Raw genomic sequence first — 288,358 nt, 5'->3', positions numbered from 1 at the left:
GAAATCAGTCTGGCAATTCCTCAGAAAACTGGACATAGTACTACCTGAAGACCCAGTTATTCCACTTCTGGGCATATATCCCAGAGACACTCCAATATACAACAAAGACACATGCACCACAATATTCATAGCAGCTTTATTTATAATAGCCAGAAGCTGGAAAGAACCCAGATGTCCTTCAGTAGTTGAATGGATACAAAAATTGTGGTATATTTACAAAATGGAATACTACTCAGCTATCAAAAACAATGACTATGAAATTCTTAAGAAAATGGTTGCATCTAGAGAATATCCTGAGTGAGATAACCCAGTCACAAAAGAACAGACATAATATACAGTCACTGATAACTGAACACTAACCCCAGAGCTCTGAACACTCTAGAAACAACTCAGAGTGTGTGAAGTTCAAGAAAAGAAAAAAAGAAAAGAAAAGAAAAAACCATTATGTTTACTCCTTACACACCAAGAAAATTTTGACTAAATCCAGGTTACATCCTGTTTTACATGTACTTTATGCTCATTGTAACTTGTAAGATCTTTTTTTAACTTTATTTTAAAAAACAAAGATAAAAGAAAAAATTTTAAACATTTTTGCATAAATGTATACAAATACAATTGTGTCAGTGCTTGGCTTTTTTTTTTTTTTTTTTTTTTGCTTTTTTTTTTTTAAGGTTTGATACTCTGCATTAAGGTCTTACTAGTTACAATGAGCAAAAAGTACATGTAAAACAGGGTGTAAGCCGGAATTAGTAAACATTTTCTTGGTGTGTAAGGATTGAGCATGACTTTTTTTTGTTTTGTTTTGTTTTGTTTTGTTTTTTTTCTTTGACTTCACACTGTCTATGAGTTGTTTCTGGGGCAGTCCGAGCCTCTGGGGTTAGCATCCCACTATCAGTGACTACATATTATGTCTGTTCTTTTGTGACTGGGTTATCTCACTCAGGATGATATTCTCTAGGTGCAACCATTTTCTTAAGAATTTGTTTAAGTCATTGTTTCTGATGGCTGAGTAGTATTCCATTGTGTAAATGTACCACAATTTTTGTATCCATTCATCTACTGAAGGACATCTGGGTTCTTTCCAGCTTCTGGCTATTATAAATAGAGCTGCTATGAACATTGTGGTACATGTATCTTTGTTGTATATTGGAGTGTCTCTGGGGTATATGCCCAGAAGTGGAATAGCTGGATCTTCAGGTAGTACTATGTTCAATTTTCTGAGGAATTGCCAGACTGATTTCCAGAGTGGTTGTATCAGTTTACAACCCCACCAACAGTGGAGAAGTGTTCCTCTCTCTCTGCAACCTCGCCAGCATCTGCTGTCATCTGAGTTTTGGATCTTGGCCAATCTGACTGGTGTGAGGTGATATCTCAGGGTTGTTTTGATTTGCATTTCCCTGATGGCTAAGGATGTCTAGCACTTTCTTAAATGTTTCTCAGCCATTCAATATTCCTCAATTGAGAACGTTTTGTTTAGCTCTGTACCCCATTTTTTAATAGGGTTGTTTGATTCTCTGGTGTCTAGCTTTTTGAGTTCTTTGTATACCTTGGATATTAGGCCTCTATCTGATGTGGAGTTGGTAAAGATCTTTTCCCATTCTGTTGGCTGCCGTTTTGTTTTCGTCACAATGTCCTTAGCCTTACAGAAACTTTGCAATCTCATTAAGTCCCATTTGTTAATCTTTGACCTTACAGCTTGAGCCATTGGTGTTTTGTTCAGAAAATTTTCTCCTGTGCCTATATGTTCTAAGGTTTTCCCTACTTTCTCATCTAATAGTTTCAGTGTATCTGGTTTAATGTGGAGATCTTTGATCCACTTACACTTGAGCTTTGTACAAGGAGATAAGAAAGGGTCTATTTTCATTCTTTTGCATGCTGAGTGCCAGTTGGAACAGCACCATTTGTTGAATAGGCTGTCCTTTTTCCATTGGATGTTTATGGCTCCTTTGTCAAAAATCAGGTGACCATATACGTGAGTGAACTAGTAAAATCTTAATGCATACTATCAAACCTTCAAAAAAAGCCAAGCAATGACAAAAAATGTATTCGTATACTTTTATGCAAAAATGCTTATAATTTGTACATTTATCTTTGTTTTTTAAAATAAAGTTCTTCAAATAAAAAGAAAGAAAGAAAAAAAGTATTTCAGACCCAAAAGACTATATAGTTTCTGGTTCTATTTATGGAAATGTCCATCAGGAGGCAATCAATCTACAGGAATCAGCTGAGTGATTGATTGGGCTAAGGTGAGTGGCTTTAGAGAGGGGGTTGACAAGAACAGCCTTCTTAGGAGTTGGGGCAATTTTGTTGAATTAGGACACAGTAATGGCTTCAAGAGTCTGCAAATGTATTTTATAACCTGAGAATTTAATCTCAACAAAGTTCAAATGGAGAAGGAAAAACCCACTTGCAAGTTCAAGTATTGGTTCCACCTTAGTGTCTTAGTTTTTCAAAATAAAAATATATAACTATCTCCTTCCATATTGCCAAATAAATAGCAATTGTTCTGTATGTCACATGGATATGTTTGTTAACATGTAATTACACAATTTAAATAGATTTTTAAGTTCTCTGTATAGCTTGATATCTTTTTCTATCTGTATATTTATCTGTCCAATGTTAAAGTTATAAAAGTAAAAAAATATCGCTATTTGTAAATGATAAGCTAGTATACTTAAGTGACCCCAAAATTTTCACCAGAGAAATTTTTACAGCTGATAAACAACTTCAGCAAAGTGGCTGGACATAAAATTAACTCAAACAAATCAGTAGCCTTCCTCTGCTCAAAGGATAAACAGGCTAAGTTAGAAATTAGGAAAAAGACTCTCTTCACAAACTCACAGACAATATGAAATAACTTGATGTGACCCTAACCAAGCAATTGAAAGATCTATATGACAAGAACTTCAAGTCTCAGAAGAAGGGAATTGAAACAGATCTCAGAAAATAGAAAGATCTCCCATGCTCATGTATTGGAAGGATCAACATAATAAAAATGGCCATCTTGCCAAAAGCAATCTACAGATGCAATGTAATCCCCATCAAAATTCCAATTCAATTCTTCACAGAGTTAGAAAGCGCAATTTTCAAATTCATTTGGAATAACAAAAAACTCAGGATAGCAAAAACTATTTTCAACAATAAAAGAATTTTGTAAGAAATCACCATAGCTAACCTCAAGCTGTATTACAGATCAATTGTGATAAAAACTACATGGTATTGATACAGAGACAGGCAGGTAGATCAATGAAACAGAATTGAAGTCCCACAAATTAACCCACACACCTATGGTCACTTGATCTTTGACAAAGGAGCTAAAGATATTCAACGGAAAAAGGACAGCCTCTTTAACAAATGGTGTTGGTTCAACTGGCAGTCAGCATGCAGAAGAATGCAAATCAATCCATTCTTGTATCCTTGTACAAAGTTCAAGTCCAAGTGGGTCAAAGACTTCCACATAAAACCAGGTGTGCTGAAACTAATAGAGCAGAGTGTGGGAAAGAGCTTAAAACACATAGGCACACAGTGGAAATTTTCCTGAACAGAACACCAATGACATATGCTCTAAGACCTAACAAATGGGACCTTATGAAACTGCAAAGTTTCTGTAAGACTCAGGACACTGTCAAGAGGACAAAACAGCAATCAACAGATTTGGAAAGGATCTTTATCAATTCTACATTGGAAAAAAGTTCAATATCCAATATATACAAAGAATTCAGAAAGTTAGACTCCAGAGAATCCAATAATCCTATTAAAAAATGGGGTACAGAGCTAAACAAAAAATTCTCAACTGAGGAATACCGAACAGCTGAGAAGCACCTAAAGAAATGTTCAACACCTTTAGTCATCAGGGAAATGAAAATCAAAACAACCCTGTGATTCTTCCTCACACCAGTCAGAATGGCTAAGATCAAAAACTCAGGTGACAGCAGATGCTGGAAAAGATGTGAAGAAAGAGGAACACTCCTCCATTGTTGGTGGGATTGCAAGCTGGAACAACTGGAAATCAGTCTGGCAGTTTCTCAGAAAATTTGGCAATGTACTATCTGAAGACACAGCTATTTTACTCCTGGGAATATACCCAAAAGATGCTCCAACATATAACAATGACACATGCTCCACCATGTTTATAGCATTTGTATTAGTTATAATAGCCAGAAGCTGGAAAGAGCCCAGATGTCCTTCATCAAGGAATGGATACAGAAATTGTACTATATAGGAGTACTTCTCAGCTATTAGAAACAATGGCTTTATGAAATTCCTAGGCAAATCGATGGAACTATAAAATATCATTCTGAGTGAGGTAACATAGTCACAAAAGAATACACATGGTGTGCAGTCATTTATAAGTAAAGACTAGCCCAAAAAGCTTTGAATACCCATGAAACAATTCAGAGACCTTATGAAGAACAAATAAAATGAAGGCCAGAATGTGATGTTTCAGTCCTTCTTAGAAGGGAGAACAAAACACTCACAGGAGGAAATAATGGGACAAATAGAGGAGCAGGGATTGAAGAAAAGATCGTTTAGAGAATGCCTCACCTGGGGATCCACACCATATGCAGCAACCAAACCAAAGCACCATTGATAATGCCAAGAAGTGCTTACTGGCAGGATCCAGAAATGGATGCCTCCTCAGAGTCTCTGCCAGAGTCATACAGATCCAGTTGAGTATGCTTGCAGCTAACCATTGGACTGAACCCAGGGACCCCAATGTAAGAGTTAGAGAAGAGACTGAATGGGCTGAAAAGATTTTTAACCCCGTGGAAGGAACAACATTATCAACTAACCAAACCCACCACAGCACTCAGGGACTAAAACACCAACCTATGAGTACACATGTGGAGACTCATGGCTCCAGTTTCATATGTAGCAGAGGATAGCACTGTGTGTCATTAATGGGAGAAGAGGTCTTTGGTCTAGTGAAGGCTCATTTTCCCAGTGTAGGGAAATGAGAAGGCACTGAGGTGGAGAGAGTGGTTGGGAGAGGGAAATCTTCATGGAAGCAAGTGGAAGGGGAGGGGGAGGGGGAGTAGGAGTGGGGGGAAGGGGGATAATATTTGAAATGTAAATAGAGAGAATATCCAATAAAAATTTTTAATGCAAAAGATATTTTACCCATCTTGATCATTGCCAGATACATAACTAGTTTATATATTTCTCAGTGCATTTAAATTTTTCCTAAAAATAAATTTTAATGAATAAAACACATACATTTGGCATTTGTCTGACTATAGTTTGCTATTAGGTTTGTATATGAATGGAGAGCTTTTTGGAATATGACCTTTCTCTCATAGATTAACATCATACAGATATATGTAGGTAAAGCTGATTGGATGAATGGATGGATGGACAAATAGAGAAATGGACAGAAACATGAGCTACCACTAATTAATAAAAGTACACTGTCCTGATTCTTGATGATTGTGGCAACCAGGATCGATTCAAGATAAAAATCCAGACAACATATTTTCAAAGAGAAAAATCTAACACTAGGATTAGTTACTGGGTTGCTGAGAAGTGAAAATCCAAACACTAGCAAGTACAGGATTCATTATTTCTGTCAAACCATTTTGGAAGAGATAAGTTGCATAAATTTGGCAAGAAGTCCAAACACAGTGGCAGCTGCTTGGTGAGAACTGGAGCAAAATTACAAGGCTTCAGGGAATCACACTACATCAAAGAGTGGCAAGATATCTCCCAGCATAAGGAGACAGCAGGTCTAAAATGAATACTTTGTGTGAGTTGATCCTCTGGCATGCAGACTGGGAGCAAGGAAAACACTTGGGAAGCCGGAAATGACCAAGTCATTTGTTAGTGTTAAAGACACAGAGTTCCTCTTACTACTTGTGGTAGAAGAAGATTGTGGAGCTCAGTCTAAACACTAATGTGAGGACGCAGAGGTGGCTCTGTGGTTAACAGCACTGGCTGCCTTTCCAGGGGGCTGGGGATCAATTCCTATCAACCATATGGTTGCTCACAACCATTTGTAACTCCAGTCCTAGGCAATCTGATGCCCTCTTCTAGAATCCAAAGTCATCAAATGTGGTGTACAGACAGACATGTGTGCAATCAAAACACCCATGTACATAAAATAAATAAACCTCAGATCTCCTTCAACAGAGGAATGTATATTACAGTATATTTACACAACAGAGTACTACTCAACTATTAAAAACACTGAGTTCATGAAATTCCTAGGCAAATGGATGGAACTTGAAGCTATCATCCTGAGTGAGGTAACCCAGTCACAAAAGAACACTCAGGGTTTGTACTCACCGATAAGCAGACACTAGCCCAAAAAGCTTGGAATACCCAAAAAACAATTCACAAAAATTCTGAAGCCCAAAGAGAAGGAAGGTCAGAAGGTGAATGCCTCAGACATTCTTAGAAGGGAGAACAAAACACTCATGGGAGGAAATACTGGGACAATAGAGGAGCAGGGATTGGAGAAGAGATAAAGACTGCCTCACCTGGGGATCTATCCCACATGCAGCCACCAAACCCATGCACTATTGCTGATGCCAAATAGTGCTTATTAGCAGGAAGCTGATATAAATGCCTCCTCAGAGGCTCTGCCAGAGAGTCATACTGATACAGAGGAAGATGCTGGCAGTTAACCTTTGGACTGAACACAGTGACCCCAGTGAAGGAGTTAGAGAAAGGACTGAAGGAGCTGAAAGGGTCTGCAATCCCATGGGAAGAACAAAAGTATTAACTAAAAACCCACCACAGCTCCCAGGGATTAAACACCAACCATTGAGTTCACATGGAGAGACCCATGGCTACAGGTGCATATGTAGCAGAGGATAATATTCTCTGGCATCAATGGGAGGAGTGGCCTTTGGTCCAGTAAAAGCTTATTGTCCCAGTGTAGAGGAATGCCAAGGTACTGAGGTGGGACAGGGAGGTTGGAAGAGGGAGCACCTTCATGGAGGCAATGGGAGCGGGAGGGGAGATGGAATTGGCAGAAAGGGGATAACATTTGAAATGTCAATACTGAGAATATCCAGTAAAAAAAGAAATAGAGAAATAAATAATAAAAGAAAAAATAAAATAAACAAAAATTTAACTGAAATATGTATGTTTCTTCAAAATAGTCTATATTTGAAGTGTGATGATTGATTTAGGTCGAAGTATTCATATATACACAACAGTGAAAAGTCACTTTTAATAGAAAAATGATCTGTTTTTTTTCTCATAAGCACATATCTAAGCAGACAATATAAATTTATTTTCTGGTTAGATAGGTAAATAGGTAGGTGAATTCAACTAATTTTCATTAAAAATGATCCAAATGTGCATTTACTTTTTCAACAAGTATATGAGGAGTACTTCTAATACATAAATTATGAGTTTACAACAGAAAACAAGCTAGATCAGACGTTTGCCTTACTGGGGCTTACAGTCCCATGAGAGATATTAATAATTACATACATTAATGCAGGTATAATTCCTAGCTACTGCCTTGTATCAGTGAGTGACTTGGGGAGGACATATAGTGTTGGTGCCTCTGAAACATTGAAGTGGAGAGTTTTGTAGATAGTAGGATAGTTGGTCTAAAGATGCGGAACAATGTCATATTTGGAGATCTAAATGAGCTGTCACCAGCTCATAATCATAAAGACGGCAGCCTGGGAGAGTATATTCAAAGAGGACATGAAATGAGAAGGCAGGATTTGTCTTGAGAAAGACCGTAACTTCAAGATGTGGCTAGTGAAGAAGAAAAGCAACTTCCATTGCAAAGTCAAAGGAGATAGCAAGAGAAGATTGGAGAGTCTGTACATGTGCTAGTCGGAGGAAATCTTTCATAGAATGGATATGGATGCGCAGCCCAGGGCTGCTATTGAGTAAAACAAGGTTCTTCATGGTAGCTCCTTCTTCTTACAAACGGCAACTCAGTATTAACCACCTAGAATCATTAACACTTACAAAGATCGGCTATCCTTGTTCATTTGGGTCTCTGTGACAGGTATTGCATCTGCAGTGCTCCATTGCGTACATCTTGGTACCTACAACAGTGCTCAGAACACTGAAGTTTTAATCACGAATAAATGAAGGTTGGTATTCCCTGACGTCAATAAGGTGACTGGATGGCCTTAGCAGCTTTAGTGTCATTCGATGTAGGAGACCAGTGGGGCAGGGCTGGAGATGAGAACATGGCAGCTAGTGTTTTGAAAGTGAGCAGCTATGGCGGAGGAATTGCTTTGATGGCGGACAGACATAGAGGCTCTTCAGAGTGAGTGGATCAGGATATTTAAGTCGTGCTGTGAAGGAAGAACTCATGATTCAGAGACTTCCCGGCTGCCGGCCTGACCCCATTTGTTCAGTCTTGGGCTTATGAAGCCAAGTGAAAATTAAAAAGCCAAGTAAAACAACTAGCCAGCTCTCCTCAGAGAAAGCACATGCTGTGGGATATAGTCTCAATAGCCAGCACATTTGTGTGACTGCACCATCCATGAGCAAGCAGCTGGATGGGCAAGCTGAGTCTCTTGTCATTAGCCCTCAAAAGGAAAGCAGTTTTTCAGATGAAAATTTGATATTTTCTGACACTTACAAGAATAATTTTCTGTTTAAGAAAGGGTCTATCAATATTATATCATAGACAGAGGAGACTACAGTGACTAACTCTGATGAAGGAAAAAAAACAGAAATAATAAGTATTTCATGGTATAAAATGCCATCTGTGGGTAACAAGGGTAAATGCAACTAAAGAGGAAAGCATTTGAATAGTGACAGTTTCCCATTCTTCCATCAGCTCCACACTGTGAAAATGTTTATTTGTTGTCTAATACAGTCATCTAAAGTGGGTCCTGCAATTGATCACCCCAGAGGAAATAGCAAGGAGAATGGGCTAGGACTCATTTAAAGACACTTTTCTTTTATCTTAAATTAGACCGCCTATTTGTGACATAATATAAAAAACATGGCAGACCAAAAATGTGGTCCTGGTACCTATTCCTAAACAAAATGACCGTGACTTTTTATTTTATTACATTTATTTATTTTGTGTGTGTGTGTGTGTGTGTGTGTGTGTGTGTGTGTGTGTGTGTGTGTGTGTGTTTTCCTTCTTTTTTCATAAAGAGAGAAAGAAAAATAAAGTGGAGTTGAAAGGGTAAGATCTGGGAGCAGAAGAGGGATGAGAAATAGTGATCAGAATATATCAAAAACTTTGTTTTCAATTTTAAAAAGAACATAGGACTAAGAAAAATAGTAAGGTAACGCATAAGCTTAAGAGAAATTTACTTAATGACCTCTATAAAATAATAAAGAACATAGTACCTACTAAACAATCAGGCTATTAAAAGGACCCAGGAATATATTACAAAGTAAGAATATGTTATAAATTTGTTAAATCAATATATAAAATTAAAAAACATGAACCAAGAAAAACAAGATTCCCAAACTGTGCCACCAAAAAAAAAAACCACAGAGCTTCTCAGTGTGGTAGCACACCTCCAGCACTCTGGAGACTGGGGTGCAAGGCCAGCAAGCCTCAACCACATCGTGAGTTCCAGAACAGCCAAGGCTATGTTTGAGACCTGATCAAAAACAAACAAACAAACAAACAGAAACAAAGAAAGGAAGATGGGGGGGAAACAGGAACAAAACTATGAAATGCCTTTAAATTTTTAAGTTTTAATACTGAATTACCAATGATAAATTGCTTGAATTAATTGTAATTTCGTGGGTGTTTGAATAGGAATGAACACCATAGGCTTATATATCTGAAAGCTTAATTATCAGGGAATGGCACTACCATTCTAGAAGCTTTAGTGTGTCACAGTGTGTCCCACAGTGTACCCTCTGTCTACATATTTTCACTTGCAAATACTCAGGGTAATGAATCATTGGTCTGGTTTGAGATCTCTGGATCCTCTTCACAATGCTCAAACTGTTCTGCTTCTCTTTTTCTCCCATCTGTCCAACACATATTTGTACACTGTAGTGGCTCCTACAACAGGCAGGCCACATGGCTGGGCTGGCAGGCCTCTGGGTGACCTCCTCTGCTTATTCCACCTGGTGTGATGGCAGGCGTCTGTGACAGAGTTGTGGATGGGTCTCTGAATATCTTCCTCCTCCCATGCTGCAATGTACGGCAATAGCCAGGCCTCTATGTGCCTACAGCCCACCCATGCAGGGCAGCAGAAGGCAGGTCTCTGAGCATCTTTCCCCAACAGCATGGCATGGTTGTAGACCGCGCTCTCAAGAGCTTTTGTTGATAAGAGGTCCCCTGGTCATGAAGTCTCTTCAAAGCAGTATGACACAGACAGATACACTTGGTTACATGAAGAACACCTATAAATGGTGTTTTGTTGAAGGATACCTTCAACAGATCAGGGTAAACTGAGGCTAGGGTATAGAGTCAGCTATTGATCATTCAGCTGACTGTTTGCTGAGAGAGCAAATCTTTATTATGTGGGGATGGCAAAGAAAAAGAGCAAAGAATTATACATACACACATGCACACACATGCACACACAGTAAATGAAACAAGCTATAACAAGCTCCAAAAACTTCACACATACATACATACATATTTACATAATATATACATATATACATACACATTCATACAGCAAAGCTCCCACCAACTTTACCCATATACATATACATATACACATATACATATACACATTCATACATACATACATACATACATACATACATATGTATAGATCAGTGGCTAAGCAATGCTCCAACAAGCAAGCTCCAGCAACCTTCATTTCTCTCTTATCCCTTGTAAACCACCTAAGACAGAGCTCTCTATGTAAGGAAAAGATTACCTCATAGCTAAAAGTCACATATTCTCTAAAAAAATCACCACAAAAACACATTCTTCAAAAAAAAAATTGAAATCATTCACAAAAGTAAACTGTAACAGGACTACTGATTATGTATTCTCCTTTTGAAATTCATGCCTAACTAAACATTTCCCATCTATCTTTCTCTCCACAAGTTCATCATAACCCCAACACAATAGTTCTTTTGTCATTGATTAACAGAGTTTGAGCAAGGTAGTCTATAGTAAGTTTTTTCCAATGTTTATTGACAACAATTTGACCAAGAAAAAAAATCATCATCTATCTTACATCTTATTTTTGAAATCTTGTTCAGTTAACCTGGCTTATAATTTATCCTTTATTCTTCTACTTATAATGCATTATTTATTGATTATTCATAACCCTGTCTTTTCATGGTGCATACAGAAACCTGTGGCCACATCCCTAGAGCACAAGATCCAGGAACTGAGACCTAACCTAGAATGAAATGGGGTTTTTGATCATTAACTTCTCTTAATCTCAGTTTTTCTTCCAAGTACAATTATGTGTTTGCAACACATGAAAGCTCACTGTACTTCTTCTCTAACCTATGCAATTCTCACTATTCTACAAGGGCAGAAGTACATTCTGCTCCTAATTCTAACTTTATGATTTCTTCCTGGCAAAACAATTTAAACCATCTCCTTAAAGTTTCTATCCACCTCTCTAATTTCCTAAAACTATTTAAATCAAATCAGGAATTCTATAAAATAATTAATTCATCTAAACAATAGTATATTATAACAATTCATGTTTATAACGATCTGCAGAAAATTTGCCCACTATACAGGGCTATCTCCAAAGAAGCAATCACACCAGACAATAGGATGCAATCACACCAAACAATAGGCATTAAGGGTCTTCCCATAACCAATCACACCATGCTAAACACAGGAGGACAAACATGAGGAGAAACAGCAGCAGCCAGACACAATTCAGAAACAAAGCCCCGAGAGCTGTGCCTTTCCAGGTAAATCCATCACAGCTGTGCAAAATGGTGGACTCTCTCCAGGAAACTCACTTGCCTACCACAGTTCCTCCTGAATGGCACCACAGTACTTAGTGTTAGAATACTTGTTAGTGTTTACCAGGCTTTATGTTCTATTCCTGGCATACATACATGCGCACGCACACACATAGAGTTGATAGGTAGGTACATACCTGTGTACATAGATGATAGATACCTCACTCTTATTCTAAAGAAATATATACTAAAATATTGGCACATTATAGAGAATTAACTCTATAACTTATACTCAATAGTGTGGAAGGAGGATAGATATATATAGATATAGATAGATATAGATATATAGATATATGGATATGGTATGGTTATAGATATAGATATATAAATATATCCTACAAAGATTTTTTCTTTAACTTAAAATTATTTCCAAGTAAATAAATGAGAAACATTAATTATAGGATAGATTATTCCAAAAGATTCAGACTTTATTGTTTAAATCTGCATAATAAATTATAACAAAGAAACAAAGAAAATAATCAACACTAATAATAATGCATGTAGAAAGATAGATAAAAAGAAGCTGTGCCTGGGAACATAGTCAAATAGTCTCTGAGAATGAAGCCAACCCTGAAAAGTGTTCCAAAGAACAGTAGGGTTGTACACAGTTTATAAATTAAGTTTATATCAACTTAGATCACCAACTCTACAGACAAGAATATTAGAAAATACATTGGAAGTGTTACGTGATGGATAAAAGGAAATAATGGAATGGAAAGGGTTAAATGCCATAGGAAATGGAAGGACATGGTAGAGGACAGAAATAGGTACAGATGTCTAACACTAAAGGCATTTTTTTTCAACCAAGTGTGAGCCAATTTATTTCGTCATTGTTGCAAAGCATCAGCTAAATCTAGGAAGTAAAGATTTCTTTTGATTTCTAGTACTCACCTAGAAACTCCATTCCTACTAGCCAACAATCATAGTTCTGGATAAAAAAAGTAATCATCAGGTATGACCCCTAAAAGCCACAATGACAACCAGCCTATCAGTGGCATATGCAGCAGGAAAGTAACAACCACTTCATGATTGGGTTGAAAGCCCAATTCACAAGATGAACCCTATACCTGACACTGTTGTGAGGCAAAATACCTGTAACTATACAGGTCATAGGCCTGAGGAGCCTATTACTATCATTCTGCCAAACGGACACAGCATTAAACCAATCCTAATACCTTATCACTTTACCTATCATGCAAAATGTCTTAAGAAAATAAGAAGCTATCAAATGCTTTTAAAAGAGTTAAGTACATTCTGTGAGTCAGAAAACTTGAAAATAAAAGTTGAGATATATATGTATGCATATCTATATAATTGGGATATCTCATATGATAAAACATATCATCAAATTACATCTCAGAATTCTTGACAGTATTTAAATCTATAAGATGCACAAAAATCAATCTAAAAGCACAGTGTGAGACTACCACATTCTTCTTTCACTTCGTGAAAAATCAAGTGCACAGTGTAAGTGGAAGATTCAGATTCTGAATAAGACAGCAGAGATCTGACCTAATTAAAAACCAGAAAGAATATGAATAGAGTCTGAATTGCTTACTCAGTCATTCTGACTAGACTCCTAATCATCCCACAGTTCATGTAATTCTTTTCCAAATTTGTTTTTCATATTGAAGGCTATTCCAAGTCAATCATTCATAACACTACTAGCCAAATTCTAGAGAACAGCTCCATCCTGGAGCCTTGATAATGGCACCTCTTGAAGATTAATAAACATGTCAGGAGAGAGAAAAGCTTCGGTCTGAAGGGATGGCAGAAAAGGCTGGCAGATGGTAAAGCCATTCTTTGACATCGAAAACTGGAAAGCAAGTGCCTTCACTATGGGAAGTAGACCACATGTCCTACTTTACTACCAGTTTAAAGATGGAACATAAATTAGTATGACCTTTTAATGTCATTGGCTCACTAAAAACTGTGACATTTGTACTCACAACATCTGTTACAAGCCATCCATCCTTTTTGTTACTATTTTGTGCACAAATAACTATATTATCTTGCTCAGCAAATTTGATTTCGCCTCAATGATACTTAAAGCCACCAGGCCCCAAGTTGTAAAACACTTTCTGAGGAAAAATGTCTTAGTTAACTCATGAAAACTTTTAAGAAAACAAAATTTTAAAGAAAAATTAAAAATAGAACCAGGCATGTTGAAATCACAGTTCTTTTTTAATTTGCATATTATACAGATTAATTAGTATTTTATTGGGTTTTTTTGTATTTTCTCAATAAGCCAAGAAACCACTTGAGAATGATGGGTAGCATTTTGGGTGTCTAGTTGACATAATCTGTTGGATGTTGTTCTGATTTTGAAACTTTCCCTTCTGATCCCTATAATTTCAGAAAGCTGTTGGGTTCATGAAATTCCTTCATCATATACATGGATTCTTGAGTTCTCCTAGAACAATGCTATATTCAACTCCTGCAAGGCTCATACCTGCCTCTTAGCTTTTTGTGTAGCTGGGAAATCACAGTTCTTTTTTGTTCTTCCACAGTAATTTATTTTCCAAAATTATCATTTGAATAACACAAAGAGCCTATCCAAACACTCCTAAGGGAAATGCAGAGGTAGCCAGGACTCTCAAGACTTCAGTTATGACAACACCCACTGAACTTTCATTGTCTTTTACCTGTGCGTCTGAAAAAGACTTTCAATTTTCAAAATCATTTTTGCCTTAAGATATTATTTCATGTGTTACAATCATTGCTTGAAGGATCATTTTTCTCCCAAAACTTCATCTCAGAGTACTTAGAATTAATGACAGAGGGCAAAATTGAAACGGTCTTTGGAGAGACTAACAGAGGTATTGTGAAGACTTTAGCAAAACAAATTGATTAAACTTAGTTGTTGGGTTTTTTTAAGTAAAACAAAATGAAGGCTTGCATATGTTTAAACCTTCTGGTAATTAGTCTAAGAGCATGGGGGAAAATGAAGTTCTTTTAATTAGAAATTTCTACTACATTTTAGTAAGAATATTGAAAATCTGTGGCATTTAACTATACTCTGCTCCCCACAGCCCAACGTGACGGGAGGGTTCTCTCTCTTTTCAGCCCCTAACCATCCTCTCACCTCATCTCTCTAGTCAATAACTGTCATTTCGTCCTGTTAACATATTTCAGCTGTACCTACCCAGATTATGAGAGCAATTATTAAACAAATATGGCTGAATACTGGGATTTCTCTCCTGTTCAGCTGATGGTTTAGAGTGAGGACTATACAGAAGGTATTACAGTCTAAGAGGCAAGAACTGCCCTTCCTCTTCAATAGTCACAAGGCCAAGCCAAGGATATCAGTGGCACCACCAAGATGTACTATTTCAATGGGCATAGTCTGCACTATATAGTCCCAGAGTTCAAAAGGTTCAAGTAGAGGATCATGGGTCTGAGGAAAACTGGCCTGCATGCTTAGTTCTAGGCCAACCAGGACACCTAGTAATCTCCTGATCGAAATGCCAAGAAAATGAGAAGAAGGGAAGAGGGGGGAGGAATGAATGGAGAGAAGGCAAGAAAGAAAAGAGGGAGAAAGGGAGCAACTAAGATGGAAAACACACTAAAAGGGCAAAACATTTGAGCTGGTAGTTAAAATCATTTTTAATTTTGAATGTAAAACAATAGATATTATGTACTCTGGAGAGATGAAAAATATAAAGGGGAAGGAAGAAAGAAAAGAAAGAAAGAAAGAAAGAAAGAAAGAAAGAAAGAAAGAAAGAAAGAAAGAAAGAAAGAAAGAGAAAGAAAGAAAGGGGGAGGGAGAAAAGAAGGAAGAAAGGAAGGAAGGAAGGAAGGAAGGAAGGAAGGAAGGAAGGAAGGAAGGAAGGAAGGAAGGAATAAAAGCAGTCTAGAAAATGTGGAATATCCAGGCACTATTTATGATACCAAGAAGTGATTACTGGGAGGAGCCTGATATGGATGCCTCCTTAGAGGCTTGGCCAGAATCTTACAGATACAGTTGAGGATGCTTGCAGCTAAACATCGGACTAAGCATGGGAATCCCAATGAAGGAGCTGGAGAAAGGACTGAAGGAGCTGAAAAGGTTTGCAATCCCATGGGAAGAACAACAATATCAACCAAATAAATCCTCCAGAATTTTTAGGGACTAAAACACCAGCCAATGGGCACACATGTAGAGACCCAGGGCTCCAGTTGCATATGTAGCAGAGGATAGCATTGTCTGGCATCAGTGGGAGAAAAGGCCTTTGGTCCAGTGAAAGCACATTCTCCCAGTGTAGGGGAACACCAGGGAGCTGAGGTGAGAGAGGGTGGTTGGAAGAAGGAGATCCTTCATGGAAAAAAGTGAAGGGGGAGGGGGATGGTAGAGAGGGGGAAGGGGATAACATTTGAAATGTAAATACAGAAAATATCCGAGAGAGAGAGAGAGAGAGAGAGAGAGAGAGAGAGAGAGAGAGAGAGAGAGAGAGAGAGAGAGAGAGAGAGAGAGAGAATGTGGGATATCATTAATCACACTGACAAAATATAATTGAAAGTATTAGAAGGAAATTTCAAAAGAAAGGAGACCAAAAGTATAGAGACATAAAATGGTAACAAACTTCCTAAAGTTCATGGAAAACACTATCCTACATACCCCAGGGGACAAAAAGTTCCAGGTAGTGTACACACAAAAGCTCTGCCTTCACATCCATCACAGCAAGATGCTGAGAGACAGAAATGACAATCAGCGCCTGCATAGATCTGACCTAGGTCCTTTACACATGAGTTATGGCTGTGCAGCCTCGCCTTCTTGTAGTTCCTAACAGTGAGAGTGGGGGCTGTCTCTGAATCCTGCCTGCTTTTGAAATCCTTTTCTTCCTACTGAGTTCCTCATCTAGCCTTAATGTGAAGAGAGGTGCCCTACAATTCCACATGCCATACTCAATGATAGCCCCGGGAGGCCTGCCCTTTTCAGAAAAGCAATGGAGGAGGGGTGGATTGGTGGTCAAGGTGGAGAGGAGGGATGTGGAGAACTGTGAGGTGCCACACCCTGAAGATGGCACTGGTTTCTGCCTTCTACCTCCTTGATGGTGAGTGCTCTCAGATGTAAACAACTCCTTATTTGGCTGTGCCTGTTCAGCTTGCCTGCTTCTGCATTGAAGCAGCCTATCTGCAGGACCCATGTGGCTTACAGGCATCCTGGGCAGTGGAGGCTTAGGCGGAGGCAGAGGCAGAGGCAGAAACGTGTTCAAGGATCCTGAATAAACTGCTTGAAGAAGATCTTCCCTGGGTCGTGTCTTCCTTGCTGGTCGAGGTTGGGTGCAACAGAGGGACAGGGGGAGAGAGGAAGAAGGGGAAATTGGAATTATAATGTAATATGGGAGAGAAAATTTTTATATAAAAAAAGACAGTTTCAATGTTTGCAGGGTAAGAAAAGAGCATGTGCTGCTCTTCCAGTGACCTGAATCTTATTCCCAACTCACAGTTCTCTGTAACTCCATTACCAAAGCATCTGATATGCTCTTTAAGATAATGATCAAATTGTTCAGAGAAAATATATTGGATTTAATTATGTGACACTTTTGAATTTTTAATTCCCAGATTTAAAACAATTTTCTAATCATCAAGTTTTCTGTGAGGGAAGAATCCATTTGTCTTCTTATCCTTGTTAATATACAAAGCATATTTACCAACAAATCAAATACTAGACTTCCCTACTCATTGCGAAGATGTCCCTGACAGTGCTACAGAACTAACTGCTGCACGTGTTCGGCTTCACAGAATCCCACAACACTGTGCGACAGCTCCTTGATCTGCTCATTGTGATTTGCCAGATGCACCCAGTCCTTAATGGTATGTTTAACTTTTTAAAAAGAAAAAAAAAGGCAGCAAGGAAAGTACATTTGTATGCTTTTGCATTTGTGCATCAACATCTTTTATGTCTTAAGTGAGTACCACATGAGAGACGGAACTTTCTGTTTGTTTCATAAATAACAGTGCATATAAAATGAAGTCTATTGCTGTAATTTGGCCATATGCTGGCTGGAACCATGTTAAGCAGATTTAACAGGAATTGTATCTTACCAGGTGGTGAAGTTGTATATATAATCCCAGCATTCAGGAAGATTAAGAGGTCAAGACCAGCCTGAGTTACATAGCAAGATGCTATCTCCAAAAACAAAGTACAAATTCTTTTTTTAAAAGCAAGGAATCTTGTCTCAAGCAATCTACGTGTGTGTGTGTGTGTGTGTGTGTGTGTGTGTGTGTGTGTGTACATATATATATATATATATATATATATATATATATATATATATATATATATATATATTCTGTTTGCCTATGGATTGAACAAAATGTTACAGAAATGTTGGTAAAACTAAGGAAGTTCTGCCATTAGCATACTTCCTCAGAATTAGCGTATAAAAGTTTTTCTTACATAGGGGTGCATGTGTGCACATGCCAACACAGACATGGTAGTCAGAGGACAACTCTTCCACCAGCAGGTCCAAGGGATCTAACACGGATCATCAGACTTGGAGGCCAGGGTTCTAACCTAATTTAAAGTGTTTGGGGTGTTTTTTTTTTTTTTTCCAAAGTTCTTTCCAAGACCTATGGACTCTATGCTGTGGAATGGAGTCTGTAATAAAATCAAGGTACATTGCCCAAACTTTCTATGGAAAATATAGAAGTTCCTATAGTGTCTCCCTAGGGAACCAGTTTTTTTTTTTTCTCTACCTAACCCAGTGTGTAACTCTGCTGTGCTTTAGTGATGGTATCCTGTTTCTCAGTCTAGCCCTCTAAATGCCCCATCGGTTCCTGTGGCTATCTTTGAAATCACTTTTGCTTAAATCATCTAGAGCTACTTTCTTCTCTGTAAAATTTAAAACATGGTTGCATTTACAATGTTGTAGATGTTATCTGTGAGACTTTAACTTTCAAAATCAACATAAAACCAAACCCAAAACATATTTTTTGTCACCGAAATGATTTTTAACGGCAGAACCCTGGGATATACAAAAGGGGGTATTGCCATACATTGTGCTTTCAAAGATCTCTGTAAGTGGCCGTCTCTCCAAAAGGAACATAACATTTACAGAATAGTGCCTAGAATCGGAAATCCTTGTGTTGATAGAACGATACAGGTACAGAACGTCAAATGCTACGTGTTGTCTCTCGAAAACAGAAACTGGTTTACATGTAGGGGAATGTCTTGAAAGTCAAAGGAGACAATGAGGAAAAGATGTCTTGAGGGTGGTTACCAGTGGAGCGCTGGTGACATAAGAACAGAATGCAGACTCTGCATAGGGAGGAAGAGAACCAACAAGAAGTGAGCAAAAAAGTGAGCAGAGAAGGAGGGAGAGCAATGAAAACCAAGTATTATGAGATGTCATAATGAGGAGCTAGAGACATGGCTCGTCAGTTGGGAACACTTGTTGCTCTTGCAGAAAACCAGGACTTAGTTCCCAGCACCTACATAGTGCTTGAACCATCTGTAACTGCAGTTCCGGGCATAGGGAATACAACACCCACTTCTGGCTGCCTCAGACATCTGGCATGCACATGATACACATACATACATACAAGCAAAATACTTATAGATGGAAAGCTAAGTTCAATTACATTTTAAAGCCATAATGAAATCTGTTACTTTGTGTTGTACTTAACGATCGGGGAGGGGGGCGTTCCTGCTCTGCTTCTCCAAGGGAAGGTAGTTCCATGCTCCAATGCTCCAAGTCCAGGGAAAGCTGCTTCTGGTGCGCTCTGCCTGGCTCACAGGAGTTCTGGCTGGGAGGCATGGGAATGAATCACAGTGGGGTGCCGCCAGGCCTGTGAACTCTGGAGGGCCAAGACTCAGCCCGGTGCTCAGATTATAGCCCTGCTGGCCAGGGCCATAAACCCCTGCCTGACTGTTAGAAAAGTGCAGAGCCTGCGATAAAGGCTCTTGGATAAAGCGCTCATGGAGGACAAAGGAGTCCAGAACACAAAGGAGCCAGGACCGAGGAGAAGGTTTCAACGTGTGTCTTTATTTTCGCTCCTCTCTCCTTTGTTCTGTTCTTTTTAAACAGCCCGGGATTCAACCACCGGATTCCCATACGTTTTCCTCTAAGATTGGCCATAGTAGTTTGTCTAATGCTACATGTGTGTTCAGGGGAGGGACTTAGGGAGTGGCTGATTTGTCTAGAGTCTATGTCACTCTCTCCTGTGGAGGTAGGGTTTGGGGCTTACCTAGAGCCTTGTACATCTGCCCCATTGTGGTGCATCCAGGCAAAGTGAATTTGCAATCGGGAGTTCAGAAAGCACCTGCCTGTTGACAGTTACCTGTCCGCGGGGCCTCGACCGAACTCGACCTCTCACATTTCCAGCTCTGGCCCTTTAAACCCACAACTTTGTATGCTAACTTAATAGATAAGTAAATAACTACATCTCAACCCAAAATATATTGAGAAATATTGAACATTGTCACTATGTGTGTTATATTCTCCATAATGTATGGAAAGAACTCTTCTAGGAAGCAAAAGTCTCCTATACAGTGAAGATTGGGAGACACAGTGACATCAGGAGTCCCCATTTGGGTGGGGCAGTAACTCTGTACCTTCCCAATGTTAAATTGACCTTTACTGAGTCTTTTCCAAATCAAAAACTAATAGTATCTCTTACCCACCTAAACAGAGTTTCTACACACCATCTCTCGTGGCCTTTCCTAAGAAGCCGATAGTTTCATAGTCAGGACAGTTTTGTCAAGTCACAAGCCCATGCACTCTGTTTTAAAGAACCTCACATTTAAAAGGACTTTTCCCTAATAAACACACACTCCAAGCAGGTGTACTGCACTTTCAACATGCAATGACTTCAATGCCGCACAGTTTGATGTCCTAGGTTTCTCCACAAACCGTTCCACAAAGAAAAGCAACCAAAAGGAAAGTGGAGTCGAGAAGCTAATGTCCTGATTCTTCATGAACAGGAGACACTGACTTACATTAAAAAAAATAATAAACTGTAAATAAAAGGATGAAAGATTAAGCAATCAGTCATTTGAAAAAGTTGAAACTAATATCATGTTTAAGTTATATTTTTAAAAAAGATATGAATTAGAAACAAGTAAATAAATTACATTTTTTTCTAGTTGGGGAAATAAAAATCCTCTTGCCTTCCTATTGCTGCACCAATTTCTTTTTTTAATTAAACAACTTTATTTTTAAAGAGAGGGGAAAATGTACAGATTTTAAAAGCATTTTGGCATAAAACTATATGAATATATTTTGTCAGTACTTGATTTTTTTAAAAGGTTTGATAGTATGCATTGAAATCTTACTAGTTACAATGAGCATAAAGTACATGTAAAACAAAACGTAACATGGAAGTAGTCAAAGTTTTCTTGGTGTGTAAAGATTAAACATAATGATTTTTAAATAGCAAGAATTGCCACAAGGCTACATTCTTAGCTCTTGAAATATTGATGATGTAAGGTCTAGGTGTACCACACTCTGAGAGGGGCTGCACCAATTTCTTATCTGGCCAACTGTGAATCCCTTCTGAGTCTCATTGTGCTGAACTTGAACTGCCAGCCAGAGCAGCAGGCTCCTCTGAGATAGGATGCTTTCCCAGCCTTGCAGCGATTGGCAGAACTCATCTCCAGGCATTTCTGTGAGAAAAATCTGGCACCCACTTGCTGCCAGTCCCAGATTGCTCTCTTCTCCAGAAGTCACTCAGGTCCTTGCCATGTGGCCCTATTCTTTCAAGTCATAGTAGCTCAATTCTTGAAGACTAGAAGCACTTTTTCAGAAAAGTACAGCCAGCCCCTCTTTGGAAAAGCTCACCTGCATATGGCAAACATCCAAGAAATCAATCTTTCATTAAGAGTCAACTTTTGCAAATTTTCTGAGTAACTGCCAGACTGATTTCCAGAGTAGTTGTACCAGCTTACCATCCCAGCAGCAATGGAGGAGTGTTCCTCTTTCTCCACATCCTCCCCAACATATGCTGTCAACTGAGGTTTTGGTCTTAGCCATTCTGATTGGTGTAAGTCAGAATCTCAGGGTCATTTTTATTTGCATTTCCCTGATCACTAAGGACTTGAACATTTCCTTAAGTGCTTCTCAGACATTCAAGATTCCTCTGTTGTGAATTCTCTGTTTAGTTCTATACCCCATTTTTTATTGTGCTGTTTGTTTTTTCCCCTGGTGGTTAGCCTCTTGAGTTCTTTTTATATTTTGGATATTAGCCCTCTATTGGATGTGGATTAGTGATTTTTCCCCCTAATCTATAGCTTGCTGCTTTGTCCTATTGACTATGTCCTTTGCCTTACAGGAGCTTTCCAGTTTCACGAGGTCCCTTTTATCAACCTTTAAACTTAGAGCCTGAGCCATTGGAATTCTGTTAAAATTTCCCCCTGTGCCAATGAGTTTGAGGTTCTTTTCTACTTTGTCTTCTATTAGTTTCAGTGTATATGGTTTTATGTTCACGTCCTTGATCCACTTGGTCTTGAACTTTGTGCAAGGTGACAAATAATGGGTCTATTTTCATTTTTCTACATACAGACTGCCAGGTAGAATAGCACCATTTATTGAAGATGTCTTCTTTTATCCATTGTATATTTTTGGTTTCTTTGTCAAAGATAAAGTGTCCATAAGTGTTTGGTTTTATTTCTGGGTATTCAATTCTTTTCCATTGATCAACCTGTCTGTCTCTGTACCAATACCAGGTAGTTTTTGCTACTATTGCTCTACAGTACAGCTCGAGATCGGGGATGGTGATTCCCCTAGAAGTTCTTTTAATGTTAAGAATTGTTTTCGGGAGCTCGCTTTGGGCGAGCGAGCGAGCCAGCCTCCTCGCGCGTCACGTCGTGCGTGCTCACGTTCGTACACTTCTCACAGGCTGTACGCACTTTAGGACTTGGTATCGTGGTCGCTGTCTTCGCTGGAGTTTCTTTATTTCAGACACCACTTCGCCCTGCAGTTTTGGGACTGACAAACCATTAGGCCGTGGCTAAGAGTGGCAGGATACACTGATCCTGCTGGGAGGAAGAGTGCATCAGCGAGTTCCGAGGTCTCCTACGGCCTGAGAAGGGCCTTTCTACTCCCTGCCAGCCTCTCTCGAGGCTCCTGGGAGAGCTGACTTCACTCCGCAAGGACACCTGTTGAGCTGGTACCATGAAAGAAGAGGTGAAGGGAATTCCTGTAAGAGTGGCACTGCGTTGTCGCCCCCTCGTCCCTAAAGAGATTGATGAGGGCTGCCAGACGTGCCTTTCCTTTGTGCCCGGAGAGCCTCAGGTGGTGGTTGGTACTGATAAATCATTTACCTACGACTTTGTGTTTGGCCCTTCTACTGAACAGGAAGAGGTTTTTAATACGGCAGTAGCTCCACTCATAAAAGGCGTGTTTAAAGGATACAATGCAACTGTCCTGGCCTATGGGCAGACTGGATCTGGAAAAACGTACTCAATGGGAGGTGCATACACTGCAGAGCAAGAACATGACTCAGCCATTGGCGTTATCCCCAGGATAATACAACTGCTCTTCAAGGAAATTAATCAAAAGACTGACTTTGAATTTACTCTGAAAGTGTCTTACTTGGAGATATATAATGAAGAAATTTTGGACCTTCTATGTTCATCTCGTGAGAAATCTTCTCAAATAAATATCCGGGAGGATCCTAAGGAAGGCATAAAGTTCTGAATCCACTTCAGCGAACTGAAGGGTCCCCTCGGCGCTCCCGGGATTTTCGGCACCACTGTCGCGCGCCCCACTTCCCGCCGGTAGGAAAAGGCGTGCAACCACAGGATTCTTCTGCGAACAACCTTTATTGTACAATACTCTGAGCAGGGGATCTCCCTGAGCAGGGGACTATTCCTTTGAGCAGGGGACTTCTCCACGTGGGAGAGAAAAGCATTGCTTATATATGCCCAGGAGACTCGTGTCGCTACCTGATTGGTGCGCCCTCCAGTAACTCAATAGTATGCCCCGAGAGCGGGCTATGACGTATGTGGCACATGCGCATTAAGTCTCTTGGCTGGGCAACAGCTCTGTTTGCTGAGTTCTCGGCGGGAACCCGGCGCCATGTTTGGGTGTGGCACAAACGGCTCCCTACACATTGAGTCACCACAGATCTAATCTTTTGGGGGTTTTTTTGTTTTGTTTTTTGGGGTTTTTTTGTGGGTTTTGTTTTGTTTTGTTTTGTTTTTTACCAGCACTAGCATTGGCCTTTGCAAAGGTCCCCTGACCTTCATTCTGTTCTAACATTTTTTACCCTGTTTATAGGAAGCCTATTTCTTCCCATGTCTTGCAAGTCTGAGGTTCATTCATCTTTGCATAATCTAAAGAATCATAGATCATGCCAAAGTCTTGCCACCACTGAAGTGGTGAGGTTTTGTACATTTTGGCCAGCTTTTTCCAAATTTCTGACTTTGGTACTGTTGCCTTTTCAGAATGAAGGACATCAATGATCATCTGTTTCCTCTGAAGCAGATAGTTTGTCATGAACGTTCTGGTCCGAATGGTTAGCATGTTATTCATAATAGCTATGATGCAGGAGTTGTAGAGGAGAAAAAGCAACATCCCCATTTTAATTAATTGGGACATATTTTATTACTTTTTGAAATTGAGTCAGTTTTATTTAATGACTTCTTCAGCTAGTTGGATATAGGCATGTGTATTGTGTGAATTTGTTCATGTGAAAGCCAGGATACACACAGTCCAGGAAAAAAGGCCTGCAGCTCTGAAATCAAACTTTGGTCCTCTGCAAAAGCAGTATGTTCTCTTGACCTGTGAGCAATATCTCCCAATCTATGGGTTGTTTGATTTAAGAATATGAAAGCATTGGGATGGAGAGATGGCTCAGTGGTTAACAGCACTGACTGCTCTTCAAGAGCTTCTGAGTTCAATTCCCAGAAACCCATGTTGGCTCAAAACAATCTGTAATAGAATCTGATGCCCTCTTCTGGTGTGTCTAGAGCCAGAAACATTGTACTCACATATATTAAATAATTAATCTATAAAAATGAAAGCATGTTTATTGTAGGCGATTCTCAGGTGAGTCCACTGGTCTCAGGGGACAAGATCAGGGAACTGGACATACAGAGAGGGAGACAAGTTGTGGGGAAAGACAGAAAGAAGGAGTCTGGGAGAGGTTTGTTTTGTTTGTTTGTTTTTCTTCCACTGTACCTTAGGTCAACCTAGATGTCCATAAGTTTTCCATATTACCCAATAACTTTAACAACCTTCCCAAGATTGCAAATGACATTTCTGGCATCACTGTCTTTGTTCTGATTTCTCTCCAGACAGTACTTGTTGCAGTCCTTAAACTGAGATATGTTATTCAATTCAGACAATAACAATCATATTTAAACAAAGAACCCATGTTTTATGTATTTAATAAATTCAGTGATAATTCAATAAATACAGAAACCATTTAAAAAAAAAAAGAATTGTTTTCGGCCTGACACTATTACTGATACTATGACGTGGTTACAAACAGGAACTTAGCATGACTCCCCTCCAAAAGATCCAAAGAGCAGGGAAATGAGTCAGATATTTATACCCAACCAATGGACAGAAGCTGATGACCCTGTAGTAGGATTAGGGAAAAGCTGGAAAAAGGTGAGGAAGAGGAGGACATCCCTATAGGAAGACCAACAGTCTCAAGTAACCTTGACCCCAAGACTGTCCAGACACTGAGCCACCAACCAGGCAGCACACACCAGCTGATATGAAGCCCCCAGCATGGTGACTGACTCGATGAGAGAAGATTCATCTAACCCTCAAGATACTTGAGGCCCCAGGGAGGGGAGAGGTCTGGTAAGATGGAGGTAGGGAGTCAGGGGACATCTTTGTGGAGAGGCAGAGGGAGAAGGTATATGATATAGAACAGTGAGAGGGCAGACTGGGAAAGGGGGAAAGATTAAACATTAAATAAACAGATTTAATTTTTTTAAATAATTTAAGTCAATTGATTAGTAATCTTGGTACTATAATATTGCCCACATTATTCACAGATCCATTCATTCTCAAGAGAAAAGGATGACATACATATCACAAGAGTAGCCAACAGAGATAAATGGGAGAGGGAGAAATGGAGAAACAGGCACACTTCTTAAGCACATATTTCATCTTCTTACAACCAAAAGGACAGATAAGCATCACTCGCTTTTGAGGAATGCACCTGCTCATGGAAGCAGACTGATACCTTTTATCAAGTTTTCATATAAAATCTTAAGTTTATTCATATTATCCTGATAGAAATCAACTGACAAGAGTGTATTGGGTAAGTGAGGGCCTAAGGGAATGTGTATTGTTTGCCATGGGAACAGAAGTGTTAAAAACTCCAAAACCTCATCCCTATGAGAATGAAGAAGCCATCCCCAGGTAAAGTTCAGAGAGATGGCAAAAGCCTTTCTCTGGTCCATTTGAAAATACTGATAGTGTATCCACTGTAGCTTCCTTGACTGGATGTTTACAGCCCGAAGACTGTTCCCTTATAGAGAGTGCTACTAGTGAGATTCGCTAAGCCTGCCTCTTTATTCAGCTGTACACCATAAACACCACCTCCTTGTTCAGCTGTATATGATAAACACACTGGGCTTCCAGGGTTCTGTGGCTTCCCCATCAGAGAATACAGACCATGAATTCTAGACGTTCTGTGTATTTACATCTGTTGTTTCCTTTGTGTCAGTCATCTCTTGATTCCATTGTTTCCCTTTTCAGGGTTTTGGGACCCAAGCTATGCAAGGATCCAGCACAGAGAAAAGCTGGACCCAAGCTATGCATGGATCCAGCACAGAGAAAAGCTGTTCTAGTCACTCTGCATGGTGACCAACAAACCATGTAATTCATTTATGTTTTCTGTGTCATCTGAAGCTCTGAACACCCCAATGTTTTATCGATTTCCCCCTAACTTCCTAACAAGTTTCTTCTGGGTTTCCTCCTACATTAGCTGGGATATTTTTCATTTGTTTTTGTTTTACCTTATGCTCCATAAGAACTTGTATGCAAATATTGGAAATTTTAATTACAGGAGGTAATGAAAGGAGTTACATGTTCCTAGATGTGTGATCCTGTCTCTGCTTTGTTCATAATATCTCTGTGGATAATTCCCCCTTTACTCTAAGCACTACTCCTGGATGGTTTCACCCATCACTGCAGCTTTAACTACCTTCTCAAACATAAGCTAATGACTCTCACATACACACTTATTGCTCTGAAATCTCTAAGTTCCACACATAGTATCAACCCTTCCTGGATGTTTATAACTACTTACTCCTCAACACATTCAACTTAATAAATTCTAATTTATTATTGGCTACAGTCAAACCTCATCTTTTCCCACATTGCCTTCTGTTGATGGTACTACCATGTCCTTAGTAATAAAAGCTGGAGAGGGTACAGTGGAGGGGACATGACAAGGACTCTCCAAGTCTCACAATGAGTTGATCAATCATTGCGGATGAACCTTGGTAAACAAAGGAGAAGCTGTACTGACTAAACTAACTGATTTAGTAAGTCTCGATAAAATTGGATTTTTAAAAAGAGGTTCACAGGTAGGCCTAGAAAAGATTCAGGCACATTTGCTCATACAAAGACTCTCAGCTGAACTCAGAGAATCCCTGATCGGGTGAAGGTGGAGAGGAACTTCTGTGAAAGAGTTGAGTCCTGAGTAGTCCCAATACATCTGGAACAAAAGTATTTCAACTAGAAAATGCAACAGCAGAGGAGCTGGGAAGAAAAGAACAGCCAGCATGGTACTGTGCTGTGAAGAAAATAACTTCCTATCCATCAGGAAACAGAGAGGGTGTAGATCATGCAAAGCTCTGCTAAAATTTTTTGTTTTACTCTGAAGGAGAAAGGGAGTCACTGTTTCAAGCAAGAGACAAGAAGATATAATTGTGCTCTTAAACCCTCTTCTGGATGCATGGTAGCAGGCTTGGAAAAAAGCTGGGTGGAGACTTCCTGGGATGTTACATAGTGATCCAGATGAGAAGTTTCAGTGGCTGAAACAAAGTGCCAGTCAGAGCAGGGGAAGGGGAGCTGCTACCTAAGCAAACTCCCAGAAGGCTGTTACAGATAATTTTCTGGATGTGATTCAGGGAATATATTGTCTACACAACAAAACTAAAATTACACAAACTCAAAATTTCTTAACATTACACTGAGTTGCAGTTTCTTCAAGTTCAGATCTTCAAAACAACAACATTTACAGTGCTTAAAGTATACATTTTCTGGGATTTTTTTTAAGAGCCAGGCAGTATTTAGGTGATAAAAAGAGAAACTACAATAGAGAAAATGAAATTGCAATACAGAGATGAACTCAATTCCAAATATATACCATGGAGAAGTTGGATGTCTGTGAATGAAAAAAATTACTGAGAGAAAGCATGGAGAGCAGTAATCCTTATACAGACACCATGAGACGGTTCCTGCAGAAATCAGATAAAGCTAGAAAAATATTTCCTGGGAAGAATGGCATGAATGAGTTTGACCGGATGTAGAGAGCCATCAGAGATTAAGGGTGAAAAAAAAAATCTTATAAAACAAACTTGAAAAGATTTTTGCAGAAATTATGGTATATAAAGACAAATGAAGAAGCCCAAGGATCAAGACTTACTAAGAGAAGGGCTCGGATATAGTAGCACACAACTCTAATACAGGCACTTGTTAACGAGGCAGGAGAATGCCATAAGTTCAAGACCAGCCTTGGCTATATAGTGAATTGTAGACTCATTAGAGTTATAAAATGAGTCCCTGTCTCAGAGAGAGGGAGCATGAAAGAAGGTAAGAAGGAGGTAAGAGGAAGGGGGGCAGGGAACATGGATAAATAGGAGTGGTGGCTCACAACTGTAAATCTACCACTCAGGAGGCTGATACAAGAGAATTACTATAGATTCCAGGCCAGTCTGGGCCACCTTGTGAGACTGTCCCAAAATATCAAAAACAAACAAGAAGGGATCAGAGAAACATAACTAAAATTCAGTCAAGGGAAGAGTCTTTGTCAATAGACACATGAAAAAATTCCATTTTGTGTTTTAAGATCATGTTCTTCAATATATAAAAAATGATGTATGCTTATTAAAAACTCCTTGATAAAATATTGACTATCATTAATATTAAACACTTATGTAAGTAGTTGAAAAGTTTATCATTTGAAGTAATCATCCTCAAATTATATCCCATTGTCTATAATGTCTAAGAAAATATAGGCTTAAATATCTCATACTTTTTTCTTTTTCTCCTTTTATTGAAAATATATTTTTTCTCATATATCTTGATTAAAATTTCTTTTCCCTCTACTACTCCAAGTTTCTCCCTCCTCCTCTCCAATCCAGATCTACTCCATTTCTGTCTCTCAGAAAACAAACAGGCTTCTATAGGATAATAATAAAATAGAATAGAATAGGCCAGAATAAAATAAATCAAAACCAACATATTGAAATCAAACAAATCAAGCAAACAGGAGGAAAAGATTCTGTGGTGGTTTGATCATGTTTTACCAATAGGAAATGGCATTATTAGACGGTGTGGCCTTCGTGCCTGCGGACCACTCAGGCCATTTTAAAGACTTATTTCATGAGTACACTGTCTCTGTCTTCAGACACATCAGAAGAGGGCGTCAGATCCCATTACAGATGGGTGCAAGCCACCATGTGGTTGTTGGGAATTGATCTTAGGACCTTGGGAAGAGCACTTAACTGCTGAGCCATCTCTCCAGCCCTTATTTTGTTTTTCTAAATGCCCAATAACATTACCCGCTTACATGTTATGAATGAATCAAGAGAGTGTCCAGAGATGCAAATGCTCTTCTGTTCCTAATCACAGACCTAAGCCACTACATGCTTCAAAATAGTTCCTGAGTCCCAATGAGCTCATTTTGGACATTTGAACTATAGCTGAGGTCCTCCCGCCCGCTGAGACAGGGCCTCACTGTGTATCTCTGGCTGGTCTGGAACTCACAGAGATGTATTCTCTCTGCCACATGAATATACCAACAGACCAAGATATATGCATAAAGTTCAAAGGTAATTTGTTATTTTCTTAAGACTTGAAAGCCTATTTATTATAAATTGCATAAAATGATTCATAGCTATTCATTATATTGTATATTTCAGTTTGTAATGAAGCATGCCACAGTTATTTAAAGCTTTAATTGCCAAATACATTAACTATAATGAATGACAAGTGGGATCAATTATAAATGAGCATCACAAGGATAATGTACCTTTTAATAAAGATGTCGAAGAAAAACTTGAGCAGCACTTGTTGCTCAGCTAGTGCATTAGAAGTTTGTAACAAAGACAGAGAATCCAAATAATACTGTTTGACCGTCCATGTTAGTTACTTTAGAAAGTAATTCTTATGGGCCTGAAAGGAATAAACATTTTATAAAGATTTTTGTGCTCCTCCCTGTGGCTATCAGACTATTGAAATGATGGCCCTCAAGGAGTTGAAATTTCCTCAGGAATCTCATGTTAGGAGAAGGAAAAGGCTCAAGCTGGTGTCAGCCAGAGAAAAAAAAAATTTCTCCCAGAATGAGATTTTGCACAGTTGGCAACCTATCGTACATCATTAAATGATACTAGAGCCAAGATAACAGTGAGCCAGTGATGGACAGACCATTCCCAGACCAGGTCTGCTTCATTATGCATATCTGTTGCTCTCTCATTAAGGCTCAATTCCCTTTTGGGTCCAAAATGATAAACTTGATAGACTATGAAGTGTGGGGAAGTCACAACCTTTTTATTTGTTTCTTTGTTCCTTGTCCAAGGGTGACCATGTAGAATGATTCTTATTGTCCTTTCTCCGCTTTGCACTATCATTTGCCTCTTTGGTTGGGCCTACTGAGGGCAGACAGGTGGCTTAACCTCGCCTGGAAGGTGTTAAGACACAGGCTATGGCCCTAATGACTCCAAGGACAATTTGAGGAGGCAGCCACCTGCTGTGAGTAAAAACTGAAAGGTCTCCAGGAGCTACTGGGGTCACTTAATTCCAGGAGCCTTTTGTATCTTTCCACTTGAGCTGGCATCCACTGTTTTCTAACCTCTATTTGGCAAAGCAGAGAAATAAATGTTTACATTTCTTCTGGACTCTAAAGAAAGCTGATACTTTCAAAGTTTCTCCTCAATTAGCACCTCAGGCTTTGCATTCCATTTGTATTGGGAACCCCTTTGACCAGATATTACCCTGACATACCACACAGCCTATGTCCTAAAAGAGCCATGTTCAGACACACATCCTTGATAACTAATTAAAAGTTCCCAAATTAATAGTTAAAAGCAGAAAGAGATTAATCCAATGTGTCTACATTAGGAAGAGGGACAGATATCCAGAGAAAACTCTCCCCCAAAGTCCATCCTGAGGGTCTTGAAGCAAAGTTGATGTTTTTAAGTCCAGGGACAGAGTTATGAACAGCCAAGCAGTCCTAGTCAAGATGTGGTCCTACTCAGCACTGGCCCATAATGGCCTATTCTACAAAGTGGTCTAAAATTGCAATCTCTTTTAGAAAGGGGTTTCCCCTCTGGCTAACCCATATTTTAACCTTTCTTTTCTCACATCATGAGGTTCCTAGGTTTTTGGATCCATAGTTTCAATAGCCAAAGAAACAGAAGGGCCTCATTTGAATATCACTATCTCTTGTAGCCCCTAGCATGTTGCCTGTATTCAAATTGATGGTCCTATGCCTATAATTACTTGCAGCAATAATTTGGCTCAGTGGGTTTTTTTAATTGCATGAAGTTGGGAGAAAGACATGGTAGTGTAGTGCTTACGTGGTTGTTGAGGGGAGGGACTGGAGATGAATATAATCAAAACACATTGTAACCACGTATAATATTCTCAAAAGATAATTTTAAAGAGTATCTTTTTCCCTGCTGTGTCAGTTACATTTCCCTATTTTTTGTTTCAGTACCTTAATATTGAGGTAAATGTGTCTGTGTCTGAAACAAATTATCATAAATAATGCAATAGAAGCCGAAGTTTGAATATATTTAATTGATGGCAGGTAGCCATGTGTAAGTGCCATTTTTTTCAAACCTCTTGGCGTTTCGTTATTTTTCAAAGGTCTGGAATAAGCAAGTCTATCTTGTTAGTTTGAGATGGGGGTCTTGTCATGAATCTTAGGCTAGCCAAAAAACTTAGGATCCTCCTGTTTTTGCTACCCAGGTAATAGGATTACCGGCAAGTACTACCATGACCAATATGAGTGCATTTCAACTCTGATGATTTCCCCCACTTGTCTCTAAACAATAAAAATATCCTCAGAAATATCAATGATTAGTCATCTGGCAGAATTTTTTTCTCTACTGTATACTGGCTAGTTATGTGTATCACCTTGACACAAGCTGGAGTTATCACAGAGAATGGAACCTCAGTTGAGAAAATGCCTCCATGAGATTCAGCTGTAAGGCATTTTCTCAACTAGTGATCAAGGGGGGAGGGCCCAGCCCATTGTGGGTGGTGCCATCCCTTGGCTGGTAGACCTGGTTTTATAAGAAAGCAGGCTGAGCAAGCCAGGGGAAGCAAGCCAGTAAGTGACATCCCTCCATGGCCTCTGCATCAGCTCCTGCTTCCTGACCTGTTTGAGTTCCAGTCCTGACTTCCTCTGGTGATGAACAGCAATATAGAAGTGTAAGCTGAATAAACCCTTTTCTCCCCAACTTGCTTCTTGGTCATAATGTTTGTCATTATAGAATAGACACTATTCTATAATGGAATAGAAACTCTGACTAAGACAAATTGGTACCAGGACTGGGGTATTCCTGTGACAACCTGACAATGTTTTAGGGAGGACTGTGGAAGAACTTTGGAACTTTGAGCTAGAAGAGCCATTGGCATATTAAGAGCTCTGTAGGAGCTTGGAAGAAAATGTTGAGAACAGTGCAGAAGATGGAGGCCTGGCTTGTGAAATTTCAGAGGGAAGATTAAAGACTCTTTGATCAGGGCTATTGCTGTTTTGGTTGTGAAGATTCTTTGGTTTTGGCTAACTGGGGCTGAAGAATCAGCTGTGATTAACAAAATACCAGAACTACTAAAGCAAAACCTTTGCATTACTGGGGTTATTGATGTTAGTCAAATGGAGCTAAGAAATTAGTGGTGATTAAGAAGAGACCAGCATCATTGAGGTAAAATCTTCTGAGAACTGTTTTCTGAGAGCACAAAGAGGATGTGTTCCAGAGATAGCCAAGGTTGTACCTGGTGCTGTGGTTGGACTTGGTAATGTGTAAAAGTCACCAAGGTGGTACTGGTTTTGAAGGAATGAAGGGGTCATGGAGAGCAGCTGAGCCTCAGCACTGTGAGAGGCCATGAAAGGCTATTCGTGAAGATGCATCCTCAGTGGCAGTTAGTGCCCCAGGACTGACAGTGGTGTTTTGGAGATGCCAGTGCCATGAGATGACCACCAAGAACAGCAGTGGCAGTGGAGAACAGGCAGCTGGAGCCTAGAACTTCTTAAATATTGAATAATTACTGTTTTGATCTCAAAGTGGATTGGGTCAACAGTAAGAACTTTGTATACAGTACTCTTTCTGGTTCTTCATGGATTTTGTAGTATTGGAAATTGAATTTCATTCTATAAAAGTTTGATACATTGTTATATATGTATATAGGCTTATTTAAATTGTATTTCCGTTGTGTGAGCTTGCTTATAGAATAAGGAAAGCAAATGCTTGTAGACCTACTTACCTTACTTTTGTTCTAGGCAACATATGAGTGCAATACTAATTAAAAAACTGAAAAATTTAGCTTTAAAAACAGCAGACTTCATGAAATTTTACAACCCTGAAAAATTAGCTATTGCCAAAAGGCATGGGAACAATTCCTGCTTCTCCCATAGAGATTTTAAGAGCATAGCTAGTGAATGTTAAAGTAGGAAGTAGCTACCTGACACAACTAGTATGTATGAGCCCTTTGTGTTCTCAGTATTTAAAGATAAGGAGGTTTCCTTAACTGTAGAATTTTAAGTGGTAGTATATTTAGTATGTTTTCTATAAATAAATATAAAGTATTACATTTGAAAAGGCAGTCGTCCCATTTGCCTGTAAACGCAAACAGTGAGTAAGTCACATTAAATGACCATCACTTCTTAGAAACCACCAGTAGCAGAGGGAATAATGTGGCCAGTTGAAGCATTTAGCAGTGGAACTTTTCATTAAGTGGACATTTGTTTTTGACCAGTTAGGCCACACTGGCCTCATCTGCTCTGAATCTTCCTAATATAGATAGTCATGGAAATTATATGTAGATCCCTCTCTGTTAAATTTTGCTTCAGAATCAGAATGGGATCTCTGGGACCCATACCAAGCTCATTTGCCTTCATTCTGTATTTTGCTTCTTTGGTAAAATGATAATGATTTTCACTTGTTGCCTAATTCTTACGCTACATAGGGTATCAGTGATACAACAGGCAGTGCGTACTGTTACTAGTTCTTTTCACCTACTAAGGCCTGCACAGTTGTTCCTTGTTAAGAAGCTGTGAGATGTGACCTATTTACTACTTAGCATCACACAGAATGTTACAAGTGTCTCGCATAATTCTCACCTCATCACTTGTCAGAGCAGCCACTTATGCACCTAAGGAAATACAATCGTGATGACTCAAATAGTATAAAACTCAGGTCCAATAATTCTGCATAGCTAATCAGTTAAAACAGCTTAAACATGAAATTGACCCAAATAATGAATAATGTTTTTAAAATGTGAGCAACAGTGTTATGGAAAGGATTCATGTGACTCTTGAGGCCTATCTAATTTTTCTTAACATAATTAGTAAATTATTATTAAGAAATGCTCTATCCTGTCTCTGTCCAAGAAAAGAAAAAGACACCTCCTGCTTCTTGAGATGGTACTGGGGATTAATCCCAGGACCAGGACCTCATGCATACTAGGCAAGTACTCTACCAATGAGATATATTCCTAGAACAACATATTCTTTTTTTCTGTATAAAATATTGCTTAAGAAGTTTAGTCTTGAATTCCTGATACCCACAGTCTTTTTTAGAAAGAGTTTTCATTTATTTCCCAGTCTGTAACCCATATCTCTTTATTTTATTCTTAGAGTTTGATGTACAGATATCTAAAAGTACATATTCCTCAATGACCTTACTATTTAGAAAAGTGTTTTTACTGATATGTTTAAAGACAGATTATTTTCATGTTGTCTTCTATTGACTTTGACAAATTGTAAAGTAGATTGTCTTGATCATTACATTTGTTGTCTTTAAAATATATATTTTGTCCTTTTAAATTCATATACTTTTCAGGTGTGATGTTATGGTTGACTTTTAAAGGTATAGATAAATGAAAATGGTCTTATCTATTAACTCAGATGCCTTAGATTAAGAATATTTGGGTTTGGGCTTATTTTCATTTGAATATGGAAAGTTATACTTTTATTATAAATATAGAAGTGGGATCACCGCCATCAGGACTCAGGGCCTGCCTGCAGATTGTTAAGGACCCAGAAGAACCTCAAAAGTGCTCTACCACCTGAGCCTGCAAGTGAGCCCACCACTCCCCTCCCCCACTGACTATCCAGAGAGGGACCACAGGGAACTCTCTGGGCACAGGTAAGCCTGGTATTCTCTAGAAAGAGTCCATTCCAGCCTAGAGAGAGAGAGCTGGGCCACCACCATCAGGACTCAGGGCCTGCCTGAAGTCTGCTGAGCACCAAGAACAGAAGAAGGGCTCTACCACTCAAGCCCACAAAAACAGAGCTAGGTCACCATCCACCAGAAATCACAAAAGGAAACAATCCTGGAGATAAAAAACGTAGGAGAAATCAGGAGTCATAGATGCATGCATCACCAACAGACTATAAGAGATGGAAGAAAGGATCTCAGGGGCAAAAGATAACATAGAAAACATTGACACAACAGTTAGAGAAAATGCAAAATTCAAAAAGCCTTAATCCCAAACATCCAGGATATCCAGGACACAATGAGAAGACCAAACCTAAGGATAATAGGTGGAGAAGAGAGCAAAGACTCCCAGCTAAAAGGCCCAGTAAATATCTTCAACAAAATCATAGAAGAAAACTTGGCTAACCTTAAGAATGGGGTGACCATGAACATACAGGAAGCCTACAGAACTCCAAATAAATTGGACAAAAAAGAAACTCCTCCTGACACATAATACTGAAAACACCGAATATTCAATACAAAGAAAAAATTATAAAAGCAATAAGGAAAAAAGGACAGGTAACATAGAAAGGCAGACCAATCAGAATTACATAAGACTTCTCAACAGAGACTATGAAAGCTAGAAGATCCTGGACAGACATGATACAGATACAAAGAGAACACAAATCGGAGCCCAGCAAAACTCTCAATTACCATAGATGGAGAAACCAATATATTTGAGGACAAAACCAAATTAATACAATATCTGTTTACAAATCCAGCCCTACAAAGAATAATAGATGGAAAAGTCCAACACAAGGAGGGAAAATACACCCTAGGAAAAGCAAAAAATAATCTCCTTGCAACCAAACCAAAAGAAGAAAACAACAAAACAATTTTAGTTCGAACAACAATCACTATTCCTTAATCTCTCTTAACATCAATGAACTCAATTCCCCAATAAAAAGACATAGATTATCACAGTTGATATATAAACAGGATCCAGCATTTTGCTGCATACAATAAACACATTTCAGAGACAAAAACAGACACTACCTCAGAGTAAAAGGCTGGGGGGGGGGGGGAACTTCCAAGCAAATGGTCCTAAGAAACAAGCTGAAGTAAGCCATCAAATATTAAATAAAATAAATTTTCAACCAAAGGTCATCAAGAAAGATGAGGAAAGACACTTTTTATTCACCAAAGGAAAAATCTATCAAGACAAACTCTCAATCCTGAACATCTATGCTCCAAATACGAGGGCACACACCTTCATAGAAGAAACCTTATTAAAGCTCAAAGCATGTTGTAACACCCACACCTCCACCTCCACTGTCCAGCATGTGTTTCCCTATTATCCCGGCTGTTGGGATAATAGGGAAACACATGCTGTGGGTGCATCTGAGAATTCTCTTCAGTCATGGCCTTAGGAATATGATGCTTTCGCCTGCTGTACCCTGCCTTTCACAGTTACCTTTCTGCTTTAACCAGACCTGTTTCAGAAGTTTCCATGAAAACAGTGAGTGCAAAACAACATGACCATAGGCAATACTCAGACTACCCAGCAGTACCAGTTCGACATTTTGCAACCAAGAAAGCCAAAGCTAAAGGGAAAGGACAGCCCCAAACCAGAGTGAACATTAACACAGCCCTGGTTGAGGATACAGTCAGCTTGGAAGAGGTGGATAAAGACATGAAATCTATGATGGAAGTGCTTAAGGATAATTTCAATAAGACTCTCATCATAAGGACTGCACCGGGATGTCTTGATCATTTTACTGTGGTAACTGCTGATGGGAAGCTCATTATAAATCAGATTGGCCAGATCTTCATGAAGTCGCCACAATTGATGCTGGTGAATATGGCTTATTTCCCAGAGTGTACAGCTGCGGCTCTGAAGGCTATAAGAGAAAGTGGAATGAATCTGAACCCAGAAGTGGAAGGAACACTTAGAAAACATAGAGGGTTAGTATCTAATATATACAAAGAACTGAAGAAGTTAAACTCCAGAGAATCAAATAATCCTATTAAAAATGGGGTACCATAGACTAAAACACCAACACATTGAGCTCACATTGAGAAACCTATGGTTCCATGTGCAGATGTAGCTGAAGAAAAGCATTGTCTGGCATCAGTGTGAGAAGAGGCTTTTGTTCCAGGGAGAACACGTTTTTTCCAATGTAGAGGAATGCCAAGGCAATGAAGTGGAGAAGGTGACTAGGAGCAAGTGCACCTTCCTAAAGACAAGTGGAAGGAGAGGAGGATGAGACTGGGTGGGGGAAGGCAATAATGCTTCAAATGTAAATAGAGAATATCTAATTAAAAAAATTTTTAAATGGGCTACAGAACTAAACAAAGAATTCTTAACTAAGGAATATTGAATGACTGAGAAGCACCTAAAGAAATGCTCAACATCCCTAGTCATCAGGAAAATGCAAATCAAAACAACCCTGAGATTACACCTCACAATAGTCAGAATGGCTAAGATCAAAAATCCAGGTGACAGGAAAGGATGTGGAGAAAGAGGACCACTTCTCCACTGTTGGTGGGATTATAAACTGGTAGAACCACTCTGGAAATCAGTCTGGTGGTTCCGTAGAAAACTGGACACAGTACTCCCTGAGGACCCAGCTATACCACTCCTGGGCATATACCCAAAAGAAACGCCAACATCTAACAAAAAAAAACATGTTCCACCATATTCATAGCAGCCTTATTTATAATAGCCAGAAGCTGGAAAGAACCCAGATGTTCTCCAACAGTGGAATGGATATAGAAATTGTGGTACATATACACAATGGAGTAATACTCAGTAATTAAAAACAATGAGTTCATGAAATTCCTAGGCAAAAGGATGGAACTTCTGAGTGAGGTAACCAGTCACAAACCGTGCGCGGGCGTGCGCGCGCGCACGCGCGCGCGCGCACACACACACACACACACACACACGTATGTACTCACTTATAAGTGGATACTAGCCCAAAAAGCTCAGAATACCCAAGAAAAATTCACAGAACTTATGAAGCTCAAAGAAAAGGAAGGACAGAAGGTGGGTGCCTGAGTCTTTCTTAGAAGGGAGAAAAAACTGCTCATGGGAGGAAATAAAGGGAGAACTAGAGGAGCAGGGATTGGACAAAAGATCATCCAGAGACTGCCTCACCCCATATGCAGCCACTTAACCCAAGCACTATTTCTGGTGCCAAGAAGTGCTTACTGGCAGGAACCTGATATAGATGCCTCCTCAGAGGCTCTGCCATAGGCATCCTGATACAGAGGAGGATGCTTACAGCTAACCATCAGACTAAACAGAAGGACCCCAATGAAGGAGCTAGAGAAAGGACTAAGGAAGCTGGAAGGGTCTGCAAACCCATGGGAAGAACAAAATTATCAACTATCCAAACCCACCGCAGCTTCCAGGGACTAAAACACCAACCAATGAGTTTGCATGGAGAGACCCATGGCCCCAGGTACATATGCAACAGAGGATAGCATTTCCTGACACAAATAGAAGGAGAGGCCTTGGTCCAGAGAAGACACATTTTCTCAGAGTAGGGGAACCCCAAGGTGCTGAGGTGGGAGAGGTTGGTTGAGAGAGGAAGAACCTTTGTGGAGGCAATGGGAGGGGGAGTAAGGATGGGCTTGGGGGAAGGGAATAACATCTGAAATGTAAATACAGAGAATGTCCAATAAAACAAAAATTAAAATTTTTTAAAGTATCGACAGATGGGACCTCATGTAATTGCAAAGCTTCTGTAAGGCTAAGAACACTGTCGAGAAGACAAAATGGCAGCCAACAGATTGGGAAAGAAACTTTACCAATCCTACATCTGATAGAGGACTAATATCCAACGTATACAAGGAGCTCAAGAAGTTAGACTCCAGAGAATCAAATAATCCAATTAAAAATGGGGTACAGAGCTAAACAACAAAATCTCAACTGAAGAATATCGAATGGCCAAGAAGCACCTAAAGAAATGGTCAACATCCCTAGTCATCTGGGAAATCAAATCAAAACAACCCTGAGATTCCACCTCACACCAACCAGAATGGCTAAGATCAAAAACTCAGATGACAGCAGATGTTGGCGAGGATGCGGAAAAAAAGGAACACTTCTCCACTGTTGGTGAGGTTGTAAACTGGTACAACCACTCTGGAAATCAGTCTGGCAGTTCCTCAGAAAATTGAACATAGTACTACCTGAAGATCCAGTTATTCCACTTCTGGGCATATACCCCAGAGATGCTCCAACATACAACAAAAACACATACACCACAGTGTTCATAACAACCGTATTTATAATAGCCAGAAGCCGGAAGGAACTCAGATGTCCTTCAACAAAGGAATGGATACAGAAATTGCAGTACATTTACACAATGGAGTACTACTCAGCTATTAGAAACAATGACTTTTCAAAATTCCTAGGCAAATGGATGGATCTAGAGAATATCATTCTGAGTGAGGTAACCAAGTCACAAATGAACAGAAGTAATATGCAGTCACTGATAATTGGATACTAGCCCCAGAAAGCTCTAAATACCCAAGAAACAACTCAGACCACGTGAAGCTCAAAAAGAAGAAAGGTCAGAAAGTGGAGGCCTTAGTCCTTTTTAGAAAAAAAAAAAAAAAAAAAAAAAAAAAAAAACTAAGTGTATGGTATACCTAGACCTTAAATGATTAATAATCCAAGAGCTAAGAATGCAGCCTTGTGGCAATTCTTGCTATTTAAAAATCACTATGTTTAATCTTACACACCAAGAAAACTATTTCCATGTTATGTTTTGTTTTACATGTACTTTATGCTTATTGTAACTAGTAAGATTTCAATGCCTACTATCAAACCTTTAGAAAATCAGGTACTGACAAAAATGTATTTGTATAGTTTTATGCAAAAATACTTTTAAAATCTGTACATTTATCTCTTTTTTAAAATAAAATTGTTCAATTAAAAAAGAAAGTATATAATAATTATGTAGAATAGTCTCATGGATTTACATATAGACAAAAATACATTTAAGTTTATTTTTTAAAGACAATGAAGAGCTCTTGAGTGGAGGTGTGTGGTGCTTAAGTCTTGCAGCAGATTGGAGACAGGGCCTGAAGGAGCATCCACCATCACAGAAATTTTTAGGATCTGGAAGCAACACCATAGCTGCCAAGGGTCTAATTTAAATCTGCCCTACTCACTGGTCAACATATTGGAGTTCTGGTGCTATTAAAATGTTAAAATAGCATACATGGTGAAAATAAAATAAAGTTGTTGATTGTTTGAGATGAAAGTAAAAGAAAACCTGCTAAATCATTGGGCAACTTGGGATGAAAATCATCTTAAATAAACAAATCATATCATTACACACTATTATCCAGTAGCCCACCTCTTTTATTTTTCTCTTATTTTTGAGATCAAAAAACACAGTAATTTAGCCACATTTTTTAGGGCAGTAGTCCTGGTTCCATTGACTTCAGTGGTGAGGTAAGTCCCCATAGACACATTCTAGTTAAAGAACTGAGCATTTTGATGCCCCAGCGTAGGAGAATGCCAGGGTGGGGGGTGAGAGGGAGTGGGTATGAGAGTCAGTGAGCACCCTCATAGAAGCAGGGGGAGAGGATGGGATAGGGCATTTCTGGAGGGGAAACCAGGGAAGGGGATAACATTTGAGATGTAAATTTTCTAAATATCCAACAAAAGAAGAAAAGAACAGAACTGAGCATTGGTGAGAGAAGACTGGATTTATTCAGTGTGGCTGCATAAGAGACAAGAGCACGCAGGGATGCAGTGACCCACACCTGTTCTGCCTTTAACTATTGACATGAGCTTTGGATTGAGCAGAATTCAGGCAAGAAGCATAGGGTAGACACAAGGCAGGCCTGGGTAAAGTGTGGTCCTAGAAGGTGGCCCAAAGAAATCATTCAAAGATGATTACTTCCTTAGTTTTAGCCTTGTCCTCACCAGTAATTGCTCCCATCTTGAGACAGGGTACTATCGATGCCTGTTTTAAACTTCTATTCTACTCTTTCAAGGTGACTAGTAGGGCCAAGTAAGGAGGCAAAGCCTTTTAGCAAAAATAGACCAAATTTTGACATTTTGCATTGCTGTTTATATCTCTAATTCAGCATTCTTATTGCTGTAACAAAGAATTTTCAATGTTATATTGAGTAGAACTGAGAGAGTGAAGATCCTTTTTGAGTCCATATTAGTGAGTTAATATGCTGAGTTCTCCCATAAAAATGATGTGCCTGTAGGTTTGCTTTATATATAGCCTTTATTATGTAGAGATATAAACCTTTTATTCTGAATTTCTTTAGGACTTTTAACAAAGTAATGTTAAATTTTGTCCAAAGTCATTTTTTGCATTTATGAAGATGATCATGTTATTTTGTCTTTGAGCCTCTTTATGAAATTTCTAATACTGATTTATACATATATTAACCCATCCCTATATCTGGAATAAAGCTAACTTGATTGTGGTGAAAAAATGGAAGCCCAATTTCTAACAACATATTTAGATATTAAATGCCTAACCTCTATAGCATTATTTACATGAATAATAGATTAGTAATTGTCCCAAAAGCAAATTAGCTCATTTTAACATTGACACATTATGTGTATTCTAAGAAGACTAAGGTCAAGTAAAAGTACCTTTACATTTAGGCTGATACTAAAAATGGAAGTTTGCCTAAGAAAAAAGCAGTATAGGTTATAAATGTGATGCTTTAGATTTTTTTTCTGACAAAAATAAAAAGTCCAAATATTCATTCTTATGCTTCACCAAGAAAAGGCAAAATGTATTTGATGTTGTCTAAAGTTGGAAGATTAGAGAATGTCTCTGAGTCAGGTGTGATGGCCCATGCCTTTAATCTTAGCACTCAGGAGATAAAGGAAGGCAGATCTCTGAGTTCAAGGCCACCCTGGTGTACATAATGATTTCCAGGACAACCAGGGCTTCATGGTGAGGCCATGTCTCAAAATAGCCAAAAAAAGAAAAAGGAAAAAAAAAAAAGAAAAGGAAGAAAGAGAGCGAGAAAATGGACAGAAGGGAGGGAGGAAGGGAAAGAGAGACAGAGAGACAGAGAAAGAGACAGAGAGAGACAGAGAGAGAAATGAAAAACTTCCAGCAATGGCCAGGGCATTTAATATTTTTTATTTAATATTTCTGCAGAGAACAGATAGCCCAAACTGTGCCTTTTGCTCACTTCATGGATGTCATAAATGTTACCAAACTTAGGGTTACAGTCTATGTTCAATAAGCTAGGTTCAGCATCTGTCCTCTATAAGCCATTAAGACAGCCAAATACACAGTGAAAATCATCAGACAGAGAAGAATCATCAAATGTGGTCACATCAGAAATGATTAAAAAAAAGAAGAAGAAGAAGAAGAAGAACAGCAAGCTCTAGAATCCCCCAACTCCATCTTTTGGAGTCCTGAGGTAAAGTTAAAATTCAAGTAGAAGTCTAGAATTATTGATATCTAAGTGTCCCTGGTCAGGATATGTTCATAGCTACGTTGGACTATCATTGTCTCCTCTGTAGGTATTCTATTAAGTTTTAACTCGCTTTGGGGGGATTCCCCCTCTGGATGGTCTAGGCTTTAGGCTTCCTCTTCTCCCAAAAAGAGATTCCTAGGAGAACTGCAGTCTCTTGAGGTTGACAGATCCCAGAGTCTGATTACCTAAATGGAGTACACAGTGTCTCTTTAGAATATCTTCATCCAGTTTAGGTACCATTTGGTTTTTTTTTTTTTAATTAGTCATTTTATTTGTTTACATTTCAAATGTTATCCCTTCTATCAATCTCCCCTTCATGAGTTCCCATCCCCCTTCCCTTTACCTCTAAGAGGATGCTCCCTCAAACACACATCCACTCCTGCCTTACCCTTTTAACATCCCTCTTCTCTGGGGCATCAACCCTCCACAGGACTAAGCACCTCCCCTTCCACTAATTCCAGATGAGGCAGTCCTCTGCTATATCTGTAACTGGAGCCATGGACCAGCCCATGTATGCTCTTTGGTTGGTGGTTTAGTCCCTGGGAACTTTGAGGAGTCCAGTTAGTTGATATTGTTGTTCTTCCTATAGAGTTGCAATCTCCTTCAGCTCCTTCAGCCTTTCCCCTAACTTCCACTGGGGTCTCCCAGCTTGATCCAATGGTTGGCTGTGAGTATCTGCATCTGTCTTAGTCAGGTACTGGCAGAGCCTCTCAGAGGACAGCCATACCAGTTTGGCATCAACAATAGTGTTGTGGTTTGGTGTCTACAGATGGAATGGATCAGATGGTGGGGCATTCTCTGGATGGCTTTCGAACTGTTTTTATGACTGTCATTTGGTGACTGGCCTTGTCTTTCAGAGTTCTTCTAAGTTGTTTCAGAGCCTTGGGACTATTTGGGATATTGTACCCTTTGTGCCATTGTCAGCTTGGAAGCTGTTTTGAAGAAATTAGAGTTTGATGTCTTCCCTTAGACAGAGAATGTAAATTGTGTTGCTCCTTTAAGGCTCTGTTGAGCCATTGTAGTTCTGTTGAACCTTTGAGACATAGTAGTAAGGGTGTTGAGTAGATCTTCATTGTAAGTGTATAACAAAATACACACATTATCACATTAAATTTGTGTCCTCATGGTGTCTGTATTGGCTAGTCTTATGTTATAAGACTATATAAGACTTATAACTTTACACAAGCTAGTTATAAGACAGGAAAAAACTGCAACTGAAAAAAAAAATGCCTCTGTAAATTCTAACTGTAGGGCATTTCCTTAATTAGTAATTAATGTAGGAAAGGCCAGTCCATGTGGGTGGTACTATCCCTGGGCTAGTGATCCTGGGGTCTATAAGAAAGCAAGCTGAGCAAGCCATGAGGAGTAAGCCAGTAAGCAGCATCCCTCCATGGCTACTCCATCAGCTCCTGCCTCCAGACTCTTGCCCTGTACAAGTTCCTGTCTTCACTACTTTTGATGATGAGCAATTATATGGAACTGTGAATGAAATAAACCCTTTCCTTCCATAAATTGCTTTTGGTCATAGTGTTACATCACAGCAATAATAACCCTAATTAAGATAGTCCCTGTGGGGAGAATTTTATGTGATTAGGTTTTTTTAAACGTTTATGTGTTATTCTACTTCCAAGCAGCATATGGCAAAACTAAATCCACCCCTAGGGTTCCTAAAAATAACTGATTAAAAACCCTCTGGTCACTTCACTTTTTTTTACATTTCTTTTGTAAACTTATGTGCTGACTTCCAAGAAGTATGGCAGGCTAAAAACAGCCCCAGTGTAAGCTAGGGAAAAAGAGTCAGAAGAAAGGTAGACTTAACTTCACAGAAAAAATAAAGGGAGACCTTCAGAAAGCTACAAAAGAACTGAAAAGATACCAGAAAAGAACAAGAAAGAGATGGTATGGTCCAGAGAAACCAAAAATAGCTGCATAACACAGCTCCTCAGTGGGAGTTTAATGGAGGGGGAACAAGCCACTGCCAACAGTTAGTAGTATGAAGGGTTTGGGGCTGAGCAGACGTCATAGCAGAAGAGTAGAGAACTGGGAGTGATACCTGGCTGAGGACAATGAAGCATGGATTTTAGCAATGTGAAAATCAGGCTATGGAGCATGGAGACTCTAGATGAGGAACACACCACAGGGGGAGTGTTTGACCAGAAAACAGCAGGTCTGAGAGAGAGGATATCTGAGAGCAATATGATGAGTCCAAGAAACCACTGGCAAATTTGAAGCAGAAGTGCGCAGTTGACCTGAGTGGTAGAAGCAGACTTGTCCAAGAACAGCAGAGAGATGCAGAATGCCATGTCAAGAAGACCTTAGATGCCAAGTTGTGCTTGCAGACAGGAGCCTGGTATGGCTGTCCTCTGAGAGGCTCTGCCAGCACCCGACTAAGACAGAGGCAGATATAGACAACTACCGGACTGAGCACAGAGACCCCAGTGGAGTCTATCAACTAATCGGACTCCTCAGAGATCCCATGGACTAAACCACCAACCAAAGAGTACACATGGGCAGGTCCATGGCTCCAGGTGCGTATGTAAGCAGAGGATAGCCTTATCTGGCATCAATGGGAGGGGAAGCCCTTGATCCTGTAGAGGATTGATGCTCCAGTGTAGGGAGATGCTAGAGGGGTGAGGCAGGAATGGGTAGGTGGGTGGGTGAGCACCCTCTTAGAGTCAAAGAGGAGGGGGAAGAGTGGGGTTCATGGAGGGGAGACCGATTCTTTGGAATATTTATTTGTTTCCTCTTTAAGGGCTTCTACCTGTTTACCCGTGTTTTCCTGTATTTCTTTGAGTTATTTATATCCTCCTTAAAGGTCTCTATGATCTTCATGAGATGGGATTTTTTTAGGTCAGCATCATGCCTTTCATGTATATTGGGGTGTTCGTGGCTTGCTGTGTTGGGAGAGCAGGGTTCTGATGGTGTCAAAGTATATTGGCTTCTTTGCTTATGATCTTGCACTGACCTCTCACCATCTGGTTATCTCTGGTGCTAGCTGGCCTGGGTGACTCTGTGTAGAGCCTGCCCCCTGTGCCCTTGGGTTGCCTCAGATGTCCTGGGGGATTTGTGGCCCTAGCTGCAGCAGGTCTCCTGGGAGCCCTGTAGACTGCACAGTGTTGAGACTGAGAGGGAGACAGACAGATCTGCCCCCATGCAGGTGGAGACCGGAAGGGAGATGGCTTTCATGCCTAGGGGTTCCCCTTCGGCCGGGCACCTGGTGGGGGTCCTGTAGACTGTGTGGTGTTGAGAGGGAGAACAGGCTGATCTGCCCCCTCACAGGTGCACACTGGCTCCTATAAGCTTTATAAATGCAAAATTAGGAGAAAACTTACCACACTGTTACCCTCCAAACTAGAATTGTTAGTGGCACTTACCTTTCCTGGGTCTGTATTCCTGTGTTCCTAATTGTATTATGAGTAATCTCCTTTTTTTTTTTTTTTTGTAAGATTTATTTATTTATTTATTTCATGTATGAGTACACTGTAGTTGTCTTCAGACACACCAGAAGAGAGTATCAGATCTCATTACAGATTGGTGTAAGCCACCATGTGGTTGCTGGGAATTGAACTCAGGACCTTGGGAAGAGCAGTCAGTGCTCTTAACCTCTGAGCCATCTCTCCAGCCTTCTGTGAGTATTCTCCTTAAATTTGATGAGCTGTGAGCTGCAAGCAGTGCCTCCTAGCAAGTCAGAGGCACTGGGCATCACTCAAATGCTTATTTTTTAACAAATTTTCTTTAAGTATTTGTTCTTGTTGGTTGTGTTTTCTGAAAGCTTTGCAAGGATTTCCTAATTAACAGTCTGAAAAAGTACAGCTTCTAACAAAAGAACGTGAGCAGTATTTTTAAGTTGCTAGGACATCACCCACAGGACTGACAGGCTGAAAGTATGAGAATGGTCTCCAAATAGATACAACCTAAGAGCCATTGCTTCTCTGCTTCTTAGTGGCTTAAAATTAGCAACAAAAAATAAAAAGCAGTTACTGGCACTAAATTCTTCACCCATGACAACAGGGCATCAAAACAGACTGACTAGGACAGGCCACATCCCAGAGGTGAGAGAAAGTTGAGACCAACTACCATGGGATTAATCAGAGATGTCCTCAGCGAATACTGTCCAGAAACAAAAGGGAAGTTGTCAGAATCTAAGTGTCACATCGGGCATGTTGACACTTGCTTGTAAGCACTGTAGCCCTTGGGAGGTGAAAGCACGGGATCCTGAGTTTGAGGACAGACTGGGTCTCATAGTAAGACCCTGTCTTAAAATAAGGAAAAAGTCACTTTCACCAGACCTTCCAAAAGCAACTAAAGCCAAAGGAACTATGGAGAGATGGTTCATATGCGTCCTTGCCAACTGTTTGTTGTGGGATATCTACCAAAGGATTTAACCAGATAGCTCAAACATGAATTTAACCCCATGGTAAGATCATTATTAGCCAGCCAGCGATGACACTAGATGTTCAGGATGCCAGCGTAACACCTCACCTTTTTCAGGGTAAGATTTTAACCACCAATATCATGTTCTGTGTTGTCATAGTTCAGTTAACAAGAACAGTCAGAAGCAGAACTACAGAAGCTAAAAGCAAGGTTAATGCATTAGAGACTTTCCCAAACTATGGACTGAAGGATTAGGCCTTTGTTTTCATTTTGGTTAAGTGGTATTGTTTACATGCTGAGTACCTAAAGGGTACTTTTTTTTTTTATTAGATACTCTCTGTATTTACACTTGAAATGTTACCTAAAGGGTACTTTCTTTCTTCTTTTTTTTTTTATCAAATACTTTCTGTATTTACATTTGAAATGTTATCTCCTTCCCCACCTGCTCCCATCTCCCCTCCCCCTCCACTTGTCTTCACAAAGGTACACTCACCCTCTGCACCCCATTACCTTGGCGGTCTCCTACTTTAGGAAAATGAGCCCTCCCTGGACCAACGGCCTCTTCTCATATTATAGAGTTTGTCATGCTAATAGAGTCTGGAGGCCTACCAAGGTCTAGTGCCCTGTTTCAGCAACACTGACTAAATATCTTCTGTCTTGGCCTGTCTTTGTACCAACAGCTTGCATTCTGTTTGTATTCATTGCAGACACAGGTATATTTTACCTGAAGATTGATGTAAAAAATTCTAGCAGGAGGAATAAATTGTTGCCAGGGTTGTTAAGGTCAGAGCTTAGACAATGCTAAAGAGCTAGGTCCTCAATAAGCCAATTAAAGAGACAGGTAATGTTGAAAAGCAGAGAAAGGAAATGTATTTTGTCTCCACACTGAGAAAATGAACAAACATACAAGTTAACACATGCCCGGGGAAACGGGGCTTAGATTTAAGTAGAAGGCAACAAGTATACATGCTAGTCAGAGGAAAGGTGTCATCCCGGCCACCACTGAGCCATCATAGTCTTGGCTCCACTTTCTCCTGCAGTATGACAAGCTGTCAAGAGTCTATGAAATCTTTTCCTAAGAGACACCTTCCTTCCCTAACTAACTAGCATCAGGAGTTGGCCTTTTCATTTTCTCAGGTTATAAATCCTAAGATAATTCCAGTTTCTTGGGAGCCATTGTTTGAATAGTCTTATAGACAATGGGAGAGGCTTAAGGGTCTCCTGAGCATATCTTTATTTCTGCTTACAATGTCATAAACACTAGCTTCCTTAAACAACTATTCAAATTAACTTAAATGAGCAATGCAGATATTCCTTGGTCTCAAAATCCTTTTATCCTCTTACAGTTACAGAAGTGGTAGGTAGCATCTTTATCAGGTTTTTCACAACTGCCTATAACTCCAGCTCCAGGGTATCTGACACCTTCTTCTGGTTTCTGAGGGCACCGGAACTTACAAGTTTATTAACCCACACATAAACACACACACACACACACACACACACACACACACACACACACACACGTGTGCATAATTTAAGAAAAGTAGGGCACAATTCTAGCCTGATGACCCATTCATGCCTTTTCCTCAACCTGCCAACCTACCCTTGTCCCTCAGTGTACTCTGGCCTCCCCCATGACACTGCAAATGATCTCTAGGCTTTGTTAAGGACTCTATTTACCTATCCCTTAACCCACAGGAGCTTCACATGCAATGTCAAACGTTTCTATTTATTTATCTTAGCTTTTAAAGAAGAGTATTTTATTTCTACTTATCTTAGTTTTAAAAATAGGCACTACCATAGACTATAAAGATAGACTAAAATAATCCCATCAAATGGAACCAGAAAGCAAGCAGGCATAACTATCCTGATATCTGACAAAATAGATTTAAAACTAAAAACTATTAAGAAGGAAAGAGGGATACTTCATTCTCATGAAAGAAACTGTTAACCAAGAAGGCATGACTATCCTAAAAATACATGCAGCAAACTCTGGGACACCCAATTTTATTTTAAAAAGTACTACTAGAGTTAAAGAGACAAAATATACCACTCATTGAGAAAATTTCTTTTTACAACAGATAGAGACCATTTCAGAAAACTACAACCAATCAACATTCAGAGTTACAGAGTCCAGCCTTAAATTTTACATCTATAAAATATTCCCACACCTAAGGCTCACAGAATGTTTTGAAAGAAGAGGCAGAAATATTGTAAAAGACAAAGAGTCAGGGTTATCTAGGCCTCCCTACACATATGTGGCAGATGTTCAGCCTGAACAACTGGAGTAGGGCTATCCCAAAAGCTTTGCCTGTCCTTTGGATATGTTCTTCTAGTGGGGCTGCCTTGTCTGGCCTCAGTGGGAAAGGAAAATTCTAGCCTCATAGAGACCTGATGTGCTAGAATGGGGAGGGGGTACCCAAGGGAGCCCCCACCTGCTCAGAAGAGAAGGGAGTTCGGATGGGGAGAAAGATTATGGAAGGGAGTGACTGGAGGGGTTGAGCAGGATGTAAAGTAAATAAATAAAATAATAATAATAAATTTTAAAAGAATCATGGCTATGAGACTGTGTCTCCTAGAAATGTCAAAAGCGATACCTATAAAGTCTCACCAACAAGACTGCATGAACATGAGCTGACAAGGACAACACCAAGAGACATGCTAAAGTAAGGAGTGGAAATCCCAAGAGGCCTCCTACACCAAGAACTACAGGCAATTACAGAAGGCTCAGGGCAGCAGAAATAGTTTTCTCCACGGCAGAGAATGCCAATCGGTTGTCCTATACCAAATGGTCAGTTGTGAGGACATGCATACAAATGACATTGTTCCTAAGCATGTTTAGGATATATGTGTATATACATATATGCACATATCCTCAGTTAGAAGAGAGACCATAAACTTGAAAGAGAGCAAAGAAGGGTACATGTAAGCTTTTGAAGGAAGAAAAGAGAGCAGAAATTATATAACTGTATTATAATCTCAAATGTAAAATAAATACATGAAAAATCTAAAACATATGAAAGTCCTCAAAAGGGCTTTATGTGAGATTTATCAAGCATACTAATACTAGAAATCTAAGCAAAAATAGCTATGTATATTTGCTATTAATTTGTTCATTTGTAATAAAAATAATAAACTCACTACATGCTAAAGTCAGAACGACTATGGCACAATGGCTTCTAGCAATGAATGCAGGATGAACAGGAAGTCTGAGTATTATAAAGATAGCCTTGATTTTTGCAGACTTCCTGGAGAACCACTGTTTTACAAAAATTTGGATTTGTCTACAAATAAAAAAATGCAGTTTTCTTTTTTCTTTAGTATATAGAATTGCATATTAATTTATTTTTAAAAGCTACACTGAAGAATGCTATTAACAAACTTGACACAATCTGTAGTGTCCTCCACTACCCAATACTATACATACTCTTCTCATGTGCACATAAAGCATTTTACTGAAAAAGTAGACCATAGTTTGTGTTACACATTTTAAAGGATTTAAGACAAACAAAGTATTTTCTCCAACCACAGTGAACTTAAATAAAAGTCATTAATAGAAATATTTTAGTATTTTGAAACTAAAAAAAAGAAGAAAACATTGAATCTGTGTCGTTAATGGCTTGCTGTATGGAATGTGGGAAGACAGGTATACGGAAGTACGAAGCCCCTGGAGGCATTAAGTCGATGAGCAGTGGTGCACACACCTGCCCTCTGTGCCAGTGATCATCTCAGTGGATTGCTTAACCTCCTTGAAGCTGTTTCACTTGCTTTTCTCCTTTACCAATTTTTTATTACTATGCAGAAGAATAGGTTTTGTTCATGACAGTTCATGCTCCCTCTGAGCCTCCTCAATCTAAATAGTGGGAAATAATTGTTTTAAAAAGCATTTGATCTTCCTTTTTTTTTTTTTTTTTTTTGGATATTCTCTGTATATACCTTTCAGATGTTATCCCCTTCCCCCAATCCCATCCCCCCTCCCACTCCCATTGTCTCCATGAAGGTGCTCCCTCTCCCAAACACCCTCTCCCACCTCAGCATCTTGGCATTCTGGGAAAACAAGCCTTCACATACAAACTCATTGGTTGGTGTTTTAGTATCTGGGAGCTGTGGTGGGTTTGGTTAGTTGATCATTTTGTTCTTCCCATGAGGTTGCAGACCCTTTTAGCTCCTTCAGTCCTTGCTCTAGCTACTTCATTGGGGTTCTTGTGTTCAGTCTGATGGTTAGCTGCAAGCATTCTCCTCTGTATCAGTATGGCTCTGGCAGAGCCTCTGAGGAGGCATCCATATCAGGTTCCTGAAAATGCAGTTTTCAGATAGTTTTGTTGCAGTTTAATAACCAGACCATCTTCGAATTTGCCCGAACCTCCCAGACCAATGATCAAAACAAGAGTTTTCATTTCCAGCCTGACTCAGCTCCTAGCAGTAACTTAGCATGGGTCTATTCACAGATGGGAATAACATTTATGAAATGCAAATGGACAGCAGTGATTAGTTAACTGTGACAAGGCTTAGTTTTTACATTCAAATTAATGACTGTTGAATTCATTAGAGTTGATTACATATCAATACCACAATTAACTTACAATAGGGATAAACTGCTTCTGTTCATTTTGTGTTGCTTAAAATATCTTCTGTGTGCTCTGGTTCCTGAGGATGATAAAACTAGGATCTAGAAAAGCAGTTGTTTAAGAAAACTTTTCACTGTACTGCATCTGTGTGTATATACACAGATACCCAACATGTTTATGTGATCATATAAATATGCATAGATATTTTCACACATTTCCAGAATTCTTCAATTTGCATTTTCTTTTCTGTAGCCAGAATCATAATATAATCACTTCTTCGACTTAAGATATTCCAACATGAAACTATGCTTTTTTATATTTCCATGATAAACATTTGTCTACCATGGATCCCCTACAATCCTATCCTAAAATATTATTCTAAAAGGCCTAGTCATACCTTCTCAATTGAGGAATATCGAATGGCTGAGAAACATCTAAGGAAGTGTTCAACATCCTTAGCCAACAGGGAAATGCAAATCAAAACAACCCTGAGACTCCACCTCACACCAGTCAGATTGGCCAAGATCCAAAACTCAGATGACAGCAGATGCTGGCGAGTTTGAGGAGGAAGAGGAACACTTCTCCACTGTTGGTGGGGTTGTAAACTGATACAACAACTCTGGAAATCAGTCTGGAGATTCCTCAGAAAATTGGACATAGTACTACCTGAAGATCCAGCTATTCCACTTCTGGGCATATACCCCAGAGACACTCCAATATACAACAAAGATACATGCACCACAATGTTCATAGCAGCTCTATTTATAATAGCCAGAAGCTGGAAAGAACCCAGATGTCCTTCAGTAGATGAATGGATACAAAAATTGTGGTACATTTACACAATGGAGTACTACTCAGCCATCAGAAACAATGACTTAACCAAATTCTTAAGAAAATGGTTGCATCTAGAGAATATCATCCTGAGTGAGATAACCCAGTCACAAAAGAACAGACATAATATGCAGTCACTGATAGTGGGATGCTAACCCCAGAGGCTCGCACTGCCCCAGAAACAACTCACAGACTGTGGGAAGTTCAAGAAAAAAAAAATTGTCATGCTCAATTCTTACACACCAAGAAAACGTTGACTAATTCCAAGTTACACCCTGTTTTACATGTACTTTTTGCTCATTGTAACTAGTAAGACCTTAATGCAGAGTATCAAACCTAAAAAAAAAAGAAAAAAGAAGCCAAGCACTGACACAATTGTATTTGTATACATTTATGCAAAAATGTTTAAAAATTTTTTTCTTTTATCTTTGTTTTTTAAAATAAAGTTAAAAAAAGAAATATAAAAAAAAAAAAAAATAACTCCCCGGCGGCGACTTCAGAGTGCAGAACAGAGCCCGGCCCATCTGCCACGCAAACCGCCAGCCCCTAGGGGTTGAGAAACTGGTGAGTGGGAGATGTAGGCAGCCAGAGAGCAGAGAGATCTCTGCGGAGTGCGCACGCGCGTCGCACCCTCCGACCTGCCTGATCCGGGGACGAGGAACAAAACTTTGGAACTTCAGTTTCCACCCGATGGCAACTTCAGGGTGCAGAACAGAGCCCGGCCCATCTGCCACACAGACCGCCAGCCCCTAAGGTGGAAAAACTGGTGAGTGGGAGATCTGGGCAGCCAGAGAGCACAGAGATCTCTGCGGATTGCGCACACAGGGCGCACCCTCCAACCTGCCTGACCCGGGGACCAGAAACAGAACTTTAGAACCTCTGTTCCCACCCAGCCACTCTGAGACATACAACAGGGCTCGGCCCATCTGCCACCTGGACCAGTAGAGATCCAGGGACACAGACCAGATACAAGGGAAAAACAAGAACATATCACTGACAACAAAATGGCAAGAGGAAAGCGAAAGAGTATATCCCAGGGAAACCAAGAAAACCTGGCAACACCAGAACCCAGCTCTCCCATAACAGCAAATATCGGAATCCCAAACACTCCAGAAAAAGAAGACACAGACCTGAAATCATACCTCAAGATGCTGATAGAGATACTTAAATAAGAACGGTAGGAAAAGCAAAAAGATTCTAAAGTTTTAAAGAGGATACAAGAAAAACACTCAAAAAACTCAAAGAACAAGAAAAAAACAGAACAAAAGAAATAAAGGAATGGAAGAGAGAACTTAAAATGTAAATTGACACAATAAAGAAAACACTAAAAGAGATAACCCTAGAGGCAGAACACCAAAAAAAGGAATCAGGAGTCACAAAAGCAAGCACTTCCAATAGATTACAAGAGATCAAAGAGAGAATCTCGGGGACAAAAGACAACATTACAAACATAGACAAAACAGCCAGAGAAGATGCAAAAAAACAAAGAGCTCCTAATCCAAAATGTCCAGGAAATCCAAAACACAATGAGAAGACCGAACCTAAGGATAATAAGAATAGAAGAGGGAGAAGAGTATCAACTAAGAGGCACAGTAAATATCTTCAACAAAATCGTAGAAGGAAACTTCCCTACCTTCAAGAATGAGATGACCACGAGCATAAAAGAATCCTTAAGAACTCCAAATAGTTTGGACCGGAAAAGAAATACCTCCCGACACATAATAGTAAAAACAACAAGTGCCCAAAGTAAAGAAAGAATACTAAAAGCAGTAAGGGAAAAAGGTCAGGTAACATATAAAGGCAGACCAATCAACTCACACCCGATTTCTCAACAGAGACTATGAAAGCTAGAAGAGCCTGGACAGACATCATTCACTCCTTAAGAGAGCACAAGTGCCAGCCCAAGCTCCTATACCCAGCAAAACTAAAAATCACCATCGATGGAGAGACAAAGATTTCAAGACAAATCAAAATTCGCACAATATCTGACCACAAACCCAGCACTACAACGAATTATAGGTGGAAAACCGAATACAAGGAGGGAAAATACAGCCTAGTAAAAACAAGAAAACTCCTAAACAAGAAAACTAAAAGAAGAAAAAAACACAGACACAACTCAACCCAAAAAAGCAAAAATGGCAGGAAACAGAAACAATTATTCCTTGATATCTATTAACATAAATGGACTCAACTCCCCAATAAAGAGACATAGACTATCAGACTGGATACATAAACAAAATCCAGCCTTTTGCTGCATACGGGAAACTCATCTCAGAGACAGAGACAGACACTATCTCAGAGTAAAAGGGTGGGAAAAAAACTTCCAAGCAAACAGCTCCAAGAAGCAAGCTGGAGTGGCTATTCTAATATCGAATAAAGTAAACTTCCAACCAAAAGTTATCAAAAAAGATAAAGAAGGACACTTTTTACTCATTACCGGGGAAATCTGTCAGGAGGAACTCTCAATCCTTAACATATATGCTCCAAATAAAAAATCACTCACATTCATAAAAGAAACTCTACTAAAGCTCAAAAAATACATTTCACCCCACACAATAATAGTGGAAGACTTTAACACCCCACTCTCACCAATGGACAGATCAGGGAAACAGAAACTGAACAAGGACACTGCAAAACTAGCAGAGACTTTGAACCAACTAGAATTAATAGATATATACAGAACATACTATCCTAAAGTAAAAGAATACACCTTCTTCTCACCACACCATGACACCTTCTCGAAAATTGACCACATAATTGGACACAGAACGAGCCTTCATCGATATAAGAAGATTGAAATACTCCCATGCATCCTCTCAGATCACCATGGTCTACGGCTGGTCTTTAACAACAACAAAGACAACAAAATGCCCACATACACATGGAAACTAAACAACGCTCTGTTAAAAAATAGCAGGGTCAAAGAAGAAATAAAGAAAGAAATTAAGGACTTTCTAGAATTCAACGAAAATGATAACACAACATACCCAAACCTATGGGATGCAATGAAAGCAGTATTGAGAGGAAAACTCATTGCCCTAAGTGCTTCCAAGAAGAAACTGGAGAGAGCTCACATCAGCAACCTGACAGCACAGCTAAAAGCCCTAGAACAAAAGGAAGCTGATATACCCAAAAAGAGTAGACGGCAAGAAATAATCAAAATTAGGGCAGAAATAGACCAAATAGAAACAAAAAAAACCATTGAAAAAATCAACAAAACAAAGAGTTGGTTCTTTGAGAAAATCAACAAGATTGATAAACCCCTAGCCAGACTAACTAAAGGGCAAAGAGAGAGTATCCAAATTAACAAAATCAGAAAGGAAAGTGGTGACATAACAACTGAAACTAAGGAAATTCAAGAAATCATCAGATCCTACTACAAAAACTTATACTCCACAAAATTGGAAAATCTGGAGGAAATGGACGAATTCCTAGACAGATACAAGGTCCCAAAGTTTAACCAGGACCAAGTAAACCATCTAAATAACTCTATAACACCTAAAGAAATAGAAGAAGTCATCAAAAGCCTCCCAACCAAAAAAAGCCCAGGTCCAGACGGGTTCAGTGCAGAATTTTATCAGACATTTATTGGGGATATAACAACAATATTCGCCAAACTATCCCAAAAGATAGAATCAGATGGAATATTACCCAACTCATTTTTTGAGGCTACAATAACCCTCGTACCTAAGCCACACAAAGACCCTACAAGGAAAGAGAACTTCAGACCAATCTCACTTATGAACATTGATGCAAAAATACTCAACAAAATCCTTGCAAACCGAATCCAAAAACACATCAAAACCATCATTCATCATGACCAAGTAGGCTTCATCCCTGGGATGCAGGGATGGTTTAACATAAGGAAATCCATCAATGTAATCCACCATATAAACAAACTCAAAGACCAAAATCACATGGTCATCTCACTAGATGCTGAGAAAGCATTCGACAAAATCCAACACCCCTTCATGTTAAAAGTCCTGGAAAGAACAGGAATCCAAGGCCCATATTTAAACATAATAAAAGCAATATACAGCAAACCAACAGCCAACATCAAACTTAATGGCGAGAAACTTGAAGCAATCCCACTAAAATTAGGGACTCGACAAGGCTGCCCACTCTCTCCCTACCTATTCAACATAGTACTGGAAGTCCTGGCTGGAGCAATTAGACAGCAAAAGGAGATCAAGGGGATACAAATTGGAAAGGAAGAGATAAAAACATCACTCTTTGCCGATGACATGATAGTGTACTTGAGTGACCCCAAAAATTCCACCAGAGAACTCCTACAGCTGATAAACAAGTTCAGCAAAGTGGCCGGATACAAAATTAACTCAAACAAATCAGTAGCCTTCCTATACTCAAAGGACAACCATGTGGAGAAAGAAATTAGGGAAAACGTACCCTTCACAATCGTTACAAAAACTATGAAATACCTTGGTGTGACTCTAACTAAGGAAGTGAAGGACCTGTATGACAAGAACTTCAAACCTCTAAAGAAAGAAATTGAGGAGGATCTCAGAAAATGGAAAGATCTCCCATGCTCATGGATTGGAAAGATCAACATCTTAAAAATGGCCATCCTACCAAAAGCAATCTACAGATTCAATGCAATCCCCATCAAAATTCCAACCCAGTTCTTCATGGAATTGGAAAGATCAATGTGCAATTTCATATGGAATAACAAAAGACCTAGAATAGCGAAATCCATCCTCAACAACAAAAAAACATCTGTGGGAATCACTATCCCTGACCTCAAGCTATATTACAAGGCAATTGTGCTGAAAACTGCATGGTACTGGTACAGAAATAGGCAAGTGGATCAATGGAATAGAATAGAAGATCCAGAAATGAGCCCTCATGCATATGGTCACCTGATTTTTGACAAAGGAGCAGTAAACATTCAATGGAAAAAGGACAGCCTATTCAACAAATGGTGCTGGTCCAACTGGCACTCAACATGCAAAAGAATGAAAATAGACTCTTTCTTATCTCCTTGTACAAAGCTCAAGTGTAAGTGGATTAAAGATCTCCACATTAAACCAGATACACTGGAACTATTAGATGAGAAAGTAGGGAAAACCTTAGAACACATAGGCACAGGAGAAAATTTCCTGAACAAAACACCAATGGCTCAAGCTCTAAGGTCAAAGATTAACAAATGGGACTTAATGAGATTGCAAAGTTTCTGTAAGGCTAAGGACATCGTCAAGAAAACAAAACGGCAACCAACAGAATGGGAAAAGATCTTTACCAACACCACATCAGATAGAGGCCTAATATCCAAGGTGTACAAGGAACTCAAAAAGCTAGACACCAGAGAATCAAATAACCCTATTAAAAAATGGGGTACAGAGCTAAACAAATCCTTTTCAGTTGAGGAACACTGAATGGCCGAAAAACATCTGAGGAAGTGCTCGACATCCTTAGCCATCAGGGAAATGCAAATCAAAACAACCCTAAGATTCCACCTCACACCAGTCAGATTGGCCAAGATCCAAAACTCAGATGACAGCACATGCTGGCGAGGCTGCGGAGAAATAGGAACACTTCTCCACTGTTGGTTGGGTTGCAAGCTAATACAACCACTCTGGAAATCTGTCTGGCGATACCTCAGAAAATTGGATATAGTACTACCTGAAGACCCAGCTATTCCACTTCTGGGCATATACCCCAGAGACACTTTAATACACAACAAAGATATATGCACCACAATGTTCATAGCGACTCTATTTATAATAGCCAGAAGCTGGAAGGAACCCAGATGTCCTTCAGAAGACGAATGGATACAAAAATTGTGGTACATATACACAATGGAATACTACTCAGCCACCAGAAACAATGACTTAACCAAATTCTTAAGAAAATGGCTGCATCTAGAGAAGATCATCCTGAGTGAGATAACCCAGTCACAAAAGAACAGACATAATATGCAGTCACTGATAGTGGGATGCTAACCCCAGAGGCTTGCACTCCCCCAAAAACAACTCACAGACTGTATGAAGTCCAAGAAATAAAGAAAACAAAAAATATACATATATTCACAAAACAAGAAGACTTTGACTATTCCCATGTTGCGTTTTGTTTTGCATGTACTTTACGCTTATTGCAACTAGTACGTTTTCAATGCATACTGTCAAGCCCTTGAAAAAAATCAAGTACTGACTAAAAAACATATTCACATGGTTTTATGTAAAATTTATTTTAATGTCTGAAAAAACAGTACTGACAAAAATGTATAATTTTAAGCAAAAAATGTTTAAAATCTTTACATTTATCTTTGTTTTGCAAAATAAAGTCGTTTAAAAAAAAACAAAAAAACAAAATAGTTTATTAGACTATTACCATATTGAAACACAAAATTTGAGACACATTGAATCTGTGTTTTTAGGTCACACATATTCTGGCTACAGAATAAACTGTTTCTTATTGCTGTTGAGGTGATAATTGTAATGTTTGCATCAACAAAATATTGTCTAATTATAAATTATCTGGTCCATCTTTACCCCCCCCCTTACATGGCCATTTATTGTCTGCCTCTCTATGTGACCTAATATCCTTGTAATTATTCAGCAAATCCTTTAGAATATACAAACCAACCCTATCTACCACCAACTCAAAAGCTAATGGCATCAAATAAAATCTGAAGTATATAGCAGAGACTTCCCCACATTCTATAACCCACTACTCACCAATACATTGATATCTCTATAGTTAACATTTGTTCACCAACAATCCCCTACTACCTTGTATTGTACCTTAACTTACAACATTTTTTGCTCTGTTAATATAATAAACTTCATTAAATTACTAACCACATTGGAACATGAAATTTGAGATAGCCTAAATCTGTGTTCCAAGATGGTAGTCACTCATATTTGGATTCAGAATAAACTATCTCTTGCTGCTTAAATATCCTGCCTACCAGTGGTAAAGATATTCTTAAAGACAACTTGTAGATCTCTTTTGGCCCTTAGACTGTTGAAAATTATTGTACAACAAATTTTACACATACTTATTACATAATAACAAATAATTATTTTTCTTTTTTTGAAACAGATTTTCACTGTATAGCCCTGCCTGTCCTGAAATTCACTCTGTAGACCAAGCTGTCATTGAATTTACAGATATCCACCTGCCTCCCAAGTGCTAGGATTAAAGGTGTGGTCACCACAGCCTGACAATATTTGTTTGTTTGTTTGTTTGTTTGTTTTTAAATGATATAATGAATTTCAGCAGCTATTGAGAGAACTTTCCCCAAGTGTCACAGCTCAATAAAATAGGCACTCTCAAGTGACTGTCAGTGAAATAACTTCTGTGCTTTATCCCATGGGGCAGGCACTATATAAACATCAAGGAGGAGGATGGGATTTAGGGACAGATCTTTCCATTGGCTTAGTTTGATATGTTAGTAATGTTCTATTTGCATGGAGAAGGACTCCGGGTGTTAAGCTATGTGACTGACTGTCATGGTCCTCTCAGAGGTGTGTCATGGTTACATGTTCCAGAGTAGATAAAGGCAGGCAGAGAATGGCTCCACTTCTAACATTGTCAATTCTGAGATTCACAAGGTCTAAGCTCACTCAACCTTACCAGTTCTTTTGTCTGATGGAACAATCCACTTGCTCCACACATCTCTGCCCATTTGTGACAAATTAACAAAAATGTTTGTGATGTTTTCATCACTGAAGATTATTTATGGAGTTTTCTGGCAAATATTGACAAGTTTTATAAAGTAGTAAGAAAAAAATCATTGGATTTTTATAGTTTATTTGAGAAAGCCTATCTAACATGTTTCTAAATTTAGGCTAATGGTAAAATAGAACCAAGTTCTAAGAAGATAACCTTTGATTTAAATAAACATTATTCAAAGTGATACACTCCAGCAAAGAAAGGTTAATTTTAAAAAACAAACTACAAAACACTACTTATTTTATTAAAAATGCAGAAAAGTCAATAGATTTATACTTCAATGAATTTTTAACCACTATAATTGAAAAGATGAATTAAACAACTCAAAGATAACTAGAAAGCTATTGGGGATTAAATGAGAATTGCTGCCAATAGGCTCATGGATTTACACATGGGGTCCTCAGCTGGTGTTGCTATTTGAAGAGGTTATGGAATCTTTAGAAGGGCAGAGCCTTGCTAAAAGAGCTACATTACTAGCAGTGGGCTTTAAAGTTTTGTGACCTCATTCAACTTTCCAGTTTGGTCTCTGCTTACTCTGTGCAGTTGGAATGTGATTAGCCAGCTTCCTTCTTCTATTACCATGCTTCTTCTTCCATTATGGACTCTCTCTAGACCCATAAGCCAAAATAAACTCTTTCTTAAGTAATTCTAGTTGTGTAGTTTTTATCATAGCAATTAATACAGTGATCTCTTGTATCATGTGCTGGTTAGTTTTAGTCAGCTTGATACAAACTGGAGTCATCTGGGATGAGGGAACCTTTGTGAGGGATTGCCTCCATCTCCACATATATATTGGTATTAATCGGAATCATGCATAATATTGCCCTGTAAATGAGGTTATTATGAGGACATGCCTGGGCTAGATCAACCTGATATCATATAATTGTACATTAAGAATTAAGCATTGCCAGCAGAGGATAGCATTCTCTGGCATCAATGGAAGGAGAGGCCTTTAGTCCAGTGAAGGCTCATTTTCCCAGTGTAGGGGAATGCCAAGATGCAGAGGTGGGAAAGAGTAGTTGGGAGAGGGAACACCTTCATGGAGGCAAAGGGAGGGGGAGGGGAAATGGGATTGAGGGAAAGGGGATAACATCTGAAATGTAAACACAGAGAATATTCAATAAAAATGGAGAAAAAAAAGAATTAAGCATGGCTAGTTTAGTAGTTCAAGGACAAGCAACAACTTTAGACATACAGGATGAGGCTCTGGATCACTAAGATGTGTTCCAAGAAAAGCAAAGACAAGATTATGTGCCATGACTTAGAAGAAATAAAGTGTTAAGTCAATGCAAAGGTAGTGATTGAGGTAGGGTTGTTGTTTTTGTTGCTGCTGTTGTTGTCATTGTTTTTTAAAGTCTCTTCATCTTTCACTGGGCAAATTTCAGTAAATAGGCAGACCATCTCCATCCTCTCTGTTTATACAGAACTGCTTCACTTTGATGTCCTCCTGAATTGACCAGAATCTCCAGAATCAGGACAGTCCAAGAAAGGAGTTCTTTCTACATGAGCTTCCTCTACGAGAGACTTTCGTATGATAACTCACATCTCACTTTGTAGATCTATAAATGATAAAGGCTGGAAGCATATTTTAACCACACTGATGACTTCTGTCTTACACAGAAAAAGTCTCATACCAAAGGAGCAATGTCATCTGAGAGATTTTCAAATTAGCCAACCCAAGCTGAGGTCTTGAGACTGGCATTTACACTCCAGCTCTCAGAGGCAGATTCAGGACTTGGCCCGGTTTGATGCACAGCTCAAAAATGTCAGCTTACAACTTGTGAGTCCAGGCTGAAATGAAACATCTTCACTTAAAGCCTGATGGTTTTTCTGAAGTAGATGGTCCCCAGGGGACTTCGCACAGGGCAGCAAGACAGTGATGAAGTTCTCATCATCCTCAGCCAACTGAAAGGAGTGAAGACAAAGCAGAAGGTTTTCACGAATAATCTAACCTCAGGTAATTTCCAGTGTGACTTATTTTATAATTAATCTGAGGACTACATGCCACTGCTGTTCTGTAAATAATAATGGTGTACACTAAATAGCATATGTAGTTAAAATATGACTTTAAATTATTTATTTTTTTCCAATCAATTTGGTAATTGTATCAGTGTAATCTCAATAAGGGGGCAAAACTCATTTTAGCTAAGGCAGGTAAATACAGAGAAAATAATAGGGGCCTGAGACTGAAAGGAGCCCCTCCCCAGAGTCTGGCTGAAGCCTCTCTCCTGTAGAAAACAAGGATCCCAGCATGAGTGGTGACTGGATAATGCCTTTCTTCATTTCCCATCATGTGCCTGAGATGTTTCTAGGAATCACACTCAAAATTCCATGTACAGGAAAAAGTCACTGTCCTCGAGGCCTTGTGCTACTTATTAGCTTCTAGTTTACCGGACCAAATTACACTTCCATCCAAGAGACTTCTGAAGCAACCCCATAATCTCACTTATCAAAAGAGATGGAGAAGGGGAATCTCAGCAACTCCTTGGGGATGTGACCAATGCTAAGACAATTAAAGACTATCCTAAAATATCTGTAATAAAATCTCCAACTCCACTCTGTACTGGCTGTCCTAAAACAGTCCTGAGTCAAGATGCCTAAAAGACTATAGAAACTTCCCAGGCTGCTGAGGATGATGATGAGGATAGAGCTGTGTCTCCATCCCTTCACAGTCATTGGAACCAAGGGGATTCAATAGAAAACATTAACTAGATGTATAAAGTGCTCTAACATTCCATAGATTTAATAACTACTGGAAGTACTTACCCCTGCTAGAGTTAGAAGAGCAAAGGAAAGGGTTTTTGGTTGTGGTGGTAGTTGGTGGTGGTGATGGTGGTGGTTGTTTTGGATATTTTATTTATTTACATTTCAAATGTTATCCCTTTTCCTGATTTCCCCTCTGGAGACCCCCTATCCCATCCCCTCTTCCCCTGCTTCTGTGAGGGTGCTCCCTCAGGCACGCACCCATTCCTGACTCCCAGCCCTGGCATTCCCCTACACTGGAGAATCAAGCCTTCCCAGGACCAAGGGTCTCTCCCCCAATGATGCTTGACAAGGCCATCCTATGCTACATATGTGGCTGGAACAATGGGTGTCTCCATGTATACTCTTTGGTTGGTGGTTTAGTCCTTGGGAGCTCTGGGGGTCTGGTTGGTTGTTCTTCCTGTTAGGTTGCACCTTCCTTCCTTTCTCTAGCTCCTCCATTGGGGACCCATGGAGTTCAGTCCAATAGTTGGCTGAGATCATCCACCTAAAGGAAGGTTTTTAACACCTAAAAAGTGAAGGGGAATCCATGGGGGTTGAGACCTCTAAGAAAAGAACACTGTAAAATGTTGAGGTGCAAACATTTAATGCCAGAACTCGGAAGCAGATAGATGGATCTCTGTGGTTCCAGGTTCCACCTTTCCTCCTAGGGTATCCAGACGCCACCGATACACCGGCTAGGAGTGACAGAGTAAAAGTCCTAACTGGGTGAAGTTCACAATCTGCCTCTTCCCTCCCTGGCATCAGATTCCACTTCACACTAAACAGGAGGAATAAAGTAGAATTCAGGATGAATGGGATCAGCAGAACTCTAGGGTTACTGCTCTTTAAAAAAGGAGTAAAGGGGTTCAGACAGCCACCATGAGGCCAGGGTCCCAGGTCCCCCGCTGCAGTTGTGGTAGCCATGGTAATGTTGGACCAGTGCTCTGATGCAGACCTCTTCAAGCAACAGGAGCCTGGCAAGACAGGATTGTCCAAAAGTCCAATGATGAGTGCTTGGGGGAAAGAGTTTTTACAGCTCAGTAAAAGTTTTTAGAGCTCAGTAAAAACAGCCAGTCTCAGACGATCCTTGGAGAAATAACGTGTGTGCTTTATTTAATCCATGTGGACAGGGACTATATTAACCTTGGGGAATAGGATGAAATCGGGGAAAGAGATAAATACATTCTGTTGGCTAAGGCTAAGATGCTGGTGATGTTCTATTGGCATGGGAAAGAACTCCAGGTGCTGTGCTACATGACTGAGTGCCTGTGGCCACCTGGTTGGGGGTCTCCTGGTTCAATGCTCCAAGGCAGGCACAGAATCAGGGAGGGAGTTAGTTCCACTCCTACAGGTCAGGTTTTGAGAATTTTGGTGTTTGAACATGTTCTACCTCACCAGTTTCATGCCAGTTCCTCTCTTGGCACGTGCCTCACAGATCTCTGTGAGATCCAAGCCAGCAGAGAAACACAGAAAAACCTTGTCCTAAAGAACATTTTAAAAAGGGGACTGCTGCTCCCTGGTACTTAGTTTAGGCAGCCAGAAGCCATTGTACCTGGTAAACTTCTCTCTGCATGCACTAAAAAATTATCATCCTGATTTCCAGATACCCAAGAAGGGAACCATGGCTACCTAGTAGTGTTGCTGGGCTGAGAGTCATGGGAACACAAAGAAGACAGGAAGAAAGCTTGAAGTCCATAGGAAAGATCAAGTCCCCTCTCTCTCCTCCTACCTCCCAATGTCCCTCCTATAACTCCTGTGGGCACAAAATAGGTTGGTGGGCAGGCTTAGAACCAAGTAAGTTAATAATTGACGTAACAGTGTTAATTTCAGTTTTTACTAAAAGCATATTTGCCTATAAAATATCAGTGGCATCAGATTCAAAGACCTCACTGTACTTTTAATGTGCTTTAATAAGAAAAAAAGATAACAGGCAGTTTGTACATTCATTATCTCTCTCAACACTGAATCTCATTTGATTACTACAAAGCAGAGAGTCTAAAACACTGCATATTTCTTTGTTGGTAACTCTGCTTCACAGAGAATGGAACAAAAGTAAAGAATTGCTATCCAAAGTTAACTGTAAGAAAAATTAGGTAAGTGTCAAGAGCCTATGGAAGAACAAAAGTACCATCCATCTCTTCTTACCTTGGGATCCATGCAGCAAAACATGGTATGAGGGTTCATGATTCACCAGAGAATGATATCCTAGACTCAAATATTTTGTAAATGCAGAGTATTTTATTCTGTAGAAGTCCAGCATGTTGGGGTCTATTATCTACAAAGACAGAGAGACCACCAAGTGAGATCACAGGGTCAATTTAAAGTACATTAGGGGAATTCCAAAGAGGGGTAGATTACCTCTATTTTAATCTTGGCCCTAGGCCTCTATTTTTGAATGTTCTTTGGATTCAACTAATGTGAAAATAGATCACAGACTACTGTTGAAAGTGAATGGGTTGTATGTAGATCTATGCTTTGAGTACTCTTCTGACCACATTTTCAAATTTGTTGGACATTTATATTGAATCCCACTAGTATTTTCATTTGAACCTCCAAAATTAAACTCAATTTCTATGCAAATTACACTACAGATCAGATTTCCTATGAAAAAATATTGTTTTCCTTCTTTAATTTTAATAATAGAATGATCTTTCTTAGAGCCTAGGATGGAGACACCAGAATAATCTGATTTCTCTCTCATCATTACTGTTGGCTTCCATTAGTTCCTTCTCTGTTGCTGTGATATAATCCCAAGACAGGAAGCACCTTATAGAAGAACTTTTTTATTTTACATTTCCAGAGTACCATAATGGTAAGAGAGGCATAACAACACCCAGCCCAAGGAAGAAACTAGAAAATCACGTCTCCAGCCATACAAAAGAAGCTGAAAAAAAAAAAAAAAAAAAAAAAAACAAAAAAAAAAAAAAACAAGTAAACTCTGAAAATCTACCCCCAGTGATGTTCATCCTTGAGCAAGGCGGTAGCTTTTCTCTAACTGGCAACCAGATGTTTAAATACCTAAGCCTGTGGTGGCACTTCTCATTCAAGTCAAGACACCCAATTCAATGCTAAGAACTCCTGAGTTTAGCTTCATGTTCAGTTCTCACTACTACCAGGTTTAAATGACCTGCCCCTACTTCTCAATGGCTCTATTGGAACAGCCTCTAAATTAGCTCTAATCCAATTTGGTCTCTAGCCCTTGAGATATGAGATACCTTGAGATATAGAGCATACCACAGAGTTCTCATGCAGTCATTCTCCTAAGAGAATCCAAGGGCTCCTTACCATCTACAGAAGAAATCCAAGTGATTCGGTCTGGTGTTCAAGGCCCTAGCCATAGTTTTCTCTGGTAACAGACCCCAGATCCTAACTGACACCATGTTAGAGGCCACTTTGACCTTAACCAAGCATGTAGGCTCCAACACCTGCCAAAACAGGAAGAAAGCCTGAATCTACCTAAGACCTGGTTCATAGTTCCAAGTACCAGGGAAGACCCTAAATCTACTAGCCTTGCTTTTTGGCTTATGTTGTTTTGTTCCTTAATGAGTAAAGTGTGATGACCAAAATGTCAGTTTTTCGCATAAAAGACAAGGAACTGTAATGATCAGGACTGCATGACTTGGGCAAATTCCCCATGCAGATGTCAGCTGCTAAAAAAGACTTTCTTCTCAGCCTTAAGAGTACACATCTGTTTTGTTTGACTGGTTTATTGTTGGTGATGATGGTTTGTTTGGTTTTTTTGTTTGTTTGTTTGTTTTTTTGTTTTTTTTGGTTTTTTTTTTTTTTTTTTTTGGTTTTTTTTGGGGGGGGGAACAGGGTTTCTCTATGTATCCCAGGCTGTCCTGGAACTCAGAGATCCTCCTGACTCTACTGTGAGAAGCCAGCAGCCTCGAACCAGACCAGTGATTCATTGCAATAACTATATGCAAGTAAAGCTAATGGGGAAAGTGGTTTATATACTGTGTGATACTGTGACACATCACAGCTTCCACTGTGAGATGTTTTTGTTGTTACTGCTGCTGTTTTGCTTTGCTTTGCTTTGCTTTGCTTTGCTTTGCTTTGCTTTGCTTTGCTTTGCTTTGCTTTGCAGGAAAGATTGCAAGGACAGAAGGCAGATATGGAGGGACAGGGAGATAAGTGGGATTGGGATACTTTACATAAAATTCACAAAGGATCAATAACAAAGTTTATAAAAGGTGGAGGGCTGCATGGTGGACTTACCTTGAAGTACTTTCCTCAAAAGCCTGACAGCCTGAGTTCAATCCCTGGAACCTATTATTTAAAGGTGAGATGAGAGAACTGATTTCACACAGTCATCTTCTGACCCCAACACATGAGCCATGGCACATGCACTTGCACATATGATGATAACTTAAACATGTTTGTAAACTACTACTCAAATTTCTATCTAAACTAAATTTATTCCTGAAGTCGCTCAGACAGAATTAGTCTCCCCCCTAACTGAAATGTTCCCCTATATATTTTTTATTTTCTACCTTGTGAATAACTGGATATGTACTTCAACTCTAGCAGATTGGCATATATTTGATATATAATATTGTATATAATATGTTTGACTCTATGGTTTATGCATCTGTCCATTAGTATCTCATTATACTCAAATATTTATTTAAAATTAATGAAGGAAGTAGAAAAATCAGTCAGTGGTAGCACATACCTGTGTAGTCCCAGCACTTGGAAGAAGAGAGAAGAGCATTATCATTGTCATTAGTCAGATCCTGGACCCTACCCTGACAAGCCTGGGTTGGCCATTTTTCTTAATAATCCAGTAAAGATCGAATAATAGTGAAAACCAGAGACAGAAGTTTCATTCAATGTAGCAATATTGAAAAGAAGAACAAAAGTCAAGTTGTTATGGAGAAACTGTACTCTCTGTGGGAGTGCTTCATCTCATTAATTAAAATTTTCAAATATATATGCAGAAGGAAGCAATTAAAGTTTTGCTAAAGTTTGAAAAAAAAAAAAAAAAACAGAGCAGACAAAATCTAACTTTCTGCAGTCACCAGGAGAAGAGAGATGGGATCCCCAGGTGAGGTAGTCTCTGGATGGTCTTTTCTCCAATCCCTGCTTCTCTCTTTGTCCCTTTATTTCCTACCATGGGTATTTTGTTCTCCCTTCTAAGAAAGACTGAGGCACCCACCTTCTGGCCATCCTTCTCTTTGAGCTTCATAATTTCTGTGAATTGTTTCTTGGGTATTCCATGCCTTTTGGGCTAGGATCCACTTATCAGTGAGTATATACTCTGAGTGTTCTTTTGTGACTGGGTTACCTCACTCAGGATGATAGCTTCCAGTTCCATCCATTTGCCTAGGAGTTTCATAAAGTTATTGCTCTTAATAGCTGAGTAGTACTCCATTGTGTAAATGTACCACAATTTCTGTATTCATTCCTCTGTTGAAGAATATCTGGGCTCTTTCTAGCTTCTGGCTATTATAAATAAGGCTGATAAGAACATGGTGGAGCATGTGTCCTTGTTAGATGTTGGAGCTTCTTTTGGGTATATGCCTAGGAGTTGTATAGCTGAGTCCTCTGGTAGTACTATGTCCAACTTTCTGAGGAACAGCCTCACCTGGGGATCCATCCCATATGCAGCCACTAAACACACACACTATTGCTGGTGCCAAATAGTTCTTACTGGCAGGAATCTGATATGGATGCCTCCTCAGAGGCTCTGCCAGAGCCAGACTGATACAGAGGAGGATGCTTGCAGCTAACCATTGGTCTGAACACGGGGCAAGGCAATCAGGGGGGAGAGGGAGCACCTTCAGGGAGGCAATGGGAGGAGGAGGGGGGATTGGATTGGGGGAAAGAGGATAACATCTGAAATGTAAATACAGAGAATATCCAATAAAAGAAAAAGAAAAAAAAAGAAGGGAGATGGGAAAGAGAAAGTCAGGCTTAGAGTTAAGCTGGCATGTTCAGCAATGTAGATCAGCAAGAAGCCAAATAGAGGAAGTTCCTGGTGCTTTCTTTGGAGACTGTGTAAGAAAGCCCAGAATTTCCAGAAAAGCACACCTGGCTTTGGCCAATATCTAAAAGAAACAGATAGAAAGAAGAAAAAAGTTACACTTTTTTGAGTATCACAAATACTTTCTGCAAGCCATTTCAGATATCTGCATCAAGGGTGTGGTTTGCATTTGTTCAGCCCAGAGAGTGACACTATTAGAAGGTGTGGCCCAGTGTCACTGTGGGTGTGGGCTTGGAGATCCACCTCCTAGCTGTCTGAGGATGCTGAGTCTGTTCTTGGTTTCCTTTGGATAAAGATGTAGCACTCCCAGGTTCTCCTGCACCATGCCTGCCTGGATGATAATGGACTGGCCCTCTGAACCTGTAAGCCAGCCCTAATTAAATGTTGTCATTTATGAAACTTGCCTTGGTCATGGTGTCTCTTCACAGCAGTAAAATCCTAACTAAGACAAGGGGGAAGGGCTTTCTGGAAAGAAAAAGTGTATTATCTCACTAAGGAAAGAATTATTCCTTGCCTCACCCCAGTGTATCTTCAAGTGAAGCAGATTTCCTGGCATAAAGAGCCAGAGTGCATTCCTGGCCAGGTGATTAACAGGCTCAGCTGTGTTAACTCTTAAACGGACACCAGGGTGTAAATGTTTTTGTAGGTTGGAATGTCAAGTCCAGTTTAGATTTTATCCTCTGACGAGGAAGAAGTAGCTTTGCCTTAATGAGCCTTAAGAAATCCCAAATCCCCCCACCTTTTAATAAGTTAAATTAAATCCTGAGGAGGAACTTCCACTTCCAACCAGAAAAGGGTAGGTGAGGCCTATCCTCAATGGCCTCTCAGCCTCCTAATGTCTGTCTAGCTGCTTAACAAAGTGATCATCTTTGAGGTCCTGTCCCAAGGGCTAGGTTTAAGTGGAGGGCAACAGTATACCTAGCAAACAGCCCTGGTTCCCACTGACCCATCACTTTCATGGTTCCGGTGTTGCCTGCCAGGTTGTCTAAAAAATTATCAGCACTATGGGAAATCTCTTGGGACTGGGAGAACCAGGATCCCAGGGTTTTCCTTCTCCTAGCATAAAAGTCTCAAGCAAATTCCAGTTTCTTGGGGGTTTGTCTTCTCCATAGTCTGACAGCCTAAGGGAGGGAACAGTAGCTGTTGTCAGGTGGGATACAGGATTGTCAGGATCTCAAGGTCACCCTCCATTATGAAGTAGTTTCTTGGGGTGACAACACACTTGACAGAAATAAACAAGGAAAGTTTTACCTGGGCTCACAGCTAGTCCATCATGGTGGGGAAATCGTGGTGAGGGAGCCTGAAGCAACTGGTGAGCTGTGTCCCAGTCAAGAACCAGATGGTGATTAATGCTGACATTTAGCTCACTCGCTCATTTTTATTCAGCCCGAGGCCTCGGATCATACATTTAGGGTGGAATACTCCACTTCAGTTAACATACTCCATTACAGACATGCCCAGAAGTGATTTTAAATGCCATCAAGTTGTCAATATTAACCATCATAGCTACATAGTGAGTTTTTACACTAGCTTGGGATATATGAAACCTTATCCCCACGTATTAGAGGGATGGGGAGGAGGGGGAAGGAGGGAAGGAGGAAGGGAGGATAAAAGTGAAAAAGGATGAAAAGAAGGAAGGAAAGAGAGAAAATGCAGGAAGTTGGAAGGGAGGAAGTGAGGAAAGGAGGTACTGTCCATTAGGAGTTTGACCATGCTCCATTGGTTATATGCGCAACACAAATTGTGGTTTCTTTTTCTTTTTGTGGGCAGAAGGAAGGAACAAGGATGGGAGAGTGGACCTGAGAGGAATGGGAGCAAGTATAATCAGGGTACATTGAGTAAAATTCCAAAATAATAAAGGTATTGCATTAGAAATTTTAAAAAAGATGTGCTCCACCGCACCCAACAAGAATAAAATTTTTTAATGTCTATAATAATAGTATTTAACTAATGAGGCTTATTATCTGTAAGACTTGAATGATGTGTTTTATATAGTGAGACAATCACTGTACTTCATGCAAGAGTTCTTAAGAAATGGTAGATGTTTCCAGCAGATACCAGACTTGTTATATATTCTAACTCCTACTATGCTGGGACTAAAAAGCTGAAGATTGCTTCCCATTGCCTTGTTCCCATGGTTGGTGTGGCTTGGCACTGTGGTGATGTAATCTTCCAGAGTAGCAGCAGCAGGAGCCTCCCTAACTTGCTAGACTCTTTGCTATTCACTGCAAGGATGCAGAAGCTGGCAGGTGTCATGCTGTCCTTTCTAACCCACTGCACTCTGCCTGTGGCAAAACCATGATCACTTGATAGTGGCTTTAAGAGCCAGAACTGCTGGTGAGGGGAACAGTGGGTAGAAGAGAGATGGCTCAGCAGTCAAGAGCAGTTACTGCTCTTACAGAGGACCTGGTTCAATCCTCAGCACCCTGTACCTCCAGTTTTAGGGGATCTGACACCACCTTCTGATCTCTGTGGGCTCCTACATACATATGATGGACATACATGCACTCAGCACACACACATACTTATAAAACAAAGTAAATATTTTATTTATTTATTTACATCCCAAATGCTGCTCCCCTCCTAGTCCCTCCCTCACAGAGTCCCTCCCCAAACCCCTCCTCTCCTTCTCCTCTGAGAGGATGTGGCCCCCTGAGTATTTCCCCACCCTGAGGTTTCAAGTCCCTGCCAGATTATGCATATCCACTCCCACTGAGGCCAGACAAGGCCGCCATGAAGACTGAGCTGCCTGTCTGCTCTACAAGTGCTGGGCCTTCAGCCCATGTCTATTTTTGGTTGGTGGCATAGATTCTGAGAACTCCCAGAGGTCCCAGTTTGTTGACTCTGTTGGTCTTCCTGTGGGGTTCCCATCCTCTTTAGGTCCTTCAATCTTTCTCCTAACTCTTCCATAAGTGTCCCTGACTTCCGCCTAATGTTTGGCTGTGGGTATCTGCATCTGTCTCAGTTGGCTGCAGGGTGGAGCCTCTCAGAGGACAGTAAACATTTTTTAGAAAGAATTAATCCTAGAAGTTCAACCTAGAATCTGTAAGCCTCTAAACAATCCATAATGAATGTTTACTTATAGATTGTATTTCAATCTCCACAACTGAACACCAAGTAAAATTTGATGTCACTATTCTTCTGGGGGAATTTTACAGCTAGCTGGACAGGTGACACTTGAGAGGTAGCTTAAACTCTCAATATTCGATTTAATAGAAAAACACCAACCAAAGTGAGTATTTTGGGTGTTGAAATTTGGTGTCATAATTTAAATAATTCATTTATTGTATGTATATAACTGTTTTGCCTCTGTGTATGTCTGTTCACCATATACATACATTGTAACCAAGGAAGCCAGAAAAGGAGATCAATAGATTCCCTGGAACTGGAGCTATAAACTGCCAGTGCAGGGAACTGAACCCAGGTACTCTGAAAGAGCAACAAGCACTCAACCACTTGGCCATCTCCCCAGCTCCCTGATACCCTATTTTAAAACTTGTGTGGAATCCCTGAGACTTAGCTTAATAAAGTATCATGCCACTGCTTTGCTAAATAGACTTTGTTATAAATATACATCCAGACTCTTTTCCTTACAAACATTTTTAAGGACTACCAAGTGTGTGTCTACCGGCACTACAGGCCCTGGATGGTCAGGTGCTGGGTAGGAAGTTCATAAGCACAGGTGAGAGGATTCAAGCTTGATGCTGTTTTGTGTGAATTAGCTGCTCTTTCCCCTCTTCACTCACTAGAGAAGTTCTCTGGAGAGTGCCCTCCACCTTTAATTCAATCCCAAGCCTCAAGTGGTAAGCAGCCTGTGTGTGTGTGTGTGTGTGTGTGTGTGTGTGTGTGTGTGTGCCCTCTCCCTGGTTCTGACCTCGACTATCCTGTGATTATTTACGTGAACGAACAATAGCCATAAAATAGACATGTTTTCTTCTTTTTGCCTTCTCTATAGCCCATAAAGAGTTCCAGTAGAATCTTTAAAAATAAAAAAAAAAAAACAAAAACAAAACAGACTCGGTAATTTTTTTGTGGCAGATTGTCTGGTGTCAGAAAATATTTATTGGGTGCCAGAGGAATAAAATATGTCGGGTTTTTCAGATACACACCAAACGGGGTGTGTCTGGTTCTGCTCTTAACTCAGGGCAGCCATTCCACTTCTGAGTGTCTACTTCCGTGTCATGTCACTGGGACCAAACCAAACAATAAGCAAGCAGACACAGAGCTTAATCTGAGATAGGTTTCTGCACCTGTAACACAAAACCCATCTAGTCCTGCTTCATGTAATAAGCAAACACACACACACACACACACACACACACACACACACACTCACTCCAGAACCAGAAATTTCTATAATTCGGTATGTAGAAAAATGTAGAATAAAATAAACCTTCTGTGGATATTTTTCTGACAAAAACGGATACTATACTATACTTTGGATCTCAGCCAAAGAGCTAGGAAGAGCCATTCCATGAAAAACATCTACAGTTCATATCTCTAGTCGATTTAGGTAACTCAGATGGAGCCCCTTGTCAAAATGTATCTAAGTTGCTTGGGTAGGGCCCTCTAGGAAAAGGTGGGGGGACTAGATCTAATGAGAACTGTACTGCATAAAGTGCTCAAAGAATAGATAAATGAAAATTTTAAGTGTGTAATCATACGCTTAAAATTTGGATTTTGCCAAAGGTAAATGTTACAAACAGTGGCTTGAGAGATGGCTCAGTACTTAAGAATGCTCACTGGTCTTTCAGAGGATGCAGGTTTGGTTCCCAGCACCCATATTATTTGGCTCATAAGCACCTATAACTGCAGTTCCAGGGGACTTGATATCCTTTGTCCTCTGTGGTACCTGCAGAAATATATCACATATAAATTCACTAAGGTACACATACATACAATAAAGATAAAAATCATGTTTCTTAAAAATTGAAAACGGACACTAAATGTCATCACCTTGTGCACACTAATGTATCTGCCAATGAATATTTGATGGCTGAAGCCTCCTTTCTAATACTTCAAAACACAGGCAAATATAGCACAATGCTAATGAGACTGAAATCTAGGTGACAGAGTGTAGTTTCTTTCTTTAATTTGAATCTTTTCTAAATAAAAGATGGGGGCAAAGGGAAGATCCCCCAGTAGCAGACAGTCACAATTTACAAATCGGCAGTAACCTTAAGCTCACCTTTCAGTGCCACGGTTGAAGGACCATGAGGGATAGATACGCATAGGCACCGAAGACAGAGACCTACAAACAACAGAATTGCAGCAGGGCTTTGAATGAATCTGAACTCATTTTCAAGGAGCACAGAAGATACATGGGAGTGTGCAGAACATTAATAAACACTAAGATCACAGTTCAGAAACACACTTGCAGTCATTAGCTGCCACCAACACTTCAGTTGTAGATGGAGAGTGGGGAGTCTTCATAAATGTATTAATTGTTGTCATTTCTTCCGGGCTCCGCCCCACAGTTACCTGGCAACAGTCAGGTGTGCCTGACTCACTATAAAAGGGACTGCTTGCCCCCTCCTCTCTCTCTTGCTCTTGCTCTTCCTCTCTCTGTCCCTTCTCTCCACTTTCCCCTCCCCCCTCTCTCCATGGGTTCATGCCGGTCCTCTCCTCCTCCCCCTTCTCTTCTTTTCCTCTCTCTGTCTCTCTCTGTCTCTGTGTCTCTCTGTGTCTCTCTCTGTCTCTGTCTCTCTCTGTCTCTCTCTCTGCCTTTCTCTGTCTCTACTACCCCCTCAATCTCCCTTTCCATGCCCTAAATAATAAACTCTATTCTAACTATACCGTCCTGTAGCTGGTCCCTTAGGGGGAAAGGATGCCTCAGCATAGATCCTAGGAGGCACCCCCCCCCCCCGCCCGCCCCGCACCATACCGCGCCTCCACCAAACATACCCCTGGCTTCTTTTTCTTTTTAATAAAATACATTAATTACATGGAAAACAGCTGTTTTGCTTTGTGTTTCAAGGTAATAAACTAAGACCACTGCCATCCAGAGAGGAAGGACTGTGCTACCTATGGGGCCCTCTGCAACAGAGCACCCCATAGGTTGGCTTCGGGAAGAGAAGCAGAGAAGCAGGGAAAGACGGAGAGAAGAGGACTTGAAAAAGACCAGGAAGAGAAATGTGGGATGAAGGAGGAGTGGGAGAAGAGGAAACCAAATTCCTTGGTGGAGAGAGTGAAAGAGGAGACATCCAAAGAAAGACTGAAATAGGAGAATGTAGTAAAACTCCACGGTGACAGGTGACTTAGGACCATGAGAGCAGAGGGGCTGTGCAGTCCATTAGAGGCTGCTTCTTGCTGCTGTGAAATCGCTGCCGCTATCCTTTTCCCAAATCTGCACAGAAGGCATTTGTGCTCATGAATGTTTTATGTGCAGAGGCTTTTAGTGGACAGCAAGCAGAGAGCTCAGCATGGCTTCTGGGTCAGAGCAGAAATCTTGAGAAGGGCTTCAGAGTCCCCACAGGACTCGGAATGGGGGTGTCCATGCCAGTCTTACGGGGCTCTCTTGGGACCCAGGAAGAACGAGAAGCGGGGGAGGAATTAGACATCACCTTATTCTAGGAAACGCTGATTTGTGGAGAGGAGAATTTCAAAAGCACTTTTTCTTATCCATCTTTAACCCAGAGGACCCTCGTTACCAAGCTTGGAATTTTCAGAAAAGCCGAGCGCAGCTTTTTCCATGGGGTCACATTGCCACCTGCTGGTGTTTATAAAACAATACTGCTGGTAAGAACCTTAAATTCTTTAGAAGACTGGTTTCCCGTTACTAACACATTCCTCCTTTCTAAAGAAACTCAGCTTTGCATATTTTATCATTCTCCCTGGGCCCCAAGAGAACCTTGTAAGACTGGCATGGACACCCCCATTCCGAGTCCTGTGGGGACTCTGAAGCCCTTCTCAAGATTTCTGCTCTGACCCAGAAGCCATGCTAACAGCAATCTTTTTTCTTTAATCATATTTTAACAAAAATGTAGTTTCACCACTTCTCCCCTTCCCTATAGTCCTTCCAACCTGTCCCACACCTCATTCCCTCTTAAATTGGTGGCTTTTTTTCTTTGATTATTATTGTTACATATATTATATATTCATTCACAAGCATGTGACTACATGCTGCTGAGTCGTTTTCTCTTGTTTATGCATATGTGACTTCAGGACTGAGCACTTCATATTGAAGAAACAATTAAGGGGCTCTAACCACTCTCGGCAGTCATTAGGTGACTACAGGTCTGTGTCTAGGAGTTGGACCCCATGGAGATTCCCCCCCACTTCTGTGCTAGCATGTCTAATGGTATTGTCATTCAGGTCCTGTTTAGGCAGCCATTTCTAGAAGACACAGTCCCACAGGAGAGTTCCTGGCACTTTGGATCTTCTTTGGATCTTACATTCTTTCTCCCCAAATTTCGCAATGTTCTTTTGGCCTTAGATTCAGGATCTGTAATGTAGATGTGTCTGTTGGAACTCAGCTCCCCAGAGTCCATTGATCTCTGCATTGTGCCCCATTGTAGTTTTCTGTATTGATCTCCATATAAGGAGAAGCAAATTTGATGAGAGGCTGACCTAATAAAGTGTCGATAGTAGGTTCTCTTTTAAGACCCGTGACCTCACTATCCTGGGTTAGTTAGCTTGGTTTCTAATACAATGAAATATTTCTCTCCCAGAAAGTACTATGCAAGCTCAAGAAGAGGAGAAGAAACTGATAATCCTATCCAGTTGTGATGCCTATGAACTACAATGACCAGCAAGGCAAGAAAGCCCTAAAGGTGCAATACTGGCTTGCATATGTTGGCTGTAACCAACAACTGCGCTTAAGGCTCATTACAGCAATCTTTTTTCCCCAAAAGTTTTGTTTCATTTGTTTTGTTTTTTGAGACAGGCTCTCTCTATGTAGACCTGGGTATCCTTGAACTCACTGTGTAAAACAGGTTGGCCTCAGACTCACAGGAATATAACTGCCTCTGTCTTCAAGACACATGTACCACCATACCTGGCTACTAACAGCAATATTAATATTAACATCTTGCCTATCAGTATTCAGATAAAACCATTTAAACAGAAAACCTTATTTCACAGGTGGGCTCTCATCCCTGGACACGTGGCTCCATGGGCCACTGTGGACCTTAATCCACCCTCTGTACAAGACTCCTTTTAATCTATATACTCCTGCTGTACTTACTTTATTACGATGCCACCCTCCCATAACTAGGCCATAAACTCCTTAATATTCTAAGATTGTACTTCTCTGAATATGCATCCGCAGCATCTCCAACAAAACATGCATATGGAAGTTGACTAATAAGTATCTAATAAATTTAAAAATGAGTAACATTGAATTAAATAGCTTAAATCAGCTATGCAAACTTTTAATATTAATTTTAGGTTAAATTTTTCTGTCTTTTGAAAAAAAATCATACGTTATAGTCTCATTAGTTCTCCCTTTCCCAACTCCTCCTAGATCCTTCTGACCTTCCCACCCACCCCTCCATACCTCTCTCTCTCTCTCTCTCTCTCTCTCTCTCTCTCTCTCTCTATCTATCTATCTATCTATCTATCTATCTCTATCTCTATCTCTCAAGCAAACAGGTAGGAAAACAAAAACAAACAAACAAGATAATAAAAATCACCTGTGTATGTAGTAGCTATTGCCAAGTAGTACATTTTACAAAATTACTATACATGAACTCAAAATAAAGAACAAATATGGACTCATCTCTGCTTTTTCCTATTAGCATGCAATTGTGTGTGCTGGTTCAAGTGTTTTGTGTGTGTGTGTGTGTGTGTGTGTGTGTGTGTGCACTCATGTGCACTTATAAAGGCCAGAACACAACCTTGGCTGTCACTCTTTAGGCTTGTCTTCTCAGTGGCCTGAAGCTTGCTAAGTAAGCATGATTATCTGGTCAGTGAGCCCTAGGAATGTATCTGTCTGTCTCTTCCACTTTTACCCTGAGGTTCTCAGGGTATGCTACCAATCCAGCTTTTTTTTCTAGGTGGATTCTGAAGTAGAAATTGGGTCCTAGTACTTACATAGCAAACACTTTACCAACTGAATCATCTCCAGCTGCTACTAGCATATCGCTTATAAACTCTTAATTATCACAAGATACTCTTAAACAAAACATTGATGTAGTCTGATGTCATATTTCAGAGGAAATAGAATCTAATTCATTTGATAATGCATTGGAATCATTAAGATTCAAATGAATACTAGAGGTGTGTTATTTGATTTATTCATGTTATTTACATGATACAGGATCACAAATAGAGTCAAAACTGTGATCTAGTGAAATCCCCATGTTGATCCTAATGAATATTAGGGTCCCCAGGCTTCTCTTAAATCTGATTTCCCACTATGGAAAAGGCATGTAACTTCAAACAAACCTCCTGCCTGCTTTAAACAGTTAGGGCTAACATGTTCTCTTCCGCAGTGTCTCTTGAAAGGTACTTCCAGGGAGCAGAATCATGCGCAGTGATCAAGGATGATGGACACAGAAACAGACTTATACCACAATCCCAGAAGCCAGCCTTTGTGAGGCAACATGTTGAGCAAGGCCATAGTAACAGGGCTCTGGATAAGGAGCAGACAACCTGCAACAGCTCGTGCAACTGAGCAAAAGCTGAAGTGGAGTCCTTCCTGGTTTTCCTGTCTGCCTCAGACTCTGCTTTCCTTCTGCCCGTTTTCCTAAGGTGAATCTCATCCATTCTTAGGTAGGTTCTGAGACCTTAATGCATAACCCATCTCCTGCACTCTTCCTCCTTTCTCCTCTATTGTCCTGACTCTACATAAATGTGGCACACCAATTTTGTTCTGTCTTAGGGGTAAAGTACTCAATGAGTCATATTTCTGAGGATCCCAGGGATAAGTCCTAATGTGTTCTTTCCTTTACCACCAACCTTCATTTAAAACCCTCAATCACACACACGCAAATGCACTCACACTCTCAAGTACACACATACTCATACACACACATGCACACACATTTACATACACTCTCACATACACAATACACTCACACATTTACCTGGTGCCACAATTCTTTTCTCCCTTTGTGGGATAATTCCGTCAACTTTTCACTCTTCTGGGTTCCTATCACTTCCCCCAAGTTAATAACCTCAATTTGCCACATTCAGCTAATTCTTGTTCAGTTGCTAGAGCTTGGGGAACAGTGGCTGCCTTGATTTACAGACATGTCAGGTCCAAAACTTCACATTCTTCTTGAATTACAGCTCTTCTCAATTCCTTCCCTGGAGTCACTTCAACCTTCCATTTAAAATAGAAGATAGATGTACAAACCAGCTTAACATTCGTCTCTTTCTCTCTTGACATGTTCTTCCCTAGAGAGTTCATTCATTATTTTTATCCTTCCCTCCTTGACTGATGTAGCAAAGACTGATTAGAGGCCACAGGTATGACAGGTACTTCCTTCGAGCTTGGGCTTCTGCAGTAGATGAGATTAACAACATCCCCATTATCAAAAGCTACTATTCTGGTATGTGTATCTGTTATAGGAAGGGTGCAGAATGACAGACTAAACCAATCAAAAGGAAAATAAGCAAAATGTTATCAAAATAAGCTTTACAACTAACTGATCCTTGTCATTAGGAAGTAATAGAAAGTGAGCTTCCCCACAGCTGGCATCTACCAGCCCCAGAGCATCTAGCTAGGGAGCCTGCCAATTGAATTTTCTGTGTGGAACAGGTTCCAAGACTCCAGGGAAGACCCCTAACCTGAGCTGGCCCTACCTCACCGCCAGACTGCACAGGGTTCTCAAAAGCCAGGGGCCTTGAAAGCAAGGAATCATAACTGGAAGGAGAAAAAAATTCTAGCAATCTAAATGCTGCAGGGAGAACAGCAACCAGCAAAAGACATCACCATGGCAACCAGAGGCGCCTTGGGACAATATGCAAAATTGAGAATCTTGCCATCCTCCAGCCATAAAGACATAGAAACGCCCTTATACCACAGTCCCAGATACTGTCTGAGGGACAGAAGCTACCTGAAAGTCTGAACAGGCACTGAACACTCATGACAAGGAGTGTTTACATTATCTTATAGGGCTAAATTTTAAACCTGATTAAATTAATTTTCTGGTATGCTTATGCTGTTACTGTTTTTTTTTTAATCTCCCATGTTTCCAATGCTCTAGCCATTTGAAAATTCTAAGTAGGTTATAGCAGCAGTAACAAATTTCCCTACATGTAAGAATTGTAAGACAAGAAGGCTTATGGTATGTGTCAGTCTCTAAACCTGACCTGTTTCTTTAGTTTCTTATCGACACTTCTAACAATCTGCTGGTTTAAAATGCATCTCTCCAACATACAGAGACTATTCTCTAAATTCTATGCCTCAATTAAAATGATCTTTAGCCTTACCTGATGGTATTCACCTGTAATCTCAACTCTTCAGGAGGCTGAGACAAAAGGATTGAGTTCAGGGCTACCCAGAGAAACATATTGATACCATATGGCAAAAAAAAAAAAAGATAACAAAATAAAATGCACCTATGATCCATTTAGTCAGGTTACAAACAATGTTAGAGGCTTCAAAATGTCACAAACCTAGCCTGACATTACACACAGATACATTCTCACCAAAACGTTGCAAACTCAGAGCCTTAACTAATTATGTCATAGTCACAGGCTTCTTAACATAAGGGTACCCTGTGGTGCCAAATACAAGGTTGATCGTTTTTTAATTTTGTATTGCTTATTTTGTTTATTTACATTTCAAATGTAATCCCTTTCCTGGTTCACTCTCTGAAAACCCCCATCCCACTCATTCTCCCCCACTGCCTCCACAAGGGAGCTCCCCCACCCACTCCTGCCTCACCACCCTAGCATTCCCCCTATGCTGGGGTATCAAGCTTTCACAAGACTAAGGGCCTCCCTGCCGTTTCATGCTAGACAAGCCCCTCCTCTGCTACATATGCAGGTGCAGTCATGGGTCCCTCCATGCTTACTCTTTGGTTGGCGTTTAGTCCCTGAGAGCTCTGGGGGGTCAGCTTGGTTGATATCGTTGTTCTTCCCATGGGGTTGCGAACCTCTCCAGCTCCTTCAGTCTTCCCCTAACTTCTCTATTGGGGTCCCCATGCTCAGTCTGAGGTGGGCTTCAAGCATCCCCATCTGTATCTGTAAGGCTCTGGCCAAGCCTAAGAGAATCTTTTATCACAGGTTCACATTCACCAGAGAGCATCCTCAAGGGAAAGGCACCAAGCCTTTACTTAGAATACTAACCAACTGACTTCATCCACTTCTGTCACTGGCCACCTTAGTGCCAGCATGATGAACAATTTGGCCATGATGACAATAATAAAGTCTATGCAAGGACCTCCCCTCGGAAAAGATGAACTAGCTCATAGTATGGCGGAGTAGCCACCCTATCAGTAACAGAATCCAAAATTCACCACCCCACATGCCACATTCCTTCAAAGAGAACATACAGTTAGTGGGAAATGTCTTTTACTGGACACTTCCACTCTGGAAGGGGCAGTGGTTTATCCTGACAAAAAAAAAAAAATCAGTACATATTATAATATGAATTTGCCTTTATAGTCTATAGACACTTAATCAGCACTACCATCTGGAAACTTACTAGTTCACTTTAATCACATCTCATATAACCTTGCCTCAGATCATGATAGTCTATTGATAGCAAGGGAAATGTGAATACTTGAAGATAGGCCCCACTGGTCCCATCTCACTCTGCCATTCAGAAGTTGTCAGCAAGACGGAGCAATGAGAGAGCATCCTGACAGCATGGTAAGGCACCTCCCAAGAGACGCCATATGAGAACACAGAGCCCTTATCCAACACAAAGTTATAACCTCAAGCAATAACCATAATATGGTAACTACTTCTGCAACAGAGAAAATACATGCAGCCAGGAAATGAAAAGGAGAAGCATGAGCAGCTCCGGAGCTGTCATTCTCAGAAACCTACTTCATTTCTGTTTCTTTCCCCATGAATGAATCCTGATCAATCCCACCAAAGAGCCCATTAAAATTTACCACTGTTGCTTGGTCATGTCAAGAACCAGAGCCAAAAAAAAAAAAAAAAAAAAAAAAAAAAAAAAAAAACCAGACAAGTGACTCAGTCACTATTTAGTCTAGATAATTAGCTTCATCGTTAAGCTCTGTCACACAGTGAGTGCAGAAATAATAAAACATTCTTATCAACCAGCTGATGAACATAGTGTTTGTCACAGGAGGCTGTGCAAAAAAGGTATGGTATCACATCCTTTTGCACAGTTTTTAAAAGATGTAATGCTGGTTGACCAGGAAGCCATTAAACAAATCTGGCCTCAAATTCACAGAGACCAACCTGATTCTTGCTCCCAAATGCTAGGATTGTTCCCAGCTTTCACCTGATTTTGACAACAAATGAAGAGAGTTAACAGGTAGAGTCTTTGGAAAACTAACAAGGACTCGATGATCCAACATGGGAATCACCTGGACCAGTAAAGATAAAGGCAAAGATAAATTTACAATCAGTAAACATAAATAACAAATACTATTCATGGCCCCAAGACTACCTGTACTGAAAAAGCTTGAAATAAGTCCTTCTTAACTTCCACCCGTATTTCCAGAAAGAGCCTGATAGGGCTTGAGTACGGTTTGAACACCCGAACTTCAGTGCTTCCTGTGTTAAAATCTAGTCTCCAGCTCTGTCATCAGAACTCAGGATCTGCCTGCAGAAGGCTGAACTCCCAGAACAGCCTAACAAGCACTTTTCTACCTGAGCCAAAGGTGAGCCTGACACACAAGCTCACCAGCACTCTGGGGAGGGAATGCCGGGAGTTCTTGGAGCACAGAGAAAACGGTGCTCTCTAGAAAAGGGTCCTTTCCATTCCAGATAGAGGGCCAGGTTTCCACCATCAAGACTCAGATTCTGCCCGCAGGAGGCTGAGCTCCCAGAGTGGCCTAACAAGCAACTCTTCCACCTGAGCCAAAGGTGAGCCTGACACACAAGCTCACTGGCTATCTGGGGAGGGAACTCCAAGAGTTCTCAGAGCGCAGGGAAAATGGTGCTCTCTGGAAAAGGATCCTTTCTGGCCCAGGAAGAGAACTGGATCTTCCTGTCTCTGCCATTAGGACTCAGGACCTGCAGGCAGAAGGCTGAGCATGCAGAACAGCATCACAAGAGCTCTCACACCTAAGTCCCCAGAGACGGAACTGAGTCACTGCCATCAGAACTCACTGCCTGCCCACAAAGAGCTGAACACCCAGGAGCAATCTCCCTCCTGAGCCCATGCGCCCTCAGACCCACAGGAGAGACATGTACCCGTCAGAGACAAAAAGAGCACCAATAATCACAGACAAGATGGCAAGAGGAAAGAGCAAGAACCCAAGCAATGAAAACCAAGACAACCTGGCAACATCAGAACCCAGTTCACCCACCAGAGCAAGTAGTGGATATCCCAACACACCAGAAAAATAAAATTTGGACTTAAAACCATACTTCATGATGATGATGGAGATTGTCAAGAAACACATGAATAGTTATTAAACAATTACAGAAGAACCAGCAGAAATCACTCAGAGAACTACAGGAAAACACAAACAGGTGAAGGAATTGAAAATGGAAATAGAATCAATGAAGAAATCACAAAAAGAGACAACCCTGTAGATAGAAAACCTAAGAAAGAGATCAGAAGTCATAGATGCAAGCTACACCAATAGACCACAAGAGATAGAAAAGAGGATATTAGGGGCAGAATACAGCATAGAAAACATCAACAAAACAGTCAGAGAAGATGTAAAAATCAAAAAGCTCCTAACTGAAAATGTCCAGGAGATCCAGGACACAATAAGATCAAACCTAAGGATAATAGGAATAAAAGGGGGCAAAGAATATCAACTAAGAGGCACGGTAAATATCTTCAACAAAATCGTAGAAGAAAACTTCCCTACCCTTAAGAATGAGATGACCATGAACATACAAGAAACCTACAGAACTCAAAATAGATTGGACCAGAAAAGAAGTTCTTTCCAACACATAATAGTCCAAAACACCAAATGTTCAAAATCGAAAAAGAATAATAAAAGCAGTAAGGGGAAAAAGACACATAATTTCAGAATTTTCAACTGAGGAATACCAAATGGCCAAGAAACACCTAAAGAAATACTCAGCATCCCTAGTCATCAGGAAAATGCAAATCAAAACAACCCTGAGATTACACCTCATACCAGTCAGAATGGCTAAGATCAAAAACTCAGGTGACAGCAGATGCTGGCAAGGATGTGGAGAAAGAGGAACACTTCTCCACTGTTAGTGGGATTGTAAACTGGTGCAACCACTCTAGAAATCAGTCTGGAGGTTCCTCAGAAAATTAGACATAGTACTACCTGAAGACCCAGCTATTCACTTCTGGGCATATACCCAAGGACACATGCTCCACCTTGTTCATAGCAGCCTTATTTATAATAGCCAGATGTCCTTCAACAGAGGAATGGATACGGAAATTGTGGTACATTTACACAATAGAGTACTACTCAGCTATTAGAAACAATGACTTATGAAATTCCTATGCAAATGGATGGAACTAGAGAATATCATCCTGAGTGAAGTAACCCAGACACAAAAGAACACACATGATATGCAGTCACTAATAATTGGATACTAGCCCCAAAAAGCTCTGAATACCCAAGAAACAATTCACAGACCTTATGAAGCTCAAAAAGCAGGATGGCAAAAATGTGGAAGTCTCAGTCCTTATTAGAAGGGAGAACAAAACACTCATCTGAGAGGAGGTACAGGATCAAGAAGAGCAGGGATTGAAGAGGGGATCACTCAGGAGCTGCCTCCCTTGGGGATACACCCCATGTGCAGCCACTAGTCCAAGCACTATACCTGATGCTGGGAGGTACTTGGTGGCAGGAACTAGATATGGTTGCCTCCTCAGGCATCTTCCAGAGTCATGCAGCTGAGCATGCTTGCAGCTAACCATCAGACTGAGCGTTGGGACCCAGGTGAGGATGCTGGGGTGGGAGGAATGAAGGAGCTAAAGGGGGTTGTGGCCTCATGGCAAGAACAACATTGTCGACCAGCCAAATCCTCCACAGCTGCCATGGACTAGATTACCAACCATTGAGCAGGCATTGAGAGGCCCATGGCTCCAGTTGCATGTAACAGAGGATAGCAGTGTCTGGCACCAATGAGAGAAGAGACCTTCAGTCCAGTGGGGGCACGTTTTCCCAATGTAGGGTAAGCCAAAGCACTGAGGTGGAGAGGGTGATTGGGAGCTAGTGCACCTCTGTGAAGACAAATAGTGGAGGAGGGGGGATGGGAGCAGGGTTGGCAAAGGGTTTGATAACATTTCAACTGTAAATACAGAGAGTAATAAAAAAAATTTTAATCTAGTCTCCATCATAAGATATTAAGGCTTTAGAAACTGGGCTGAAAAGATGGCCACTCAGTAGAGTGCTTGCATATAAACAAGAGGACCTGAGATTGATCCCTAGACCCCACATAAATAAAAATGCCAAGCATGGTGACATGTAGTTTTAATCCCAGATCAGGGTAGGCAGAGGCAGAAAGATACCTAGAACTCACTGGCTATCCACTTATGCAAAATACATACATACATACATACACACATACACACACAAACACACACACACACACAGGCACATGTATACGCACAGGCATCCACACACACACACATGTGACCACAAATGTTCACTTAAACACATGCTAAATCTTTGTAGAAAGAAGGTGAGAGACATGTGTACCTTGTCCTACTTCATGATCCTTTGATACCCCAGGATTCTGTCAGTGAGATGTAACCCTCTTGACCTTAAACTTCCAGAACCATGAACCAAAATGAACCTCTTTTCTTTAAAAATTACCATGCCTCCAGTATTTCATTGTAACCATGGAAAACAAAAAGAGATCAAGCAAGAGTCTAGGGGATCCGTTCCCAGACGGAATGACTATATTCTGTGAAGCAGGTATAGAGTGTTAAGAGGGTACTATCTAATTGAGAACAGACAGAGTTCAGGGGTATGTGCATCCTAAGCAAGCACTCTACACTGAGATATTCCCAGCTTCAATAGTATGGTTTTTGGTTTAAAGTTAAAAGCTTCTCAATCATTTTATAATGATAATAGTAAATTATACACTTCATTAAGCTGCCAATCATTTTTACATTCCCAGGTCATCATACATTTGATAGCATCTAGAAAAAAAAGGGGGGGTACTGTCTAAAAGAATCCTCCTTGGTGACGGGAATTCTATGTGTAAAAGCTTACAACTTATACTGCCCTAGGTGTCTTCCATTAAAGAAGGAATTTCCATACCAAAATTTAAGTCCCCATGGGATGCTCATCCACAGTTCCCCATGGCCTACATCTGATTCAAAGTATGACTTTGCCAGTCCTGCCTTGCTATGCTCCTTTGGGGTATTTTTCTCTGAAAAGTGAGCCCCAATAAATCCCCCGCATGCATGCTCTTGCTGCCCCTTTGGCATGCCCCATTCATCTTTGAGCATGTGCTTTCTGTCACATGAACGCAATGAGAGTCATCTTCTTTTTTTTTTTTTTTTTTTTTTGCCCTGGAACAGGCCATTTCTAAAGCAGTGTTCCTGAGATAAAAGAAAAATACTGGAGAGAAATTGTTGAATATATGTGAAAGTCATTCAGGTTTTTTTTTTCTTCGCTTGAAAGTTCAAATTGACCCAACAAAGAGGAGAGAGAACCTGTAGAGACCATATCCAGAGGTTAGGCAGGGCCCCCAGTGGAGGGAGGGGACCACCCACCCATCTCAAAAATATTAACCTAGAATTGTTCCTGTCTAAAAGAAATGCAGGCACAAAGCATGGAGGAGAAGCTGAAGGAAAGGCCATCCAGAGACTGCCCCATTTAGGGATCTATCCCTTCTGCAGACACTGATGCCAAAAGGTGCTTGCTGACAGGAGCCTGGTAGAGCTGTCTCCTGAGAGGCTCTGCCAGAGCCTGACCAGTACAGATGCAGATGCTCAAAGTCAACCCTTGGACTGAGAATGGGGACCCCAATGGAGGAGTTAGAGAAAAGACTGAAGGAGTTAAAGGGGTTTGCAACCTCATAGGAAGAACAACAATATCAACCAACCAGAACCCCCCCAGAGTTCCCAGGAACTAAACCACCAACCAAAGAGTACACATGGAGAGACCCATGGCTTCAGCTGCATAAGAAGCAGAGGATGTCACTGTCTGGCATCAGAGGGAGGGAAGGCCCTTGGTCCTGTGGAGGCTTGATGCCCAGCATAGGGGAATGCCAGGACTGTGAGGCAGAAGTTGGTGGATGAGTGGGGGAGCTCCCTCATAGAAGCAGGTGGGAGGAGGGAATAAGAGGTTTGCAGAGGAGAAACTGGGAAGGGGTATAATATTTGAAATGTAAATAAATAAAATAGTCAATTTTTAAAGAGAATGTTAAAACTGGGGAGAACAGGAAAAACTTACAACTATTTCCTCTTTTTATCTTCATATTCTCTACACTACTTAACCCCATTTGATGGGTAGCATATTTTATCAAAACTTCTATGATTCTGAATTACATGTGCAAATAACATTGTCTCTGACAGGTGACTGGTGACTTAACCTCGTCATGGTTTTCGATGGTATAATTTTCTGGCCCATGGTTCCATTATACCATCTCCATTGAACCAGTACACTAGTCTCCAGAGCTGCACACAGCAAGTTCAATGTCGGTCTAATTCTTTCACCTTTCACAACTGTTGGAACTAAGAGAAGGAGGCACCTGGCTGGAAGCCACCCAGGCACTTGGGTTTCACCTCCAAATGTGTGCTTGTCCCTGGCCTGCTTCCTCTCTGGCTCCCTCTGCCTCCTGTCTGCTATGAGCTGTTTCACTCACCGCGTCCTGCCAACCATGATGCTCTGCTTCACCCACCATGAGCACAGAAGCAACAGAGCCTGAGACCATGAGCCAAATAAATTCTTCCTCACTTAAGTGGTTTTCTTGGGCATTTTGTTACCAAGACAAAAGTTGCTAACAGAGAGTGACTGATTGTAATGACATGGACCCCTAAAGTATTGTCATTGACCCGGGAGTTTGAGATGAATATACCTCCTAAATGCTTTTGTCCACTAAGCAGAAAAAGCTGAGTACCTTCGGGCTACAGATCTGTCTTTCAGTGAAAACTTTCTAGTTTTAATGTATGTGTGTGTGTGTGCATGTGTGGGCGTGTACACATACACACAAAAGGTGTGTGGGCATGTACACATACACACAAAAGGTGTGTGTGTGTGTGTGTGTGTGTGTGTGTGTGTGTATACAGATATGTGTGCACAAGTGTGCATAAGAATGTGGATCTTCAGAAACTGTCTTCCTTTTTCCAGAGATAGAGTCTCTCAGTGGGACCTGGAGCTTGCCAAGCAAGCCAGTCTGCTGGCCAGAGAGTGCCAGAGCTCGGCCTGCCTCCAGCTCCCCAGAGTTGAACTTACAAGTGCCCATTGCCGTGTCATACACGGGTTCTGGGGCTCAAACTAGGTGTTGATGTTTGTAAGGCAAGCACTTCACTGACTGAGCTATACCTCACAGCCCTCTCTAACGTCCTAGCACTACAACCTCTTGGACCCATCAAGTCTCAATCATCCCTCATGACTTATTTACTTGTTTCAATTTAGTTTGTGCTTATTTTCTTAGCAGAGTTCGCCAAAGCATCATTTCAGATCACAAGGCTTATTCACAAAAGCATCATTTGCCCCCACACAGCAAATTTCTTACTCCTGAACTGCTGTGAAACGTTTTTTGCTAACTATTGGATTTTGCCCTCAATCTCTAAATAGCACTCAAAACATTCTTTATATTCAAAACAGCTTTATATTCTTACTTAGTTACACTCATTCTTTATGAGTGGAGATTATTTATTTCATTGTCTTTAGCCACTCGTGCACACACTTGTTGCCCAGTGTCACTTTCTCTGGTTACGATAAATCAATAGTCATTATTTTTATCAGCTCCTGTTATTTATGGTGACTATGAAAATTATTGAATGTGTGCTTATTGTGGCTACGTTCTCCAATCTTGAGAAATGCCTTTTCTTATTTTTCTATGTATTTAAAATTAATGTATTCCTCAAATACCCCAAAGTGTATGTAAATCTATCCTTAGTACTTTCAGCCCCAGTAGGTGTTCCTCCTGCTTCATCTTCCCAGTGGCTGTCCGTGAGCCTGCCTGAATGTTCCTGTGTGGGCTGGCTGCCTTCCAAGTCTACAGCCCCTCTTCTCAGTTTTCTTTCTGTTGTTTCCTTTTCCCTAGTTCGTTTGCTGCTTCCTTGGTGCATGCCATTATTTTGAGGATATGTAAGCTCTGGTAGCTTCCCAAGGATATGAAAAATGAATCCTTTATTAAATAACTGTTGTAAGTTGTTTCTCTCTGAACAGTATTCTTAGATTTTAGGCATTTCTTTCTTCTGATTTCTCATACCCATGAATACGGATATTTTTCCAGACTGCATGTTTTGTAAGTTTATCTATGGTAATGTGTTGATCTAGGTATAGACTCTTAAGTTCAAAGAAACAAAGTAGACACAGTCCTGATGAGACTGTGCTGCGAGTAGCCGGGAAGCAGAGAGGTCTGTGCCGAGCGCTCGGAAAGTGCGCCCCCCCCAATGGTTCAGGGGAGCAGGAACCCTGCCATAGGGTCTCAATTTCCACCCGGCAGACCCTTGTGTGCAGAACAGGCGCTCAGGCCATCTGCCACCAGGAACAGCGGAGATCCAGGGACACAGGCCAGGTACACGGCAAAGACAAGAACCAATCACTGACAACAAGACCACTTATAATCAAAGACAACAAGATGGCAAGAGGAAAGCAAAAGAACTTACCCCAGGGAAACCTAGACAACCTGGCAACACCAGAACCCAGCTCTCCCATCACAGCAAACAGCAGAATGCCAAACACTCCAGAAAAAAAAAAAAAAAAAAAACTGAGACCTGAAATCATACCTCAAGATGATGATAGAGATCCTTAACCAAGATCAGGAAGAAAAGCATAAAGAATTAGAAGCTTTTAAAGAGGAAACATGAAAAACACCCAAAAAAATCAAAGAACTAGAAGAAAATAGAACCAAAGAGATGAAGGAATGGAAGAAGGAATTTAAAATGGAAATGGAAACAATAAAGAAAACACTAAAAGAGACAACCCTAGAGGTAGAAAACCTAAAAAAGAAATCAGGACTCACAGATGCAAGCATCTCCAACAGACTACAAGAGATAGAAGAGAGAATCTCAGGGGCCAAAGACAACATTGGAAACATAGATAAAACAGTCAGAGAAGATGCAAAAGCCAAAAAGCTCCTAACCCAAAATGTCCAGGAGGTCCAGGACACAAAGAGAAGACCAAACCTAAGGATAATAGGAATAGAAGAGGGCAAAGAATATCAACTAAGAGGCGCAGTAAATATCTTCAACAAAAACGGAGAAGAAAATTTCCCACCCTTAACAATGAGATGACCATTAGTATAAAAGAAGCCTACAGAACTCCAAATAGAGTGAACCAGAAAGAAATTCCTCCCGATGCATAACAGTCAAAACTCCAAGTGCCCAAAGCAAAGAAAGAATACTAAAAGCAGTAAGGGAAAAAGGTCATGTAGCATATAAAGGCAGACCAATCAGAATCACACCTGACATCTCAACAGAGACTATGAAAGCTAGAAGAGCCTGGACAGACATCATGCAGACTCTAAGTGAACACAAGTGTCACCCCAAGATGCTATACCCAGCAAAACTATCAATCACCATAGATGGAGAGATGAAGATATTTCAAGACAAATCTAAATTTACACAATATCTGACCACAAACTCAGCACTCCAACGAATTATAGGTGAAAAACCCAATACAAGGAGAGAAACTACATCCTAGTAAAAAAAAGAAAATACCTAAGCAAGAAAATCAAAAAAGAAAGACACGCATGCACAAATCCACCTCTAAAAGCAAAACTAGCAGTAAACAGCAACCACTATTCCTTAATATCTGTTAAGATAAATGGACTCAATTCCCCAATAAAAAGATATAGGCTATCAGACTGGATACATAAACAGAATCCAGCATTTTGCTGCATACAGGAAACTCATCTCAGAGACAAAGACAGATACTATCTCAGAGTAAAAGGTTGGGGGAAAAAAACCTTCCAAGCAAACATCTCCAAGAAGCAAGCTCGAGTGGCCATTCTAATATCGAATAAAATACATTTTCAACCAAAAGTTGTCAAAAAAGATAAGGAAGGACACTTTTTACTCATTACAGGGAAAATTTGTCAGGAGGAACTCTCAATCCTTAACATATATGCTCCAAATACAAGAGCACCCATATTCATAAAAGAAACCCTACTAAAGCTCAAAAAATACATTGCACCTCACACGATAATAGTGGAAGACCTCAACACCCCACTCTCATCAATGGACAGATCATGGAAACAGAAAATGAACAAGGACACAGTGAAACTAGCAGAGGTTATGAACCAATTAAAATTAATAGACATCTACAGAACATATCATCCTAAAACAAAAAAAATACACCTTCTTCTCAGCACCTCACGGCACTTTCTCAAAAACTGATGTTATAATCGGTCACAAAACAAGCCTCAATAGATGTAAGAAGATTGAAATACTCCCATTCATCCTATCAGATCACCATGGTCTAAGGCTGGTCTTTAATAACAACAAAGACAACAAAAGGCCCATATACACATGGAAACTAAACAATGCTCTTTTAAACGATAGCATGGTCAAAGAAGAAATAAAGAAAGAAATTAAGGATTTTCTAGAATTTAAGGAAAATGAAAACACAGCACACCCAAACCTATGGGATGCAATGAAAGCAGTACTGAGAGGAAAACTCATAGCTCTGAGTGCTTCCAAAGAGAAACTGGGGAGGGCATACACTAGCAACTTGATAGCACAAAAGGAAGCAGATACACACAAGAGGAGTAGATTGCAAAAAAATAATAAAACTTAGGGCAGAAATAGACCAAATAGAAACAAAAAGAACCATTCAGAGAATCAACAAAACCAAGAGCTGGTTCTTTGAGAAAATTAACAAGATTGATAAACCCTTAGCCAGACTAACTAGAGGGCAAAAATAGAGTATCCAAATTGACAAAATCAGAAAGGAAAGTGGAGAAATAACAACTGAAACTGAGGAAATTCAAGAAATCATCAGATCCTACTACAAAAGCCTATAGTCAACAAAGCTGGAAAATCTGGAGGAAATGGACGAATTCCTAGACAGATACTAGATACTAAAGTTAAACCAGGACCAGGTAAACCATCTAAATAATCCCATAACACCTAAAGAAATAGAAGCAGTCATCAAAAGCCTCCCAACCAAAAAAAGCCCAGGTCCAGATGGGTTCAATGAAGAATTTTATCAGACATTTATTGACAACCTAATACCAATACTCTCCAAACTATTCCACAAAATAGAGTCAGATCGAACACTACCTAACTAATTTTTGAGACCACAATAACCCTCGTTCCTAAACCACACAAGACCCTACAAGGAAAGAGAACTTAAGACCAATCTCACTTATGAACATTGATGTAAAAATACTCAACAAAATCCTTGCAAACTGAATCCAAAAACACATCAACACGATCATTCACCATGATCAAGTAGGCTTCATCCCTGGGATGCAGGGATGGTTTAACACACAAAAATCCATCAACGTAATCCACCATATAAACAAATTCAAAGGAAAAAAAACACATGGTCTTCTCACTAGATGCTAAGAAAACATTTGACAAAATTCAACACCCCTTCATGTTAAAAGTCTTGGAAAGAACAGGAATCCAAGGCCCACACCTAAACATAATAAAAGCAATATACAGCAAACCAATAGCCAACATCAAACTTAACGGTGAGAAACTTAAAGCAATCCCACTAAAATTAGGGACTAGACAAGGCTGCCCACTTTCCCCCTACGTATTCAAGGTAGTACTGGAAGTCCTGGCCAGAGCAATTAAACAGCAAAAGGAAATCAAAGGGATACAAATTGGAAAAGAAGAAGTAGAAACATCACTGTTTGCAGATGACACAATAGTGTATGTAAGTCACACCAAAAATTCCATGAGAGAACTTCTACAGCTGGTAAACAAGTTCAGCAAAGTCGCTCAATATAAAATTCACTCAAACATATCAGTAGCCTTCCTCTACTCAAAGGACACACATGCGAAGAAAGAAATTAGGGAAAAGATATCCTTCACAATAGTCACAAACAATATGAAATACCTTGGTGTGACTCTAACTAAGCAAGTGAAGGACCTGTATGACAAGAACTTCAAATCTCTGAAGAAGGAAATTGAGGAAGATCTCAGAAAATGGAAAGATCTCCCACACTCATGGATTGGAAGGATCAACATTATAAAAATGGCCATCTTACCAAAAGCAATCTACCGATTCAATGCAATCCCCATCAAAATTCCAACCCAATTATTCATAGAGTTGGAAAGAGCAATGTGCAATTTCATCTGGAATAACAAAAGACCTAGAATAGCGAAATCCATCCTCAACAACAAGAAAACATCTGCGGGAATCACTATCCCTGATCTCAAGCTATATTACAAGGCAATTGTGCTAAGAACTGCATGGTACTGTTACAGAGATAGGGACATGGATCAATGGAATAGAATAGAAGATCCATAAATGGCCCCTTACATATATGGTCACTTGATTTTTGACAAAGGAGCTATAAACATTCAACAGAAAAAGGACAGCCTCTTCAACAAATGATGTTGGTCCAACTGGCACTCAGCATGCAGAAGAGTAAAAATAGACCCTTTCTTATCTCCTTGTACAAAGCTCAAGTGCAAATGGATCAATGATCTCCCCATTAAACCAGGTACACTGAAACTATTAGAAGAGAAAATAGCGAAAAGCTTAGAATACATAGGCACAGGAGAAAATTTCCTGAACAAAACACCAATGGCTCAAGCTCTAAGGTCAAATATCAACAAATGGGACTTAATGAGATTGCAAAGTTTCTGTAAGTCTAAGGACACTGTCAAAAAAAAAACAAAACGGCAGCCATCAGATTGGGAAAAGATCTTTACCAACCCCACATCAGATAGAGGCCTAATATCCAAGGTATACAAAGAATTCAAAAAGCGAGATACCAGAGAATCAAACAACCCTATAAACAAAAATTTCTCAATTGAGGAATATTGAGCGGCTGAGAAGCATCTAAGGAAGGGCTCGACATCATTAGCCATCAGGGAAATGCAAATCAAAACAACCCTGAGACTCCACCTCACACCAACCAGAATGGCTAATATCAAAATGTCAGATGACAGCAGATGCTGGCAAGGATGAGGAGAAAGAGGAACACTTCTCCACTGTTGGTGGGCTTGTCAACTGGTACAACCACTCTGGAAATCAGTTTGGCGATTCCTCAGAAAGTTGGACATAGTACTACCTGAAGACCCAGTTATTCCCCTTCTGGGCGTATACCCCAGAGAAGCCTCAACATACAACAAAGACGCACACACCACAATGTTCATAGAAGTCCTATATATAATAGCCAGAAGCTGGAAAGAACCCAGATGTCCTTCAGTAGATGAATAGATACAAAGATTGTGGAATATTTACACAATGGAGTACCACTCAGCTATCAAAACAATGACTTTATGAAATTCTTAAGAAAATGGATGCATCTAGAGAATATCATCCTGAGTGAGGTAACCCAGTCACAAAAGAACAGACATAATATGCAGTCACTGATAATTGGATACTAACCCCAGAAAGCTCTGAACACCCCAGAAACAACTCACAGACTATATGAAGTTCAAAAAAAAAAAAAAAAGAAAATGAAAAACCATTATGCTTAATCTTTACGCACCAAGAAAACTTTGACTATTTCCAGGTTGCATCTTGTTTTACAGGTACTTTATACTCATTGTAACTAGTAAGATTTTAATGCATACTATCAAACCTTTAAAAAAATCAAGTACTGACAAAAATGTATTTGCATACTTTTATGCATAAATGCTTAAAATCTATACATGTATCTTTGTTTTTTAAAATAAAGTTGTAAAAAAAAGATAAAATGTAAAGTCTTTCACAAAGCAAATCATAATATATATCTCAAATATGTACTATGATACATTTAATATATTTAAATAAACATTTAACAGGCAATAATCACTGACTATTATTTAATTTAATGAATAAACAGTTGGTAAATGACTTAAAAGGTGTTATTGTTGTTGTTTGTAGTTGTTTTAGTTTGGGGGTTGTTTTTATTTGTTTGTTTGCTTGCTTCTTTTTTAACTCATATTGACTTTTTTGCTGGAGTTAAGCCACCTGATGCTGCATTGGCTGGAGGCACAGTCATCTCTCCTCCTCTCATGCCCTCGGGTGGCTCACCCACACAACACCTCCAGCTCTAGCTCTATTGTGCTGCCCAATCAAGGTACAGGGCCCACTTGCCAGAGTGCTACAGCCTGTGAGAGGGTAGAGCTTGGTCTCCTCTTCTTATGACCCCTGGGACCAGTTCTCCCAATTGCAAGGGCAGTAGAGAAGGTATTACCCCCACATTCATACCACCTCTTGGAAGACAAGTGGTGGGGCCTTGTCCTCTCCGTCTGAGCTACCTGCCTAAATGATACCCACAGTAGTCTGGGCTCTCCTATGCCAATTAACAATTAAGAAAATTCACCCAGAGACATGTCCACAGGCGGCTTTGATAGAGGCAATTATTCAATTGAGGTTCCTTCTGCCCAGGCTTGTCAAGTTGACAACCAAGATTAGCCATCATACATGCTATTTCCTAAACATATATTTTAAGATTATTCTTATTCTTTTTTAGAATGTATGTATGTGTGTGTGTGTGTGTGTGTGTGTGTGTGTGTGTTCATGAGTGCAGGTGACTACACAAGTCAGAGGTGTTGGAGTTCGCTGGAGCTATGGGCACCTCATGGTTATGAGCCACCTGACCTGGGTTCTGGGGACCAAGCTAGGGTCCTTTGAAAGAGCAGTGCATGCTCTTAACATCTGAGCCACCTATTCAGCCCCTCCCTAAACATCCTCTCATGTCTGGGTGAGGTCTTAACTAAGGACTTACAATCTCAGCATCCTGTTATGCGATAATTTCCTGACAAGACCATAGTTTAGATCATCCACAGCCTTGTCTTAATTTTAGAATTGTCTTGCCATCTGGAGGAACTGGAAAATAGAAAGTTTTATTTTCAAATTGCACCAAGTCTTAGCTCCTTTATATTTAACAATTCCTTTTTAACTCATCCCTCTCTCCCTCAGCTCATCTCTCTCCTCTATTTTTCTGTAAGCAGCAAGAAGTCAGACCCCTTACACTCTCTTCCTGGAGTTGCAGGTGGTTATGAGCAATGGTGGGAATGTCACTGAGCTTTCTGCTTTGGCAGAGTCACCTGCTTCTCTTCAGATCCCTCATACACTTCTCCACTTCATTCCAGTCCTCTTCGAAAGCACCCCCCCCCCAGGACTCTCTAATTCCCAGTCGCCCTAAAGCACCTCACTTCTATCCACTCTCTTGTGCTGTCGAGCCTAGCATCAACTTGCCCTGAGTTTAGGCATTCCAACACAGAGCATTCCAATTTCAGATAGTGACATCTATTTCAGTTTCTGTGGCTATGTGAAATTTTTCTTCCAAAATTTAATAGTTGCAGTAATTACTTCTCACATCCTTGTGGTCAAAATACCTGACAAAAAAAAAAAAACAACTTAGGAGAGTAGAGGTGGTGCAGGAGAGATGGCTCAGCACCTATGCAATGGCTCATAAACACCAGTAACTCCAGTTCCAGGAGATCCAATGCCCTCTTTTAGTTTCTGTAGACACCAGGCATTCACATGGCACACAAACAAACATGCAGGGCCTCACAAAAATAAAAAATAAATCACTTTTAAGAGCTGAGAGAAAAGGTTTATTTGTCTAATGATTTCATAAGATCCAATGTGGTAAAGGAAAGACAGCAGAGCAGCCATGGCCGTGGGTGGTGGGTGTCAGGAAGCATGTAGAAGAGGCTTATCCACATTACAGCATGCAGGAAGAAGAGGAAGCAAGCTAGAACCGCCAAGGACACACGTGACCTGTTGCCACCTTCTAAGCCTCATCTACCAAACATCTAATAACTTTTCTAAATAGCAAGTGTTTGGACCCATGTGCCTGAGAAAGACATTTCATATTCAAATCACAACTATATCTCAAAGAAATCCTATTTATTTTGGTTGAGGATCTAAAATTTCCGTACTCTTGTAGTCCAAAAGTCCACTTCAGGACCAGAGTTGTGAGTGCAGCAGCCCTAGATCCCACAACAGGCCTACAGTTTGGATCATAGGGGTCCCAGAGTTAATAGAACACTTGAAGTATTGACTCGAATGGCCCAGAGTTTTCCCAAGGACTGACTTCAGCCCCAGTCAGTACACGAAGTTCAACATGTTACTGAAGTTTGACTCCACAAGTTCCCTTGATGATTAGTGTGCACTTCTGCTCATGATCCCAGCATCAGCTAGCCAACATCAGATCACAACCACAGAATCGGTGATGAGCTTCACCAGTCTCCACAAATGAACTTCACAAGATATCCTGGTGAAAAGACTCACAAGAAACAAAACAACCAAACAGAGCAGAAGAAGTTAAAACTGGAAAAATCAATCCTAGCAGAAGCTCAACACATAAAGAAACACAACTTCCCACCAGACCCATCCTCAACCTCCCAACTCCCCTCTAATGGAATGATTATCCTCTAATGGATAATCCATAGTTCTCTCTTCCTTCAGCTTCTATTTAATTTGTATTAGAGAAGGCTTTCATAACCATGCTCCCCAAATAAGCAGCTAACCTCTAAACATCTACCATGTTCTACTGCCTCCATATTTGGTACCTCCCATGCATTTGCTTTCTATTTGCTCTTGGGAGAGTAACAATCTGGGAGGGGAAAGATGTCTATTATTTGGACATTCACTAATTCGTTTTCTTTAAAATGAGAGAGAGAAGTTCTAAAAGCTAAAAAAGATGACTGGGATGTTGAACCACAAGGACACAGTCTTTCAAGCAAGGATCCCATAATGCCCCTGTGTCCATTTCCTGTTTATTGCTCTTGGAGTGTTCTTACTATAAACCTATTACTTACCTCCTTTTTAAATAATGTTTTTTATGATTAACATATTGTGTTGGATGTTAGTGATGCCTACTGCATAAGTGTAATACACAGTGCACTGATCCAATTCTGCTTCACCTTGTCTATTCTTCCCAGCACACATATACTTTCCCAATCTCTAGGAATGGCTTATATTACGTTGACCTTTTCTGCCCATATGAGAGAAAAAGATTCAATACTTATCTCCTGGCTGGTTTATTCCAACTGATATAAGGTCTTCCAGTCTCCTCCATTTTGCTGTAAAGAACAGGATTCTCTTCGTTATGACTGGGTAATCTTTCCTTGTAAGTATATGTCTCAGAACTGAAACACAAGTGTGAACACAATCTCCCTTGTGTATTTATCACGGCTCATCAAACAGTTTCATACTTTTTTCCATGCAATCTTCACAAAAATACAGGAAGTAGATGTCAAGGCCTTGTCAATCAATTTATTTTCCAGATATATCAGTTGAATACAAAAAAATTAAGTCACCCAGGGTTCTGACCACCAATTCTGTACCACTCCAAATATTCTTAATTACCTGTAGAGCTGAAAACCCACACAACCATGTTCCAACCCATCAAATCTAAATGTGAACCTAGCACAATTATATCCTACAAGGTTGGCAGGAAATCCTCATACACACACCAATTAATAATTACTTCATTACAAAGTTCTGCCAACTATCATTTCCTTGCTTGGAATGTTGTGATGGTTTCAGAGGTGAGCAAGATACTGTTTAGCAGTCAAAGCCTTTGAGCAATGCTCCCATGTCATCTTTCCAGTCACTAAACACAGACAAAGCTGGGCTGTGCTGCTCTGGCTCCTGGCCATGTCCCTTGCTCCATGTAACCACCCTTCCTGCTCCTACAGCTCCCAGTGAGGTAATGCTCATTCCTCTCCAACACCTCGGCCCGGGATCACATTCCTCCAGGTGTCAAAGGCCAGTTCAAAATCAGGACATCCAGAAACACTTTACATAATTTCTTCTTCCTTGTGTTTGAGGAGCTAATGTTTTAGTCACGTCCACCAACTTGTAAACTCCTGTAGACCGGGGGCTATGCTCATGCTGTACTTCAAATCATAACTAGCACCTGTATTATGCAACCAATACATGCAAAGTTAAAATCCTGCTTGCTTGCTCTACTGAATGGTAGAAAGAACACTACAGTTGCCCTGTATGGTCTGGCAGGACCTGATAAAAGCTCTCAAGCCATGGTAGCTAGTCATGAACAGGAGGGCTAAACAGAGGAAAACTTGGAATAGCCGGTGACCAGAAGCTCAGCTGAAAAAGTCTATCAAGAGGAAGCTCCGCCCTCCAGAGCTGACATGTTCAGTGGTAACAAAAAGAAAGTCTTGGGGCTGGACAGATGAAGGCTCAGCAGCTAAGAGCACTGGCTCCTCTTCCAGAGGACCTGAGTTCAATTCCCAGCACCCACACGGCAGCTTAAAACCACCTTTAACTGCAGTTCCTAGTGATCTGATGCCCACGTCTGGTCTCCATGGGCACCTGGAGATGTTATCCCTTTACCCCCCCCTCCCCCTCCAGTTGCCTTCACAAGGGTGCACTCCCTTATGATTCCCTCTCCCCACCCCATTGCCTTGTCATTTCCCTACATTGGGAAAACTTGCCCTCTCTGGAACAAAAGCCTCTTCTCACATTGATGCCAGACAGTGCTATCTTCAGCTACATATGCAACTGGATCAATAGGTCTCTCAAAGTGAGCACAGAGGTTGGTGTTTTACTCCGTGGGAGTTTTGGACAGTTTGGTTGGTTAGTAATATTGTTATCTTCCCATGAGGTTACAACCCCTTTCAACTCCTTAGATCCTTTCTTTAGCAACCTCATTGGGGTCCCCGAGTTCAGTCCAATGGTTAGCTGCAAGCATGCTCAGCTGTATCTATATGATTCTAGTCTAGTCCCTGAGGGGGCATCTCTGTCTGGTTTCTGCCAGTAAGTACTTTTTGGGATCAACTATAGTGCTTGGATTTAGTGACTGCATATATGGTGGGTCCCAGGTGAGGTGTATTCTGAGTGATCTTTTTTTCAATCCCTGTTCCTCTGTTTGACCTTGCATTTCCTCCCATAAGAGTTTTGTTTTCTTTCCTAAGAAGGACTGAGGCAACCCCATTTTGACCTTCCTTTTTTTTGAGCTTCATAATGTCTGTGAATTGTTTCTTGGGTATTGGGTATTCCAAGCTTTCTGGGACTAGTATCCACTTATCAGTAAGTGCACACCACGTGTGTTCTTTTGTGACTGGGTTACAAAGATAACTCCATTCCAAAGCAGCTTTTGGAATGGCTGGGTTTTCAGGTAGTACTATGTTCAATTTTCTGAGGAACCACCAGATTGATTCACATAAAAGATTTTAAAGGAAAAAAAAACATAAAAAAAGAGTCACTATTACAAATCAAACCCTTAGTGAGCTGACCAGATACCAGATGACACAAACATTTCCTTCTCCTTCCTGTTTGGTAACTGCTTAAAGCCATGGTTTTAAAAAATAGACAAACAAACACATTTCTCAAAATTTTATGGCTGATTCTCTCTATACAGGTTTGGTCATTGTACCATTTAAATTTTTCATGTTTAAACTTTGTTTTTGTTGCAGGATATTTGATATCACTGTGAACCCCAAGATTATGTTATTTATTGGAAAGCCCTGTTTTCCACCATGTTGTGGCTCAGTGTTAGTGCCCATCCTTAATCCAAGAGTGTTTTGACTGAATATTGTAAACAGGATTAAATAAAGTCAACCATAGGTCAAGAGGCAGAGCAAGCAACCAGTTAACAGAAAGTGAGCATAGGATTGTTGAGAAAAAAAACAGAGAGTATGGGGGAGTCTGGAGGAGGGCTAGAGAGACACACAGTAAGGAGAAGGGAGGAACATTTACTTGGAAGGGTTTCTGAGCCTGTGTGAGAAAAAAGCAAAGTCAGCTGGGTGCTTTCTCTGCCTCTCTGAGCTTGCAGCCTTTCATCATCTGGCTCCTGAGTCTTCATTAATAAAATTGAAAAATTGAAATTTTTGTATAAATAAAAACCTGCTTTAAAATGTAGCTTTTGAAATGAGTTTGCTAGCTACTGTGCTATTGCCAACCGAGTCCTTAATAAGAAATCAAATTAGATTAAAATACAACAGTGAATAATAGATTAAAAACAATTTTTTTAAAAAAGAACTATCTTTATCCTGCTTCTTATTTTCCCCTGCCAATATAATTTTAGGCTTAACCCACTTTTCCCGCCTCATTACTAAATTTCAGGCATAAATCCAGAGACCTGGGATTAAAATAAAATTGATTCAGTCACTGTTCCTGGGAATTAGCTCTTCTTTTACAGCATAAACCGTTAATTCAAGTAATGATTTAACTGTGACAAATAAGATTATTTTAACTATTGCACATGCACTGGGTATATGTACACTCTGTCCCAGCACTATTTATAGAAACCTGTGCATCTTCCCAAACTGAAACTGAATGACACATGCCAAATCCTCTTTCCCCTCTCCTCCATGAACTAATTATACTTAAAAGCTGTCCCTTCCAAGAATTATTGTTAAGTTACCCATTTCTATATTTTCTAACTTACTCAATTTGCTACCAGTGCTAATAAATATGGATTGGATGTTCCTTTTATGTATGGAACTGTCCCAGATGCCAAGCAGGTCTGACGCATATTTATAAAGAACCCCGCACGATCTTCCATGATATTAGTTGGTTTCCTGGGTAACAGAGTCTTGTTGCATCATATTCTTTGTCTTTCATCCAAATTCCAATTAGACGTGCAAAAGGACACAAGCTGTATTTTCATCTCAGAGGTTATTGGGAAAATATGTCAGTCTGACAATTTAAAGTAAAGACTGAAATGGAATGTTGCCTTCTTTCATCTCATCTCAGATTTTGAGGACTTAAGTGAACATATTTGAAAAATTATTAAATATGAAAGCGATGGTAAAGCCTGGACAAATTCTTATGGCTGTGTCTACCTAAAACTGTCCTGATTTTATTTTTCTATCTTCTCTAGCATGTTCATTTACACTTCTCTCTTACCCTGACCTGTAAGTTCACAAGCTTCCTATGGTTTTCTCTATTACTCTTTTGTTTGGAAATCTCACTTTTTCCTGTTTCAATTATCTCTCTGTGGGGGAAAACTATCCTTATAAGTCAATATTTATTAACTTTTGACTCACAGTTCTGCATTTGAAAAAATCCCCAGATATGACCTACTATTACCTAAAACAAAATGTTTATTATTGGACTCAATTATTTTTCCATTAACTTTGTGCCCACCCCATCCGCCGATGGATGGATGGATGGATGGTGTGCTGGCTAGTCTTATGCCTGTTTGACACACAACTCCAGTTATCTAAAAAGAAGGAACACTTGAGGAAATGCCTCCATAAGATCCATCTGTAAGACATTTTTCTTAATTAGTGGTTGATGGGAAAGACCAAGCTCATCGTGAGTGGTGCCATCCCTGAGTTCTATAAGGAGCAGTCTGAACAAGCTATGGGGAGCAAGCCAGTAAGTAGCACCCCTCCATGGCCTCTGTATCAGCTCCTGCCTCCAGGTTCCTGCACTGTTTTGAGTTTCTGCCCTAACTTCCTTTGATAATGAACAGCAACCTGGCAAGTGTAAACCAAATAAACTTTTTCCTCCCCAAATTGCTTTTGGGTGTTTTGTCACAGCAATAGAAACCCTAACGATGACAGATGAATGAACGGATGACTGGATGACTAATGCTCAGGATAGGCTCAGAGCCTGGCACACAGTAAGCATGTGATCTCTTACCACTGAGCTGCTGGGACTGCCCCCTTTTATAAGGGCTACTTGTCATTATTCATGTCTTACATTTCATGGCTGAGCTGCTGGGACTGCCCCCTTTTATAAGGGCTACTTGTCATTATTCATGTCTTACATTTCATGGCTGAGCTGCTGGGACTGCCCCCTTTTATAACGGCTACTTGTCATTATTCATGTCTTACATTTCATGGCATCTCTCTTTCTATTCAAATGGTCATCAAGACCTTTATTTGTCCATTTCCATAACATTTGTCCTTTGGCGACTGTAAGGAAGAAGTGGCTCATTATATCCAGAAGATAAAAGCAAAAAGCATTTAGGACAGTTCTCAAAGCAGAGCCTCCTCTAGAAAGCAAAAAGCTTTCATTAGATATTTCATACATAATCACATGAGAAAGACATCACATGATATAGAGACACATTCTTCAGTACACACAGCTGGATGCCATGCTAACCCCTGCATAAATTTTTCAAAAATAGCAGGCAGAACTGTCCTGTGGCAATAGAATGGAGCATCCCAATAAAAATAGGAGTAAAGTTTGCTGTAGATCGCCAAGAAGGAATGAGTTTGGGAGCTGTTTTAAAATTCTTCTAGGTTTTCTCAGGAAGGCCTTATCTGAAACAGAAAAACAACAACAAAGGACTGCTAATAGATTAACGGTAATTCCAAAAGGTAAAGCTGTTCTCTTCCCCCATGGCACATAAAAGTACCTGCCTAGTTGATGCCACCATACATCCCACAGCATTTGCAAACTGTAGAGCCTGGAGCTCATGTCTAGTTCACTGCAACAGTTATCTACCAAAAAAAAATCTTTATAACAAATATTTTATATATACTTATTTTATGTGTGTATATGAGTGGGCATGAGTGAATATATGGGAAACACATGTGTTCAGGAAGTCTGGAGGTCAAAAGAGCCATCAGATCCCCCAGAACTAGAATTACAGACAGTTATAAGCCATATGTGGGTGCTGGAAATCAAACAGAAGTGTTCTGCAAGAGCGGTAAGTGCTCTTAACCGCTGAGTCGCCCTTCAGCCCCAACAGAATTTTCATTCTTGTACTTACAGCACTTTCTTACAATTCTTATATGAAAATTTATTTTAGATTATACTTGATTTGTATCTCGTTGATGTCTGTTTCAGGTTTATTACCTTCCCACCCCTCACACACACACACAAAAGCCTTGTATTAGTAATTGGTACTCAGTTAATTGTGTGCATCAATAATAGTATTTAAACATAATCTCTTTTATGTCTATGTACTTTGTACAACATTGCCAGGTTCTCACATCATTAAGCAAATATTTGAGTGCTAATTACACATCAAGGACTCTTGACATTAAAGATATAATAATCAACAAATACAAAGTTATGACCTTTGCTTGCTTGTATTCTAGTGAAACAGAGGAATCATAAAGTGGCAAAATACATATAGTGTATTTCTAAGTCATGATAACTACAAAAAAAATGAAGAAAGAAGACAAGATTCAAGGGATATGGCTGGAGGCAGAGAGCTTGCCAAAGATGTACAAACTCCTGGATTTGGTCTCCAGCACCTCAGACTCTCAAAGCATAGACTGTGTCAAGGGATGTTGGGGGGGGGGTGGTTTACAATTCTGGATAAAATAGTGCAGAAAAGTCCTTCTGCACATGCATTGCAGTGAAAGCATGAATGAAGAATGCACTAGATATGTGGGGGAAAGGCATCCAAGCAAATTACAAGTAGTTGAAAATGAACTTATATAAAATCCATATAGATGCATTCTCAGAAGCTGGCACAAGTTTGAGAAATGTGAAGTTTATCTCTAAAAGGCTAAACATACCTGGTAGAAAGACTTTTCACTGCAGGCTGAAAAAAGGTCTTTGATACGATTTTTTTTTTTTTTTTTTCTCTTCAACTCATCTGGTCTTGAACTGTTTTATCCATGTCTTTCCACTGCTTCAGTTTTCAGAGATTTCTTTAAGGGGTTTATTCATTTCCTCTTTAAGGACCTCCATCACATTCATAAAGGCTGGTTTAAGGTCGTTGTCTTGTACTTTAGCTGTGTTGCAATACTTGGGATTTAATGGAGACATTGTCCTGGCTGTTACTGATTGACTTCGAATGCTGATAGCTAGGCACCTGGCCTTGATATCGTTCTAGGTGCTGATGTCTAATCTTGTCTTTGTTGTGTGGGGGTTTGTTCCTTGGTTTTTGTTTCCTCTCTGGCCCTTAGGAGGGTACAGTGGCTGTGTGTTGTCTAATATGGAATTGTTCTGAGATTCTGATAGGTGTTGGCACTGTGGGTCCCAGGTAAAATGTGATGCTGGGTAATGAGAGATGACACTTAGGAATGGGGACAGGCTAGATATGTGTGTGTCTTCAACAAAAGTAGAAAACAAATACTAACATATAGTCACATAAAATAACTATTAAGCCAAACTAGGGATAGAAAATACATGTTATTCATATCACTAGTTTTTCTTTTTTAAAACCATCACAGACATTACAAGTCAAAGACAATAAGGAGAAAAAAAACACCTCAAACTCTTCCTCAACATAGTACTATTGCTGGAAATTACCAGAGACATTCATCTAGGGTGCTCATATGAAAATTTGGGGAGATTTGAGGTTCCTCCTTAGGATTTCTACTCTCCTTAATAAAATAACTTAAAAACAGATTCAGAAGGAAGCTTGAGAATAATCTTATTAAAATTAAAAATAAAAACTACAGGGATAGCTCAGCAGCTGCCTGAGGATGAAAGGGGGAAAGGAGCAAACATGGGAAACATGGCTTTTGAGCTGGGCATGGATGTTAGCAATGCAGTCAGACCAATCACTACATAGCAGAAGCAGAGGGTGGGAAGGAACTTGGAAGGAGAGTAAGAAATGCCAGAGTGTCCAATAAAGCAATCCCAGGATATGGCAAGTATTTAAAAGAGAAAGATGGAAAAGAGCAGAGAAAGAAGATTAAATGTATGTTGGGAAGAGGAACAAACGTAAGGGTCCAGTAAGTCCAAGTTTGTCTTCGGGGTATTCACAAAAACTTTAGTCTTAAATAGAAAAATAATTAGGGTAGAAAGAGAAATACATAATTAAATCATCCTGATCAAGGTGTAGTCCTCACTTTTACTATAATAACTCGGGTCCTGCAAGGTGGCCCAGAAAAAGTTATTAATAACTGATTTGCCCAAAAGAACTGATTTAGTTTCTTTCATGTTCCTACAGCAGAAATGCCCTAAGGTACAGTTCAAAGTATGTTCATCATTGTGAAGAAGTCAAGGCAATAAGACCTTGAAGCAGCTAATCATCATATCCTTCAGTCAAGAGACAAAGCAAAGAAAGCTTGCCAGTGCTCAAGTTTTTTTCTCCATTTTATGTTGTCCAGGATTCAAGCCAGGGAATGATGCCACCCAGAGTGGACAGGTCTTTTCACGTCAGTTAATGTAATTATGATAATCCCCCCCAGAGACATGCTCAGAGACCCATCTCTAGGGATTCAAGAATCTGTCAAGTTGAAATTAATAAAACAGCACAGGCACCAATCCAGTTCTGACAGGATGATCTGTCCCAGAGAATCCAGTTAAGACCAATTTTTTTACTCAGCTATTAGAAACAATGACTTTAAGAAATTCCTAGGAAAATGGATGCATCTAGAGAATATCATCCTGAGTGAGGTAACCCAGTCACAAAAGAACAGACATAATATGCAGTCACTGATAATTGGATACTAGCCCCACGAAGCTCTGAACACTCCAGAAACAACTCTCAGGCCATATGAAGCTCAAAAAAAGAAAAAAAAAAAGGTTAAAAAGTGAAAGCCTCAGTCCTTCTTAGAAAAAAAAATAATAACTGTATAGCACCCTCTCAGAGTGTGGTACACCTAGACCTTAAATCATTAATAATTCAAGAGCTAAGAAGGCAGCCTTGTGGCAATTTTTGGTATTCAAAAATCACTATGTTTAATCTATACACACCAAGAAAATTCTGACTGTTTCCATGTTATATTCTGTTCTACATGTACTTTATGCTTATGGTAACTAGTAAGATTTCAATGCATACTATCAAACGTCTAAAAGAATCAAGTACTGACAAAAATATATTCATATAGTTTTATGCCAAAACGCCTTTAAAAATCTGTACATGTATCTCTCTTTTTTAAATGAAGTTGTAAGAAAAAAAAAAGACCAATTTTGTTTAATGTAGAATTATAGGCATCTTTCCTTAAAAAAAAATAAATAAATAACGAGCCATAGATTCTACTTGCAAGATGGACTTCAGAGTGATTGCAATGCTCTAAATTCATTAGACAAAAGCAGAAATACAAGTATCTAATCAGACCAACTAATGACTTGTGACCTGTGTATGTCCCTAAGATAACCAAAGCAGATTACCTCAACAATATCAACCAAAGACACAGTAGAAATCCGTTCATGAAATTAGAAACTGTAGCTAGGTCTTAGAGAGTTGGAGTTGGACCAGCAGCTAAGAGTCCTGTGTAAAATAAATTAGCTAAAATGTCTGAAGAGGAAACAGAGAGACCCTGGTACACCAAGAGGTGGAGAGAGTAGTTGCTATAAACTTTAGTTAGTTATAAGCATGTGGATATTCTCAAAGCTTCCTAATATATCTAAAAGAAAAAGAGAGGGAGGCTGAGCACAGAGGAGAGGGAAGGAATATTTTCAATACTTCAATTCATTTAACAACCAAAGAAACCAAATTGAAATCACTGCTCCAAGACTGGCCCTTGTTAACCAAAATCATTAAAATCATCAAATCATTCATTCTTAATTATGTATCAAAAATTCTTTGTGGTTGAATAAAAGACCTTAAAAATAGTGATATTTGGATTTTAATTACATATAATTTATATTTAATTAATAAAATGTACCTCTGAAAGTATCTTTCTCAGTAAAAGTCAAAAATCAACATATTTTAAAATAGTCATACAAGAAAAACTTTTTTTTTTCTTTTTCTTTAAATTGGGTAGGAAGGGCGGAAAAACTATCTCCGGAGTGAACTTAAATGTCAGAATAAGCTAGCTGACCCAGACAGAAGAATAAAAAGGAATGTCACCCACAGGCTTCACTAGGAATTTATAATTCAATGTCCTAAAGACCAACTCTTGTATGTCTGCAGAATATTTTTAATGTGAATCAAGCATCAATCAAGAGATTTTATCACTTTATAAATTGTTTTAATTACTCTGAAAAACAATGGATTCTGGTGTGGTGGTTTGAATAAAAATGGCCCCCACTGGCCCATAGGGAGTGGAACTATTAGCAGTTGTGGCCTTGAGGAACAGGCATAGCTTTGCTGGAGGATTTGTGTCACTAGAGGCAGGCTTTGAGAGTGGCTCACTGTCTCTTCCAACTGCCTGCAGATGTAGAACTCTCAGTTACCTCTCCAGCACCATGTCTATTTGCCTGCCACCAGTTTCCTTCATGATAATGTACTGAACCTCTGAACTATAAGCTGGTCTCAATTAAATGTTTTCCTTTATAAGAGTTGCCTTGATCATGGTGTCTCTTTACAACAATATAAGCCATAACTGTAACGCCTGTGAACACAGAGGTTGCCTCACTGCTAATAAAAGTCCCTTCTAGAAAGCAACAGCTTCACATCCTATCTCACCATATAGGACCCAGTTCTCTCAATGCTCCTGACCAGATTCTCTTGGGATACAAGATACCAACCCCTGTTTAGTCAATGCAGACCATCCAGTTTCCAAATGTGTACAACCAACTTATACAGGGCAGGATCAGATATATGCTGGCAACCAGTAATTCACTATACCCAAACCAAAACACAAGCAACGAGGTTTGGAATGAAAATGAGAATGTCCCCCATATGTTAATATATTCAAATACTTAGTCACTAGGGAGTGGAATTGTTTGAGAAGAACTGGGGCCTGTATTAGGGTTCTCTAGAGTCACAAAACTTATGGGTAGTCTCTATATAGTGAGGAATTTGTTGGTGACTTACCAGTCTGTAGTCCAACTCCCTAACAATGGTCAGCAGCAGCTGTGAAATCCAAGGATCTAGCTGATGCTCAGTCCCACAAGGCAAGCAAGCAAAGAGAGCAAGCCTTCCTTCTTCCAATGTCCTTATGTAGGTCTCCAATGGAAGGTGTCCCAATTAAAAGTGTGTACCACCACACCTGGATCTCGGATTGCTTTGTCCCAAATGACCTTGAGCTCAGAGATCTCCTTTTCTTGGTGTCTTAAGATTCATAGCCTCTATGCCTCAAGATCAGGTCAAAGATGAGCCTCCCAATTCTGGATTGTGACTCATTCCAGATATAGTCAAGTTGACAACCAGGAATAGCCACTACACAATCTTGTTAAAGGAGGTGTGCCACGAAAAGTGAACTTTGAGCCTCTCTCCATATGTGTCTCTGTCTCCCTGTTTGTCTGTCTGTCTGTCTGTCTGTCTCTCTCTCTCTCTCTCTCTCTCTCTCTCTCTCTCTCTCTCTCTCTCTTCTCTCTCTCTCTCTCTCACTCACTCACTCTGTCTGCCTCTCTGTGTTTCTGTTTCTCTCTGTCTCTCTGTCTCCCCGTCTGTCTGCTCCTTCTCTATTCTCTAGCACCATGCCTGTCTGCTTCCCACCATGATAATCATAGACTAACCCTCTAAACTTGTAAGCAATCCCTGAATCAAAAGCTTTCTAAGAGTTTCCCTGGTCACGGGGTTTCATCACAGCCATAGTAACTCTAAGACACCAACTATAGGTCATTTGTCCTATTTAGCTAACCACTCTCTAAAGTCAAGTTCTCTTCCATCCTTCATTTACTTTTTCCTGTAATAGAATCCTACTAATAACTGTTTCCATCTTACAGACTAGAGAAGAAAGAAAACATATTCAAATTGTAAGATCTATTTTCACAGAAGACCCCTATGCATGTGTCTCTTACAATTGGGCAGGGTCTCACTATGTAGTCCTGGTTGACCTAGTGCTTGAACTACACTGGCTTCAAACTTACAGAGTTCTACCTGCTTCTACCTCCAAGTGCTAAAATTTTTAATTAATTAATCATTTTATTTATTTACATTTCAAATGTTGCCCCTCTTCCTGGTTTTCTGATTCCTGAGTTCTTCACCTCATCCACCCTCCCCTTTGCTTCTAAAAGGGAGCTCCCCAGCACACCCACCCAACCCAGCCTCACCCCCACTAGTATCTCCCTTCCCAGAGCATCAAGTTTCTACAGGATAAGCACTGAAGCCAGACAAGGCAGCTCTGCTACATATGTGCCGAGGCCATGAACCAGCCTATGTATGCTCCTAGGTTGGTGGCTTAGTCTCTGGGAGCTCTAAAGGGTCTGGTTGGTTGATATTGTTGTTCTTTCTATGGGGTTACAATGCCCTTCAGCTCCTTCAATCCTTCCCCTAACTCTTCCATAGGGGTCCCCAACCTCAGTCCATATTTGTATGGGCTGTATAGTTGGATATAAGCATCTGCATCTGTCAGCTGCTGGTTGGATCCTCTCAGAGGACAGCCATGCTAGGCTCCTGTCTGCAAGCACAGCATGGCATCAGTGATGGTGTCAGAGTTTGGTGCCTGGGCATGAGATACATCCCGAGTAGGGCAGGTCACTGGATGGCCTTTCCTTCAGGCTCTGCTCCAATTTTGTTCCTGCATCGCCTTTAGACAGAAACAATTCCGGATCAAAAATTTTGAAGATGGGTGGATGGCCCCATGTCTTAACTAGGTATATATATGCCTGGCTACCACTGGGTGAATTTATCAATGCACTAAGAGATAATTTGGAAGAGAGTCATATTGTCTTCACCTGCCAATATCATCTAATATGATAGACTTGCTCAGGGGAAAAAAATAACTTTTGTAAAACCTGTCTGAATTCAGGGAACTGTTTTATCAGTAACCCTAAGTATCATAAAATGAATTCTGTCACAGCCATTTTTTCTGTTATAAAATTGTCCATGATTCAGTATTACAAAAATTATATTTAGCTCAAAACAAGTTGCCAAATCTAAGCAATAATGGGGAGAAAATCCTAATTACCTAACTTGAAGAAAAAAGCACTAAATTTAGCATGTTTTAAAAACAAGCATATAAAAACTGAATAGTTAAATTGTCTTTTGGAAAAATAAGACAAAACAACTAACTAATGCATCTCTACAAAAGAGTTATGAGAAAAAACAGCCACTGTCAACAGGCAGGTAATTCAATCCAATCCATCTACCTGAATAAGGCAGCCCTAACAACCACCGGTTGCCTGGGATTCAAATCTAAATAGGCATGGCGGTTGCTATGGTGACGATATGCCTCTTTTGGAACCTGGAACTCAGTAGTACTAGGTATTTATGAGCTTCATAACACCAGTGTTTCCTCCCACACTCTGAATCATAGCTCAGACTTTATAACTCCATGAAATATGATTTCATACTGACTTCTGTAAGTCAACAGTGTTCCTTTAGCAATATAATGAGTACATAAATGTCAAAAAATCTAGTTTACTTACGCATTAAGTGCATATCCTCAGTGGACAATTAATGTTAAATGTTTTGCCTTGAAAGTTCTGTGGTATAATTGGAAACTGTCTTCTTATTGCACCTGGGCATGATCGTATCTTATTAATTCATTTCTTAGCTTACAGTTATAGGTAACAGGATTCCTATCTCTAATAAGAAAGTAAAAATTCAAACACAACTTAGGAACACTTTTAAGCAAAATATCTTATTTAAATAACATCCTTAATTATTAGAGCCTAGTCCAAAAAGGCATCATATTGCTAGTAAAATACTAAAGAAAAAAATATCAATTACAAATCAAAGTATATTCGTGTTCAGTTCTTTTTACTTGATTGATTGATTGACTGACTGACTGACTGACTGACTGACTGACTGACTGACTGACTGACTGAGACAGGGTTTCTCTCTGCAGTCCTGACTGTTCTGGAACTCAGTCTGTAGACCAGGCTGGCCTCCAAGTGAGAGATCTGCCTGTCTCTGCCTCCTGAGAGCTGGGATTGAAGGTGTGTATTACCGCTGCCCACGTTCTCAATTTTTTGATGCATTTTGGTGATGTGCCTCTAACAGACTGCCAGTGATGTCATGCTGCTACTTCTGAGTTTTCTCTCACTCAGTTGCTAGTTTGAATTAAAGAATAGCATATTTATAACAGCCTGAACTGGAAACAATCTAAACAGTTATCAGTTACTGAATGAACATAACCAAAGAAAATATTTTTCAACGTAAAGGAATGTGTGGCATATTATGAATGAACCTCAAAATATTATGCTAAGTAAAAGAAACCTCAGAGTCATATATTTTATAATTCCATCTGAAATACCCAAAATGGGCAATGCAGAAAAATATACACAATGATCTGGGAAATGGCTGAAGTAAAGATGAGCCAAATATGAAACCTTATCTGTGGAATAAAAATGTTCTAAATCTGATTTATGATGATGGCTGCATCATTTGACAAAATTACTAAAGACCATCCAGTTACACAATTAGAAAGTTTTATGGAATGTAAAATATATCTCAATGAAAAGGTAGGCGAGTGTTTTTAAGAGCCAAAGACCAGGTCAGCAAAACTCCTTTGCCTGATGAAAAAGCAAAGACCAAACAGGTTAAGCAACATGTTTAAAATTCACCCAGCTCCATCACAACAGCAAACTCAGAAAAAAATAAGACTGAAACTCAGTTTTTCTCAGTTTCTCCTTTCCACTCATTTTACTGAACCTGCTCAAGGCTTTTTTTTTTTTTTTTAATTTAGTCCCTGTGGATTGAATTTGTTCTTTTATGCATATTTTAATACATTGTTCCCTCTCTCTCTTTCTCTCTCTACCTTTTCTTTCTCCATAATCCCTCCCACTCTTCACAGATGCCCTTCCAAAATTCATGATTTTGTTTTGTGATCACTGTAGCCTGGTGGGCCCACTGCCTGTTACACAACTGAAGACAATAACTGTTCCTTCCCCAGAATCAGTTAGTTGTCAAGGGTAAGATAAGGAGGAACCTGTAAAAGGGAAATTCTGCAAATGCCAGAATTTGAGAAGCAATGATTGATTCAAACCTACAAAACATTTGTGAGTAAATAGTAATCAAAGAAACCAAGAAAATTCCATCTGACATCTTCCAAGGCCTTGCATTCAATATGGGTAATAAAAGTAACAAAGCATTTTTCTGTCTTTTCAGTTTGTGTTACATTCAAGGTTGTTAAGTGCTACAAATCAAAGTATATTTGTGTTTACAGTTCTTTTTACTTGACTGACTGACTGACTGACTGACTGACTGACTGACTGACTGACTGAGACAGGGTTTCTCTCTGCAGTCCTGACTGTTCTGGAACTCAGTCTGTAGACCAGGCTGGCCTCCAAGTGAGAGATCTGCCTGTCTCTGCCTCCTGAGAGCTGGGATTGAAGGTGTGTATTACTGCTGCCCACGTTCTCAATTTTTTGATGCATTTTGGTGATGTGCCTCTAACAGACTGCCAGTGATGTCATGCTGCTACTTCTGAGTTTACTGTTACTAGGTTTTTTTTTTTTTAAAGAAAGCTTCTTAAGTCTAAGAATAATACAAACTAGTAACTGTAGATACAATGCCAGAAAAGGAAGTTAACCACCATTTTACTGATTTAGGCAAGAATATAAATTGTTGTCAGACCAACTAAGTTTATGGCTAGAAGGAGGACATTTAAGGAAACAAACTAAAATACTTCCTAGATTACTTATTGGAGGAAAACAAAATTTAAAATTACATTAAAAAATGCAACCGTGGCCCTTAACTGGATCCTGGTTTGTACAAAGCATCTATAAAACCTATTTTGGGAAATAATTGTAATTCAAATAAAATTTTAGCAAGTATTCAAATATTTTTTGCCACCTGTGATGTAATCTTTTTCATGTTTGTTTTCCTACCCCAAAGGCCCCAACTAGAAGTGAATCTACCCACTTCAAGCCAAGCAGAATATCTTTCACAAGTGTGCCCTCCATTTCTGGATTGTAGTCTTTTTCAGATATAGTCAAATTGGCATCCATACATAGGTGTAAACTAAAGAGAAGCTCCAAAGTCTATGACTTTGAAACTGAAATTCAAACCCAAGCCTTAATTTCCTAATTTACAATTACCACTTAATGCTCACTGAATGCTTATAAAATAGTAATTACATTGAATTTTACAAACAAGGGTTCAAAGAAGTGACCTACCTGGAATAATTTTTTATTCAAAGTATTAACTGAGTTGATGTAAATTTGGAGGTAAAAGGATACTGTTATTGGTAGTTTACTAGGCTCATGACACCAAAATGTATAAAAGAAATGTGAACGGAAAGGTTTGCTTTCATATATTATGGCTAAAATCATCTAGAATAGCTAGTTCCTTAGTGTGTGCAAGAGATTGTTCCAATGGTATCACTGCTTCCTACAACTTGAGTGAGCTACTTCGCATACTAAGAACTTGAAGGGCTGTTTGTAAATCTCTTTCTTTGGGGGCACCAAACTAAAGGAAAGCTCTCCTCTCCAACTTGTTTTGGGGAGAAACAGATAATACTAAATTTAGGAAATCAGATATTAAAATATTTACTTTAATTCATGTTACTTTTGTATAGAGGGGTGTGTTGTTACAAAGGTGAATGTACACTGGTACAGTGACAATCCGTCTACAGCTCTCTTCAAAAACACTTCAATGAGTTTAAGAAACTGAAAATTAAAACCTGTCTTAACTTCCTAATTTGATGCTACCAGTAAATGATCGTTAGCTATTAATAAAACATGCTAATTACACAGAACTTCTGCAGACAAGGGTTCAGAGAGCCTTTAAGTCTGGGTACCAGGGTACCAGCCCTAAAGACGTAAATCGTTAGCCATTTTATCCCTGCCCCTCAAAACACGAAGGGTGGCGCTGTCGTCACTCGCTTCGCACTGGGGCGTGGGCAGCCAGCTTGGGCACGTCGGAAGAGAAAGGTCCGCGTGCCGTCACGACCCGCCTTTGGGTAGCTGATTTTGTCCTACTCTGAAGAAATAAGACGGAAAAGGACGCTGCATGAGGGCCCTTGGGCGCCCCGAGCTCAGCCCAGCGAATGAGAAAGCGTCGGGACTTCCCGCAGCACGGCGGGTTCCAAGAGCTCGCTGGAAGGGCCAGACCTTCCCCGCGAGGGGCGCCCTGAGTGGCTCCGCCCCCACGCCGCTAGCCCCGCCCTCCGGGTTGCTGACGTTCTGGATCACGTGCCGCGAGATCCAGGCAACCAGGAGCTCCCCGGTCCCGGAAGTCGCGCATAGCCGCACCAGGCTCCGCCCATCGCCGCTGACGTCACGCCCAGTCCCTACCACTACCGTGCCTCCGCGTCCGGGTACGGGGAGAGTCGCGCTTTCCTCAGAAGCAGCGCGACCATCTTCGGGCCCCTGGTCCGTTCGAACGAAGATTTTGAGGTTGTTGACTGGCTAGCCGGGAAGCATTTGCGTGCGGTACAGAAAGCCGGCGGCGCGCGGGCCTCCCCTTCCGAGTCTTTCCCCCTCTCAGCCACTCGTGGTGCACTTGGTTCCGCCGAAGCGCACGACGGTTCCGCCCCCTTCTTCCTTGTCATTGATGTTGTTGTTCTTGTCAGTGCCGCAGCCCCGACCGCCGGGAGCGCGAACCCGAGCAGGGGCCGCCCGGGTGGTGCGGTGGCGGCGGCGGCAGCGGCTGCGGCTGCAGCAGCTGCGCCGGCTGCGGGGGCTGCTGCGAGGACTGCGCGGGCGGCCGGGGACGGACGACCGGCGGCGGAGCCGGATGGCTCTGTGCGGGCAGGCGGCCGGCGCCGCGTCGCTGCCCAGCGAACTCATCGTGCACATCTTCTCCTTTCTGCCGGCGCCGGACCGGCTGCGGGCCTCGGCCTCCTGCTCGCACTGGCGGGAGTGTCTCTTCTACCCAGCGCTGTGGCCCCAGCTCCGCATCTGCCTCCGCGTCTCGCCGGCGGAGCAACCGCGGCTAGAGTTCCTCATGCGCAAGTGCGGCTGGTTCGTGCGGGAGCTGCGGGTTGAGTTCGCCGCGGAGAATTATCTGAGCGGAGGCGGCGGCCCGGGCGACGGCGGCGGTAGCGGCGGCACCGACACGGGCACCGGAGGGGAAGAAGGTGAGGCCCTGCAACTCTCCTCCCGCTGGCTGGAAGTGCTGCGCATCTACTTGGAGCTGGTGTTGTGCGTGCTGCTCAGCATCCGGAACAACAGGTAGGCTTGCGTGGGGACCACGAGGGTCTCCCCTTCCTCTCTCGCCTTGGGAAGATCCCATGGGGGTGTGCCTGCCGACCAGCCACTCAGTGTTAGTGCAGCTATTGGTCCTGACCGGACTATTTCCGGAGACAAGAGATGATAACGGGACTTGGTGAGACTCTTTATCAAACGCCGTTCCTGGAGCCTCTCAGGCATGGTTTCATTCATCCGTTCTCGGCCATGGGATAGAGCTACTGAGCAATGTCATTATCCTATGCGTGAGAAAGTTGTGAGTTAAGAGTGAGACCTGTACAAAAAAAATAAAATGGTTTTCGGATTCTGAATTTGACCATTGGTAATAGGTAATTTCATAGTGACGAGGTGAGTGATTTTCCTGCTGATGACCATGATTACAAGAATTAACCTATAAGAATTCTTTAACAGTCCTTTCCTTACCTGAAAAAGTTTTATTAACCTAGGCCATGCCCAGAGACAGGGAGGAGTGCTAGTTAAAATCATTGGGGGAGAAAATTGTCAGACGTAAAGCCGCACCCCATGCACCATCAGAGTTATTCCCAATGATTCACACAAAAGTAACTCAGCATAACTAGGGCTGAGGTAAAGGAGCTGGGTAGACTGTGGGGAATATAAAACCGTCGTTTTGCATCAAGACTTTACTATAATTCCACCTAGAGCATGTATACACAATAGTACTGTACTACATTTTGTTTTTAGTTCTTTTTCTTTCATCTTTATCATTTAAGTTTCTGTCCTAATGGACTTGTGAAGCCATATGTGTCTGCTCTTCTGACTCTGCTATCACTTCTCTGCTAACAATGGTCAGCTGTCCGTGACTGTAGGTTTCCCTTCGTGTGTTATAGTGAGTACGCCGTGATGCTCTGGTAGCATGATCACTATGTAGCTTTACATTATTTGTTCTAATGCTGTCCCCTTTAAAATTAAATCATGGTGGGATGGGGTGTGACTTACTTAGTCGGTAGTGCTTTTCTGGTATACAGGAAGTCCTGGCTGGGTTCAGTCCCCGGCAGCACTTAAACTGACAGAGGTAGCACACACTCAGAAGAAGCAGAAAGATCCAAAGTTCAAGGTCAGCCTAGGCTATTTAGCTAGCTTAGTACCAGGGTGGAATATACAAGACCCTTAAAAAAAAAAGTTATGTTTATATGTTTGGAGATAAGGTCATTTTTATTTTTGGACCTGTCTAAATACTCTGATACTGGAAGTATTCAAATGATAAAAATATAAATGAGACTTTTTCTTAAAGCTTTAGCAAAATTAAAAACATTTTAAACTAACTTTCCTATTCACTAACTTTAGTGAAGCCTTTGGCTTTTTTTTTTTTTTTAACTTTCAGTGACACTTGTGATTCTGTGATTAAAAGCTACAAACCTTAAACAGTGTATTAACAGTGTCACTTAGTAGGTTTCTGGTTGTTTTTCTAGTGTTGAAGAACAGGTGTGTTCTACCACTGCCAATTTAAGTGCTTCTGGGAACTGAACCCAGTGCTTCCTGTGTGCCAAAACGTAATAACTAATGAGAAGTATAATCATTTTACATTCTTTTAATTTATAATGCTCTTGCTTTATGATTTCTGCTGTTTTTTAAGCAGAAGATTATGAATTATACCGTATCAGATATTCCATTCCTAAGTCTTGTGCTGAATTGCCTTACACAATTCATAGTTATTTTGACTTTCTTCTAAGTATGTTCATATCCCACAGGAAAAGAACTAAAGTGTTGACCTAAAGTTACGGGGTGTAATCAGTATTACTGATCTTCTGAGAGAATAACTGTCCATTTGTTTTGATTTAAATTACTGATAGTCTCAGAATGATTATGGCTGCCATACTGGTATCAACAATAAAGAGTTTCAGAAATCTTCCTCGGAAGTAGGCAAGACCTCCTGCCTCATCTAGAACTGCAGTAAAAGCTTACTAAAATGCTTTATTTGGTTTTCTTGTTGGTGGTGGTGGAAGTTTTTTCTTTGTTTTTGTTTTTCAAGACAGGGTTTCTCTTGTAGCCTTGGCTGACCCGGAGTTTGTGTAAACCATGATGGCATCAAACTCAGAGATTGGTTTGCTTCTGCCTTCAGAGTGCTGGGGTTAAATGTGTGCCCAACCACCTACAACTTAAGATGTGTGTTAAATGGGTTAAATTTACTCTGCAATGGTTCTATGTTAGAAATCCTACCACATTCAAAACAAGTTCAGAAATGCGTTTGTAGCTTTTAGCCAAGGTGTCATATTTAGTCTTGAACTGCTATATTTCATACTTAAGAAAAATAAAAACTCTATAAGTTATCCGTAAGATTTGAGATAATATATAATAGGCTCACTCATTTAAAAAAAAAAATACTCTTTAGGAGCATTCCCTAAATGTCATGTATGCTAGGCAGGTGCGGTTTTTTAAGTGGTGTGTGTCTTTATTCCCAGCACTTGGGAAGTGGAAGCATATGGGTCTCTCTCTGAGTTTGAGGCCAGCCTTGTCTACAGAGTGAGTTCCAGAACAGTCAGGGCTACACAAAGAGAGCCTGTCAAAAAATAATAATTTCACTACTATTTTGAAGGTTTCAACCTGTTGACCTATTTGTTCACTCTGTCTGTCCAATATGGTACCACTAGCCACATAAGTTTATTTAGATTTTAAGTTAATTAAATAACATTAAAATGTTGACTCATCTTAAATGTCCATGGTCAATTGCCCTATTGCTTTTATACCTATCCCATCTTTAAAATGTTTCACTGCTGTCCAGAATGTTCAGGCCTACTTTATTTAACCATGGACTTTAAGAATAATCCATATCCAAATGTCAGCACTATCTCAGAAAAAGGTCCATTAATTGAACAAACTTGAGCCTTACTTTTCTTGAAAGAAAATGTTCTTCAGCAGCTAACAAATACTGTATGAGACAGGTTTGATTTTGATGAGCTCACTGATTATTACTTGCTTTAAATAGCTCATTATAGAATAAATATAATATGTGGGGACTGATTAATTCATACTGCGGAAGTAGTAGTGCTGATGGAGAAAAGGTGAGTTTGTGCATTCCCAAACAACTCTATACATTAACATGACATGGAAATGAGTTCCCCAAGATAACTTTAACATCACTTAAGATTGCTGTGACTAGAGGATAGTCAAACTTCCCGGAAGAGCTACTATGAGGTGGATTGGAGTTTCTCTAATGCATGGTATAGTCTTATGTTTATTGAGAATAAATTATAAAACTCAAAGGGACAAAAAATAAAATAAGACTCAAACCACTGGAAAAAAATGTGAAGTAATTCTATTTTAATGTAGTGTTGTTTTTGAGGTAGTCTTAGAAGAGTTCTCCTAACTCCAGATAATTTTTTAAAAAGTGATAATTAAAGGAATATGGGGTCTGTTTTTTAGTTTCTAAACACTGAGAGCCTAATATGTGCAAGAGAATGTAAACTCCTTGTTCTTATGTCATCTGATTTCTAGGAATACAATGCTTAAAAGATTTCTTCAAGTTGTATAAATGAAAGTCAGATAATAAAAGGAGTATGGGCTGGGCAAAGAGCTCAGTTGGTTAAGTCCTTGCCACACATGGGTGAAGACCTCCTAAGTTCAGACCCCAGCACCCACATAAAAAAACAGGAATGGTGACACACACTATAATCCTAATGTTGGGAAGACAGAGTCAGGTTCCCTGGCTCCCTGGCCAGCAGATCTCAGTGAGATAACCCTTCTTACAAAGCAATGTGGCCACTATCCACACACTCATACACACATACATTCAGGGACTCATTTGCATAGGAGATTATAGTACTGACTTAAGTTGAAACAGTAGATAGAGTGATACACAAAGACTTTATAAAAGGCATTTAGTTAGAACTGTGTGATGAATGACTAGAGTTGCCCTGTTTGTCTCAAAGCAAATAACATTCCTAATACAAGGAGTAGTTCCATGGCCTGAACCTGGAATGAATTTTGGTCTGAAAAAGCGATGACCAAGGCAAATGAATAACTGAGACATGTCAGGAATCATTCTGGAAGGCAAAGGGGAAGAAAGATCGGGCTGTAGAAGTTTGTACAATTGTCTTAGTCACTTATTGATGTGAAAAGATGATATGACCAAGGCAACTCTTAGAAAAGAAAGCATTTAATTGGAGCTGGCTTAGTTTCAGAGGTCTAGTCCATTATCATCATGGCAGGCTGGCAAGGTACCAGAGAGGTAGCTGAGAATTTTATATGCTTATACATAGACAGCATGCAGAAGAGGGATTGGGACTGGCTTTTGAAACCTCAAAACCTACCCCTTAGCAACATACCTCCTCCAACAAGGCCATGCCTAATCCTCCTCAAACAGTTCATCAGGTGGTGTTCTTTAGCGGCCATCTGTGCTTTTTTTGAAATACTGTCTCTTAGTTGACCTGAATTCAGAGAACAGACCAGGCTGACTGGTTTAGGAGCTTCAGGGATCTGTTTGTAAAAGTGGGTGCTGGGCATCTACCTCAGGTCTTTATGCTTGTGCTGTAAATGCTTTACTTACTGACTGAGCTGTCATTTAGTTCATGCTTTTTTGATAACAGTAGCTGCAGGTAACTCTAATCTGTGCATGGCGGCATTTTCCTAGCTTGGATGATACCACATACCTTGTGAGTCTTTTATCTATAACAAGCCAGTTTGTGGGTGTATTATTGCTTCTACCATTAAAAGACGGTTAACACCTTATTGCCCCAATTAGAGAACATTTTTATTCCATTGCCAATATGAAACTGAAACTAGAAAGTTTGCAAAGCATCTCAGTATAGTAACTAAGTAAATTTTATTATGATTGTTAGTTAAATTCCTGTGAAACTCAAAACTGTACAGTTATCTTAATTTTTTTCTGAATTCCCAAGGAATGTGTTGGTAAAAATAGAAAAAATTGAAAAATACAGAAAAAAAATAAACTCACCAGATAGGATCATCAGTAAATATGTGCATCTTTCTACAAAACTGTAGTGCTTTATAATTTTATGTCTTTTTTCATCAATATGTGTGTATTTTTATCACAATGAAAAATTCTGTTGTGAAAACAAGTTGACTTAAATAAGTCAAACAGTTCTTTTCATACAGAAACATTAAAATAATACTCAAAGTAAAAGGCCAGAACCCATTTAAAAAGTTACAACACCATAGAAAAGGCCAAACCTGAGGAATTCAAGCTCCTCTGGGTAAGAAGAGCAGAGTAGCCTTTTCCTTCACTCTCCTCCTAGGCCCTCTGTGGTGGTGAAGGGTACCATGGATGAAGATATTCCTGCCCATCGGTTTTGTAAGAAGCCTTTTATCTTCATCCTAAGGAGCCATTGTCTTGCCTCATACCACCACAAAAAGACATATAGAGCACACAGATCCTTGGGACAACAAAGAGCAACAGAAGTGACTGTCCTCTTACAGCTGACTGTGTTCTATGAGACTCAGAAAAGCTCAGAATTGGGACTTTCTCTCCTGGAGGGAAGGGGAAAGATGAAGTATCCTACTTTTCAGTGTAATCCAAATGGCTGGTTTCCATCTTGCTTCATATTGAGTACAGAAAACCACTAGTGCCTAGATGCCCAGGACACCTGGTACCAGAGAAAAAGGGTAAATGTTGCAGCAAATATTAAAAAATATTAAATCAGTTTATCTTTTTACCAGCCCTGTGGTCTCACTCTTCAAGCCCAACCCTGATATGGAGCCATGCCCACCTCCGTCGCTTGGCTCGACCTACTCTGTACAAGCCCCCACAGCCCAGCTTGTCCGGGCAACTCCCTTCCCTGGTGATTTTCTACCGTCTTTTCTCTGCCTCTGTCCCCAAAATCCTACATAAATACAACTCTACACGATATGAAACATGATAGCTTTTCATATAGATTTATATATCCAACTCTCAATCGACAAACCCTCTACACAACAAGATTGCATCAAATAGACAAAGATACAAACTGCCCTTCCACATGAGATATTTGACCTGTAAAATCCTTAATGTTCATAGATAGCTATTTAATGCCAATCAATATCACCTGGGTCTAGCCTGTCCTTGGGAAGTTCCATGTTGCCACAATCTTCCCCCTCCTGTCCTCTGCCCTCCTCAGACCTCTGAGCTCTCTCTACCTCCCTCTCCCCACCCAGTCTCTGGCTTTCCTTCATTTTACTAATTAAAATGGGAAGGTTCAGTTGGAGTCACGTGACTAGCCAGCCCTTATTGGGGAAGTGGAAGTACTGTTTCTTTAAATCTACAATGGTTGCTCCTTAGGCATTATGTTGTTCTCTGATATTTTAGTTGCCCATCAGCCATGACCCAAAAACACTATGTGGAAAAATTCAAACATGTTTTAAATAAAATCATTTTGAGTGGAATAGTGAAAAGTTATACTACTGCATCTGGCCCTAAGACACAACTCATCCCTTTGCCCAGTGTATCTATGGTATATATGCTGCCCACTAATAGACTCTAAACTTACAGATAATGCACCACTGTGCTGAAGTTTAAGTAACCCATACTTAGTAACAACCCCAAGCACAAGAGTAGTGATATCAGAAGTTTTAAAAACAAAAACACTTAGGAAACCTTAAGGAAAGAAAATACTCGTATACTGACGTTGGTTGGATCTATACTACAAACAGAACTAATCTTTGAAGTTGTGAAGAAAGAAAAAAATTATTTAATCTCTAAATACCTCATACTACAGAAGTTATGACCATTGTGTATAAGTGCCTAGTGAAATGAAAAGGAATAAAGAAATAAATTTATGAATGGAAGATAGGAACCAAAAGCTTGTTCCAAGTTAACATTGGAAGGAATTAAACAAAGACTTGATCAAAGGATGCCCTGTTATAAACAAGCCATTGACTGGGAACACTTAGATTCAGGAATAGATTTGAACTGAAAAATATCAGTTGCAGGAGAAACTCACTGCCAGTGAATATGTTTTTGCCACATTCCTCACAAAAAAATGAAGATACTGATTAAAGAGAAAGAGTTCAGTCCAAGCAGATCTTTCAGTGGAACCAGGTTCTCCTGAAAGAAGATGCTGTATTAAGTTGCTTTATTTGTTGTTATTAAATGCAGACGCGACTTAAGAAGAAAGGTGTGCATTTGACTTTTGGTTTTAAAGGGGACAGTTCAAGAAATCAGTGAAAGCATGACAAGAGCATGAAGCAGCTGGTCATCACATTGTACTTAGTGTCAGGAGCAGAGAGATGGATGCTGATGGTCAATTCAGTTTTTCTGTTTTATTTAGCCTAAGGGTGCTTCCCCACTCAGAATGGAGCTTCCTTGCTCAATTAAATCTTTCCAGAAAAACTTTGATAAACACACTCAGAGGTATGTTTCTGTAGTGATCATAAATCTCAGGTTGATAATCAATATTTAAAAGTCATAAAATCTATTATGTTACTGTACAAGACATTTTCTTTCAAAACTATACAAACTCATGTGTTATCCTGCACCTTTTCTTTCTCCCTTACTAATTTTAGAGGTTTGCTTGCTTACTGACTATAAAGTGTTTAATTCTTTCCTATTCTATGTTCATTTCTCCTTGTGAAGTTTATTCTTAACTCTTAAATTGTGGTGTTCTTTCTGACCTGTACATAGTAATTTCTTGAGGTTTTTGGGTTTCGGTTTTGGTTGTGGTGCTGGCTTAGAGCTCAAAAACTACTTAGTTTTGTAGTCTTTATTTAATCCATCCATTTAAGGGATAACGGATAACATTGCTAGATATAGAAACCTTGGCTTGCAGTTATTTATTGTCAAGAGTTGAAGCACATCATTCTGTACTTTCTTGGCCTTTAGCATTTCTTCTGAGAGGTCTGATGTAATGTTGATAGGTGTAAAGCCTTTGTAGTAACTAGGCTCTTTTTCTCTTGCAGCTTTGAATTTTCTTTTTTTGTTCTAAATTCTTCACATAGAGAGGTTCTTTTCTGATATTTGGAGTTCTAGAGTCTTCCTGATTTTGGATGTCTACAACTTCCCCTGGATCAGGGGGACTTTTCTGCTCTAATTTCATTGAATGTGTTTGTTTCCCTAATGCCTTTGGTTTGTGTCTCAGCGCCTTTTTAACTCAAGGATTGATAAAATTCAAGGATTGATAAATAGCATTGATCTTTGGATCCTACCCTACAGTTCTTGAGGGTCATAGCCATAATGACATTTTCTTTATTGATGTCTGAATATAGTAAAATTTCAACCTTGCTTTAATCCTTCATATTCTTTCTCCTATTTTGTCTAGTATGCTAACCCCTGGGATCATAAGGGTATGCCATCCACTGAACTAAATTTGTTTTAACAAAGTTGTTTTAAACTTTGCTGAAATTTTTCATTTCCAAGGTTTCCATAAAGGAGGGCTGCGTAGTATTGAGTGGTCTTTAGAATCTCCCTTGGCTGAATTTCTTATACAAGTTGTTGAAATTTTCATCCTAGCCTAGAATTGGCTTCCTATGCCTATTTGAGTCTTTTCATCTTGAGTATGTTTAAAACTAAGTGTTTTAACTCCTTAATATTTCAACCATTTTGGTATATTTGACTCAGTTATTGAGGGGTGAACTTTTAAAGCATTTATATTGCCTTTATATTTCTTGTGTTTTCACTGCAAATTGTGTATCTGTTGGGATCTTTTACATAAAATATTTGTTGTCTTAGTCAAAGATTTCTCTTGAGATGTTAATCCCCATTGCCACTCAGGAGAGAGAGCAGACACACTAACAGCAATTCAGAAGCAGCCCATATATTTAATTAAAAGCATAGAATAATAAAAACAAGGCCAGGTGTGGCAATAGCTTTAATCTTAGCACTTGGAAGCCAAGACAGGTGGACCAGACCTGTCAAATTCGAGGACAGCCCAGGACTATAGAGAGAGACCCTATCTCAAGCAAGAGAGTAAGGAGGGAGGGATGAAAAGAAAAGAAAGGCAGACAGATAGATAGACATCAACTGTGGTGAATGTCTTCTTATACCAGGGGCTCTCTGTGCTGATGTGAACATGGCCATGGAAAATGCCTGCAGAGCAGCTGAATTCCACCACTTGTCTCTCAGACCTTGAAGACATAGAAAGCAGCAGAGCCAAGGCAGTCAATGTTGCCAGGTCAGGGTAGATACTTAAAGTGGTCAGTGGTACCCAGCATTTTGGTCTCAGTCCCAGTTTAAAGGTCTTCCATATCCCTGTGTGGGAGTGAGATAGACTCATATCTGTGAATTAGTATCTGGGACATAAGCAGTTCCCTAGACACACTCTGGTTCTCAGAGTTGTTACTTGATTGATGAAAGAGGAGACCTTTGGGGTTTGTGGATATAAAAATTCAGAGGCTACTGTTCCTATTGGAGGTAAAGTTTGACTACAATACCTCTGGTAAAACAATTAACCACCAAGGATAACCTAGTTATTCCCTTCCCCAGCACTGCTTGGTGTGCAAATATCAGATGTCCCCTTTTAAGCTGTGTTATAGGTTTTCTTTTAAATCTCTTTCTGTTGCTTATGTATGGGTATTTTATCTGCATGTATGCCTATGTACTGTGTGCATTCAGTGCCTGCAGAGGCCAGAGTTGCTGTTGGATCCCCCCTGGAACTGGAGTTAACAGGCAACTGTGAATTACCTTGTGGGTGCTGGGATCCAAACCTAGTGAGACTCTCCTCAATAAAAGAAAGCTTAGGGGCTGGAGAATTGGCTCAGTGGTTAAGAGCACTTGTTCTTGCTAAAGGATCCAGGTTTAATACCTAGCACCCATATAGAGAAGCTCACTACTTCCTTGTTTACCAGACACACATGTGATATACAGACATACAACAGAAAAACACTCATACACACAAAACAATAAAGATAAATCTAAGACAAAAAAAATAAAAATGAATAATTTTAAACTATTGTAACAAATGAAATTTTTTTAAAAAGAAAGCTTAATTCTCAAATTTATGTGAATTTGAAGGTGGGGCCATTGGCAAGTCATTGTAATTACATAGTTGGCATTAATAGCTTTTGAAAGGAAAATAGACAGGAACTAGCAAGCTTGACCAATCACACTGATTCCCTCTCCCTTTCTTCCCCATGGTAAGATGCAGCAAGAATGTGCTTATCTGATGCTGCCTTCCTGTTTTAACTGTCCAACTTGTAGAACTATGAGCTAGGTATATTTGTGTTTTCTGTAAGTTACCTGCTCTCTGGTATTTTGTTATTACAGCAACAGAAAATGCACCAAGACAGAGGATTGACCCTGAAATTGTTACATTGCTGTCAGCTTGGTGTCTTAAAGATAATGAAAATCAGTTTATCTTACTTTCTCTCAAAGAAATAGACTTTTAAATGCCAGAATTTAAGGAACTCTCCAGTTCTAATAGATACATTTCATAAGTTCCACATTCTTTTTTTCAAATACAATAGAAATAAATGGCCTTCAACTCTTAACTGTACTTACTTGCAAATGTGCAATTACTTTCATTTGCAAAGAACACTAAACTCAGAAGCTGAGAAGATAGTTCCTTCTAAATTAGCAAGAATTACTTGAGATGTGCATTCTTAATGTCATTTATATATGAAATTATCTGTTAAAGAATCTAACAGTAAATGAAATATGTCCAGTTGCTTAAAATTTTACTGGGTGGTTGTTATAGACATATACAACCTGAGTATATAGAGATGAACTGAATTTTGTTGGTTCCAACATCTCTAGAGGCTAGGGTGGGTGGAGTATAGTATTAGTCAGGGTTCTCTAGAGTCACAGAACTTATGAATAGTCTCTGTATAGCAAGGTATTTGTTGGTGACTTACAGTCTGTAGTCCAATTCCTTAACAGTGTCCAGCAGCAGCTGTGAAGTCCCACAAGACAGGCAGGCAGGTGGACAGAGAGAGAGCCTTCCTTGTTCCAATGTCCTTATGTAGGTCTCCAACTGAAGCTGTGTTCCAGATTAAAGGTGTGTGCCACCACACCTGGATCTGGGACTTGCTTGTCCCAGATGACCTTGAGCTCAGCGATCTCTTTGTCTTAGTTTCCTAAGATTCTTAGACTCTATGCCTCAAGATCAAGATCAAAGGTGGCCCTCCCAATTCGAAATTGTGGTTCATTCCAGATATAGTCATGTTGACAACCAGAAATAGCCACTACAAGAATATAAAAGACCTCATTTTATGGATTACCTGAGAAGGCAGTAGCTTAGAAGTCCGTAATCATCATTGTGCCAAGAAAAGAAAATGAGAAAATAGTGCTAGAATTTGAAAATCATAAAATACTGTATTTGAGTGTTGTTTGTTTCCTGGGTTTTGGTGCTGATGGTGTTGGTAGTGGGTTTTTGAGAGAATGTCTTTCCATGTAGTCCTTGCTGTCTTTGAACTTGCCATATAGACTAGGCTGGCCTTGGATTCAGAGAGTTTCTGCCTCCCAAGTGGTGACATTGAAGGAGAGATGGTAGGGATCTGGTGCCAGCAGGGCTGTCCTAGCTTTACAGTGGGTGGTCAGGGGCCATTGTGCTGAGAATCCTAGGCTTACTGAAAACAACAGGTTTGACATTGTTCTGGTCATGCCAGCCGGCTGGGAGCTCCTGATCCTCCTACCTGTAGCAGCCTCCTTTGTGAAAAAGTACAAACATGCCACCACACTTGGCTCCCTTACTGATTTTCAGCCAGGCAGTACACATTTGTGCTTTACTGTAATGGATGTTTTATTTACACCCAGTAAGACCTGACTTTTTTTACTTTAGGCATTGATAGTTATTGTCCCATCCACTACAATGTACTCAGTACATTTCCAAGAATTTTATTCAGTATTTTTGCATTGATATTCATAAGGGAAATTCATCCGTAGTTCTCTTTCTTTGTTGGGTCTTAGTGTGGCTTAGGTATCAGTGTAACTATAGCTTCATAGAAAGGGTTGGGTGGTGTTCCTTATGTTTCTATTTTTGTGGAATAGTTTCAAAAGTGTTAGTGTAATGTCTTCTTTGAAGGTCTGATAAAATTCTGCATTACAACCATCTGGCCCATTCTTCACTATCTTCTATACCTATTATTTTTAGGTTGAGTCTTTTCATTGTGTCTTGTATTTCTTGAATGTTTTGAGTTAGGAGCTTTTTGCTTTTTGTATTTTCCATGATTGTTGTCAATGTCTTCTACGGTATCTTCTATACTTAAGATTCTCTCTTATATCTCTCCTGTATTCCTTTGGTGATGCTTGCATCTGTGACTCCTGCTCTCCAGTGTTGTTTTCCTTTGTGTTTTCTTTTAATGTATTTATTTCCATTTTCATATCTTGGAGGGTTTTGTTCAATTCCTTGTCTGATTGTGTTTTCCTGTATTTCTGTAAGGGCTTCTACTTGTTTACCTATGTCCTCCTATATTTCTTTAAGGGGGTTATTTATGTCCTTAAAATTCTCTATCATCTTCCTAGGATGGGATTTTATACCTGAATCTTGCTTCTCAGGTGTGCTGAGGTATCCAGAGCTTGCTGACTTGGGAGAACTGGGTTCTGATGTTGCCAAGTAGTATTGGTTTCTGTTGTTTATCTTCTTTCACTTGCCTCTAACCATCTGGTTATCTCTGTTAACTGGCCTTGCTCTCTCTGACTGGAGCCTGTCCATCCTGTGAGACTTTGAGTCTATGAGATTCTGTAGTCCTTTGATCCTGTGATCCTGGATGTATCTGAACTCCTGTAAGTCACGCTACATCTGGGTGTGGGCTGAGTGGATGGAGATCCAGAGCAGAGGCTCCACTCCAGGCACAAGTGCAAACCAGAAGGAGCGTGGGTCTCTGGCGGGGCAGAGTGCCTTAGTCCCTGGGTTCTGGGTTTTCTGGTTATGCCAGATATTGGGACGGGGTTTGGGGTCTCACCTGTGATTCTGGATGTATCAGAACAACTGGGGGTGGGCTGAGTGGGAGGGGATCCAGTGCAGAGACTCTGTTCCTGGCACAGGTGGAAACCAGAAGGAGCGTGGGTTTCCTCTTACTCATTTTTAAGATTATAGTTGAATAGATGTTTAAAAATTAATCCTGCCATATGACTACAAAATTCAACTTGTAGAACTTATTTTAGCAAAGGAATTTTACTCTGTCCACCATCTTTAGCCCTAAGGAAACAATGATCTGGCCCCACTGTTCAATTGTTCTAGAATTTCATACAAATAAAATAATATAATACATATAATCACTATAATTTTGCTTTCCATCTACATTATAGTATATACAAGCATTTCTATTGTTTATTCCATTGTGTGGATATGTTACTGATGTGTTTATTTACCAACTGGATAATATTTAAATTGTTTCTAATTTTCTTTCTATTCTGAATAAAATTACTATGGGCTTTTGAATCTAATTCTTTACGTGCTTTATCTTTCTTGAGTAAGTTCTTCCAGTTGGAATTATTGACCTGTATCTTTACTTTTTAGCAGATTGAGGGACTATTTTCAGAGTTTATCATTTTGCACTCTCAGCAAAATGTGCACACTCAGCATGAGATCTAGATGTTCCATATCTTTTACCATACTTGGTGTTGTGAATCTATGTAATTTTATACATTCTGGGGTAAAACACAACATTCTTAATGTGGTTTTTAACTTCCTCCCTGATAAATTATAAAGATGAACATCTTTTTATATACAGTTTATCTTTCACCTGTTCTTCAAACCTGATCCATGTATTTTATTGGCTTTGTTTTTGTCTGCATGTCTTTCTTTTTCTGAGGTAGGCTGTCCTGGAGCTCACTGTGGAGCAGTTTGGCCTTGGGTTTATGGCAGTCCCACTTTAGCCTCCCAGGTGCTGGCATCTCAAGCATGTACCACATCTGCTTAAAAGTCCTTTGAATAACAGTCTTTTAATTGAATACATGTTTTAAAAATAGTTCCTGTCATCTCTGTTTTTAAAGGTAAGCATCTCTTACCTGTGTGCTTTACTGCCCCCCTACTCAGTGGACATGTAATAGACACAGTGGAAGGTGGATGGAAGAGGGAAACACTGTGATTGTGTGACTCCTCTAGCAGAAATGGAAAGTGATACAATTTTTACTTTACAGAATCTCATCCTCTAAACACTTTCTCTTTTACAAGTATTTAAGTTGTTTTTTTAATTACTTTTTTAAAATTCTATATGTGATGAATTAGGATACAAAAATGACAAACTGGAACATCGGTTCAGAGCTAACACAGATGCTGTGACACCGTGCCCCTCTGGAGTTGTTCTCAACGGAACAATTTTTTTTTTTTTAATTTTTAACTTATTCACTATACATTCCTGTCCCACCTCTGGGTCACCCCCTCCCACGACTCTTTTCCTATCCCCCCTCCCCTTCTTTGACCAAGTACCCCCCCGGGGGGGATCTCCTTCCCTCCTCCCCCCAGCTCCCATTGAGGCCCCAGGTAGAAGAACATAGCCCATGTTCAGGCAACAGCTTTTGGGATGCCCCCCTGGAACAACATTCTTCGTTGTTTGGTTGGTTTAGGCTTTGGTTTTGCCTTTGCTTACTGTTGTTTTGATTTTGGTTGGGGTATGCCATTTTGTTGCTTTATTTTTCCTTTTTAGGGTTTTTTGTTTTGTTTTCAGTCTCTTGTATGTCGTCTTGGCTATTGCGGAATTCCCTGTATAGACCAAGTCTGCCTAGCTCTGCCTTCTGCATCCTTTGTTAATGTAAAAAATTGTTGGGGTCTTTATTTTATGATTTTCTTTGAGCTTTTTAAGATGTAAGGTGCTTCTAGCCTTCATTGGGATGCTGTCATGAGTTACTAGAAAGATTGATTTGAAACTTTCTGAAAGACAAAACTTAGTATTTTTTTCTTTTAGATTTGTTTATTTTATGTATGTGAGTACACTGTCGCTGTCTTCAGACACACCAGAAGAGGGCATCAGATCCCATTACAGGTGGTTGTGAGCCACCATGTGGATGCTGGGAGTTGAACTCAGGACCTCTGGAAGAGTAGTCAGTGCTCTTAACCACTGAGCCATCTCTCCAGCCCTAGTATTTTATTTATTAATCCTTCTAATATTTTCCTTGACATTATTCTACATTGGTTTTAATCGTTTTTATGAATTAAACAGTTATCATTAAAAGTTATCCTGTACTATTAAAGAAATCTCTGATTACTACTAGCACTTAAGAGTTTGTATTATTTTGTCTTTGTATTAAAGTTTATTGGAGCTTAGACAGTAAAAACAGTAAAGTCTTACAAAACTGACCACTACATTGTTTAGGGATGGATTCATATATGATGAAGACAATAACAGTACCAAGTTACTAAAATCCAAAAGTAGTTTCATCTCTGGGGATTCAAAAAGACTCAGATATTACTTAAAGAGGCAAATGTGTTGTTATCAATATGTATGACTTGCCACACCAAGCTAGTTCATAGCATTTCCTAACAGCTCTTTGAGTAGCTCTGACATCTACAGGCAGGGATCAATTCTGGTCACCAGCTCTCTCCAGTTCACCCTTGGCAAGTGTTATCAGGGAGAGCTCTCGTCTTGCATCCTAACAATCCCATCTGTTGGTCTCATACATGGTCATGGGGAAGATGAAGACCAGTTCTGGCCCATTGTTTCCCCAGATGGCTTGCCCAATAGAGTAGGCTGGTAATCACTTAGGAACAAGAGACTTCTGGTATCCCTAACCTCAGTTGCCTGGAGCTGAGCACAGGGGAGTCCTTCTTAAATTTTAACATAATGTCAGAATGGCTGCCCACACTTGCTTTGGCTAGTGGCCATGCTGAACACAGCCAGCACAGCCAAGGTTATTGGGGGCTTGCCCAAAGCCTCAGGGTGTGTCTGGGTTTACACAGAGCATCTGGAGCCTGACTGCACATATTCACAAAGCTTTGCATGGTCTCTTCTGCTCCTAAACAGTCGGGGTAACTTTACCTCTAAATCCTCAGTGCCCATTGCAGGGCTCAACCAAGAACACAAGGACATGTCTAGAGAATGAGGCATGGCTAAATCTTTTAGGTCTGTGTATGACACATCTTTGAGGTTTTTTTACATCCTTTGAGCTGTCCCTCAAGTCTGGTGTTATGGAGGCTTGTGGGCTGACTCTTGAGAACCTGCCAGGGGGCACTGCACCTCATTAGGCTGAACATGGTCCCTTAAGCCTAAGATGGTATCACCTTTTTATAATCATTACTTGGCACAGAACTGGACCCAAGTCTATAAAAGGTGCCAGTTCTTAAGGAAGAGACCCACTTTGCAGGGCAGACATGATACTTGGGATCTGACTCTGGCTTGGCATGACCAAGCTCCTTTTTTTTTTCCTCCCTTCTTTTCAATTTAATCTTCGAGCCTACACATAAATCAAGGCCAAGCTCCTTTAAATTAGCTTAATGCGGAAAAAAAAAAAGGTCAATTTAAAGTAGACGTTTTAGATGACCAGGATGAGTTACCAGGACACATACTGTCCCTCAAAACCAGAAAGCTGGGCAGGAGAGGCAACCTGAAGCCAGCTGGGTGGTTTGTAACCTGTAACTCCAGAACTTTCCAGGCAAATACCGGAAGAAGGCTGCTAGTAGGCCTAGGCTACATAGTATAACCCATCTCAAAATCAAAACAAAGGCCAACAAGGAGGGAAAGGTGCTTACTCCCAAAGCTAACAACCTGATTTCAATCCCAGGGACTCACAAACTGGATCGTGGACTCTCAAAAGTTGTCTCTGACCTCCACACATGTGCATATAATGACAATCTTCCACTTGAAGTTATCGTGGGGTTTGTCCTCAGCCCTGTTTCCCAGGCCATCTCTAAACAGCCTATATGCCTTTATTTGGGACATTTAAAGCCAAGGATAGGAAGGAGAACATTAAGTGGAGGGGAAAGAATGGGAAGTAGCCCAAGGCAACAGTTCCAAGATGGGCAACCTTGAAGGTACTGGCATATCTGCTGACTGTTTGGCAGGTCTCCCCACAGGTTGTACTGTCATAGAGATACGATGCCTTGCAACAGTTCAAAGGGGGTTGGGGAGAGACTTACTGCCTGCCTCTCTCCTATCTCCCATTAATATTAGTCTTCTCACAAGGCTTGGTTTTGGTGGCCCCTTGAAATAGGCAGTCATTCAAGAGTGGAGGGAAGAAACATAGACTCTAGGCATGTGGACAGTGAAGGCCAGAGAGAATCTGATGCAGTGCACATTACATGTCCAGCATGTTTCAGCTTTCAGATGTAGAAAACCTAGTATTCAAAGACCTTTCTCATGGTCTGGCCCTGGAACCTGTGGAAGAAAGACCCAGGAAGAGAACATGGGTTTTCGTGGAACAGGCATGAGAGAATTTCATGCTTGGGGTTGACAGGAGATAAGCTTTTTAGTAAAGTCCTGTCTCTGGCTCTGCCTTCTCATCTGGCAGAAGTCAGTAATCTCTGAGAAGGGAGGGTACCAGATTTTAAGGAATCCATGATGGTGTCCAGAGCTTCTTGGGCTTCCCCACCATTTCCTAATCTTCCTGTCTCCATCTGAACCTTCTCCTACCCCAGAGATGATCTTGGTCTTGGGAAACAGAATCTTGGGTTAGAGACTACAGGAAACTCCTGACCAGGAGGAAAAGGACCATCTGCCTCATATGTCTGTCTACTGTTGGCTTGAGGTTGCAAGAAGTCTTACTTGGACAGATGAATTCTTTTGTGTTGCCTGATGTCTTAGTTAGGGTTTTATTGCTGTGTACAAACACCATAACCATAACCAAGGCAAGTCTTATAAATGAAAACATTTAATTGAGGCTGGCTTACAGGTTCAGAGGTTCAGTCCAGTATCAGGGCAGAAGCATGGCAGCATCCAGGCAGGTATGATGCAGGAGGAGCTGAGAGTTATACATCTTCATCCAGAGGGAACCAGGAACAGCTGAGCATCCTCGGGCAGCTAGGAGGAGTGTCTCTGTGCCACTCCCTGGGCCAAGCATATGCAAACCATCACATTCCACTCTTTGGTCCCCATAGGCTTGTTCAAACACATAAGTCTATGGGGGCCACACCTAAACACAGCATAATAAAAAGTACATTTAGTCCAACTTCCAAAGTCCCCATAGTCTGTACCAGTATCAACAAAGTTAAAAGTCCAAAGTTCAAAGTCTCTTCTTTCCTCAGCAGATAGCCCTTGGCTCTGGCATTTTTAACATCTTCAAGGCAGCTTCAATGTTACAGCTTTTTATTTCAATGTATGAGATCCACACATGACCTTCTGGGCTCCTCCAAGGGCTGGCTTCACTTCCCCAGCTCTGCCCTCTTTATAGCACTTCAAACTCAGGTTGATCCACTACACCTTTGCTGTTGTTCTTGGTGATCATCCCATGGTACTGGCATCTCAAATATACTGGGGTTTTCCGTTGCACCTAGGCTTCACCAACAGCCTCATAGGCTCCCTTCATGGTGCCAAGCCTTATATCCTTTGCATGACCCCTTCAATCCTTGATTGTCAACTACAACTGAGGCTGCACTTTCACCAATGGCCTTCTATGGCCTCTCACAGTCCCAAGCCTCAGCTGTTCTTCGTGACACCTTCATGCCTTCAGAACTAGTACCACCTGGGTGATTCTTACACATTACCAAGTACAGCTGCAGCATGAGGTACAACCTTGGCTATCTCTGGAACACAGTTGTTTGTCCTCTCAGAAAACACTTCCCAGAAGATTTCACCTCAGTGCTGCCGGTCTCTTCTTAATCATCACTAATTTCTTAGCTCCAGCTGACCAGCATCAATTGTCCGAGTAGTCTCCTTCTCCTCTTAAATATAAGGCCAGAGCCACATGGCCGAAACTGCCAAGTTCTGCTACTTGCGGGAACTGGACCATGCTTCCCTTGTTCTATTACAGTATCACTAGATTCCTCTTTTCTAACTCCTTCACTACCTAAGCCTGGCTGTCCTGGATCTTTCTCTGTAGATTGACCTTGAATTTAGAGATCAGTAAGTCAGTCTCCTCGGATTAAAGGTGTCTACCACCACATCTGGATTTTTTTGACTCCTGGGATTAAACGTTTGTACTAAGTAGCCTGGAGCTAATTTTGCTGGGTAGGGTCTTGTCCCTAGGTCCTTACTTCCTTAATTCAATGTAAAATTCTGGAATGCAGGATTTAGCTCTGTTTCACTTCCTGGTGTCCCTTTAATATTCGAACAATATATTTTGTATCTTTGCTGTCTCAACTTGCTCCTTTTCATTAAAATGCTCTTCATTAGGGTAAGCTTTTGTAACCACACAACAGAACTTACACCAGGCTGTTTTTTGAGACTTCTTTTTCAAAGCACAAGGGCAAAAAGCAGCCATGTTCTTCACCAAAATACTACAAAAACAGTCTCTTGGCCACCTACTGAAATTCGCTGCTGAAACCGCTTGATCTAAGTCAGCACATTTCAAATCACTCTCAGTATCAAAGTCTTCCATATACTTACTAGGATAGCCCATTAAGCCCCATTTGGATTTGCAGTTTTCCAAATCCAAAGTCCCGAAATCCACATTCTTCCAAACAAAAGCATGGTCAGGCCTATCACAGCAATACCCCAGTCCCTGGTACCAACTTCTGTGTTAGTTAGGGTTTTATTGCTGTGAATAGACACCATAACCAAGGCAAGTCTTATAAATGAAAACATTTAATTGAGGCTGGCTTACAGGTTCAGAGGTTCAGTCCAGTATCAAGGCAGAAGCATGGCAGCATCCAGGCAGGTATGATGCAGGAGGAGCTGAGAGTTCTACATCTTCATCCAGAGGGAACCAGGAACAGACTGAGCATCCTCAGGCAACTAGGAGGAGTGTCTCCAAGCCCATCCCCAGAGTGACACACTTCCTCCAACAAGGCCACACCTTCTACTAGTGCCATCCCTGGGCCAAGCATAAGCAAACCATCACACCTGAGATGGTCAGATCTCATGAACTGTCGGATACACTCATCGGATTTATGTGGTTGATATCTGGTATGGATCCGTTTGTGTGGTCTAAGCTCATCAGAGTGGAAGAACCTCCATGTACAGCCTTTCCAGTCACATACGTAGGGCTTCTCACCTGTATGTTTGTGTTAGTGACTCACCGCTTGGTGTAAGCTTTTCCACAGTTGTCACATAAGCAGACGTAAGCCTTGAAACTAGGGGCTGTCTCCTGGTTGCCCCTCTTGAAGTACTAGAGTTCTCTCCTGTGGAGCAGGTGTAGGCTGCTCATATATGAAAGGCTCTTCCTGGACATTTGACTGGGTCGCAAGTGAGTCTTGAGAGTCTAAAGATGGCAACTGCTGGAATCCAGCCAAAAGCATCTCAGGGTTGCAGGGATTTACAGAATGTTATATCTGATCTGTGAAGGGGGTCACAGTGTGGGTCCCAGTGGAAAGCATGCCTAGAACCAACATTCCATGTTTTAAAGAGCCCATGGTGGCAGGTATTGTTGGGGGTACAGAATAAGGCATTGTTGGGACTCCACTGTGAGACATCAGATTCTCACTGAAGGAAATGGACACTCCCAGAGTATCTGGACTTCCGACTGGCATCAGGATTGGGATCCTCTACCAATTAATCTCTGACAGTAATTCTGGGAAGGTGTAGGAGTAAGCTGGGAGGGGCACCTCACACCACTCTCAGGTAATGACCTAATGAACTGTGACTCCCATTTTCCCTCATTGCATCCGAATTCCTCAGCTGATGCCATATAGGGCCTCATCTCTAGTACGTCTTAGGTGACTGGTGGCTGATGAGATCCACTGTTTCCAGAAGACACAGGCATATGCGACAGTGGCATCAACATCTCATTATCCATGGAAGACTGGTGCATAGCCTTCTGCCCATGGTTCTGCTCTATGTCGGCTGAGACGCAAGTTCAAAACAAACACAGGCTGGTAGGTGTGGATCCCAACACCACTACACCACAATTGGGAAAACTCCTGATTTTTATATCTTAATTCTTTGTTTTCTTGTATTTTGTCTATAGAGTTTGCTGTTAGAAAATATAGATGAAATTTAAAACTTTAAAGATTTTTACATAGTTTTTTTTTTTTAATATCCTTTGACTTATCTAAATGTGGTCAAAGAACTAGGGAAGTTTTTCTTTATATTACTTTGTATTTTTTACAAAAAAAAGAAAAAAAAAAGAACAACTTTGGGGCAGTGCCCCATTTTTTCCCGCTTAGTTACCTAGTGAAGAGACACCATGACCACAGCAACTCTGATAAAGGAAAACATTTAATTGGGGCTGTATTACGGTTCCAAGATTCATTCCATTATCATCATAGTAGGAAGTGTGACAGCATGCAAGCATACATGGTGCTAGAGAGGAGCTGAGAGCTCTACATCTGGATCAGCAGGCAAGAGGAAGAAAGTCTAAGTCTGGTGTGGGCTACTAAAGCCCTAAAGCCTACCCTCAGTGACACACTTACTTCCAATAAGGCCACACCTAATCCCTGTCAAGTAGCTCTACTCCCTAATGACCACATATTTAAATACATGAGCTTGTGGAGGCCATTCCTACATTCCTGTTTGAGAAGTTTTGGTTGGTTGGTTAGGTTTAGGGGTGTGTATGTGTTTTATGGGGTTGGAGTTTTGTTTGTTTTATGTTTTGGTTGGTTAAGTTTGTTGAGTTGGATTGGGTTGGTTTGGTGGTTTGGTTTGGTTTGGTTTGGCTTGGCTTGGTTTGTTTTGTTTTGGTTTGGTGTTGAGTTGTGGGGTTTGTGGGACTATATGTTTGTGTGGTGGTATGCTTTATAGTGTTTTTTTTTTTTTTTTTTTGGTTGGTTGGCTGGCTGGCTTGGATTTTTTGCTTCTCAAGACAGTTTCTCCATGTAAGAGCCCTGGTAGCTGTCCTAGGACTAGCTTTGAAGACCAGGCTGGCCTTGAATACACACACAGCCTGCCTCTTGCCTCTCTCTAGTGTTGGGATTAAAGTTGTGTGCCACCACCTCCGGCTTACTGGAGTTCTTGTGATTGATATCTCTTAGAACTTACCAAGTGTTTCTGTGCCCAGTATTGCACATTATCTGCACTGAAGGCCTGTGAGCTCAGTATTTGGGTTCACTCACTGTTTGCCATGGTCAGTAAAGCTTAAGTACAAGTTTTGGTACATGGTCCACCTCCTTTAACATGTATTCTGTTACTCCATACTGTGTGGCTGAATATGTATAGCAGTCTGAAGCTCATTTAGATTCTTAGCAAGCTGGAAAGGGGAAACTCTTCTAGAATGTCCTTTCTACATATTTTAGTATGTATATGTATTATTAAACATGTAGACAATCATTTTAACCATTTTTTCCTGTAGGAACCTCCAGAAGTTTAGTCTTTTTGGAGACATAAGTGTTGTACAGCAGCAAGGAAGTTTGTCCAGCACATACCTCAGCAGGGTAGACCCTGACGGCAAGAAGATTAAACAGTAAGTTCTACAGTAAGCTTTACAGAGGCTTATGTTAATTAGTCTAGCTCCTTTCTGAAGTCACAAGACACAATCAAGACTGATACTTGTTTTCTGAAAATATATGGGGCTTGGCAGTTAAGCACTTAACCCATAACAGTAAAGAACCCATGTGAATGTCTCATGGGCATGGCAAACTTCCTGTCATTCTAACCTTGGAATGGAATGAATAACCAAGAGACCAGGAATCCCCAGAGCAAGCTGACCAGCAGACTAGTCCTTTCAGCAAGCTCTGATTTGATTGAGGGATCCTCAGGGTACATACAAGGATGGAGGAGGGGGGGGGGGGTAATGTGTTGTGGTAGACTATATGTCCTAGAAATGTCTTAACCGTGCATTTGTTTATATTGTAATGTGAATTTTAATTGCATTTGTAGGTTGAATAGAAATCAATTATTGAGAAAAAATATATCTCAACATTGAATGCCATGTATTGCCCATTTTTTAAAGTCACCATTAAAAAATTGATGCTGAGTGCTAGTGACAAAATTGTGACATTTTTCTTGTAGAATTCAGCAGCTGTTTGAAGAGATACTGAGCAATAGTAGGCAACTAAAATGGCTGTCCTGTGGGTTTATGCTGGAAATAGTAACCCCAACATCACTGTCGTCTCTGTCTAACTCAATTGCCAACTCCATGGAACACCTGAGTTTACTGGACAACAACATTCCTGGCAACAGCACTCTCATCACTGCAGTCGAACTAGAGCGCTTTGTAAATCTGCGTTCACTTGCCCTGGATTTCTGTGACTTTACAGCTGAGATGGCGAGAGTCTTGACCGATAGCAACCATGTGCCTTTGCAGCGACTGTCTCTTCTGGTCCACAATGCTTCAGTGATGCTCAAGTCATTAGACAACATGCCGAACGATGAGCACTGGAAAGCCCTATCACGAAAGAGCTCCAGCCTCCGGGTCTATCTGATGGCTTTTGATGTTAAAAGTGAAGACATGCTAAAGATTCTGAAACCCAGTATACCACTTGAGAGGGTTCACTTTGACAGCTACGTCACTTGTGTCTCAGGGGCTATTGTTGATCTTATATCCAGGCAGTATGACAAGTTCCTTACCCATTTTATATTGATGAATGATATGATCGACACTTCTGGCTTTCCAGATCTTAGTGACAACCGAAATGAAGATCCATTGGTTTTATTAGCATGGAGGTGCACAAAACTCACTCTTTTGGCAATTCATGGTATGTGGTTTGTTCACTATAATTTGATATTAACATCATGCCTAAACTATTTTATGCTAGTAAATAAATCACAAGTAGAAAGTTGTATCTCAACCCTGAGTGCTTTGTCTGAGCACTCCTCTAATGCTCTTTTCTTGCTATGACTAAGTAGATAGATTGTATCTACCTGTCCTGGATGTATTCATTCCAGTCAGAGGATCCTAAACTACATAGCGATCCTAAACTACATAGCGCAGAAGGAGGGAAAGTATGGCTTTTATATTTACATCCTCATCATTAGATTCTGGTATTAGTGTATTTACTATATTGTTGAAATAACCATTGGTTAGGTTCATGTTTATTTCGTAGGCATTCATCTTAGTGTGTGAACTGCTCTCATTTGAATGGAGTTGCTATTCTGATAAACTAAGACAATATTTTACTTCAAAAACAATTACAAAAATAATGTATGAAAATGACTTAGCCAGGCATGATATCACACATTATAATCTTACTTTTTGAAAGACTGGTGTAGAATTGTCATGAGTTTGAGAGGCCAGCATGGGGCTACATAAATGAGTTCTAGCCCTGCCTGAGCTACAGTGTGAGACCTTGTTTAAAAATAACAGCAGAACAAGCAAAGAATATCTAAACTCTTTAGATATTTAGAATATCTAAATATGCTACCTCTTACATTGTTTCTGAAACCATTTTTCTTAGCCTACAGTTGTAACTTTTCACATCTTCATAATTAGGCCATGCATTACAGGTAGTAGCAACAAACAGATGTATATTCGAAGTACTAAGGGGTTCTTAGGGGAAATGGTTCAGTGAATTAAATGCTTACTGTGCAAATGAAGGACCAGAGTTCAGATCTCACATAACAGCCAGCCATGCTTGGTGGCAACCTCAAATCCATTACTGAGGCAGAGAATCCCTGGGTCAGACTGACTATCTAAACTAGCTAGTTGAGCTCTGGCTCGATTTCAGGATCATTCCTCAATGAATAAAGTATAGAGAGCAACCAGGGAAGATACCCAGTATCATCTTGGGGCATTCACAAGCAGGCCTATTCATGTACACCCACATACATATAAACACACTTACATGCATACACACTTATACACTACACACAAAAAAAGGTATGAAATTAAACAGGGATCAGCAAATATCAAGTTGTTTAAAACTTCATTTAAATCAGCCTTTTTGTTACATCTTTTTTCTTCTTTCAAGATGTTAGATAGGTAAAGCTTGCCCATCATCTCTCCTTTACCCTCTCCCAGAGGTAACCTCTGTTCTGAGGTGTTCTATGACTTCTGATAATGAACAGTTAACTTTAAAATTTCAAGTGTCATGAACTTGAGACTTTGACTGGGAAACACATAGAGAATGATTTTTACAACAAAAAACAACAGGCTACTATATATTGTTAGTAGAGAACTATGTTGGAAATGAAATTTGTTCCTTGTAATACGTCATTATCCAAAGTTAAAGTTTTATTTATATACTTTAAATGTCTTTTGTTTTGCTGAATGAAGTACCAGAATAAAATTATACAGCACTTAACAGGTCACAGAACTTAACGGGTCACAGATCTGTGGTGTTCTTAAAGATAGTCCACACTCCTAAGTAATCATGGTTCTTTATTCTTGGTATGTTTAAGGGGAAAGGACCAACATGGTAAATAAAAGTGTGAAGCTTCACAAGTATTACTGAGGAAAGACAGAATGGAACAGAAGAGAATGACAGAGTTACCTTTTGCTTATCTTTAAGGTTACACCGTGTGGGCTCACAACCTCATTGCCATTGCTCGTCTTCGTGGCTCTGACCTAAAAGTGCTTGAAGTCACCGAAGAAAGCATTGATTTTGACCAAGGTGAACTAGCCGACCAGGACGTGGATCCAGTACATAACCTTATTGAGCAGGTATCCCTGGGCCTTGGTCAACCTTGGCACGCTGTCTTGGACATTGAATCACTCAGTGTCTTCACTGAACCAAATCGTCATTTTTACAGAGAGATGCAAAGCTTCAGCGAAGACATTTAGCTTTTATAAAATGTATAATTCCTGTGGCTACATATGCAAGTAGGGTCCCATTATGTTTTTTTTTCATTAGTGGAAACTAATCCTTTTGTGCTGTGTTTAATCAGTATTAGCTTTATAGAATTACAAATGTACATTCTACTTCTTGATCAAAGAACGTAATCGGGTATTGGTTTTAGAAGTTCAAAGTGACACTGTGTAGGGCTTTCACGGTTAATGGGATTGTTAGCAAACCTTAAGGACATACAGCCAATGATTATCTGAGGTTACTGGCTAACTGTTTTTCACTGAGTTACTCTGCCTTTTTGACATTTTTATTCTTTCTTTGTCAGAATCCAGAGCTCAGGAGCCAAATATTTTTATACGTATATATACATATATATATATATATATAAGTATCCATAGCCTGGTGGATTTGTATGCAATGCACTGCATCTAGGTATTCTAATAGCATCTCATTGATTTTTGTTTGAAATAGAAGGAAAGATAGTATCCCAAATGAGTTATCTTTAACAGAAAGCTGAGTTTAACTTTTATTACCTATATAATAATTGATATTGCCAATTACCATTCTGAATTTAATATAGTATAAGTTAGTCATTGCTTAATCCCCTCTTAAATGTATTTACATAGACACGAACACTCAAATTGCTGGATTTTTTTTAAACTATATCTGACATTTTTTTCATCTGTTACATTCAAGTTAGCTTGTTTAGCCCAGATTTTAAAACAGTAGAGGAAGAAAGGAACCATATTCCAGGAACACCTCTGAGGCTAAGTCAAAGCACAGAACTATAAATGCACAGGCTTGCAAACCAACATTAGTCGTGAAATCCCTAACAAGTCACTGGATTCTCTCTGTCAGCGCAAGTGTCAGCTGCCAAAGAATAGATTTACATGAAGAAGTGCCCACATGCTGGCAGGGGCTGGCCAACTTTGGCCAGCCAGATACTGCTAGATTGTAATATTTAAGGTCGAATTTCGACCTGTGGTACACAGCTGTGCTGTGGCTCAGTCAGCAACCTCAGAACTCTGAAGAAAAAAAAAACATAAAAAAAAAGAAAAAAAAAGAAAAAACATGCACCTGTTTCACTGTGAATAGTGAATGTAAAGGAAAGAAAGGAAAACCAAAAGCTTGTTCCATCACAGGTATGAGCTGCTATGATACATGAAGAACATTCCATGAAGTATGTTTTAAAACCTTGTTATATCTGAGAGGCTTTAAAAGCCAATTTAACTGTTTCAGGGCAACCGCGGTACAGACGTGGTCTCTGTGAGACTTCCACCTGACCCAAGTTTTAAGTGGTACGAATGTTGTGCATTTAATGTTAAGGACAGTCTGCAATAATAAAGTAAGTAGCCAACGTGGGTGCCCAGCAGTGCTGAGACCTGGCTGCTCTATTGTAAGCTTTGGAAACACAATTTATGCAACAGATGTCCAGATATGATTCTATTTATGGAAAAAGTTTATATGTTTTACAAATGGTTTTACCATCTTATATTAAATGACCTTTTGACAGGTGTGCACTGTTTTGTCTCCAGTGAGCACATACCATGCGGATTTTATATGTACATCAGTAGTGTGAATCCACTGGCACAGTGTGTGTAAATGCCGGATGTGGTGAGATTTTATCTTGTATATGTGATCAGATAAAATAACCCCTGACAGAAACTGTAAGGAAACCAGCTGAATGTTTGACCTGATGACTGATGTTGTATGGTTTATGTTAAATGTATATTCTTTTAATCAATGAATAAAGCATTAAAAAGTGACCATTATGATGTATTTTATTGTGTACAAAATGCTCAAAGTTTCTGTTTAAACAAAAATCTTAGGTTGTGTAATTTAGAGATTTTTTTTTCTTTCACTTTTAGAAAAGGTAAGCTTTAAAACAGATACTAACCTAAGCACTACAGCACACTCCTGTAAGCCCAGCTCTTGGGAAGTGGAGATAGGAAGATCAGAAATTCGAGCTCAATGTCTTAGTTACTTTTAGGTTGCCCTATCAAAACTCTGTGATTAAGACATTTTATAAAAGAAACTTTAATTGGTCTTATGGTTTCAGAGGGTTAAAGTACAGGATGGTGGAGGGAAAGCATGAGAACAGGAACATCTGAGACTTCCCATTTTGAACCACAAGTTAGAAACAGAGAGCTGAGCATAGCATAGGTCTTTTGAACCCCAAAGCCCCCTGTCTTAAATAATTGTTTTATTGCTGTGAAGAGATACCATGACCAAGGCAACTCCTATAAAGAAAAGCATTTAATTAAGGGCTTTCTTACAGTTTGAGTGCCTCAGTAAATTATGTGGAGAGAATGGCAGCAGGCAGGTAGGCAAGATGCTAAAAAAGTAGCTGAAATCCTGATCCTAAGGCAGCACAGTAGGACCAGGAACCAGGAAATGACTCTGCTTAGCATAGACTTTTGAACCTCAAAGCCCACCCTCAGCTGCAAACCCCCTCCAACAAATCCATACCTACCAATTTTTCCAAGCAGTCTACCAACAGCTAAGTATTCTTGTATGGGGGCCATTCAAATTCAAACCACCACACCCACCCTCAGTGACAGGCCAACCTCCTAATCCTTCTCCGACAGTTCTATCAACTAAGAGACCAAGTGTTTATACACGAGCCTGATGGAGCCATTCTTACTCAAACCTCTAGTCACCTACTGTTACATAGTGAGCTTGAAGACAGCATGGGCTGCATGCTGCATGAGACCTATCAAAAGAAAACAAAGATACTGAACTGATTAATAGAATTCCATTGTACTGTGCATTTAGCATACATTACTGATACTACAAACTTAAAGACACTTCTTATTTTTTAAAGCTGCTTAAGTGCAGAAATAACTGCCCCTGTTAAATACTTGCTAAGCCCCTATTATTGCTTATTGTGATCTTCATTCTTGGTCCTTGAACAGCTTCATTCAAGAGAAAAAAAAAAATTGGCCTCTTTCTTTTTTCTACTCTTTATTGTTGTGGGCACTGACTCTTTGGGCACTGATTCCTCTTGGAGTCATCCAGTGTCTTTTGAGTATTTATTAAACACATCTGATGCCTTTGAATGACTCAGCATGTTTGTGTACAGGAGCCCATGTGTGTGCAAAGGGAAAGACTTAGTAACGATGATCGACATCCCTGTGAAGAGGAAAGTAGTGAGCTCAAAGACTCTCAAAGTCTGGCTTTACCTGCTTCAGCACAAGCTCTTCTTTTGTCAGTTTTCCATATCTCTTGAGTAAGAATGGGATTTGATGATGTATGCCTTTAATCCAATAGACAGATCTCTGAGCTCGAGGCCAGCCTGGTCTACAGAGCTTCCAGGATAGATGGCACTACACAGAGAAATGCTGTTTCAATAAACCAAAAGAAAATAACAGGCAAAAATAGAATAGGACTTGGTTATTTCATACTGATCTTCCCTTTTTGAAAATCTTAACTGTTCATAGCTTAACAGCTTATAAGCAAATAAGATCATCTTTAAAAAGTAAATATTGAATATTTTCAACATGGTAACCTAAACTGCCTATTTTACTGAAGCGAGAATAAACATTAATGATAAAGTGTTCCCCCTCATGTGCAAAGGTCCTGAGTTCCATCTTCAGCACTGCCAGAAAGGCAGTAACAACAGAATGGATAAGGTCATCTTTCCATGTTTTCCACCACCCTGGGAACAAAGAAGTTAGGGAGCCGACGAGAGGTGCGGGGTGGCTGGGAAAGACATTGTGCTTATGGTTGAACACAGAGATGTAGAAACCAGTTTGCTTGAGCTTGTTATACGAGTCAAGAACAACTGTGTTCCTGGAGTATATGCAAGCATGAGTAATATGCAGGTTCCACCCTACACAGTCATTGCTTCCTGACCTTTTTTTACATTCTCACACAGAACATACCATACAGGATCCTGATACACACTGGAAAGAATTGGAATCCCTGCCCTCCCCCCATTAGCCTAACATTTGCATTTTCTTTATAATGACTAAATAAAATGCAACTTTTTTTCATATGGGACTTTTTTTTTAATTAACTCTGCACCTGCCACCAGGAATGTGTGGAGGCCGGAAGACAATTTGCCCTGTGAGTCCCAAGGACCAAGCTCACATTGTAAGGCTTAGCAGCTCTTACCTTTAGCTTCCCCACTGAGCAATCTGGCTGTGTATAGATCTTTCAGATACAATCATGTCCATGGTCAACCTCCTCAGAAATTCAGTGCTGCCACCATGGCTGCTCCAGTCTCATAGAGTAGAAGGTTATACCTAGTTAGCTGGACCCCTCACCGATGCCACCCTGAGAGCCATTCATGCTCCCCTTCAGCTCATAATTCAGAGAAGCCTGTTAATAGTCCCTCAGTCTGCAGTGGATGAGAGCAGAGACTGGCATAGGGTCATGCACCTACGAGTAAGCACACACACATCAGTCCATGTCGGCAGAGGCCTGGAGGACTCCAGCATGCCTGCACCAAGGCTGAAATAAAGGGCCACTTGTGATGATTAAATCAGTATAGAAATAGTGCATTGTGTCTCTGTTACCTTTCCACCCCTACGACTTCAATACCCAACAGAAACAAGGTAAGGAAAGTCCGAACCACCGAAGTACCTACTTCTACCAATTAAGCCTCACTACCAAGTCAACAAACACCATCAGCTGGGAATAGGTGTTGGGATTACTGGGCCATGGGCAGCTCAGTGGCAGTGCACTGGGCCTAGGTCCAACTCCTAGTACGACAACAAGAATTCCAACAGGAGCCTGTGGAGGACATTGAGATTTAAATCACAACAAAGTTGTGGAGGAAGTTAAGCATCCCATGTACTTAGAAACATTACACACATAATTAAGTTCCTGTTTAAAAGAATGGCCTTAATCAAGAATGAAGGAATTCTGGGGAGATTGACTAAGAAGCATCCTGGACACCCATGCATTATTTACTGTGTGTGAGCACTGTCTTAAGTGCTGAAGTAAGTATTCGCTTACTTGATTCTGACAGCAACCCTGGAGTCACTACCATCTCACTTCCACTGAACGAGGAAACTGAAAATAATCTTGTCTAATTCCAGGCCAACTAATTCGGATGAAAATGTAGTCAGACAGGCCTCTATCTTATACCACCCCTACCACTCACAGCATCTCACTGTATAGCCCTGGCTAGCCTGACACTTGCTGTGTAAACCAGGCTGGCCTCCAACTCAGAGATCAGCTTGCCTCTACCTCTTTAGGAATAAATCCTATGCTGGGATTAAAGGCGTGTGTACTCCATACACACAATCCTGGCCCCTTCCTGCCATTCTCCTGCAATTACACCCCTGGTGAGAAGATTTTACTGCTTTTTCACTTACATAAGTGTTGAACAGGATCTGTATTCATATGCCAGTGTTCTCCAAGTGTCCTCAAGTGCATTAATGGCCCCTGGTGCGACTGTACCAGTCTACTGAACCACTGAGGCAAGGGAATGTAGGTGCATTAACTTAGGCCTACTACAGAGTACCTGTGGAGAATAGTGGCAATGTAAATAGACTCCATAGGCTTATAATTTTATTCTGGTTTTAATAAGAAAAGTCATAGTTGGTATGTGGTCTGCCTATACTGGTAGGCAGCTGTAAAATTAGAACCTTGTAGTTGTATTTCTGCAAGCTAAGAATTCTGCTCACCTGTGATGATGCATTGTTGAAAGTTGTTTTCCAGTAGTGAAATAAAATGCAACTTTTTACTTATGAGCATTTTCTTGCATATACTTGTAAACCAGATAGATGGAAGGTATTTATCAGAGGCTAGCTGATCAAGTTTGTTAACATACTAGCTGACCACTCTTGTTCCCTTCTAAATTATGAAATAAACAATTTTGGCTCCTTATCGGCTGTAGATCATTATGTGACTCATTTCTCCACAATAAGTAAATTTAATTCTTTAGACTTGTATAGTCCTTGAAAACATGTTAATATATAGACTTTAATATTTATTAAAATACTACATAGAGAAGTGAGACTTTGAGATTTCTTTGAGTTAATGCTAAAATAAGACATACTCTTATGGACTAAGTATTTGAAAATGTAAAGTTAACACATTTAGTAATTTGAGAAATAATCAAGAGGGGCTTAAATGCCAAATCAGTAAAATGGGAATAGCCAATTGCTTCTGATGGGATCTGATGATCTAGAGAGAATCTATGTCTGCTACTAAAAGCCCAGTCAGAAGTCTGGCCTGGGAACACATAGACCACAGGAGGGAGTTCAAGTCTGGTGCAGTAAACATGGTTGAAATCCCAAAGCCAAAAATCCTAGAAATCAGCTGTTATTCTGCTCAATGGACATTAGTCGTATGAATGTAAAATTTCCTTCCAAATAGTTATGTTTATATCCAGAGATTAGCACTGCTCTCTGCTTCAAGGATCTCCTGTTTACCATGGGCAGCAGTAACTACAGAGACTTATAACTTGTTAAAGTGGTAAATGCTCAACCATTTACATCACCTCTTCCAAAACTTGGAACCTCATAGGAAGGTGGAAGGCATAAGAGGGAGTGGGGATTGAAATCAAGTGGAACATTGTCTTCAGAGTATGGCTGTCCTACCTAATCCTGACTTGAACTGAACTCACTACAAGAAGTTTGAGAACTTTTCAGAGCTGATGACAGAGTACAAATTCAGCATGAGACTACAGGCCATGCCATCTGTCAGAGCAGCCATGAAGTTAGAGTCAAATTCAAACTGAGTGTTTACGATCCCAAGCACTGCCTGACCTCGATACTTTAGAAAATGAAGGTCATGTGCAGCAACATTAATATTAATAACCTGGTTCATTGGAGAATTTTATGTCCATAATATGGTAATTTTGAGTAGTCAAAAGCTTAATCTTGCTGTTTTCAATGATTTGTGATATTCTAGCACATTTTCCCCAGTTACCTTTGCCACGTGCTCATAAATGTGGGTGTAAGAATGAAGTGGCTTTAGTTCACAGTGAACTACATCCTCTTGAGCTTCAGTTTTGGTTCTAAAATGCAAATTACAAAATAGACCTGCTTCCTAAGGCTGAATCGGAAACGAAAATGAAAACGCCAGCTGTAACTGCTTTGCAGAGTTATTTTGAAAAGTAGGAAACATCAGATGCAAAAATAAGTTTCTCCTAACATCCAGAGACAGATGTGTCAGTAATCCCAGTTACCACTACAGCCTCCTGTTACATAAACATCTCTCCAGCAGTTAGCTATTCTAATATCGAATAAAATAGATTTTCAACCAAAAGTTATCAAAAAAAAAAAAAAAAGATAAGGAAGAACACTTTTTACTCATCACAGGAAAAATCTATCAAGATGAACTCTCAATCCAAAACATGTATGCTCCAAACACAAGGGCACCTCCATCCATAAAAGAAAGAAACCCTACCAAAGCTCAAAGCATATATTGCACCACACACAATAATAGCATGAGACTTTAACACCCCACTCTTGTCAATGGACACATCATGGAAGCAGAAACTATACAGAGACACTTCAAAACTAGCAGAGGGCCTTTCTGCTCTCTCACGCTGCCGAGGAAGCATCACAGAAGGCTCTCATCTCCCTGCCTTCACGTCTAAGTCAGAGTCTCCCAAGGAGCCGGAACAGCTGTGGAAGCTCTTCATCGGAGGGCTGAGCTTCGAAACAACCGAATAGAGTCTGAGGAGCCATTTTGAGCAATGGGAATGAAGAGTAAAAAGTTGTCAAAGGACACTGATTCCTTGCCTTAGGGCCCTCTCCTCTGCAGGTAATTACTCCCGGAAGTTTCTTGAGATTTGAGTTCCCAAATTAACCACAGAAGGTCCAGATGACTTCTGTGGAATGTTTCTACACCCTAGGTGTGCCCCGGTGTACGGCTAAAAAATGTATGATTCTTCCCCTTTGAATTTCCTCATTGCCCCCTTTGAATTTCCTCATTCCCCCTGTCCTCCCTCTTTTGTGGTTTTTGCCTTTATAAGCCCGTTACAAGTTCAGGCCGGGGTCGAACTCCGCTACCCCTGCGTGGTGTATGAGTCTCGACCCCAGCATGCTGGCCTGAGATCTCACTCTGTTTCACTTTCAATAAACTTCCTCGTGCGATTGCAGCAAGTCTGGTCTCGGTGCCTCGCTGGGTGCGCGCCTCTCCTGAGATTTGAGTGAGGGTCTCCCTTCAGAGGTCTTTCAGGAACACTCACCGATTGTGTGGTGATGAGAGAGCCAAACACCAAGAGATCCAGGGGCTTTGGGTTTGCCACTGTGGAGGAAGTGGATGCTGCCATGAATACAAGACCACACAAGGTGGATGGAAGAGTTGTGGAACCCGAGAGAGCTGTGTCAAGAGAAGAGTCTCAGAGACCAGGTGCCCACTTACCTGTGAGAAAGCTCTTTGTTGGTGGTACTAAAGCAGACACTGAAGAACATCACCTACGAGACTATTTTGAGCAGTGTGGGAAAAATGAAGTGATTAGAATTATGACTGACAGAAGTAGTAGAAAAAAGAGGGGCTTTGCTTTTGTCACCTTTGATGACCGTGACTCTGTGGATAAGATGGTTATTCAGAAATACTGTACTGTGAATGGCCACAACTGTGAAGTAAGAAAGGTTCTGTTGAAGCAAGAGATGGCTCATGCTTCATCCAGCCAGAGAGGTCGAAGTGGTTCCAGAAACTTTGGTGGCAGTCGTGGAGGTGGTTTTGGTGAAAATGACAATTTTAGTCGAGGAGGGAACTTCAGTGGGCGTGGTCGCTTTGGTGGCAGCTGTGGTGGTGGTGGATATGGTGGCAGTGGGGATGGCTATAATCGATTTGGCAATGACAGAAGCAATTTTGGAGGTGGTGGAAGCTACAATGATTTTGGCAATTACAACAACCAGTCTTCAAATTTTGGACCAATGAAGGGAGGAAATTTTGGAGGCAGGAGCTCTGGCCCTTATGGTGGTGGAGGCCAATACTTTGCTAAACCACGAAACCAAGGTGGCTATGGTGGTTCCAGCAACAGCAGTAGTTATGGCAGTGGCAGGAGGTTCTAATCACAGCCAGGAAACAAAGCTCAGCAGGAGAGGAGAGCCAGAGAAGTGACAGGGAAGCTACATTTTTACAACAGATTTGTGAGCTCAGCCCAGCACAGTGGTGGCAGGGCCGGGCTGCTACAAAGAAAACATGTTTTAGACAATACTCATGTGTGTGGGCAAAAACTCCAGGACTGTATTTGTGACTAATTGTATAACAGGTTATTTTAGTTTCTGTTCTGTGGAAAGTGTAAAGCATTCCAACAAAAGGTTTTACTGTAGACCTTTTTTTACCCATGCTGTTGATTGCTAAATGTAATGGTCTGATCATGACACTGAATAAATGTGTCTTTTTTTTTTTTTTAATGTGCTGTGTAAAGTTAGTCTACTCTGAAGCCATCTTGGTAAACTTCCCCAACAGTGTGAAGTTAGAATTCCTTCAGGGTAGTGCCAAGTTCCATTTGGAATTTATTTATGGTTGCTTGGATGGAGAAGCTATTGTCTTCAAAAGCCTTGGTGTTGTTAAACTGCCAGTTACTGTTGTAACTTAATGAGTTTCACCATTGAAAGGGTCATCCAAGCAAGGTCACAATTTGGTTATAAAACAGTTGTTGGCACACCCTATGCAATATCAAAAATGAATAACGGTATCAGATAAAAAACAGATGGGAATGAAGCTTGTGTATCATCCATTATCATGTGTACTCAATGAATGATTTAATTCTCTTAAAAAAAAAGAAACTAGCAGAGGTTATGAACCAATTGGAATTAACAGACATCTACAGAACATTTTATCCTAAGACAAAGGAATATACCTACTTCTCACCACCTCAAGGTAACTTCTCCAAAACTGACCATATAGTTGGTCACAAAACAAGCCTCAACAGATATAAGAAGATTGAAATACTCCCATGCATCCTATAAAATCACCATGGACTAAGGGTGGTCTTTAATAAAAACAAAGACAACAAAAAGCCCACATACACATGGAAGCTGAATAATGCTCTATTAAAAGAAAGAAATCAAGAATTTTTTAGAATTTAATAAAAATGAAAGCACAACATACCCAAACCTATGGGATGCAATGAAAGCAATACTAAGAGGAAAACTCATAGCTCTGAGTGCATCCAAAAAGAAACTGGAGAGAGCATACACTAGCAGCTTGACAGCACAGTTGAAAGCTCTAGAACAAAAAGAAGCAGATACACCTAAGAGGAGTAGATGGCAGGAAATAATCAAACTCAGAGCAGAAATCAAGCAAGTAGAAACAAAAGGAACCATATAAGAATCAACAAGGCTTCCTCTTCCTGTAAGCGGCCAGAGGTGACCTGTAAAGATGGTTCGCTACTCTCTTGACCCAGAAAACCCCACAAAATCATGCAAATCCAGAGGTTCAAACCTTCGTGTTCATTTTAAGAACACCCGGGAAACTGCCCAGGCAATCAAGGGTATGCATATCCGTAAAGCCACCAAGTATCTGAAGGATGTCACTTTAAAGAAGCAATGTGTGCCATTCCGGCGTTACAATGGTGGCGTTGGTAGGTGCGCCCAGGCCAAACAGTGGGGCTGGACACAGGGACGTTGGCCAAAAAAGAGTGCTGAGTTTTTGCTGCATATGCTTAAGAATGCAGAGAGTAATGCTGAACTTAAGGGTCTAGATGTAGATTCTCTAGTCATTGAACACATCCAGGTGAACAAGGCACCTAAGATGCGCTGGCGAACCTACAGAGCTCATGGCCGAATTAACCCATACATGAGCTCCCCCTGCCACATTGAGATGATCCTCACGGAGAAGGAACAGATTGTTCCAAAGCCAGAAGAGGAGGTTGCACAGAAGAAAAAGATATCCCAGAAGAAACTGAAGAAGCAAAAGCTCATGGCACGGGAATAAATTCAGCATAAAATAAATGGAGTTAAAGTAAAAAAAAAAAAAAAAAAAAAAGAATCAACAAAACCAGGAGCTGGTTCTCTGAGAAAATCAATAAACCCTTAGCCAGACTAACAAGAGGGCACACGGAGAGAATCCAAATTAACAAAATCAGAAATGAAAGGAGAGGCATAATAACAAAAACAGGAAATTCAAGAAATCATCAGATCCTACTAAAAAAGCCTATACTCAACAAAACTGGAAAATTTAGAGAAAATGGAAAATTTTCTAGACAGATACCAGACACCAAAGTTAAATGAGAATCAGACAAACCATCTAAACAGTCCCATAACACATAAAGAAATAGAAGCAGTTGTCAAAAGCTTCTCAACCAAAAAAAGGACCAGATGGGTTCAGTGCAGAATTCTATCAGACTTTCATAGACGACATAATACCAATACTTTCCAAACTATTCCACAAAATAGAAACAGAAAAAAACACTATCCAACTCATTCTTCCAAGCCACAATTACACTCATACCTAAACCATACAAAGACACTACAAAGAAAGAGAACTTCAGAACAATTTCTCTCATGAACATTGATGCAAAAATACTCAATAAAATTCCTCTAAACCAAATCCAAGAACATATCAAGAAAAAGAAAAAAATCACCATTATCAAGTAGTCTTCATCCCTGGGATGCAGGGATGGTTTAATATACAAAAATCCATCAATGTAATTCACCATATAAACAAACTCAAAGAAAAAAACACATGATCATCTCACTAGATACTGAGAAAGCATTTGACAAAATTCAACACCCCTTCATGTTAAAAGTCTTGGAAAGATCAGTAATCCAAGGCTCATACCTAAAAATAATAAAAGCAATATGCAGCAAATCAGTAGCCAACATCAAATTAAACAGTGAGAAACTTGAAGCAATCCCACTAAAATCAGGGACTCGACAAGGCTGCCCACTCTCCCCCTACCTATTTAACATAATACTGGAAGTCCTGGCCAGAGCAATTAAACAACAAAAGGAAATCAAAGGGATACAAATCAGAAAGGAAGAAGTAAAAATATCACTATTTGTAGATGACATGATAGTATACTTAAGTGACTCCAAAAATTCCACCAGAAAACTCCTACAGCTGATAAACAACTTCAGCAAAGTGGCTGGATATAAAATTAACTCAAACATATCAGTAGCCTTCCTCTACTCCAAGGATAAACATGCTGAGAAAGAAATTAGGGAAAAGATACCCCTTCACAGTAGTCACAAACAATATGAAGTACCTTGGTGTGACTCTAACTAAGCAAGTGAAGGATCTGTATGACAAGAACTTCAAGTCTCTAAAGAAAGAAATTGAGGAAGATCTCAGAAGATGGAAAGATCTCCCATGCTCATGGTTTGGAAGGATGAACATTGTAAAACTGGCCATCTTACCAAAAGCAATCTACAGATTCAATGCAATCCCCGTCAAAATTCCAACTCAATTCTTCATAGAGTACAAAAGAGAAATTTGAAAATTCATCTGTAATAACAAAGACCCTAGGATAGCCAAATCTGTTCTCTATGGGAATCACGATCCCTGACCTCAAGCAATATTACAAGGCAATTGTGTTAAAAACTGCATGGTACTGGTACAGAGATAGGCACACATGGATCAATGTAATAGAATAGAAGATCCAGAAATGAACCCTCACACATATGGTCACTTGATCTTTGACAAAGGAGCTAAAAACATTCAGTGGAAAAAGGACAGCCTCTTCAATAAATGGGTTGTTTCAACTGGCAGTCAGAATGCAGAGGAATGCAAATCGATTCTTTCTTATCTCTTTGTACAAAGCTCAAGTGCAAGTGGATCTAAGATCTCCATATAAAACCAGGTTCACTGAAACTAATAGAAGAGAAAGTGGGGGAAAATTTAGAACACATAGGAACAGGGGAAATTTTCCTGAACAGAACACCAATGGCTTATGCCCTAAGATCAAGAATGGACAAATGGAACCTCATGAAATTGCAAAGTTTCTGTAAGGCTAAGGACACTGTCAAGAAAACAAAATGGCAGTCAACACACTGGGAAAGGATCTTTACCAATCCCACATCTAATAGATATCTAATATCCAGTATATACAAAGAACTCAAGAAATTAGACTCCAGAGAATCAAACAATCCTATTAAAAAATGGGGTACAGAGCTAAACAAAGAATTCTCAACTGAGGAATACCAAAAAGCCGAGAAGCACCTAAAGAAATGCTCAACATCCCTAGTCATCAGGGAAATACAAACCAAAACAACCCTGAGATTCCACCTCGCACCAGTCAGAATGCCTAAGATCAAAAATTCAGATGAGAGCAGATGCTAGCGAGGATGCGGAGAAAGAGGAACACTCTTCCACTATTGATGGGGTTGTAAGCTGGTACAACCACTCTGGATATCAGTCTGATAGTTCCTTAGAAAATTGAACATAGTACTACCTGAAGACCCTCCTATTCCACTTCTAGGCATATACCCCAAAGATGCTCTGGCATATAATAAGGACTCACGCTCCACCATGTTCATAGCAGCCTTATTTATAATAGCCAGAGCTAGAAAGAACCCAGATGTCCTTCAACAGAAGAATGGATACAGAAATTGTGGTATACACAATGGAGAACTATTCAGCTATTAGAAACAATGACTTCATGAAAGTTGTAGGCAAATAGATGGAACTAGAGACAACTATCATTGTCTTAGTTAATGTTTTATTGCTGTGAACAGACACCATGACCAATGCATGTTTTATAAAGACAACATTTCATTGGGGCTGTCTTACAGGTTTAGAGGTTCAGTCCATTATCATCAAGGTGAGAGCATGACAGCATCCAGGCTGGCATGGTGCTGGAGGAGCTGAGATCTCTACATCTTCATTCAAAGGAAACCAGAAATAGGCTAAGCATCCTCAGGCAGCTAGGAGGACTGTCTCCAAGCCCATCCCCAGAGTGACACACTTCCTCCAGTAAGGCCACACCTTCTAACAGTGCTACTCCCTGGGCCAAGCATATGAAAATCATCACAATCATCCTGAGTGAGGTAATCCAGTAACAAAAGAACACACAAGGTATGCACTCACTGATAAGTGGATACTAGCCCCAGAAAGCTCTGAATACCCAAGAAACAATTCATAGACCTTATGAAGCTCAAAAAGAAGGAAGGTCAAAATGTGGAAGTCTCAGTCCTTAGAAGAGAGAACAAAAGACTCACTCACAGGAGGAGGTACAGACAGGATCAAGTGGAAGAGCAGGGATTGAAGAGGGGATCTTTTGGGGCTGCCACACCTCAGGATCCACCCCATGTGCAGCCACCAGGCCCAAACACTATTACTGATGCTTGAAGGTGCTTGGTGGCAGGAACTAGATATGATTGCCTTCTCAGGGGCTCTGCCAGAGTCATGCAGCTGAGCATGCTTGCAGCTAACCATTAGACTAAGCACTGGAACCCAGGTGAGGATGCTGGGGTGGGAGGAATGAAGGAGCTGAAGGGGGTTGTGGCCTCATGGCAAGAACAACATTGTCGACCAGCCAAATCCTCCACAGCTGCCATGGACAAGATTACCAACCATTGAGCAGGCATTGAGAGGCCCATGGCTCCAGTTGCATGTAACAGAGGATAGCAGTGTCTGGCACTAATGGGAGAAGAGACCTTCAGTCCTGTGGGGGCACGTTTTCCCAATGTGGGGTAAGCCAAGGCACTGAGGTGGAGAGGGTGATTGGGAGCTAGTGCACCTCTGTGAAGACAAGTGGAGGAGGGGGCATGGGAGCAGGGTGGGCAAAGGGGATAACATTTCAACTGTAAATACAGAGACTAGCTAATTTAAAAAATTTAAATAAATGCTGGTGTTTGACATTGTATAGACTAAATAGTGTGTAGCCTGAAGATATGGCGCCTTCTTGAGGAAAAAAAAAAAAAAAAAAGCTTGAGGAAGGCCTACAGAGAAAAGCAGAGCCAGGAGCAGCCCAGGAGAAACCAGCTTCTGCTAATACAAGTCATGTCACCACACACTGAAGAGCTTGGAAATTTTTTTTTTTTTTAAGATTTATTTATTTTATGTATGTGAGTACACTGTCATTATCTTCAGACACTCCAGAAGAGGGCATCAGATTCCATTACAGATGGTTGTGAGCCACCATGTGGTTGCTGGGAATTGAACTCTGGACCTCTGGAAGAGCAGTCAGTGCTCTTAACTGCTGAGCCGTCTCTCCAGCCCGAGCTTGGAAATTCTTACACAAAGTAATACTCACGAGGCTGAATCACATTTCTGTCTTACAAACAACAACCCCCTCCCATCCCCCTCATCATAACGCACAGTAAGTTTATGGTCTTTGAAGCTTGTTTTGGAGGCTCTCAAATTAAAAACAAAAACAAATAAATAAAAAACACCACTACCACCTCCCCCCAGAAAGTTTTCTAACATTCCTAACAAGTTCTGAGAAAAAACCAGGTGGTTTAAGTTCTGAAAACTAAGCCCAACATTGTTTCTAAGCAGGCTTCTGGTGAGCCTGGCACTGCTGCTGCAGATACACCATCAAAGTTCACAAAACAAGTTTCTAATCCCATCTGTGGAGGATATTTGATTACACTGTGAACCCTGGGATTGTGTTCTTTACTAAAACAACAACAATAATAACAATAATGATGATGATGATGATGTTTCTAGTTGTGTTGTATCTGAGCCTTAGCACACACCTTTAATCCCTCCGGCCGGAACAGACTCACCTTTAGTAAACCCCTTTAATCCAAACAGTGGAGATAAATTAAATTAGTTTGTAGAAGGCAGAGCCCATGTCTGAAAAGGATGTCCAATTAGGTGGCAGACAAAGTGATGAATCAGAGAAAGATTTGACAGAACAGGATATTCCCAACTCTCAAAAAGAGAGAGAAAAGAGGGGCTACTTAAGAGAGAGAGCACAGAGAAAGGGAGACTAGGCTATTTTACTGGCAGAGTTTTACAGACACAGGTCACAGAGAGAACAGGCGAGGCACAGGTGAAGACAGAAAGAGCCAGAGAATAAGAAGGAACCAGAAGATCAGAACAGATTGCCACAGTTAGTTTGAGGCCAAGCAGAGCAAAGTCAGAAGCTAAAAGAGAAGCCAGATTGAATCAGTCAGTTTAGGACTTGAACCAGTCTTAGGACTTGAACCAGCCAGCCAGAGATTAGAAAGAACAAGATAAATATATTCAGCAGGAAGTCTCAGAGACCAAAACCATTCTTGACAAGATAATAATCTAACAAATAGTACGGAGACTAGAAGCCCTGGGACCAGACGTTGGTTAGAAGAATGAGGCAATAAGCCTCCGAGATGACAACCACAATCAGACAAATTAAAAGATACTTTTACACCTACCTATCTACAAATAAACTTTAAAAGGCTTTTCAACAAACCTACTACCAAAAAAAATGTAATTTTTCCCAACCCACCTTCTAACAAATTCCTAAAAGTTGATATAAAACACAAGAAAGTATATGCACAAAGTATTACACTATCTTCACTTTTATAAAAAAATTTAATTGTGTGTGTGTGCACATGCTCAAGGAGGCCAGGGGCATCAGACCCCATGGAGCTGCAGTTACAGACGGTTGTGGGTAAGCTAACATGGGCACTGAGAACCTAATTTGGGTCGTCTGCAAGTGCAGACTTGCACCTTTACCAGCTGAGCCATCTCTCCAGCCCTAGCTCCAAGAAAGGTTAGTTACAACTGCCTTCACAAACTAATGTCACACAACATGATGCTTGTAAAGACTATGTAACAATAATGTGTTAAGACTATTTGTACAAAGACATATAATGATCTATACAAATATGCAATATGAATATAATTGTTTTGATTTGCATTTCTCTGATCATTAAGGACTTTTAAACATTTCTTTAGGTGCTTCTCAGCCATTCGAGATTCCTCTGTAGTGAATTCCCTGGGTGAAATGCCCTACATTGCAGAGAGGGAACTTGTAGAGCCCACCTCCAGCAGAAAGGCAGGGCATCGAGTTAAGGGATGGGGTTGCTCTCCCACAGTCAAAACAGACCCATAATTGTTCCTGTCTGAAAGAACTGCAGGAATGGAAATGGAGAAGAGCCTGAGGTAAACAAGGTTCAGGGGAAAGCCCAAAAGGGGATCCAGCACAAAGAGAGGCCCCATTACTGAGGCTAGGGAGCACTCATAAAAAGAGACCTATCATGACTGCCCTCCAAAAGACCCAACAAACAGCTGAAAGAGTCAGATGCTAATATTTGCACCCAACCAATCAACAGAAGCTGCTGAACCCTGTGGTTGAATTAGGAAAAAGCTGGAGAAAGCTGAGGAGGGTGACCCTGTAGGAGGACTAACAGTCTCAGTTAACCTGAACCCCTAAGATCTCTCAGACACTGGATCACCAACCAGGCAGCATACACCAGCCAATATGAGGTCCTCAACACATATACAGCAGAGGACTCTAGGTTCAGTCAGAGAAGATGCACCTAACCCTCAAGAGACTAGAGGTCCCAGGGAGTTTAGAGGTCTGGTGGGGTGTGGGGTGGGGACATCCTTATGGAGACAGGGGGTTAAGGATGAGGTATGGGATGTGGAACAGTAGGGAGGTGGACTGGAGGGAAATAAAATCTTGAGGGTAAAATAAAATAAAAAACAAAGAGAACTAGGGTACATATTTTTTAAGATAACCAAATGAGAAAGACCATAAAATGCTTTACTTTTTTAAATATAATTTAATGTGTGCAGGTGGTTTCTCTATATGCATGTATGTACACTACATGCATACCTGGTACATGTGGTCAGAAGAGGCCATTGAATCCCCTGGAACTGGAGTTACAGAGGGTTGTGAAGCAAACTCAAATCCTCTGGAAGAGCAGCCAGTGTTCTTAACTCTAGAGCCACCATCTCTCCATCCCCAAATGCTTTACTTTTGAACCACAGGCAAAAAGACTAATTTATGGAACCATATCATGAGAAACTAGCTAGATTTATTGTTATCAATACCAAACAAGACTTTAAATCAATTAAAATTTTATTTGATTAAAGATAGTTACTTTTACATTGTCTACAACCATAGTGAACATATTCCTGGTATAAAGAACTGAAAGACCAGGATAAATCCTGACCCCCAACAGGTAAAGTAGAAGACCCCTAGCAGATAGAATAGAGCCAAAAATGTAGGACAGCAGGTTCAGTGACTGTTTCAGGAACTGGCTGACCATAAAGAATTTATGGCCTTAAGGTCAGGGTGACTCTGTTTCAGAAACTGACTGACCATAAAAACATAAAAGTTAAATAACACATCATAAACAATCTTGAGAAAGCGATGTTCCCTTCGTGATTTGTTACTGGTAATTTTTCACCTTATAAACTATCTTGAGAAACAAGGTATTTCCCTTACAATTCTTCAATGACATACTCCCCCCCCCCACCTACCCCCCTCCCGCCCCGGGTTGTGGTTTGTTTCTTTTAAAACCCCTATCTCCCAGACACTCAGGGTCAGACTCCTCTACTCCTGCGTGGGATATGGGTCTCGACCCCAGTGCACTGGTTCATTAAAAAACCTCATGTAACTGCAGCAAGGATGGTCTCTAGTGAGTTCTTGGGAGGTCGTGTTATCCTGAGACTTGACTGAGGGTCTCCCCTCTGCGGGGGTATTTCAGAACAACCTTTTGAGTTTGAAATCTCCCCAACCATGAGATTACATGTATAAAACTGCCATAATTATAGATGAGGTAATCAAAGTAAAATAGTTACTATCTAGAATAAAATAAAATGGAAATAATTTACTCATAAGACTCATATTTAAATCATCTTTATTTACAAAATACTATCCTGAGAATTATAATTCCATTAAGCTTCAATTTGAGCAAAAATATAATCACGTAAGTAACAGCAGTTACTTAAACTGAAAATGAGAAGGCAATGACTGCCGAGACCAAACACTGTCAGGTCTCCTGCGTTTCTGGAGGGTCAGCTGCAGGTTCTTTCGAAGGCGGAATCAAGTCTGGGGGGAGTTCACTTCTACTTTCAGGATGTGGGGGTGGAGGGAAGAACCCAGCTCTTGGAGGAAGGTAAGGTGGAAAGCCCCTCGGTGCATACACAGTTCTCCCTGTTCAAAGAGATTAGTAAAAGACACTGGAAGTTTAAACTGAGTACTGACACTTCATAAACTACCAGCTCCAGTAGCTATTATGATATTCAATCATTCACACCAAAATATTTGATCTCAAGAATTAATTTTGTCACTGAAAAATATACTTCTTCGAAATCATAGGATTACTAAGAATATCATTAATTTCAGGTATGTTTGTCCTATCTAAGCAGCTATACAAAATTTGATACACTCAAGACTTTGAAACCTTGATATTCTACTAAAAACATTTCCTGTAATACCAAGGATGACCTTAAAACTTCCCAACTTCCCAAACAAAACTCATTTTGATTCACCCTGAACGTTAGAAACCATGGTAGGACAGAGCGACTGCTTAGGACAACTAAGCTGGTCCTTGTCTAGAACCTAAAAACAGGATTTACTGTGTAGAAATCTGAGGTTCCAAATGGTGAGAGTATGCTGTAAAAGCAATACATTACTTTTACTTTTAAAAGTAAGGATATTAAGGAATTTCAGTAAATTCAACAAATAACCAAACATGATCATAGATTTTAAATAAATATGATCACTTAAAAACTATTTATGAAAAAGATCTTACAACATTTTAGTCAGTAATTTTTAAGATTAAAATATAAATAATTATTTAACTAATGGGCACAATACATTTCTATCAAATGAAATATACATAATTTTAATCTTAAAACTGCTTGTAAATTCAGTGGTTTTTCTGAGCTATCACAATACATTAATACTAAAAATTAGCTAAGGTGGATCAAGCCCTGACTCCCTTTGATGCTGGACTATAACCTGCTATAAAAACCTTTCCTTCCCCTGAGATTCTGAGAGAAGACTAAACTAGAAGTTTAGACAGAGACTAAACCAGAAGCACAAATAAACTGTCATATGTATAGACTATTAAAAAAGCCTACCTGGGAACGGAGGACGTGGTGGGCCAGGGAAATCCCTTGGTGGAAAATAATCTCGAGGAGCTGCATAGATGCTTCCTGGAGGAGGTGTGGGAAAAGAGGGACCCCTTCTCATAAACTGGCTCCTGGGATCCACTGGAAACAATGGGTCTCTGACTGGGGGAAATGGTGGAGGGAGGAAGCCACGACCAGCTGCTTCGCATTCAGCAGGGAGAGGAGAGTCAGGCACATTAGAGTTCTGGAACAGATTGACAAGCAGCAGTCAGTAAAGTGGCTCAATTCACAGCTCCTTTCCTGGGAACATTAGGCATAAAAGAAAGCTTCTAGGCACTATGCCGAAAGTGGTCCGTGACACTCTAGAAAGTTGCAAACAGACTCAGCTGTCCACATCGGCATACAAGCATACCAGCTTCGTGTTAACATGTATTTTTACTAACTCAACAGAAAACTTTAAGCATGGTAGTTAATAGACTACCTAGCTCAACTAAAACTTAGGCACGGTTCAAGCATATCAAAATAGACACTTAAAACCACACTGTTGCCAAACACATGTAAAAAGCAAATGTTAAGATACTGGTATTTTGGAGATGAGAAGGGGAACAAAGGGGGTATCAGGTGTAGGGAGAATCAGCCAAGTAAACAGAGATGGAGGAGGGGGGCACAGAGCATCTCTAGGACCTGCCAGAGACCTGGGATAGAGGGTGACTCCAGCGGATTCCCCTAGCAGCGGGGGATATGAAGCTTCAAGTGGCCACTTCCTGTGGCCAGGAAGGACTCCCAGTGGAGGGATAAAGACACCAACCCACCCACAAAACCTCTGACACAAAGTATGTCCTGCCTACAAGAAGTGCATGGATAATGATGGAGCAGAGACTGAGGGAGTGGCCAAGCAATGACTGGCCCAACTTGGAATCTATCTCAGGGACAGGCACCAGTCCCGGACACTACTAGTGATCCTCTGTGATGCTTGCAGACAGGAACCTAGCATAGCTGTCTTCTGAGAGGATCCACTCAGCAGTGACTGAAACAGATGCAGAGACTCACAGCCAAACATTACACGGAGCCCAGGAAGTCTTGTGGAAGAGTTGGGGGAAGGACTGAGGGACCTGGAGGGGATAGAGACTCCACAAGTGAACCAACAGACTCAACTAGCCTGGACCCTTCAGGGCTCCCAGAGACTGATCCACCAACCAAAGAGCATGCATGGGCTGGACCTAGGCCTCCTCACATAAGTAGCAAATGTACAGCTTGGTCTTCACAAGGGTCAGAGTGGGGGCTTACCCTGACTCTCTTGCCTGCCTGTGAATCCTGTACTCCTAACTAAATTGTCTTGTCTGGCCTCAATAAGGATGTACCTAGTCCTGCAGTGATCTGAGGTACCAGGGTGGGTTGGTATCTAGTGGGGACCTCCACTTTCTCAGAGATGAAGGGGGAAGGGCTGTGTCGGGAAGGGACTGGAAGGAGATGGAGGCTATGATTAGGATGTAAATTGAATAAATAAACTAATGAGAAAAAAAATACTGATATTTTCAAAATGACCAAAATCAATGCTATACTTTAAAACTAAAATATACGTTAAGATTCAAGTAAGATTTCAAGGAAGAAATTCTAAAACTGTGTTCAGCAAGTAAGGTAGCTTTAAAAACCCATCTGAAAGTAGTAGTGCTGTTCTTAAGGGGGGAGCTGTCAGGTTTCTTCTTGGTTTTTTGTTTTTTTTTATACCATATGTGTATATGTATTTTACCTGCATGTATGTCTGCACACATGCACAGCTATGTACAATTCTTGGAAGATAAGAACAGGGCTTCAGATGCACTGGGACTGGAGTTAAGGATGGTTTAAGATACCACGCAATTGCAAACCCAGTCCTCTAGGAGAGTAGCCAGTGCTCTTAGCCTGTAAGCCATTTCTCCAGCCCATCATCTGGCTTTTTGAGATAACATCTCATTATGTAACCACACTGACTTTGAACTCACAGTCCTCCTGCCACAGCCTGCCAAAATGCCAGGATTACAGGTACCACCAAAACCTGCCTTGTGATTTGGAATATTTCACCATAGGTGAAAAAAAAAACCATAGCCAGAAAGGAACAGTATTAATCCTAAGAAGAAGTATGTTTTAATAATATATTAATATCACAAAGTAGAACAGTTCTACTTCATTCTAGTAAAACTAAGAAACTGGTTATGATACATGAGTAGAATTTAATTTTTAATACTTACACCAAGATCATCTTTGGTATCGTTTCTACTGGATTCCATTTCTGAGGATACTGGCCCATCTAGACAAAAAAATAAAAAAATAAAAAAGAATTAAACCAGGAAAAAAATTCCTGAGTTCTTGCTCCCATTCCTAGACTATTTACAGAACCAGATGACACGGATATGTTCCCCTCCTCTTGCTGACGCAGGAGAACAACTTGACATGATTATTCCACAGTAGGGTCCCAAGAGCAGCCTGAGGCCTGTGGAAATGCCTTTCCAGATACTTCATAAGCAATCTTGCTGCAACAGCTTCCTAAAGGAACTTCTTGGGGGACAGCAACCCAACATCCTGTCTTTCCTGTTTGCCCTCCATTCCCTCAGTATACAGTATATACTTTTGTTGTAAAAGTACCCTTATGAAACCCAGTGAATGCACAATGAAAACAAATTAATATCTGAATTTTGTTCTTTCTTAATGTTGTGTGCTTTGTGCTACAGCAGAAACACACATTTCCCACCTTCAGTGGGAAAGAGGTCCCAACAAACATCCATTGTCATTTGGCTGCCTAATATCCTTGAATGCAAAACAGGATATATGTAAATGGACTGAAAACAGTGAGACCTTAGCTATGGAACAAAGGCACGTTTACCCCACAGGAGATATAGTAAACCCTTACCATGGTACCCAAAATAATCTTCAACACGTATTCTTTTCTCCAGCTTGTTAGTTATTTTCTATTTAATTTTTTAAATCTTTTCATATATATGACATGCCTGTAATATGATACAACAAGGAAGGACTAGAAAGATGGCTTAGCTGCTCTTCCGCAGGACCTGGGTTCAATTCCCAGCATTCAACTATCTGTAACTCTAGTTCCAGGGATCTGACGGCTTGCTCTGGCCTCCACAGGCATCAGGCACGCATGTGATGCACAGAAATAAAGGCAGACAAAAACACCCTCACACAGAACACAAAAATAAGTAAAATCTGTTTTTTAAAAAGACAATTAGAAATACAAAAAGGGGAAATCCGGGCAATTGATTTTGGCCTTGAGAGCTCTCTGAGATAGTAGCTATATCCATCCGCCTTCTGCTCAGTTCCCAATTTAATCACATACATACACAAATTTACCCACACATGCAAGCAAACACACACAGTATTTCTTACCCACTTTATCCAAAGAAGGCATATTATAACTTCTGAGTTCTGCTGGTCCAGAGAGTCTACCAGAATTAGAGTAAAATCTATCTTGCCTTTGTGGAGCTGGATCAGAATATGGTTGGCCTAGAAAATAATTTTTTTGAAATATCTTCATTAATTACTTATGCTTAGACATTAGACTGAGATATTTCCTTTGCATCCAAAAATTAAAAGCAAAAACTGTGAACCTATATTACAGGTAAGCACTAGTCAACAACTTAATAAAAGTTACTCTTGCACACTTTGACATGTTAGAATCTGAGTATTTCAATTACTGAGTATATTTAAGTTACGTCTACTCATCAAATGTTAAAACGAATGCTGAAAACAATGCTTAGAACCTGTGGAAACAGAACTAACTTGTTTCAAAAATTATTAACAGTACCTCAAGGAATCCACATCAACATGTCAAAGAAAATGCTGAGCAGACACTCAGTGGGAAGGAAAAGCAGAGTAAGAAATTCAGCACAGGAGTCACATTTGCCACCAGGGCAAAAATACTGCAGACATTGTGGGTGCTCAAATTTTCACCAACTTCAGAATTTTGTTTTTAGCATTCTGTTGGAGGATGGTTTTGTGCACTATGTATTCAGATGCTGATTTCTATGCCCAGACACCTGGTTGCAGTCTAGGAAGAAGGCATGGCCAAATCAAAGTTATGTAAATATTGTTTTCAATCAGCTCTAATTAGTTAATAAAGAGCTGATCAGACACTTATTAGGTAGACAGAGAGACAGGGTAGGACTTCTGATTTTAGTCAGGGTGTCCCAAAGTTGACCAGAGAGTAGAAAAGGACGACAAAAAAAAGGGGGGTGGAAGAGAGATGGACCTGGGGGATTCGCCATGAGGTCTTAAGAGAGCAGCCATGAGGACACACGTGGAGCAGAGGAAGCCAGGGCAAAGCCAGATGGCCTATAGCAGGGCATACTGCTGGGTCGTAGCAGCCTAGTTGGGTTAGACAGCTCAGAACCTACTCAGCTTAATGCTTGCAGCTTGTTAATAAAAAATAACAGGTATTTTATGTCTTTTATTCAAGAGCTAAAATGGTCTACAATGGTGTAAAACACCCAGGGGCAAAGAGAATTCCCCCCAAATTACATTTACATTTACAGCATTTATTCCAAACTGAAGGAAGGTGTGTCTCAACTGGTAAGCAGAAGGTCACAGCTCAGTTGAAGGGCATTTGCACACACACGTTTGTGCACTAACTCTATAAAACAAGGGCATCTCAGCCACTCTCCTTTGGTCACAAGGGCCATTTAGAATAGCAAAATGAGACTCTCAATTCCTAGTGGAACTCAGCACTCTGGAAGAAACTACAGGGAGTCTGTTTCAGTCTTGAGAGGTGATGGAAGACTTGAAGTTACCAACTCCAGACTCTGGAAGCAAAGAAAGTGGGCTATGCAGTCCTCAGTTTGTGCTGGTTTATGCCAACTTGACACAGCTAAAGTCATCTGAGGGAAGGGAAAACCTCAATACAGAAGATGCTGCCATAAGATCTAACTGAAGGTACAGGTGCAGAACATTTTTAAAATTCTATGATCAATGGAAGAGGGCCTCGCCCACTGTGGGTGGCACCATCCCTGGGCAGGTGTCCTGGGGAGCAAGCCAGCAAACAGCACTCCTCCACAGTCTCACTAGGCAGGGGTTCATAATATGAAGTTCTAGAACCCAGCATTAACTGTGTCACTCCTCTTCTGATGTAACCACATGAGACAGCCTGGAAATTTTCTCCTGTACAAAGCCAAGAAAACCACTTAGATGAAACAGTGGAGAAAATTATATTTAATGAGATCCCAAGAGTAAGGGGACATGACTAAGGAAAGTTCTAAAACTCACTTTTGTTACCTGTCAGATCTTAGCAAAGAGCTAATAAAGAGTCTTATATTCTAAACAGAATGCCCCCTTTTTCTTCAAACATGGGATTAATTAGACAGAGAATTAAGTGGAGAAATCTGAAACAACTCATCCTTAATCAGGTCTCAAGAGAATACACTAGTATTTTGCTTCTAATGTACATCAAAATATCAGAAACTCAGACTTTATTCTTTAACAAAATATATACATTTGCCCTCCAATAACAAAAGTAATCTATCTGTTCCTTAAATCTGGGGCCTATTGTGTGGAAGATATTTAACAATATATTGGTTGAAATACAGTATATGCTCTTAGAGTTTAATTATAATAGATATCAGTTGCTGTTTAAACATTCATTTATACTGTGTGTACACGTGTGTACATATGCCATGGCATGAGTGTGGAGACTCAAAAGACAGCCTTCAGTCAGTTCTTTCCTACCATGTGGATTTCAAGGACTAAACTTGGGTTTTTCAGGCTTGTTGGCAAGCACCCTTACCTCCTGAGCCATCTCACTGACTGTGTGGTTGGGGTTTTAATAAAGGTAAATGAAAGGAACAGGAAAAGCAGATTATCAATTATAATGGGAGTAAAAATTAAATGGGGTCAAAGGGCTTTACCAAACTATAGCTAGGTCACTAAAGATGAACAAAATTCTACTGTAAGACAGAACTCAAACTGACCTAGAAACTTCTTCCCACAGCCTAGCTTTCATAGTGCCAGAAGGAGCTATACAGTCTACTGGAGAAGAAAAGCCAACAATGGAAACACTGATGGCTTTTGCATGCTACAGGAACGGCCTTCCAGGGAAGATACACCCACTGGTCCAATAGCACCATGACTCTTGGGAATGACCAACCATTTCCTGATTGAACGTGAGGCCTGCTTTATAGAAGGGAATTCATGCAAAGTACTACTCAAAAGTTTGTAACTGGAAGTTCACAATCCCTAGAAGGGAACCTACAGATGTTTTTCTAAATGGGTATGTTATCAAAGAGACTAAACCAAACAAAACATGGTTCCATTCACATGGCTCTGGGGGGGGGGGGGGGGTAAGGGAAGCAGAATCTTCATCCAAACTTTTAGCCATATATCCCTGGTGAGAGGGGATTGACCATCTTAAACTAGGACAGACCCACAGTGTTCACAAGACTCAAACAGAATTGCAGGTTTTGGTGAGACTGATTCATAGGCAGAATTCAGCAATAAAAAGTAATCATATTCTTACTCCCTAATGATTTGGAGTGTGAAGGCTGAGCAGTATCTTGAGAGGAAACATATACAAAACAGACCTAACTGGGTGACTGAGACCAGAGATCAACCATAATTTAAGAACCTTGAATTCAACCAGACACAACCAGTGTTGGGAACCCCTAGGAAACAGCTGTGACAAGCTGAAAAGTGTATGCAGCAAGAGGCTCAGCGCAGGCCACAAGTAGGAGAAAGATCAGCCTCTGGAGCCCAGTCTGCTGTTCACAGCTGCAGTCTGAGAACCTGAAGCTCAGCTCTGTCCTTGGCATCCACAGATGCACCTGTCTACAGGAAAGCCACGGCTGGGATCTGTATGGTATAAGCAGGTCCTGAACCTGCAAGGTGGCTGCTTCCCTCACTCCCAAGTAGGGGACACCTGCCAGCCAGAACACTGGCCACCTCAGAGAGAACCATCTGGGGAGTCTCAAGAAAGGGGGGAGAAGCTGCCCAGGATGCAGAAGGATTACTGAGAGTTCAAACAGCAACAGTAAGAGAATTTCAATAATTGTATTTGTGAATACACACACACACACACATACACACACACACATTTTAAATCTCAAGATATGTAACTAAATTCTGGGCAAGAAATATTAGCTAAGATAACAATGAAAATTTTTACTTTTTAGCTATACATCCCTACATTACTCAGATTTTCACAAATAAGCATTATTACTTTTATATGAAACAAAAACAATTGGGAAAAGCGTCTTCTAATGTAAACCAATGTAAACTGTCACCTCCTAATATTCTTTTTTATAAGACTTATTCTTATTTCTAAAATGTATCATGATTTTTAAGATAGGACTGTTGTTTTACACACCTGGTGGTGGATGGGCTGTCATCCTGCGATCTTGTTCCCATGGGGGTGACAGGGACCTATCAGAAGGTGCTCTAGGAGCATCAGATAACCTGTCATAGCTTGAGTCTCCTCTTTCAGTGTTCATCTGATGGTCCAGAAGGTTCTCAGGGCCTCGTGAGCCTAATTAAGAAAATTTAAATCTACTTTATCTCAAGAAGTGTCACAAAAGACCTACTGTAATATAGAATCAAGGCACTTTTTAAAAAGTAATTACTAATTCAAACAAAGCTTCCGTAGTGTACATTTAGATTATAGTTCTACCAAAACCAAATCTAAGAAACAGGAAAAATAATTTTGCAATGTACATAAAATACTGGCTTATGAGCTGGGTGTATGGCTCAGAGATTAGAGTATTTGCTTAGCTAACACAAGGCTCTGGGGTCAACCCATAGCATAAAATACATAAGTAAACAAATATCCAACACTTGCCTATAAAATGCATCTTTAAGCATTATCACCATCAGCACTTTATAATTACATCTGGTGGTTAAATTTGAAAAAGCAGGCACAGAAAGTAAACTGTAAAGACTTACACTAAGCAAAATGACAGATGTGCACGAGAAGGTTCTGTCACGAAGGCTTGGTATGCACCAGCTAGTTTAGGCTATACACCTATCTCAGACACTCTGCTATGAATCGGGCAGCTTCAGACAACTTCCTTGGAAGTGAATTATACTAACATTAAGAGGCCAAAATGTGTACCAAACAGTGTAATTTGAATTTCTAATTCTAACCTACTGTGATTATACATTCTAGAAAATTCCCATATTTCCTTCTAGCTTGCTCCCCCTCATTAGTTATGAGAAGACTAGGGAGGGAGAATACTCAGGAGTCCACTGGGCTAAGCACATCTTGAGTGAAGCACACAGGCCTTAAGGAGAGACACAAAAGGCTCTCCTCAGCACTTGCTACCAGAGGACCAAAGTCACAGGCCAAGAGACTACCAGATAGGGATTGCAAACCTAAAAACACAGGAGCTTAAAAGGGTTTTAAGAACAAGTTACATACAACTCACTCTCTAAAACTCACTTCTTTTCCTTATACACATCTTATTCAAGCTTTCAAATTTCAAGATAACAAGAGGAAGTAGAAGGAGCCATTCTTTCCTTTCACTGGTCATAGGAAACACGATCCAACAAGATTTTAAGCCTGTTGGTAACTTACCAAGAACTTCTGTAGCTTTTTGAGTAGATAGGAAACCACCTATTGAATAACCTAAACACACTATCACTTAAAAGTGATTAATTGGAAGAAGAAAGTCAGGAGAGGAGAAAGGAAAGTAATTTTTACTCTAAGTTCAAACATGCATTTTACTACAAGCAGTCCTTGACTTATGCAATTCAACTGCCAGTGAATTAGTTTAGCCAATTAAACCCTATTTCTAGGGTACTATGCTGAGGTATAGCAAGCTGCTACCCACAAGCGCTGTGCAAAATTAATTTGTCTTAATGAATATTCTTCTCTTAATGAAATGTGATAACACTGTACAGGAAATACCACAAATCACTGAAGTGCAATGGCAAATGTGTTATGTGGCTGGCTTCAGTTGTGTTGCTATAGGTAACAGGACATGACACATATTTCTATAAGTTGTAGTGTAAATGGTGGTGGCACTGACTGACAGCCCTAAGTCCTGTAAACTTCAGAACAAATCCCCATTCTGGAGTGTTCAGTACAACTCCTAGGGCTCTTTCTATGTTTGTGGAGTCCCTTTCCCTATAAGTTTCTAGTTCAAAACTAACACAAACAAAGATCTTCCTGAGGTAATCCACGGCTGGCACCCAACTCAGGAGCTTTGATGTGAAAACAATTCAACATGGAACAAACTGAGGGCCAACAAGTAAGCAAAGAGGAGACATGCTGCTTCACCTGAGGCAGTGAACACTGGGAAACCGGTATTCTCACTGAAGCCAACTCCAAAGAGTGAGGTTCTAAAATATGTACAATGACACTGGGTTTAGCAGAAGGACCTGTTGTTGCCTGGGAGACTCTGGACATAAGTGGACTCAGTATAAACTGCTGTATGTTTCATGTGCCTTGCTGTTTTATAGTCTCATTTGTTTCTGCTTCACATTTAGTTTGTTAAGTCACTTACATAAATGGTTAGAGACATTCATCAACAGTTCGTGTACTTAATGTAGCTATGGGAACAATGCAAACAACCCTGGCTTAGTCTCTCAAAGCGTAAGTAAAAGTTAGGTCTCCTGAAAAGGCCCCATCAAAACTCTGTAAGACACAACACTTCTGACTTCCTTCATGATTCAAAAAGGAAGGCGGGGCTTTCGTGTTTTGATTTTCTACAATTAAAAATGTTAAATTATATAATATATAGTACATAATATATATATATATATATATAGCATATATATATTTTTAGAAAATTCTACATTCTGGTCCTGTTTCATAAAAAACACATTTTATGCTGGTTATACTGCTATATCTTATTATTCTTTCTTTTTTTTTTGTGACTACAAACCTTCAGGGCTGATCATCATAAACCTAAAATCTGCAATATGTGATGCTTCAAATTTGACAACTTTTTAAGTACTACACCCAAAGAGTCTGGCATTCAAAGCACTCTGAGATTTCTGTACTTTCAGAGTTGCGATGGCCACCAGCACGACACTGCTTGTTAGAGTTGGGATGGTCACCTGCACTGAACTACATGTCAAAGTTGAGACAGTCACCTGCATTAGACTGTGTGTCAGAGCTGTGATGGCCACGGTGGTGACTTGAGAAAGCTTGGCATAGGGAGTGGCACTATGAGGAGGTGTGACCTTACTGGAGTAGAGCTGGCCTTGTTAGAAAAAGTGTATCACTGCAAGAGTGGGCTTTCAGCTGCCTGGAAGACAGTCTTCTCCCAGTGGCCTTTGGAACAAGATGAAGAACTATCAGCTCCTTCCCCAGCGCCATGCTTTCCTAGATGCTGCCATGCTTCCTGCCTTAATCATAATAGACTGAATTTCTGAACCTGTAAGCCAGTCCCAATTAAATGTTGTTCTTTGTAAGAGTTGCTTTGGTCGTGGTGTCTGTTCATAGCAGTAAAATCCTGCTACCTGCACTACACTGAAGTCAGAGTTAGAATGATCACCTGCACTACACTGTGTAAGAGAAAAACATATCAGAACAAGGTGCTACAGAGTTTCGCTTTTTGTTTGGTCTTTGAAGCAAAATCTTACTATGCATCTCTGAATGGTCTGGAAACTGCTGTGCTTACTATGCTGGCTTCAAACTCATAGAGATCCTCCTGCTTCTGCCGCCCAACTGCTGGGATTAAAGGCATGTGTGCCATCATATCTGGTCAAATCTTCTCTACCCAGTTTAAAAAAATAAGCAAATCTCTGATAAGTGCAAGGAATGCCTGTATTTTCCAAATGTATTTTTATAGATTATTTCGAATGTTAAGTCAAGATGAAAATATAAAGGAAGGAAAAAATTTAGAGTATTAAAATGTTTAATAAAATATACCTCTTCCTCCTCCCCCTGGAAGCAAAGGTGAGAGTCTGAGTGGACCCTCCAACAAGGTTGGAGGAGAGAGAAAAGCTCTCGTTTCAGATGGAGGTCGGCCCAATGGTGAGGGACCATATGGGGAGTGCTCTGGAATAATTAAAACAGCAGATATAAATGCATATCCAGTTAGCTGTACCCAAACATTAGCATCCCATTCAGCAACTGTCATCAGGTTACCCTCCTGCCAGTTTCATCTGTGCATGAACACTACACAGGATTAAATAAAATACGGAGCTTTTAAAAAGCTGTGTTAACAAGTTAGATATTACACAATTAAAACATTAGATTATGTATATGAATACCCAGAACTTGAATTCTGTCACCTTTACACTTATTCTGATGATTTTAAAGGTTTTATTTTTAACTTTGCACATATGTGTTTGTCTATGTGTAGGTATGTACATGTGAGTGGCAGTAGTCTACAAGAGGCAGTGGATCCGCTGAGCTGACGTTAACAGGAACACATGGGTACTAGGAAGCGAACTCACGTCCTCTGGAAGAGCAGTAAGTGCTCTTAACAGCTCAGTCATTTCTTCAGCCCAGAGAGAGCTATTATTTTTAAAATGTGAAGATGTTTCTGTCTATATTGAATGTCACTATGTTTAATCTGTGCAATGCTGAGGGCAAGCCACAAGCTCCCAGACAAATATTATGTGATTAAATAAATGCAATTTTCAGAACACATGGTACATAAAACAAACCAACAGACAAAAAAGTCCCAAACAAAACAAAAATATTAGCTTATCATAAGTAACAATACAGGTTAAACAAGGATGCTAGAGCTAGTAGGAGTTACAGAGAGTTAGGGAGCATTAGGTTGGTTTGCTTTGTTTGCTTTTGCAACAGTCTCATGTGGCACTAGAACTGGACATGTAGTACAGATAGCCTCAGCCTCAGAGATCAGCCTGTCCTTTCCTCAGACTAACAGGCACAGTGTCGGCCACCACACCCAGATGGGATTTTGATATTCCTTCCCAATATTTCAAACAGAAGGTTTACAATATACAAGTGCATGACTTATGTCAGAGCCAGACAGGCCATGTTCAACAATGAAATGTTTTAGTAAAAGTCAGAATTTAAAAGTAAATAAATACATAAACTACTCCAAAGAATCAAAGTCACATTTGTATCCTTCTGAGTAAAAGAATCAGTTACATACTATCATGCATCCAATAAATTTCTCTGCAATCCAGATGAACAAGAGCTTAATCTTAATCACTCCTAATTCGTGGTTATACTTCCAAAGGTCAAAAACTAGCAACAACAAAAAAATGAACTTAAATACCAAAAACTTCACACTTCAAACACATTAAGACTTATCAAGTGTACCTGTTATACCCAATAGTTTACAAAAAGATCACAGCATGGTTTACCTTCCTCAGACTCCTACACTAGGTCTACACTCAAACCGCCTCACATTCTTGTCCCACTCCAAACTCTGCTACTGCCTGAAATCTTCAATAATCTGATATTTTAGCATGTAAGACATATTAACATTTTAATGAAAGTTGACTCTCAAAAGTGATTTGATGATTCCCAGAGATTATTAAAAGTAGATTACACCTATAAAGAAAGACTTCTTTTCATAACAACAGGAGTTTAATTCCACTTCAACTAAAATTACTCTGAAATGTTTAACTCAATAATAAATGGGTAGAGATGCCAACTGCATCTTTAAAAGGATAGATAACCCTCTCCCTGGGATAATTATAGTAATGATATTTTAGACTAAGGTTGCACTGACTTTAAGTCAAAGAGCTATGCTAATTCTTACTTTAATCCAGCAAATTACCAAGTATTGTTAATATATAAACAGTCACAATGCATTACACTTAAGTATTTCTCATTCATTGTCTCAAAAATCAGCTAGTGGAAATTTTTATTAAGAGCACTGGGCTTTTCAAGGAGTTGAAACACTAAGTATCTGTCATGAGATCTACTGGAAAAGGGAGATACCAATTATTTTCATTATTGCTAGGAAAACAAAACCCAGAAAGTTAAAAAGTTAGTGAAATAGTTTCAAATAGAATACTGGCTACAAAATCCAAATTGTTGTTAAGCAAAATGTTAACTTACACTAATGTACACTATACATACAATATATATATATATATATATATAAATGATATATAATATGTATTTCAAGCAGGGGGTTTAAAAAAAAAAAAAAAAAAAGACTACCTCTGCCAAATGCTGTATTTGGGACATCAAGTGCATAAGGATCTTTTTCTAAAAGTTCAAATTTAAACTCTGTTTCAGTTAATCTGCAAACAAAGAACAAACATCTCTAAGTTACTCATCCAAGAGAAACACATTTTAAGCAAAGGCCACTTCCAAAGCAGCTAATCTCACAAGCTCAGTGTCTGCAGAAAGAGGGCCTGACGATGCTCTGCCCAGACTCCTGCCATACCCCCACACTGACCTGGGGTGGCTGGCTTCTTGTTAGAGCACTGGTGTTTGGAATTATTTGGCTCTTTAAAATTAGACTGGTGAGTGCTACCTTGCAGAGTCCACATTTCTGAAGTAGGAGAACCATTCAAGGTGAACCAACGCAAATATCTCATTTTATATTAACTGACTCATTCTAAATGAAAAGGCCAGGGGTACAGCACAGAACCCCTAGCCTGAATTACCCATACTGCCCTTGTGAAATTGGAAATCCCACCACATGACTCTACTACTTTATTTCTAAATTTTGTATCTTTAAATGTCATATTTTTAAACATATGTCATTTTGTTCCTGAACCTTATATGTAGAATAAGAAAACTGTTTGACTTTAATTTCTGAGCTACAAGCCAGCAGACAAAAACTAGTTTTTAATGATGCTAGAAGTACAGTTTGGCAAGCAAGTCCAACACTCCAGAAGACTGCTACCACCCTGAGAAAAGCATTTACTTGTCCCTCTTATTCTTTCACTTTCTTCTGTACAACATGACACCCAACACCAGCAACCCTGGGGCTGAGCCAATACACACTTATCCTTCTGCCAGTGAGGAACAAGGAGGTCTAGGCACCACTGTGCCAGACACACCCTTTCTTTCACCCACTCTCTCTTCAGTCCACTAACACTGGTTTAATGTTTTTAAGTTACACTTCTTACAGTATAACTTGCAAAAGCTTCTTTTAAGTGCCACTGTAGTAGCCTAAAAAAGGTATTTCAAACAAACAAAAATAAATAAATAAAACCTCACACCCAGTAGAACTAACTAGATATTTCTTAAAGGATTCTGTGAAAACTACATTTTTTATTTTTTGTATACAAATATTATATAATGAAAAAAGTATTTCTGGCTTTTAAAGTATTCCCACAAAGAAACTTACTTTTGTCTGTTGAGAGCATTTTCTTTTCTTAAATCATTGAGATTTCTTTCAAGAGTCCGAGCTGCCAGCTTGAAGAAAATCATACATTTGAAAATCTATCTAAATAAACTTAAATATCAGCATGATAGCATAGAATATCCTAACTGGAAATAGATGAGTCTGTATCTATTAAACTCAATGCAAAACATTTTAAATTAGGGAAATTAATTCAAAAGGGGAATGAGCCAGCCAAAAGCATGAACCTAAAGTCTAACAGGTACTCATTAATGAATGTTGCTATGATTTTTATCAGGGCCTAAAACTATTTGATGATGTACATATCCAATCATAAGAGGCGTGCTGGCAGACAAGCTTAGAGCAAAGACAATGGAAACACACGGTCATTATGTCCATAATTCTGGGAAACTACAAACAGTTTCACAGAATGCCCATAGTGGCCATGTTTCTAAAAACTAAATACAATCAATGCATAGAACAATGTGCAAATACTATGTGTGTGTGTGTGTGTGTGTGTGTGTGTGTTAGTAGTAAAATATATTAACAAAGGCTAAATATATGGTGTTCTATATGCTTTTCAATCATTCTATGGACTCTGCAGTTTAGCCACAGAACATATAAAACATTCCTTACCATACAAAGGTCAGAAAAATAATAATCTAGTCATCAACCATTTACAAGTAAACGAAACTCTACTTTCAATTTTGTTTTACTTAAAACTGAAACATACATTAGAATTGACGCTAGCCAATGAACAAACCAAACATTCACAGAAAACAAAGCTCAAATATATTTTAGTACTATCAACAAAGATTTTTGTGTAAATAATTTTCCAATATGTGATCATAAAATCCATTTTGAACAAAAATGATTACACCAATAATGTTACACCAATAACAGTATTAGCTAGTAAAATGTAACAATTCACTTATTTGTTTTAAATTTTATTTAGTGTTACGTGTATGAGTATTCTGGCTGAATGTGACATGAGTGGAATCTCTAGAATTATGATCAGGAGTACAGAGAACATAAAAGGGCATCAAGTCACCTGCACTAGCAGTATAGGCCCATGGGAGCCAGCTGACATGCTCAGAACCAAATGCAGGTCAGTGCTCCTAACTGCTGAGCCATCTCTCCAACCTCGGGAGTCCATTAAAAGGAATTTATAACTTATGTGATTTTATAACTAAGTGTATTGAGAAAGAAAAGTATAAAATAAGAGATAACCACTTCTCAATATAGCCTGTGGTCTCTAATACTATTTTCATCGCTGGTAAAATTAATAAAATTAATAGAAAGTGATTACTTTTTAAATACTGTGTATTTTTTCCTAATCTAAAATGACTAGTATATTTTCTAAGGGCTTTAGAAAGACTTAAAACTTACCCAGTTATCATGTGCTTTTTTTTCATGAGAAATAACCTAAAAAATAAAGTTATTAAAAAAATTTTAAATAAAAAAAATTCACTCCCAGAACTAAAATTTAGTGCACAAGCTATAAACTCAAGCTGCCCCACCATTTCTAAAGAAACAGTTCAAGTATTTGAAAATATGCTTTCATGCATACACATGATATTCTACTGAACTTGTAAACAAAAACTGAACGTAAGTTTTCATAATGCCAACAAACCACATGCGATAACTTGATAAGGACAGATAAGGAGCCCACCATGGGGCTGCAAAGGTGACAGACATTTATTTTGACTCCATAATCCTCATTTGTAATTTTGATTTCAGAATCTTTAGCTCCCTGGAACTGTATCACAGACTCTGAACTCCTCAGGAGGAAAAGAAGCTACAGTCCTACATCAGTTCTAGAGTCAAACTGTTTTGTGTATACAACAGAAGTCACACACATACCTGCCCCTGGTAAGAATGAATTGTTCTCTCCAGCTCTTCTTCAAGATCCTTGGCACGCTGCCTATAAGGAACAAGTAGTTACTCCACTATGGAAACATGTAGTAAGAAATGAGAGCACATGACTACAAAGGCATGAACAGGGATGGTAATGCATGCTTTGATCCCAGCACTGGGGAGGCTGGCCTGGAACCCAGCCAGAGATTCAATTGCTTCTGCCTCCTGAGTGCTGGGATCAAAGGCATTTGCCACCCCCAAAGCAGGTTTCCTGCCTTAATTTTGACTTCAATTAAGTGTATGAATACCACTGCTTGGGTGTGGCTAAAACAATGTCACACGAGAATTTATACAACAAACAAGGTCTCACCATCTATTCTAGCCTGGCCTTGAGCAAATTTATAATCTCCTCTCTCCATCCCAAGTGCTGGAGTCACAGACACATGCCACCATCCTGGTCCTCAGGTTTACATTTTCAGGACGTAGACTCCTGAGAGATTAACTCAGATGCCTGTAATCTCAGAGTCCCAGGAAAGGAACTTTAGAAGACAAAACAAGACCTACTGCCTTACTGAAACAACGGTAATCTCTGCTAGACAAAATGCAACTTACCCTTCCTGGAGTGAGGAGAAGTCCCACTATGATCAAAAGTGCCACTTTGCTTAGCCTCTTTCTGATACACATCCTACAATTTCCTTAGATCCACTGAGGCCTGAACCAAAGACTATAGCTAAGTACTTGCTCCAATGCCAGCTGTGATCGCCTCATTCCATAGCACATTTACTGAACATTAATCTGTGCATTCTTCCCCATTTGAACAAAGCAATTTGACCTTGAATTAACTGTTCTCTCCATTTCCCTTCATCTGCCTTCAAACTCACTATTTAGCTAAGGTTGGCCTTGACCTTGTGATCATTCTGCCCCCCCTCCCGGAATACCTGAAAATAGTTATAGCTTATAGTTTCTGAATACAAAGAAATCTAAATGAAAAGTAATGAAATAAAAATATAAGCCATTTCACTGCTGCTGCTGCTGCTGGTGGTGCTGGTGCACGCATGTAGTACCAGCACTCAGGAGGCAGAGAAAGACAAATCTCTGAGTTAAAGGTCAGCCTGGCCTATATGATGAATTCCAGGACAGCCAGGGCTACACAGAGAAACCATGTCTCAAACAAACAAACCAACACCATCATTTTAGTTACTGCTGCCTGCTACTGAGTTTCCCAAAAAGAATGTGTGCTTTATACCTGTAGGTCTCCAGCTCCTCCGTCGCATGGCTGATTTTCTCATCTACTTTGGAAAGTTTTTCTTCTTTCTCTAATCGGTAATTTTCCTCTACTGTTAATTTCCTTAAAACAAAGAGTACAACCAAAAGTTAGCAAATGAAATGGAGAAGGACACTTCATATTCATCAAGAGGAGTCCAATTCTGAACGTCTATGCCCTGAATGAAAGGGCACCCATATTTGTAATACGAATTTTACTAAAGCACTAAGTATACACTGAACTTTACACATTAATAGTGAGACTTTGACACTACACTCTCACCAATAGACAGGTCACTGAAACAGAAAATAAACAGAGACACAGTGAAACTAACAGAAGTGATGAGCCCAATGGATTTAACAGATATCCATAGAACATTTCACCCCAAAACATGAGAATATACCTTTTTCTCAGAACCTCATGGAACCTTCTCCAAAACTGACCATATAATCAGACATTAAAAAAAGCCTCAACAGATACAAGAAAACAGAAATAATTCCATGCATCCTATCAGATCACCATGGACCTAGACTGAACTTCAGTAACAACAGAAACAACAGAAAGCCCACATACACATGGAAGCTGAACAATGCTCTACTCGATGATAACTTGGTCAGGGAAGAAATAAAAATTCAATGAAAATGGATATAGAACATGCCCAAACTTATGGGACACAATGAAAGCAGTGTTAAGAGGAAATTTCATAGCACGAAATACCTTCATAAAGAAATTGGAGAGATCCCATACAAGCAACTTAAAAGTACACCTGAACACTCTACAACAGAAGCAAACTCACGCAAGAGGAGTAGAAATAGCCAGAAATAGTCAGAACTCAGAGCTGAAATCAACCAGTTAGAAATAAAGAAAATGAGACAAAGGATGGACAAAACCAAGAGCTGATTCTTTAAGAAAAATCAACAAGATAAACTCCTGGCCAAACTAAGTAAAGGGCACAAAGACAGGATCCAAATTAACAGACTCAGAAATGAAGAAGATATAACAACAGAAATTGAGGAAATTAAGAAAATCATCAGATCATACTACTAAAGCCTATAATCAACAAAGTTGGAAAATCTAGAGGAAATGGATGATTTGATCTAGAATGGGAAGGACTGGAATGAGGAATCGTGGGAGAAAGAACTGGAGGGAGGGCAATGACTGGAATGTAAATAAATAAAATAATTTTAAAAACAAACAAAAAAGGAGTATTTTATTTCTTTTAATGTATGTAATACATATAACCAACTGCATCTTTAAAATCATACCAGAACTGATGTATCCCACAAAGCAATGGCCATATGCTACCGCAAGGGTCACATGCAAAGGATCTGTGTATTTCTGACACAAAATTTAGCATTATGAACCCAAGATTATATTTTGCTCATTACAGTGCTACTGCTATTAACAGTCTCAAATGTTTTATCCAATATAAAAATTAATAAAAACTTTTATCAAGATTTCCTGTAATAAAGCATTATGTTTGTTAATAAGAAGCTGACAACTAATAAACTATGGCTTTTCGCTTTTTGTTTTTGTTGTTGTTTTTTAAGACAGGGTCTCACAATGTAGCCCTGGCTGGCCTGGAATTCACTGTGTAGACCAGGCTGGCCTTTTAATTTTTATATTGGATAAAAGATCAGGCCGTCTCTGCTTCCTGGGGGCTAGGATTAAAGGTCTGTGCAACCACACCTGCCCCCATACTTTTAATTGGTAGTTAAAATGAAGGATTTGGTTTCAGGCCTTCTAAGTTTGCTAATAAAATAAAGATCACCAGTAATCCTGTCACTCCTTACTTCTTCTACTAAGAGAGGGTAACAGGTAACTCGCTGAGACATTAGTGTGTGCCAGAAACTGTTGTTCAGTTTTTCAGGGGCAGTTAAGTAGCCAGCAGCTATACAGAAGGAACTATTCTTCCTGTACACAAAAAGGAAACTATAATACAGAGAAAACTAATACAACAGCAGATCTCTGAAAAATGCACCAAGAAGCCATTTCCTTACTCTGTGGACGTCAGAATGTACATACACAGTCCAAGATAGCTAACAAGCAGTGGTGGCAGTGTCATAAAAGCATCATCATATCTATAATTCATAGCTGACCAACGTGCCATTATGTATCACATGACCATTACTGGACACAGGCCTTGGGAGTATACTGCCTCTCCCTACTTCCAGTATTCTGTCTTCTTCAGGCTTAGGTTATAATCTCCCAGTGTCCACGTTCCCCCTACCACTACAGGCTCTCCCTTCTACCTGCTGCCTTGATCACAGTATTTTTGGGTTTTGTTTTTTGCCATGTTCTGTTTAGTGTTTAGTCATGGTGTTTACCACAGCAAGAGAAAATGGCATCATCAAAGTAAGTTCCACTGGTGGGCCTTTAAAGAATCACACATTTAAAACAGCTCCTGGGTTCTAATATTCACTTCTTCCCAATACTAACTTCAAAAAGTATAATCAACACACGAAAGTCATGAAAATCATCAAAACAAAACATTTTTAAAATTACATCAGAACTGATGCATCCCACAAAGCAATTCCCATACACTACTGTAAAGACCACATGCAAGAGGGTATGTGCATTTGAATCTGAAGCTAAAAAAGAAATCTAGAAAATGACTGAGCCTATATTACATTATAGCCTATACAGGTAAGAATCAAATCTAGCATTTTAACAGTTCTACCAACTTTCTCTTTCCTTCCTTGAAGAACCAGTGGTGTAATTCTGAGTATCTTCAGAACAGAATATATAATATTTGGGGATACAAAAAGTCGTGCCACTTAACTTCTCACAAACTACAGACATTTGGGAAAAGGAACCTCAACTAAGAAAATACTCCCACAAGACTACGCTGTAGCCGAGTCTGTGGGGCACTTTCCTGCTTACTGATTGATGGGCCCATGTGAATGAGTGCAATACAGAGGTTGGGAGTGACAGAGAATAGCTAACAATCCAGCAGTCATATGTCAACAGAGCTTCAACATTCTCTACTCTTCTCAAATACAATGAGTGTATTTTTGTTACTGAGCTCATTCTATTCTAAGTGACCACAAATGGTTAATTAGCAAATATGGGGGCCACTTTTCCTGGGAATAATGCAAGTCTACTATTCTGTTAACCTCTCTTGATAAAACCTACTGACTAAACAGTACACAACTTTGTTTTATATATAGATACTTTATTTAAAACTTGCCAGGGGCTAGAGAGATGGCTCAGTGTTTAAGAACATTCATTGCTCTTGCATAGTTGTTCTAGTACCCACATGGCGGCTCACAAACATCTGTAACTCTAGTTTCAAGGGACCCAAGGCCATCCTCTGCCCTTGGAGGGTGCCAGGCACACATGTGCCACATAGACATAGATGTAGAAACTCACACATTCACAGAAAATAGAAATAAATATTTATGCGCTAGAGAGATAGTTCGGCAAGGTAAGAAAGAGCCCACACTGTTCTTGCAGAGGATCTGAGTTCAGTTTCCAGAACCCATGCCTAGTGCCTCAGAACTGCAGGTATCCATAGTTCCAGGGGCATCCAACACTTCTGGCCTCTGCAGTCACTAGCACTCATGTGCACAGACCCACACACATACACATAATCTAAAATAATGTATTTTATAAAGAATACAGTGGTGGCAAACGCCTGTCATCTGAGCACTTGAGAGTGAAACAGGAAGATGAGGGGTTGAAGGTCATCGCTGACTTTATATCAAGGTCAAGCCAGCACGTAGTCACATGAAACAGTCTCACAAATAAAAGATGTCTTAGTTTATCTATATTGCAGATTTTCTAACATTAAACTCACAGACAACAACACTGTAAATTATTCCCAAACACAATGTATCTGATATGTGGTATTTTCTGCACAAAATACATCATGGCCTTCTTACCATCAGGAACACTCAACAGCACTCAAGCATATGAGTGGATCCATGTGAACAGTTAAGTCAGCAAATAAACGGTTCTCAATGCATTCTGTGGCCCTGAGTAACTAACTGCAAAAAGGGTACTCGTTTACAGACTGAGAACTGAAAGAAGCTGCATTCGTCCTCAACTGGAAGCGCTCAGTCACACTGGGAAACTCAAATCCTTTATCATTCTCAGCACATCAATGAAAGGCCATGAAAGCTCTGTAAGAACGGGCTTTTTAAGGTTACAAACCAATTTTATCAACAGACCAACTTTACATCCAGAACGTATGAAGAATCAGTACCTGGAGGGTCTTCTCTCTGCCTCCATGTGGGCATACATAAGTACAGCCTAACATCAATAGGTAAGTGCACTGAGGATACATATGCGTATGCTCAACAAAATTCACATTTTGTTGTCAATTTTGACAGAAAACCTACCATTTTCCTCCCAGTTTAGGCGCTAGGAATATAAGCAAAAATATATAGTATTTCTCACAAAGTTTAAATTTCGTAGCAGGTGGAGGACACACTTGATGTTCAGGTATTGTCTTAGTTAGGGCAACCAAAGAAGCATTTTAAGATAACAGCTGAACCCAGACCCAAATAAAACAAAGGATCAAACCATACAAACACAGATGGGGAACACCAACCACTGAAGGCAAAGAAACATGCATAAAAGACCTTAAGATACACCAAAACTCAAGAAAGCCAGTGTCCACAGAGAGCCACAAAGGAAAGAGAAATAGAATAAGCTACAGAGAGAGCCAGAAGGCAGGTTACAGCAGGCACTGATAGGCAAGATACAGTTGTGCATTAAATCTGCTTAAATGTACTTAGGGGGTCCAAGAAGGACAAGGTATGGAACCTTAATCCATGTTTTCTGAGTTTTTCTGTGATCACAAAGAAAAGACTGTACAGGAAGCTAAGGTGTGAAGATGACATCCATGAGGCACTGTGACAAGCCAATGGCACTGTCACCAGAGCAGTAGCAGAGGTAAAATACCATCATACTCAGGACAGAAAGGCTGACAAGATGAATATGCGACTCAAAGGGGACATGTTAGGATGACCTGAGCAGCTGCCTTGAACACAAGCAAATGACACTGTCACTTATTAACTGGACTAATGTGCACAGGAGAAAGAAATTAGGAGAAAGGCAATTATCTGATACTGTTTACTAGACATTAAGGAAGATTTTGTGAGATAGCTTGGAAATTCAAACATCATTTACACTTTCTTCCATGAAAAAAAAAAAACAAAAAAAAAACCCGTGTTTCAAGATCAAATAACAGTCTTAAAAGTGAATAGTGCAAGACAGTTGATGACTTCCAATAATCATATGTTTTAATGCCATGAATATGTAACACACACTTCAGAATAGCAGTTTTCAACATGTGGCCCTCTTTGGGGACTACATATCAGATTTACAGTACAATTCATAACAGTAGCAAAATTACAGTTATGAAGTAGGAACAAAATAATGTGATGTTGGGCTCACCACAGTGTGGGGCTCTATTAAAGGAAAGACTGGGAATGATTACTTTACAGCACTGCACTTATCATTCAATGGAATTATCCCACACTTCTTACCTGTGAAGTTTCATTTCATTTTCTTGGTACAGCTCAGTTATTACTTTCAGTTTCTGCTGAAGTTTCTGGCTCTCACTTTCAAACTGTGTGTTTTCTGACTGCAAAGATGCTTGTTTAGACTCAAGACTTTTGATATGCTCTAAAGAAATTATTGAAAAGTCATAAAGGAACAAAACTAAAGGAATTTCCTAAAAATAAAACCTATTAAAAATAGACAAGACTGGACATTCCCCCAAGGTGAAATGACTATAGACAATTACTAAAAATAATAACAAACAAACTTCCTCCAGCAACAACAGAAAACCTGTAGGATGTTTTCTTTGCCAACTTGCTTTTCTCTATTTAACTGAGATGCTACACACACTATTTTAAATAGTTAAAACTTATTAATATGAAGAGCTCCAAAATCTTCAGCATTCTATTTCTAGCATTTGATTTTCAGTCTGAAAGGTAGAAGCTTCTGAGGGGATGCTATGTGGATGAGAGTTTCATAGGCAAGCATTTCCACCTAGCATTCCCTATTTCACATGCTCAATATGTTACAACCTAATGAAAACATCATTTACACTGGAGCTCAGGAGGGTGGACACGGCCAAGGGGCAGAGCACGTGCCTAGAATGCACAAAGCCATGGTGTGTGCAATCACCAGTGCAGTAAATACACAGCCCTACTATTTAAGCCAAATTTTACATATGCTTAACTCAAGCTGGCGGATAACAAATGCCTGTTTCCAGTTTCATGAGAGACCACGTCTCAGGCAAGAGCAAGTCTGGAAATAATAATAATGACTTTACCTTTATTTCAGCAGCTAAGCTACCTACAGGGATGGCCATGAAGACGTGGAGATAGCGGCAGTAAGGTACTGGCTACACAAGCATGCAGAGCAGAGTTTGGATCCCAGCACCCACACGAAGGCAGGGTGGCAGAATAAGACTGTAAGCCTGTTACTGCGCCAGGAGGCAAAGCAGGGTCCCTGGGGAGAGACCCTTTCTTCAACAAACAAGGTAGAAAGCAGCCAAAGAAAACACTGTAAATGACCTTTGTTCTCCATACACACACGTGTGTAAATACAGATATACAAGAACACACGAAAAAATAAAAAGGAACAAGCCATAGTAACTATTTATCCTGAATAAACCAGTACAGCACTACTCTTTCAATACAATTACTTCAACTCTGAACATCTCTAATATTAAGGGACCACAATGAGAACCTCAGTTCTAAACTCATCTTAGATTGTTTCCCAAAACGTGTGAATGTACTAAGGCATCAAAAGGGCGGGTTCAAAACTGTAACAAACATGGGAAAGTTTACTAATTAAATGTAATAGTATGTAATTATTCTAAAACACCAGTTAATAAACATATATACTAAAAAAAGTTTGTGTAAATACACCAATAGTAAATGGTACATATACAGTAAACTGCGAATTGTTTTTCTGAAAAATTTTATAACTGTATCAGAAAAAACAACTATACCAGAAAAAAAAAAGTTCATCTATGCTGTCAGCCAATTCCAAAAACAGTCACTTGGGAAAGAAATCAACGTTGGGTATTCGATCTACTATAACTGAGTCACAATAACAAAGAAACCTTACAAAACAACACAAATTCTTTTATTTTTATCTACTCTAACTCATTTGTCTCATACTTTATTTTACTTAAAACTTTACAAAAATCAGTGTCGTGGCTGGGGGCAGGGGAGGACATGCCTATGTGGTCAAGGAGTCAAAGGTTAGAGAACAACTAGCAGGGGTCAGTTCTCTCCTTCCACTGGGAACTGAAGTCAGATCGTCAGGCTCAGCAGAGAGGGCCTGACCCACTGAGCTGCCTCACCAGCCCTCATACTGTATTTTATGAGGGTACTGTACATGCTAGTAGTCATGAAGCTAATACACCCCATCATATGGGAGGCTCAGAGAGAAGAGTCAGGACTTCAAGACACCCTGGGATTAGATAAAAACACCAACTCCAAAAAAAAAAGATTGTTGTAAATGAGTTCAGTGAGGGAGACTAGGGGAGAAAGATGACTAGAAGGAAATGTTTATATGCAACAAAAATCAATTAGTGAGCTTTTTATGCTACACTGAGTTGTGGATTAAGAGGAACACTATACACAGACACAGGTCTTCACTGGTCAACAGACTGTAGACACAATGGATGGTTGGTGAACGGATCCCTTGCTACATTGGCACTCCCTACTAAGGCACACATGGTAACATATGCTAAAGAGCAGGTGCCCCGAGAACACAGTGCTTACTCCTCCGTGGGCCTTCTAGGCTCTTAGTTCTGTTCTTGGCTGATAGCAGCTTTTTTGAAAAGTTGGACTACCATTTTTCAGGTCTTTTAAAGATGCAACTATTATAATTATTGTGCAAAGCAATGATCATTTTTTAGTAATTTTTATATCCAGTAGTTCAAACTTTTTATACATTTTCCTCATTTAAAAAAGCTTTTGAAATTCAGACAAGGACCCATTTTGTCCCTTCCTCATCAGATCTCCATGCAAGTCTTGATGGCTGTAAAGTAACAAAAGAGTACAAGGATACTGGCTCCCAGTGTAGTCTCCTACAGAGCACTGGTCCAGAACAAACAGGTCTCACTGCTCTGTGTAAAAGGAAGAAGCTGAGAATTAAAGAGAAAAGCGCTGCACAGCTGTAGCAATGGCTGACTAAATGCTGGGGTGTTTCTTTCTTGACCTCCTTAAGCAGGAGTTTTTGTTTGTTTCTGGTTTGTTTATTTTCAGCTTTGTAACCAGTACAGGGGGCCCCTGTCAGCAATCAATGGTCTATAGTTACAAACAGAAAAAGCAAAGCTCTGCAAGCAGAACCTTGGCTAGTGCTACATGATTTACACACAATCAATAAAGGCATTTTTAGAAAACAAAAAGAAAATACAATGTAGATTAGAAGAAATAAAATAATACACTGCCTGTGGCCCTATATTCAGAGTTAACCAGGACAGACATCTGAGTATGTCCATACATTCTTTTCAGATATAAGAAAATGAATTCTTTTTTTAACAAAATAAGCCATGAACATAACTGATACTTTATTTTTCAATATAAATACTATCAGCAAAATTTTTTAACATTTTCAATAAAAAAATTATTTTTATGTACCTAACATTATCCTACAAAATAAGCCATGAACATAACTGATACTTTATTTTTCAATATAAATACTATCAGCAAAATTTTTTAACATTTTCAATAAAAAAATTATTTTTATGTACCTAACATTATCCTACACATGATAATAAACTACACACACACACACACACACACACACACACACACACACACACACACACACACACACAAAGTAGTAGACCATACTAGTTTCATTGCTGAAGATCAATTTCACAATTAAAAAAAATATGTTCAATTAACATTGGGAGGGACATTCAACACAGGTTTCTATGTGTAACCTTGGCTGTCCTGGAATCAATTTGATATATTTTAACAACTGAAACTATACCAAATATATAACACTATGAAGTAGTTTGAATGAAAATGGCCCCACAGGCCCACAAACCCACAGAAAGGGGCACTATTAGGAGCTGTGGCCTTGTTGGAGGAAGTGTGTCACTAAGGGTGGGCTTTGAGGTTTTAAAGACCCAGTGTCTCGGTCTCTTCCTGCTGCCTGCCAATCCAGAAGTAGAATTCTTGGCTCTTTTTCTAATATCATGTCTACCTGTGTTCCGCCATGCTTCCCACCATGATCACAATGAATTAATAAACCTCTGAACTCTAAGCCAGCCTCAATTCAATGCTTTCCTTTCTAGGAGTTGCCGTGGTCATGGTGTCCCTGTCACAACAATCAAACACTGACTGTGACACACTGTAGTCCACAGTTTTACATGCTTTAAAAATTATTTTGTAAGTATAAGAAATGCTTTAACCAATAACAGAAAAACCCTGAAGCAATGCCTTCTCTTTAGGAGATATACTCTTTGAGAAGACCCTTACCTGTAAGGTCTTCTCTTATTTGATCCACTTCAGATAACTGAGTATAAATTTGATTTCTTTCTCCTTCCAAAGCTTTTAAGGAAGCATTTAACTTTGAAAAAAAAAAAAAAAAAAGCAATAATCAATTACACAACATACACACATCTCCCAATAGAGGCCACATGCTCTGCAGCTAAGCTGACATAAAGCAGCCCTCACACTACATAAACTGGACTTTACATACAGATCACCTAAGAATGGGTAGAAGAAATAAACCAGAAGAAAACAAAGCTATTTTTTACTTCTCAAAATACGACATGGAGCTATCAGGGCAAGAAAATAATAAAGCCAGAAGAAAAGCAGATGTACAAAGGAAGCTATAAAATAAACATTTTAAAAGTATTTTTAACTGACGGAATTACTGTAGAACTTGAAATTTTCTATATTCTAAAATTATGTGAGTTTCTAAAGATAATATAAAAGCAATTGATAAAATCCTATGTGGAAAAAATATGATCAATCTTTAAATTAGTTACTAAGGACATATAGATTTAATCCCTGCCATAGGGCTTCTTTCCCTTCTCTGTATTTGCAAACCTTAATAATACAAACCTTAGCTGCATAAATAAGCTTCTTCAAAGCTCCCTTTGGCTGATTATCTAAGTGAAAAATGAAACCGTAATTACTGAGGACATCCAAATGTACTTATTATCCTCTCAGCTAATCTTACCACCCCATCTTCTTGCCACAATAAACAACTTGGAGCTGAGTTGAGATATGAGTCTGAGGCCAGCCTGGGCTACAAAGTTAATTCCAGGCCAGCCTGAGGTACAGTGAGACACTGTCTCAGAAAACCATTAGCTAAAATAAAAATAACAGTTTGTATAAGGTAGAGTGACCTTGTAGCTTCTCAGAAAGCTAGACTTTAAAAGTAATCAAAGTACTAACTACAGAATCCCAATAAGAACTCAATATTCACCTAAACATTGGCCACAGATGTAACTACTCTTGGATTGCAAAGTATTAGTGAAGCAACAGCTCCAAATAAAATAATACTAGGCATAAATTCTGTTAGAAAGCCACCTCTTACTTGGGAAAGTGTAAGTACAACCTCACTGTAGTTCCACTTCTGCTTCAGCGCCGCCTGTGTGAACACTGCCCACCCTCATCACCTCAGACAGCTAGAGTTTCTAGTAAGTCTTCACTTCCTGCGTTGGAGCCTCCCTCTCCTTTGTCCTATGTGTCACACACTGCTCCATTACAACAACTTTGCACTGCACAGCTATTATGTGTCATTATGAGCAGCATAAGGAAGTCACACTGTCTTCCCATGACATGGCCACACTGTATCTATTTATTTCTCAATTTGCAGACAATCTGTCCCAGCACTGGGAGTGAACAAAACCACATTCCATGGCCTTATAACAGTTTACTGTCATAACCATCCTGTTCTGTTATTGCTGCTCCAAGCCTCTTACTGTGGCTATGTAAAAATTAAACTTCTAAAGGTATCTAAGGACAGGAGAGGGCACAGCACACGGGTTTCATCAACAGGCCTCTACTAGACAACTTGAAAACTAGCCTCTGTGAAGACTACTTTATACAACATATTGGGGAACCAAGAGATAGGACCTAAATCACCAATAGGGCAAATTGGGTCTAGGGTACATGGGGCCTCACTATATTATTCTCATCATTATTCTGTAATTTTCTCAAATCAAATTCTAACAGGTCAAGAGAATTGGCTTAAAAATACAATAAATAGCTAAATGAACATTAGTTTTCTGAATACAATAGCAAGCAATGGCAGTAAGTTTGTGGCAAACAATACTAAAGTACCATAATTGTGTAAAACAAAAAAGTGTCATGAACTAAGTTATTCTGACACCTAAACAATTAACAAGAGAGATGAGCACCAGAGTGGTCATGACCCAAAGTCTAACATTATTGTAATGGAAGACGTGTGACACCCAGGACAAAGCCGAAGGGGCTCCAATGCTGAAGAGGTGACAAAAGATTTACTAGGAAATATAGTCACAAGAGGTGGTGAGAGCAGACGACACTTCAGGCAGCGGAAGACCATGTACTAAGGAGTGTACAAAGAGCACAGCACACGTGCGCAATGGAGTAAACAGGAAGCCAGGTGCCACACCTAAGAGAGCAGTGTTTTCTAGGCCACTCTCCATGTCCAAGTCCAGATTACCATCATCTGCTATGTCTTCTCCAAGCACAGCAGCCCAATCCTTCATCTTTAGCAAGCTCTTGATCAGAGACTAGACAGTGAACAAACAGAAAAACGAAGAGAGGAGGTAAGACTTTGCTAACAGCTTTACAATTTAGAAATGTACAGTAGTCTAACAATCAATCCCAGGCCAAAGAAACGGCTCAGCAGACAGAGGCAACTGCCCCTAGTGATGACATGTTCGAGCCTAGGATCCAGAAGGGAGAGAACTGACTCCCAAAAGCTGTCCTCTGACCTCTACACATATCCCACAAATACATGTACACACAAGTAAATTCAAAACTGTAATAAAATATTTTTAAATCAATCCACATAAATAAGCACTCGTGTGCTCTAATTTTCTACCCGCCATTAAGGTAAGTTAATAGTTACTGGGTTTGGTTTTTCTTTAACTACATTTATTAACTATTGAACCTTAAAAAATAAAAAAAATTAAAAAATTAGCTGAGCATGGTACTACACCTTTAACCCAGCACTCGGAAAGCAGAGGCATGCAGATCTCTCAAAGTTTTGGGCCAGCCTGGTCTACAAGGTGAGTGGTCTGTTTAGCCAGGGCTATATAGTTTGACTTTGTATCAAAGAAAGAAGAGAGGGAGGGAAGGAAGGAGGGAAAAAGAAAAGAAGAGAGAAAGAGAGGGAAGGAGAGAGGGAGGGAGCGAGGGAGGAAACAACAGGAAGGGGGGGAGAAAAAAACAAAGAAACAAAGGAGAAAACTACTTCCTAAATCAACAGTATTTTACAATGGCTCATTGTTACTAAACATCCCATAGGACTACAAACAGTCAAATCTTTCTTCTGTGTGCATCACAGGCTTGTGAGTATGCAGGTGCATATGCAGCTGCACAAGCACAAGGCAAGAAGAGATGACCAGTGTCTTCTGTCTCTCCAGTATGGCCTGGAGTCAGGACCGCTCCTAGAACCAGCATCTACTTCAGCAGCTTCACCACTCCGCAAGCTCTAGGATCCAGTGCTCAGCCCCAGGGTTGGATTACAGGGACACACAACAATGTTCACCTCTTAAGTGGGTTCTTAGAATTCAAATTCAGGTCCTCATGCTGCCATAGCAAGTGCACCAACCCTCTGAGGATCTCCCCAGCCCCTAAAATATTTTCTTCTGTTCTTACAAGTCTTTTTTTTTTTTAATAAAAAAAATTGTATTTACTTAGAAGCATTCAGAATGTCAACAAAACAGCCGCAATTATTTTTTGCAATTACAGAGTGGTATTCAGTTAACAGAATAATTATCTTCTTATAAGCTGCATCAGAGACAACTGAAGATAAAAAAAAAAACCAAAAGAAAACCAAAAGAAAAAAAAAAAAAAAAACCAAATTACTGTCCCCATATATAACTAATTTGTGCTGTGCACCAACAAGAACCTGCTTTAAATTTCCATGCCAATTTACAACCCCCAGACTGTACCAGGCAAGGTTAGTGGCTATTGAAAATACCACCAGGACAGGGCTATCTAAAGACACATTCGGTAGTGTGTTAACTATACAAAAAAAGACACTGTACAGTTTTAAAAAAAAATCTTACACAGTCTTACATTTCAATTTTTTTCTTTAAAAGGAGTGAGTTGTGTACAGGGGGGTTAAATGCTTTATAGACAAGAAAAAAAACTACGATAGAACCAACTTATTCATCATCATCATCATCTTCATCTTCCTCTTCTTCCTCCTCTTCCTCATCCTCTTCATCCTCCTCATCATCTTCTTCCTTCTTTTTCTTGCTCTTTTCAGCCTTGACCACCCCCTTTTTCGCTGCATCAGGTTTTCCTTTAGCTCTGTAGGCAGCAATGTACTTTTCGTACTTCTCCTTCAGCTTGGTGCCCTTCTTCTCATAGGGCTGCTTGTCATCCGCGGCAGTGTTGTTCCACCTCTCCCCTAGTTTCTTTGCGACATCACCAATGGATAAGCCAGGATGTTCACCTTTGATTTTTGGGCGGTACTCAGAACAGAACAAGAAGAAGGCTGAAGGAGGCCTCTTGGGTGCATTGGGGTCCTTGAACTTCTTTTTGGTCTCCCCTTTTGGGGGAATGTAGGTTTTCATTTCTCTTTCATAACGAGCCTTGTCAGCCTTTGCCATATCTTCAAATTTCCCCTTTTCTTTAGCAGACATGGTCTTCCACCTCTGAGCACTTCTTGGAGAACTCTGAGAAGTTGACAGAAGCATCCGGGTGTTTCTTGTGCTCCTCCCAGCAGGTTTGCACAAAGAATGCATATGAGGACATCTTGCCTCTAGGCTTCTTAGGATCTCCTTTGCCCATGTTTAGTTGATTTTCCTCCACGAGGCACAGAGTCGCCCAGTGCCCGTCTGGCTCTCGCTTGCCCCGGCGCTGTCTCTATGGAGCTCAATGTACTGCAATGGCTGTCTGTTCTTACAAGTCTTACTAAGAAGGACTTGGGCCAAAGAGATGGATCAGCATTCAGGAGCTCTTTAATCTCCTAGAGGATCTCAATTCATCTCCCAGCGCCCACATCAGGCAGCTCACGATGGTAACTCCAGCTCCACTGGGTCTAACTTCCCCTTCTAACCTTGGTAGGCATCTACATATGTGGTGCTCACATTCTGACACACACAAAGACAGATTTGGTTTTTAATTAAGTCTTATTTTTAACAGTGGCCATTAACATGTGGAGGTAAAAGTTGTATGGTATCAAATCTCTACAAGACCTATAAAAAAGATCATGAAGCTTCTTGGACACTGTACTCACATGCACATGCCTACATACAGGCACATACCTATAAACTCAACTAAAAAGAAATAAACATCTCTGGCTAGAGAGATGGCTCAGCAGTTGAAGAAAGCCCAAATTCAGTTCTCAGAACCATTTCTGGCAGTTTACAACTACCTATGACCTCAGCTCCAGGGGATCTAATACCTCTAGTCTCCAAGAACACTGAAACTCGCTTGTATATACACACAAAAAGATATCAACATAACTAAAAACAATTAGCCACAAATTCCTGATTATTCAACTAAATATCTAGCTGAAGAGCTGAACTGAGACACACAAATATACACAAAAACACTTCAAAGGAATTTCAATAGAGCACTGGAATTTCTCCAACAATAATTCTGTTCCTGTTTTTGTTTTTTTTTTTTTTTTTTTGAGACAGTTTCAACATAAAACCCTGGCTGGCCTGCAGCTCACAAAAATTCACCTACATCTCCCTCTCCCTCCCCAGTGTTAATATTAAAGATACGCACCACCATGGATGGCTCTGCAGTGCTTTCTTTAATCTTCTGGAATAAGAAATAATTTCTAATAACATAGGTAACATCGTTTTTGCCCTAATGGCCAAGATTGTGAGCAACTGTACAAGAAACAACACAACCACACATCAGAAAGCTTCTTGGGCACAGGAGCAGAGACAATGCCAGTGCCTCTGGGAACAGGAATGAGACGCACCAGCACAGAGCCAGAGGCCTGTCACCTTGCATGGGACAGTGTGGGGCTTGCCAATCTTGTTCCCCCAGTAGCCTCTCCACATAGGGACAATAGAAAGCTTGGCCAGGATGATGGCCCCTTGGATGGCAGTGGCAACCTCTTTGGAGCACTCAACACCAAGACCAACACAACCACTGTAGTCCCCGATAGCGACGAAAGCCTTGAACCTGGTCCGCTGGCCAGCCCGGGTCTGCTTCTGCACTGGCATGATTTTCAGAACCTCATCCTTTAGAGGTGCATCCAGGAAAAAGTCAATAATCTCAGACACCGTAATGAGCAGGGAGAACAGGTAGATCTCCTCCAAACACTTGATCTTCATGTCCTTAACCAGGCGGCCCAGCTTGGTGACGGGGATCCACTCCTTGTCTTCAGCTTAACTTCCACGAGTTCCGCAGCCTCGACCACAGCCTCAGCCTCGACCACAGCCTCAGCCTCGACCAAGACCAAGGCCCCCGAAGACTGATGCCAAATCCTCCTGAGCCCCAGGGCTCCCAGGTCTTCGGAGCCCTCCCACTGCACCAGTGGCATCAGTTGCACTACTTGGTGTTTTCCCAAAGAAGCAGGAGCCCTAAGCTTCTTAAGTAGACTGTTTAGAGAGAGGGAAGTACAGTCAGTCACCCCTCAGCATCCACAGGGTACAATTCTGTTACTAAATCCAGAGGTAGAAAATATGAATAAACTAAACCTAGAATCTCTTGAAACATTTTTTTCAATTATTTTTCACACTGACTTATTTAGGTAGGAAGCAACATTATGTGCCATGGCATATACATGAAAGTCAGAGGACAATTTATGAACTAATTCTTTTCCATACTGAGCCCTAAGGATCAAATGACTCAGGCTGCCAAGGTCAGACAAGGGCTTCCACACACTGAGTGCTCTCAATGGCCTACGGAAAGTCAATCATTCTATTCCTACAATTAGAGTGAAGTTCCAATTAGTTAAGTGTGAGAGCCACATGTATGTACCTGTCCTCTGTATAAGACCAAGGGACACATGCCAAAACAAACCTTTGGGGTCAGTCCTTTCCTTTCCACCTTGTTTGAGACAGGATCACTCCAGTGCCATGTGGCAGCCAGGCTAGCTGGCCCTCAAGCTTATGCAAAGTCACTAGATTCTGCCTCCATCTGTCCTACCACAGAGCACAGGCATTAGATACTGTATCCAGCTTTTACCTGGGTTCTGGGAATCTGAACTCACATCATCAGACTTATAAAATACAAGCCTTTACCCGGCGAGCCACCTCCCCAGACCAAATTTCAATTTTTTATAAAGTTTTTATATAAGTGCATCTTCACCTCTTCACCCACTGAGGCCAGACAAGGCAGACCTCTGCTACATATCGCCGGGGCCTCAGACCAGCCCATGTATGTTCCTGACTGGTGGCTCAGTCTCTGGGAGCTCCCTGGGGACTGGGTTAGTAATAAGAGACACAACAGCAATACAAACTGCTAAAGGATTTAAATTTCCAAATATAAAACTGCAGCCAAGCAATCCCAGGGTAAAGGCCATTACCTCAGTCTGAGTTTCCTTCTCACTCAGAACTTGCTCCACCTGTGCTCTGGACTCTTCCAGGGTCACTTTCTGTTTATCAAGGTCACTCACTTGTTCTTTCATCTTTTCAGCTTCCTGTAAAAGCTGATGTGAAGACAACAAAAGTGGTAAAAGTCATTTAAATACTGAGATGTGTCATTAAAAGATGTTAAGAAATTAGGGCTGCTGCTTTTAAAAGGAAGCCAAATGTGGCTCCCACTTATAAAGAACTTGTTGTTTGGTTGGTTCATTTTGGTTTTTTGAGACAGAGTTTGTTCATGTAGCCCTGGCTTTCCTGAAACTTGCTCTGTAGACCATGCTGGCCTCAAATTCAGAGATGAACCTGCTTGAGCCTCCCAAGTCCTGAGATTAAAGGTGTGCACCACCATCACCTGCCTATAAAGAACTCTCAACAGAAGAGTGTAAAATCACATTCTTCAAATGATTTCCAAAGTAAGTTTTTATCCAATACGAGGTCTTTGACACATTTATCTGCTGTTTCCCAGTCAATTCTTTTTATCATTGAATCCCAAAGAACAGGCCACATCTCTCACTTACCTGAAAGATATTCTTTTAGTCACCAGGATGTTTTGTCTTGAAGACAGGTAACCTTTAAGAAGACTATATCTAGAATAGACAGTCTACAGATAATTCCGCCTGAACTACACTGTGAGTTCCAGTCTAGTCTGAGCTACATGGTAAGATTTTACAGGGTGTAGGGTGGGTACTTTTAATTATAGCATGTAAAATTCACAACTGGCATCACCACCATGTTCCCTAAAATCTAAGATGGTACAACAATAATGGAAAAGGAAAATGCACCAACTCAGAAAGAGAAAAAAGAAGAGGAAAAGAGAAAGACGAGGAGGATGAAGAGGAAGAAGAAGAGATGAAGAAAAGAAAACTAGGGAAATAAAAAAAGACAGAGACATAATTGTGATAAAAGCCTCCACAGGCAATAAAAGAAACCTAAGCAGAAAAGGTAAAAAAAAAAAAAAGATGTTACACAACCCAGAAAGGCTCATGGTTTAAAGGCAGTAATAACAGGAGGATGAGTGCAAACTAAACGGGGAGAAGTGGGGGACTGAAGACACAGCTGAACAGTTAAAAGCTCCTGGTACTACTCTAGGAGAGGATCCGCACTCAGTTCCAGCATCTGCTCTGGTCCTGTTTTCCCTTCTTCCTCCCTCCCTTCCTGCTTCTGTTTTCTCCTAGAACATGCATATACACATCCTCTCATTTTATGTCATTCATCTCTTATCTTGATTTTATACACACACACAGACACACAAACATACACATACACAAAGAGTCTCAAAAACAGTTATTCTTTAGAAATATGGAAGCTGAGCCTCTGAGATAACTCGACCAGATGGGAAAGTAAAAGTAAAAACTAAGTAACAGAAAATGTAAGAACTAAGGCAGAAGCCGACTTGCTGAGCAGTGAGATACCGGTTCTCCTGACCTCACTGAGCTGCAAGTCTGCTAGAAAAAGCTGACTCCTCCAATGGAGACAGATGCAGAATTACTTCTATGAAAACAGTCTTCAGATACAACTAGGAAGCCTCACAGAAACACCATAGCCATGTCACAATACAGAAGAAAACACCAAGGACACTCTCAAATCTTCCTGTTGGATTCAGAGAGCTTGCTTCGTAATTAAACAAACAGCCATGAATCTCCAAATACCTGAAAATACAAACTGAGCCTTTTAGGTTAAAAAAAAAATTGCAAAAGAAACAGACAACATAATGAACTGAAAAGCACTTGAAAAAAATTTCAATGTCCTCAACAATAAAACAGGAAGAAAGCATACCAACACAAAAGATAAATTAAGTCAAGCAGTGGTGGTGCACACCTTTGACCCCAGTGCTTAGAAGGCAGAGGCAGGCGGATCTCTGTAAATTCGAGGCCAGCGTGCTGTACAGATTGAGTTCCAGAGTAGCCAAAGCTACAAAGAGAAACCCTGGGGGAGAGGGAGGCAGGTTACTGGGTGGTATTAACAGTGAAGCAAAAACAGCAGGAACAAAAAAGGCAAAAAAGACCCTGTAGTCTACACAGCATGCAATTTTCAAAACCAAAAGTGGAAAGAGAAGACAACAATGTCAGACTTGTACAAAAAGAAACAGCACCACAAACAGGTATCATTAAAATATCAGAAAAGTGAAAGGAACCCAGGAGCTGGAGCAAGTACAGAGGTTAAGGCCCTTCACTCTTCTCCAAGAGATGCTGAGCTCTGTTCCCAACACCCACCTCAGGCTGCTCACTACTGCTTACAACTCTGACTCCAGAGGATCCAACACCCTCTCCCTGGCACTGAAGAGACCTTAATCATGACCAGGAAAGAACACAAAGACACACACATGTAATTAAAATAATAATAAATTTAAAAATAGAATCTTTTTTTAAGTGAAAGATAAAATTTTTCAGCTATAAACCTCTTAAAAATCACTTCCAGTACTTCTTTGTCTGAAAGCTTAATCAAAACAACTACAAAAAAGCAAGATTCAAGAAATAGAACATTAAGAAAAGAGGAAACAAGATTTCTTAGCAGCTGAGTGAAGTGAGGCCTCAGAACAACAAAAGGCCAGTCAATCTACAAAACATCTTCTTACTAGACAAGAGGATCTCCATTCCCAAGAAGAGCTTCAGGAAGACAATGAAGGGAAGAGAGATGCCTCAGGGTTTAAGAGTGCCTACTGTTCTTGCCAGGACGGAAGCTGGGCTCCCCTCACATCTATCAGTTGGCTCATAACTGCTTATAACTCAGCTTCTGTGAGGGATCTGATGCCTCTGGCCTCCAAAGGCACCTGCACATGTATGCATATGTCCACACTCAAGACATACACATGAGCATATAGAAGAGGAAGAGAAAGAGATGGCAGCAGGCATAGTACATAACTATAAAGCCAGCAGTTAGGAGGCTGAATATGAGTGAGTTCTAGGCCACCCTAAACTATACTAGGAGACTGTCAAAAAAGGACGGAAGGAAGGAAGGGAGAGAGAGAAGGAGGGAGGGAGGGACGGAGGGACGGACGGAGGGAGGGAGGGAGGGAGGGAGGGAGGGGGAAAAAAAGAGAATTTTAAATGAACAAATTAGCCAAAGCTGTCAACTGCATGACATTTCCAGCTCTCAAAAAGCATAGGGGAAACCATTACAAATATGTACACAGAAAAACAAGCAATTATTAACAATAGGAAAAATAACATGTTGGTCAACACAATATATAATCAAGTCCCAGCGTGTGGCTCAGAGAGACTACTACTTAAGAGAATCTTTGCACTACACTGGGGAGTAAAAGCACTTGCCATCCATCCAGCATGAAGACCTGAGTTCAATTCCCCAGAACTCACAGACAGCACAGTATCTATAATCCTACTGCTCCTATGGAAAGATGAAAGGCAGACAGCTAAATCCCTAGAAGCTTACAGACTAGCTACCCAGGAACACACAAAAGAAAAAAAAAAAAAAAAAACAAAACAGAGACTGTCTCAAACAAGGTGAAGCCAAGGGCCAACACCAAGCCATAACAACGTGCACACTCACATTCTCACAACACACACACACACACACACACACACACACACACCATATGTATATCATAGAAAAGAAGGAAGAGAGAGAGAAAACAAGGGAGGGAAAGAAAGGGAGAGACAGAAGGAAAGATTGGTGGGGAAGAGAGACAGACAGACAAAACAAACAAGGCAAAATTTCCATGCCAAAAATTCTTTTGGGAGAACAGGAGAGGGTATATATGTAGGAGCGTCTGGTGAAGGGGTAGATAAGAATAAAGCTATATTTTCATTTTATGTTCCCCAAAACTTCCTTCCGGCCCAGACTGGTAATACACTAACTCTTAGTATTCTCTCTGAAGGTTGGTGTTAACTACTGTTTCAGAATGTTGACTGCCTTGGCTTATTTCTTTCATGGGAGAAGACAAAGACAGAAAGAAATACCTTTCAGCCCTTTACCAGAGATACAAAGTATGCATGGAAGACTGCCCTGCCCTTGTGCTCTACAGCAAATGCCCCCCATGAACGTCACTCCACTCATGATGAGTTATGAATTTGCCCAGAACATTCAAAATCTATCTTCAGTATCTAGGAGTCTGTATAGGCTACAAACCTGTTTCTGGCTTTCCTGAAGTTCAGAGTTTTCATTCAAGGCATCTTTTATTGCTCCCTTGAGCCGCTCTTCATTGATTTCAAATATTCTAAAGGTTGTTTTTGCCTAAGCAAAACAAATACACAGTTTATAACAATTCCAACAGAACCCTTCAGGTATATACATTCTCCGCAGAACACAGGGCTTAAGCAAAGGTCAAAGTGTGTCACTATCAGCAGCAGAGGCACATAGTGAAGCAAACAAGGCTGGCCAAGACCAAGTTCTAGCCATGGAACTTTGGGCAAATTTTTGAACTTCTCATGTAGTATGCAGTCAATTCTGTTAACTCCTAAAGCAGAAAAGCTAGGAAGTCCAATTGTTAGATACGGCTTCATTGATTTCTTCAGTGATTTACTTCCAGCACGGTCTGCACTGCCCATTTACTGAGCATGACTTCACCTGCTGCCTGGAACCAGAAAGACCTGGAGAAATAGCTGAAACACGGTCATTGCCCTAAACAACCTACTGACCTTCAGGTACACTTCTGTGAAGTCGTGCTTGCCCGCCCGCCCCACTTCCTGTTTTTAGAGTATAAAATGAGAATACTAGACTCAATGTAGCAGCCTTTCAGCTGTCCTGGCTTCTGGAGACATCTTCTCTCTTAGGCCCTCAATGGTATTGGAGTGCTTATTCCAGAAAGAGAGCCACAATATTACTTATCTTCTGTCTCCTCTCCAATACTTTATATCGTAGGGGGCAATTTGTGTTTCCTATTAAATGTTATACAGCTTCAAGAGTATATTCATATATGGCCATAGCTTAAGCTATGTGTGCACCACCACAGCCCAGCATGATGGCTAGTAACTATATCTGGAACTAACTAAAACCCAAACAGGCTGGGTATACCTGTGAGAAATTTTTCTTAATTAAATCATTTGAAGTGGGAAGAACCACCCTTAATACAAATCTTAGATCCCCTTTATCAGGATCTTTAGAGGTAGAAAGATCTACCTTTCATAAGGGCCAAATCTTCTGGTGGCAGCCACATAAAAGACATGGAAGAAGGAAACTTTGCTTTTTGTCTGCTTGCTCTCACACTCTGGCTGACAAGTCCATTCCTTCATGGGGATTAGAACCTAATTCTTTAGGATTCTGATGTATACTGAAGACCAGGTTAGCTATCCATCCTCATCACAGAATAAACACTACTAGATTCTTGGACATCTCGTTGGTGGACTGCCATTGCTGTTGGACTAGCTGGACTACAGCCTATAAACCACTCTAATAAATCCCCTTAGCTAGAGACATGGATGGATGAACAGATAAATAGATAAGTAAAGAAAGAAAAAGAAAGAAAGATGACCTATTAGTTCTGTTCCTCTAGAAAACTCTAATATACCGAATAATAAAAATATCATGAAAATATAAATATGTTTCAAAAGTAACAGACCAATTAAAGTAATTCAACTTACTTCAGCGACTTGTGATTTAAGAGATTTTGATTCATCTTCTAGGGACTGTATCCTTTCTGAAATGTCAGCCATCTGGAAAGAGAGTGTCAGTCCGTAAGTATTTAATAAGCCCCATTAGCTTCCATACAGCATGGATTATTAGGTGTATTATTAATTAACATCAATAAAATCGAGAGCTCAGATGAGGGTGAGTTGTCAGCTTGCTCACCAATTGCTCAAAAGCAGTTTACACATCATGTAATAGTCTGTTTCTCAACTTCAATGTACCATAGCACTTTTCAGGTTCAAGATGAGCATACCAATGTCTTATTTAAATCATCTCACACACATCAAGATTTTCCTTATACCAGAATTTAAGTTAGAAAGTTGTTTTTAACACATTTCTAACTTTAACATAGCTTATGCTACTTTCACAGAAAATATGGAAATTTTCTATACAAATGTGCAAGAGAGCCAAGTGTGGGGGTGTACACACTTGAAACCCAGCAGGTAGGAGGCAGAGGCAGGAAGACCATGAGCTTGAGACCAGGCTGAGTTATTCAGTTATACAGACTGGGCTGTACACTAACACCCTGTCTCAGCAAATGAAAACAGTAAGAAAAAAGGAGTATATAAAAAAGATCTACGGTAACATGCAAAGAGTTAGAGCTGAAGATGCCACCTGCCCTCTGTAGCCTTCTAGATTCTATTCTTTACATGCCTGAGTTTTTTGTTTTGTCTTCTCTTGCTTTGGTTAAACTTATTATTTGTTTGTTTGATTTGAGAGTTTGATTTATTGGTTTTCATTCATTTACGTTTTTGAAGCTAGTGTCTCCTCACCTTTGCAGCCCAGACCAGCTTGGAGCTCCTGCCTCTTCCTCTCAAGTGCTGGCATTACAAAGCTTGTGTCACCATGGCTGGCATGTATGTAACATTTTAATCAATATCATGTAAATGTATAAAATTCAATAACCTTCTTTTCATAATTCTGTTGAAATATACAAGACTTACCAACTCATCTTGTTCAGAATGTTTAGCTCTCTCTTCTTCTAGCTTTTTCTCTAGGAGTAGTATTTCATCTTCAAGCTTAGATTTGGATCTTTCCAAATTTTCATAGGTTGCCTAAAACAGAAAGCCAACTTTAACAGCCAGATGTAAGAATTTTTAGTCAGAGTAAAAATCAAAGAGAAGTTTATGACACTTGCTCTTTAATATTAAGATAAGAGGAGGTCTAGCAGTTATCAGCAACTTACAAGAGAATAAGCATTTCAGGCTCCCATCAGCTAGCTGTAGCAAGAAACACAGGTGACCCCTAAAGGAATTAATACTGTTGCATTCCAATAAAACTGCTATTTAAAAGAAACAGGTGGAAAACCCATTAAGCACAGCTTGTCAACTTAGGTCTAAAGCATGTTTAGAAGCATGTTACAGGGGCAAATGGCAGGTTCAATTTAATATTAAAAATTAAATTAAAAATCAAGACTGTGTCATTGTATTTTCCATTGAATGACATTTTCTGTAATCTTTTTAATTTAAAATGATTAATTATTAGATTGGTCTGATTGAATTTTAAATACAATAATTAACATACCTCTGATATTTGTGATCCTTCAACAAACTTGTTAAAAAGAAGAACAAAACCAAAATGTGTTACAGTAGTTTAAATGACTGTTTACCTACAATCTCTCCAAATTTGACTATTTTTCATCATAGGACTTCTGATTTATTTCAATCAAAATTATTCTATTGGTTTGATTTTTGCCTGTCAAACTTTAACTGTCAAACTTTGTAAAATTTGTATTACATTATAGTTTGTGTCCAACTACAATTATCATTCCTACAATACTAAAATTAACAGAGTATTTTCTAAAACATTCAATTTGACCAAATCTCCACTCATCTGACTCTGTTGTCATAACAAACTGCTGTGTTTATAATACCTGCCTGTAGCACCAAGCTTGAATAATGTTTGTCTTTGTTACCCAGTAACAATTTTACTGTTACCATGCATGCAAAACAGCTTTTAAAACTCAATGTGTTTTGGCTTTTGACTGGTTTTTGATGTTGTTTTTTGTTTCTTTGTTTACTTTATACTTGGCAATCCTCCAGCATTAGCCTCTTAGGGTGGCAGGCATCCCTCATACCTGCCTAAATCCCTTTCATTCTAGAAACTAATACATTCCCAATGGAATAGCACTCATAACAGAGGCTCAGCAAAGAATGCAGAGCAACTAAAAATGTTCTTGAGGTTATTCATAGGTAACAAAGAAAATTAAAAAAATAAAATAAAACAACAAGGAATTTATTTGGAGTCCTTAACTTCTTGTGGATTCTACACATGAATTCTAAATCACAGGACACAGACTTTCTACTGAGGACAGACAATGATGGACTTTTCACACTGGAATGAACACATAACCCAAATGTACAGTCTGCTTCCTATTGTCTCATCATTAGGGGCATGCTGCTTGTACCATGCAGGCTCACTTCTTACTACACTTCCGTCTGGAGCTCACTCCACCACACCCTAATCTGTCTTCTAGGCTGAAAATTGTCACCCAGTTAACTATAGATCTCTCCTAAACTCCCCATTCAGTGACATCATGTGAGTGACTGAAAACTGGCCATGATGGAGAATATATAACACAAAACTCAAGAAATGGTCTTTAAACAGGGATTAAACATTTACCAGCATGCCACTATTTACAATATAAACCTCTGGTCTAATCCTAGCTAACGCCTACTATAACGGGATGACAAAAAGGTGATGTGGTCACAACTTACATAATTTATTGTCTCCTGCTATGTTTAAATTTGTGAGAGAGTCCTATTTCTCCTCCCTGGAGCAAACAATGTCAAAAAGGGAACCATCTCTTCAATGCATTCTTAGGAATACAGGAATACAGAATAAAGGATTTCTTCCTATAAACCTACAGATTCCAATAAACTGGTTATGTAGCCCTCAAAACAAGTTAGCAATAAGAGCTCCAAGTGTCTTGTTTTTAAATGTATTTTGCTACTATAAATGTTCTATTTCCTCCAATTTTTCTGTGAGCTTTAAGATCCTGATACACTATTTCATAATTTCTCTGAAGTAATTCTTTTTGAGAAGAGAACAGATTTTTAAAGTTTGCTATTTAATAAGAATCTTTTCCCTAGCTTTTGAATCATATTTTTTTACCTCCAAACTTTGTGCTTCTGTTGAATCCTTCTCAAAGCTGGCCTCCTTTAAAGATGACTCTAAGCCTTCATACTGAATGAAACAAGGCAACACGTAAGTAAAAACTACAAACTGTGTCCAAATTGTATCTCAATAGATACCTAGGAAGCAAACTCTGAGCTTAGTTTTGCAATCTAACTACTGTGACAAGCAAAGCCAGAATCCGTAACAAGTCACAACCACCAGGTTGAGCAACATATGAAGAATATAACACCTGTGACTAGCAAAGTTGACCCAAGTCTGCTGGATAAAAACTCTAACATCAAGAATAGACTAAAGAGGTGCAAAGATGTGAGTTGTCTGTCATCCAATGAACAAGATAACAGCTTCTCCAGCCTTTCCAATAGAGCAGTGTGCAATAACTGGCCATCAGACATTTATATCATACGACAAATAAGACAGTAAGGAAGATAACATTTTAAAAAGAGAATAATCAAGGGATGAAAACTAAGAATAATTAAATATAAAACATCACAGAATTAAACAGAGGACTGTGTTGCTTCCAATCAAGCTTCCAGCTAAACAACAGCTAGATACCACACCAAAAGTCAGAATCTGGCTGAAGGCTCAGAGGACTATTTAAACAATAAAGATGTATGGGAGAAGAGAGACCTGCGGAAAGGTAAGCCCAATGGTACACACTTCTTTCTCCTTATAAAGGAGACTCACTCACACAGGCAGAGAACTAGGAAAGGATTTTAGGAAAATTAGAAACCACAAAGAAACAATGCATATACTTCAGGACATGCTAAGTCAGATGAGTTATAGGCCAGGATTCTGTGCTTGTTTGATTATTTCAAAAAGTATCATTTTGCTAACTAAGCAAGACAAAGACACAAGAAAAAGAAAATGGGTCAATGTATCTGGTAAGTACTGCAAATTTCTAAGTATTTTTCTAACAAGTGGAACTTAATACTGCTCTCAAAGATGTATCTAATCATGTGGGCTTTCCCACTGGCACAGTCGATGTGACCCATCCCTTCACCAGACCACGCAAGCAAACAAATAACTCAAGCACACAGAGCAAGAGAGGGCTGAACAAAACTCAGCATCCTATTGTGACCAAGACTTGCACGGATTTATGTATAAGAGGTCAGTCCCTTGTCATGATAAAGTCCTTCATCACTTATGAAAAATCCAGCCAACACAAGGAATGGGAAGGAGCTGAGAGCAGAATAAGGGCATCCCGGACCCCAATAGCTGGCTAAGGACGTGATGGAAGCCCTACTGAGAACAGTTAGAAAAGAGATTCCAACCGTACGCAGATTAAAAAGGCATTATCTCTATTCACAGAATCTTGATTACCAACCTGACTACATCTGTAATCAACTAAAACCCAACTAGGTACCCCTTGATTTGACTGGTCATCTGAGATGGAAAGACCATCCTAAACCTAGACAATGTCTTCTGGTGGCAGCTCACATTAAAGGACATGGAAAAGGGAGCTTTTGCTTTTTGCCTGCTTGCCCTCACTATCCCTGGCAAGTTCACCTGTCCTGCCAGCGGCATTCCTTGCTAGTATTAGAACGTACTTCTTCAGGATTTCAAGACTGAACAGCTATCAGATTCTGTGCTTTTCTGCTGGGAGACTGCTATTGGACTAGCAGGACCACAGCCTGTAAGCCACTCTTAAGAAGATCCCCTTTAATGTACAGATTCATTTTTATTAATTCTGTTTCTCCAGAGAACCCTAACTAATATAGCATATTAAATGTAGAGAAGCCTCTAAGACTGCCCCCAAAACTACAAGTCCAACAAATGAATTCATAAAGCAGCAGATAGTCCATGACAAATAATGAACCAGCTCCAAATGATACCAGCAGCCTTGATTCACAGTCGTGGTTTAGAAGAGATGTTTGGGAGGCCAGGAATCAAGGTACAAGAAAGTCGGATAATAATACTGAGGAACTGGAGCCACAGAAAAGAAAGTAAGACGACTTGGAGTCTCTTGCATGAGCACATCCAGTCACAGCAGACAGCAGCAGTGACTCCTGCCAGGAGGTACCCATTAAACAGTACAAGCAGACATCCAATCCAAGGCTGGACTCAGTGAGGAGAGGACCACAACATGCCAAACGGAGAGGAAATCTGAGCGAGAGCCTTCGAGGCCCACCACTCTGCTTCCCTGCCACTGTGTGGAGCAGCAGGATGCAGACTCAGGACAGACCATGGGAAGAACTAGCTTGGAGGCTGAAGAGACCAGCTCAGCAAATTACAGACATAAGGTGCTGAAGATGGCGCACAGGACTCTGTAGAACTTCAGCAAGCCTCACTCTCCCTGCTACTCCCCCATGGGAAAATGAGACTCTTGGAACCAGAAAAGAGCCTGCAGAACTCAGAACAGCATCAGATGGGACGGACAGGCCCCCACAGCACAGTCTGTGGAAACAGCAGAAGCTAAGGGATTCCTGATACCACAGCCCAGGCACAGCAGCAAGGAGTTACACAAACCACAGAATACTTCGCTAGTACTGAGCTGGAAGGAACACTGACCAAGAACATAACACCTCCATCTCTTTTTATTCATTTGTTATTAATTAATCTTTAATTTTTATTTTCTAATTATTTATACATAATTTTTAATTCTTAATGTTTTTTTTTTTACTATGAACATTTTATACTTTAGGCATTTGGTTCCTATGTGGGAACTGGCACCTTGGTAGGAAAGGCTCTGTTCTTTTTTTCCTCTAAGCCAAATATACAATATTTTCTCAATTTCTTTTCATACCTCTGATGCATGTTTTTCTTTTCTAATGCGCCCCTCCACCCCATCCCCAGCCCCCTTTCATTTCTTAAATACTGATACACAATATTTTTTCTATTCTTTTCTACGTCTAACTCCTTTAATTCCAGCACGTAAGAGGCAGAGGCAGGCAGATCTCTTTCAGATCCAAACCAGCCAGGGCTACAAAGAGAGACCCTATCTCAAAACATGCATTTTCAGAAGTTTTAGATATTTACTGAGAGGTGCTGTGTCTGTATTTGTTTTGGTAGATTTGTCTAACTTCCACAGTGGTTGTATCATTTTGCACTTCTACTAGTAGGTGAGTGTTCCAGTTTCTCTGTGTCCTTCTAAGTGTGTGCTGTGCTGTTGTTAGCACATGGGCTGAGTAGCATCATGGTCTTTAGCCTTTGCTTGGAGGCTAATGGCACTGAGTATCTTTAAAGTTTATCTTCTTCTCTGCAGAAAGTTCATTCAGTTTGTTTACCTGTTACATATTTATTTATTTTTAGACAGCCTTAGAAGTATCCTATAGATTGTGCCAAAGCTGCTTGTATTTTAATTTTAGTTCTACTTCCCCAAGAAGGGCTGCCTAGTCAGGAGCTGACTTTATCTGAACCTTCCCATTTTAATTAGTGAAATAAAGGAGAGCCAGTGACTGGGCGGGGTAAGGGAGATAGACAGAGTGTAAGAGAGCAGAGGACAAGGGGGAAGAGAAGTTCCAAGATGAACCTCCAGAAAGATGAGCTGGATCCAGGTGGGCTTAATTGATGTTAAAAATCTATGAACATTAAGGATTTTATAGGTCTAATATTTTATATAGAAGGGCAGTTTGTATCTTTGTCTATTTTTTTAAAGTTTTATTTATTACATATAAGTGCACTGTAACTGTCTTCAGACACACCAGAAGAGGGCATCGGATCTACCATGTGGTTGCTGGGATTTGAACTTAGGACCTCCGGAACAGCAGTCAGTACTCCTAACCGCTGAGCCATCTCTCCAGCCCCAGTATCTTTGTCTATTTGATGAAATCTTGTTGTGTAGAGGGTTTATGGATTGAGAACTGAATACATAAACCTGTATGAAAAGCTATCCGGCTATAGAGTTGTGTTTGTGTTGAGTTTTGGGGTAAGGAAACACTCAGGATTGGAGGTAGTAAACTGCCAGGGGAAGAGAGTCTCACGGATGAAGAGAGACCATGGGGGCAGCTCAAACCGAGCAACAGAGGTGCCTGCGGCTTCAAACTAGAAGCAGGCTGGCAGAGTTAGACCATGGGGCTGATAAAGGGATAAGCATATTTTATTCTTTAATATTTACTGCAACAGTATCCCAGGCTGTCCTTGAATTCTCCACCCTGCTTCTGGATTCTGCAGCACTACACACACATATGGCACGGACATACATTCAGGCAAAACACCCATATACATAAAAGCTAATGAAAGAAAAAAAAAGAAGACAATATCAGATATGTTTAGCCGGGCAACGGTGGCAAACATCTTTAGTCTCAGCACTTGGGAATCAGAGGCAAGTGGATTTCTGAGTTCAAGGACAGCATAGTGAATTCCAGGACAGCCAGGGCTACACAAAGAAACCTTGTCTCAAGAAAACAACAACAAACTTTAAAAAGCATACATAGAAAAATGGACTATAATCCACAGATAAGAATTCAGCATTATAAAAATGTTTACTCTGAAGCCAGGTACAGTGACACACGTTTATAACCCAAATGCTCAAGAGAGATCACTTGTGAATTTGAAGCCAGCCTGGTCTACAGAGCTAGTTCAAGCAGCCAGGACTACACAGAGAGAGCCCGTCTCTTAAGTCTCAACACCTCCAAATGTGTCTGTTACTTGTTGACAAAGCTTTTAAATGGTAACTGGCTAAAAGGAGGCAGTTGAGATGAGCCTGAGCTAATACGACTAGTATCCTCAGAGAGCATTAGGACAGAGGGACACACAGCAAGCAAGCAGTTTTATCTACAGGTCAAGGGACAGACCACAGAAGCAGCAAAGCCTGCCTACACCTCCACCTTTGGCTCTTCTTTGCAGAACTGTAAGGGAGGTCATTCCGGCTTGTAAAGTGGCATTTGGTCATAGCAGCCCTAGCAAGCTAACTCAAATCCCAAATGAAAAAAAAATGAAGTCTCTACATGATAACAAGTATACCTATACATCCTCAATAGGCAAAAATCTCTTTAAACAGGAAGCAAAAAACAAAAACAAAAAACAAAGACCTGACAAATTACACTACATTAATTCTAAACCTATTTTCTTAGACACCAAATAAGACAGAAATATAAGTCACAGAAGATAGTTGTAAGCCATATATCTAGCAAAACTCCTAGATATAATAGATATAAAATGTTATTTTTTTGTATTTTGTTTTTTTTTCTCCCCCCCCCCAGAGCTGAGGACCAAACCCATTGAGCTAAATCCCCAACCCCAATATAAAATGTTAAAAACAAACAAAAACCCTGCTTCTACATAACATAAAGGCAAAATGATTGTAAGTGTCTTTAAAGGGGCAGAAATGGGCCAACAAGGTGGCTTAGAAATTAAGGAGCTTGCTACCAAAACTGACCATCTGATTTCAATCTCTGGGACCCAGATGAGTGAGAAAAGGAGAAATGACTCTTCCACACATGCCACATGCACAGGCACAAATAGACACATATGATAATAAGTTTTTTTTTTTTAAGGGTGAAAAAGACTTGAAAAGGCAACTTCACAAAGACTATCTAAACGACCAATAAACAAATCAAGGTGCTGCACTTTGTCAGTCAGGGAAGAGATGGCTACCAGAGGTGAAGAGCCACAGAACTCAGCTCTGAAGCAGAGCTCTGGAGGCACTAAGTAATCCATGGAGAACCACTAAGTTCCAGTCTCTACCACCAACATTATTCTCAGACATGCCTTACCTCCTTTTGAACAAAGCTGACTTTTTCAAGTAGTTTACATTTTTCTTCAATTAATGCAGAAAGCTCAAGAGCAAGTTTTTTTTCTCTCCCTGAGAAAGAAAAAGAAAATTACCATAACTAACCTATTTTAAGTTTTTAAATTATATACAACAATGAGCTCTCAAACAGAAAAATAACAACTTACCCACGTAAAATCGGCTTCGAATCTGAAACAAATTTAAACAAAAGTATATTAACACAAGTATACCTTCAAGTAAATCTATTTGATTTCTATTCCCAACTTCTCATGGGCTTTCCATGAGTGAATTACCCAGAGGCATTCTATATCTGACGAAAGCCCTGCTACACAGTAAGGTCTCCCACTGAAGACTCACACTGTGTGCTGTCATATGAAGGCTCTGAAGCACCTGCTACTTCACTCAGACTCATGGTTCCTACTCACATATTTGGTGCTAACACGAGGGATTTCAAGTACTCTATTACTAAGACAACTACTTAATAGCCAAAATACAACAGTCTAAAAAATACCATAGGGCTCTAAACAAGGTCCAACTCTTAAAAAAAAAAAAAAAACCCATTAGCCTTTCTTAAGTGTCAGCTCTCAGTGAAGAAAAGATAAACCCACTGTGACAGGCCTGGGGCTAGAGTAAAAGGAAGATTTATACCACCTAGAAAAGACAGAGAGACAAGAAAGAGAAAAATCAAAAGGACAAAGTTATGTTTGTCCTGGAGCTGTTTGTATTTCAATGTTAATTCCACTTCCCCAAGAAGGGCTGCCCAGTCGCTACTCAGGTTCAACAGATTGTGGGCAGGGGAAGGAAAGGTAGAGGTGGAGAGTTGGAGAAAGGAGACAACCTCCCTGGTGAAGGATATGGAAGGAAAATGAAGCTGAAGCACGTGGCCTGAAGAAACCACAGGATATAAGGATTCCATAGCAGGGGAACAGAGTAGTGTAGTGGTAATCTGCCCAATCTAGGCACAGCTTGTGTTCATTTTAATTGAGGTGTGTTTTCATCACACAGGTTTATTTAGGTTGCAGGACAAGATATCCTAGGATGTGTGCAAAAAGGAAATATAAAAAAGGCAACATGAGGCAGAGAGACTCCTTCTGCAAGGCACCAGGAAACCATAAAGAAATCAGCAGTACAGTCAGAAGCACAAGGACCAATATCTAAAAAGAAGTCTCAGGAAGAAAAGGATATGGTGAGACTCCCTCTTTAAAAAAAAAAAAAAAAAAGCAACTGTGGGAATGAATGATACAGGGTCTGGGACAGGGGTGTGCCTACACAGGGGGGCTGGGGGGGATTAACCATCTGATTATTAACTGAATGAGTGGCCTTTATTCTAAATTGGGAGGGTAGATACATCTGTTGGCTTTTAACACTGCTAAAAGCAAACAGACCAAAAAAAGGGGGGGGGGGGTGACGAGAAGCAAGGGGAGGAGGAGAAAGATGAAGAGGCATAGGAAGAAGAAAAATGCAGAGGAGGGGGAAAGGTGGGGTTTGGTACTAGTGTGTACTATCCCTGCAAAGAAAATCCTTTAAGAACACTTACATATATATCCAGTGCTTAGCAGTCCCAAAGCCATTAGGACACAAAATCTGCCTGCAGGGAGCTGATCTCCCAGGAGCGCTCTCACTCCGAAGCCCACAGGCTCACAGGCCACACACCTAAGGTTTACTTGGTCTTTGACAAAGGAGCTAAAAACATTCAATGAAAAAAGACAGCATTTTCAACAAATGATGCTGGTTCAACTGACAGTCAGCATGCAGAAGAATGCAATTCAACTCTTTCTTATCACCTTTACAAAGCTCAAATCTAGTGGATCAAAGAATTCCACATAAAACCAGGTACAGTGAAACTAATAGAAGAGAAAGTGGGAAAGAGCTTAGAACACATAGGCACAGAGGAAATTTTCCTGAACAGAACACCAATGGCTCTAGGATCAAAGATTGACAAATGGAACCTCATGAAATTGTAAAGCTTCTGTAAGGCAGAGGACACTGTCAACAGGATAAAATGGCAACCAACAGATTGGGAAAAGATCTTTACCAACCCTATATCTGATAGAGAGCTAATATCCAATATATACAAAAGCTCAAGAAACTAGACTCCAGAGTATCAAATAACCCTATTAAAAAAAATGGGAGACAGAGCTAAACAAAGACTTCTCAACTGAGGAAAATCAAATGGCTGAGAAACACCTAAAGAAATGTTAAACTTCCTTAGTTATCAGGGAAACAGAAATCAAAACAGCCCTGAGATTCCACCTCACTCCAGTCAGAATGGCTAAGATCAAAAACTCAGGTGACAGCAGATGCCAGCGAGGATGTGGACAAAGAGGAACACTCCTCTACTGTTGATGGGATTGCAAACTGGTGCAACCACTCTGGAAATCAGTCTGGAGGTTCTCAGAAAACTGCACATAGTACTACATGAGGACCCAGCTATACCACTCCTGGGCATATACCCAGGATGTTCCAGCATATAAAAAGGACACATGCTCCCACCATGTTCATAGCAGCCTTATTTATAATAGCCAGAAGCTAGAAAAAACCCAGATGTTCTTCAACAGAGAAATGGATACAGAAATTGTGGTTCATTTACACAATGGAGTACCACTCAGTTATTTAAAACATTGACTTCAAGAAATTCTTAATCAAATGGATGGAACTAGAAAATATCATCCTGAGTGAGGTGACCCAGTCACAAAACAACACACATGGTATGCACTCACTGATAAGCAGACACTATCCCAAAAGCTTGGAATACCCAAGAAACAATTCACAGACCTTATGAAGCTCAAAAAGAAAAAAGACCAAAATGTGGATGCTTCTGTCCTTATTAAGAAGGGAGAACAAAACATTCACATGAGGAAATACAGGAAACAAATAGAGGAGCAGGGACTGGGGAAAAGATCATCCAGAGACTGCCATATGCAGTCAGTCACCAAACTCAGTCACTAGCAAGAAGTACTTACTGGCAAGAGCCTGACATAGATGTCTCCTCAGAGGCTCTGCCAGAGCCATACGAATACAGATGAGGATGCTTGCAGCTAACCATCAGATTGAGCATGGGGACCCCAATGGAGGAGCTAGAGAAAGGAGCTGAAAGGGTTTGCAACCCCCATGAGAAGAACAACAATATCAACCAACCAAATCCCCCAGAGCTCCCAGCAACACCAACCAATGGGTACACATGGAGAGACCCATGGCTCCAGGTGCATATGTAGCATAGGACAGCATTGTCTGGCATCAAAGGGAGGAGAGGCCTTTGATCCAGTGAACGCTAGTTTTCCCAGTGTAGGGGAATGCCAAGGAGCTGAGGTGGAAGTGGGAACACCTTTATGGAAGCAAGGGGAGAGGAATGGAAGAGGGAGGGAAAGGGGATAACATTTGAAACATTAATACATAGAATATTCCATAAAAAATGATAAAAAAGAATCCTTACGTATAAAAACATTTCTCTGAATCTATATTTAGTTTCTAATAACTACATATTACCAAGAACTTATTGATGTAACTTATTTCCCTGAAATAGCAATTACGTTTTTCCAATTCATCATTTAGTCTAAAGACAGAATGAGGGCTGGAGAGACAGTTCAGGGTTTAAGAGCACTTGTTACTCTTGTAGAGGACCAAGCGTTCAACTCCCAGCACCCACAGCAATCACAACCCTCTGTAATTGTAGTTCCAGGGGATCCCATGCCCCCTTCTCACGTCTGTGTGTACCAAGCACACATGTGATACATACATGTAGGCAAAGTATTCATACACATAAAATAAACCTTAAAAAAAAACCTTTAAACCCAGACTGAACATTCTCTTAGCATGCAGTGGTTACTTACTGATCGGAAGCCTCTCCACAGAAACAAGACAATTGCAAGCAATCCAATGGTAAGCACACATATTGCCAATTCCAATGAAAAACCATTGGGATTAAAGTCTGCTCTCATATCTTCAGGCAGTGCTGCCACAACCTTCAAAACAAAGGAAGATAAGGCCATAAACACACATCTTCCACAGTACTAGAACCAAGACAGGTACAGGTGGCTGAGATTAACTCTATGAATGTGAAACAGGCTGCCATATAATACAATGCATTTCTGCCTCTGACCACTTTCGTCTGACAACTTACAGTTAGTTGCTCTCACTGGGTCAAGAGCAACAGAATGGTGAAACACAATGGTTTCCAAACCATTGAGGAATTATGAAGAAACTGTCAGAGCTTAACTCAGGAAGGTACAAGGATCTGGAGAGTGCCAAGAAATGATTGCCAGTGACCTGGCCTGGTGGTGTCCCTGACTTCAAGCTCAGATTTTACCTATATGCATTGGGGTAAAAAGTAGCTTTCGTTTTTCTGATGTGACTGTCATCTCTGAGTCTACTGCCTCCGTCTGCTAACCCAGGCCTAGTCCTGGAAGCCTCTGTACAATCTTATCTAGGCCTAGAATGTTTTCCGCTCTGAGAGTTGCTGCTGAATAAGCTCACCCTTCCTAGTCCTTTCTCATCTCTGGCTTTCTGGTTCACCTCAGCTGTTCTGGATCAAACTCCTCTCCAAGCTGACTGATTCGATCTGACTTTTCCCTCTGCCTCTGACTGCTCTGCTTGGCCTCAAACTAACTTTAGCAATAATCTTCTGGCTCCTTCATTCTCTGGCTTGTTCTGTCCTCACAGTGTCTAGTTTGTTCTCTCCACAACCTGTCTCTATACAACTGTCCTGGTCAAACTGCCTTCTTCACCTTTTTTCTCTCTGCACTGCTCCCTCTTAAGCAGTTTCCGTTTCCTCTCTCTTCTTGTGAGGGCTGGGTATACCCTCTTCTGTCAAATATTTCTCTGGTTCATTTTGTCTGCCACTCAATTAGACATCACTTTCAAACATGAGTGTTTCCTTCTACAAACTAACTTTACCTTCATTGTTTGGGATTAAAGGGATGTGCTAAAGCTGAGAACCATAGTTTTTTGTTTTTTTTTTTTTTTTAGTTTCATAGTGAGATCAAATATCTGCAACACATTGGGTTTTACAAAAAAAAAAAACAAACAAACTTCCCTACAGGGAGACACACAGATCTGCAGAATGCTGGGTGGGAGTAGGGAAAGAGGTCATAACATTTGAGATTTGAATCCTTCCCTCCTATCAGCCCTTACCTTAAATTAAAATAATGTAGTTTGATCACAAGGACAGATATTCAATAGAAAGCAACTATTCCCACCATCTCTCCCTAAAGCCCACGGCAATATAAGCCAGGCCTCACTTCATTCCTTCTGAAAGGCTCTTCCACGACACACCACTTATGGCTCTTTGACAAAAGAACCCAAAGAATGAAGAGACTTGATTCTTTTCAGGCACGAGCATAGACCAGCTAGAACCTCTGCTGCCATCTTCCCCTCAGGGGCCTGACAAACAAACACAGAAACAAACCCTCTAAACAGCCTATTTTATGTGTCTACCAGACTCCTTGCAAGTCGCTATCTAGTTTATTAACATAATATTAGAAAAGCATGTAATGTTATGATTTTTAAATCCCTGTATCTTTCTTCTTTTTTCAGCTGTGACTCCAGACAGGATCCAAAGAGGAGGTATAGAGCCTCTTCTATGGGTTTGATGGAGCGTTCCTTTACCCTTCTGTGTTAGCCTCTTAAAGTACAGTACAAACCTTAAAAGGGCACAGGAAAGGGTGAAAACCTTTTACCCCACTCTGTCTCTCCTCCACTTCAGACACACAGAAATGTGGTCTCACACCCCCAAGCAACGGTAAGGAGCATCTGCCTCCAGGATCACAAAGACAGATGCTCAAGAAAAGGCAAGTACTGCCATCATCCCTCCCCACAAAGAGGACAATGGTACAACCAAGCAGTTCACACTGCTTCTCCTGAAACGCTCTTCCACACATGCAGCTGAAGGCTTGCAGCTGGTTACACATTTCCCCTCTTCCTGGATCAGCTCAAAACTCTTCCTCCTTCAGTGGCCCCAGGTGCAGTGACTACTGTGATACCAGTTTAAAAAAGAAAAAAACAAAACTTTAAGACAAACACTGTTCCAAAGAACAAAGAACATCTTCTGATGGCAAAAGCTATCTCAGTCTTTAAGATAAAGGTTATACTTTACCCAAAGAACAAACCACAAAATGAAATAAAGGAAAAAACAGACAACCGTCAATAGTCGTTAGGGATTTCAAGATCTCACTTTCAATGAGTCAGCATAAAAAGAGACTTGGAACAACACTATAAGTGAACCAGACCTTACATGCTAAGAAAATACCACACAACAATAGCAAAAAACACATTCTCAACTATACGTAAAAGAGTCTTATGTATGGAACAAATCCATACATCAAGCTAAGAGTCTTATGTATGGAACAAATCCATACATCAAGCTAAAATAAACCTCAATATACTTTTTAAAATATAAAAGCTCACAGCCCAGCCCAGAGAGATGAGTGGGCAGTTAAGTACATCTCCTGCTATGGCAGAGGACCAGAGTTCATGACCTTCCACAATCCTGCCTGTAACTGCAGCTCTAGATCCGATATCCTCCCTCTTCTGGCCTCCTCAGACACCTGAACTCACATGCACATACACACAGATACACATACACATAACTTAAAATAATGAAAACTCAATTACAATTCAAATCTTGAGAAGTGTGTAATCTCTGATTACAATAACTTGAAATTAGCTATCAAAAACAGAAAGAGGGGCTGACGAGAGGCTCAGCAATTAAACGCATTTATTTGTTGTTCCTGTAGACGAAACAAGTTTTGGTTCCTAGCATCCATAAGGTGGCCCACCACTATCCAGCACTGCAGTTCCAGGATCTGCCCTCTCTTCTGGATACACAAGGTTACATGGTGTACAGACATGAATGAGTAAAATACTCAATACTGAAAAAATAAACTATTTTAACTTTTTGAAGAAATCTGAAAATTTTACAAATGTGGACATAATATACTACTAAATAACCACAGAACAATGAAAAATTAGGTAATGAGAGAAATTATTTTGAGTTTAGGCTCATTAGTGCCACAAGCCCATACAATAAAGTTAGAGGACAACCTCGGGTTTTTGGTTCATACCTTCTTTGTTGTTTGAGACTGGCCTCCCTATAGCCCACTCTCACATGAGCCAGGCTAGCACAGAAACCAGACTAGCTAGCACATAAACTTCTGAAGAGGCCCCGGCTCCTCCTCCCATACACTAGTGGGAATCAGCGAGGATTAGAGATGCCTCTGCTGTGTCCAACATTTAATGTGGGTTTGGGATCCACACTCAGACCACCAGGCTTGTACTGTAGGTGTGTCACCTGCTGAAACATGCCTCCAGTCCAACTGGGGAAATTAGAAAATATTTCCAGGAGCTGTAAAGATGGTTCCGCAGTTAAGATCGCTGATTGCTCTTCCAGAGGACCCAAGTTCAATTCCCAGCACCCACATGGTCCATAACTCAAGTCCCATGGAGTCTGACACTGCAAACATACTGGTGCATAGCCATATATGCAGGAGCAAAACATCCATACAGGTAAAATAACATTTCTTAAAATAAAACTTTCAGATTAAATTGAAAAAAAGCAACATAGCAAAACTTATACTTTGCAGCTAATGCAGTGCATAAGGGGAAAGTTTATAATTGTGAAACCTTTTATAAAAAGTTATTGAGGGGGGAAAAAAGGTATTGGGCCAAGAAGATCATTCACTCATCTGACAAGTGGTGTCGACAGAAAATTCACAGCTAACACCATACTAAAGGGAAGAACTGCTCCTTAAAACCAGAAACAAACATATCAGCGTAGCCTACTGAGCCACAAAAAGTTTGTGCAACATCCCCATTCTCTCATGTCCCTCACCACCAACCTTATCAAAGCCAAATACTGGTAAATGTTCCCTGTGTATGTGTTACATGTGTACACTGTGTGTGAATGTGCAAAATAAATAAATAAATAAAAAGCCAGACATTGAATGGAGATGTCTTTCTCCATCTTAATCACTGAACCTAGAGCTTACCCATTCTTTGCTATACTGGTGACTAATGAGCCCCTGGGATTCCCCCGCACACCCCTCCACCTGGTGCTGGAGTCAGAGGTCCCTGCAAGCCTAGCACTTCCGGTAAATGAGGACCAGGCAATGCTTGCGGAGCAAGCACTTAACCCACTGGGCATCTCCCTGGGCACTAATTGTTGAGTTCCACGAAGGAAGATGTATATGATTTGCAATTGTCTCTCTACAGTATGATTCTCTTCCCATAAACCCATCTCAATAACTGACACAGCCAGAAATTTAGGAGTATTCTACATTCTTAGCACAACCCACCCCTCTCCACATCTAATCAACAAAGTTATACCCATTTCGGCTCTTCCTAGTTCCCCATTTAGGACCAGACTTCTGCATCCTTACCCTTGTCATTTGTCCGTCCTGTTTTGAGTTTTGTTCCCTGACATCTGGGCTACATACATACATACTACCACCAGGAAAATCTATAGTAGCCAAACACACTGAAAAGCCTTCAAGTGCTCTCCTGCGCCACACAACAGTCCTTGGGACCCACCTGTCTACAAAGGCATCATTTGTCACACCCTTGGCAGCAGAGCCCCCTGTGCAGGCCAGTTTAGTTACTTGCTCAGCCTGTTAAGACTTTCCCAGCCTCCCAAGAATATACAATCTCTCCGTCTCCTCTCCTTGCTTTGCATGTGTGCTTCTATAAACCGTCGGTTTCTACTGTGGACTGACTGTGTTCTTTCCCTTAAAAGACAACAGGATGCCGGTGGTAAAATTCTTACTTCATTTAGAACCCCACAACTTTTTCATTCACAGGCGGGTACACTCACTACACTACTTTTGGCGAAATAAATAAAACACAAGCATGGGGACACTACTTTAAATTCACAGAGCATAATCTGAACTGACTAATCAGAACAGCTGCAATATTTAAATGGTCTATTAGAAAACACAATGCAGTTTCCAGAAACACTCTCTCCTGGGTGTGTGTGTGTGTGTGTGTGTGTGTGTGTGTGTGTGTGTGTGTGTGTGTGTGTGTGTGTGTGTGTGTGTGTGTGTGTCTCTGTGTGTGGTGTCCCGTACTCTCTTCCCTCCCCCCCCCCGTGTGTGTGTGTGTGTGTGTCTGTCTGTCTGTCTGTGTGTGGTGTCCCGAAACATATCAACAACAAAACACGTACAAACACTAAGGAGAAATAACTTCCGTTACCTGATAACAAAATGAAACAAACAAAAAAAAAACATACTTTGGATCCTGAGCGTTCACTATCTCTAGAGTTTCCAACAACACCTTTTACATTAACAATGCAAAGAGGAGGAAGGACGTTACGGTTAAAGCATTTCTGAAGGGCACTCTACTGGGGAAAAATAATGCAGAACTAAAAATCTCAGTTCCGGTCCCAGCTTAGGCGTCCGCTTAAGACAAGAAGTTTCATCACCAAGAAACTCCAGTTTCCGGCAGTCAGAAAACCACGTGTAACTGACCCCTGTTCAAAATAAATGACGTTCGGGCAATCGTCTCTGGGGTCGGGAACAAAACCGGCAGTCCTTTGGGAGGTCCACATTGCCTTCCCGATCCCCGGGCCTCTTCCCCGCGGCGAGCAGCGGCCGAGTCCAGGCCGGGCGAGCTTGAGCTCCGGCTCCCCGGCCGCAGCCGCTCGGCCCCACCGCGGTTCCCGAGCCCGGGACTCACCCTGCGCAGCTGCTCCAGAACCCGCCGCGCGCAACCCGCCGCCGCCCCGGGCCCCGCCATCTCCGCGCCCACAGGCGGAGGCCTTGCAGCCGGCCCGCCGGCCAGCAGCAGGCCCGGCGCGGTGGGCGCAGCGCTGGGAAGGCGAACACACGGGCGGCCGGCGCGCACCACTGCGGCCCCGCGGGGGGAACCCGCGCCGCACCCCCGGCCTTGGTCTCGCCCGCGCGGCGGAGACGCCTCCCCGACGGCTCGAGCTCGGCGGCCACGTCCTCGCTCGAGCTTAAAGGGCCCGCGCACCGCTCCCGGGCCTTCCGCCTCGGAGCTCCAGGAGCCGGAGCGCACGGCCGCAGCCTTCCACCCCGGAGGCCTAGGGCGCAGCCCTGGAGTGTAAAGGGGAAAAAAAAAATCACCGCCTCCCTCACCCTAGCTCCCAGCCCGCCCGCGGCCGCTCCTCTAGAGCGTGAGCCCCACACTGCCTTACCCCCGCGGACCCCTCCATCACAGAGATGCCGGCGTCTGCCGTAATTCCGGCCAGAAAAATGGCCCGCGGCGTGCGAGCCGGTGCGTCCTGCGTTGCGAGTCCGAACTTCGGACTCTGGCCACGGAGGCGTTCGGGTCCGGTGTGTGGTCTGGTGAGAGTTTGACCTCTCCCGGGCAAGCACACGTCGGTCGCTCACCTGTGCCCACCGGGAGGGCGCTCGCCCTCTGTCCTCGGGAGTGCCAAACCGAGCCCGTGTGGACTCCTGCCCGACACCAGAAAAGAACTCAATGTAACAGTTCGCCCTCTAAATTTAGGACCCTATTTTTAGAGCCATTGGTTCGAAGTACTGGGAGAGACGATTTTAAACGTAAAAGATTAACCTGCCTCTAATGTGTGTCTTCTTCACCTGTACGATCTCTCTGACCCAAACTAACGCAAGTCTTTCAGAGAAGAAACTAAAAAGGCTGCAGCCTCCTAAGGGAGCTTAATAAAATCATAAACCTTTGTAAATTGACCTTACAGTAAACACAACATTTTCATCCCACAAGCACTCACAAAATCAGAAACAGCCACGGTTGCAGCCAGTGATTTCTAAGACCAAACTGAGGCCAAATGTGTCGATACTCAAAACTTGTTTGCCACATCACCCTAGGGAGTTTCAGAAACTGCCACAGTCAGGAGATAGCAGAAGTTGCTCAATACTCCCATTTTAAGGTAGTACCCAACTTTTGTACATGTTGGACTGTGTCGAAATCTGCTTATATGAATACTACAGTCAGAAAAGAAGCGTGCTTAAATTTTTTAGAAATTTCAGAGATGTTTAAGGTTCAGTCAGGATACTATATTACTCAAAAATTTTACAGGCTCTAGAACCTTGTTGGGCTTTTAGGATTTGTAAACAGAAGAGAAGAAGAAGAAGAGAAGAAGAAGAAAAACTTGATTTGCTCAACCTGTCTTCCTTATGTTAATCTGTGCCCCTTTCCAGAAATCTGCAGCAGTTACCATCCCAAATGCCAAACGCATAAATGAGACAAGTGAGGGTTTAAAAAGAAAAAATCCAAGCATACCTATAGCAAAGAGTTTTTCCATAGCAAAAAGAGTAAACTTAATCACTGCAAATGCCCAGATCTAACTTTTGAATGCATTACATACAGTCCTGTAGACTCTTACCTCATCACCCAGACCTTCCAATTCCATTTCTTAGGACGTTCATGTTAAAATACCCGAACATGTAACTAAACCTCTCCTGTATACTTCATATCCTTGAGAAAGAGTCCAGATTTTAATATCTTCTGTGCTCCTGTTTCCACAGTGTGATCCTGTTTTGACACTGTGGATGGAGGGGTGCTCTAGGTGGAGCTGTGACTACCAACCCGTAATCCAATTTCATGGACCTCATAACTTGTTAAATATATGTGTGCACACATGCCTGCGTATGTATATTTTCTTAACTGTTATACATATCACACATTAAAATCCACAATTGGAAAGAAAAATTCTAAGATTGTAACTGCTGAAACACTGAATATTTTATTCTAGTCTATTCATATAGAGTTCATAATTTCTACCAAGGGAACAATATTCAAAGACTGTTTTCCATAAGTAAACATGATATTTTGTTATCTGCTAAAGGACCTGCTTTCAAGGAAATGGACAGTAAATATTATTAGCGTTCATAACAACTATGAGAAAGCATCCAAGGACACCACACTTACTAACTAGAAAACCTAATCCACTGCCTAGAAACTGCTTTCCCTCACAAAGGCCCTGTGCCAAAGCTGTAAGGACTAGCTGCTCAGGTAGGCACTCCTATTACACACATAAGCACTCCTCTCTGGGAAGGAAACCCATGCTGTTGTGCCACATTGCTATTCTCTGAGTCTGTGACGTAAGAGTTGTTCTCAGAATATATTGAATCAGGAGCTACCTGTTCAACAGGAACTGGGCCGTTTCCTTACGTATTACAAATGAAACATTCGGGGGAGGGGTAGATACATGTTAGAACTTCAAGAGGCTCCTTGACTATAAGACAAGGTTGCTAAGAAGTTGTATGTACTTTGGTTTCGCAAGTGACACAAGACACATGTACACGTGATCTACTTGAAATAGTAATTGCTTGAAACAGTCACCTCAAACAATTAGGGAAGAAAGAAAAGGAACCCCTTCCACTCAGGCATGATAGCACTCAGCTTTAATCCCAGCACTTGGGCGTCAGGGGTGAGTGAGTGCATTTCTAGGAGTTTCAGGTCAACCTGATCTACAGAGTGAGTTCTAGCACAGCCAGAGATATGTAGAGGCCTTGTCTCAAAATAACAAACAAAACCTGAGAACAAAGTTAAACTCCCATCAAATGTGTAAAAGTCTTCTGAATGCAATCCTCACGTACCCGTGACATCTTCCCTAGTCCATCAAGATGAATCACCTCTGTATACATCTCAAAAAGTCGTGTTCCCTTCGACTTCATTAGTGTTTAAAATGTTTATGGCCACTACAGTGTGTTCATCTTTTCTTACTCTCGCTAACTCTACTTTTCTTTCAGTATTAGGTCAAAGATGCTCCCCTCTAGGAGGCTTTCTACCTACCACACTACCTAAGCCACCTCCTGGGCAGACCCTGTGATAGCATCCTCTGACTATTCCAATATTACAGTTACTGTTTTTCTTATCTACATCTTCCAATGATCTCCCAGAAAGCAACCCACAAAATAAATGAGCAGATGGAATGCCTCCTCAGTTAACATGGAGGTAACCGCAAAGAAGTTTGCAAAAGATTTCTTATGTGCTAAATACTAAAGTGGGGTCCTGCTGAAAGGCTTTATCTCTCTCTCTCTCTCTCTCTCTCTCTCTCTCTCTCTCTCTCTCTCTCTCTCTCTCTCTCTCTCTCTTCTTTGTTTCTGTGGATTGATGTCTATATGTAGATAAGAGCAAACACAAGGTAAGGCTAGAGCCTGTGGTTGGGCAGTAGATAAAGAAAGCAGGCGAACACCGAATGGCCGAGAAACACCTGAGGAAGTGCTCGACATCCTTAGCCATCAGGGAAATGCAAATCAAAACAACCCTGAGATACCACCTCACACCAGTCAGATTGGCCAAGATCCAAAACTCAGATGACAGCAAATGCTGGTGAGGCTGCGGAGAAAGAGGAACACTTCTTCACTGTTGGTGGGGTTGCAAGCTAATACAACCACTCTGGAAATCTGTCTGGCGATACCTCAGAAAATTGGATATAGTACTACCTGAAGACCCAGCTATTCCACTTCTGGGCATATACCCCAGAGACACTTTAATACACAACAAAGATATATGCACCACAATGTTCATAGCAGCTCTATTTATAACAGCCAGAAGCTGGAAGGAACCCAGATGTCCTTCAGAAGATGAATGGATACAAAAATTGTGGTACATATACACAATGGAATACTACTCAGCCACCAGAAACAATGACTTAACCAAATTCTTAAGAAAATGGCTGCATCTAGAGAATATCATCCTGAGTGAGATAACCCAGTCACAAAAGAGCAGACATACTATGCAGTCACTGATAGTGGGATGCTAACCCCAGAGGCTTGCACTCCCCCAGAAACAACTCACAGACTGTATGAAGTCCAAGAAATAAAGAAAACAAAAAAATATACATATGTTTACAAAACAAGAAGACTTTGACTATTTCCATGTTGCGTTTTGTTTTGCATGTACTTTACGCTTATTGTAACTATTAGGTTTTCAATGCATACTGTCAAGCCCTTGAAAAAAATCAAGTACTGACTAAAAAAATATATTCACATGGTTTTATGTAAAAATTATTTCAATGTCTGAAAAAACAGTACTGACAAAAATGTATAATTTTAAGCAAAAAGTGTTTAAAATCTGTACATTTATCTTTGTTTTGTAAAATAAAGTCGTTAAAATAAATAAATAAATAAATAAAAAGATAAATTTCAAACACCTCAAAAAAAAAAAAAAAGAAAAAAAGAAAGCAGGCTGAGAGTTTAGAGATGGAAGATAGGGACACACAGGGAAAAAAAAATGAAGGAAGGTGGAGGAAGAGAAGGGTGAACCAGATCCACATGGCCTTAAATAGCCACATTATCTTATAAGGGATGGATTATTACAGGACAACTTGTCTTATCTAGGTGGGCAGTTTGTATCAGTATCAACTGGCTCTAGTTCATTGTGTGGGCATTTTATGGGTTGAGAATTAACTGCTATAAATGTGGCTGATAAATTACAAGGCTCTGGAGTTTTGATTTTACTGGGCTACAGGGACTTGTGACAGCTAAGCACAGCGGGCCGATGGCTGGGAATTTGAGAAGCATGGGTTGGGCGACCATAGGGACCTTGGGGGCAGGGAAACCAACCGCATTACTAGAGAATAGCCGGTTCGAGCATGGGTGCTTTTTATATCTCATGAAACATGTTTCCTTTTGTTTTTTGAGACAGGGTTTCTCTGTGTAGCCCTGGTGATCCTGGAACTCAAACTGGCCTCAAACCTACAAAGATCTATCTGCCTCTGCCTCCCAAGTGTTGGGATTAAAGGTATGTGCCACCACAAGGCTAACATTTTTCTTAAGACGCATTTACTTTTATTTTATGTGTTTTGCCGGCAAATATATGTGTGCCTGGTGCTGGCACCAGAAGAGGGAGCTAGATCCTTTGCAACTGGAGTTACAGATGATGGTTGTTAAGGCCTAGGTGAAGTGTTAACTATTAACGGTCTCGCCTCCCATCTTGGGCTGTTACTAATGTCATAAGGAAACTTTCTCATATGCTGTTACTGCTGTTATTAAGAAACTTCTTCATGCCCGAGGTATTGTATATTCTGTTATATTCTGTGCTCTTGAACCTCACAACAGTAGTCAGTATAGTTAGCCACAATAAGCTTGGACCACCCAACCACCCAGCAGTATTTCCTGCGCCTGTGAATAAGCTTTTAAGGGTATATGATTTATAAGCTGCTCCTGAGATGGATCCCAGCATAAGAGAAACACCAATATAGAAATTATTTGGGACGATGGGACAGGACTTCCATTTTCAGTAGGGGTTGAGTAAAGCTTAAGTTCCCAAGACCCCCCCCCCCCCGGAAACAGACATCCTACTTGGCAGAAAGAGACATGTACATGGGTACCTGACATTTTGGTTGACAAGTTAAGACGTGGATGTTAGACAAGGCAAGTACCCTGTCATAGTTGAGTACCCCAACCAATGGGATATTGTCACATCAATAACTGTACAACAAAGACGAGTTCCTAAGGAAATCCCCTATCACTAAATCCTGATTATTGGGATAACTTGACACAGATGTTTGTGGATTTTAGGTTTAAAAGCCCTGTAGGATCTTAAGGTCATGGTTCAGCTCCCAAGTCTGACCCATGGCCCCGATCGATCAATCCTGGAGTGTGTGCTCAATAATCTATACCCCTCTGACTGAGATCAGTGTTCATGTGGTTTGTGAGGCAACCCCTAAGCCCAAGCAATTGTAACCTGACTTGTGGGTGCCAGGAACTGAACCCAGGTCCCCTGCAAGAACAGCAAGTGTTTTTAACCACTGAGACATCTCTCGAGTGCCCCCTCTCTTTTTTGAGGTGGAATTTCAATGGATAGCACCAGTAACTCCAACTCACTGTCCTCTTGCCCCTACTTCTCAAATGCTGGTTTCACAGGAATACAAGACCACGTCTAGCTGATAATAGCATTAGCAACAAATGAGAAATGTGAGCAGAAATCAGAATCTTTGCTATAGTGAAGTCAAGTATCACAGTATTAGTTGATTTGTATCCTCATTCGGTTCTAACAATTTGCTCAAGACTCTTTACATCCTACTGTTTCTAATTAACTCACTTAGTACAATTTTCCCAAAAGTACAGAAAACTATTATTCAAGATTTTTTTATCCTGGTTTGGGTGTTGGGGATAGCACATGCCTTTAATTCCAGCACTCAGAGAAGCAGGCAGTTAGTTCTCTGAGTTGGAGGCCAGCCTGGTCTGCTTAGTGAGTTCCAGGACAGCCAAGGCTACACAAAGAAACCTGTCAGAAAACAAAACAAAGAAACAACAACAAAATCCTAACAACATCCACTTAATCAGAGAACTCGTACGTAAGATCTCGTGGAAAGTGAGGCACAGTGAGGCTCACCCAGGTAAGAGTCACTCTAAGTCATTTCTATATTGGGTAAAATTATTGCAAAAGATTTAAAAATCCATGGGGTGGTTGAGATGGCTCAGCTGTTAAAGATGCTTGCTGCCAAGCCTAACAGATTTGATCCCTAAGACCCACATGGTGGAAGGAGAGAACACACTCCAGCAAATTGTCTTCTGGCCTCCACATTTGTGTCATGGCTCACGTGAGCACACGCACACATGCACACAAGGATGGAGACACCCAGATAGTCAGACAGTCAGACAGACAGACACAAAGAGCACTAAAGAATGTAAAAGGAAATTTAAAATCCAACTTACGCTTTCTAAAAGAATTTCAATTGGTGAAAAGGCAGAGCTCAGGAGACCATACACATCAATTTGTAATAAATACTTCAGAAGCTGAAACACTGCAGGATGCTCTGTTGTTTTAGAAACAAAACATATTACCACTTGATATATGATTTCTTAATTTAATTTTTTTCTCCAGCTGATGAATTGGAACGTTCCTTACCTTTTGGAGAACCCAGCTGAGTATCGAGCAAGGCACCTTCCACCTCTGTCTGTGCCACAGAGAGTTCTTCAGGGTCTACCCATGATTTTGAATCTTCCTGGATCCCTTTGGAAGATGAGGATTTGAAATGTATTCCTTCATGGATTCCCAAGGGTGACTCTACTTCAGCGGCCATATCTATAAATACAAAGAGAGATGTCTTTTCATACTTACTTTGCCATCGGTTTTCTTTTATTTTCTAAAGATATTGTCTGAAACATCATGGCTAGTATGACACTTCATTTGAGAAAATGCACAAAACCTTAACTGTGAGCCACACAAGTTCCCACAGTAGTGTGACAAATGACCACAAGCTTTTGTCTTAAGTTGTAGAATTCATTCTGTTGGGCTTTTGGAAGTCCAAATCTTAAAGCCATATTTGCTGAACTGTGTGCCCTCTGGGAACTCAGAGGAAAATTCAAATGTTGGCTTTCTGTACCTTCCTCGAGTTGTAGAGCCATTCTCCACTCACCTACAGTGATACGGACTGTCACCTCTTACTTCAACTGTCCTGCTCTCTTCTCATACTGTAGCCAAAGAATAGCTTCTAAAGTCCTCCCTGCTTGTGAAATAACATGCTCACAGGTTAGAGGTTAAGACCGAGGCTTGGAGGAGCCTTTACTCAGATGACCACATAGTGCTTGGCCAAGGAACACTAAACAAACAAACAACAAAAACCCTGTACTCCTTTAAGCATGCAATATATATATATATATATATATATATATATATATATATATATATATATATATATTATATCATTTTTTTTAATGTAAAAATGATGCCAAGTGGGTTAGAGAGATGGCTCAGTGGTTAAGAACACTGGCTGCTCTTCCAGAGGTCCTGAGTTCAGTTCTCAGCAGCCACATGGTGACTCACAACCATCTGTAATGAGATCTGATGCCCTCTTCTGGTGTGTCTGAAAACAGCTACTGTGTACTTATAATAAATCAATCAATCAATCAATCAATCAATCTTTAAAATAATGATGCCAAGCATCCATGGTGGCACAGGTCTGTCCCAACATTTCATAAACAGAGACAAGAGAGTCACAAGTTCAACATCGGCCTTGAGTGCCCTAGCAAGACCCAGGTTTAAAAAAAAAATCAAACCAGGAATGAATGTAACATTAACTTTCATCTAATTAAGTAGGGCAAATAAAAAGGTCCCATTAAGATTTCATATTCCTTGGGCTGACAAAATGGCTCAGTGGGTAAAGGTGATTGTTGCCAAGCAGAACAAGCAGAATTCAATCTCAATCTGCATGGAAGAAGAGAACCAGCTCCTGCAATGTATCCTCTGATTGTCACACATATACAATGAAACTTGCATACGAATGCATACAGAGACATATGTGCATATAAATAAAAATATATATTTTTAAAATAATAATAAATCATTCATTCATTCCTGGGGTTGGAAAGACGGTTCAGCAGTTAAGAGCACTTGCTACCCTGCAGAGGACTCAAGTTCTATTCCCACCCATGGCTTACAACCACCTGTAACTGGATTCCAGGGGACCCAGTGCCAGTTTCTGGTGGCACACAAGTATATATACAGGTAAAACACTCACATAAGTAAAATAGTAAAGTTAATTTTTAAAAAGAGATTACAGCTAGGTGTGGCAGTACATTGCCTCTGATTCCCACACTCAGGAGGCAGAGGCAGGCAGATCTCTGAGGTCGAGGTCACCCTGGATGTACAGTAAATTCCAAGACAGCTAGGACAACACAGAGAAATGCTGTCTGAAAAAAAAGGGGGGGGGGGTTCCTGTTAGAAACATTTATCCAAAAGGATACAATATGTAGACATCATTCAATGAAACAGACTTTGCTTACTTTATCTGTTAGAGAACCAGACAATCAGAATGACAAAAATTATTTACAGTAGCTGCAGGATGCTTAATATTAGTTGCTAATGCTAATTAATAAATAGAGAAAATAGTTACACCAAGAAGAGCCATACTAGAATTTACAGTGATTGATTTCCAAGTTCCAAACCTGATAGAATTTGATCCCACCGGATCGTGTGTATGTAATAATATAAACATTAAATTTAAAGGACCGTGGTTCCAATGAATAAACAAGAAGATTGGCAGAGTTAAAACCATGACATTTTGTAGTTCCGTGTTGGCTCTGTACATGGAAGATACTGACGTTATAATATAAAAATAGCAGCTATGAAATTTATGCTACCATGAGTTTGCACACACAGATGCTTCCTTTCTTTTTAGTCCAAGTACAGCGCAAGGCTGTGCTGAGAAATTAAGTTAAAATTAAGTTAAGCAATACTAAGCTGATTGCTAGATCATCTTGGCCATGAACACTCCAGGCAAAGAAAAACTCACTCAAGATTACTGCCTCTCTTGGTGATTTCAGAGGGTTTACACACTGCTTTGGCAAGATACAAATGTCAAATTACCAGAAGCAATCTCAGGAAATTATTAAATTTATCACTACTTTTCCCCTCAGAAAGTAGATCTGTTTAAATAAAAATACAATGTTATCAACCAAGCTCAGTGTTGCAGCCACTATAATAAAGCACTTCTGATGATAAAACAGGAAACTGTGAGTTCAAGGTCAGCCCAGGCTACATAGCCAACCCCTGCCTCAAAATTTAAAAAAAAAAAAGTTTCCAGCAATGTGGCTGTTAAGGTAAAGGCTCTTGCTGCTGAGCCAGGAAGCCTGAGCTTGGTCCCTGGGACTCACACAGTGGAAAGAAAAAATAATCAATTTTCATAAATTATCTTCTGACCTCTAGACATACACAAACATATACACACACAAAAAAAATAAACAAATGAAAAGATAAAAGTTAAGCACAAGGGGGTGTTGTGGTGAGTCCGAGGAGGAGTGAGCGGAGATGGAATTGACCAGGTTTATTACACACAAGTATAAAACTGTCCACCTAAATTAAAAATACGTGAAACCATGTTGTCTTTGGGATGGAAAGAACACTGAATGCTCTTGCAGAGGACAAGGTTCAATTCCTAGCATCCACAGGTCAATTCGTGATAAATTCTCCTGGCTTCCTCAGGCACTAGGCATGTATGTGATAGACAGACATAGATGCAAACAAAAAAAAAAAAAAAAAAGAAACACTCAGATACATAAAAATTAATTAATTAATCTTTAAAAGCATGCTATACAACTGATAACAATTTTTATAGCTTTAGGGAAATACTTTATATCACAATGAAATAATGCCGATACAAGTTTGTACAAAATGTTCCTGAACTTTCTGTTTTTATAATACTTTTTTTTTTTAAAAGACAGGGTTTCACTCTGTAACCTGAGGTAGCCTTGAATTCTGGATCCTCTTCCCTAACCTCTTAAGGATTAGGATTACAGACATATGCCACCACACCTAGTTCACAAATACATCCTTTAAACACCACAGCATGCCTGAATTCAACTTCAGAGTAAAAACATATGAGCACATCTACTGAAAAGGGGTGTCATATCATCTGAAACTGTAGTTCCAGCTGAGCTGCCCAATGTGGGTGCTGCGAACTGAACACAGGGCCCCAGGACAGCGTCAAGTGCTCTTAACCACTGAGTCATCGCTCCAGTCCTTTCCAGGGTTTCTGATCTATTCATCACAAGCAAACACAGAATATGGCTGAGAGCTACATAATGCAGATCTTCACTTAGAATCTTGTTATTTTATGCATCTAAATCTTTGTTTGCTTGTATATATGTGCGCCATGTATGTGACTAGTGCCCACAGAGGCCAAAATAAGGTATTGTAGCCCTTGGAACTGGTCATGTGGATTCTGAGAACTGACCTAGAGAATCAGCAAGTGTTCTTAACTTCTGAGCCATCTTCTTAACCCCACTTGAAATTTGCTAGGACCTAGTACACTTAGAGAAAACCTTTGTCATAGTGCTTCTTAGGAAAACAAAACAAAATATGACTGCAGATAGAATGAAATATTACTTAAGAATCAAAACTAGCTGGGTATGGTAAATCTTGATTTTACTCCCAGCACTGGAAACAAAGGCAGGCACATCAGTGAGATCAAGGCCAGCTTCATCTACATAGCAAGACCTTGCCTCAAAAAAAAAAAAAATTAGACTATTGAATTATTGAGGTTGCCTTTAGCTTAGGTTTCAAAGAAAACCATACATGTATGAGTCTATTAGGAATGTCTAAAAACTGAGTATCAGTAAGTAAAATCCTTATCTACTAGAATGTAAAGCCAACAGACACTGGATAAAATAAATTAATCAAAGTAATATGATACAAAAATTTTATTTAGAAAAATGAGGGGAAAAAAACCAAACGGACTTTAAAAACAAAAGCCAAAAAGAGAACAGAAATTGCTTTCACCTAAACGTCTTGACCATATTTATACTTTTAATTCTATTTACATACTATAGTTCTCTGATAATTAAAATATATTGTAAATATCTTAAAATTTTGGTATAACACCAAGACACTGCTCATTGTTCTTTTCCTTAGGTTTCATTGTATACGTTCCAGAGTAAACCAAACACTTGATAAGAATAGCTCTTGTTGACTATTGACTGTTTTCAAAAACATAGATTTTTTTTTTCTTTTTAGAGTGTGTATTTATTTAGGTGTGTGTGAGAGTGTGCATGTGGTGGCCTGAGTTGACATCCTCTGTCTGCCTCAGTTGCTCTCCTGTTTCAGGATCTCTCAATGAACGTGGAGTTCCACAGTTCCAGCTTGGCTAGCTAGCCAGCTTTACCCCTGGAATCCTATCTCTGCCTTGTCACAAGCTGCCACCATGCCTGCCTTGCTTTATACGTGTTTGGGGAGAATGCCACTTCATCCTCATGACGTTGACTCCCCTGAGCCATCTTCCAGGGCCAGCATGAACTTTTTTATCTGATTTGTACTTAGAAAAATAAATTATCTTAACAAATATGTTAATAAGTCTTTTCATACTAACCTGACAGACTGTATCTGCTCTCCATCACTGTGGGCTCTTTCATGCTACCTGTGGGAGAATCTTCAGTGGAAAGTTTTTCACTTTTGTCATTTTCTACTATATCATTTTGATCCAACATCTGTTTGGAAAATGGTAATTCTGTGTCCTCCGGGAGATTCTGGAAGCCCCAAGGATTATCAAAGAACTTCTTCAGATACTGCATAGAGCCAAAGTCATCTGCCTTCTCCAAGGGGCTTTCCTTGTCTGCTTGCTCTTCTGTTTTCCTTTCCCATTCCTTTTGGGGGTCGAAGTCATTTCCTAGAGGATGTTTGAGGTTGTCTACCTCACCATCTTCATTTTTCCCATTGTCTGAAACAGTTTTGTCTTCCTCGGCATTTGTAAAGCCTAGCATTCCAAAACCAAAGTAAAACCAGCTTGGACTGAGCACTGAGCTATCATTAACAACTGTATCTTCCTTGTCTGTTGATATTTCTCTGCATGGAGCTGGAGCCTTTTCATCCGATGAAACAGAACCGGGAATATCTTGTAATGGCAGGTTGCTTTCTTTGGACAATAACTCAAGTTCTGCATCCTCGTTTCCAAAACCTAAATAACTTGTAAATCCACCACCAAACCAGCCAGAGGCTTTTGGTTCCCCCCTCTCCGACTCAGATGCTAAGTCATACTGCTCCTCTGGTACTAAACTGAATTCTGATGTCTCTGAGTCAAGTTGTGATTTTGGCTCTTGCTCAAATTCCACTTGGGGTTCGCTATTGTGTAATTTCTCCAGGTCACCCTCCTCTTCTAGTGTTAATTTTCTATGCTGAAATGAGCTTTCTTGTGTGGGATCAGCATCTGGTTCAAAAGCCTTCTCTACAACTGCTTCTGTCCCCAGGCCAAACCATCCTTGCCTTTCCGGCATACCGAGGGATGGCAAGGCCTGGTCAGAGTCTGGAGTGTAATCCTGCTCCCCTCTGCCCTCGCCTCCAGCCCCGTCCCAGTCCTTCCCTTCATTGGAAAATCTGAAATCAGCAGGAGATTCTGATGCTGAAATTTGGTCTTCCAACAAAGTCCCTTCAGAAGCTGTGTTGAAGTCAGGTTCTGGCTGAAAATCATCTTCATATATGTTATAGTTTTGGTCTTCATCTATTTCATATAGGTACATGTGTTCTTCATCATCATCATCATCATCATCAACATCATTGTTTAACTCATTCTGTTCGCTTCCAAATATGTAGCCTTCTCCAAGAAGACACAGAAAGTCAGATTCCTAAAAGACAAAAAACAAAAATCATAAATGTCTCTCCCTGAATATTTTAAACGGGAGGACTGGCTACATGTACTCTTTCCTGCCTATAATCCGGGCATTTTGGAGACTGTGTAGGGAGGATTATGAATTTGAGACTATCTCATCTAGACAGAAAGACTTTATCTTGGACTGGAGAGAGATGGCTTAGCAGTTAAGAGCACTTGCTGCTCTACCAGAGGACCTGAGCTCACTCACGCCTAAAATGTCAGTTCCAGAGCATCCAAAACCCCTCTTCTTGCCTCCCAGAGCAATTGCATACATGTGGCATGCATGTTTAAAGATATATAAATATCTTTATATGTGTAAATAAAAAGAAGTGTTTTTTTTAAAAAGACGTATGTGTTTATTTCAAAAAAATAAAATAAAGTAAAAGAATGACTATAATTTTTCCTGAAATATACAACTTGCTTAACCCCAGAGCACAAAGTAAAATCAGGCTTCTGAATCTCAGACAAATGCACCACATCTTACCTCTGAGGGTTAATGATATAGACATAAAATTCTTAGACTGTGCATCATTTGTTATCAAATATTTGAGAGGCATAGGGCTGTAATACTTTGAGTATATTCTGTGAATAAGTTGGAATGAGAAACTATACATGGCTTTCACCTCCTGGGCATATACTAGGGAATGGCTGCATCTGTGCAGAGATCCGAGAGCATGGGCTAGGAAGATTAAATGTGTTCCCCCAAAAGCATGTACTGGAAACTTAATGTAGAAGTCGTAGATGTGCCACTAGGGTCAGTGACTAGATCATATCAGTGTGGATGGATAAAAGCTGTTGTTACCACTCGAGGGGGTAATGATCCTTCATCAAGGCTCACCTCTTGCTCTGTTAAGCCTATTCTCACTCTTCCGGCACAGAGTCGCTTAAAGAGAATGCCAAGTGATAGTGAACTTCCTAGCTATAGTGGCTTGAATAAGAATGGTCTCCATTGACTCAGAAATTTAAATTGCTCAAGGGCAAAGGTGCCTGTCAACTAACTGTGGAAACTCACATAGTAGAAGGACAAAATCAACTCCAGCAAGTTGACCTCTGACCTCCACACACGGGCACATCTGCACACACAGGTGCACGTGCCTGGTGTGTGTATTTGAGCACATGTATACCATGATGATCATATTGTGGTGAGTGGGTTCTCTCCTACTTTCTCATGAGCTCCAGTAATCAAACTCAGGTTGTCACACTTTATGGCAAGCTCTGTCACTGACTGTGCCCTCTGGCTGGCACCCATTTTGTTTCTTAAATTGCAAACTAATCATACCACCCCCCCCATCTATATAGAGTAATAGTTGGCACACAAAAAGGCACATAGTAACTGCATCTAATTTAGTTAGTCTAGAGAAACCCACTGCTGTTGCCATCACAACAGTCTAGGGCAGCAGTTCGCAACCTTAGGGTCACGACCCCTCTGCAATTTGACCCTGAACAAATCCTTTCTCAGGGGCTAGGTATTAAATACCTGCATAGCGGATATTTGCGTTATGATTCATCACAGTAGCAAAGTTACAGTTACAAAGAAATAATGAGACAATTTTATGATTGGGAGTCACTACAACCTGAGGAACTGTATTAAAGAGGTCACAATGTTAGGAAGGTTAGAAGCAGTAACCTAGGAAGATACTCCAAAAGTTTATTAGAGTCACTAATGTTTTAAGCTGGGACCTAAGGGGTGAGAGGAAACTGCTGGATGAAAGCGGTGTGGGGTGCTCTCCCAGAGATAGAGCCCCTTCCAGCCCCTGGGCTAGTAAAGAGCACAACTTAGAACAGTCCATAAGCCAGTCTGTCGGGGGTGGGGTGGGGGATGGGGGGTGTTATGGAAGAAGAGTGGCACCAGACAGAAAGAGCAGCAAGAACAGGACCCGCGAGGCCAGGATGGACTGAGTCTAGGCTATACGCCAGGTCCAATAAAAATTAACAGAAAGAATGATCTGGCCTGATCTTCTGGGTTTGTTTTTATAAGATCCAATGCTGTTCGAAGGATGGGCTTGAAAGCAGCAAGGTGGGATCAAGCAGTTAGATGGCTACTGTATCCCAGACAAGAAGTTCCTGGGGCTGCTGACACGGCACCCTGATGGAGGGAGAGAACTGACTCCACAGAGCTGTTCTCCGACCCGCACAAGTTGCCCGTGGCAATGCCCTCTTGCCCTCAAGGTGCACACTGATACACAATGACAGTTACATAAGACTGTGACAAAGACAGAGATGGTTGTGTCTAGGATAAGGTCACCAAGAATGAAACTACAGAGAAGAGAATGTGGCTCAGATAAAGTGCACAGAGATGATGGGGCCAAGTCTCCTGCAGCAAGTGGACAGCTAATCCCAGTGCTAACAGCAGTGTGTGGAAGCAAACAGTTTCTTTGCCCGATGACCTTACTCGTGGCAAAACCTGGAATCTCAATTAAAGTGGCAAGCCAAGCTCATATATTAAAATAACACTTTTTGATGCCTTTTTCTTTCCAAGTTCAACATTATTTGAAATCCATTTAGGATTCCAAAGGCAGCAGGATAGTAACTGTGCACCCTTTTAGTCCCAACAGAGGCTGGTGGGACACACATGTGCATGTAAACACACACACAAACACACACACAAACATACACGCACAAGTGGCCGGAGAGTTAGTTCGGGTGTTAAGAACAGCAGCTGTTCTTCTGAAAGACCTAGATTCAGTTTTCAGTACTCACATGGCCACACAACTCTCTAAAACTCCAGTTTCAGGGCATAGGACACACTCTTCTGGCCTCTGCAAGCACCAGGTATGCATGTGGTGCACAGACACATAAAATCGTTACATTAATTAATTAAAAAAAATAATAGCCAAAGTGTTTGTACAGACGTGAGGCCTAGGGAAGGAGGAAGAAGAAGGAACCTTTGGTCCAGCAGGACAACAGTATCAGCAGCTCTAGGTAATAACAGCTGCCGTGTCTGCTCTGTGGCCTTTGTATGCTCTATGAACCTTCTGTCTGTTGGAGGTTGTGCCATGTTGTGTAAACTCGACACTCTTATGTTCCAGGTGATAAAACATAAGCCTCCCTACAGCCTCAGTCAGTAGATGAATCGGGCTTTAAACGTACACTTTCTCCAGAATCCACAATTTTTAAACCCTGTACTCTTTTGCCTGTTAGTTGTTCAGAAAGGAAAGTCTTTACTGATCATTAATTGTTTTATCTAACTGTATTCACATACCCAAACAATGCCAAGAACACGTTCTTAATAATAATCGCTTGCCTTCACCAAGTGAGGTGCACAACCAATAAACATTTGTACCAAGGAAAACTTTTAAACTCAATTAATTGCTGAGAATGAATTTACTCACTTTAGTTGGCATTTCGACTTCTTCAGATATGAACACCTCTTCAATCTCGACTGCATCTCTGGGGAAAAATCCAAAGTCTTTTCCTTTCTGTCAAAACAAAGAGCAAAGATTTTTTAAGGGACAAGTGACAGAAGTAGGAACAGCTATTGGCCCTCATTTTGTCCTGGGACCTTGGCTTTTAGCCACATTAAATCACAAAACTCGAATTGGCTATTCAATCCCATGTAAAAATCATGAGTGCAAACTGGGGATATAATTAGGTGAGAGTGCTTGCTTAGGTCCTGGGTTAAAGCCCCGGTGACAAACTTACAACAAGAACAGGAACATGAGCCAGGCCCAATTGTTTTTACTTGACAGAATGATATTAACTTAAGGGCATGAGGAGCTAAACTGTAAAACACCATTGTTGGAAACTTGAAAACTGTGCTATATACTTCTGTGATTCCCACTCTCTCTGTCTCTACTCTTTCTGTTTAGTTTAAATATGGATGTGCATGTACGTGTGCATGTGCTGTGCATGTGTGCGTGTGTTTCAATATAGGATTTCTTTTTGTAGCCTTGGCTGTCCTGAAACTCACTGTGTAGACCAGGCTGGCATCAAACTCACAGAGATCTCCTTCCTGCCTCTGCCTTCCAAGTGCTGGGATTAAAGGCGTGTGCCACCTCTGCTCAGTAAGATTTATACATTTTTATTTTAGGTGTGTGGGTGTTTTTCCTGTTTTATTTTACGAGTATGGGTGTTTTTCCTGTAGTGACTGTGGGTGCTGAAGAGAGTGTCAGATTACTTAGAACTGGAATTAAGGACAGTTGTGAGGTGCCGTGTGGTTACTGAGAACCAGGGCTTCTGGAAGTGTAGCATGTGCTCTTAACCGCTAGACCATTGTTCCAGCCCATTCTCCACACTCACCATGGTTCTCTAGGACCTTCTTTGCCTAGGCTATGCAGATGTACACTTTTAGATCTGAGATATCAAAAAGTAACAACTCAGGGGCCAGTTCAGGAAGACAGAACTATATAGCAAACTCAGAGTTGTCAAGATGTCACATTCAAGAAAGGGATTTAGACTCTCAGAAGTGGCAGATGGATTTTTCAAGGTAGGTAAGGTCCATGTGTCACTAAGGGAGGATGCAGTTCCTTTTGGCTCTTCTAGGCTAACATGGTAACAGATTCTCTTCATCCAGTTCAAGTACATGAAGGATGCACCCCATGAGTGAAGCCAGCATTCAACCACTCAGAGCTCCTCTTATTCCTATTAAAGTTTCCCAACATATCCTATCTTCTGATCAAACACCATCACATATTAAAGATGATTCTTCTAGCTCTCCAGTTAATCTTAATTTACAGTGATTTAGAAATAGTCTATGAGTCCACAGAGTGAGTTCTTCAACAGTTATGAGCACAGACTGACCAAGTGCTTCTGCTTAGCCAACACACAGAAAAGCAATTAGACTAAACACTTAAGATACCAAACGCTAAAGGCAGCTAAGACTTTCCTTATAGTTTTATCCATTAAACACTGTTTATGTAGAATCATTATTTTCATACTTAGTAAACAAAATTGTTCTTTTGCTTCTTATGACATATACTCTGTCCCTTTCTTATACCTGTGTCATATTTCTGTGATGCATTCAAAACAGACGCAGGTATTTTCAAACCAAATAAGGAGAAGTCAAATCTGGTGTGGCAAAGGTTCAGTTACATATACCCTGGTGGGAAGAGGAAGGTTTCAAGTACAGTCTGCACCTTCAGACGGTTAGCATAGCCCCCGGTGTGGTGCACCAGCAACATTAACACTCAGGAGGACCGGGCATTCAGACTCATCCTCAGCTACAGACACTGGGAGTTTATGGGTAGCCTGAGCTACATGAAACATCTCAAAACTAAAGTTGCTTATTCAGACAGTGAGCACAGAGGCTCCATTGTGGAAGAATCTGATATATACACGATATGGGAACTGTATGAGAGTCTATCAGGTTGGCCATGTCTATTCAGCTTGGAAGAAAAGTCATCTATCTCAGCATGTCGTCATTACAAAACAGAGTACACACCAGACGTATGAATCTTTTTAACTGAAAACCTGAATTATTATTCCAAGAGATAGCCTGGGCTTCTTTTACTTTGGCCAAATAAAAGGCCCTCCCAGGTATTATTTTATTTTCCATGAAAGGTTTGCACGTCTCTTTTCCCTACCGTACCAACCTCTCTGTTGACCTGTCCAGCACACCTCAGCCCTCTCTCTGTTCAGACGGACCTGCTTTGGAATATGAACTAACTTCCCAGTCTCTCTCAAACTCGGTCACTGTCAGCACTGAGAGATGCTGAGGTTGCCATAGCATACATCGGCACTAACAGCCTTCTAAATAAATATGACCTCTAAGCTGAATTTTATGTGCATTATTATATAAAAAATAATTGCAAGGCATTCCTTTAGTCCTCCACCTCAGGCTCTTTCAAGCTGTCTTCCTCAAAAATCTCTTCTACAGAGATGTTAGAGCAATCACTGAGTGTGATTGTTTTTTTGCACCCTGGACAGTCTGTAACTTGCTATGTAGATCAGGCTGGCTTTGTACTCACAGAGACCCACCACCTCTGTCTCCCAAGGGCTTGAATTAAAGGCATGCATGTGACCATTTTTTTTGTTTGCTAAAATATGATGAGGGCATTAATATTTACACAGAGCATTGACGTTAAATAAGAGTTCCTTTACATACTAACAGTGAGTATCTTTGTCCGAGTTGGACACTTATTCTGCGTTTAAATCTGAAAACTAAATACTTACGCTTCCTGCCCACAAATCTTCTCTGTCTCCTCCAAGTTTCACATAAACAGATATCTCTTCTCCCGTGGTGAAGTTCAGGTATCGACAGTCAGGTCCTGTGTGATCTCTCAGAGCTAAGACTCTGCTGATCAAAGCTGTATAGACACAGAAAGGAAAGCTCACACTTGAGATGTCATTGCTTCTCATTTACTTATCGATAGACAAGGACTTGCTATGTATCCCAGGCTGGCCTCAAACTTAAAAGTTCCCTACTTCAGCTTCTCCGGCTGTTGAGATTATACATATATATGCCACCATATATTCGACTTCTCCATTTATTTTGCCTTCCTTCAATACATCCTTTAAACTTTGAAATGAGAGGTGGGCCTGATGACCCTCACTTGTAGTCACAGCGCTCCTTAAGCTGAGGAGAAGGAGTCTAAAAGTTAGATATATTTCTATAATAATACTGATGATGATGATGATGATAGTTGAACTCCTAGTTTACTAATATTAGGTATGTTCTCAAAAACTAAAATAGACTTTTCACTACATACGAATTCAAGCCCAGATTTTTTGGCACAGTATTGGAGAAGAGTACTCATAACTTGATTCCACTTACCTATTTTTTTATTTAAATTACATTTGTATGTGTGTGTGTGAGTGAGTGTGTGTGTGTGTGTGTGTGTGTGTGTGTGTAGTGCACATGTCATAGTACAACTTTTGGGAGTCAGTTCTCACCTGCTGTCCTGTCGGTCATGGTTATCAAACTCAGGTTGTCAGGCTTGGCAGCAAATGCCCTTCCCCTCTGATTTATCTCACAGGCTCTCCCTTATTTCATTTTTCATTTTAAAGACGTCATTCTTTTATTTTTACTTTATGTGTTTGAGTGTTTTGCTTGCATGTATGTATGTATGTGCACTGTATGTAAGCCTGGTGCCCATGAAGTCCAGAGAGGGTAGTAGATCCCCTGGAATAGGTGTTTGTCAGCTGCCCTGTGGGTACTGGTGACCGAACCTGGAGCCTGAATCCTCTAAAAAAGCAGTAAGCACTCTTTACAGATAGCTCTCTGAAGTCTCTGCCCTTCCCTATTTTAAGCAACCTCTCCTTCACACAGATTCAAGGTTCACTCCAGCTTGCAAATCTGTTGTCTTGGAGTTGTTCTTGGAGTAAGTCACTACTGTTCTCGGGTGTGTAAGAAATGCTGGCTTTGTGGTATCCTTACATTTCCAAATTGTATTTTTATCCTGTTGAATCCTCAATGCGTATCTATAGGGTAAATCACCCCATTTCATTCTAACGATTGAGCCTTAGCTAAGGTTTAGGGGGCTCATCATACAGCTCTGGTTGCCTAGCTCTGCCCTGAGGCTTTTTTTTCCTGCAACATTTCGGTTCTTCTAAGTTTCTATCTCTAGTCTTCCCTCAGTTCAGAAAAAACCCACCTCACTCCATGCTTAACTCATGCTGCTCTGCCTGAGTCTGAGCCCACTTCACCTGCCATGATTACAAGTTCATCATGCTTGTTCCTCCTTGATTTATCTTGTCATTATTAAATAAGATGAAAATTCCTATAGAGAAAGAATCCACTTACACTTTACTTTATTACATTTAAAATACATGTATTAGAACACATACCCCCAGAGACATAGTAGGCCTTCAATAACTCTGAGTAAATCGTGTATGACTGATTCATCCCTGTGATGCCTAAAGTAACATACATATCATATAATTATTATGGTACTAATGTGTACAATTTTAAAACGTACTGACTAAATGCTTTAATAAAAGTCAGAATTGCATTATAAGTTACTACAGATTTGAATTTCTGTTGGACTCTGAGGAAATTAAAGTGCTGAAATAATGCCAAGTGGGAAAGAGTAGTCACTGCAAAGGGTCCTGGTAACAAACTTCTCTATGTGCTGAATGACTTTTTCAAAAGGTTAAGAAGAAAGGATTGTTCCTAAAAATATCACTTGTGAAATTTTTACATTTAAACTAGTCATATTTTGCATTTTTAAAGGCTGTGTTCTGGACATGACTGTTGCACTCACAAATTCACAACTGTGGTTGCCTACCAAAGACTTCCACACGAACAAACCATTGACATTCCAGAACAGAACAGGGAGGGACTTACAAGCCCCCACAGCTATTGGAGGAGCCATGGCTCCCAACGGAGGAGAATCACACACCCACATGGTACTTCGAAAGTATCTGAAACTCCAATTCCAGCGGGTTCCAAAATGCCCTCTTCTGGTGTCTGCCAGCACCAGGCATGCACGTGGCATGCAGACATGCATGCAGACAGAATACATGTAACAGCACTTGGGAGGCAGAAGCAGGCAGACCTTTGAGTTCAAAGCTAGTTTGGTTTACAGGGTAAGTAAAATGACAGCCAGGGTTGCATGAAGAAACTCACATATAAAATAAAATAAATAAAATTTAAAAGGAACATTCTTTTTTAAAAAATGTAAAAATATATGAGTTAGGAGAGAAGACGCTGCAGGACCTGCAGGTTGGAATGGAGTACTGATAGACATGATCAAAACACATTGCTTAGATGGAGGACATGCCAAAGGATGAATTTAAATACTACTAAAATATAAAATTCGTTATTAGAGGGAACATTAAAGGATCTTTACTATAAAATGCCATGTAGTTTGGCAGAGCATGCTAGTGCCCCCCTTTAATCCCAGCCTTGGGAGGCAAGGGCAGGCAGAGCTCTATGAGATTAAGGCCAGCATGATCTACATGGGGAGTGTCATGTCTATGTAGAGAAAGAAAAGGAAGAAACAAAACAAGAAAGAAAGAAAAGAAGGAACAAATGAAAGATGAAATTAATAAATTTACTTGTTTTAAATGACTTCCACAAAGGGCTACAGAAATTTTTACTTATAAAAATATTACTGAGGCTGGAGAGATGGCTCAGCATATGGGAACAGGGGCTGCTCCTTTAGAGGACCTGTGCTCAATTCCTAGCACCCACATTGTGGTTCATGGTCATCTATGGCTCCAGTCTGTGGATTCAGAGCATTCTCTGGCCTCCAGGGCACCAGGCACACACACAATGCTTTACATGCATGGAGGCAAACACTAATTCACAGAAAATAGAGGCAAATAAATCATTCAATATAAACATGTCTTAGACATTTTTGTGTTTCATATAATTATATATTGTATTTTAATTTACATTTTGCAAAATTAGAAGTAGTTTTTCTGTTGGAAAGATAGGACTTATTTTCAGGAACTCTAAGTATACAATATGTTTTTTCCTGTTTTTCTTGTTTTAATTTGAGACACAGCACTCATTCTGTAGACCAAGCTGGCCTGGAACTAGAGCTCTGCCTACTTCTGCCTCCTGGTGCCATTATACCTGGTGGAATAAAATTATTTAACAGTCATGGGGATACCAAAGAATTAAGTTCCTGGGGCTGGAGAGATGGCAGAGTGGTTAAGAGCACTTAGTGTTCTTGCAGAAGACCCAGGTTTGGTTCCTAACACCACATGGAAGCTCATAACTGTCTGCAATTCAATTGCCAGGTAGTCCAATGCCCTCTTCTGCATTCTGTGAGCACTAGGCACATATGTGGTGTACAAATGTGCATGCATACATACATGCATGCATACATACATACATGCATACATACAAGGAAAATACCCATATATATAAAATAAAAATAAATATGTTTTTAAGATTAGTTCTTAAACAACAAAGTAGAAATTAACTTCTCTTCATAGAGACTTAAGGAAGTTTAATATTGAATGTTATATATCACACACTTATTTTAGCATTTTTACATAATAAATTGATACAAATGTTTAGCATTTGATAAAATTCGGACAGCTAAATGTTTTTTTTAAATATGACAGTTTGAATTAAAAACATTTTAGGGGAAAATCACAAAAATTAGAAAATTCTGATTGTGAAACGGAAAGCGAACCAGAGAAGATTCGCCAACAGTGACTTAACAAACTGTCTGATAGCTTTCTAAACAACACAATTATCTTTCAAAGAAACAGTAAAAAGCTATCATTTAATTTTTGACACATGAACTAATACCATCTGACATATTTCTATCAGACTTCTTTTTGCTCTTTATTTTATTCTTATGTTAGATTATGTTATTAAATTTATTAAATGTGTTAAATTTATAATTATGCTGCCACAAAATACTTAGCTTCTAAATTTCCATTTCTTTGTATCAAGCTATACTTTATAATTCAAGTATTTTTCTATACTATTAATGTTGACTTTTCGTCACACAAGTCCACAGTAGGATTTAATATGATTTTAGAACTCAGTATAAGAGGGAAGAAGAAAAGCAAACTTACTTTCACATTCCAAGTCACCACACTTTTTAAGGTGTGCCAGCAACTTTGTACCCTCCAGACACTTTGACAGAGAAATAATCAAAAGAAGGATTCTTTGAACACTAACTTCCGCCATGCTAAAACAAGCCAGCGAGGATCCTGAGCACGCGTTGGAAAGCCAGTTAGATGGCAGGCATGGCAGGAAAGCCGCTGATGCTCCCTTCCGTAGCACAAACCGGAAAAGCAGAGTCTTCTTCGACCATTTTGTAGCTACATTTTCCTGATGGTGCGCTGGTTCAGCTTCAGGAGTTAAAATGACTCTCTCTGGTGTCAGTCTGCAGAGTCAGTTAGCCAGATGATACCAAAGGGCTTAATTATTAACTGGGATTTTTAGCTGGACCAATGTTTTATAAAGTAGCTCATGTAAAACTGACTCACCTAAAGGCACCTTGTGCTCAGTAGGACAATTCTTAAGCCTCCTCAAAAAAGTACTTAATTTCTGTCATAGTCTTCAGGAAAAAGTCACCAAGTACAAACTAAATATTTACTGCATGCAGATTCTAACTTCAAAAGAGATGATATAGAGCCCGAAAATAGCCCAGTTAATAAATACCCTTACCACAAAGCCTGATGACCTGAGTTGAATATTACCTAGGACCCACTTGGTAAAAGGACAAACCAGAAGTGATAGTCTGACTTACATTCATTCACACACACACACACACACACACACACACACGCATATACACATACACACGCACACACACAGAGATAGACTGGGTATATGTATAAATAAATAAATAAATAAATAAATATAATTTTAAAAGTTAAATGCATAATCCAAAATGAATTTACTGTTTTGGAAAAAAACTTCAAATACATAAATTAAACTAGAAACAATTGCCATACTTGTGGCATTGTAAAGAAGACATATAATTATATGAAAAGCATTATTAATTTATGTTAAAGTGTGATTTTGAAATATGATGAAACTATTTCTTTAGGTATTTAAGTCAAAGAATAATAGTTAAAATAATAAGTGCTTCCTCTGATCCACATACTGTCTGAAGTGTCTAGACAATACGAATAGATACTCAATGAGATCTCAGCTTCATCCCAGCTCTACAGGACAGGTGACATCATCTCCCTAATATTTGCATATAAGCCACATGGAGACAGGCTAAGCCAGCCAATGCCATGCAGTGAGTGAAGATTAACTGTAGCTACTGTGGGAGAACAACACACAAACGACTGTGTGTTTTTAAGTCATCTGTTGTGAAAAATTACTCTACGTTTTAAAACTACACCTGTATTTCTAAAAGAGGAAGGAAAGTGAGATGAGAGAGTTCTGAACATGCTTCCTGGAAGAGTGGGAGTGTGACCTCATATTCTTCTTTAGAGATTTCCCTAGTAAGAGCCAGTAAACATCTGCCATTTAAAAAGGAGTTAGGAAAATCATTCTGTCATTTGAATGTTGATGTTGCTTTCAAAGGATCAAAGTCCTACATTGGGAAATCTTGTTTAAGGAACTCGATCTGAAAGTCCTTGGGTCCTAATGAAGCACATTCCACTCTAGTGCCAGAAATAAAACAAATATCCATTGTACCTGGACGCTAAGGTAAAGGATCTTTGCTTTCAAACAGAACAGAAGTACACTGCCTGCTGGTTTGTTTGTCAGTGGGAAACAAACTGTTCTCTCCCAGGTAGGGATTTTACATCTCCCAAAACAATCTGATGGAAGGAACATGCACTCGAGGGTCAGATGGTTTGAGACAGAGCATTCCATAGTTGTACACACACACACACACACACACACACACACACACACATACACACAGTGAGGATCAGTTTCTTGAATACTTGAATACCTTCATGAGTCTGCAATATTATTGGTGATGAAATTTAAATAGAAACCAGCTCCTCGAGGCCAGATAAAACACAAGACCTTAATCTTGGCACACCAAGGAGGCAGGGATTCCTGTGAATTCCAAGTCAATCTGGTCCTGCACAGGGAGCTCCAGATCACCAGAGAGTAACCCCTTGTCAGAGACAGACAGAGACAGAGACAGGCAGAGACAGACAGATCCCCATCTTCAAGAAGTTATTTGCAGTTCGTTTTATCGAAGCCAATATTAAAAGCGTAAGAAGTGGCTTGTGTGTGGAGAGCACGCGCGGCTCTTGCAGAGGACTCAGGCTGTGTCCCCAGTGTTCTGAGGGATCCCTCACCTCTGAGGACATCGGCACCTCATGTGAACACATTTACACGTAATTACAAATAACAAAAGTAAGCCAGCAGTGGCGGCACATGCCTTTAATCCCCTCACTCAGAAGGCACAGATAGGCAGGTCTCTGAGTTTGAGGCCAGTCTGCTCTGTAGAGAGGATGGCCAGGGCCACACAAAGAAACCCTGTCTTGAAAAAAAAAATCCCAAGTTAAAAAAAAAAAAAAAACAAGATTAAGAAGAGCCCAGCAAATTTTAAATTTGTCTTTGGAATGTCATAGAAAAGATGCAAGCAGAGAAAAAGTCAGAGAGAGATGGGTCTGCTAACCATGCGCACCCACCCACTCTTGCCTCTTACTGCACTTGGTGATCTCAGTTTCTGCTGAGACTGTGATTTAAAGAAACCAGAAAATGTAGAATGATGTTGATTAACGATCTCCAACAGAGCCAAGTGAAGAGGCAGAACATGGAAAGGACAAGAGGATTTAACTTAAGAAACTACTATAAATAATAGCTATATCAACTTCGTCAGATATAGCCTAACCGTTGGTACAGTGTGTAGATTAAACGAATCTATATTCACTTAAAAGCCAACACTGAGGAAGATGTCATGGTAACAAAATGCAGCCTTAGAAGGAAGAGAACCTGCTGTACAAAGCTAAAGACTGAATCACCAAAGACACACATCATAGCCTACAGATAAAATTACAGAACAGCCTTTCCATAAAAACACAAAAGCATACTCCTAAGGGTTTGATTTTTACTGGGTGGTTGTATTATTGCCAGTTCAATACAGTATTGCCTCCTTTCTTAATATCTCAAATTTCCTAAAGTAAAAACATATTTCCTTAAACTGTCCACCTGTCACTCTGGCAACTTATAAAGTAAGCTCAGTCAGGAGTCAGTTAGCAGTTTTCAATAAGCCAGTAGGGTTTTACCAAGGTCCAGGCATGCGGACCGAGCTTCTGTATGAAGTCCCCATAGTAGGCAGGTACACAGTAAGAGAGGAGGCCCAGGAAGGACTTAGAGATAAGCTGGTGTGGAAGGCAGGGAGGCGGAGGTGTAGGCGCTGGTCTCCTTTCTTCTAGGTCAGGTTTTTTGCCCAGCTTCCTTGAGTCCAGTCAGCTGACTGTCTCCAGCAGGGTGCTGAGTCAAAGTCTGCCTTGTCTACAGGGAGTCACCTTAGTTAAGATAACCACCTCCCCTGGGTGTTCTAAAGGATCTTGGGATAAACAGGGTAGTAAAGGACAGGGTCATTTTCTGTCCAGTGCTTCCCATTGACTAAGCCACTGCAGTTGACTAAGCCATTGTGCTTTTCTGCTTTCTTCACCTTCTTTTGAAGAAGTGAATTCTTTGAACCCCAAACTCCATCTCACCATTTGCTTCTAGACAGCATAACCTCAGAATCCATAAAACACAGACAAAAGCAAACAACCAAAAAGACAATAGTAAACATGCACATTTTAGTCTATCTTTTGTGTTAGTCACTCCATCCTCAGGATGGAATGGTGGTTGATGGAGAGCTACAGGAGAGACCTGTCAGGCAGGAACTTGAAGCCTTCAGTGAAGCTCAGTCAACAGCGCCTCAGGTCTTCTGTCCTGGAGGTGCTACCCACTGACCCAACAGAGGGCAGCAAAGAAAGGACGCCTTTGAAGCAGCTATAAAAGTCTGTATTCTGGAGGCATAAGGCACGGTGACAATCGAAGAGTGGATTAAAAGGAACGTTAGAAGACACAAGTACACCATGGATCCTTTACTATACACTCTCCAGACCCAAGGCAGCCTTGAATTGTAGCTAGGTTTTTTTTTTTTTAAGTGTGCATATGTGCATGTGTGAACTGTTTCTTCAGAATCATCGACACATATCAACCCTTAGATCTGCATGTCCATTTGTTTCCTGGTAGAACTCCTATTGATAGAAACATGAAGAGGTGAGTAGAATTATAGTCTGGAGCAACACAAACACCCAAGGAAGTCATGGCATCATGTAGAGGTCAGGCCAACTTTCGGAAGTCTGTTCTTTCCTTGTACCATGGATTTCTGGGACCAAATCCAGGTGTTAGTTTTGTGTGGCAAGTACCTTTACCACATGGAATCATTTAGCTGATCCATTACTTATCTCTAACAGTACCCCTCTCCCTGCTTCTAGCTTGTAGACTAGGCCATGTAGTATAGAATATAGCCCTCTGCCTCAAAAATCTCTGAGTCAGAAACTCACTTTGTTCTTGGATCTGGAGGGAAATGGCAGACCTAAAGTCTGTGTCCCTTTGGACCCTTAGTATGGCTGTTTGTGACCTACCTCATTTCTTCTACAGGAGTGATCTGCTTTTCAGAAAAAGATGTGCTTATCTGTGTTTTATGTGTGGGAGTGCTTTTGAGTGAATGTATGGATGTGCACCATGAGCATGCCTATTGCCCATGGATTACAGAAGAAGGCTTGAGTTTCGAGCACCCATCATGTGGTGTTCTGTAAGAACAGCAAGTGCTCTTAACCACTGAGCCCACTCTCCAGTTCACAGTCCTGCTTTTTAGTATAAGCCATCCCTTTTAACATTTACAGGCTTTTCCCCCTTGTTGTTATTCTCAAAGGAATAATACACAGCAGCTATCTCCGTGACATTTATATTGCTTTAGGTATTACAATTAACTTAGACATGATAAAGTATATGAAAGGAGGGTATATGTAGATGATAAAGATTGAGCCATTTTCGATACCTCAGAAAATTGGATATAGTACTACCTGAAGACCCAGCTATTCCACTTCTGGGCATATACCCCAGAGACACTTTAATACACAACAAAGATATATGCACCACAATGTTCATAGCGGCTCTATTTATAATAGCCAGAAGCTGGAAGGAACCCAGATGTCCTTCAGAAGATGAATGGATACAAAAATTGTGGTACATTTACACAATGGAATACTACTCAGCCACCAGAAACAATGACTTAACCAAATTCTTAAGAAAATGGCTGCATCTAGAGAAGATCATCCTGAGTGAGATAACCCAGTCACAAAAGAACAGACATAATATGCAGTCACTGATATTGGGATGCTAACCCCAGAGGCTTGCACTCCCCCAGAAACAACTCACAGACTGTATAAAGTCCAAGAAATAAAGAAAACAAAACAAAAAATATTTACAAAACAAGAAGACTTTGACTATTTCCAAGTTGCGTTTTGTTTTGCATGTACTTTACGCTCATGGTAACTATTAGGTTTTCAATGCATACTGTCAAGCCCTTGAAAAAATCAAGTACTGACTAAAAAATATATTCACATAGTTTTATGTAAAAATTATTTTAATATCTGAAAAAACAGTACTGACAAAAATGTATAATTTTAAGCAAAAAATGTTTAAAATATGTACATTTATCTTTGTTTTGTAAAATAAAGTTGTTTTAAAAAAAGATTGAGCCATTTTATCTGTGGCTTATATGTAAACGATACTCTGTTAGAGAGGGATGGTCACAGAACTGGTTCTGAGGAACCTTTGTATAATCAATACATTTGAAGGTTGTGCTGGGGATATATATGGCTCAGTGATACAGCACTTACATAGCATACGCTAAGTCCTGAGCTCAGTTCAGCATAACACAGTCACACGCATTCTTACACAGAAAACACAAAGGTGTGTGGAAAAGGGCAGGAATGTATATAAAAGCCAGAGAGTAAGGCAACCATGAAGGGATCATAAGGAGCTGCGGAAGATTCGAGTGTGAGTGTTATTGATGTGGAAAATGAAGCCGTACAAAGTTGTGAGGAAAAAGATAAGATTTATTTGATTTTTTTCTTAATGGTTAATTTATTTTCATTTAATAGGCACTGGTGTTTGTCTTCATGTTTGTCTGTGTTCGATCCCTTGGACCTTGAGTTACAGATAGTTATCAGCTGCCATATGGATGCTGGGAATTGAACATGGGTCCTTTGGAAGAACAGCCATCTCCCCAGCCCTGCCCCCTCTATTTTTCAAATAATCGCTTTTCTAGACACTACTTATTTTTCAGTACTCAAATAAAATCACATAAATACTAGCACTTAATATTTTTTACTCAAATAATGCAAAGATGCATGAATAAATGAGTATATTGCCTCCTAAGACTAAGTCACGTCTCATGACTAAATAAAATTGTACATTCAGTTGGATGGTCCCCTTGCTATTTCATAGTTTTAAAAAAATCAAGTCATCTTTCTTTCTTTCTTTCTTTCTTTTTTTTTTTTTTTTTAAGATTTATTTATTATATGTAAGTACGCTGTAGCTGTCCTCAGACAGACCAGAAGAGGGCATCGGATCCCATTACGGATGGTAGTGAGCCACCATGTGGTTGCTGGGATTTAAACTCAGGACCTTTGGAAGAGCAGTCAGTGTTCTTAACCAGTAAGCCATCAAGCTGTCTTTTCAATTAAATTTTTACTTTTGTAAAATGTATGGACAGGGACTGGGAGCCAGGCTTAGTGTGAGAGCGATGCCTAATGTCTATGCGGTCCTGGCTCTGATCCCCAAAACCTCTCACCAAAAAAAAAAAAAAAAAAAAAAAAAAAAAAAAGTCAAAAAGAATTGTGTCAGCTCTTTCAATATTTCTCTTTGCTATTGTATTGATGTTAGTAGTGGCAGCAGGGAAAAAAATGTCTAAATATCCAGGAAGCAAAACAATGAAAAAAAAAACCCTCTGATTTCCAAACACTGCAGTAGATGCCCTGCCAGTTGCTGTGGCACACAAGCCCACAATCCTACTACTTGGGAAGTAGAGACAGGAGGATTAGGAGTTCAAGGCTAACTTGAGCTGCACAAGCCGAGACCCCCGCCCACCGGGTTGCATAAGAAACTATTCTAAAATGCACTAAATAGAAAAACAGCAGCAAGGAGCAGCATTGAAGAAACTCTTATGTCCTTTTCTCCAAATCACCTGCTTTATCCCCTGGGCTATCCCTTCTCCATTTATATACTTCTCCTCTAAACAATGCCTGTAGTGCCCATGTGTGTCTCAAGAAACTCTAGAGCAGTGAGTGGCTCTCAGTTTCATACAGTTCCTCAGAACGTGGAAACCTCCAACCATAAAGTTAGCTGCTACTTCACAACTGTAATTTTGCTACTGTTATGAACTGTAGTTTGAATATCTAACATGTGAACCCTAAAGGGGTTGTGACCCACAGGTTGAGAACCACAGCTCTTGCATGTGCACATGTATGTACAGGCAGAAGCCAACTAAGTGTCTTTGTTGCTCCTTATGACCCATCTACATATTGTAACCTTATCTTATTTATTATTTGTGTGTGTGTGTAAATGGAGGTTTTGAGGTAGTATCTCACTTTTTTTAACCATTGGCATCAGAGATAGATCTCACACTTGTAATGGCAAAGGCTTTACTGACTAGGTTCCATCTTCAGCTCGTCACAACTTCTTTAAGAAAACAATTAACTGGGGACTGGAGAGATGGCTTAGCTATTAAGAGCACTGGCTGTTCTTCTGGAGGTCCTGAGTTCAAATCCTAGCAACCACATGATGGCTCACAACCATTTGTAATAGGATCAGATGCCCTCTTCTGGTGTGTCTGAGGACAGCTACAGTGTACTCATAAATAAAAATTAATAATTTTTTTAATTTTTAAAATATTTACTTATTTATTATATATAAGTACACTGTCGCTGTATATATTATATAATAAATAAATCTGTATGCAATAGTCCTTTAAGCATTTTAAAGTTAACTCTTAAGATGAAATTTAATATTATCTGAGCTATATAGTGAATTATTTTTTTAAAGATTTATTTATTCAGTATATATAATTACTGTAGCTGTCTTCAGACACACCAGAAGAGGGAATCAGATCTCATTACAGATGGTTATGAGCCACCATGTGGTCGCTGAGATTTGAACTCAGGACCTCTGGAAGAGCAGTCAGTGCCCTCAACCTCTGAGCCATCTTTCCAACCCTATATAGTGAATTCTTAACTTTGCCTATTCTGTTCACAAGGTATGTGAATCTTTAGCTGAGTTGAAAGATACTTATTGCATGAGATTGTTGAAAGCAAAATGAATATACCTTTGTCTCTTAATCTTGGCAAGATTAAACACCAATAAAGTTTACCTTTGAGCCCTTGAATTAGTTCAAAGTTGAGAATGCTCCAATAGATATCTTTTGAGGCTTTTTGTCTTCAGGCAAGAGCCCAGTCAATCCCACAAGTCTGACATAGCTTACCTAATTGCTTCAATATATTTCTTCTCCAAAAATAATTTTCATGACCCCATTCTTGTCTCCTAACACTACCCAGACAATGTACTTGCTCCTGTGCCTTAGCCCTCCAACTGGCTTGGCTCCTAAATGGCAGTGGGAAATCGTGCAGCAGGAGAGTTAGAAAGGAAAGCACTAGGTGCATGCCAGGCACCTGCACTTCCCACTTCCAGGAAGACTGAGGCAGGCGTTTTGCTTGAGGTGCAGAATAGCAAGACTTCAGCCGTTTACAAAGAAAAACAGTGGAGCTGGACAAGATGACTCGGTGGTTAAGAGCACTGACTGTTCTTCCAGAGGTCCTGAGCTCAAATCCCAGCAACCACATGGTGGCTCACAGCCATCTGTAATAAGGTCTGATTCCCTCTTCTGGTGTGTCTGAATTATATATAATAATTAAATAAATCTTAAAAGAAACAAACAAACAAGGTACTGGGAATTAAGTGGATCCAGCAGAGGGTGCCCTTATTTAAGTACTGAAGCCACTATCTACAAGATAACACTAGCCAACTACATTACTACATACAAACCTAGTTGGGTTAGTGTGTGTGTGTTTTAAAGATCCACTTCCATTGTTTTTAATTATGTGTAAATGAGTATAGAGTGGGCCTAGGGTGAGTATAAGCACTTTAATGCTTGTACCCACAGAGGCCAGAGAAACTGGATCCTACTGAAGCTGGAGTTAAAGGTGGTTGTGATCTGCCTGATGTAGGTTCTTCTTCAAAAACTGCTTGCTCTTAACCCTGAGCCATCTCGCCAGCACCATACAAGCCTATTTATTAAAAACAAAACAAAACAAAACAAAACAAACAAGCAAGCAAACAGTCTAAATGTGGGGCATCGGCCAGCAGCTACTAACCTCAGCTTGGAGTGTGAGGCAGGAGAGAGCAAGTTCCACCCCAACTTGAACTACACAGCAGCAAGACTCTGTCTTGAAAATTAGAACGAGAGATGGCTCCGATGCCCTCTTCGGGTGTGTCTGAAAACAGCTACAGTGTACTCATAAATAAAATGAATAAATCTTAAAAAGAAAATCAGAACAAAACAGCTACAGTTGGCCCCACATGGCATCTCTGTAGTCCTGCATGTTAGGTGGGAGGCAAGAGAACTATTCTCAAGGCTAGCCTCAGCAATTCAGTGAGTCTGAGGAGAGTTTAGGCTTCAGAGCTGTCCCAAATTTAAAATAAAAACTAAAAATACATAAATAAATAAGGCTTTGTTAACACACTTAGTTTTGATCTATTATAGAAAGTTTTAAAGAGTCAGAACTGTTTTGGTTTGGTTACTTTCCTGTTGCTATGATAAAATCATCGTGATAAAGGCAAGAGTAGTTTAAGACAGTCAAAATTCAAAATTCAGTTGAGTGTTCTATGTGTGTGTATGTGTGTACGTATGCAGTACTGCAAAAGCAGCCTATTTGTTTGGTCTAAATATCCAGTTCCCAATAAAGTACCTAACTACAGCCTCACAGAGATATAGCAAGACTGATTACTCCCTTTCAATAAGGGAGTATTTATTGAATACCAGGCATGTTCACTGCAGCACTCAGGAGTCAGGCAGGCAGATCTCTGTGAGTTCAATGCAAACCTGATCTACATAGCTAATTCTAGGCTAGCCAAGGCTACATAGGAAGATTCTGTCTCAAAAAAAAATTATTACTTTGAACTAAAGTACAGTAAGATGTTATTGTAATAAATAATCCACAAACCTCTGTAATTTAAGAGAAAAAATTGCTTATGTTTTAGTTCCAAAGTTAATCAGGGTGTTTTTCTGTGCTAACTTTCTTCTAGGTAGTAACCCAGAGATTCCAAATATTTCCATTTTGTGAGTTTGCATCCTAGATCATGTGGCCTCTGAAATCATCACAAAAATGAAAGAGAAAATGAGGAAAACCCTGTGTGGACTTTCATGGTCCAGCCTGAAAACACAGCCCCTTTACCCACAGACACTGCAGAACCCAGTCCTGAGGCCATATGCTACCTGCCAGGAAGAGGAACGAAGTGCCTGGGAAAGAGAAATACTCAGCTTTATTTAAACCAGCTCCTCTCATTACACCTCTGCAGTCAAGTTTCCAGCAGATATGCATCGCTAGTTCTGAACCAGTCTTACTATAATATGTAGAGCACTTGACTGCCTCAGAATTTCATTAATAGTCATGTCAGGCAATGGTGCCACACACCTTGAATCCCAGCACTTGGGAGGCAAAGGCAGACAGATCTCTGAGACAAGGCCAGCCTGGTCTACAAAGTGAATTCCAGGACAGTAAGGGCTACACAGAGGAACCCAGTCTTGAAAAACAAAAAACAAGTAAAATTTAAATTGATAAATAAACATTACAGTATAACTTTGTTCAAATTGGCTACAACTCTGAATAAAAGGTCAATACTAGATAATGTCTAGGACACACTGTTCACCCTGCCTGTTCAGAGCTGAATCATATGCTTTCAGTCTCAGCAGAAGTAGAGCCTGATAGATTCTTAGGAATGCTGAAGAGTTCCAAAGGTTAACTGACTAAATAGAATATTATCCTGCAGCCCCACCCTAAAAATAAGTCAAAAGGGCTAAGGATGGTATGCTTGACATCTAGAAAAAGTAATTTTGCATTTGCTCCAGGATATAGAATTATCAAACTACAAAGTTTTTTAACTTAGCATTGTGAGGCTCAATGGATAAAACATGTTTGCTGACAAGTCTAAGGACCTGAGTTCAATTCCCAGGGTCAGATGGTAGAGAGGACCAATTCCCAAAAGTTGTCCTCAGACCTTTTATACATGCTCCATAACACACACCCATACACACTAAATAAATAAAACTTTAGAAACAAGCTAGAGAATGATCAAGGGAGATACCTAAAGCCAATTTCTTGCCTTCACACCTACACACACACGTACATGCATGAATGAGCACACACACACACACACACACACACACACACGTGCTCACATGTGCAAACACACAGATACAGACACATACAAGCTCAAAATTATTCTCAGCTACATAGTCTGAGGCCAGCTTGAGATTCTTAAAGAATGAGATTCTAAAAAAGGGGTAGGAGTTTGTGTCTGCATGTATGCATTTGCACTCATGCACGGGTTTTGTCCACACAAGTCAGAAGGCATCAGATCCTGGAACCAGAGTTACAGCTGGTTTTGAGCCATCATGTAGGGTCTAGGAACAGAATCCAAGGTCCTCTGCAAGAGCAGAAGGCACTCCTAACCACTGAGCTTTCCCCACACCCCCAATTTATACTAGAGTGATGGATATGGAGTTAGCATTACACAGCTCACCTTTGGCTAAGCCATTGAGAATCTGATGTGATGCATCCAGGTTTCTGAGACAATGACAGAATAGACTGGGGAATTGCAATTAAAGACCACACCTATGGATCTCTGGGAGTTTGTGTCTATATATAAGTAAATAGACCAGGCATTCAATTAAAGCAGAAAACTTTATTTCACTCTGTAGGTGACAGGACACACAAGGAACTGAATCTCTTTAAGGTTGGTCCAACATTCTTAAGATGTTAATTATTTGTGGGAAAACTGCAAATTAAGGTTAAAGTCCACCATAGCCAGATAGTCTATGGGCTTAGAGCAATATGGAAGACTCCCTTCACTAACCGGGCTTCTCCTTCTCTAACTCTGTCTGGGAAATACTTAAGAGCCCCTACATAGGCTCTACCTGAGGGATTTCAGTAGCGTCAGTTAGAGGATCAATTTCCTTTCTCCTGAGAAAAACCTGTTCAGCCATCACCTGAGATTGCTGAAAATACTTCCCCAATGCTAATGAGGCATTCCAGGTACCCTAAGCCCCCAGCCAATGGCCTTTGCCCAGTCTGGATATTCCTACCTTCAGTCCCCAAAACTAATCCTTGAATCACCTTAGGTAAAGCTGATCTGCCTCCTGATAGCTGGTCTAGGTGGTCATCCACCACACATATTCATAGGGTTTCCAATCCCCATCTCTGTTCTCTCTGGCCTTGTGGATTGAATCGATTGTTGATCCACAAGTGCAGTGAGACCCACAATTATTTAAATAAAATTTAAAAGTTAATACAAGCACAACTAATGTTAACAGTGAATGATGGTGGCATAGGCCTTTAATTTCCAGGACTCAGGATTCAGAAGCAGGCAGATCTCTGAGTTTGAGGCCAGCCTGGTCTATAAAGTGAGTTCCAGGATAACCAGGGCTACACAGAGAAATCTTACCCAGAACAACCAAAATTAAAAAAATAAATTTCTTGTTCTGGGGAAATTAAAGTTTGCATTAATGCTAACTGTAAGTGCTGGAGAGATGGCTTAGCAGTTAGGAATGCACATTGCTCTTGCAGAGGACCAGAGGTGAGTGTTCAGCACTCATGTCAGGTGCTCCCAATCAGCTTTAAGTTCCGGGTACATAGGGATCTGACACTTCTCGCTTCCTGGGCACTTGCACTCATATAACCATATACAAGCACATACACACACACAATTAAAAATATATTTAAAAAATCCAAACATGTTGGGCTAAAGTTTTAGTGTAGCATGCAGAGTATTGTACACACATACATGCAAAAGAAATGCACCTCTTGAGCTGCTTTCTTAAAATTATACACACGATGCATGTATGAGTGTAGGTGTCCCTATGCATGGCACATGTATGGAGGTCAGAGGACAAGTTTTAGGAGTTAGTTCTGTCCTTGAGGGTTTCTCAGACTAATGGTGCTCAACCACTGATTCTTCTAATTCAGTATAGGGTATGACACTAGGTATAACTACACACTGTAGCATCTGGTTGAACACGTTAATTAGTTCAGGAGGTTGTCAGGTTGACTATGTGTAGCAAGTGCTTTCACCTATTGAGCCACTGGCCAGCCCAACTAATTGGTTTTTAACAAAGGCACTAAAATCAAACATTGTGTGGGACCCAAGTTTGTTCTTCAGCATCTACAATGAGCAGCACCTCTGACTCCAAGGGATTCAATGTCTTCTGGCTTCCTTGGTGCCCGCATATACCCACAGACAAAACGGATTTAAGTAAAAAATGTTACTACTTTTTTTCTTGGAGCACCGTCCCCAATTCTCATCATCTTTAATAAGTCTATGTGCTTAATTGGCACGGGGAGGGCTCCTCTGCCATTTTTAATCTAGTCATTTCTCCACCTGTTTGATTGCACAGCGCGAGGCCAAGTTCAGGTTGCTGATTCAGCCCGTCTTGGTGCCAGCATGCTTATGGAGGTTCACTTAATCCAAGAAAAGGCCTTTAAAAAATTCTCTTCACATTTGCTTTAACACATGGGTGGTACAGACACAAAACTAAATGAAGGTATTTGTTCATTTTTCACTCAAAACATTTACTTACAGACGGATATATTGAATATTTAACGTCAGACTAAAGCTACAATGTTAAAATAGCCACTCTCATTTAAATGCTCTCATATGCATCAAAACGTTATTACAAGTACTAATCTTTAAACAGTCACAAGTCTAAGCCACATTTATTTGCACATATATAGTAATGGGCAACATATACTCCAGGTCCATACAAATTTATAAACAACAAAGTTAATAATCACTTGGTACACTTGTGTGTTATCTTGTTTACATATTCAAGTCTAGATGAACTTCCTTCATTGTGTAAACTTCCATACAATACTTCCTTAAACAAAAATTCTTGAAAACACAGATTGGCATGTTTCAGTTATAGCCAACAGGAAAGACAAGACCACAAATTCAAAAACCAAATTTAGAAGATATTTTTATCCCCCCCCACCACCCAGGAGGTGATAACTCTAACAGATTACACACTATGTTGTTAGCACACAAGGAGCTGTGAGGACAAGAGAATGTTGTATATAATCATGAAGTGACAACCAAATCGTGCTGTTTAAGTTATCTACCAACTGAACGGTTTAAATGAAAAAGAGAAAAATGCTTAGATTAAAAATTTTAAGATAGGAAATAATTAAATGGGTTAGAAGAACTATTCCCATCAAAGCTGTAAAAACCTGGTAACTCAAAATAACTGTTTTCAGGCAAATCAAAGTAATGAACCCTTCAAAAACATCCTAATCATGTTCAGTATCTTGTGGCAAAAACTGAAAATGATATAAAGATATTTATTATACAAGTGTCAACAAGGACATCCCAAAAATAATGAAAGATGCATATTTATTTCTACAAAAGCAATGTATGATACAGAACATAAAGGAACAATTTAAAGATTTACCTATTAAAATATACAGATTCTGACTAAAGAGTAATAGGGTATTTAAAAAAGATGACAAAGGATGTTAATCTTTTTTTATTATTATCATTTTTACATATTTTGGAACCTCACATAATTTTGATAAATAACTCTTACAAAATTATGCAAAAAGTACAAGAATGTCTGGTAAACAAACAGTCTGTATTTTCCAAAAAGAATTTTTACAACATGCAATTCTTAAGGCAGCATCCTCTTTACAAGGTAATCCTTTTACTCATCAAATCTTCTGCTGCAAAGAATAGGCTAAGCAAGCCTGGCTTCTTCCATTAACGCCTTTTGTCTTTCCTGTCTGATTTTCGGTCTCTTTCACTTCTTGAAGATCTTTTGCCTGATCGACTACTCTCTGATATAGACCTTTTTCTGTCAGATCGGGAATTCTTATCCTTTGATCCTTTCGTATCTCTACTACTACCACCTTTTGAAGACTTGTGACTTCTTTCTAGTCCTGAAGTATCCCTTCGCTTCCGGTCCACGCTCCTTCTGTGCTTTCTATCTCGGTTATGTCCTCGGCCCCTACTCCGACTCCTACTCTCACTGCTACTGCTAGTGCTGCTGCTGCTGTCTCTGCTGCTGCTCCCACTTGTGCTGGAGCTGCTACTGGAGCTGCTTCGACTACTACTGCTGCCACTGCTGGAGCTGCTCCCACTGCTGCTACTAGTAGAGCTGCTACTGGAACTACTGCTGCTGCTGCTTCGACTTCTACTCTTGCTTGTTTTATTCCTTGCTCGCCCTCTGCTTCTGCTCCTAGTTTTATTCTTGCTCTTGTTTTCTGAATGCACTGTCAAGACTGGCTCTACAGGCACCTCAGGGAGTTTTACAGACTCTATAGGAAAATCCTTCCGCTCAGGTAGTAGATTCCCTTGCTCCTGCATAACCTGAGGTGGAGGCTGCAAAACAGCCAATGGCAAAGTCTCAGGCTGACAGAGAGACTGGGACTGGAGTGCAGGTTGGGGCTGAGAGTGGGGCTGAGAGTGGGGCTGGCTCTGGGGTAGGGGCTGAGGTGGGGGCTGAGGCTGAGCCATAGGCTCAGGTTGGGGCTCAGGTTCTTTATCTTCTTTTTCCTCTTTTTCCTCAGACTCCTTTTCCACTTCCAGAGAATTAATATTCTCTTTTCCAGGAGAAAGTGATTTACATTCTTTATCTGGCTCAACATCAAATTCCATCTCTGGCTCCAATTCTTTGCTAGTTTCATTTTCTGAAGGTTCTATACTTTCAACTTGATTAGTTTCCATTACTTCCTGCTCAGCAATTACGTTTTTGACACTTTCAACCATCTCTAACACATCCATAACTTCTTCTGGCTGACTATCCTGCTGCTTCTCACCTTCTCTTACCTCAGTCTCCTCCTCCATCTTAGCCTCCATTTCCTGCTTTTGTTCCTCCTCCTGTTCCTTCTCTGCATCACTATGAACTACACCTGCTTCCTTCTCCTCTTCCTCTCCTGCCTCCTCTATTTCTACATCATTGTGCTGATTACCTGTCTCCTCCAACTCTTCCTCTCGCTGAGCCACCTTACCCTCTTCTTGTTCCGCCTTCTGTTCTTCATTTCGCACCACCTGATGCTCTTTTTCCTTCATTGATTGTCTTCTAGGCCTAGCCTCCATTTTATTTATTTGTTCTGCAAATTCGATGCGTCTACCTTCAAATAAAGCTAAACAATAAAAATTTATATGTAAAGTTTGTGACAGTTAAGAAAATTCAAAATAGCAATTTTATACCAGGTCAAAAATGGTTCCTGTCATCTAATCTGTTTGTACCTCTAAGTTTTGCATTGTTTTGTTTCGGGGGTGGGTCGTATGTTGAGAACTGAACTCAAGGTCTTAATGCAAATATACCTAAGACCCCTACAGACTTCAGAATTCTACTTACACAAACCTAGACTTATTCCTGAAGAAAAAATATGGATACCTTTGCTGCTGAGTTTTATGCTAGATGAAGCTTAACAAAACCTCTTTAAAGCAGAACCATTATATATATAGCTCACTTTTCTGTTGCCAAGCACAACAAAATGCCCAATCACCAGACTACCAGTGTCTAGCCCTCCATGTGAATATGTGATATGGGCTTATATTTGTTTTTCCTTATTTCCTTATCATTCTTCTGTGCCTACTATGATTTAAAAACACAAAAATCTTATATGAAGTCTTTACCACCTAAAATGAGTTTCAGGTTAAGCTCAATCATGCAGAAAATACTCCTAAACCCTGACACCACTATCAATTTTAGAATATCATAAAATCAACAACCCAAAACTGAACTATTAAATTATTTCTTAAAAATAGGCATCTTACCACTAAAAACATCAACAGACTTAACATACTTACCATTCATTTTTCTCTGTGACTCTTCTATTAGCTTTTGGGTAGCTGGACACATTTTCCCAGGAATATAAAACAAATGGGGCTTAGTCTTGGTTCTTATATACTTAATTATCTTGGCATTATGCTCATTCCATTCTTCTTGCTAAAGGGAAGATGAAACAGTCAATGCTTTGTAAACATGAACAATTACCTGACTTATAACCCTGTTTACCAGGATCTAAAACACTGCTTACCAGCTGCGCAAGCTCAACCTTCTGTTCCAGAAGCCGCAGTTCTGTCTGTTTAGCACGTCTTTCCTCAAACAGTTCTCGCCTCTCATTTTCAACCTGCTTTCTCTCCTCTTCAGCCTGAACTTCAAGTTTTTGTTCAATTTCTTGGCGTCTCTTTTGCTAAAAGTAAGTAATCTTCTTTAGTTTAAGTAAAAGATAGCCAAGGTTATACACGAGAGACAGCTCAACAATTCAGAATACACTCCCTTCCCATCATGAGAGCAGAGTCTGGATCTAATCACCATGTTAGCAGCCTCAATATCAAACACACGTAACTCTAACCCCAAAGACCAGACACCTGCTTCTCACTCCTTGGGCACAGACTAGTGTGCACACATCCTTGCTCTGTCACACACATTAAAAATAATTTTAAAAATGTTTGTGATATTTTTTTTTTTTGCTGTGGTTGAGACACCAGGTCTTACTACATATCCCAGGCAGACCAGGAACTCTTGGTTCATCCTATCTTGGCCTTCTAAGTTCCAAGATTTAGAAGCATTTATCATCACAACTTTATGTGTAGTCATTTCATAATCTCAAACTGAGTGCTAAAATAATTTATCCCCCGCCCACTCTAGCTGAATCAGAATTTCCTTTTCTGTTAGTTTTTCTACAGAAGCAGCTCCACAGACATAAATATATAGCTGTACTGAAATAAAGGTTTATAGAAGCAAAATTAAATACACTGCAGAGGGCAGCCTTTTGCTTCCAGAGTGGTATAGATTGTCTTTGGGTATGTAATAAGAATCAATTACTACTCTTGAGCAGGACCTTAATGTCTGCAATTCCAAGACATAGGAGTAGGAGGCAGGAAGACCAATTGGTCAAGGTCATTCTCAGTAACATAGGTAGCTCAAATCCGGCCTGGACTACATGAGGCCCTATTCCAAAAAGATAGAGTATCCCAGAGCCAGTATGATGGCTCAACAGGGAAGGTGAATACTATCAAAGTCTAATAACCTGAGCTCAATCCCCAAAACTCAACCTTGGAGTGGGTTTTCAAGCTGTTCTCTGACCTCACCCCCCCCCATATATAGGCACTGTACACACAGGGTAAACAGGTAACACCCATTCACATGAAACAAAGGCAAAACCCTACAATAAAAAGCCAGGTATGGTGACTTACACCTTTAATCCCAGCACTCAGGAAGCAAAGGCAGGCAGATCTCTGTTGAGTCTGATGTTAGATTGATCTATACAGTGAGACCTTAAAGTGCCTTTAATCCCGGTGCTTGGAAGAGAAAGACATCTATCTACAGAGCTAGTTCCAGGACAGCCAGGGCTATCCAGAGAAACCCTGTCTCGGAAAAACAAAACATTAAAAACGCTCCCAGCACCTGTAAGGTAGAGGTAGGAGTATCCAGAATTCAAAGTCATCCTTAACTACACCATGCATACCAGTCTACCCAGAGCTTCACAGCAAAAAACTGTCAGAAAACCAAAAAGAACATTCAAGTTTTTTTTTTTTTTTTTAAGAAACAGCAGTCTCCTTTTTGGTAATGAGTAAATGAGTCAAAACAAACATTTAAAAAAAAAAAAAGCACCAATACCCGTTCAGTAGCAACAGTAGATTCTTGTTTAAATTTTTGAAGAGTACCCATCAATAAGCCAAATATTCGTCGGTTCCTAAGAAACAAACAAGAAAATCATTGTCTGCATAATCTACACCAAACCCAACACTTTCTAAGATATCCTCCTATAAGTATCTGACTAGGTGTAATTTCTCTTACTACTCTATCTGACACGGTGAGCAGATACCTTTGCTTTCCCTTTTCATCCATGTTTTGATCCTGGATAAGGTCTCTACGCGTGCGTTCTTTGGAGGTAGCTACAACAGAAGATTGCAGTGCTGGCTACAAGAAAAAAGAAAATATCAGTGATTTCCTGTACTTGGGTAACATGCTTTTCGAAACACACTAAGAATTGAGTTCATGCTCTAATATTTAATTTCAATACCTTTTTAACATCATCGTCTTCTGGGTCACTTTCCTGGCGTGATTCTCTTCTTGTCCGACGCTCCCCACCCAGCCTAATACAGAAAAAATGATCTAAATGACCACTGCATACTCAAATGCATAATCAAAGATGATTGAGTATTCTAGGACCAATCTCCAGAAGACATAATTCTATGAGTTTACATCTCGTCTTGTCAGTGGGGGGCGGGGGGGGGGGGAAGCAAGATGCTCCCAACCAAATTTTGCCCTCTTATCATTTCCAAACATTTCTTGGTGTTTTTCAAAGTACAAAACAGAAAGTGTTACTTCTTCCAATCTCGCTAACTTTGTAAAGTGCTGGGTAACCCAGTTCAAATAAATCCTATGACACAGAAATAGCTGTAATGTCCTAGAAAACAAGGTACCTACTGATACTTCAGACATCTTTTGAAAACATACCTACTGACTGACCCTTCCAGGTCTCTCTGTTTGGCTGGGGGTCCTCCTCCACTATCTGAGAATCCACGCCTGCAATTAAAAACATCCAACATAAAGCTTGAGAAACATTAGTGAAACTGGTATTTCCAGTTGGCTAAAGAATTTAGTTGATTTCATAAAAGAGAAAAAGCACAGTGAAGCAAACTTAAGCAGTAAACATTCACACGAAGGAATTGCCTTCTTCCCATGCAGGGAATTCCACCAATTCCATTCTCAGATGTCAAAAAGCCTTTACAGAACTTAAAAACACAATTCGCTTTATATGAAACTGTTCTAATTAATACTTTTGCAGTACATTTATTAGAAACATAGCAGTTAACATCTACGAAAGACCTTACCTTAGCAATAAACTACCTCGTCCTCTACCTCCACCAGGACCAGAAAGGGCCAGCAATCTGGCTTGGATGGGCCTAAAAAAGAATTATATTCAGTGTAAAACTCCTATGCATACATACTCGAGGGCATCACATACTTCCACAAGTGTGGTACACCCTAAGGAAAAATGAATACAAATAATTCTAAAGTAATGGTTTCAGATCTGCTTCTTCAAAACGAGAAATTATAATTTTCTTTCTTGCTTCCCCAAGACCAGTGTGACGAAAGTATATGTACCTCGAGACTGCTACATATAAATAAGGCTGGGTCAGGTCCTATATGCCAACCTTAGGGGAAGGACACCCAGGCCAGTAGGGAGAGGCGGCCACCACTTCCCCCGGGGGTCTCCGGTTTAACCCGGCTTCCGGGCCGGGGCCGCAGGGGTGGACAGGGGCTTTGTACTGCAGTTCCGGGCCTGCAGCGCCAAGGGCGGGAAGCCGAGGTCTCGGCCTTCCCAGGGGCGCGGAAGCCATGCCGCGCAGCTAGTCTCGCCTACCAGTCGCACGCACTTGCACCTCGGGCTCAGGCATTGGGTCTCCCCGCCTAGCCGAGCAGAGGGCTCGGCCGCCGCCCGGGAAAGCAGCCCCTTGACCCCATCTGGCCCACAACCGGCCGGTTGCCCTCTCTCCCCGGTTTGCCCGGACCCGAGCTGTGTCTCGCCGACCTCGCAGGTTTCGTCCGATCCGTACCTCACATCATTCGGGTCTCGCCCGGTGAGCTTGCGGATATTCTCGTCCACATTCTTGAGGCTCTCTTTGGCCTTTTCTAGCTGCTCCTGCAAAGCTCTCACGGCGACCGCCATCTTCTCTCTGCAGCAGGCTTCACGACTGCTCTACAGGCCGCGCAGCGCCGCACCGCGCCCGCCGCTACACGCGGAAGGACTGACAGCTCACTCCAGCCAATGACCGCAAGCTTTATTTTCTGGTTTCAACCACCCAGGGACCGGAAGGGGAAGAAGTTTGCAGATCCGCGATTTCGGACCAATGAGAAGCCGGCAGATCAGTCAGCCCCTCCCCTTGCCGCCTGCCGTGGTTGAGTTCTGCTGCTTGCGCAGAGCGGAGAGGGATTATGTCGGCGTGATGGATCCAACCTCGGGAGTCGGCAAAGGCTTCCATGCCCTTAAACATGATATGTCGCAGACTTCATAGTGTTCTTAAACATTTACTAGCACCCATGGGACGGAAGCGACTATACCTTCCTCTTTCCTTTCCTTTCCCAAGAGACTTAATTAGAAAAGGGCTTGGCAATTTACGGTCGTTGCGCATGCCCAGAGTGCAGGTAGGCTCAGGCTGCCTTCCATTAATGAACTGAACCACCACGAGTCCACGTCCTAACAGCTAATTATTGTGGACACTGAGAATCGCTTTGCATGCCTTAGTCGTTAAAAACTAGAAACATGAACGAGATGGTTCTTAATGATAAGGAAATTGAGGCCACCGACCTAGGTCCAGCAAGTCGTCAGATCTAGATTAAGAGGCACTTTATATTCTGACCCTGAGCAGAGCCGTTTTTTCAGCGGGACCTAGAGCCGCTGTTATGATAGCGGGTCTGGGGAAGTTGCCAGTGTTTTCCTGTGTGTATTTTCTAAATTCCACTGCCCTACCTGCAATGCCAATATGGAAGCTGGTTTTGTACTCGAAATAGAGGTGATGTTTTAGTTCAGAAAAATGTTACACAAACACAAAGGTCAAATAGTTATAAGTTTGCTCCCTGTAAAGGAATGAGAGTTTTTGTTTTGTTTTTAGTAACAGTAACTTGGTCTTGCCCTGTATGCTATTTGTGTGGAGGCTCATAACTGGATAGGTGAGGAAAAATTTTATTATCAGTATTACAGCATCTGTCATCTACAAAACAAATACCACGACGACGACCAGGGATACACAGAAAAACCCAGTCTCAAACAAAACCAAAACAAACAAACAAGCCAGGTGGTGGCAAGTATCTTTTAATCCCAGTACTTGAGTGGCAGAGGCGGGTGGATCTCTGTGAGTTCAAGGCCTGCCTGATTTACAGAGCCAGTTCCAGGACAGCCAGAGAATTCTGTCTTGAAATACTCCCCCCCCCCCAGAGAGAAGTGGGTGGGAGGGGAGTATCTTTGAAGTGAGGGTATATAACATATTAAGCAGGGAGCAATATAGAAAACAAAGATTGGGTAAAAAGCAATTAAGTCTGAAGATTATTTAATTCTAATTGTAAACAGGGTCTCACTGAGTTATTTGTATAAATAAAAGATAGGATCGTTTACATTTTATAATTGTTTTGTGAGTATGGGTTTTCTGCCCTCGTGTATGTCTTTGAAACTACATGTTTGCATGATGCCCTTAGAGACCAGAAGTGGGGGTTGGGTCACAGGAACTGGAGTTACATACAAGGCTAAGCTACCATATTGGTGCTGGGAACTGAACCCAAGTGTCCCCTCCTATCTATCTATATACTTATGACATTACATAGCACATCATGTATATATACATATAATTCATACATATGTTTACCTCAAAGCCTGTCCCCATTATATATATTTATATATAGTATGTTATATGTAATATGTGACCTAAGAGGTAATGACACTATAACATGAGAACTCATGTTTACCAAAGGCCAGCTAGCTATCAACCAAAATTATTTTGTTTGCAAAATGTAGCCAATGAAATTATATGACTAGTAAAATCATTGTTTTGTTTTTAATTTACTTTCAGTGTCTATGTGTATGCACACGAAATCAGAGTCGGCTTTCTTCTTTACCACATGGAATCTGAGGATGCAATTCAGATTATCAGTCTTGGTGACAGGTGTTCCCCCCCCCCCCCAGTCATCTCATTAACCAAATAAACTCTTTTTTTTTTTTTTTAAAAGATTTATTTTATGTATATAAGTACACTGTTGCTGTCTTCAGACACACCAGAAGAGGGCATCGGATCTCACCACAGATGACTGTGAGCCACCATGTGGTTGCTGGGAATTGAACTCAGGACCTCTGGAAGAGCAGTCAGTGCTCCCAACCGCTGAGCCATCTCTCCAGCCCCCAAATAAACTCTTAACATTGTGGGAATATACAAAAATGTGTCCTTGTTTCTAACATAGTGTGCTGGTTTAATGATCTTATTAGAACCCTACTTAGAGTTGGGCCTGGTGGAGCATGTCTGAAATCCCAGTGCTTGGGGGTTGGAGAAACAGCTCAATGGTTAAGATTGGGCTCAAAGAATGCAAGTCTGGTTCTTAGCACACAAATCAGGTGGTTCACAACTATTCATAACACTAGCGCTTAGAGACCCTACATCTTCCTGTGGCCTCTGTTAGCACCCACACTCATGTGTACACACACTGTCACAGTGCAAAGCATGGCAGACTTGGTTCTAGAGAAGGAACTGAGAGTTCTATATCTGGACCCACTAGCAAGCAGCAGGAAGTAAATATCCACTGGGCCTATTTTGAGCATCTGAGACCTCAAAGCCTGCCCTACAGTGGCATACCTGCTCTAACAAGGCCATACCCCCTAATAAGTGCCACTCTCTATGCACCAAGCATTTAAACACACAAGTCTATAGGAACCATTCCTACACACACTCTCTCTCTCTCTCTCTCTCTCTCTCTCTAAATGTCTGGCATTGGAGAGATGGCCCAATGGTTAAAAGTATTGGCTATTCTCCTAGAGGACCTGGGTGTGGTTTCTAGCACCCACAGTGCAGCTTACAACCATCTATAGCTCCAGCCTAGGGAACCTGATAACTTCTTCTGACTTTCATGGGCACCAGACACACATGCAGGCAAAAGAAATATACCCATGCACATAAAAGATAATTTAAAGATACCCATTTAAAAACGATTATGAAACTCCTCCAGGCTGCTGTGTGGGTCTGTGCCTTGCATTGCTGAAAGTCTCTGCTTTTGCTCCTCAAGTGCTTTGATTTAACAGGACCATACCAGCATGTGCACCTTTTAGGTGGAATGTTTAGGTCTGATTTATTTGATAAATGACACAAATATTAGAAGGGATTTATTAAGAATATAAGCAAATCCATGTAGTAGTAGTAGTTGTAAATAACAATGATTCTAAGTTCCTTAGAAAAATTCCACCTGTCTAGATAGATTTCAGGGAAAATATTAAGTATTCTTTAGGGTTTTTCTTCTTTCCTTTTTTTTTTTTTTGCATTGGGGAAGCTGGGATCAGAGGTCCTACAGCATAAAGGATTTTTTTTTTAACTTCTGTAGACTTTAGAGCAGTGGTTCTCAAACATCTACGTGTGTCACCTAAGACTATTGGAAAGCACGGATATTTACATTACACTTTGTAACAGTAGTAAAAAGGGTTGTAGGATTAGGAAGGTTGAAAGCCGGTGCTTTAGAGTGGAGGGTCCCTGAGCTTAGCAATTTAGTGATGGTACTAAATAGAATATAAGGCCATAACACAGGTTGCCTAGGGCTAGAGCATCTGCAACCCACTCCCCTTCTCCTGCTCTACTGTGGGGCTTGGGCAGGCCATGAGCTTAGGGAAGGTACTGGATGGAAGATGATGAGGCTGATCCACTCCACTCAGGCAGCATCAGTGATACATTAGTTACTTTTCTCATTCTGTGAAGAAAATACCTGTCAAGAGCAACTGAAGGAAAGTGTTATTTTGGCTCACAGTTTGAGGGTACAATTCATCATGGCAGGGAAGACATGCTGGTAGGATCCTAAGGTGGCTGGTCCTATTGTAGCCATAGTAAGGAGACAGGTAGAATGAATGCTCAGCTCACATTTTCTTTTTTATTCAATTTAGAACCCCAGCCCTTAATAGTGTAACCCACATTTAGAGTGGGTCTTCCCACCTTTAATTGTCCCAATCTAGAAACCCATGGCGAAGTCCAGAGGTTTGCCCCCTAAGTGATTTTATATCCTGTCAAACTGATAATATTAACCGTGACAGCTACTATTATTACAATTATAGAACTGGCATTTGAAAATTCCTTTGAAATAATGTAACATGTTATTGTAACCAATTTGAGAAAACTAATGTTGTGAGGGGAGAGAATGAAAAGTGATGAAGAGAATGAAGACAGCTAAAATGTACTCATATATAATAAATAAATAAATCTTAAAAAACAAACAAACAAGGAGTATGACACCAATTTACGTTGGACCTCAAAAAATAAAAATAAAAAACCAACCAACCAAACAGTACCAGACTATTCAGTCTCAGCAACACCAACATATTTGCTTAACATGCAGGAGGCCCCACCTCCACACAGAAGTAAAGGTCAGTCAGGTGCAGTGGTATTCTAGAATTTAGGTGTTGGGGACAGAGGGATTAGGAATTCAGGACCAGCTCTGATACAGGGCTGATACAATTTGATACGAGATGAGACCCTGTATCAAAAATAAATCAAGGAAAAATTTAAAGAATTTTAAAAAGCACAGTATGGGGGCTGGAGAGGTAGCTCAGAGGTTAAGAGCACTGACTGCTCTCCCAGAGGTCCTGAGTTCAAATCCTAGCAGCCACATGGTGGCTCACAAACATCTGCAATGGGATCTGATGCTCTCTTCTGGTGTGTCTGAGGACAGTTACAGTGTACTTATATATAATAAATAAATAAATAAATCTTTTTTACTTAAAAAAGTGTAGTATGCCTAAGCATGCATATTTGTACCTGTAGAAATTGTTCTAGCACAGATGGTGTCCTAATGTACACCATTTCAGTGACACTTGCAAGATCGTCAGCCTTTTTTTTTTTTTTTTTTTTTTTTTTTTTTTGCCTTCTTGAGGCAGGGTTTCTTTGTGTACCCCTGGCTGTCCAGAAACTAGCACTGTACATCAGGCTAGCTTTGAACTTGAGATCCACTTGCCTGGGCGAGTACTTTTTACCTAGTCCTCATAATGATTATATTTTCTTAGTGTATCTTGTGGGTTTTTTGTTCTTATACCACTCCTAATTGTTCTTGAAATCCAACTCCCCAAAATCTTCGAAAGCAAAATGGTCTTTTAGGTTTTTTATTTGTTTGTTTTGTAAACTGCATTTAATCCACCATATCTGATCTGAGATTTGTAGTCTGAGGAGTGTTTTAGAAGCAGGTGTGATGGTGCTGAAAGAATTAAAATTTCAAGTTGGCCCCACTGACCCTGCTTTGAGGACAAGTATGCTTCAAGGCTAAGAACAAAATAACTTGTTTAAAGAAATGGCCCAAACCCAGACTGGCTGGATTTGATAAGGTCTGGGCTGGCCTTGCAGTCCTGAGAGAAACAAAGTATGAAGGTCAGTGTGCCCCAAAAGAGAGTGGCCTAGAGTTAAATAGTGTCCAAAATAGACAGAGTATGCCAATTTGAATAAACCAATGAAATTGCTATGCGCCCGGTGCTAACTGCCTATGTAATTTTCCCTATAAATATGTCCCCCCAATTGAGTTCAGGGTCGACTCCTCTATCTCCTGCGTAAGATATGTGTCGCCCTCAGAGCTCTGGTCTACCCCCTTCCCCTCAATAAACCTCTTGCCTGATTGCAGCAAGATAGGCTCTCCGTGAGCTCTTGGGTTGGCATATCCTGGTATCTGAGTGAAGGGCTTCCCCAGTCAGGGGGTCTTTCAGTGCCTGAGAAGCAGAGGGGGCTCAAAAGTTTAAGGTTAGATTGAGCTAGGCTGGCTTCGAACTCAGAGATCTGCCTGCCTCTGCATCCTGAGGCCTGGGACTAAAGACTTGCTCCACCATAAATATTTCTGTCATTTATGCTGGTCGCTAACTCAAGGCAGTCCTCCTGCGTCAGCTCCCAGGGTGCTAGGATTATATGCATGAACCATCACGCTGAACTTTCAAGACAGACGTTTGGTTGTTTATCCTCTAGCGCTATGCTCCTCGACTCTGCCTCATCCTGGAGAAAAGGGTTTTCTCTCATCCATGCTCCTGATCAGCCGGCAGCAGCCCTGTTAAGCACCAGCGCTGTTAAACTCCAGCCCACCTAGCGTAGAGCAGGGCGCCGGAAGTTGCTCACCCCATCCCGGAAGTTGCTCACGCCCCAAGCCCAGCTCTCTGTAATCTCGGCAGGGTGTGGGCTTGTCATAGGGTCTCAAGGGCCCAGTGGCGGCGGCCCTGGGGAGGGGCGCGGTCCACAGCGGCCTTTTGCGGCCTTAGGACCGGGGTAGGCCACGGCGCACAGCGTGCGGTGCGGGCTAACGGGAGCCTCGAGTCCCGCACTAGTTGGAGCCGACTCGGCGCTGGAGGGATCGGCGGGAAATGGCGGACGAGGCGTTGTTTTTGCTTCTCCATAACGAGATGGTGTCCGGAGTATACAAGTCCGCCGAGCAGGGGGAAGTGGTGAGTGCAGCCACGCACCCTGGGGTCATGTGGTGATACTTGTTCCATTGCTCTCCCGCCCCGCGGACTCAGGTTAGACCGAACTGGTCCACCTAGAGGCATCCCACAGAATAGAATCTGTCGGCTGTCTCCTCCGAGATAGAATCTTTCATCCATTTCTGTTTGTCTTCTGTTTGGTGTGCTTGTGTCCGTATGTATTTTATTCTTGACCTTGTTAAGATTTACCTAGAGTCTAACTGCAGAGCTGGTTTTGACATTCCTGCTTAATATTCTGTTGCTCCCAACAGTTTTAGAGGCCCACTACAGACTGTCCCAGCGAGACTGTACCGTTCTCATCTCTTGATTCAGGATACCACACCACACAACTCCAGGGCCAAAGCCTGATGAACCTTGGAGTTAAAGCAAGGAAACTTTGCAAGATTTTTAGCAATAATTATGAAAGCACTTACATTTATTACTTAAAGTACTTAGTGTTCATTATGTCAGAGCTGGTTTTAGGAGTTTGGTGTTAATAGTGAATGGCACAGGGGCCCCGCCCTTTTGGAGGTTACAATAAGCATGCCTAGTGGTTTACATTTAGCTTATATGTATTGGTATTTTGCCTGCACGTATATTTGTACATCCTGCATGCCAGATCCCAACAGAGGCCAGGAGAGGGCTTCGTATTCCCTGGAACTGGAAGTACAGATAGTTGTGAGCTGCCGTGTGGGCACTAGGAATTGAGACCGAGTCTTCTGGAAGAGCAGCCAGCTACTTGTAACTGCTGAGCCATCTCTGCAGCCTGCTCAAATTCTATTCCTAATTACATCCATCTACAATCGATTACCCCCGGGTTACAGCATTTTCACTGTGTTAGCATTGATATTTGCCTAACGCTGTCCTTACATTTAGTCTACCCCCAATGCAAAACAATTAGTAATATATTCAAATGAAGTCCTACCTCCCCCCCTTTAAAAAATTTTTCCTGCTTTTATTTTTTTAATTGACTTAAGTGGGTTAGCCCAAAAATAAGGCTCTACTCACAACAAATCCTTTTAGAAATTAAGAAAAAAAAATACCCACAGGTTGTGAATGGTTTTACCTATTGAAATGCATTTCTAATTGGGAGGGGAATCTGTACAGAGAGCAAAGATTATGATTATCACCGGGAGACGGTTTCACCCTGTACACTTGGCTGGCTTTAATTCACAGAGATCTGCCTGTCTCGGGAGCTCTGGGATTAAAGGCATGCATCACCACAACACTTGGGATTTAAAAAAAAAAAAAAAAAAGTAAAGTTACTTTCCAAGATGAGTTTCCTCTGCCAGTTGTCTCTGACTTCCACTACAGCTTTCTGGCCAGAGTCTGCCATCTTCAGCTTCAGAGATCTCAAAGAAGACCTCAGGACTCAGGCTTGGCTGTATAAGCAAGTGAATATGCAGATAGTTCAGATAGCATGCTATTACTCCTTTGATGAGTACATGGAGCTCCATTAGATGATGCAGAAAACATTCTCAAAGTCAAGAAAACAGCAAGGTCTCATCCTACTCTAAGGAGATAATATCCGTCTGCTACAAAGTGTTTCCAACTAGAAATGGTCAAGGAATCCAGTGGGTGAGAAGGCAATACAGTATTTTTAAAGGCATCTTTTATTGGGAGCACAGTTTGAAAAAACAATGTATACCGTTTTGTCTTTATATTATCAGGTGGCAGTAAATATTGTGAGATTGTTTTTGTTACAATTTTTTTAACTTGAACCTTTACAAATTTTTTATTTTATTATGTGCGTAATGGTACTGTCTGTACTGATTTTGTTCTTGGTTCCCGAGCCGGCCACAGAGGTGGAGGTGAGAGAACTTGCTGGAGTCAGTTGTCTGTTTCTGTCACATGGGTCCCAGGGATCAGTGCAGGTTTTAGTCTCGGTAACAAAGAATCCAGCACCTTTACCCAGCGAGCCATCTTTCTTCTAATTAAAAAAAGTTTTATGTGTATGGATGTTTTGCTTATATACATATCTATGCATCATATCTGTGCCTCCAGAGGCTAGAAGAAGAAATCAGATCCCCCAGAACTGAAGCTACAGATGATTGTGAGTTGCCATGTGGGTGCTGGGAATTGAACACAGGTCCTCTGGAAGAGCAGCCAGAGCTCTTAAAAGCTAAGTCATGTATCTTAGCCCCCTGCTATTGTTTTACACTCAGGAGTAGTTCTATTAGCTGTTAAAAGAAAAACACTATGACGGGCAAGCTGTGTCAGCTGCTGCCAGGAGAAGAGAAATAAACGAGAAAGAATACTGATGCTGTTTGTAGTGGAAGTAGACCGGCACATGGCAAGTGGAGAGGGACTTCAGAAAACTAGTGAAGAAGCCCAGAGTCCCAGGGAAAGCCTACTTGCTTTGGGCCAGTATCTAAGGGATGGATAGGAAAAGTAAAAGAACAGCTTCTGGTAAACATAGAGAAGGGGCAGGCTGTCAGGCATTAGCTCCACAGGGCCACATGATGGAAGCAGCTGTAAGTGTCTGCCTCTCGTTAACATACACTTTAAACTCTTTACTTATTTATCTTCTGTGTATGAATTGTTTTTTCTCCCTGTGTGTTGTGCCACATGTGTATGCCCGGTGCCTGAGAAGGCCAGAATGTGTCATCAGATCTCCTGGGGATGGAGTTACATGTCGTGAGCTACTATGTGGTGGTTGTCCTCTGAAAGGACAGTCAGTGGATTTAACTGCCGAGCCATTCCTCTTAGACACACTCGCGCACGCACGCACGCACGCAGGCATGCGCACACGATATGCACTTATATCTTTTATATGATGATGGAGCTCTAGAGCCTATTAGGTATCAGCAGACATGCTTCCAGTTACACTTCAAACTGTCGAATGAGCAACGAAGGAGACCTGGGTGAGTGTTCTGGTCCTCTGGCTCTTACCATTTTTCTGTTCCTACCCCCATCAATATATTCCCGGAGCCTTATGTATATGGGTTGTAGTGTAGATTTATCAGTTGGTGTTGGGCACCTCACAGTCAGTTGTTTTCTGTAGTTTACATGTTACGGGTTTTTGTGATGATCTCTGTCTACTGTAGAAGAAGCACTTACCAGTGGAGAGAGGGTAAGTATTTAGAGTGCAGTTAGAAACGATACTGGTTAGGAAGTGGCAGTAGTATGCTCATGAGTTCTCCAGCCACAGTCGTTATTGGTAGTACCAGGCATACACTCCTTCCTCTTAAACAGACCTTATGTTCAATTAGATGACTGCAGGTTACCCCCAAGAAATAAGTGATCCTATTTTACCCTTGGGGACATTCTGCCATTCTGGTCATTGTTATGGCTCGTAAGCATCACAGCTAGGGAGGACTAGTAATTGTTTTTCTCTTTTGGCAATTAGCATATCACTTTTGGATACTTTTGGTAGTGTCTATCAATAATGTCTTACTTTCAAATTCTAGGATGCAGCCAAAGACAAGGGTAACAGCCTATACTATTTTAGGGAATCTCTTGAATTCCCCTTAGCAACAGTACAGAGAAGGTTCCCAACCTGCACTGATGTTTTTGTTAGATAGTCTGTGTCTCTGTGAGGAGCATTCTTCGTAACGTGGCGTACCTTCATTCAAGCATGTATGTATGTGTGCATGTGCGAGTGTCATCTTGACTTTAAATTTTAACATTTCAGAATTGTCACTACATATACTAGCAGAAGACTCCACTGATACAGGTGCTTTCTCTCAAACCTAAGAACCTGAGTTAGATTTCTGGGACCCAGGTGGTGGAAGTAGCAGTCCAACTCAGTTTGTCCTCTGACTCCCACATGTGTATTGTGAGCACATACAACACACACACAAATATATGCAAGACAAATTTAGGGCTGTTGAGTTACTTACTTACAAAGGATTTGTTGAATTCCTGGATTCTTGATGGGAAGAGAGAACAATGCTCAGAGATGGTCCTCTTCCTTCCACCTTTGTGTCGCACACGCCCACTGCACCGTTCCATACGGGGTCATCAGGGTTGGTGGCAAATGCCTCTGCTTGCTGAGCCACCTTCCTGTCCTCTGACTTATATGCTACTGTCTTAGAATACAATGTCTTAGGACTCTTAAGTATTCAAAACTGCTTTTTGTTTTGTTTTTTAATAGGAAAATGGACGGTGTATTACTAAGTTGGAGAACATGGGCTTCCGAGTGGGACAAGGATTGATAGAAAGGTGAGCAGTATGGATTTGAGAATTTTCTTCCAGGTAGGTTATGAACACAGAAGATTCCCCTTCAAACCATTGCATAGAACATATTTTGATTTTTAATTTCCAGTTTTTACTTTTCATTTTCATAGTTGATAGATAGAAAGTTATTGTTAAGGGGCTGCTGGTATATCAGTAGAAGGTCATGTGTTTTGTGTGTACAAGGCCCTGAGTTTCATTACAGAAAATAAAATTCTCTTTAGACCTGATCTTAGTTAAAATCTGTTATTCTGGTTTTATCATTTTTGTTTACGGACATGGCTTGCTGTGTAACCTAGAGTGGGCACAGACTTAACTAGTCTTCCTGTCAGTCCCCGAGGACCGGGATTGTGACTGCTCTCTATGGTGCCCAGCTTCAAACTGAGGAAGGCCTCTTTTACGTGGATAATTTTTTAATGAAAACATTAACATACTGAGATGCCTCATTGCACTTTCTGCTTATGGCTTCGTAGCTTTTAAAATCTAAATGGAATTTTGTTTAACTGCATAGGCATAGAAATGTATGTTTATGGGTTACTTTTTGTTTTGTTTTGTTTTTTGAGGCAGGGTTTTTCTGTAGACCAGGCTGGCCTAGAACTCACAAAGACCCTTCTGCCTCTGTCTCTTGAGTGCTGATTGTAAAAGTGCACTATCATAACCTCACCTGGCTGGATCATTTTTTCCCCTTAATTCCATTCTGAATATATAAATAGTTGAATTTATATTAGATAAATTTTATGTAAAACTAATCAAATCTTTTTTTTTATTTAAAGATTTATTTTTATTTACATGAATACACTGTAGCTGTCTTCAGACCCACCAGTAGAGGACATCTGATCCCATTACAGATGGTTGTGGTTGCTGGGAATTGAACTCAGGACCTCTGGAAGAGAAGTCAATGTTCTTAACTGCTGAGCCATCTCTCCAGCCCCTATTTATTTATTTTTGAGATAGAGTTTCATACTATAACCCAGCCTGCCCTGGAACTAATGTAGCCCAGGTTGGCTTCAAACCTGAGAAGCGCTTGTTCAGCCTCCAGAGAGTTTAAATTATAGGACCAGACCACTCCGCTCATCCAGGTCCTTTCTGTTGCTCAGTTTGAAGTGCAACTGGAAACGTGTCTCCTGATACCTAACAGGCTCTAATGGGCTCTTGGGCTTCGTAATCATATAAAGGCTGCAAATGCCCTGAGATGAGTCTTTACTTGGTGTTTATCACTATTGACTGTAAATAAATGTTTAGTGCTAGTAGTACTTAGAAATTAGTTAATAATCTGTCCCTCTTGGAAGAGTAAAAAAAAATTCCTCCTTTGTTTTCTTTGGGAGAAATATATTGTATTACTTCTAGTTGATCTTCTTAGGTTTACGAAAGATACTGCAAGGTTCAAGGATGAATTAGACATCATGAAGTTCATATGTAAAGATTTTTGGACTACAGTATTCAAGAAACAAATTGACAATCTAAGGACAAATCATCAGGTATTTGGATAAACCTTTGCTGCTGTTGTTTCCCAGTCACCAAATGTGAATGTCCTTCGTATCGGTTACTTACTTAGCCATCATGGGTGTGATGCGTGTGAATGCAGGTGCGTCCAAGGCACGGTGAGGTCAGAGGACAGCTTTCAGAGTTGTTTCTCTACTATAGGTTCCAGGGATCCAGTTCAGATTGTGAGGCTTGTGCACAGTGCTTTAACATGTTGAGCTCTCTTTGTTGGCCCTTAATTTATTTATTTAAGTTAGATTATTTTGTTTTTATGTATATGTTTGCATACATAAAAGCATTTTGTTCATTTAGTGCCCAGAGTAATGTCAGATCCCTTGCAGCTGGAGTTACAAAGGGTTGTGAGCTTCAGTGTGTTGGGCACTGAATCTGTCCCTTTTGCAAAGGCAGCAAGTAATCTTAATAGCTGAGTCATCTTTCTTACCAACCTACTAAACCTTTTTTTTCTATAAACTTTGTATTTTTCTGATGTTACTGAGAAGTCAGTCTTTATCTCTGGTAAGGTAAAGTAAATAAGGAGAAGGCAGCAGTTACCTGTAATTATAGCTGTTTTTTCCCTTTAGTTACATAAGTTGTATTAAAATGTAAACTGTAGCAAATAGGGACTGGAAAGATGCTCAGTGGTTAAGCGCCTGTCTTGCTCTTCCAGAGGACCTGAGTGTTGTTCCCATCACCCATGACAAGTGGCTTGTAGCTTCTTGAAATTCCAGCTCCAGAATTCAGTGTTTGGCTTCCTAGGGAATATGTGTGCATGCACAAACAGATACATATAAACACAATTAAAAATAAAATAACTCAGGTGTTCACAACTGCCTGTAATTCCAGGTCCAGGCGATCGGACAATTTTTTTCTCATCTCAGTGAGCAGCTACAGTGACTCGCACATTCCTGTACACAGACATAAGACACACAAACAATTCAAAAAAGATGGAGCCTGGCTGGAAAGATGGCTCAGTAGTTAAGAGCATTGACTGGGTCCTGAGTTCAATTCTCAGCAACCACATGGTGGCTCACAACCATCTGTAATGGGATCTGATGCCTTCTTCTGGTGTGTCTGAAGACAGCTACAGTGTACTCGTACATGAAATAAATAATTCTTTTTTAAAAAAGATGAATCTTAAAAAAGGACTTGTTTGGCTATGCAGTGGTTGGTTTATATTATGTTGATTGATTGATTGGCCTACTTACCTACCTACCTATCTAGAAAGAGACTCAGTCTGTAGCTCCCTGCTGACTCTGGCAGAATCCCAGACATGGGAACCTCACCTGCCTAGGGTGATGTTCGGTATGGACTCCAGGCTGCACTGACTTTTGATACTACTTTTGTATTTTGAAACAGGGCATATATGTTCTTCAGGACAACAAATTTCGACTCCTCATTCAGCTGTCTGCTGGAAAACAGTATTTAGAACATGCATCCAAGGTATGTACTGGAATTTGGTTTTGTACTGAAAAGGAATTAAAGAGAAAATTACAAAATCAATCACAACAGATTCAAATTAAACATAATAATTTTAGCAATTTGTTGAGAAGCCTGAGTTCTTAAGTATATTTTGTTTTTTTTTTGGTTTTTGTTTTTTCAAGAAGAGGGAAGTTTGTGGGCCCCCTTCCTTTTTTAAAGAATTATTTATTTTATGTATATGAGTATACTGTAGCTGTCTTCAGACACACCAGAAGAGGGCATCGGATCCCATTATAGATCTATATGGTTGTGGTCTCCATGTAGTGGCTGGCAATTGAATTCAGGATATTTGGAAGAGCAGTCAGTGATCCATCTCTCCAGCCCCAAGTACCTATTCTTAAGTAATCTTTTTTAAAGCAGATCATTTTTTTCCTATTTTATTTTATTATTTTATGTATACAAGTGCTTTTGCCTCCTTTATTATTGTGCACAATATGTGTGCCTGATGCCTGAGGAGGTGGTGAGTTTCCATGGGCTGGAAATCAAATTCAGGTCCTTTGTAAGAATAATAAGTGCACTTAACCTTTGAGCCAACTCTCCAGCTCCCTCTTTTATTCTTAACTCACATGTTAAAAAGCTAATTTAAAAAGTCTCGTAAGGGGGCTGGAGAGATGGCTCAGTGTTTAAGAGCAGTGACTCTGCTCTTCTAGAGGTCCTGAGTTCAATTCCCAGCAATCACATGGTGGCTCACAGCCATCTGGGATCCAAAGTGTTCTCTTTGGATGTGTCTGACAGCTACAGTGTACTCATATAAGTAAAAGAAATTAAAAAATCATTTAAGTGTCTTTGAATAAACTGCTTCAATAAATAGTGTTTATCTATACCATTATGTATAAGTCATTTTCTCTGCAACAGGAGACATGTTGATTATCAGCTCCTGTGTATCTGAGTAAGGTGGATGATACGGTTACCTCAATAAAGATACTCAGTCATCACCTGTGCAGAATTAGTCACCTCAGAGTTTATCATCTTTGGTAGGCTAAAATGTTTAAGAACTGTAATTGTCATTTGTTTTTAAAAGTTTATTTTACATTAAGTATATCTGTTTCTAGGTTTTAATCTTACAAAGACAACAGATGGACTAAAGAACAGTAACAAATTTTAGGTTTTTGCAGGTTTTTTTTTTTTTTGGAGTGGAGGCAGGATCTCACTATGTAACCTGGCTAGTCTGAAACTTGCTGGTTAGACCAGACTAGCCTGGAACTCAAAAGAGATCGTCTGCCTCTGCCTCCTGGGTGCTAGGATTAAAGGCCTATGTTACCATGTCTGGCAGAATAACAAATTTAAATATATGGGTTCCTTCAAAATAATTAACATATCTAGGGAAGTATAGTTTGCTATGTATCTATAATACTTGCTCATACCTCAGTTTTTTTTTTTTTAATTTTTAAAAGTACCTTACAAAATAGGTTTGATGATTCCTCTTTCATGTACACTTTGTTCTTACTGGCTCTCCTGTCCCACTGCCTCTGCCACTTGTTGCTCGTTTGTGCTGACCCTGCTCTGCATGGAACGTAGCCTGCCTTCTGTCTTCATGTCACGTGTATTAGATTGCCCTCTTTTTTTTTTTTTTTTTTTTTAAATTTCCCTCCCATATTAGAATTTAGTTAGGATGTTTTTATGGTTAATATATGTATTTCATTTTTTTCTTTTTATTAATCATTTCACTATTTTTAGTTCTCATTTAACTTTGTGATATCTTAATTTGTTCAGCTTTGAAGAATAAATTAGCATTTTTTCCTGGGGGACTAGATTAATGGTTCAGTAGTTAGGAGCACTTACTATATAGCCCAGTCTGGTGGTCTACTTATATTCACCTTCTTGCCTGAGCCTCTCCAGTGCTAAAATCACAGGCACACACCAGCCTCATAGCTATGCTGTGAGACTTTTGTGTTACTTTGTTTGAGACAGGGTTTCTCTGTCCAGCCCTGGCTGTCTTGGCACTCGCCCTGTAGACCAGTGAGTGCATGTGCTGCCAACGCCTGGCCTACGCTGTAAGTGTTAAACAAGATGAGATGTTTTGCTAGTGTGCTGCTGGTTTTGTGTCAGTTGACACAAGCTGGAATTTCCACAGAGAAAGGAGCCTCAGCTGAGGAAATGCCTCCATGAGATCCAGCTGTAAGGCATTTTCTCAACTAGTGATTAAGTGGGGAGGACCCAGCCCATTGTGGGTGGTGCCATCCCTTAGCCTGAGTAGTTGATAGTGCAGGTATATAAGCCCCCCCCCTTTAAGATTTATTTTATGTATGTGAGTTCACTGTAGCTTTCTTCAGACACACCAGAAGAAGGCATTAAATCCCATTACAGATGGTTGTGAGCCACCATGTGGTTGCTGGGAATTGAACTCAGGACCTCTGGAAGAGCAGTCAGTGCTCTTAACTACTGAACCATCTCTCCAGCCCTTTCTTTTGTTTTTTTTTTAAGACAGGGTTCACTATGTAGCTCTGGCTGTCTTAGAACTCACTATGTAGATCAGGCTAGCCTCCAACTCACAGAGATTTGCCTGCTCTGCTTTCTTAGTGCTGGGGTTAAAGCCGGCTTCACAGCTTCTCCCTTGCCCTTTGCTCCTGCTCTCACCTCCACATCATTCTCTTCTTCTGCTCTCCTGTATAAACACAGCAGTGGTTTCTCGGTACCATAGCTTAAAGCAGCTCTATGTTTATCAGTAGCTTCATTGTTTTGGTAAATCCTTACATTTTTTTCCTTCTGTTTTAGTATCTAGCATTTACATGTGGCTTAATCAGAGGTGGCTTGTCAAACTTGGGAATAAAAAGTATTGTGACAGCTGAAGTGTCTTCAATGCCTGCCTGTAAGTGTAACTCACCTGTTTTACATGTACACACCACTTTTCAGGTCGTTCTCCGTTAAGCCTGGAGGAGACTAACGATGCTGACACTCCCTGTAGCACCCCTTCTCTCACACGGATGCGTCTTCTCACTGCATTGCTAGCCAAGCATATTATTGAGTTGAATTTTACTGTATTACTTTTCTGCCCACTGACAAATTAGTAATGACATACCCAGAATCACCAAGCATGGTGACTCACCTTCAATCCCAACATTCAGGAGGCAGAGGCAGGCCAGTCTTGGTGAGCTACATAGTGAGATCCTGTCTCAAAACAGAGAGGAAGGGAGAGGGGAGAGAGAGAGAAAGGAAACAGAGACAGAGACAGACCTAGGATGGAGGGAAGACATAAAATAGATAATTGTGCAGTGGACTAGACTTTATTGAATACCTTAAGGACTGTGGAAAAACCTCTGACATAGCAAGTTCATTGAGTGAAACTACTTCCCGGTGCAAATGAGCATGCTTGTTGTCTTTATGCCCAAAAATCGAAGAATAATGGTCTGTTTCCTTTTTCAGGCAAATTTCAGGTGATGATACAGAAGCTGTAGAGTGAGCTTGTGACTCCTGGGCAGAGCATTGCACGTCCTGATTTCACCTCATCGTTGGATATCTGCTTTGGAGCAATTGTTATCTCCCCAGTCAATAGACCAAACTCAGTTAGATACAGGTCCCTTGACCATGACTTGAACTGTTCAAAGTGATTTCAGTGAACTAAACACCAAGATGCAAGGCCTCTTCATTTTAAACATCGTTATTTCTGTAGCGTGAAACATTTAGCCACCGATTAGGAAGTGAAACTCAGGGTGTGTTGAATTGCTGTATAGAAAAATGTGCACCAATCAGAATAGTTTGTGTTAAAATGACCAAAATTTGTTGAAGTGTAAATCTGTTTTAGTTTATATATATATAAACTACTATGTTAAATTAAGCTTCATTTTTATTGTATTGCTTATAATTTATTTCTGTCAAGAGAATTCATATGCTTATATAAGAATTTCATTTATACATTGTGTATATATGTGTATATATAAATACATGCATTACTGTCTAAATTGCATGAACGTTTATTTTAATAGATTTAGTTCTTAAGACTCACATTGATTTAATCAAAGTGAAATGTAGATTAGTTTAAATGTGAATTTGGTAACTCTAGTGCCAAAGAACTTTAGGGGTGTGCGTGCGTGCGTGTGTCCGTCCGTACTTCATGAGGATGCAGTAGACCAGAAGGAGGCAGTGGATGGATGCCATGGAGCTGGGGTTAATGATAATTGAGAGCTGTGGGTATGTGGGTGCTGAGGGCTAAACTTTTGTGCTCTGCAAGAGCAGTGTGTGCTCTTAACCATGGAGCCATCTCTCCAGCCCATGTTCTGTCTGCTCTGTTGATGAAACTTAGATTGAATCTTGCCTGGGCAAGTCTAATTCCCAGCACCACCATTTTGTTCACAGCCTAACTAGGATTTGTTTTTTTTGTTTTTGTTTTTTTTTTTTTTAAATCAGTGCTATTCTGCCTGTTGAGAGAATCTCAGTGTGATTTTAATTTGCAGCGCCCTTCTGACCAGTGTTGAGACTTCTTCCTTTGCTCATTGGCATTGTACATCATCGTTTTTAGAACTATGTGCTCACTTCATTAGTCAGTGTATGTTTGGTTAATTATAGCCAAAAGGAAACTTAGTAGAAACAAGGGTAAAGTTAGTCAAGAGATAATAAAGAAAACTCAATATGCTTTTTCTTGAGGCTTGCTTATAAAATTAAAGTCATAAAGTACTTCAGAAAATATTAGGTTACTTTTATGAACTTCTGGTAAAGGCCCTTCCAAAGAAAAAGTAGGAAAAATGGTAACGGAAAATAGCAAAAAGGCTAAACTAAGCATCCATATCCATTTATTGCTGTGATAAAAAATATGACCAAGAACAGCTGGTCAAGAAAGGGCTTATTTGGATTACGTATCTTGAACCATAATCTGCTGAGAGGTTAAGGCAGGAACTTGAAGGCAGGAACTTTAAACAGTTCCTGTTAAAAGTTAAACATTACCGCCTTGCTCAGCCCACTTTCTTATATATAACCTAGGACAACTGCCCAACAGTGGTACTATTTAGAGGGGGCTGGACCCTCCTACATCAGTCGAGAGAATGCCCCAGACTTTCTTACAAGCTAGTCTAATGGAGGCATTTTCTCAACTGAAGTTCGCTCTTCCTATGATTTTAGCTTATGTCAAGTTGACAAATATAACCAGTACATATTTTCTACAAATGCTAGGAAAATAATGCCCATATACAAGAGGAAAGTTGTATCATTACATTAATACTATATATAGCAGTCAATAAGACTTAGGCAGTAAAACTAGAAAATTGTTGTGTGGTTCATTTGATAGTGTATTTGCTCTAAATTCCACCACTAGGAATGTATAAATGCTACAGTGGCAGTGTATACAATCCCAGCATTCAGAAAGAGGAGCCTGGGGGATTAGAAATTCAAGGTCATATTTAGCTACGTAAGACTTCCCTTAGCCAGGAGGTGGTGGTGAATGCCTTTAATAGCAGTGCTCTAGAGTCTGTCTAGAGGGCTTCTAAGCCTGTGCTACAAAACAACAAATTACCCTGAAATTTTCTAGAAGAGAAGAAGAAAAAGCATGAAATTGGTCATGGTGATGTCTGCTATCACACCCTGGGCACCGGCATAGAGGTAGGAAGACAAACGCCTGAGATGCTGCATGTCAAGGCCTTGGAGATAAGTAGACCAGCAGCTGACTGACAGAAAACACTACAAGTATTTGAAGATACATAGCTAATACAGAGCGCCTATAACTCATGGACAGTGCCCACAGACAGGGAAGTTGCCCATGATCCATGTGTGTAGGAACAATCTTACTTCAACTAAGTGGGTATATTTAAAAAGACTTGTAAGTAAAAGGGTGGTTTTGGGAAGAAGGGTCCCAGAGCAAAAGGAATAAGAGGAATGTGGAATTAATATGCCCCAAATACATTATATATGTGTATGAAATCGTCAAAACATTCTTTTCTTAAAAAGACCTCCCGGGTTGGGGAGATGGCTCAGAGTTAGGAGCACTGGTTGTTCTTCAGGACCTGGGTTCAATTCCTAGCACCTACATGGCAGCTCAAACCTGCCTGTAACTCCAGCTCCAGAGGACATAGACATGCATGTTTGCAAAAGTCCAATGCACATGAAAATAAATACTGAAGAAAAAAAATGTGCTCCTACAATTGAGTAGCAGAAAGCAGCCTGATTGAAAATGGCTAGGACTGAGATGTTTTCTCAAAGGAGTATAAAGGACCAGTAAATCTGAAAGTACGCTCAGCTCGGGAGGGCTCAACACTGCACAGGAAAATGCAAGCAATGCCATATTAGTTTATAGTGCTTAGGAGGGCTAGTATACAACATATGCTTAATATAGATGTGTGTGTAAAACACACAATGTCCAGTCATGACTTCCCTTGATCCTTGTGTAGTGTTAGGATGGAAGTTAGCACACCTAGCTGCTATGGGAAACGAAAAGAGAAGGAAGGGTTAGTTTCATTTTCACGAAGCAGTGTCATAGGCCTTTTGCTGTACTCAGATACAAATTTTGAGTAGATGCTGGGCAGTTGGTGGTGCACACCTTTAATCCCAGCACTCAGGAGGCATAAGCAGATAGATCTCTGAGTTTGAGGGAAGCCTGGTCTACAGAGTTCCAGGTCAGCCCAGGTTACACAAAGAAACCCTGTTGAAAATAAACAAAACAGGAGTTTTCTGTTTGTTGAGGAGATCTTTAAAAGCTTCAATTTAAATTATGGGTGTCTGCCTATGTGTAGGTATGTGTACTTGCGGGGATGTGAGAGGCAGGGGATCCTGGAAACTGAAAGATGAGAGCTGTCCTGTATGGGCTTTAGGAACTCTCAACCATCTCCCTAGCTGAAGAAGCTCTTTATGGTCCTTGGCAGCTAACAAGCACCTTCTACTAACTTTAAGTCTTTCATTTAACCAGCATTATTCCCCCAAGGGGCTGCACCGTTCCTGGAAGTACTGCAATACCAGGTCGATGCGTGGAGTGGACGGAGCAAGCTCCTATTCCAACTCCTAGTCCTAAAAATCCATTTAATATATTGTCCTCAGATAGAGGACGTATCAGATATTAAACTGATAAGAACAGATACTACACTTGATCTTAGCCAAAAGGCCGAGAAGCGATAATGAACTCTTAACACGCAGCCTTACTTTAAGCGCGAGAGACACACTAACATCGTGGTGACCACTTGCAACCCTCATTTCCTGCTTTTCCCACAGTTCCTTCCCACTCTCGTCCGAGTGTGTGTCCTCCATACCTTATTCCCTCTCTAAAACACAAAGCTTCAGCTACAATTTCCACAACCCGGCTCTCCCAGCATTCCCGCTCGCTCTGCACCAGTTTGATTTGCATGCCTCGCCCTCTCTCGAGGGGCGTGGCGATGTACGCCCCGCCTATCGAGGAACATTTTCTCAATTATAATGTTGAAGTCCGAGAGCAGGCAGTACAAGACTCTTGATCTACTAAGTGAGCCATGGAAGCTGTGTTGGCCACATTCGCTGCCTTATGTTTTCAGTACTGATTTACAGCCATGGTTTATATTTGGACCGATCAGAGGCTTACCTTTTTAAAGCATCAATCCTATTAGTCCACCGAGAAAGTGCTTCCTCTCTAGCCTAGGTTGCATGGACATCTAATGGTCAGAGGCTTGTGATAGCAAAGCATCTTATGTATCAAACAGCTTGTTTCTGTTTTTGGGAGCAGAGTTAATCATCTATAATCATTATGTGTGTTTTGAAAATATTTGACAAATATTAATATTTTGAGATTATAATCACATCACGTCTTCCTATCCATTCTTCCCACTAAACGCTTGCTCACGTATATCCATCCCTTGTTGCTCTTTCAGGTCCATGGTCTCTGTCTCTCTATGTCTCTGTCTCTCTCTCTCTCTTTCAATAGTTTACATTTCTAAAGGCATCTAAGGAAACTGGTGCTGCCATATGGCATATGCCACTGATAGTCCTTTTGCTCAAGACAGCCAGAGTGGTGAGGCAGAGTCTAACAGACTCTGACCATTCCCAGGTACTCACAGAGATGTTTAGGCTGTTACCCCAAACCATCGACACTAAGTGCCTTGGCCCTGAACTTAATTTTTTAAATTATAGAAACTCCATACTCTACACCCATTGTAGATATAATGGTGGATCATCCTGGTCTTCCCTCAAGGGTATAGTGCAGTCCTTTCTGTATGAAAGTTCACTTAGCAAGTGCATTTGGACTGATCACTCTGGTGTTTAGTACTTCACTGACATCCTACTAACCTGTCTGGACAGTTTGGGAAGGTCCTTTATAGTAACTCCCCTACAGCTAGGAGAAATAGTATTTACCCTAAAGAACTGAAACAGAGGCCCCTGAAGTGGACACTGCCATGTTCACTACATTTCTCACAAGAGCCAACAGTGAGTACATAGGACTCAGGACACAAAGCAAACACATGTGACACATACATATGAAACACCAGTGAGTCTTTAAAAATGGATGCCTGGTACCCCGGATCTAACAGAGCTGGTAGAGAGCTTGCCGGGTTTCACCCCAGCACCATAAACCAAACACGACGGTGGACATCATTCTATTGCTTGGTAGGTCAAGTCAGGAGGATCAAGAGTTCAAGGTTGTCCACAGACATGCAGCAGGGATCAGCTATCGTCTTTGTGGGGTTTGAAACCAGCCAGTTCTCCATGACACACAAACTTGGATGAACTTTTATTTATTTATTTATTTACTTATTTATTTATTTATTTATTTATTATAAACACTGTCGTTGTCTTCAGACACACCAGAAGAAGGCATCAGCTCCCATTACAGGTGGTTGTGAACCATCATGTGGTTGCTGGGATTTGAACTCAGGACCTCTGGAAGAGCAGTCAGTGCTCTTAACCACTGGGCCATCTCTCCAGCCCAGATCTTGCCATCCTAAAGTCTCATTTTCATCTGATAATATAAAATTCACTTAATCCATTCTACAAATGTGCATAAATTGTTCCAAAGTTTAAAGTCAGACTCCTGAGATTCAATGAAATCTCTTATGAATTACTATAAAACACAAGTTATATATTTGTAACATGTTACAGTGTAAATATTCCAAAAGGGAGGGATGGGGACAAACCCATGAGAGATGGGACCAAAGCAAGACTGATATCCAGCAGGGCAAATATCCTCCACCTCCATGTTCACCACCTGGGGAATCACGGATGCTCCAAAAAGCTTGGGTAGCTTTGTTTCTCCAGCTCTGACACCTACAGCACATTCTTACTTCTATTGGGCCAGCCCCGCTCCATACCTGTAACCCTCCTCCGTTGATCCTGGCATCTCCAACATCCGTGGATCTCCACTGCAACTTAGGCCTCACTATCAGTTTCAGGTACTGGCTGATGACCCTGCCACCTATTGCTTAGTCTTGAACCTTATACTCGGTTATTGGTACATGTCTATAATCTTAGCATTCAGGAAGTGGAGGCAGGAAGATTCTTAGTCTGCTCTGGCTCCATAATAAGAATCTGTGCAAAGTAACAAACCCTCAAATAATCCATGTGTGGAGGCACATGTCTGAAATTCCAACACTCCAGATTGGGAATTCAAACACTCTCAGCTACATAAGTTTGAGACCAGCATGTGATACACACATAGGCTACTGTCTCAAAATATTAAAAACAAAACATGATAAAAATGAATTTTGGAGCTTGGAATGGTATTGCACGTCTTATGACTTATTTATTTTATGTATATGAGTACACTGTTGCTGTCTTCAGACACACTAGAAGAGGGCATCAAATCCCATCCCAGATGGTTGTGAGCCACCATGGGGTTGCTGGGAATTGAGCTCAGGACCTCTGGAAGAGCACTCAGTCCTCTTAATCACTGAGCCATCTCTCCAGCACCTGAGTATTGCATATCTTTATCCCAGCATCCAGGACGCTGAAGTGTGCAGATGACACAACTTTGAGGCCAATATTGGTTACGTATCTTGCTGGCTAGTTTTATGTCAACCTGACACTTATACCCATTGGAAAGGAGAAAACCTCAACAGGGAAAATGCTACCATAAGAACAGGCTGTAAACAGAGAAGCCTGGAAGGCATAATAACGTAGGTGGGACACCTCTAGACTGGTGGTCCTAGGTTCTGTATGAGAGAACACTCAGCAAGCCAGTAAGCAGCACTCCTCCACGGCCTCTGCATCAGATCCTACCCTGATTTCCTTTGATGATTAACTGTGGGATAAATCCTTTCCTTCCCAAGTTGCTTTTGGTCATGGTGTTTTATCACAATAGTATCCTTAGCTAAGAAAGAAATTGATACCAGGAGTGGAGTATTGATGTGACAGACCTAGCAATGAATTATTTAGAAGGCTTATAGGAGAATTTTGGAATTCTGGGGATAGGAAACCCACGTATTTTCAAAGTGCTTGGGAAATGAATATTGAGAGAAATGCAGATGACAGAGGCCTGGCTTGTGAAGTTCCAGAGAGAAGTTTGAGAGTTATTTAAACTCTATCTGGGCCATTGCATACTT

At 40.4% G+C, this 288,358-nt stretch overlaps 6 protein-coding genes and 3 pseudogenes across 16 annotated transcripts; 5 read left to right on the top strand and 4 right to left on the bottom strand.

The window, feature by feature from the left end:
* Nucleotides 1–36,809: 36,809 nt before the first annotated feature.
* LOC308417270 (ribosome-recycling factor, mitochondrial-like) lies at nt 36,810–78,692 on the top strand (annotated as a pseudogene). Its single transcript has 2 exons — nt 36,810–37,357; nt 78,524–78,692. The product of its transcript is annotated as a ribosome-recycling factor, mitochondrial-like (transcript).
* A 36,836-nt stretch (nt 78,693–115,528) lies between these two features.
* FBXO33 (F-box protein 33) lies at nt 115,529–143,364 on the top strand (the record flags this gene model as incomplete). The annotated part of the gene is made up of 4 exons (XM_080941403.1): nt 115,529–116,148; nt 138,305–138,415; nt 138,964–139,649; nt 141,402–143,364. 4 exons carry the CDS (start codon nt 115,529–115,531, stop codon nt 141,671–141,673), a joined length of 1,689 nt encoding a protein of 562 aa, XP_080797529.1. The 3' UTR covers nt 141,674–143,364.
* Nucleotides 133,260–136,828, bottom strand: LOC308437004 (Krueppel-like factor 17; annotated as a pseudogene). The gene is made up of 2 exons: nt 135,922–136,828; nt 133,260–133,299 (listed from the first exon to the last, which is right to left on the bottom strand). The product of its transcript is annotated as a Krueppel-like factor 17 (transcript).
* Nucleotides 143,365–149,827: 6,463 nt separating the features above from the next.
* Nucleotides 149,828–150,716, top strand: LOC308439406 (heterogeneous nuclear ribonucleoprotein A1-like). Its single transcript, XM_080941203.1, has one exon. The coding sequence runs from the start codon at nt 149,843–149,845 to the stop codon at nt 150,659–150,661; it is 819 nt and encodes a 272-aa protein (XP_080797329.1). The 5' UTR covers nt 149,828–149,842; the 3' UTR covers nt 150,662–150,716.
* Nucleotides 150,717–151,942: 1,226 nt separating this feature from the next.
* Nucleotides 151,943–152,558, top strand: LOC308433355 (large ribosomal subunit protein uL22-like). Its single transcript, XM_080933378.1, has one exon. The coding sequence runs from the start codon at nt 151,977–151,979 to the stop codon at nt 152,529–152,531; it is 555 nt and encodes a 184-aa protein (XP_080789504.1). The 5' UTR covers nt 151,943–151,976; the 3' UTR covers nt 152,532–152,558.
* Nucleotides 152,559–160,319: 7,761 nt separating this feature from the next.
* On the bottom strand, nt 160,320–243,543 carry MIA2 (MIA SH3 domain ER export factor 2; the record flags this gene model as incomplete). Of its 8 annotated transcripts, none has more annotated exons than XM_080929580.1 (30): nt 160,320–160,632; nt 161,565–161,799; nt 163,784–163,842; nt 164,934–165,050; nt 168,898–169,056; nt 172,405–172,533; nt 174,628–174,710; nt 175,769–175,836; nt 177,152–177,187; nt 177,626–177,686; nt 178,866–178,967; nt 184,379–184,517; nt 188,348–188,438; nt 188,939–188,985; nt 190,479–190,599; nt 195,537–195,659; nt 199,681–199,785; nt 201,132–201,203; nt 202,122–202,232; nt 202,702–202,728; nt 204,292–204,363; nt 209,970–210,058; nt 210,154–210,175; nt 213,817–213,948; nt 226,585–226,685; nt 226,778–226,954; nt 231,735–232,983; nt 236,342–236,428; nt 239,121–239,254; nt 243,429–243,543. In XM_080929580.1, the coding sequence occupies 30 exons, from the start codon at nt 243,541–243,543 to the stop codon at nt 160,469–160,471; spliced, it is 4,227 nt and encodes a 1,408-aa protein (XP_080785706.1). In that variant the 3' UTR covers nt 160,320–160,468. The 8 variants fall into 8 exon arrangements, with proteins under 8 accessions (XP_080785706.1, XP_080785707.1, XP_080785709.1 ...); XM_080929581.1 differs by having other exon boundaries at nt 231,735–232,980; XM_080929583.1 differs by lacking the exons at nt 226,585–226,685; nt 226,778–226,954; nt 231,735–232,983; ... (1 more) ...; nt 239,121–239,254; nt 243,429–243,543 and adding an exon at nt 221,301–221,437.
* LOC308430478 (high mobility group protein B1-like) lies at nt 192,205–192,835 on the bottom strand (annotated as a pseudogene). Its single transcript has one exon. The product of its transcript is annotated as a high mobility group protein B1-like (transcript).
* A 13,777-nt stretch (nt 243,544–257,320) lies between the features above and the next one.
* On the bottom strand, nt 257,321–264,354 carry PNN (pinin, desmosome associated protein). Its single transcript, XM_080920979.1, has 9 exons — nt 264,193–264,354; nt 263,467–263,538; nt 263,090–263,158; nt 262,653–262,725; nt 262,455–262,549; nt 262,247–262,322; nt 260,661–260,816; nt 260,431–260,569; nt 257,321–259,757 (listed from the first exon to the last, which is right to left on the bottom strand). Exons 1-9 carry the CDS (start codon nt 264,303–264,305, stop codon nt 258,373–258,375), a joined length of 2,178 nt encoding a protein of 725 aa, XP_080777105.1. The 5' UTR covers nt 264,306–264,354; the 3' UTR covers nt 257,321–258,372.
* Nucleotides 264,355–270,491: 6,137 nt separating this feature from the next.
* On the top strand, nt 270,492–281,829 carry TRAPPC6B (trafficking protein particle complex subunit 6B). Its single transcript, XM_080933612.1, has 6 exons — nt 270,492–270,785; nt 274,897–274,964; nt 276,337–276,454; nt 277,815–277,898; nt 280,653–280,746; nt 281,301–281,829. Exons 1-6 carry the CDS (start codon nt 270,705–270,707, stop codon nt 281,330–281,332), a joined length of 477 nt encoding a protein of 158 aa, XP_080789738.1. The 5' UTR covers nt 270,492–270,704; the 3' UTR covers nt 281,333–281,829.
* The last annotated feature ends 6,529 nt before the right edge of the window (nt 281,830–288,358 follow it).

This window comes from Micromys minutus (genome assembly GCF_963924665.1).
Source record: "Micromys minutus genome assembly, chromosome: 1".
NCBI lineage: Eukaryota > Metazoa > Chordata > Mammalia > Rodentia > Muridae > Micromys > Micromys minutus.
This window is presented reverse-complemented; position numbering and strand designations above follow the sequence as displayed.

Excerpts from the sequence above, each read along its gene's own strand:
- LOC308439406 (XM_080941203.1), top strand. The coding sequence starts at position 149,843 with ATGAGAGAGCCAAACACCAAGAGATCCAGGGGCTTTGGGTTTGCCACT.
- TRAPPC6B (XM_080933612.1), top strand. The coding sequence starts at position 270,705 with ATGGCGGACGAGGCGTTGTTTTTGCTTCTCCATAACGAGATGGTGTCC. Across the intron at positions 277,899-280,652 it reads ATTTAGAACATGCATCCAAG|TATCTAGCATTTACATGTGG; the intron begins GTATGTACTGGA and ends CTTCTGTTTTAG. Across the intron at positions 280,747-281,300 it reads AGTGTCTTCAATGCCTGCCT|GCAAATTTCAGGTGATGATA; the intron begins GTAAGTGTAACT and ends TTCCTTTTTCAG.
- LOC308433355 (XM_080933378.1), top strand. The coding sequence starts at position 151,977 with ATGGTTCGCTACTCTCTTGACCCAGAAAACCCCACAAAATCATGCAAA.
- PNN (XM_080920979.1), bottom strand. The coding sequence starts at position 264,305 with ATGGCGGTCGCCGTGAGAGCTTTGCAGGAGCAGCTAGAAAAGGCCAAA. Across the intron at positions 263,159-263,466 it reads CGAGGTAGTTTATTGCTAAG|GCGTGGATTCTCAGATAGTG; the intron begins GTAAGGTCTTTC and ends TTTTAATTGCAG. Across the intron at positions 262,726-263,089 it reads CTGGAAGGGTCAGTCAGTAG|GCTGGGTGGGGAGCGTCGGA; the intron begins GTATGTTTTCAA and ends TTTCTGTATTAG.